Raw genomic sequence first — 248,129 nt, 5'->3', positions numbered from 1 at the left:
CATAAATTCTTGGCCCAGGTTTCAATAAGTAAAAAACAAGTCTAGTTTCAATATTTCTTCAAAATCTTTAAATTTGTATTGAATAATCAATAATAGCATAGTGAACTTCAGTTATGTAATTTTATAGGAAAATGGATTAAAAATGGGAAACAGTTTAGTTCACACTCAGATTCAAGACTGAAAATGTCCATTGTAGAAGGTTAATGAAGCTCATGTGAGTTGGCTGTTTTAAGTTTCTTAAAATATGGCAAAACAATTGACTGTAATAATTAGATGTTCTCCCTCCCCCTTCTCCATATCAAGTTCATTTTCTTTATAACTTCATAAAGGCCTACTCTGCCTAAACATAAATGCACATTGGCCATGCCAGCCACAATGTAATAGCAACATTACATGCAAATCAGGGTTCACACATCATGGTAAGCTTAATTCAGTGGTGGGTTGCTCCCGGTTTGGGCGAACTGGTAGTGGCAGCGGCGGGAGGTTTAGCCCACCCGCCCAGACATCATCAAAAATGCTCTGTGCATACGCAGAAGTGCGTGCTCGCAAAGCGAGCGAGCGTACCCGCTACCGATAGCAAACAGGTGGCACCGGGATTTGAATTCCACTACTGGCTTAGCTGTAAGGTTGCTTTAAATGTAGACATGCTTACATATCCAGGCTCTGCCTGTCAGAATATTATGTTTGCACTTTGATTAGCCCAGAACAGGGTTTAAATGTGAGAGGCTGCCAACAATCCAAAACCACAATTTTGTTTTCTGGTTTCTACAAAGCAGGCAAAATATATTTCTATATTTCCATCAGATTTGGCTTCACTAGCCAAGAAAGCCAAGGGTGGCTTTTCAGCTGCAAATATTATCAGGTAAGCCGCTAAATGCATTTTTTCTTCAATTATATACAACATCACATGGCATTCATACAATATTGTGGGGCATTTTGCAGAATCTTTAGCACAAATTTAATGTACTAATAGTTTATCCTCCTTTACCTGGATTGCAGGTATTCCCATCTTGAGCCTTTACTGAGTGTTCATTGTTCCATTGGGAGTACCGAGGGTTGATTTCAAAAAAATTGTGGGCACTGCTTCTAGTTCATTCTTCTTTGCATAAATTGCTATTTGTGCACAATAAGGGATTTGGGCCAGTGGTTTGGCCTTAAAAAGTTTTAATACGTGCAATAGAGATTAATTGTTCTCCACTTGTGTAAAAGAAGTGCTTAATAGTACCTCTATACCTAAGCTGTAACTTCACTATGTGATTCTCATGCAGGAGTTTTTCCACTCTTTAGAGTGGAAAAACACCCTAAGATATTAAATGCAGTAATTTCCTCCGTTCTCCAGAATAGTTGGATGCGGGGGTGAAATCTAAAATTTTTTGCTACCGGTTCTGTGGGCGTGGCTTAATTAGTGGGTGTGGCTTGGTGGTAAGGTGGCTGGGTGGGCGTGGCCAAGTCAATGTTACTTCTTTGCCCTTTTTTAACCTACAAAACGCAACACAACACAACTGGCTCACCCACAATGTAAAAGCAGCTGTGCTAGACTCAAAATGGCCCCGCAACAAACAGGAACCTCACACAGCCACAAAAAGCCCCCCAAAACAACTTTCACATTTTACACACACACAACACAACACAACTGGCTCACCCACAATGTAAAAGCAGCTGTGCTAGACCCAAAATGGCCCCTGCAACAAGCAGGAACCTCACACAGCCACAAAAAGTCCAAAAAAACAACTTTCACACTTTACACACACAAAATTCCACATACAGCTTTGAGATTTTGTGTGTTTGTGTAGTTAGTGAAACACTACAGAAACACACTAAATCTCAGAAAGCTGCACAAATATTATTTTATTTTAATTTATTTTTATTTTTATATAAAAGCAGCTAAATTTAAAACTTCCTAAACTTTAAATGGCTAGGTCTAAAAAAAGAACAACTTAAAAAAACCCCAATTAACTTTTTTTTAAAGCTCCCAAAGGGGAAAAAAACTTACCCAATAGAACAGGGGTCTCCAACCTTGGCAACAAGATTTGTGGACTTCAACTCCCAGAATTCCTCAGCCAGCTTTGCTGGGAGTTGAAGTCCACAAGTCTAGGCAGGAAGGCAAGCAGGTAGAAAGAGCTGCTCACCGATGAGCTTCATTGCAGGCAGGGAGATTCAGTTGCTTGCTGATGCATGGATTGCGATCGTCATGCGATCAGCAGCTAAGGTAAGCAAGCTGGAGGGTGGGGTGGGGAGAAAAAAAAAACTTTTTTTCTTTTACATGGCTCTGGCGATCCAAGCTGAGTTGCCTGATTAGCAGGCAACTTAGCTGGGATGTCAGAGTTTGGCTGGTCAGAGCCATTTAAAAGGAAAAAAAAGGCTCTGATGATCGCAGGGCTCAGCTGGGCATGGGGGGCGGGGCAGGGATTTTTGCTACCGGTTCTCCGAACTGCCCGCCATCGCTACCTACTCGCCTGAGCCGGTCTGAACTGGGAGCATTTCACCCCTGGTTGGATGGCTTTTCTAACAAAGACCAGAATTTTAGATTTTTCAAAATTCAGAAACAGGCAATTTTATCTGCAATACCAAAATATTGATTTTCTATTATACTGAAAGGTTCTGCACTAAAATATTTAGGAAAGATAATAATTACCAAGAGCCTTAGTGGCACAGCAGACTAAAGTGCTGTTAACTGGCACCAGCTGCCTGCAATTACTGCAAGTTCAAATCTCACCAGGCTCAAGGTTGACTTAGCCTTCCATCCTTTCGAGGTAGGTAAAATGAGGACCCAGATTGTGGGGGCAATAAACTGACTTTGTATAAAAAAGAACACCGCTTAGGGGGCCCCCGAAAGCCCTACTAAGCAGGTACATACAAAAGTATGAAGGCTACTGCTTAATGCATTGTAAGCTGCCCTGAGTCTCCAGACAAGGGCGGCATATAAATTGAACTGATAAATAATAAATAAATAAATTAGAAAACTGCAAGTATGTAGTGATTTATAGTCAAATTTGGACAGTTAGTCTTTGCAGGAACTTGGTTACTAAAAGATTAGTTTGTTGATTTGCTATGTAAATGATACACACTTAAAAAGCCAACTACTGATTTGAAGGGCCCTCTTTAAATATATTAAAATAGTTTAACGAACCTTGACACAGTTTCTTTATTGGGTGTTTTACAATGAATTTAACTTGTGCGTTTCAAACACTGAGGCTACTAATTTGAGTTTACAACTGTTCTGATTCAAATTGATAGAGACAAAGCGTAAAAGCCAGAGGATGAGTTTTAAAAAAGTTTATGTAAGAGAGGGAAAAGACAAATCTTTTGAATGCCATGCTTTTATTTAAAATTATTGGCAACCCTGAAGTTTATCCCTACAATGAAAAATAGGCAGTCTTTAAATGTTGGACATTCATTTAATCCCACACGCAATTTAATCCAGAATTACTATGTTACATACTCCATAATATACACAAGGGTAAAGTGAATTAAAAGTAAATGCCTTTTATTTTTGCCAACTTTTATATTTAGAGTATACAATTATACCCAATTCCAGTTCCACATATTTTATATATTAGCATAAATTACATTTCATTTTACCTCTTTATTTTACCAAATAGTAAATACCCCAGGTTTAAATGGGCAGGGGCATAACTGACAAAAAATTGGAGATTAGGAAACTAATTTGCTACACATGCATTTTGATGTCTATAGCGATTGCTGCCAATGAACATAATCAAAGTTTAGGAGGCTAAAAAATAAAACATTCATAATTTATAAAAATTAAATACAAAGAGAACCACTAGTTACCCTTTTGGTTTCTATAGCAATAATTCCCATAATTGACAGCCTATTTTGCCTCAGATATATTGTGGATGTATTATAATGGAAACTACATAAAATATGGGCAAATTCTCCCATGTCCACATACTTCTCTTGAGCATGACTTCTGTGTAAATGTCAGATTTAGCTGGATTGTACTGCATGTTTTAGATTAATGATTGGTGCCTTCATCAGACTAAAGCACTAAATCTGATTTAGATGTAAGAGATTAGGCACATCTCAAATTTGTAGCTCATTGAGATTCAGAATATGCAACATTCTCAGGTTGCCTTTATAAAATCTTTGCTGCAAGTAACTGGCTGAAATTTTGCCTTAATCTGTGTTAAGGAGAAAATTCTATTCTTGAATACTCATCTAGTTTTGTATAGCAAAACAATTAGCTTATGAGTAAAAACGTTTTCTATATATACATATACATATATATATATATGTATATATATATATATATATATATACTGCATATATCTTTCTAAGCTTTGAAACCAAAGCAAATTAGCATGCATTGTTATCCATTACATTTGCCTTAATTGGAAGCAATTCCAGAAAAACTGCCATTTTTTTTGCATTTTGCAAGGCTGCAATACTGTTGTAGCATCTTCCTCTATGAGGCAATGCAAGCACAAAAAACTGATATGTATAACAAAACCAAGACTAATCACTTAGTTATTAATGGTCAAATCAGTTATTACCATATGCCTGCAGCTCCTCGGGTTATGTCTATGTCTATTTGCTCTAGGGGACTCCATCTGCACCTCTTTCAACTATAAATTGATGTTTCTTCTGTTTTGTAACTAAATGCCGTGTAATTCCCAATGCTCCTCCTTTTAAAAAGCGTACAAAATTGTCTCCAACCAATGGACCAAGTGCAAAAAGATTGGGTTCCTTTATACACTCATATGTATATGGATCAATTTCAATAGGGTTGCCCTTGCAAGTAATTGGTTCATTTGGATTATGGCATATGCTCTGGCCTTGATCCTTTAGGAAGCATAAATTAGGATGTGAACCTATTAAGACTACTGCTAAAGAGAATTTTAAAATCTTCTTTAATCCCGAAGAACTCTGTAGGATACACTTCATATCGGGCTGAAAAGAAAGAACTTGATGTTCAGGTAAACTGGCATAAGCAGGATGCACATTGTAATCCAGAGTAACTGACTGAGTACACATCATATGGTAAACTTTATGATATTCTGGATAAAGTTTTTTTGGTAGCTGTTTGAAAATTAAACTTGGGTCAGTGACCCTCCTACGGAATGCATGAATAATAGGTACACTGTTATTATAAGCATACAGAACTGCATCTGCTGCTGTGAGTCCACCACCTATAATTAAAACTGGATCTGTTTTCCCATGTAATATTCCTTTATCTATGGCAGCTCCAAAATCAGATATGGTATGGAGCACAAAAGGAAAGTCTTCTCCTTCAACTTGCAATCGGCCAGGAGCATCAAAAGTTCCAGTGGCGAGAGCCACATTCTCAGCAAACAAACAGAATGGCATATGAGAGCCATCTGCTGATCTCTGATAACCTCTAATTTCCCAGTTTCTTTTGATCAGTGTCGTCTGCCCACCTTGTTCTTCTATCTGCAAAGGGCTTTCGCTTTCACAGTCCTGATCACGATAAAACTTGGACACAGATGTTATATAAGTATTTTCTCTGAAGTTTTTCTGTAAGCCCATGATTTTAACATAGTGCTTGTAATAATTTGCAACTTCCTCTGGCAAAACTCTGTCACACTTTATATTTCTGAAAGAAGATCAGATCAGAAAATTATGTACATTTGATATGTTTAAAGAATACAATCACAACAGAAACGGCTCTCAACTCTAAATATGATGTACTATCCCTTAAAGAAAGAGGGAGGGGGAAGAAATTGTTTCAAGTACATTTATTTTTTACTATATTAAAATTTTCCACTAGGTAGAAACCTGCAGTGTGATTTCCATTGAGCTGGAAATCTACAATATCTCTACATCCAGGCATCAGTTCTTTCTTTCTACAACAATCAGTATAAAAACATTACCAAGCTCACCTTCGTTTAGTAGCAGCCCAATCTTTAAATGTGTATCCAGGTAATTCCATCCAGTTTCCAAAGCTGATAGTTAGCATAGATCCTTCCATAGACTATGGGAAAATAAAATCATGACTTTATTCAAAATATAATCTTACCTATAGCATTACATTTTGAAGATTAATTTTAAAACAAACTGAAATATATATCCTACATTATGTACCAAGACCTATTAATTTAGTATATTATTTGTTTGGCAAGTTTCCACAGTGACTCTTACTGAAAGCGTACTTATTCCGTTTGTCATGATGATATTTAGAATAAAATGAGTTTAAGTTTCTAAACACATTACAGAGCATCACATTACAAGCTATGTTTGACAACGTAATCAGAGAAAAATCGTGACATAAATTAACAGTCTGTCTTTTATCATCATGCGTTTATTTTGGTAGGATTTATTTTGCTACTTTTAGTCTTATAATGAATGTCTTGAGCTGATACTATCCAGTGATTATTATTTGTAATAAAATAAGGACTTCAGGAACTAACAGTAGCTTTTGTTAATTGTCGCTTACTAACTAATTGATCCAAATAAAAACTACGATTAGGGTAAAAAATAAACAATCTTCCATATTTTAAGCTTGTGAAAATAAGGACAGAAAATCTGCTAAACAAATTGCTAAGCAATCAGATTTAATGTTATTTTTATGGATAATTAAAAATACTGGGTTATTCATGGGATGTTGGGAGTACAGTAGCTCACATGGTTATAAGAATCTGCCAGCCCGTGTTCGAGACCAGAGTGCTGCTATGTGGCAGGGTGAACTTCCATCATTCGCTCCACCTCCTGCTGACCTAGCAGTTCGAAAGCGTACACGAGTAGATAAATAGCTACCACTTTGCCGGGCTCACTAACGGGGACATGAAAGAAGCCCCCAATGGATGTCCCCTGGGCAACAGTGATGTCACCGGTTAATCCTTTCAACCCAGAAGTGCCTCAGGGCTTCCAACATGAATACAATGATGATGGGATGGTGTACATGATAAGAGCTCAAAAAATATAAATGGGCATTTGCTATAGAAGCCACAACTAATCAAAAGTTTTGTACAGTAAGTGTAAAAATTTAAAGTTTGTCTTACATGCCAAGCACCACCAGGGGGTCCTTTGCCAAGCACTATATGAGGAATGTAGTGATGTGGTTCAAATTTCCATTGAAGAACAGGTGGGTACTTAAATCCAAAATCAGCTTCAGGATGAAGCAAAGTGTCAAACAGAACTGCAACAGGATTTGAAGAGCGTCCTTCCAGGCCTTCAGCCAAGTACTCTAATTCCTGATTTGAAAAGATAAGATTTAAATGGTCATTCAACTTTTCCTCAGAGTGCAACATAATGGAAAAACCCCTTTGCTTCCCTTGCACATCAGTTAAATGAATCTTCTTGCAAATTCTTTGAACCTACAATTTATTTACTTCCGGTCTGCAAATTCTTATCAAGATTGATTTGTCCTTTGATTTTAATTAGCTTGGAAGTCTCGGGGGAGGAGAATAACCCCAGAATATCTACAGGGCATGAAATTGGAAATCTCTCTCCTAAATGGTATACAATTGACTAATTCGTATTGGGAGTGCATTAGCTAAATATGGAAAATGTGTTATTAATGTATTATAATTGAACAATTTCTTTTCAAGAGCTTTTTTTGGGGGGGGGGAAGCTTATATTTTAATGACATTTTGATGTCTATGGCACAGTATAAAATAATTTGCTGAGTCCTACTATTTAGTTCACATTACATTAATAGGTCACAGGTTTATTAATAGCCACTAGTTATGATATCTAAAATGTACCACCTTTTGGAAATAAGTATTTAAGAATTTCCAAAAGCCATAAATGTACTAGTGTGGTAATACAGCGAAAAGCTAGTTTGATCTTTGGGAAATGTTTATGTATTTATTGCATGGTACATGTCTGTTATCTTGCATTTCAAGTATACTTTATATTAACTGCAATATTAAGAAAGAATAAAAACTACTAGCAGCTTACAACACAAATGGAATCAATATTTTTGAGGCTGGATATATAATACACAACCAAATATGACATAAAATTAAATGCATGTTTCATAGTTAAAATATGTTTTTGATTAATAAGAATATAAGGATAAGATTAGTGTTTACTGTACCTGATCAACAATAGAAAGATGAATAGCTTCTTTTAACTTATTGTACAAAATATGATTTGGATGTTCAGCTTCGGGGGATAAATATGGTTTATATCCAGATAACATGTAAGAGAGGCATATCCCAGAAGGTCCGTTACCTGTTTGTTTTTTTTAAAAAAAGTAACAATCTATTTATTAAATTAAAAGAAATGTCCATATTACATCAAAATTTAACATTTTTAAACCTACTGATTTAGAAGTAAATGCCTTCAAATTTCTAGGTTCTACCATATCGCAAGATCTAAAATGGACAGCTAACATCAAAAATGTCATCAAAAAAGCACAACAAAGAATGTTCTTTCTGCGCCAACTCAGAAAGCTCAAACTGCCCAAGGAGCTGCTGATACAGTTCTACAGGGGAATTATGGAGTCTGTCATCTGCACCTCTATAACTGTCTGGTTTGGCTCTGCAACCCAAGACAAATTCCTTGTGTGTCCAATCACACTTGGCCAATAAAAAATTCTATTCTATTTTCATTTACAATTCCTTCCATAGAAACTTGGATAAAAACCTGGAATTTTCAAAACCTCAGACTTATCACTAGACTTTCAACTTTCACATTTTAGACATTGTTTTAATAATGTTTAAACTGCTATTAGGAAAATATACAAATGAAGTGCCATTTTATAACAATTTTTTTTGTTACTACTAAATTACTTATCACTAAATAATAAGTAATTGGAACTAATTAGTAATCCAATTAGATCTCATTTCCTAGATGATCCTGAAAAGCTAAGAAAGAGCAGATGAGTTTAATTCAAATCAATAAGAAATACAGAAAGTGTAAACGACTGAAAATTAAAACAAAACAAAACAAAACAAAACAGAGATAGTAATGAAAAACAGCGTCGATCTTGTTGCCAAGAAAATTGCATTGTGTCACCAGGAATCAAATTTTATCTGTATACAGTCTAGACAAATGTAATTACTTTTTACCCCTTAGAGGTATTTCTTGACTTATTATGGTAGTGAAGCCTGCCCCTTCATAGTCCTAAATTATGATAGTTGGAAAACAGGGTCATTAATGTGATCCACCCAATCTTACAACTTTTCAATGATTGTTAAGTGAATGCCTTAAGGAAACCAATGGTTCACTATACCTCATTTTTTCTGAAAACAGAAGTAAATGCTGGTTTTCTGCAAAGCTTTCATAAAACATGGCCATATGACTGAGGACACTGCAAACAGCCGTAAATGCAGCCCAGCTGCTGAGTGCCTGAAGCTCAGTTAAATCACCATTGGGGGGAAATCAAACTTCGAATCTGGGTTGAAACTATCACCCAGATAAGTTTGTCGTAACTTTGACTGACCACTAAATGTCAAGAGCTACCTATATATCTTTACAAACAGGTATTTCAAACTATTTCAAATTTGTCATTCTGAAGGTCTCTTTAAGATGGTTTAATAAGCAATTTCAAAAAGTGATTAGAAAGTGAGGCTTGTGAATTTAGTATCCTTTAAAAAGCTCTACCGTGATTGCAAGCAAGATGGCTAATCTCTTAGTCTTTTGGTGCTTAAGCCCACAGGAGATCTCTACCATTAGTCTTCTCACAAGAAACACATATTAATAGCACATGTGGGCAATCTTCCATCTTCTCCTTATTCAGAGAGGTTCTGAAGAACCCGTTTACTTTGCCAGTACTTTGGTCTTTGCCACAATTGTCAGCTCTGTTTTCATGAAGATGTCTTCAGTTCACTATGCCTCCCCCAGAAGCCCCACCCGGTATCACGTTTTATGAGTTTTAACTTCACTAATTAATAATGGTATTTGACATTCCTCAAATTATTGACAATTTTGCTTCCACATTAATGGAGATATACTAAATTTTCTTAAGCATCATTTACTTCCAGGATCATCAGGATCCTGGAAGTATTGTTCAGATATACAACTTCTCATGAAAGAAAGCAACTAAAAACAAATACAAAAATCCAAAGAGTTCACCATTACAATCAGTCAGTACATGTCCTGTGTCTGACCCATTTGTTTTTTAATTTCCCCCCCTCTCACAGAGTGGAAAGATTGTTTAAATAAGCAATCTCTTCAGGCAATCCCTTCTGTACCTGACCCTTATTTTCCTCTTCCTCGCAGAATGGAGAGATTGAAGAGGAAGAAATTACAAGAGACCAAGGAGCCACATAGCTGGTACTAGTACATTCCTTTGTGTATTCTTCATTGTGTGCCTACTTACTCTCTAGTAATCCCTTCCTCTTGAATGAATGTAAATACAAACATTAATTCCCTTTCTGCTAATTACCCCAAAGATGAGGTGAACATTCCAAAGGGCAGGGGAGTGGGACAGAAAAGAAAGCAGAAGTAAATTGAAAACACAGTCATAATCATGTGACTTTCCCCTTAGCAACTATGCCATTTAAAAATAAATAACTTGTCCCAACATTGGTCATTAATGAGGATTATGTGTATCTAAAGCCAGCAGGGCAGAAAGTGAATATGGAGGGACGATCTGAAATCAAGAAGTATTGAATGGAGAAAATACTTAAATATTTGTCTTACATCCATTCCAAATTCTGCACTATAAATCAGATTTTTAAAATCTAAAAAGAGAATTAATTGGCTGAGTTCAACTAAATGGATAAAAATGTTTTTGTTCTTAAAATATGCTTTGGAATCTTTGTAGATGTTAAAAAAAGTATTACATATCAACACTGCCCATAATCTTACTATCTTACAGATACAATTCAAAAGATAATGGGTAAGGGGTAGAATATAGAATCATACGGCTGGAAGGAACCTCAAAGGTCTTCTAGGCCAACCCCCTGCTCAAGGCAGAAGAATTTATATCATCCCAGTAAAATGGTTGTTCAATCTATTTTTTAAAACCTCCAATGATGGAACACCCACAACTCAAGCTATTCCATTGATTAATTATTCTCATTATCAGAAAATTTCTCCTTTCTTCTAGGTTGCATGTCTATGGAGATTCTTAATCATCCAGGACATGGTTTCCCCAAAGGTTTTTCAAAGGCAACTGGACTTTGTTTTTCTTTAAAGTAGTTCCAAGAAGCTTTTCAATTCTTCAACAGTTTTGCCTTTGAAAAAACACCTTTGAGTTCTAGGTTGGATCTCTCTTTAACAAGCTTCCATCCATTACTTCTTGTCCTGGCGTCTGGTGCTTTGGAAAAGAAGTCAATCCCCTCTTTTCTGTGACAGCCCCTCAAGGACTGGAAGATAATCATCATATTCCCCCAATCCTTTTCTTTGAAAGTTCCCTCAATTGTGCATCATAAGATTTAGCTTTCAAATCCTTTATCATCTTTGTTGCTCTTCATACTTTCTAAAGTATTCTTTTATCATCCTTTTGTATTATGATCGCCAGAACTTTACGCAGTATACTTTGCCGAAAAAATATATATGCTGGCAAAAAATTATTCAGCTACAAAATCTTTTTCAATGCCACCTGATAATTATATGTCACATTAAGGTTTATGAACTAACAAGGATACACATAAGTCAACTTGATTAATTCAACAATTGTTTCTATGTAATAATGGGAAATCCATTATGAGCTAAACATGAATCATATTTGATAATAACTCACCGATTATTACTATAGGCAAAGTCAATGTTGGGTCCACAGGTAGCGTACTTTCTTGTAGTAATGGCATAGTTTTAGCGTTGGTCCCAAGATTGTCACCAAAATACTGCACTAAGGAATTCAAAAAGCATCCTTCAGTTTCTGGACTACTGTAATTTCTATTTAAAAGGAAATGAAACAAATCAGTATTATAAAACATCCTTCACCGTAAGTACTTCTTTAAGTCGTGCTGATTTATAAATATAGTATTTTAGCCACATGCATAGGTAAGTTATTTCCCTCCCCCCCACCCCAAGAAACATAGGAACAGTAGGGGTGACAGATTGTTGAGATGTTAATCTTGAAACAGGTTGGTTGACGGTCATTTTTAAAATTAGTGAATACCAAACTGTACATCTAAACATCTATCAAGGTAAACCTTATTTACAGGATTTTGGGGGGGGGGTGTCTTTCAAATAAATAACACACTTTGCGCCTGGATTCACAAACAAAGAGAAGGGAGGGGGTGCAATTTCACTAACTGAGCCTGTTCTTCCAACCCCCCCCCCCTAATTTGAGGGGCACCTATTATAGAAATGTTTTTATTTTTATTTTTATTTTTTAAAAAAGGCATGCGAATATTTAGCTTCGAAGCATAACATTTTAAACGTATACCTTACGCTCACTCATGTACCGGAAAGAGGGAAGTGACAGAACGAAGTACGATTCATACGATTTGTCTTATACACTTTCCATCGACAGACAAAACACACACACACAACGATGTACGTTTCCGCTAGTCGGAAAGGCGGCGTTTCCCGAGCGCGTGCAGCCGAGGCCGGCGCCTCTCCGCCTCAGCCGGCCATACCTCCCCCATCCCCACCACCTCTTGTTCGGCCGGCCTCCGCCGGGATGCTCCGGGGCGCCTCGCCTTCTCTCGCCTCACATCTCTCGGCGGCAGCGAGCAAAATGCTTATATTGCCGGGTTTCTTAACGCCGCCGGCCTGATGCTTGGATGCCCCTCAGTTGGCGAGGGAGAAAAAGCGAGAAGCCGGTGTGTAGAAAGCCGGGCGCTAGGCTCGGTAGCCGAGGAGGACCCGACTGCGGCTCCAATCCTTTACCTGAAGTGGCTGGTTAAGGAGCAGCGGCAGCACCACACCGTCATGAGGGACTGAGGAAAGAGGACGTCGACAGATGGAGATGCGGCGGCGGCCGCTGCGCATGCCGCCGCCTCCGCCTCCTTCCTTTCTTCTGCCGCCGCGCTGGGGGCCGCTGTTGGTTGTCGCTGCCTCCTCCCCCTCGCATTTCGCCTCGCGAGCGGCGCTGGGCCAGAGGAGGGTGGGTGGGTGGAACGGCGGTGGGCGGAGCAGCGTTTGGACCAGGCCGGGTCGTGATGGTGGAAGCGGAGGGAGGGTCTGTCCTCGGAGGGGGGGACATAAGACGACGCTTAGGGGGAACAGCCGAGCGTCGCTTCTCCTGAGAGCATCTGTGAAGGAGGGAAAGGCAGTTGAGGCCGCACAGTGAGGGTTGGGAGGGCAGCGAGGTATCGCGCCTCTCTAAGCGAAGTGCCTCAGCATTATTGCAGGGGTTATTATCTTCTTGGGAGTGAGCGGTAGCTCTGAGTCTCCCGGTTCTTTGCCAAGTGGGCCTTTAAAAAATATCGTCAGCCTCAGTCAGCATCCTCCCCATCCTCCCTCGGATGCTTCTCTGTACTACATATAGTGCGCCCAATGGCGAAAGAAAAAGAAATGGGAAGGAGGGAAATGAAGCTGCACCATTATGCCTGTTTCCTCTACCCAGGCCTCCAAACAAACGCGGGCTTGATCAAACAAACCGCTGGAATAGAGGGGCTTCGTTTCTCTCTTTGCAGCGCAGTTTTTGAATCACAATTTAGAATGACCAAAGCTCTTGATAAAACAGGAAAATACCATAATATATTTTTGGCCTTTTTGATTGGGTTCATGTGTTGATCTCCTACTTAAAGGAAATATAGTAAAGTTGTTTCGGTTAAAACAAGGTGTTTCATCTCCTTATTCCACTTCACTTGCAAATGACACTTGTCTCCATCATAATATTTTCCAGTTTTCTCTCAAAGGATTCATAACTTTTTTCCAATAATAATTTAAGAATCTTAGATTCTTAATTTAAGAATCTTTAAGTATATTTAATATTTCAATATTTGGACTATTGCAATAGTCCAAATTGCATAGTTAAAAAAAAAGCTTTTTCCGTATTTCTCAAAATGGGGATATCCCAAGTGTATTATTTTAAGGAAATGGGGATAAAATTTCCATTGTCCAAACATGAATGGCAGCTTTTACTGCAGGAAATAAAATTGCTTTGGGGGCAAATCAAAGTAGACAGTTCCAAAATGTTTGAATCAGCCCACATTACAGTACACTTTAATTTCATGCTCAAAGCAGGACATTGTTTCAAATTATAGACTTGAAATGGTTCAAAACCTAATGTTTTGCATACCTTATACTTGAGATTATATATTATATTTCGTTGAATGAAATCTAATTATTTTAAATACTGAAACTTTGGATGGTCTTAGTAGTTTTGACATTGTTTATCTTAGCACAAATCAAAATAGGCTGTGTTTAGTGCAGAAATTATTCAACATTTGATTAACAAAGATTGTTGGGTCCTAAATTTATTTAATCCAATATAAGAAATGATAGCGCTTTTAGCTGTCCTTCAGGTTGTGGCCTTTCCAGATGTTAAATTGTAATTCAATTTAACATGCATTATGATTATAGTAGTTTGGATCTGCTGATATATTTTTCCATTCTATTTGGATTATGCCATTCTGTACTCTGAGAAGTGTCGGAGTTAAATTTTTAAATTGTTATGGTTTTGTTTATCGAGTTTGGACATTTGAAAATTGTCATCCTGTATGCGATGATTTTGGAAAATTAAGTATCCAATATCTAATATGTTGTGCCTATGTGTCTACTTTTATCAGACTATATTTAGAATGATAAAATAAGTCATGCGAATTTAAGTCCTCGTCTAGTGACAAAATGTTCCACTATACATTATAATACAGTTTATCTTTTCTTCTAAAAATCTCTTCTGTGTTTAATTTCCTGGCACATGTGCAAAAGGATTATTAGCTTTAGAATCTGATTGTGTCTTTCCTAATGCTTTAAACAAACAGCAACATTTTAGTTTGCCATGCAAATTCCTGTCAGTTATGCTGTGTTCAGTAAATTCCTCTGTGTTAATGTTTATATCTCAATGAATGCAAAAGACAAAGCAATAGGAGTTAAAGTATTAATGTTTGTGGAAACATTTCAAAAGTATATAAAAAACTTGAAACTGATCTACTGTTAGTGTTCAATTAAATATACAGTCCATTTTTTATAATTCATGCTAGTGTAATGTTCTTTAAAAACTAAATCTGTTAACTAAGCCACCCAGAGTCATGCTCTTGTGAAATGGGCGCCATACAAATACAAAAAATTAAAAAAATAAAAACACAAAAATCTAATGTATTAGATTGTATTTGATTCAATGTATTTGAAATCATTATTATTTTTTTAAAAAAAAATTAAAGGGATTCATTTCAATCCATAACTTCTTCCATATGTTTTAAAAGAACAGAATTTCAAATGAATGTACCATAAAAATTGCTTATTTTTCTATTGTTTCCTATTGCAAAATAAAGTGAATTATATTTCCTTTAAAAAATATTTTAAATTGCATATGCCACTTGCTGTATCTTGTTCTGCAACAGAAAACTGCATTATAGAATACTCATATTCAGTTGGCAGAGCTTCTTTACAAGATACTCTCCTGATTATTATGTTATTTTACAACCAAGGGCATGAACCAATTTTTTTTGTCACCACAACTGCCATCGTGATGGTGCTGGTGGTGATGATTTTAAAAAACATCTTTCCTTGCAAATCTAGTAATACTCTTCATATATGTGAATGGGATTCTTTTGGCATTTGGAGAATAAGTTCTCTCTTAGCAGATAGGTGTCCAAGAAGGAATGCTCTAATAACATCATTGCATCTATGAGATTATTTGTATTTGGAGTTTAATCAAATGAATATCTGAATAACCTAAAAAAGCTTGTTTTGATTCAGGTGTTTGTGACTGCCCCTTATTTGGAATCTGTCAAAGGACATTCCTGTGTTAGAAAGTGTCTTCTCCTCGAGAAACATCTTGTCTTTTCCACTCTACATCGTATTGAAGGAAATAGACTATAAGGGAAAGGAAAAGAGGGTGAAGTTGTTTATCAGTAGTGAATCCGTGAACAGCAAGCACATTGATTTATCTTCCCTATTTCGATGAGATCTTTTGAATGTCTATATTATTCAGTATTTGTTCCTACATATCGTGCCCTCTTTTTGTGGCCAGGCATCTCTGCTTTTCTGGGCGCTTCCATTTATATCCTGCACTAATTCATGGGTTGGACATTAGAATAATTACTATATGATATTTTGACAGGCTTCTCTAATTTACCATTTTGAATTGAACGGAGCAGCCTTCAGGCTAAAGATTACATTTGGACAATTTTGTCAACAATCAAAGCTCAGCAACACAAATGCTATCAAAGGGAAGATGGGTCATGTTCTGTAAGCTAATGGCATATTTGTCTTATGGCGAAATTGTTTTATTGAACAGTTATTATTGTTTAAAAAGCAGCCGAACAAATCGCCCTTTACATGATACAGTCTGGGCTGAAAGTAGAACTGAGAACCCTCATTCTATAAACAAATTCCTTCCACCACAGATGAGACATTTTCTAGCTTCATCCATGGCTGCCTTCATTCAATAACAGTAGAAAGATCAAACAATTGTTGGGATTATTTGGATTGGAGCAGTTGGGGAAGGAGGTTTTAATACTTTGTCATTGTTCCAGTTCCCCAACAATTGATTTCTGATTAACTGTTCACTCTACATAACCGTGCAAAGCTCTCTTTGTCCTGTTGAGAGACTAAATTATGGATATAGTTAAACTACCAATCTTGCAACCAAGCTGGTTCCTGCATACCACAATTGAAATCTAGGTGCCAGTTTGGCGCTCTCCATCTCTCTCTCTCTACACACACAAACACACACACAGATAAAATACAAAATAAAAATCTAATATAATAATTATAGGCAAGTAGTTATTTGAGCCTGTTCTTTCTCTGCAAAACCTGGAAGTGTTTAGTGTAGTCAGAAGACATCAAAATCTGTAAGCACTTACACATTTTTGGGGTCCTTAATGCTCTCTGAGCTTGATTATTTTCTTGCAGACATTACATTACATTGCAACTAGGTAACATAATCAGTGCTAAAAGGGAGTGTTTTGCTCTCATATACTAGGGTACCTGCCCTGAAGGTATATACCTGCCCTACCAGGTTGGATGTGGACATGATCCTGATTCTTTCCCTTAAATGTTACTATCTAGTGGGACCTAGGAAGTGCATCTTCTCCTTAGCTACCCCTGCCCTGGGGAAAGACAACATTCAACCTATTCCTAATTCTACTCTTATGGCAATATTCCTCTGTGGTTGACATAGCCCAACATTACCAAATGTAAATTTTAATCTGGGTCTTCATAGTCATATCCAACACTAGCACAGAATAACCCCAAGGCAGGGGTATGTTTCATTTACCTTTGCTACTGGTTTGCTCGCACGCGCGCCACTTCTGCGCTACACAGAAGCTTCTACGCATGCGCAGAGCGTATTTGATGACGTCAGGGCAGGTGGACAGAGCCTCCCATTGCTGCTGCTACCAGTTTTCCCAAACCAGGGTGAACCGGTAGCAATCGACCACTGCCCCAAAGGGATATATTTCCATTTTTGAACATAATACATGAATCACTATTACTGCTAAACGGGAATCGGGAATCAGTTTTATACAGATATACCTATGCACAAAAACAACGATCTATCAGAGTAGTAACATACAACCAGAGTTATATTACTGTGCAAATACATATAGACATTTGTACATAAGCCTTTTCTGAAATCCCTTTCTTGCAAATAAAATAGCTTTTCTGTTCCATCATATAATGTGTGACAAATTGGTTATCATAGGACCATTCTGTATATGGTTTTATCTGCCAATTTTGGTCTTATCATTTCTCAGAAGGCTACTTTTCCTTGATTACAAAGAAAACATTACACCCATTTCTCAAAAATTACTCAGTGTTCTTATAACCTTAATATGAATCTTGCAACAAATGAACTTTTCAACAGTATTACTAATGCTAAGAGTTCTCCCTTTGTGTAATATTTGGTATTTGATAAAGAACACATTTATTTATCTAGTTACAACATACAGTATTCTATGTTTGAGGATTTAGAACCAATGATCCTGGGTCAATCTCACTCTTCCTTTCTTCCTTTTTCTTTCAGTCCAAATAAGGCTGCACTCCTGTGCAGCTGAGTGAGTAAAGAACATCTTCAAGGACCAAAAAGAGACAGGATGAATTAAAAGATATGCCATAATTAAGTGCAATACTGATATATAGTTTGGCTATAAGATCATTCAACCATTTTGCAATAAGAATGGCTGCACATCTTACCTATTTGAAAAAGAAGTACTAATCCATAGGAGAGAAAAGAATAGATCAGAAAAAGAGAGGAAAAGAGGAATGTCAGAAATATATTTTCAAGGGTGAAAATGAATGCTTTTAAGTTTGGTTGAACAAAAAGATTGTATTAGCATTACCTACCGTTGTTCATCTCTGTCTAATCACTGTTAGTAACATCCTTTCAAGTTGTGAGATTAATAGGAAGAAATATCTAGATGGATTGAATATTTTTCTAAGACTCCACAGATTCTTTATTCTCCAGAAAAATATTTTGCATTAAAGTATAGCACTTTACAAATTGGTGTACAAATACTGTATCACAGTACCATTTTCCATGAGTTTATCTAAAAAGTTTAATTTTAGTTGTCTAGAGGAAATAAGACTAAAGCATATTTTAAGTCCAGCAGAATGTGATATTTTATAAATTAGCATATGCTGAACAAACATCCCTGTATGAATTTCAGATGCAGAATTTTATAGGGAATCTTTGGGATTAAATTCATTTTAGTTCTGTTCCAGAAAAAGTTTTATACACTCATAAATTCTGAGAATTATGATTCTTCACTTATGTATACAGTGACACACAAAACAGTTATTTAAAACTCAGGTTTATTCAAAACTGAAGTAAGTTTGACAGTCATCTATTAATACAGCATGCATTTTAAAAAAATATATAAAACATTTGGACAATGAAAATAAAAATGTTGATTGATGCATACAGTATTTTACAATATTACAGACATTGAAGATTTAGAAGAAAATATGATAGTGTGGCATACATAGTTTTCACTGACAGCCTGGTACTGGTGTCATAACTGTTATTTACAGAATCACTAATAGAACTCCTGATACGTCAACAGCTCTCATTCCTCTTCTGAAGATGCTGCTAACAGCAAGGTTCTTTACTAATTATATTTCCCCCCATAATACATTAATCTGCCAGGAGAAATGGCACACTGTGGTATAACAGTGACAGTAACATTTCATGTTTCAATATTGAGCCTAAACATTAGGCACCAGTACAAAGACATATAGTGTCTCCACTGATACCCTTCATGGATTTGACTCAGTGACACAAGATGAACTCCACTGATACAGACTAATTATATTAATCCACCAAATAAATTGGACATCTTCCATCGGTAAAAGAGAATGCTTTAGAATTTTCAAGGATGAACCTGAAATTTGATATCTTTAGTTTGTCTTCCTGCCATTATTTAAATTTTTCCTTCCTATTTGGTTGGTATTTATGTCATTTTTCTAGGAAACTCTAAATCCTTAGTTTTTGCTTTGATACAATGGACTGCTTATTTTAAAAAATATCAATCCATATTATATATATTATATGGGAATATGAAGAAATCCCTTAAATTGATAACAAAGAAAAGGTGGATAAAGTAAAATAGTCTGGGGAAAAAATACAGCAAAATGTTGCACAGTACAGTCATACATTTCTTGGTTTGTTCTACAGCACAAAGGAGTATTTCCAGCTGTTTGGATGTGTAAATGTAGTGATTGTCCAAAATAGTCTACTTTGCTTTGATTTCCACTGTCTTTGTTTCAAGGTCCATGTCTGTCAGACAGCAACAGAATAACTTCTGAACACACTGTGTAGTGGTAGCTGCAAGATAAAAAATAAAGTCACCATATTATAAAAATGATAATTACATCAGCATTACCGGAATTTCTTATGATGTAAAAGTCTTCATTTAACATGGCAACCTGCTTTTTATAACAAATTGGTTACTGACATTTGATATGAGATAGGGATACAAAATTTTTTGGAAGTTAAGGGAGAGATAGAATGAGGAGGATTGCATTATTTAAAAAAACAACAACAGGGCAAGGTGAAGTCAAAAGATGAAGACCAAAATTTAATTTTATTCAATCTAATTTACATTAAACTTTAGCTACAGTTAAATTAACCAAATATAGTTGAAAAAATTATTCCCAGCTTTCTTTCTTTTTTTTCTTCTGTCTCATTAAAAGTTATAATTTAATGGAACTATTCTGAGGAACTATATACAAGGTTTTGTGTGGAAGGATGTATGTGGTTCTAGGACCTTGGAGGTTGACTACCACATGCAGGGGTGTCTGGCTGGAGATGTCAAAACATAAAGCTATTGTGTCCCAAACTGAAGAAAATTCTTGGATGAGAAGCAAAATATTTTCAAGGTAAGAAGCTCAGTTGCCTTTTGAAAAGCACTTTTGGGAGAACCATGATCTGGATGATTGAGAATCTCCATAGACATAAAGCTATTGTGATAGATAGTCAAAGCATGTGGACTTCAACTGCATGGTTGAGGTTACCATTCTGACTATTTTGCTCTCTAAAAGAGATACCACTATCATTAGATGGATAAGAGTTAAAATAAATATAAGTTAATAGCTTGTGATTTTATCCATGTTAAGATTACTCCATCCATCTGTTTAAATCTTTAATATAGCATATGGATGATATAAATTTGCAAAATTGTAAATAAACTATGTAGTTTCTTACCAGAAAGCCAGTGAAGATACCGAGGTCTCTTTTCTACTGGTAAATAAACTCCCAAAATGTAAGCAGGAATCCCAGAGAGTGCAATGCCAATTCCAATAACAGAATTGATTGTATCACTATAAAGAGGCACTATAACAAGGAAAACTGTGCATATGCAATATACAATGGGAAAGAAGAGACTGAGCTGAAAATTAAAAAAAGATAATTCCAAGTTAAAGAAAGTGCTTCTGAAAAATGTTCTCATTACCACAACTCTCACAATTTCACGTAAGCTTTTCTATAATTGTGTTTCATATCCCAGAAGAAAATAATTGTACCCATGACAAAGAATATTTCTTAGTGCATGGTTTGAAATTCTCGGAAACATCAGTAACAAGAACAATCTGATCTTCACTTTAATCCAGAAGCCAGTTTAACAGATAAAAAGTAGATATCAGAAATATTTTGTTTGCGTCTCAAACTAAAGGACTCGTAATTGGGTTACATATCAGAACTGCAAAAATCTAGGCACGACTACTTAACAGTTAAAACATTCAGAAAATGCTAGTTCTTTGTTGCCACCCAGTGAATGTATGCATTTTTGCAGCCTGGGTTTTTTTTTTTTTTTTTGGTCCTATAAGCAAAAAGTCTGTGGTTTCATAAATGGAATTCTCCACAGAGACTTAATATAAAAATTAGAACTATATACTAATGGTTGCAATTTTAAACTTTAATTCCCTTATGTACTTACTTTAATGGGCCTTGGTCTATCTGGCTGAATATGCCTTAAATATATTAATCCTGCAATGGATAGTCCGACAAAGAACCAATAGCTGAAACAGTAGTAATTTATCAGGAGAAAAACATCTTCCACAAGGAGATAAACCAAAGTCATTAAACCCTATCAGGAGATAAAAGAGAAAGAATGAAGTGTAAAGATAGAGGGGGAAAATAAATGTATGCTCTAAATCAGTGTTTCCAACTTTCAACAACCAAGTTCACAACTTTAAGATGTGTAGACTTCAACTTCCAGAATTTCACAGCCTGCTCTAAATGATTCTTAATCACTGATTTGTGTCAACTGATGCCTTACAGTTTCCCAATTTAGTCTCTCCATTGCTAACAACTTTAATCAGATAAAGTGCACCAATTGGAGGCTTCTTGTTGTGCTAGTTGCCCTTGAACTTGACAATGAAGGAAAATATGTGATCCCAATCCCCAGCCAGCTGCTATATAGTTACATTTGGGAAGTTTCTTTATTTTTGTTGTTGCTGATGGTGGCCTGAGAAAGCCACCATCAGCAACATGGTCTTTTACACAACCTCAAAGACAGACCACTAAATCCAATCCAGCCTTCAAAACAGACATGAACTGGGTACTATTGTGACTGCTTGAACAATGCCTATATATTCAGTTTGTGAAAATCAATTGCTTGCCTCAGTTCACATGAAATAAATATATGAATCTAGGTTTCAAAATAAGCAAAACTTTCTTCTCTTATGCTTTATCATTACTTACATTAAAAACAAGAGCAGGTACAGGGGTGAAACATTTTATATGAATTAAGCTCAGGCTATCAGGGAGATGTCCTTCTCTAGCGCCAACATAAAAAAGTCTATCAAAAGTGGGAAAAAAGTATTAGTGTGTAATTCTGTACATTCACAATAATATTGATGTAAATCATAGCATAACATAGATACGTCCTCCTCCTCCTCCCCATTTAAAATAATTTATAATTTTAATTTTGCTCTTCAGAGAATTCAGAGTAGAACATCTTTACAATTTTTTGCCTAATGAATTAGACTGAGTAAAAATGATTGGTGCAAAGTTACCTAATTTTTTTTTATTGACTAGAGTTTTGGAACTGGATCTTCATAGATTAAGTCCAACATTTTATCCCCTGCTGTGCTCCTTGTGGTGAAGTGCTAATGGATGCAGTCTCCACACCATCCATAGGAAACTGCCCTTTGTAATTCCATTATGAAATTAATCATATGGAAATGTTTGTTAACATTATGTATACATTACCAGCAAGACATATTCCCTGAATTAGACAAAGACACAATGCAGGATAAGATATTCTTTGTGTAAATAAAATATGAATTTGCCACTATCAAAACTAATAGATTGGAACTTCTTTGGGAAGCTGACATGCAGTGCACGCGATCCCATTGTGAACTGGTAGTAAAGGTAAGTAGATCCCACCCCTGTAAACGACCTTTACGATCATATTATAAGCAACTGTGTTCTCTTCGCTGATGATATAAAACTATTCAATACCACCGACAATGCCTACAAAACCCTACAAAAAGACCTTGAATATCTATCAGAATGATCAAACAATTGGCAACTCCAAACCTCAACCAACAAATGTTCTGTCTTACATATTGGCAAAAAATAAAATAAAAATCAAAACACTAAATACAAGCTGGGCGGATACAACCTTGTAGATGATCCTCACTCTGTTAAGGACCTTGGAGTACTCATCTCAAATGATCTAAGTATCAGAGTCCACTGCAACAACATTGCCAAAAAAGCATTAAAAGTTGTTAACCTGATCTTGTGTAGCTTCTTCTCCGGTAATATTGAACTGCAAACCAGGGCATACAAAACTTTTGCTAGACCAATTCTTAAATACAGCTCATCTGTTTGGAACCCGCACTGCCAGGGCCGGATTTTCCTATAGGCTAACTAGGCTTCAGCCTAGGGCCTCAAGATCAAGAGGGGCCTACATTCAAATTGTTAGCAAAATTAAAATTACACTTTCACTATAGGTGAAAGGGCCTCATAAGTGGAATAGCCTAGGGCCTCTTTTCATCTAAATCCGGCCCTGCGCACTGCATATCGGACATTAATACAATTGAACGAGTCCAGAGATATTTCACAAGAGGAGTCCTCCACTGCTCTGCTCGCAACAGAATACCTTATGCCACCAGACTTGAAATTTTGGGATTAGACAATTTAGAACTTTGCCATCTTCAGTCAGACCTAAGTGTAGCACATAAAATTATCTGCTATAATGTCCTACCTGTCAATGACTACTTCAGCTTCAACCACGACAACACACAAGCACACAATAGATACAAATTTATGGTAAACCGCGCCAAACTTGATTGCAGAAAATATGACTTCAGTAACAGAGTGGTCAATGCCTGGAATGCACCACCTGACTTTGTGGTTTCTTCCCCAAACCCCCAAAATTTTAACCTTAGACTGTCTACTGTTGACCTCACCCGATTCCTAAGAGGTCTCTAAGGGGCGTGCATAAGCACATCAGCGTGCCTACCATCCCTGTCCTAATGTTCCCTTTTATATGTATCCATTTCATGTATTCATAATTATGTTTATACTTATATCTGTTATCTAATACATGCTTGACGAAATAAATGAATGAATGAATGAATGAAATGAATGACTTGAGACCTCTCACAATTGCTCCAGACAGTTGCTGCTTGTGAAGAATTTGCAAGACAACACTCTCTGGTCAGATACAAAGGACTTGCTCAAACAACGGTTGATGCCTTCAAAAGGGCACTGGGTTGAAATAAGATTTTGGAATTAATTATAAGGATCCTTCTTGTTATCCTTTTAAAGATAGGATTTCAAAGCAACTTTAAAAGTTGGACACTAGAGGGAACCAGAAGGAAGAAAAAACAGTTTCAGCTTCATAGCTATATTAATAGAAGGAACAGCTTTTACTGTCTTGTTCAAAGAAAATACATGGTTGCTTCTTGAGCCATTTCCAGGAATTAATGAATGAGCAGAAAGCATTATGGTGGGGATATTAAAAGCGCACATTACCATAAATTTCTGGGCTGATAGTATAATAAATTTCTGTGGTATCTTAAAATTATGTCTCCTTAACCCAGTGTCCCTCAACAAATATATTGGTCTTCAACTACCACAAGTCTCAGCTAGTATGGCTGTTGGGGATGATGGAATTATCAAAGATATAGCACCTGATCCTTGTAACAGGCCTTTCCTAAAATGAGATTGAATTTTGCTACCATATTGATGTCTGATGGTTTGAGGAAAAGGAACGAGGAAGAGTAGTCTCTTAAGAGAAAAAGAGTGATAACAAAATAAATTTTACTAAATAAGAATATGCTGTGCCATTTGTTTGTTTGTTTGTTTATCAATCAATCATTCCACAGACAATTTAATAAAATTGTGGTGCTTTTTCACTTATTCAGTAGACCGCGGAGCACATAAGAAATGCTTAATTTTCACAGTAATTTCTCCAGTAATTTTCAGCCTATGTTGATTTCAATTAAATTCCAAAAGAGGATATGAACTCGCCTCCTCTTGGGCTTTTTGACTAGTGGTGCCTCCTACCCTTCATAGGTTGCTGAAAAACTCTTTCCCCTGAGGAAAATTCAAGAAAAGATCCACCCAGTTTCTTTTCCTAAAAAGTTTTAAAAGTTTCTTTTTAAAAAGCTCTTTATGCTCAGCATTACATTGCACAACAGAAACAGAAACATTTATTGTTGAATTGGCTATTGACTTATCAGCCTACTAGTACCCATTTCCTAGTGTCTCATACCTTGAAGCTGCAATAATTGATGAGTTTAATCCTCCATAACAAGACATTGCCACTGCAATAGGGATGATCCATTTAGCGTGGCTAAGAGCTTCATTACCAAATGTCTGCAATAGAAAAACAAAGAAGAAAAAGATTCATTCATCTAGTTTCCCTGTATCGGGGAAATCGACTGCATGAAAATGTAAGTTCTAGCATAAAATTATACTCAATGAATTCTGACAACACCAACATCTTGATAGAACCTTTGAATGTAGGTATATAACATGGACAACTAGATTTCTAGTGATTAAGTAATAAAAGACAATAAAGCCAGAAAAAAATTATCATGATGTGTGAAGATTTTTTTATAATCATACAAGAATTTTGTAAAGTCCCAAATTTCCTCTAGGTAGCAAAAGAAATAATCATCTACCTTATTTGCTCCTGCCCACCTAGCAGTTTGAAAGCATGCAAATGTGAGTAGATTAATAGCTACCACTTCGTTGGGAAAGTAATAGTATTCCATGCACCTTTGACATATAGCCATGGTGGCCACATGAACACGGAAGATGTCTTTGGATAACACTGGCTACCTTGGCCAAGAAACAGAGATGAGCACCTTGTTCTAGAGTCATCCACAACTGAATGACCTTCACCCTTATTTGTTTTACAAAAACTTTCCTAACATGGTTCTCTCCTGAAGTGTTGAAACTACATGGTCAAGAATTCCCAACTACATTGCAAATAATGTCTTCTCTTTATATAGGCTGGGAATTGTAGTCCAAACTGTATCTAGAGGTGACCAGATTAAAGATGTGTTTCTAACAGTTCCATAAGATATGTATATACTGTATATGGTACAGGGAAGAACAATCAACTTACAAAGGAGAATATTTGTAGCTCAGAGTTGAAATGAGTGGTCCTTGGTGATCTCAGAGCTTGGTTGTTTTCTTACAGATGTTTCATTACCTAAACTACGTAATGTAATCAGTGCACTGATGATTTTACCTAGTTTGGGTATTGAAACATCTGCAAGAAAACAGCCAAGCTCAGAGAGCACCAAGGACCTCTCAATAATCAACTTAACTGTGAGTGAAAACAAAGGAAGGAGAAAATTAACAATACTGAGTACTTATGTGCATTATGTATGTTGTAGAAAATATAATTTGGTTCTACCACTTTAAATAAAAGCTTTTCCTGAGTGATAATGAGGTATTCTTACCAGCTAGTCAAAGCTATTAAATAGAAAGTCGTTTTCAAGTGTGTTGTGACCAATAATAAAACATCCATTGACAAAACACAAACCAGAGAGTGTGCTTATCAGTTCCTCCAGCCCTTGAGGAGGATTCCTATCCTTCTGTTGTTGTTATGGTTGTCCTGGACAGTTGGATAGTCAAACTTTGATACAGCACACCATTCATTTTATAAGTATACTTATGGGTCTCATGTGGAACCCAGAATCATTCTTAGGATGACAATGATACCTATTAAAATTTTGTTTTGCAACAGGTCAGCTGTAAATTTTAATTATTTTGTAAATAAGATAATGTATTATTTAATATCATTGTAATAATGTACATAAAAATGGGGAAAAAATGAACCAAGTTTATGGAACCTAGTGGAAACCTATTGGCAACATACTGATGATTCTTGATATAGAGTTGATATTTCTGTTCTGCTTTCTACCAGTATTCCACTTTAGTGTTCAAAGGTCAGATTGACCATGCTGTAATTCGAAAGAGATGTTTTTGAATCAACATTGGATTCGAGTGTTGGATGAGAAGCAACAATTCATGGGAAAGGAGTCCTGTGTCTCCTTCTATTTATGTCATTTGTTTAAGGTCTATGGAACTTACTGCTCTAAGTAAAGTGACCCAAGGGTCGAAGTATTCCCAAAGAAGATCATTTGATAGCTTCCAAAACATGGATTGCTCCTTCAGAATAATAACTCACTTTAAAAGTAAGACTCAGACTTGCTAATTCAGAATCAAGAGGTTATATTTGCAATGCAGTGATAATGTTACTTAGTGATAATTTCTAACAGCTTCCTGTCTAATTCCCAGAGCCTTAGTTCTTAACTATTGCTCTTCTACATGTTCTGACTAATTTGTCTATCTCTATTTTTGTCCCTTAATCACTGATAAAAATGTCTAATTTTGTTTCTAAGCTCTCAAGCTTCAAAGATTGCAAAATATATGCAAATATATCTCATTTCCATATTTATTATCTTTTAGTTCAGAATTATACTCATAATAAATTCCATCACTTGAAAACAAGAAGGCATTGCTATATCCATAAATTGCCATCTCATAAATCTTTAAAAAAACAGGCAACCAATGAATTGTATGCAGCTCTGAGCATCCAGCAAGACCTAAAATTCATTAGCAAAATGATTGCATTTTGCTTGTAATATTTCAGACCATGGGGGAGGGGAATGTTCAGTTTACATGAAAATAATGGTTTGTTTACCAGGTGATTTTTGCTTGCATTTGCACCCTTAAACAATTGCAATACCTCTCCTATCTCCAATGGGCCAAAAAAAATTCAGTCATCTTGTTCTACTGATACTGAAAAATTACTAAATTACCTGGCTTTTCCGGAGCTTGAAGTTTTCTTCTGCAAATATTGCTAATTGTGACAAAGCATCTAAGAAAATGAGCTGATACTAAATCTAATATATATTTCTAATATATATTTCTATTTAGATTACTAAAATTTATAATCAGCAAAGAGTGTAATTGGTTTAGTCACCTGCTGTCCCTACCCAACATAGATTTCCCATAGCAGTAGGAAATTCTACAAGGGAATTTGAACACATGAGAAGTTTGGTTCAGAAGCACCTGTAAAACATATGAGTCTGATGAAAACAATGCTGTGCCATTTCATCCTGTGCTTTTGTATGTGCCTCATGACATCATACACAGGTCCCAAAGGGATGGTGTTGTGGTACAACACATGTGGGATTTCCTCTGCATAACAACGGCAGCTACTGACTGGATCTCCAAACTCGACATTAAACTGTGAAATGTTATTTCTGTTTTCCTTTTAGGTTTTCTTACTGCTTTTTTATTGTTTTAATTGTTTTTAACCTGTAAAAATGAAGTGTTTTAATAATGTGTGTGACCAACCATACGCTAAATAAATAAATGTGGTACAATATCACAGCACTGTTTTTTGTTATTTTGATGAAAGAAGCACTGTGTTTGGACTGCATGGTAATAATAATGTGTTTATTACTCAGGTCAGCCTTCTTCAACCTGCCGTTCTCCAGATGCATTGAAATTCTTGGAGTTGCAATTCAATACCTGTAGATTTCCTGAGATTGGAGAAGGCTGCCCATCAGATGCACCCAACAATTTATAATGCACATACCACGGCCACGGCATCACTTGCTAAGAGAGCAGTCATGTCCAACACGACATAGTAGGCCACATTGGTCAGCAAGTAAATAATAGTCACTATAGGCATTGATATTGCAATGGAAAGTGGAAGGTTTCTGAAGAAAGAAAAACAAACAAACAAACAAACAGCAGAATACGTTAAATGCACCTGAATTAAGGATAAATCCAAAGGAATAAAGCAAATATTAATACAGCGGTTTGTATAGAAAAGTATCTTGCTATATTACTGACCTTACATATATGTACATGTAAAAAATCATGTCAGATGCAAAAAGAGGAGGAGGAGCTATATTTATCCAGAACAAACATATACCTTTCTGGGTTTTTCATTTCTTCAGTGACAAAATTCAATGTATCCCATCCAGAGTAGGAAAAGAGGGCAGAATAAAGAGCAAGTGCAACAAATCCTGCATTTGTTGTGGAACCTTCAAATGGTTCCTTGAGGTTGTCAGTTTTTCCTGTGGAAACATCAGAAGTTTCAGGTTTTGTTTAAATGTAGGCATATAGGCACTTTATACATATTCAGGTAAAAACGGAGCAGAACTGAAATATTCACTGCACAAAAATCATGGTAACATTTTCCCTTTCCATAACTTAATTTGTAGTTGGTTATATTGCTTGTAAATTCTTTTTATCCTTCTGGGAAGGAAGTCTGTTCATACCAGCTTTCTGGCATCAGAGGAGAAAAGTGACAAAAGATTGTTATTTAGTTATGTGAGCAAAGATACACCACTTGAAAGCAAGTCCTATACGATGACACGTCCTTCCAAGAATTTTCTTTAGTGGAGTTACTTTGCCCTCATTATATTTAAAAAGAAAAATGAACTCAGAGCAGCTCCCTGTTATAAAATATAAAATAAAAACTTGCAAAAACTTGGATTGCTCAGTAGTTACCTGCTCTAGTAATTATCTGCTGGCAGTACATGGTTAAAGGTGCTTTTGGAAATAATGATGACTAAGATTTTGACACAATTCAAAAAATGGATTTCAAGAAGGATTGGATGCTGATAAAGGTTGTCTTATCCAGTCTTAAAAACTGAATTATTTTGGTGTTTCCTGGTCTACAGCCATAGGAATAATTACATAATATAATTTATTACATTATCTGATCTGCATGTCCAATATGAAGTTATTCAGAAAATTGTATATATTGGAAAACAAGAGTTGTATGGAAACAAAGTGCTCAGAGGTTCATGACCTTAGAAATTACTGCAGATGGATCAAAATATTTTTTTTCCTGCATAACAGGAATAGATCCAGGGGTGAAATGCTCCCGGTTCAGACCGGATCGCCTGATCCGGTAGCGATGGAGGCGGGTGGTTCGGAGAGCTGGTAGCAAAAATCCCTGCCCCCCCATGCCCAGCTGAGCCTCACAATCATCAGAGGCTTTTTTTTTTACTTTTAAAAGCATTTTTTCTACAACCTCTTCGGTGGAAAAAAATGCTTTTAAAAATAAAAAAAAAGCCTCTGATGATCAGGCAAGAAGCTTTTTAAAAAAGCCTCTGATGATCAGGCAACTCAGCTGGGATCATCAGAGCCTTTTGAAAGCATTTTTTACAACCTCTTCACTGAAGAGGTTGTAGAAAAAATGGTTTTAAAAATAATAAAAAAAAAATTGGCCACGCCCACCCAGTCACATTACCCCCTCCCACCAAGTCATACCCACAGAATCGGTAGTAACAAATTTTAGATTTCACCACTGAATAGATAATGTCAAATACACACACACACTCTTACACACACATACTCACACCCTCTCACACACACACTCATACCATAGAGCCAAAAAGTAAAATCTGATTTAAAATCAATGTTTGCCTCTATCTACTATTTACTTTGCCATATTTATAACAATAAGTTCATTCTTACCTTGACTAACTTTATAAAGGCCCACAGCTATGACCATGATAAGAGCCATCACTTTTGCATATGTGAAAATGTCCTGTACTCGGGTTCCCCACTTCACATTGACACAATTAATAAAAGTCAGGGAGCCTTACAAAAAAAACAGGAAACAAACATAATAAACTTTGTTAGAATACAAAATTCTAACAAATTTGTTAGAATTTAATTAGAATACAAAAGCTATTTGAAATATCTCTTTTGAACAGCCTGGCTGTTTTGTTTTTCGAAAATGTAGGTGCATGTATTATAGAACTACAGGTAGGCCTTATTTAGTGACCATATTTGGGATCAGTAACTTGGTTGTTAAGAGGAGCTGTTCCTAAATAAAATTACAATTGTGCCTATGACCATATTTCAGCGTTTTTTGTTTTTTTTTTGCTTTATAGACCTTTGTAAGTGCAGGGATTGGTCATAAACTGTGAACAGTCACTTAAGTCACTTAAAGAGGCAGTTGCTAAAGAAGGACTAGTTGTAAAGGTGAGCGCCCAATGCAGACCAAAAACAAATCTGCAAGCAGGATATAAATAAATGAGTACATATCTTTCCTCCATATTCCTTCAGTTGGAGGCAGAAACCAAAACAACTGGAACAACATAAGCTATTCTTTAAAGAAAATATGATTTATATTTGATGGATAATGGTATAATTTCCAAGTAAGTTTAACCAGATTTGCCAGTTTTAGGATGGAAAGAATTTGTCAGTCAGATCACATGAGTAAACCATGAAGAAATGCCATCCTAAACCTCCTCTTATTTCGCCATCGGGCTGATTAAGAGAAATTGTGAGGATTTGTTACAATACTGCACATACTTTCAGAGAAATAAATCACACAGTGCTATGATTTTCAGTAAATGTTGGCATGATTGCACAATTGTTTGAATTCCTTCCTCAGATATTTAACTTATATGGGCTTGGCAAACCTTTCTGTTTCGTTTCAGTTTCCCATTTTTAAAGAGCAGAAATGCAAATGTTATTACAAGGGTATTGAGATGGTGAAAAGAAGTTCAGTTTCAGTTATGTGCTATATATATATATATAATAATATAAAAATATGACCATTTTTAGATGCAAGACCAATAATAATGAATTGTGAATTTACTGCTCAAAATAGCTGGAAGCCACCAGATTGCCATCATCTAGACCAGGGGTCTCCAACCTTGACAACTTTACGACTTGTGGACTTCAACTCCCAGAATTCTGGGACTTGAAGTCACAAGTCGTAAAGTTGCCAAGGTTGGAGGCCCCTGATCTAGATCGCATGTGCAAGGTTATAATGTTGGGTTTAAGGACAAAAGGGGTAGGCTCAAATTATTTTTAGATACAGTTAGTCCAATATGATACTACTTGATAATTTCTAACATGAAATATTGGTTCACATTCCAGGGCAGCATATTTAACTCTCACACATGGAGCTATATAGTTGGCCTATGTATTTTGGATCTTGCCCACTCTAAATAATAATGTAATTGATGACTTACTAGATTAGCCAATGCCTTTGAATTCCAGTTTTCTGTTCTGTTTGGTTTTATCACATATGAAATCAATAATCAAGATCTAAAGAGGACATTCCAGAGGTGGGTTTCAGCAGGTTCTGACCAGTTCTGGAGAACCAGTAGCGGAAATTTTGAGTAGTTCGGAGAACTGCTAGTAAAACTTCTGACTGGCCCCACCCCATCTATTCTCTGCCTCCCAAGTCCCAGCTGATCGGGAGGAAATGGGAATTTTGCAGTATCCTTCCCCTGGATTGGGGAGGGAATGGAGATTTTACAGTATCCTTCCCCTGCCATGCCCACCAAGCCACGCCCACCAAACCATGCCACACCCTCCAAGCCACGGCCACAGAACCGGTAGTAAAAAAATTTGAAACCCACCACTGGGACATTCCCAATTAAAACCAAAATCTAAAATCCCCTGCATACAGACTCTTCCCTCTCTGGTAGTTAACAGGAAACTATACAAAAACCTTTCATATTTAACAGCTTTCATTTTCAAATCAAGTCTACTAAGCTAATAAGAATTTAGAAAGTTCTTCTGATAAAATGGCAGATTCTGGAATTTATTTGGCTCACTGTTGTTCTGAAAATCAATAAAACGTATTACATTCTAAAACTGCACTATATAACAAATAATTGCAAGGACCAAGTAAAATTTTACTTACAGATGCAGGCCGCTGCAATCAACCTAACTGCTCCATAGGGTGGCTCACAAAATGGAAATATTGGCTGCACAATATAATTAGCAAAAGTAATCGCTATGACTGCCTGAGTGGTAGGTTCAATGATCAACAAGGAAGACCATAGTCTGATAAATGCTATAAATCCTCCAAAAGCTTCTAGAATGTAGGCATAGCTTGCTCCTGATTTAAGTATGGATGTCCCCAGTTCAGCATAACATAATGCTCCAAACAAAGAGAAGACCCCACCAAGGGCCCAGAGGAGAAGCGCAAGTCCATACGAGCCGCTGTACATCAGCACACCCTTGGGTGATACAAATATTCCTGATCCAATCATGTTCCCTACAATTAAACAAATGCCGTTAAGCAAGGTGATTTCTTGTTTCATTTGCATTTTTTCCTTCTTGTTCTCTGCCACTGAGTCCAACTCCTGTAATTCATTCTTGGATTTATGTTTTTTATTGCAACATGATGTCCAGGGACCCGTCATCTTCAGTTAATCATTACCTGGAAATAAGAAGGAGATAATGTTTTGTCTGGGGAAAAAAATGCGGAAACAAGGAATAGTTATACTATAACACTTTAATTTCATGGAGGTTCATTTCTGGTGTCTCTAGGCCAGGAGTTTTCAAATATGTTTAAGCCATTAAATATGTTAGTTGATAATAATAATCACCACCATCATCTAGAACCGTAATCAAAACTCTTGTAATTAAAAAAATGGCTGCATTCAAGTGAATTCTTTGTTTATTTCTTTAGTCTTTCACAGAATCCCATCACGTTTTCACCCAAGTCTAAGGCTACAACCTCTGGTAATCCAGGGTTTTTCCTACACATAACTGCCCCTCACTGCAGGTACACCTGCAATGCACTTGTTTTATAAAATAAGAGTGCTTTGCTTGGATAGCGGACAGGAGAAGAAAGAAAACATTAAGTCCAAAATTCATGATTAGAAGAGGTATTTGTCTTTGCAGAAAAGTCTTCATAATAAAGTTATGTTTTTATGGTTCATGAAAAGCAGACTTTGAAACACTGATTCCAGACCTTTCCTAGGTAAAAACAAAAGTTTAATGGCTTTGGTTGGAAATTTAAAATACTAGTAAATACATAGTACATAGTATTAGTGTGATTAATTATTACTAGAAGCCTAAGCAGTGATAGGCACCACATAAAGTTTAACTATTAAAGGTAGTCCTCGACTTATGACCACAATTGAGCCCAGAATTTATGTTGCTAAGTGAGAAATTTGTTAAGTGAGTTTTGTCCCATTTTACGACTTTTCTTGCCACATTTGTTAAGTGAATCATTGCAGTTGTTAATTTAATAATATGGTTGTTAAGTAAATCCAGATTCCCCATTGGCTTTGCTTGTCAGAAGGTCGCAAAAGGTGATCACATGACCCCAAGACATTGCAACCGTCATAAATATGAACCAATTGTCAAGCATTCAAATATAAATCATGTGACCATAGGGATGCTACAACGGTCATAAGTGTAAAAAATGGTCATAAGTCACTTTTTTTCAGTGCCGTTGTAACTTCGAACAATCACAAAATGAACTGTTGAAAGTTGAGGACTACCTTTACTTTGTATAATAGACATGGAAACTTAATTTGGAGAACTTTCGTTTGAGAGCACTGTTTGTTAAAACCATAGAAGGAACTATCCAAGATTTGACTCAATATTTTTTGAAGGCTAATATAGTATTCCTTGCATTTCTACATGCAGAATACTACTAGTGGGATAATTGATTTGTTTCAGTGTTGCTAAAGTGGATCAGAACAGTTCCTGGAAAATTTTGACCAGTCACTGTCTTTCAGGCAACCCACATGATTGGGAATTAGAAGATATGAGCCAGAGAAGGCACTTTAAGCTCTCAAACAAAAGGTAGAATCTCAATGCAATTGGAAGTCACTTTTTCTTAGCTCACAATGTCAGGCTTGAGTAATAGGTCAGTCAGTCAGTCAATTCCTGTTGCCTCCAATGGATCAACACTTGGTTGATCTGGGAAAAAAAAACACCCTGCACTTGTAAGAAAACACTAAGAAGAAAAAAATGAGGTTTTTTTGTTATAACATCTGAGGAAACCCTATCAGATTCTGGAGCATCAAAAATTATCTCCTCAAATCTGTCTTCCAACTTCCCAGCTTCAGCCACGTGAGGTAGCCATCTAATATTATTAACTGTTTTTATTATAGTACTTATAATTTTTATGTTTTATGTCTATTTGTACACCATTTAGAGTCGTTCTGTGAGGGAGATGGAGGGGTTTCTAAATGGGATAAATAAACGAAATAAGCATGGCCTTGGAGTTAATCTCCACTTCCTCCACTTCTCTTCCTATTACACAACATAAAGTATCTTCTTTCAGCCAATGAAAACACTGAATAACCTCAGCTATCACAGCTTTTTTTTTTCATATTGAGCATGAATATATTTATTTTATTTTATTTTTATTTTATTAAATTTCTATACCGCCCTTCTCCCGAAGGACTCAGGGCGGTGAACAGCCAAAAAATAAAACACAGAAATACAAAATTTAAAATAGATTAAAACAGATTAAACAATTTGGCTAAATTTTAAACTATCCCATGATTAAACAAATTAAAATTAGTATTTAAATTTAAATTTAAAAATTTTAAAAGGGAGAAGATTTAGGCCAGGCCATATAGCTGGCCCATAGACATTTTCTAATTCATGCATGTCGTACTTTATGCATTCCAGCTTTCCTTTGACCCAAGAGATTATAATTGGATTCTTATAATAACCCACAATGCGATTTGGTTTAGCATCTTTTGTGAATAAAGTCAATGAAGCTTGTTGAAAAATCATGATTAAAATAAGTGTGACTAACGTGACTTAAAATGTGAGCCCAGCTATATTATGTCAAATTGATAGCCAAAATTTCTAGCCTGCCACAAGTAACCCATAGTATGAAACTGTAGTTTCTTTATTTATTTTGATATTAGTGTATTACAATAAACAAGCTCCACCATACAGAGATTAACTCTACGTTTTACTGGCAGAAATAACTCTACTCCTGAATGTTCACATTTGCCTTAATGACAAAAAAAATAGCTAAGAATCAACATAGACCTTCACAGATTTCCTCTGCTAAAATGAAGAAACCAAGATATTAAAGATCTTGGAAGAATGAAGCTAAAGCTATGTATAGAGAAGTCATTCCAGGTTGACTGTCAGCAGGGACAGGGGATCAATTTGTTCAGTTCATATTTGAACATGAACATAACACATTTTTAAACTAATAAAATTCTAATTATTCCCCACTTGTCTCCTGATTCCAAATTTTGCATCCACCATTTTTTTAAAAAAATGCAATTAGAGTAAATCAATAGTATAGAATATATATAGCTCAGGGTTGAACTGAATCTTGCAGACATTTCATTAACCAACTAGGTAACATCATCAATGTGAGTGAGTATAGGATTTGCTCTTTGTTTAGGGAAAGTATATATTAGGGGAAAGTCTGCACAAAACTATTTTCAATCTTGTTTTCCTTGTTTGCATGCCATCCTCCATACATTTGGATTCAAAGAAAATTCAGATAATTCTTTAAAATCTAATGTATTGAAAATGTGGTGGGATACTTTCTTTCAAGTCAGGCTATTGTTTGTCAGAATAATTACCTTATTATTACCAAAACAACCAAAGAAAGTCTATTGAAATGTATGCCCTATTTTGTAGGGCATATTACTTTGCTCATTTTTCTTGACAAACACCCAAAAAAATTAAGCAGCACAGTAAAAATCAGACGTACAATACTTGAGCCCATTAGATTATATTCTTCGGGGGGGGGGGGGGGGCGTGCAAGGAGAAAAGTAAGAAAATAAAATTATTTAGTGATGGTGATGATGATGTGTTTATTTGATGGGTGGCTTGATGAAATGATGGGAATAAACTGGGGCAGAATGATCTGTCCAAAAATGTGAAGCATCTTTTCTAAATGAATATTAAAAGCTTAAACTAATAACAATCTTTTTTTCATTCACAAAAAGTTTATAATGTGAACTAGCAATATCATTTGGTGTAACCTCCCTTTAGTATTACTTTGCATTTTGTAATTATTACTTCAGTAAATATGCAGAATGATTCTAAATTGCAAAAGAAATTATTTTAAAAAATAATTGTGGTAGAGGAAAAATTGAAAAAAGTAAGACCAAGGGAAAGAGCCTTGGTACTACAGTGGTTTAAAGCACCCTGTTATTAACACAGCTGCCTGCAATTTACTGCTGGTTCGAATCTCTCCAAGGCTCAAGGTTGACTCAGCCTTCCATCCTTTCTAAGGTAGGTTAAATGAGGACCCAGTTTGTGGGGGCAATAAGCTGACTTTGTATAAATATACAAAAGTATGAAGGCTATTGCTTAACGCACTGTAAGCCGCCCTGAGTCTCCGGAGAAGGGCGGCATATAAATCAAATTTTTTAAAAAAAATGGATTTATGTTGTGGATGAAGATACATAATATTAATAAGAAATTAATAAATGGGGTCCTATTCTTCATAACAAAATCTATATAGATTTTTGTTGAATCAAGAAAGTACCCTTTCATGTGAAAGTGACTGTAGTCCACAAAAAAATTATATAATAATTTTGTTCATATTGAGGGTATATCACAGGTTTGTGACTCTACCTTGATCTTCCACTTTTCACTATCGTTACTACTTCAGTTGACGATTGAGCCAGAACTCAGTTTAAATTCTGTCTTCTCTTATCTCTTTGGTTCTCTTTCTTCTTTCATTCCTCTGGGTAGGGCCTTCTTTCTCTTCTCTACTCCCAGTTCCTGGTCTGGTGAAGTTGATATTGCTTACTGTTGGTGACCAGAAAGAAAGTATGTAGACTAGAAGTAGATCTCTATTTGTTTTGGAGTTCAACTCCTATAAGCCTTGGACAGTATGTCCAGTGACAACAAACTATGAGAATTACATCAGAGGAACATTTGTTTATCTACTTTTACAGTACTGGATGAGCTCATGGACAGTTAAATAGATTTACAATACTAAACCGCCTGGCTGTTATGGTTTTCATCAAAATATTACTTTCAAAACAAATCTTAATCTTAGGAAAACTTTCCTAAGAGATAGCATATATTGCCCTAAGGTTTTTCATCTAAAACAAAGCACTTGTTCGAATTCACAGCGGTGTATCTATAAATATTTGTTAGCTTGCTCGTTGTGTTTGTTATGAATTGGCAATGAAACCTATGCAAAGTTCATTTGAGTTGACCACCTCTTGCCTACTTAAAGTAATATCTTCAGAAACAAATGGAGGTAAGTCATCAGTTAGGGGTTTGTTGCTTTTGACATTTCACTTAGGTGAGATGCCTATGTATACCAATGAAATAAAACACTCTTAAATAATGTCTCATATAATAGAAATGCCTTTACTACTATAGTTGGTGAATAATTAATGGGTAGAAAAAATAGCTATACCAAACCATGCATGAGATCAAATATAGCAGACCTTAGTATACAATATAGCTATTGAGTTTGATGAAAAATAAGCAGTAAGAGAAGCGTTTGAATGGATGATGCAATTTCATATGCAGTGTCCTAATATTTCCTAGCGTCACACACCATGTTTCTGCTTATCTACAATTTTGGAAAAGTTCCTGTTTCACTTTCTCTAACTTGGCACTTACCAGATCAATAGGACTACAACACATACTGATGGGGTCGGATGGAAGCTGTAGTCCCAAGTATCTGGAAAGGGCTAGTTAAGACAGTATATTTCCCAATGAACATTTTTTTAAGTGTAATCTGAACAACAAGATCCTCGCCCTTTGCTTTACCCTCTCGATGGCCCCTTTCTAACAACTGAAAATATCAAAAGGAAAAGTCATTCCTACCTGAAATTAGTCAGTAAGGGTAAAAAGGAGTAATACTGAGGCTCACCCATGAACGATATCTTCCTTACTTTAGAGGGAAAGCTGCTGTAACTTCAGAAACGGAATGATGATCTCACTCTAAGTAAGCAACAGAGCAAAACAGCTGCCTGATGCAGAGTGGAAACTGATATGAATATGAATAGCCTCTTCGCTTTTTCTCTTCCCCCTTCTCTGTGCTGCTATTTGAGCAGGAAATCCACAATGAGCCGCTGCAACAACAACCAATAAAATAAACTCTCTTCCACTAAACAGCTCAAATGTACTAATGAGCCGTAACTGTTGATGTTACAGCCAAGCTTTAGTTTCTGTAGATATTGCAGGAGAACTGTGTCAGTCTATGGTAGCCATAAAAAGAATCCTAGGAATGTAGAACACAACAAAAGGAGTCTAGTAGCCCCTTTTCAGACTACTAAATTTCATTAAAAGTCATAAGGTCGTGAAAAAAATGCTGAAATGGGGCTACCAGACTCTTGTTGTGTTCAGAATATCTCACAAATGTACTGTACTTGCTAAAAATAAAAGAATTCAACAGGATGTGAGCTCATTTTAAGAGAGACTTTGCTTTATGTGGTCAGGGATCAGCTCCACATTCATAGGATTTTTAGTTGTTCCTTTGATTTCAGTGTAAAATGGGTGATTTTAAATATTTTATACAACAGTGCTTCCTAAACCTTCTCCTTCATACCCCTAAACTACTTATCAGAAAGTCCTTTTAACCACTTATCAGAAAACCCTTATTTAAATATCCCTGTTGTGATTGGCTGATGGATTCATGTATCATTACCCAAAGAAAAATCACTTTTATCCAATTTTTTTATCCAATTTACCCAGGTTTGAAAATAAATGTTAAGGAGGGTGTAAACATAAACCAACTTGTTTTATGAGGAAGGAGTAAAATTAAGGCTAGATGGAAGTATGAGCAGAAAGGAATTCAATCATGAGTCACTAATTCAGAGTCAAAAATCAGCCAAGCCAGAAGAAAAGATCAACAATAAACCAATCTCATGACATAATAAGTCAGGGATCACAGGGGAAGATATTACAATGAATGTATAACATTCTGATTGGAATATTTCTGTTGATTTCAGTAGGAATCCACAAAGATGTAATTTACAGCATTATTAACTCAAAGAATTGTCAGCTATGTATTTACATAGATAAACCCGTTTAAAATAGAAGTGGAATTGGCAATGAGTAAAGGTTCTGTTTGCCTTCTTCATTTCTGTGGTAATTTCAGGGAAGCGTACCTGTCTAAAGCAATCTTCATATACTTCAAAGAGTCTACCTGAATGTCTAACTTTCTGAATCCAAAGAGAAAAACAAAAGTTCATCCTAAGGTGGGTTCAACAGTTTGCTGGCAACTTTACAGCTTGATGCTGTGATAGACATCTGGTTTGTGATCTCTACATATTATAGCTGTTATGAAAACTGCTGAAAACTGTTATGTACCCAGTATTTGATTTTACTACTCTGTTCAACTGTACTTATTTTTAGGATTCCCCCCCCCCCATAACAGTCTATTAACTCTGTCTTGAACTCTGTTATAAAGACCAACTATTAATCTTCTTTGTTTAGATATTTCAAAAATGATATCATATCCTGCCTCTTTTCTCAGGGTTAAACATCTAATTTCTTCATTGCTCCTTGTAAAATTTAGTTTCCGGTAGATTCATTATCTTCATTGTTTTTCTTTGAATCTTTCTTAAATATGTTTACCAGAACTGGACACAAATGTGTGGTTTATTCTAAACAAAAACAGAATATAGTGGAATGTTAATTCTTTTTAAAATCAATAGGTAAAACAACCACCTTAGAATTGACAATTAAGGTACTGAAGTGGTGAATAGGATTGACAATCAACAGTAAAACCCAGTAGACAAGAAATATATCACAGATTAGCTTTTGATAAAACAGAAATGAAGTCTTGGAAAAAGTATCTAGATGTTCTGATTTAAAAATTGTGCAGGTAATGGTTTTCCATGTAATACTCTATGGAAATGAAAGTTGAATTTTAGAGAAACAGTTAGAAAAAGTTCTGACTAGCCTTGATGATGTTATGTAGTTTGGGTAATGAAGGTATTTAGATTTATTAATACTGAATGTATAAAAAGGCACAGAGGATTTGTTGGTTAGTGTGATTCCTTGGATGTTATGGTTGTGTTCCATTTATACAGCCAGGGTCTGAAACAGCATTTTTGTAGAATTATTAGGGTTTTTCTTCCCATGCTCCTAACTATGGTGCAAAGGTACCCCACTATGTCCTTATAATGATTCTATTTCAGCTCCAGTTAACAGTGGAAGCAACTTACATTTAACTTTAGCTGATCCATTTTAGCTGATTCCTTCTTCTTTTGGCTGTCAATATGACGTGGGATGTTCTGACAATAATATGGTTGATTATATGGTCAGTGGCTGGGATCTATCCAGCACTATTGGCAAATTTGGGCCATTGTGGGCATATCCTTTCCATTTAGTCCCTTGGCACCATTTCCCAGGACTATTTATTTGAGCAGCAGGAGAATAGCTGACAAAGCACTGAGGTGGCAAATCAGAATGACTAGCATATGAACCTATATTCTTATTCATGATGCCACTAAAGCATTTCACATCAAAGATTATTTGCCCAGTTTTCTTCATCCCATTCCATAACTCCATCCTTATGACAAGAAGGGGTTTGATTGTACTTACTAGTTATTTCCCCTCCCCTACTTGTTAACTCCTGGTTCATTTCTACCACCCAGTTCATATATCTCAATAATGTTGAGTCAAAACAGGGGAGAAGGGAAAATTGCTTCAACCTTGCTAGGATTAGGAAGTCAGAAAGATTCTAACTGTTGTAGTGATGATGGAGCAGTCACTGTTTCATCTTCCCAATGAATGTGTCTTATTGGAGAGGAAGCAGCCTGGTGCTTCTGAGCTTTTTGGACTGAATGTCCTCCAGGTGTTGTACCCAGTGACAAGGAACTGTGAGAGTTGCAAACCAGAATACCTTGAGTGTACCAGCTTACCTATCCCTGCCTTTTGGTGAAAAATGCAGTCAGCAATTTTATGTAAGGTTAGGAGGAATAATGTGCAAGATTAGGGAGTGGGTCTTCTTTAGTATCTGGTACCCATAGTTGATTAATACTAATCTTGCTGATATCAAAATATTGATCACCTGTCTTCATTTCTCATGGAATTAATTCTTCCTAGCTTCATCCCAATGTCCCCAGGTGTGTAGAGATCACCCTTTAGATGCTATTTGAAGGTTCTTTCAAATTAATTCAGATCAACCCCAACAGGTAAAGAAAAGACTTACCGCACATCCACTGACTAGATGTTACTCACAGTCATATAGTCCCTTATTTAGAGCGTGCTTGTTGGCATCCAGAAGCAAAGTACACAACAGCCAAAGAAGCTGAGTAGAAAAACAGTCCCTGTGGAGTGTCTTGTGAGCTGCAGTTTAAGAAGTTAATGAATGCTGGAAAACTGTGAGGCAGTCAAAACAAACCAGCCAGAGTCAAGGAATGCATTTGTGTCCCTAAAGTCAAAGAGCAACTGGAAGCAGAGTAGCCATGGGGATATGACCTAAGTCAGTCAGGCCCTCCCTTGTTTTTATTCTCAGCATCTGCTAGTTATATTCCGACTCTTGCTTTCTCCAGTTCTTCTCCCTCCCTTCCCACTCTTTCCACATACCCGAATTGCTTGGGATTTTTTTTAATAGAAACTAGCCCTAGAAGAATGCATTTGAAGAGTAAATATTTGGATGTAAGGAGCTTTGGTGCTTTGGTTTCCCACAAAGGTTCAAGGTTCAAAAGGCTTTTCATAAACCTGAATATTGGCCTCTATTCAACAATATGCACACCTGAATGGCAAGAAATGTAAGATTATGTTCTAGGTAGGAAAACCCAGCCAAAACACAGATGCAGAGGTACATGATAGGAAGTATGTAGCTTAAGACTAATACTGGTGAGAAGGATCTGGATGTCCTGATAGATCACAGATTAAGCATAAGGCAACAGTGTGCTGCAGCTACCAAAAGAGCCAGCAGGATCTTGAGCAGGATCAGCAGAGATATAACGCCAAGGACATTGTTCCATTGCACTAGTTAGGCTGCACCTAGAATATAGTACATCCAGTTTTGGCCAGCACAAAAGCAATAGTAATAGCACTTAGGCTTATATACTGCTCCATAGTGCTTTTATAGCACTCTCTGAGCAGTTTGCAACGTCAGCATATTGCCCCCAACAATCTGGGTCCTCATTTTATTTATTTATTTATTAGTCCAATTTATATGCCGCCCTTCTCCGTAGACTCAGGGCGGCTTACAATGCATTATAGCAATAGCCTGCATACTTTTTTTATATATACCTACTTATTAGGGCTTTCGGCCCCCCCTAAGTGGTACTGTTCTATACAAAGTTGGCTTATCATCCCCACAATCCGGGTCCTCATTTTACCTACCTCGAAAGGATGGAAGGCTGAGTCAACCTTGAGCCTGGTGAGATTTGAACTTGCACTAATTGCAGGCAGCTGGCAGCTAAGTGCTAGCACTTAACAGCACTTTAGTCCGCTGCATCACCGAGGCTCTTTTCCCAACCTCAGAAGAATGGAAGCTGAGTCAACCTCAAGCCCATCGAGGATCGAACTGCAGACTGTGGGCAGAGTTAGCCTGCAATACTACATTCTAATCACTGCACCGCCAGGATTCCTACAATTTAAGAAGCATGCTGAAGAAATGGAAAGAGTACAGAGAACAGTGTCAAAGGTAGTGAGCAACTTGAACGCTAAGTCTTATGAAGAAGTTATCACTGGTCTTCAACTTGTGACCATTCATTTAGCAACTGTTCTGAGTTATGACAGCCCTGGGGAAAAATGACTTATGTCTGGTCCTTGCATTTACAACTCTCATAACATCCCCACAGCAACATGATCCCAATCTGGGTGCTGGACAACCAGCTCATATTTATGATGATTGCAGTATTTTATTTCTATTTCTATTTTTTTTTTTGTTCTATTTCTATGAATTTGTATACCGCCCTTCTCCCTGAGGACTCAGGGCGGTGAACAGCCAGATAAAAACACCAAATACAAATATTAAAACACATTTAAAAATATATATAGATTTTGAGTTCACATGACTGCCATTTGCAATCTTCCCAGCCAGCTTCCAACAAGCAAAGTCAGTGGGGAAGCCGGCAAGGAAAGTCACAAGTTGTGATCACTTGATGTCTCATTTAACAGCTGCACCAGTTAACTATGAATTTTTCAGTCGCTATTGTGGTTGTAAATTGAACTGCAAAAGAACGGGGCATGCTTAGCCTAAAGATGAGAAGGTTAGGAGCAGACATGATAGCCATCTTCCAATACTGAAACAGCCATCATAGGAAGAGAGTATAACTACAGGTGGACACTTTAAAGAGCTACCTTATCTAAGCTTGAAATAAAGAAGAATCTTTTTTTTTAGCAATGAGAGCTATTAAACAGTGGAACATCTACCTCCTGGAAGCAGAGAAGGTTTCAAGCAATCACCTTTTTTGAATGGTTTGAGGATTCCTGCTCAGGGAAGGGGGTTGGATTAGAAGATCTCCAAGGTCCCTTCCAATTTTATAATTCTATGATACACTAATCAGAGAGGTGAATTCTGAATAACATTGAAACACAGAATTTCCAAGGTTTATCCAATGCTTACATAATCAGGCTCTCTACAGTCTTCAGTTTTTTATACTAAATATTCAGGTTGCTTGGCTACAAAAGATTCTGTCAGGAAATCATGGCAAAATATATCCGCGAAAAACAAACCTGTGAGTTTTTTTGTTTTTGTCTTGCCACCAATTGCAAAATTATAATTCGAGAGGGCTTACTACTGCGAAGCTATTTCCAGTTCTGAGAAATTCTATTCCTTCTATAATGGTTGTGCTATTTTAAGACAGCAATAAATAAGAAAGAGGGAACGAAAAGCCAGATGATATCAGGCATTGCTTCTTTTTCTGCTGGATAATGATTTCCAAGATTCTTTCAAGTCTGTTATTCAATAACGCATTCTAGAATTTGCAGAACTTTTTACTCTGAAAGTAGGATGGCCTCATGCCCACCAACGTAAGAGGACAAAACCTCTCAGGTCCTGGTGAATGCAGAATTAGGTAGATCTGTGCACAGAGACTTTTCTATCCACACCCCAGTACTCCCAATTTTCCATGCTGCAGAAATCTTGATGCTCCCCCTCTCCATTTTAGAATAGGGCAAGAAGAGAAAGAGTGACTTTTCCTGAGAAACAAAACATCTACTTTCTGTTGAGATCACAAAATTCTGCAGATGTCAGACTGTTAGTCCTCTAAATCTTATTGTATTACAGTATAGTGCAGAGCTGGTATTCAGCCGGTTCAAACCGGTTTGGGCAAATCGGTAGTGGCAACCTCCGCCCACCTGCTCGGGCACAATCCTTTCCTATATCGCTGTGTTTTTGATGCAGCACACGTGTAGACGGTGCGTGCTAGTGAATTGCTGTGTTGTTTGATGTTGCATGCAGGTATGGATGGTGCGCATGAGCAAATTGCTGTGTTTTGTGACACCGCATGCATGCACGAACCAGTTGCTACAGTATGTGAAGCCCAACTCTGGTTTAGTGCATACTATAATGTGGATACATATGTGCATACAGTCACACGTGCAATGCTTCTGAGTAATCAAAAATACAAAAGCAAGCAGCGGTGGGAAACGTAGCATAGGCATGCTTTTTTTTTTCTTATCACATTTTAATGTGGATAGAAATTAAAATAAGGAAAGAAGTGATATGCTGGATCAAAATACTGTAACAAAGGCAGTGCTTGGTTTTGGCTATTTCCTCTGGGGCTTTCCCCCCCTTCCCAATTGTTCAGTCCAGATTAAGACTTTCTCCTTCTGGAACACTTCAGCTATGCAAGTCATGCAACAGGAGTAACAAGCCAGAGAACTGCATAACTGTGACTGGTGGTTCGAAGTGAAACCTCATTCTTCCTTTGATAAATACCATTCATGTGCAGGTTTCAAAGCTCGATCTTTGTGATCCCTCTAAACAGTTGTAATTCTCTGCTTTGAGTAATTTTCTCGTTATACTCTTTACCCAATCAGAGGATGACATTCCCTTGTGACCTGCAATGTACAATAAAGCTTCCACACCATCAAGACTGTTCTGTTTAGTGCATTGCAGCAGTGGTGGAATTCAGCCGGTTCTATCCGGTTTGGGCAAACTGGTAGTGGCGGTTGTGGAAGACTCCGTCCACCTGCCTGGACGTCATCACGTCCCGCTTTTTAGCCTCTCACATGCGCTCACATTTGCGAACCGGTAGCGAAGGTAAGTGAATACCATCCCTGCATTGCAGGTAATCCTCGACATACTACCACAATTCAGCCCAAAATTCATATTGCTAAGTGAGACATTTGTTAAGTGAGTTTTGTTCCATTTTACAACTTTTCTTGCAGTTGTTAAGCGAATCATGGCAGTTGTTAAATTAGTGAATCTGTCTTCCCCATTGACTTTGCTTGTTAGGAGGTTGCAAAAGGTGATCACATGATCCCGGGGCACTGCAACCTTCATAAATATAATCCACCTGTCAAGAGTCTGAATTTGGATCACGCGATCATGGGGATACTGCAATAAGTCATTAAGTGTCATAAATGGTCACAAATCACTTTTTTCAGTGCCACTGTAACTTTGAACCGTCAGACTACCTATACTTGACCCAACTTCCGCCTCCTAGAACAGATAGTCCTCGACTTATGACCACAATTGAGTCCAAAATTTCTGTTGTTAAGTGAAATATTTATTAAGTGAGTTTTGCCCCATTTTACGACTTTCCTTGCTACATTTGTTAAGTGAATCACTGCAGTTGATAAGTTAGTAACCCGGTTGTGAAGTAAATCTGGCTTCCCTCTTGACTTTGCTTGTCAGAAGATCCCAAAAAGGGATCACATGACCCTGGGACACAGTAAAGGTCATAAATATGAACCAGTTGCCATGCAAAGCATCTGAATTTTGATCACATGATCATGGGGTATGCTACAAAGGTTGTAACTGAAAAACAGTCGTAAATTACTTTTTTCAGCTTCGTAACTTTGAATGGTCACTAAATGAACTGTTGTAAGTCGAGAATTACCTGTAGCTGGCTGGTCCTCTGCTTGTAAAGATTATTCTACTCTCCTAAACTAAGCTAATAATAGTCTTCAGAAATAATTGCTGGCTTCTTTCTTCCAAAATAGGCCATTAGCTAGAACACATCCGTGACCATTATTTTTAAAACTGTAAACTTTGACAAGCCACGAATATGTCAAACTGTAAATATATTTATATCTGACGTCTTCTTGGCACTTAACACAAAGCGTTTGACACTGACATTGCATCTATTACCATTACCTCATTTGACTCCTCTCTGTGCTTTGAATCTGTAACAAAATACTAGTGCTAAAGTTCATATCAGTAGGCCTGCCTGCCTGAAAAATTTGGGGTGTTCTTCAGCCTGGCTTGGTACACCCTTGTTTCAAGGAATTTGATGAAATGTTTATAACAGAACTGAATAACAGAGTTGGAAGGGACTTTTGGAGGTATTCTAGTCCATTGCCTACTCAAGCAGGAAACCCTATGCCATTTCAGAAAAATGGTTGTCCAATCACTTCTTAAAAACCTCCAATGTTGGACCACCCACAACTTCTGGAGGAAGTTGTTCCACTGATTAATTGTTCACACTGTCAGGAAATTTATCTTTAGGTTGGTTCTCTCCTTGATTAGTTTCCATCCTGTTATATGGTAGCATCCTGTCCATTGGTAGCAATGACTTATTGGATCAGATCCTCTCAATGTTTTTCAGAGGGCAGGTGCTTGGGTTTCATTGGCTGGCAAATAACATACTCTACTCACATTTGCCAATGACAGTTCATCTACTCTGTGAATAACAGGGGAAAGGGATTGGTAAAGAAAGTACCAGAAATAACTGTGGCTCACTTTATCTAGGTGATAACAGTATTCAAAGAAGGAATATCTCAGTAATCCAGCATGTGGTTGACATGCAGAAAATACCAGGCTCCATTAAATAGCAGTGCCTTGAGCAGCCACACCCAAACAATTGAAGAGCTTTTCCCAACTCAGGGGGAAATGAATAGATTAGTTAAACCAAGGGTGTAACAAAGTTAGGTGACAAAGTCTTATCTTCATAAGCAGCAAGCAGGCATTAGCTGAACGTTAAATGTAAGATCTCAAATAAGGTACAAATATAATGCATCAAAAGTCAACATTTGTAAAGGTAAACTTAAGGCTGTATATGAAAGTTTGTCAGAAGTTAGGAAAAAAATTCTTTTAATATAATACAATTAAATTAAATACTGGTTATCACTCCATGTACAGTATATTCATTAATTTTGAAGGGATACTGGGAGCTGCATCTTAGACTTAGTGGAGTACATGAAACCCTACAGCCTCAAGTTGTACACCAATGCATTTATGAAAATATCCCATATGCGTTCTCAAGGATTCTTACAACATTGTCAAGTGGATCAAGATTGTCTCCCATTTTGTAGTTAATAAGGAATGACCTTTGAAGAAACAAGATACTGATTGATGCTTTTGAACTCTGTTGTAGGAAAAGAATACAATGGACAGCTGAGGCAGGGTGGTGGAGGGAGGATCATTAAACAAAACAGCCCAGAATTTTCACTCAAGGCACAAATGACCTGGCTAAAATTATCCTATCTTTACTAAGTAAAGCCCTAACTCTCTAGAGAAGGCTTCTAAAATAGGGAGAAGTGGAAGGAAAAAAGAGGACAACCAGCAGTAAGGTGGATGGACTTGATTACAGTGGAGATAAGTATACCATTGGAAGACCTAAAGGACCAAGTTAGGAAAACTTTGAAAAAAAATTACCAATATGGTCCCCAAAAGTCAATACTGACTTGATGGCGCATAATCAATCAATCAATCAGATGAAATTGAGAGATTTTTGGCTTCCTAATATTGTTTAATAATCTGTAACTGTAGCAATATTTAAACCAAGGACCATCTAGATATATAGAAACAGAATTATGGAGTTGGAATTATTTAGTTCAGCCACAATTTGCATTTGTATACGAAACTGTATTTGAATCCTACCAGTCACACGTGAATTAAGATTCTATAAATTAAAAAAAAAAAAACTTATTTGGTTACTAAAGAACATTATATGGTCTCTCTTCTGCCATAGCTGCTCTATTCCGCCAAACTATATTCAGCAGAATCCTTGGTGGCTTAACTGGATAAGAGAAGAACTTCAAAGGCATTTGTTCATATAAATCATGATAGATAGTAAATCAGGAATTAACTGTATGAAATATTTTGGGGTCCCTTTGAGTCAGATTTGATTCCTGGCCACTGCCTGGACAAATCCCTGTAATTTTATTGGCAAGAATTCCGAAGTGGATTGCCACTGTCTCTTTCCCAGGGCTGTGAGAGTAACTGACTCAAGGTCACCCAGTTGGCTCCATGCCCAAGACGGAACTACAACTAGATAGCCACTTCTTGTTTTCTAGCCCAACATCTAAACCACTACACCAGACTGGTTTTATATGATTCATACATATTTTATACTATAATCTATCCTTCTGCCATTTATCACATAGGTGGACTACTTGAAGAATCCTTTCCTCTTTTCAGAAGATGCCATTGTCCTCCCCTCTCATACCTAAACAGAATTAGAATATGGAATGCAACTTCATTTTATGAAGAGGAGACATTGTTCACACTTATCTTCAGTTCCTCAGTGTCTTTAAAGTGTTTCTTCTTGAAGCAGAAGTGGTTGTTATATCCACCTTGCCACACCTACTTTTGAGTTAAGGTACACTGAACATGGATTGCTTTCCATCTTAGCAAAGTATTCATGAACAATTTGAGCTATAATCAATGGGGCCTCTATGAAATCCATATAGATTTTTTCTAAATTCCAGCACAATTCATTTGCACAAGGTTCTGCTCTTCGGGGGAATTAATGTTCTTACGCACTGGTCTGGAGATGTTCTTTAAAGATCTTAAACAGAGAACATGTTCCTTTCAATAAGAGTTTACAGACCACTGCCCCCCCCCCTTTTACAAAGCTGCAAACGGTAGTGAATGCATTCCAAAATACATGTGGGGTTTGTCTCATTAGGTCTGGTCAATGTTCGACATAACCAAATAGGGCATGTCTATTTTGCTACAAAGCTCATGGTTAAAGACAAGCAAATTCATGTAGAAGTCATTCCTATTTATATAAAATACTTTATAAAGGGTGGTGTTTTAGAACATTTCTACTAATTCACTAATCCAGTAATCCTTCCCTATTTAAAGACAGATTTGATTGACAGAATGCTTCAAAAGATAGGAAGCCCTTTTGAGTTGCCTATTCTTTTGTATTTTATATTCTTTGTATAATTTATATTTTCTTTTTAACAATTCCACAAAACACAAATGTATTCAGTGAGGAAAGTCCAAGTGTGTTGTTATTTTTAAAAATGGTAAGAACATTGTGTAATACTTCCATTTGCCAGATGCCCTCCCCCTCAGCCAGCAAACTAAGACCCTCAGTATGGCACCATGCATCAGAAACATAAAGAGGTACTTCAGAAATAGAAATCCAGATTGCAAGTCCTGACATTTATAGATGCAAAGAAGTGGTCCTGGATACAGGAGGTATATTTGGGTAAGGCTGAAGTCCCATCTGTTTGTTATCTTTCAGTTTTTGCACTATGATTCTAGCGACATCTTCTCCTTGACTGTCAGTAGTATCAAGCAGTTGCCTGACTCTTGAGGTCCTTGTAGGTTTGGTGTTAACAAGTTCATAATCCTCTTTCATGATTAAATCCCTGGCAAGAAGGGCATCTAAACACTGGTTAATGCAAGTGTCGGTCATCTGATGGACAATATTCTCTCTTTTAGTTTGGATCCAATTATGAGCTACAGCGAAATCTTGTGACTGCATAGTCCTCAATATAAAGCCTAATATAGAGAAGGAAAGAAACAACAACAACAAAAATATGACTCAGTCCTAAAATAAAAATAACATCAAACTACACAGAGCAATTTAAGAGAACAGAGCATATTTTCCTAATTTTTTTAGTATGATACTTCAAAAACAAAACTATGTCCTTTCACCTTTATTAAAATAAAAGCTGTATTCTCCAATTATTTCCTATATACTAGCTCTTCCTTCAGCAGATCCTTAATTGTGTTATCTACCTTTTTGTCACATCTGGACACACAGCCATTGCTTTTATTAGATAAAGATGATAGGCAGTTATGATCATTTGAAGGTGAAAAGCAGACCACACACATTGTTGCAGTGTGAAAATCCCAAACTTTAGATTAACATTTCTATCTTGTTGTTTTGCCTAAATATTAGGGTCACCTAAAGCATTTGGAAACTGTTGTCCAGGGTTATTAAGCAGATAGTGTGTTTCAAAAGTCAGTGTGTCCCAATTTGTGGTTCTCTCCAATATGAAAGAGACAACTGCCTTCTGTACATGTATCTCCAAATGTTTTGTATAACATAGCTTACGAAAAGGTTATTTTTTCCTGATAGGTTCAATTTCTTTTAGATGTTCACTTCATTTTTATTATACTCATTTTGTTCTAAATACCGTTTTAAGGAACACATTTTAAATGTTATTTAATGTTGTAAATCAAGATATCAGAGCATTAATTATAATCCTCATTCCAAAGTGCATAACTAAATGTCTATGGAGATTTTCAGTCATCAAGGTCATGGTTGTCCCAAAGGGGCTTTTTCAAGAGCTGAAGAAGCTTCTTGGATGAGAAGCGAAATGTCTTCAAAGAAAAACCAGAAAGTCCAGTTGCCTCTTGAAAAAGCACCTTTGGGTATAATCCTCATTGTTTAAAATAATCACAAATTCTGCAGTGACATGTAGCTTCTGTTCAAAAGTTCCACCTTCTATATACTTTCCATTTTTTTCTACAATCTTAAAGTGTGTATGAACTGAAACCATAAAATGATTAATAGTTACAGTATACCACCCTTTGAAGATAAATCCTTGTGATAGACAGTCTGTACATTGCTACCTGAGAAAAAAAAACATTTCTTTTTATAAATGTCCCCATAAAATAACTCACACAAATATGTAAAAGAGAATAATGCATGCACATTGGTGAAAATTATGTTGTTATTTCTAGAGATCTGATCCAGTTATATAGCAAAACAAATTGATCATGAGTAGGATTCAAAACTCTCAGCTGCTTACCTGGATTGGCTTCTGCTATCTGTAGCAAGCCTGGCATGGAATTTGATGAATTAGAACTATCTGTGTTAGATGAAGAACTTTGTTGCGATATGCAAGACTGAGTATTCTGGGAATGTGGAACATAACTGATCAGGGAGTGTGGTTCATCCTTAACTGTCATAAAAGAAAAGTATCTTATTAATTTAATTAAAAAAGAGTAAAAATAAAAACAAAGCATGAAATAAACCCAGAACTACTCCGTCATTTACCTACAATTTACCTACCATCCCAGCCACACTGCACCACACCAAATGGCTGCAACACAACCAGTAGATGGATTTTTCATTTTTTGTTTCTCTCATTATCCCAACAGATAACATCAAAAGTTATTTTCTGTGAACCAGAGAGACACTATCTAGTTATGATGTACTCATAGGAGGTGAGGGGTCCTTGGTGATCTCTGAGCTTGGTTGTTTTTCTTGCAGACATTTTATTACCCAAACTAAGTAACATGATCAGTGCTAGTCTGAAGATTCTAGCACTGATAATGTTGCCTACTTTGGGAAATTTTTTTTTTTAAATTTGATTTATATCTATTTTATCAAGCTGGCCTGGCCTAAATCTTCCCCCTTTTTAAATGTGGAAATTTTAAATTTTAAATTCGTCTTATTTATAGGGTCATGGGTAAGGCGTTTTAAATTGGGGAGCCATTTTGGGTTTAATTCTGTTTTAAACGTATTTTAATGTTTATATTGTATGTTTTTTAATTTTGGCTGTTCACCGCCCCGAGTCCTTTGGGAGAGGGGGCGGTATAAAAATCTAATAAATAAATAAATAAATAAATAAATAAATAAATAAATAAATAAATATGCCGCCCTTTTCCAGAGACTCAGGGCGGCTTACAATGCGTTAAGCAATAGTCTTTAAGAAAACAACCAAGCTCAGAGAATGGGTTTTGGTCCTACATGATACACCCCTTTTCTGTGGAGAAGGAATGACTCCAGACATGGGTATTACTCTGTCTTCTGGCTCTATGGACTGGGTTCAAACTTCTTCAAGTCCTCTTTTGCAGATGCTCCCAGTTTCAACGAAGTCCAACGAGGCTCCAGGATACTGCACCTGTAATGACACCCCATGAACACCTCCCTGACCAGACCTCTGCTTTAGGGTGGGGCTGGAGTCACTCCTCCACAGAAAAGGGGTGTATCAGGTAGAACCAACACCCATTTTCCTGTTAGAAAACTCATGATTCCAGACATGGGATTTACCAAAGCTGGTAGTCCTCATGAGTGAGAAATCATCTGGTCCTGTCCTTCTGGCATCTCTACTACATGCTGCAGAACTCTCCAACCAAAGGCCGCCCAGCCAATGCATATGTGTCAATCCTATAATGTCGTATGAACGGCGACGGAGTTGACCAGGTCGCCGCTCTGCAGATCTCCTCCACCGATGCTTGCGTGGCCCAGGCAGCAGATGTGGCCGCACTTCTCTTCGAATGGGCTATAACTGCCCTGGGCTGCGGCAATGACTGAGCCTCATAGGCTCTGGCTATTGTGGCCCTGAGTAACCTGCCAATCGCCAAAGCGGATAGTTTCTGTCCCATTGTTGATGGTAAAAAGGACACAAATAAGGCCTCTGTACGTCAGAACAACCTGGTCCTCTTAATGTAAATTCTGAGAGCCCTCCTTATGTCCAGAGTGTGCCAGACGCACTCTCTGGCATGTGATGGATTAGGACAAAAATCTGGGAGAACCAACTCCTGGGCCCAGTGGAACCAGGAGTTGATCTTTGGCATAAAGGCCGGATCCAATCGCAATATAACTCGATCTGAATGAAAGACACATAATTCTTCTCTCATGGAGATTGCGGCCAGCTCTGATATTCTTCGGGCCAATGTGATGGCCACCAGAAACAGTATCTTGTATGTTAAAAAGTTCAGGTGAATCGTTTTAATTGGCTCAAAAGGGGCATTAGAAAGTGCCAGTAAGACCTTCTGAAGGTCCCAGGTGAACGACCGCAGGTCTCAAGTTGGTTGCCTTCCTTAGAAATCTCATATCTGGATGTTGTGTCATGGATAACCTTCCCCCACAGACTAACACAGATGCTATGGCTGCCACCTGCCTCCAAAGTGTTGCTGGAGCCAGCCCTTTGTCGAAACCAGCTTGCAGGAACTCTAATAATTGCTGGACCTTGATATTGGTGGCCTGAATGCTCTTGCCAGTGCACCAAATCATGAATGTTCTCCAAGTAGTCATAAATACGTGTCATGGATGGGCATCTGGCAGCCTGCAACGTCCTTATTACTCCCGAAGAGAAATTCTGCCATTCCAGCAGTCCCTGGTCAACCGCCACGCTGTCAAGTGTAGCTACTGAGGCTCTGGATGGTAAACTGGCCCCTGGCTAAGGGATACCCTGGCGGGCGATTGATAGGCTCACCAGATCCGCGAACCATGTCTTGGTCAATATGGAGCAACAAGGATGACCTCCGCCCTGGTCTGCAGAATCTGACCGATCACCTGTGGTAGGAATGCCATCGGAGGAAATGCGTACAGTAGACGCCTGGCTCAGGGATAGTGAAGGACGTTGACCCTCTCTGCCCCGAGCCAGGAATCTGGAGAAATAGCAAGGAAGCTGATGGTTCATTGGTGACGCAAAGAGGTTTATGATCGGCTGTCCAAATCGGCACACAATCTCTTCGGGATTGTCTGTGGGATCCAATGGCGCCATGCTTAACCAATCTGCTCTTACATTGTCTATCCCTGTAATGTGCTCCACCCTGATGGAAATCACATTGGACTCGGCCCAGCAACAAAGGCGATTCGCCTCCTCCATTAGAACCCTGGATCGAGTGCTGCCCTGTCTGTTGATATGGGCTTTCACTGTTACGTTGTCGGTCATGAGAAGGACATGGCGATTCACTAGACAACATTTGAAGTGCTTGAGCGCCAATTGGGCTACTCTCATCTCCAGCCAATTGATGCTTTTCTGCGACTCTAACCTCGACCAAGTCCCCTGCGTCACCTGGTCGACAATGGGCCCACCAGCCTACAGACTGGCATCCACAGTCACTGTAATGCGGTCCTGATCCAAGAAGGGGCAACCCTGTTCCATGTGCCTGGATGTCCACCAGCAAAGAGATGCTAGGACATCCTTCGGAACCCTGACTTTGACCTGTGATGTTGCCCTGCCTGACCTCTGGAACGGCAACAAAAACCATTGCAGAGGCCTGGCATGGAATCTTGCACACGGGACCACCTCTATATAAGAGATTATCTTGCCCAACAGGGACGACAGGATCGCTAGAGTGATTCTCCTGTGCGAACAAATTTGCGCAATCAGGTCCTTGATACTCTGAAGTCTGTCCGGAGAGAGGAACACCAGACCTTCTAGCGTGTCTATAATTGACCTCAGGTGTAAGAGGCAATTTGTAGGAACCAGATGGCTCTTTCCCATGTTTATGGAGAAGCCATGTGTCTGTAGACATTGTATCATGATTCTCAAATCCTCCACTGCCTGCCTGTGAGAGGTTGACTGCACCAAAATGTTGTCCAGGTAAGCCGGAAGACGAATAGGTTTTGCTCTGAGCGATGCTCCTAACGCTGCCAGGTGTCAGCGCTTCAACGCTGGCATAGAGAGCAGAGGAGAGAGAGATAAGATCTGAACTTTTGCCTGCTAAATCCCTTTGAAGTCGGGTTGTCGTGGAAATGAGGAGGGGGAGGACATTCCTGGGAAATGACGAGACAAGAAGTCTGAAGAATGACTTGGAAGATAGCCAATGAGAAGCAGAGATTTGGAGATCGGAAAGGGAGGGATTGGGGGGCAAAAGGTCAGTCTTGTCCGTCTGTCAGACTTCGATGCTATCTCAAAATAAATGAATTTCCAAACTGCCAATCTTTAAGGAAATCTTTTCTTTAATTGAGCACAGCCACCGGATCATGACTCGATGCTTCCGCTGCTCCTCGGCAGTTCAACTATGAAGTCCATAGCAATCTCCTCCCATGACCTTGACGGTTCAGCTACTGGCTGCAGCAGCCCCGTAAGCATGGAGAGGGATGAAACTTTATGTCCCAGACACCTTGCGCACCTTAATCCTCAAGAGAAGTCACAATGTCAAACCAGCAGGACATTTTGGCTTCCTAAAGACTCTGCACTTAGCTCGGAGACAGTTTTGGTGGCCCCACATGAGAAAAGACGTGGACAGCTATGTAAAAAGTTGTACCATCTGTGCCACGATGAAAACCCGACCAGGAAGGCCCCCGGGGCTGCTGCAGCCAGTAGCTGAACTGTCAAGGCCATGGGAGGAGATTGCTATGGACTTCATAGTTGAACTGCCAAGGAGCAGCGGAAGCATCGAGTCATGATCCGGTGGCTGTGCTCAATTAAAGAAAAGATTTCCTTAAAGATTGGCAGTTTGGAAATTCATTTATTTTGAGATAGCATCGAAGTCTGACACCAGGATCTTTGTGAAGACCCTGAGAGCTGATGCTAGACCAAACGGAAATGTCCGGTACTGGAGGTATCTGCCGTTGTAATAAAACCTCAAATACTGCCTGTGGTCCCAATGTATTGGAACATGCAAATACGCCTCCATGAGGTCTATGGAGGTCAAGAAGTCTCCCTGCCAGACATTCGCTAGGATTGATCAGAGGAAGTGCATCTTGAACTTCTGATACTTTAAATACCTGTTCAGGCCTTTCAGGTTGAGAATTGGTCGCAGGCCCCCCAAGGCCTTCTGGATGACAAACAACATCGAGTAATACCCGTCCTTTTGTTCTTTTATAGGAACGGCTCTACTGCTTTGTTTTCCAGCAAGTGCCGAATTGCAGTGTCCATGATCTCTCTTTTGGCCATGTCCCGAGACCTGGAACAACGGAAAAAGACCTCCGGGGGGGGGGGGGATGCAAGAAATTCTAGAGAGAGATAAAATGTTATGGTCTCCCTCACCTATGTGTCGGAGATTGTTTTCTCTCACTGGTCAGCAAACAGGCCTAGATGGCCACCAATGGGAGCCCTGTTCCTGTAGTCAACGGGGTCTGCGAAAGGAACAGTTGTTCCTTCCACGAAAAGGTCACCTCGACTGGTTACGTGGTCAACTCCTATCACTATACCCTGCTCTCAACTGGTAAAATTGTCCTGACTGGCCTCCCTGTGTCTGGAATCCCCTCTGAGACCTGTTAAAAGCTGAACCCCAGTAGAGGCGGAAATAAGGTTTCCATAGGGCGTGTATCCTCGTGATTCTCCTCTCTATGACAAGGCTGGCAGTACTTTCTCTCTCTCCTTAGGCTCTGTCAACGAGGGATCTAATGCCTCTACAAACAACTTAGGACCTTTAAAGGGCACTAAAGCCAAGCGCCACCTGCATTTGGTGTCTGCCTGCCATTTCCGCAACCAAAGAAGCCTCCGGGCAGTGACTGTGGATGCGATAGACCTCGCCCCAAATTTTGCGGAGGCCAGAGTAGCGGCCGCCATGTACTCTGCAGCCGCCTCTACCTTATTGAAATCCTGATATGCCCTAAGGTCAGTCACTGGCACCTTGTTCTGAATCTGTTTGATCCACAGCAACGAGGCCTTGCAGTAAAGAAAGATGCTGCTGTAGCAGCTCTGATACCCCAGGCAGCCGCCTGGTGTGCCCTCCTGAGGGCCTGCTCTAACTTCCGGTCCTCCGGTTTCAAAACTTCTTCTGGTTGAGCCAAGATAGCCAAAGAGGAAGCTAGGGCCGGAACCGGCTCATCGACATCTGGAACTCGAAGGAACTCTGTCAGATCTGGAGTCAAATTATAAAATCTTCTCTCATAGGAAGACATATTCGAGTAAGTGCCCGGGGCCTCCCATTGCTTCCTGATCATGTTCAGAAATAATTGAGGAGCCAGTATTGTCTCAGTCTCCACTGCTGGCTCAGAAAAAAACAGGTCTGCAGGATCCTGCTCCGGTCATGATCCCCCTTGCTCCACAGAGGTCCCCTGTCTTGTAGATATCTTAGCCTTAATCAACAGGGGTTTAAATAGGTGTGGTCTAAACAACACTTTGAATGTGGGTTGATCCAGCAATAGGCCCTCCTCCTCAGATAATTCCTGTTCCCACTGGTCCTCCCTCATGGACAAGGAGTTCTCCGAACCTGAGGACGGTTCAGAGGAGTCTGAATTCGACCCCGATGCTTGCTCTGCCAGCGCTGGAGCTGCCTGACCATTGTCTTGTGACTGGACATCCGTCCTAAGTATTGATTGCCTATTGAACTGCTTACAGCCTCAAGACCACACTGAACTGCCTCAGCAATCCAATGTTGCACCATCGCTGGCATATCTGCCTCTCGGCCGGGAACCTGCCTATCCCCCTGTGACAACACCAGGTTGATAGGTGTAGAACTGGATCTCTCCCTACTGGAGTCTACCCCCGAGGGACCAGGTGGTAATGCTCCTGACTGAACATTGGTAGAAGGACCAGGTTCCTCCACTAGCTCCGCCTCTCCAGCCGGAGCTGACTCTTGAATATGTCTGGTCTTGGCAGCAACCTTAATGTTCCTTTGTATCTGTTTCTCCAATGCAGTCTGGTGGAGTTTCTCTGTCTTCTCCTGCACCTTAGACAGGCGTTTAAGCACCAAGGCCTTTGACCTGAGTTTTGCAGCCACTTCAGTACTGCCACTCCTCGTCTTATGATAACGGCCTTTTGAGCCCCAACCGGAAGCTCTCTGCAAGTGAGAAGTGTCAGTTAGCTCCATTTGGTTGCTAAGTGAAGCATCTGATACCATACCTATATAAATAGAAATATAATGAATCTTTTTTTTATATATATTTCTGACTGAGAGCAATTGTACAGAATTATAAGGGCCAAACACCTTAAACTGTGGACCACTGCAGGCCAAGGCCGCCTGCTCAAAGCCCAAAAATATGTCAAGCTTCGCTGCCCGAAACCGGCCGCACTTAGGCTATTCCTGGTCTGAAAAAAGACCATATCAATTGATTTACTTCACCTTGGAGGCTAAGCGGACTCAGGCCCAGGGCCCTTCACGCTGCCCTCCAAGGACTTGCGCTGTGCTGGAGGACCGAGAACTGAGCCCTATGACAGCTCTCCTCTCTGTGCTTAGAAATATGCTGACAAAATGGCCACCGCATCCGGCAAACTCTGAACGGCTCTCAAAATGGTGCATAATCACCCTTAGTCATATCCTCCTGCACGCAGTACTTTTAATTCACCACCCTCCTCCTTTTACTCACGATCCTGAGGAGAAGTAGCCAATCTGTAGGCCGAGCGATTTAAAGCTCCAGGCCCCTCGCCACACCACTCTGCACCCGCACCAGATGCTTTCTGCATGGTCCTAGTATCAAAATGGCGGCTCTCTCCTGAGCCACGCTATCACCTGGGTGATCTAGACACGCACTAAGCAATGGCGGCTGCTATATCACCACTTGCTTCGTCAAGGGTGGAATAATGGCGCCCGTTCTCCTAGCCGCCTATCTCTGTGACCTTTAATGGCAGCGTTTCACTCCCAGCTGAATACTGTCTGGCCGCTTAGCACAGAGGAAAAGAGGACCCTCGGCTGAGGAAATCCCTTCCAAAATCTTTAGCGGCTGGTGCGTCTGCACTGAATCGCCGCTGAAATTGACTCACACTGCTGCTGCTATGAAAGAGCAGCTCTCCGATGTTAAATAGAAGCTACAACAAACTCCCAAAACAGCCAATTCTAAATAAGAAATGAGAGCAACCCAGAAAGATACTAACGAGCTCAGGACTGAGTTGAAACCGGGAGCGTCTGCAAAAGGGGGCATCTCTTCAAGTTTGAACCCAGTCCATAGAGCCAGAAGACAGAGTGATACCGATGTCTAGAGTCATGAGTTCTCCAACAGGAAAATAGACAAAGGACACCACATTTCAACCCTGAGCTGCAAATATTCTCCTTTATTGGTATTCATAAGAGTATTATGTAATTGCCAACGATCAAACTGCAATTGTGTGCAGAGGACATACCATCTGAAAGGAGGTTGCACTTTTTTGATATATTTTGGGGAACACTTGACGGATAAGATTGATCATCTTGGGATGAACAGGAACTCTGGAAAGAACAGAATCACATGGAATAAAGATTTTTGGTTTAATTTTTTCAACAGGTAAAATTTAGCAAACAAGTACAATGACCACAAAATGTACTAGTGATTATGCTAGATATATTTAAAACCCTACTTACATATTAGTAATAAAATAAACACACACACACACACAAAGAAAAACCTATAATAAAATTCTATATAGTATCATGGGATTATTTTAATCTTTAAAATTATAAGGGGGCTGCAATACTAGCTGTCCAGGACCTCATGTGGCCCGCCGGCTGGACATGCCTGAAATACATGAAATAATGGCTTGTGTCCATGTGCCCCACATTTATGAAACATCTTGGGTTTTTTTTCTCTGCATACTCGCCTTATGCAGTATCAATCCAGTAGGATATATTTCTGAAATAGCACTGCAGAGTTACCAATGTTACTCTTAATACCATTAATTCTACCTTATGTTGTGGTCTCAGGATATCTAGAATAATTTTACTCATTCTTGTGGCTTTCAAATTTGCTTAGGCTAAATTTTTTGGAATTGATGATCAATATAGCTAAAGTCTAATCTGTCTGAGGGTGCCAGGAAAGCTATTTCAAAACTTTGCATTCATACCAAAATTGTTGGTTATAAATACTACACACAATCACTAATTGCCTCAACCATATTGTGGTTGATTTAGAATGCAACAAAAGTACTGCAAAGATTTTTGGTGTAAACTCATTGTACAATTCATGCATACAGCTCTTCATCAAGGAACATTTTCCCAGCCTTAAATAATCACACACACACAGACACACACACAGAGAGAGAGAGAGAGAGAGAGAGAGAGAGAGAGAGAGAGAGAGAGAGAGAGAGAGAGAGAGAGAGAGAGAGCGAGCCATAATAAAACAGCATTGTTACTCACCTTCAAATTTCCACAAAAAAAATTGCCAATAATATTTTATTGTTTCTCATTTTATTAATAACAAAATGACATAAATCATGTCTATACTTTTAATTAATGACAACTCTGTGAGAAACATCCCACCGAGAGAATGTAGCTAGCCTAAAGTTACCCGGAAACTTTTCTGAAATAATATTGAATTGTAAGGGCTGGAAGATCTATTTATTTCAAGGACAACAGTGGTCTGAAGACAACTCTCTGTGCTTAGATGTTATCCCAGTTTCACCTTTTGGAAGCTATTATTTTTAAAATTCATATCTGCTCTGTGGCATTCAAACATGGAAGAGACGTCCCTCTGTATCATAGTATGGTAAGCAGGGATCAGTAATTATCCATGTCGGGCATTTGCCATTTATCAGCGTTTATCTTCTGCCTTGAGGAGGTCTATGAATATGCGAACTTATAGGTGTGCCTATGATTAGCATAATATATGCTATATGCCCCTGAAAGACCCTCAACATAAGTCTGAAATGCTGAACGTTAATCCTTGGCAAAGAGCTCATTGTTTAGCTCATCATAAATCTTTGCATCACTGGATGAGATGTTGATGTGTTCCAACCCAATATAGTTCACAAATGAAATAATCTCTGAGAGTCTCTGACTCTCTACAAAACTGACCACGGATCTTTGGCAAAAAACAGTTTAACCATATTAAGGTGTTTATGATAATAATAGAAAAAAAGTTTTACCTCTTGTATACTAGTGTTCAGTGGTATATTTAAAGATATTGATTCATCACTGGATAACTTGTTAGACAAATGAACGCAACTCCACTCATAGTGTGCCTGAAAGAGACATCGGTATAAAACAAAATGGTGTTATGAAATCGAAGCATAATTATGAGACAAACTACCCAAGAGTTCTGCATTTGAGTAAGGCTATGTGGGAAGAGCACAATTTGGGACGTGTGCTCACCTACAGCCAATTGCTTGCACAGATTTTTATTGTTTAACACAACAATACATGAATTTATTTTGTAAATAAACTATAATTTATAATTTTTATATTATATAAATATATTAAATATAATAATAAAAATAAACAATACATACATAAATGGACGGGATGTCTATGGAGATTCTCAGTCATCTAGGTCATGGCTGTCCCAAAGGTGCTTTTTCAAGAGGCAACTGGACTTCCTTGTTTTTCTTTGAAGACATTTTGTTTATTATCCAAATAATCTTCCTGGATGATAAGTGAAACGTCTTCAAAGAAAAACCAAAAAGTCCAGTTACCTCTTGAAAAAGCACCTTTGGGACAAATGGACAAGTACATCCCTTTAGCTAAACATGCTTACAGTTCTATCTGTAATCAGGTACCCCAATAGGGCAGTTTTCTGATTACAAATATCTCAATGGTCTTATGGTCCCATAAGCTCCCATATATCTTAGCATAATTCAGACTGGGAAAGTGAACAACTGCATATGGTTAATAGTATGAGAATTCTAAGTTCAGATACATGGATATCCAATTTCCTTTTTGGGAATAATTTTTATTCATAATAGATTATAATATGAGCACTTACTTTGGCCCTCTTTAAATCTATTACTGCTTCAAGCATAGGTATCTCTTCAAAGGTCCTCATCACAGATTCAAGATCTATTAAGCACCCTAAAGAAAGATACTCACTATTAGGTCTCTTAACAGAAAGTTTAAATTATGGAAATTACATTCCTGAAAAATATTTTAAAGCATACTCCCTAAGGCCAATTTGAAGGATGTCAAAACCAACTATTCCTGGGTAAAACTAGATAGTACTACATCCTATATATCCAACAGATAGGGAACAATTAATGTTTGACATTTTAACATAATTACCCTATGAGTTTTGGACTCCAGAAAGCCTTAATGTTATCCCAGGCCTTAGGGTAGGATGAACTGAATTCCTTGTTAGATAAGTTTGTCACGTTACATATTTTTGTGTTAAACAGTCACTCAGTTTTGCCATTTTGCTTATTTTTCTTATTGAGTGATTTATTTACTTATTATTTATCTTATTATTTTGTTTATCTTATTGTGTTTGTTCTTATATTGTGAGCTGATGGGTTATATAAATAAATAGTGTGTGTATTCTGCTTGACACATTGCTTTCAGGTTCACCAAACTTTACCAAAATTTGGTATTAACAGAATTACAATCCCAGCCATGTTGTGCCCCCTATCTCTCCTTCCCCACTGCTTCCCCAGTAGCTCAGTCCGATTGAACAGGATGAACCTATAACCTGCCAGACCCCACTTGTGTGGACTGTATCACCATCTTGAAGATTTTCACAAGTAAGGTAAAATGAATCTCCCTCATAAAAGCAGTCCTAGAGGCAACATGAAGGCATCCCAAAGGCAATGCACCACAGTGGCATCTACAGCTTGTTTTCTCCTCCTTCATCCTCCATTTCTTCAAGCTTACTCTATTTGGATATTCTTGGGAGAATAGTAATATTGCATTGCACGTCTTGGAACTGTAGTTTTAACATTATTCCACATAATTACTATTTTAATGAGCACTTAATGCTGGTTAAAAATTAAGTATGTTTCCATAAACGTATATTACAACATAATAATGCATTATTTCAGATACTACACAGACTAAACTGAAACTATTACATGAACCTTGCTTATATCTGATTCAGAATAAGGTGACTCTTAACACAGAAGTTAAGAAATCAAATGTCTTTGATTTCAAAATTTTCCAGAAAAAGCTCATCATATCATATTCCAGAAATATTCCGAAGAGCCTTGGTGGCGCAGCAGATTAAAGTGGTGTTAAGTGACACCAGCTGCCTGCAATTACTGCAAGTTTGAATCTCACCAGGCTCAAAGTTGACTCAGCCTTCCATCCTTTCGAGGTAGGTAAAATGAGGACCCGGATTGTGGGGGCAATAAGCTGACTTTGTATAAAAAAGAACACCGCTTTGGGCTGGGGGGGCGAAAGCCCTACTAAGCAAGTATATAGAAAAGTATGAAGGCTATTGCTTTAACGCATTGTAAGCCGCCCTGAGTCTCCGGAGAAGGGCGGCATAAAAATTGAACCAATAAATAAATAAATAAATAAATAAATGAACTTGCTTACTCAAACAAAGACTAGGTGGCTCAATGGCTAAGACCCTGAGCATGTTGATCAGAAAGGTTGGCAGTTCGGCGGTTCAAATCCCTGCGTGAGCAGGGAGTTGGACTAGATGACCTCCAAAGTCCCTTCCAACTCTGTTACTGTTTACTGATTACTACTAAATCCCTTAAATCTTAAGAAAGTATCTTTCACCAAATTATTATTATTTACTTTCGCCAAAACTGAACAAAAACAAGGTTAAGATTTCAGGTATCTGAAGGCATAAAGATGACTTTTAGAGTTTTCCCTCTTAATAATAATAAAAAAGAAATACTGAATGAATCACAACAAATCACCATCTACCATAGTATCGGATATGATTTTGAGTGCATTTCAATATAGAATAACTGGCATGTATAGTGAGTTGAGCGCTATCTGATAGCCAGAACAGGAACCAGGAAATATCAGGGTTAAGAATTTGCCTGCAACAAACATATTACATGGCTTTAGGTAAAGTAGTATGCTGCAGAGTAAGAATATGGGAAGAATGACATTGACACGTTCACTCTTTTCAGTCATTCCAGTGAAATTGGATAGAGATCAGGCTACAATACAGAAGCAACCCTTCCATGGGTGAAATGTAAAATCTGTTACTACTGGTTCTGTGGGCATGGCTTGGTGGGGGGTGGGTAATGTGACTGAGTGGGCGTGGCCAACTTTTTTTAAAAAAAACTTTTCAAAGCATTTTTTCTAAGCATTTTTAAAAGCCTCTCTGCCGATCAGGAACTCAGCTGGGATCGTCAGAGACTTTTCAAAGCATTTTTTTTTACCACCTCTTTGGCCAGAAGTTGCAGAAAAAAATGCTTTGAAAAGCCTCTGGTGATTTCAGCTGAGCCGCGCGATCATCAGACGCTTTTTTTTTTTACTTTTAAAAGCATATTTTCATCGGAAGAGGTTGTAGAAAAAATGCTTTTAAAAGTAAAAAAAAAAAAGCCTCTGATGATCGTGTGGCTCAGTTGGGCATGGGGGGGGGGCATGCAGGGATTTTTGCTACCGGTTCTCCGAACCACCCGCCGCCATCGCTACCGGATCGGGTGATCCCATCCGACCTGGGAGCTTTTCACCCCTGAACCCTTCCATTCAAGTACAGGTCTTCCCAGCACAGGTTTTTTACATTCAAGCACAGGTTTTTACATTCTAGGCAAAAAAACCAAGGCCCAGATCCTACAGACAGCTCTAGTCATACAATTGCAGAAAACTTCTCCTTTAGCTAAATGCATGAAAACTGGAAAGAGAAGTAAACCAAGGATCCATTCTTCATCTATTTGGAAGTCCTATACATATGCAGATGAATGCTTGGAGGGCGAGAGAACCTTCCTAATACAATGAAAACATTATCTGCCGCTTTTTTTTAATTGTCAAGGAAAGCCCATCTTTCAAGCCATAAATAGCAAAAAAATAAAAATAAAGTGAGGAAAACAGAGTATTCATATAAAAATTGTTCTAGACTTTTCTAAGTCTAGAATACTGACACGTTAAACCTTTTCTGATTTGTATGCCAATATAAAATACACGAATATAAGTATTCAATTTACAACCAGCTACTTAGCAAATTTTGAAGTTATGACTGACCCGAAAAAAGGGACTTACAACCTAGATGTGAAGTAAGAGTTAGTCACATGATTGAACTTCGAACGCTCAACAACACTGTTCCATTTATGGCCATTATTGTACTGTCATTTGCAATTGCATTTTGACCTGGTCTTGCTGAAAACTGGAATTTACTTCCAGATTTTAGTAAAACTGCACCCCTAGTGAACCTTTGCTTCCTTAATGACCACTGCAAAAAAGGTCATAAAATGGGGTCAGTCACATGAACGACTCTTTTTATGACCTCTACAATATATCACAGTAATGAGCAGGCTCCATTATGGTTACATGCTAAGGACTACTCTACCCAAGAAAGCAACCAGGCTGCTTTCTATGTATTCATCCTATTTAAATTTAAATATTAGAATATATATATAAATCAACTATAATAATATAGTATTAGTTGTGACATCAATGGCTTCCGGAATCCAAATACCAGATATCTGATTAGTACAAATGTATCTTATTGGATGGTTGTGTTAGTGTCTGGATTGTTCTAAAGCACTAAACAATTTTACAAACAAGAGTAATATATGCATCATTAAATTATGCACAGACTTTCTACCTCACTTCTGCGTAGCAGGGCTGTGCAAAGACAGCAGCCACATGGGGCTTGCTAAGAACTAGTTGCTTTAATGGTTCAAGAAGAGGTCCTTCACTCATGCTCACGTGCTTGGAGAATTACTGTTTTTATTCCTCCATGTCTAGCAACTGTCTCAGTTTTGCAATTCAGCTGTAAAATGGGAAAAAGAGTAACCATATCCTCACTGAGGGTTTAAAAAAAGCACAAGGAAGACTTGCTTGACTGAGCAACCTTCAGTGAATAGATAATCTCAAAACTTCCCACTGCAATTGAATCACAAAATAAATATAGGGTTACCTATTAGGTGGGCATTCCCCTTAGTCAATAGGCCTGTACAGGATTACAATTTTTAAGGGGAAAAGGTGCTTCAGAATTTCATTGATCATGGACCAAGCAATAGCCCACAATTTCTTAACAAGTATTTTTGCATGTTTGGAATGGAAAGTGTGCCCATATGACTACAGGAATAAGTATAACTGCTTTAACAAGTTGTTGACTAGTGCTCACATCTGCTCCAAAGCATCTTTGCTCATTGAATCCAGGCAACTGGTGGTGATGGGAAAGACCCACTTAGTAGGTAGTCCTATTTTTATAATGGTAAAATAATGCTTAAAGGCCAATGCAAATTATACTTAATAACTTTAATATACAATTAAAGCAATCCCAAGTAATACTTGGGATGCTTCCAACCATTGAACAATCTTGAACATTGTGTTCAAGTGCGGCTTTTCTTCAGTAGAGTTGATATGGAAGCAAGAGAAGCACTTAAGCGGGTGCAACAAATATACAACAGCAGAGTGTAGCCAGAGCTGCTGAGTTATCTATCATACAGAGAAACTCACTTGAAAAAGATGGTCTTTCCTCTGGATTGGGTGCCCAAGAAGATTCCATTAAAGACACCATCAATTCTCGGTAAGGAATATCAAGGGGCAAAGTCTCTTCCCCAACATCTGGACGCTTCCCTTGTGACATGGTAAACATAATTTGCAAATAATGTACAACGTCTGCAAAAGTCAATACATGCCTATGTTAGAAATATATGTGCATTTCGTCCAATTTTAGAAATTGAAACACAAGTAGTAAATTCACATTTTAGATAACATTGTGATATAAATGTAATTTAGAAATTTTAAAAGCAAAATAGTTCTCCTGCTCTACCAATATTTTGCAATAGTCCAATACAATACAAGCTTAAGACAAAGGGGAAACAATGGGCTTTAAAAATATTGTTTACGTTAATCTGAATTTTAACTATTCAGGATTATTCTAACTAAGTTATTCTTTAACAGAATTAAAGACCAAAATCTGACCTTCAAATGGTTTTTTTCTTGACATCACTTCCCACATAATAATGGCATAACTGTTACAAACAAAAATGCATGTTAGTATGTATTTTTAAATTAGTTCATTTTTCCCCAAGGCAAAATAATCTCAGTAAAATGAAAATATTCCAGTTACTGTTGTTTTGTGGGAAATCTACATCCCAATCTAACAGCAAAGCAAGGATATTAGCATTTAAAATATTCTCAGTGACTAGTTGGGACAAATACCTTTGGTATCATAAAAACACAGTAATTTTGTTATATATACAGCATTTGTGAATAAACAAAAACACACACAAATAAATAAATAAATAAATACCTATTACACCTAATATAAATACAAGGATACTTTCTCAAATGTTATTTAAATATTAATTATATCAATTGCATTCTTATATCAATATATCCCTGTCATACTAGAAATTAAATAGAGTATATTTTAGGTTTCCATGCTAATTCTATGTAGCCACAAAGAAAACTTTGGAATATTTCACATCTATTTTTTATTGAATGCATCCCCTTAGAAAAACTTCCTTCCATACAAGAGATGGCATCTTAAAATCAGAAGCTGACTTTATTCAAGAACATTAAGATGAACCTACATTCAATGCATAGGATTAAGCTTTTCTTTAATTAAAAAGGAAGCAATATTTTTGAAAATATGCAGAAAGCTGTATTGAAAAAGAACACAAAGCAGAAGTTCTTTCACTAAACCAGAGTTTACCTGAATGCAGGCTCTTTGGATATGTATCATTGTTTGTTGCTAATGTGCATACATGAAGCACTGGAGCAGCCAAAGTCCTTAATGAAATCTTTACACTCTATACCTTGACTTGCATTGTTAGTTAGTTAATACCCCTGTAAAAATTTTCTGAAGGGCAGCTTTTCACTAAATTAAAAATGCTTGACTTGCTTTAAGTAACCTGAAAAGGGTTAAAATGTTCCTTTCAAGAAACTAGTAATAATGAGTTTGGATTAACATTTTTGTGACCCTATTTCACAATAAGATACACGTGTGTGTGTGTGTGTGTTATTTGAAACTTAGGGATGAATTAGATTTTCCAAGCATGTGTACAATATAAAGCCTGAGAAAAGGTATGCATGAAAAAACTTGCATTATGCAGGACATAACTGGACAGCAAAGTCGTAATTGCATATAGAAACCCATCCTTAAATTGATTTGAGAGGCAGTTTAAAAATTTAATTAAACTGACTGGCAAATACCAGATGCAAAAGTGCATTAGTTTGTTGACTGCTATTGAACAGAAAAAGAAAAGAAATATACCCCAAACAATACATAGCGGATTAGAAACACCACTAAGAAAACAATCTTCCCAATAAAAAAATGTGCTGACCTTAACCTCCACAAAATATAAAGTTTTTCTATAGAGACTGAGACACCAAGGTATGCAACATTTTTGCCCTTTAATCTCACTGCATTTTACATATGGTATCTGTAATGCCCTATATGGCTGATTTTTTTATATTTTATATTTTAAAAAATAAGCACACATTGTTCCAAAAATCCATAATAGAATAATATACCTGTATATATCATGCTTTACACTTGAACGGGTTTTGCTGCTATCATAACATTCAGGTGGTATGTAAATGATGGTCCCTCCCTCAGATATTGATTTATCCCCTTTTGAAAGTGTCATGGACACCATGCGCCACTTTGATAAACCAAAATCTGCAATCTGAAAGATGGAAAAGAAACTCAGGTCACCACGTGCAGCTCTGAGACACAAAGGTTTAGGCCCATTAAAATATCTACTTTGGTCAAAGAAAGGCTGTTTATATGAAAAGAAGCTTATTCTTTTTACTTAAAAAACTTTAAAATTACAACAATTATTTCAAAAAGATAGGCAGATCAGAAAACAAAAAGGACTGGCTGATTAAAAAATGGAACCATAAAATACTTCGTGAGAATTTGTTAAACTAGATAATATGGTAATTGCCAACTCACATGTGTGTGCATATATATATATATATATATATATATATATATATATATATATATATATATATGCAAAAAATTAAAATCTCGGGTGTTTTCCCACGTCATTGTAAATAAGTTGGTTAAAATGTTTAAAATTCTGGTTAAAATCCCAGCTTAAAATCTTCTAAAAATCCTTACAGAGCACTCTGCAAGGTCCTTTAAAACCTCAGCTAAAATCCTACCAGTGACTTTAAAAGTTTTTCTTAAAGCAACGTTTCGACAGGCTCACAACCCTGTCATCTTCAGGCTCTGGTTTCGTTAGAAGCTATGGATTCTCTGTTGCGAGGTCGGAGCTGTCGCTTATCTATATTTGCTGCTGCTGACGTATGCTGGCTAGCCTGCAACTCTGTGTCCCGATTGGAGGACAGCAGTTTTTCTTCCTGCTTCCTCATCCTAGCTGCTTGGCTGTGTGTTACAGGCCCAGCTTTCTCAGATTCTCTATTATTATCTGTCTGCTGTAGAGGGGAAAGGATTCTGGTAGGCATCCCAGCACCCTTGATTGTTAGTTGAGATCTCAGCCTGTCTTCTGGCTCGATCCTCTCTCTCTCCTTATTGCTAGCCACCCTCTGCAGAGCGGGAAGAATTCTGGCAGGCCTTGCAACACCACTGGTTACTTGATGGAATCTCTGCCTCTCTTCTGATGTTAACACTTGAGTTTCTCTCAGTGCAGGTCCCCAAATACTTGATAACCTAGAGGCGTCATCTCGTCTGTTCATATTCTGCGGCCTCCTTTCAATTTCGATGGCCTCCCTGATTATTCTTTTGTTGAGATGTTCCTCTTTCGCCATTGTTCTGGTTTTATTAAAATCAATATTGTGTCCCGTGGCTTTCATGTGTTGTACCAAAGAAGAAGTTTGCTCTTCTTTTCTCACTGCATTTTTATGTTCTTCTAAGGAAAGAAGAAGCCAGCATATGTCAGCAGCAGCAAATATAGATAAGCGACAGCTCCGACCTCGCAACAGAGAACCCATAGCTTCTAACGAAACCAGAGCCTGAAGATGACAGGGTTGTGAGCCTGTCGAAACGTTGCTATAAGAAAAACTTTTAAAGTCACTGGTAGGATTTTAGCTGAGGTTTTAAAGGACCTTGCAGAGTGCTCTGTAAGGATTTTTAGAAGATTTTAAGCTGGGATTTTAACCAGAATTTAAAACATTTTAACCAACTTATTTACAATGACGACCTACACACACACACACACACACACACACATGCCACTTGCTTTTCTAGACATATTCTTAAGTCATTAGACTAACCCTGAGCAGAGTTCAAATTTAGCAACAGCAATGTTTTATGTTATAAAACAAAATCATGGTCACCACAAACCTTCTTAAAGTTCTCTTTTACTGAGTGGCGATTTTTACTTCCCCTTCTAAGACATAAATATGAGCAATGCAATTATCTACTAAGCCACAATATTGCTTTTCTGTATATCAATCACACAAATGAACAAAAAAATTGAAAGGAAATTTAATAATTTGCAAACTTCTAAAAATACGGTATGTAGAAAAGAAGATGGAAACTTGATCTCTGTTGAAATTCAAGGGGAGGACTAGGATTAACAGGTTAAAATTAAAAGAAAGGAAATCCACACTGAGTATTAGGAGGAATTTCCTGATAAGAGCAGTTAAACAGTGGAATAGGCTAGAAGAGGGGGTGTCAAACTCAAAGCTCGCGGGCCAGATTTGGCCCGCAGGGTGCTTAGATCTGGTCCGCAGAGCTGCCCTGGAAACAGCGAGGGACCAGCAGCAGTGCCTCTGCCAGCAAAAATGGGCTCCCGAGCTCCATTCTGGCTGCGACAGCCTCCTGCAACCCTCTGCCAGTTAAAACAGAGCTTGGGAGGGCCGCACATGGTCCTGAACTGTACTGTAAAGTTTCTATCCCTGATTTTTCCACTTCTGCACTGTAGAAGAGCCCAGCCTTACCTTAACATGGAACTCACTGTCAAGTAAAATATTCTGGGTCTTCAAATCATGGTGCATGAGTGGAGGGCTCAGGTTGTGAAGATAATTTACTCCCAAAGCAATTTCATACAAAATGCGATACCTGAGTGACCAAGCAATGTCGGGGTAGATGTTTTTCTATTTAGAAAAGAGAAAGAACACAACACATGGCGATATAGAGAGACAGACTGGAATGGTTGAAAGAGCATCTTGAAACTAGCTGATCCAGCGGCTTATGTATTTATTTATCAAATTGTAAAACCACCCATCTCCCTCACAGTACAAATACTGAGTCTCTGTGCGCTCCATGCAAAGCAGCAGAGCCATGTTTTCAAACCTTTGCAAAAGGCTAAGAGAGTCGGGCTCTACCTCACCTCTGGGGGAGGGGGGAGATGTTCCTAAGGCCGAGGCCAACACAGAGAAGGCTCTTTTCTGGACCCTAGCAGTCAGAATTCTTTAGCTGACAAGGTCCTCAACATACCGGTAACTTCTCCCTGATTGACAGGATGGGATGGGCAATGTCATGGGATACTATGGATAGAATGTAGTATTGCAGGCAAATTCTGCCCACAGTCAGGAGTTCAATCCTGAATAGCTCAAGGTTGACTCAGCCTTCTATCTTTCTGAGATCAATAAAATAAGGACTCAACTTGTTTGGGGGCAATATGACATTGTAAACTGACCAGAGAATGCCATAAAACACTGTGGAGTGGTATATAACTCTAGGTGCTATTGCTATTGTCAAGATAACCTGAAGAAGTCGTCCTTAAGCCACCAAGAATTGACCTCAACTAGATAACACCTTTAGCCTTTACCAATTGCCACCAGTTTATTTATGTACGCAATAATTAAAACTACACAATTAAAAATTAATAAAATTAATTACACAACTAAAACTATTTCATATTCATTCTCAATCTATAACAACATTTTGTATATAATAAAGAAAAAAATGTTATGGAGAATGGCTATATTCAGTAGCGTTTAAGAGACTCCCTAAAAGCACTTGTCATTCCATATCAATGCATGAAGATGGGGAACTTGTTCTCAAGTTGCCCCTTTCTGGACTAAGACACAACACTGGTCAGAACATGTGCTCCTTTTCTTTCTGATGCATTAACTCAGTGTTTCTCAACTTCAGCAATTAAAAAAATCTGTGCACTTCGATTCCCCGAGTTCTCCAGCAAGTATGAGTTAGGGTTTCCTTATTTTAAAATTAATAAAGTAGCTCTAAACGCTTGCTACAATTGTGCATACTTACCTCATATAAAAGTTGGTTCAGTGATCCATTAGGCATATATTCTGTCACAATACCCAGAAACTGAGGTTCATTGCAAATTCCCAAAATTGGTAGAATGTAACTGAATCTTGCCTGATGTAAAATTTCAGCTTCTTTTAAGAGACTGTCTCGTTCACTACAAGAATAAATGGCAAAACAATAGTCAAATTTAGTTATCTTCCAGCTAATAGACTTAAAATGTACATTGTGGAAAGACATGGCTAAAGGAAAAGAATAAAAGGCTTGTTTACATATTAATTTATTTAAATCTGTCCTTTCTCTTTGCATCTTTCATCAGTTGCTGAAGTGAAAATATACAGTTGTTTTCAATTCTATTTCCAGGATTCCATTTTGAGGCTAGTTTTACTTTTGCTAGTCATTCTGTGGAATATAGGAAACTATATTTTCTACAGCTTTATACATTGTTACCTTAAAATCAGTCCTAGCAAGTTGGCTCAGGCACTAAGATAATTTAGGCAGTTCAAATGAATGTAAAGTTTTATTGCACGCTTAAGATCTCTACAAGAATCTGAACTACTAACAGTCAAAGCAAATTGGTGGTAGATAAGAGTCAATGGAATTCAAGGTGGGCTGGACTTAGGCGCAAATGGACTGGAAACTGATGACATTTGACCTCTTCCTAGTCATCTCCTACAACTGCTTTATATTACCTATGTCTGTTAGTAGAATTTTTTGGGAGAAACTCATGAGCAAAGGTTTTGATTACAGTCAAATAAACTACACTTATTTTCTCTCCTGCCCCATGTGTGTGTGTGAGAGAGAGCGAGAAAGAGAGAGAGGGAGGGAGGGAGGGAGGGAGGGAGAGAGAGAGAGAGAGAGAGAGAGAGAGAGAATGAATCTGGGAAGTGTTCCAGATTTTATCATCAGATTGTCCTAGTTCCCCATCATCTATCAAGAACCTTTTTATCCAGTCGACATCTGAGCTGGAATGACATATCTTGTTCATATCACACTTTTGAGGTAGGCAGGTAAAGCATTAGGGAGACTTTGCCCAAGGATCCCCATTGGTAAGATAGGTACCAGCCAGTCGTTTAATCAAAGAGTCCCGTATCAAAGGTGGTACTCTAACATATACTATATTATCCAGCCACTCATCAGAAGACAGCGGTGGTGATAGAGCAGTGCCAAATTACAGCAACATCAAGAAGAAGAAGTATGAGAAGCTGGAGAAGTATCAAGATCTGAAGGAGGAACTGGAAAATAAAGGAAAGTGGAAAGTAAATGCCAAAGTAGTCCCAGTGGTGGTAGGAACACTCTAGACTATGACTCCTAAACTAGGAGAGTTGCTCCAACAGATGAATTAATTGCTCCAACAGCTCCATGAACAACAATAGAGTTCTCTGTCCAAAAACGTGCAGTGCTAGGGACAGCTAAGATACTGAGCAGAACCTTCAAACTCTTTTTATTTATCTATTTATCTATTTATCTATTTATCTATTTATCTATCTATCTATCTATCTATCTATCTATCTATCTATCTATCTATTATTGGTTTGATTTATATGCCGCCCTTCTCCGGAGACTCAGGGCGGTTTACAAGGCGTTAAGCAATAGCCTTCATACTTTTGTATATACCTGCTTAGTAGGGCTTTCGGCCCCCCCTAAGCGGTGTTCTTTTTTATACAAAGTCAGCTTATTGCCCCCACAATCCGGGTCCTCATTTTACCTACCTCGAAAGGATGGAAGGCTGAATCAACCTTGAGCCTGGTGAGATTTGAACTTGCAGTAATTGCAGGCAGCTGGTGTTACTTAACAGCACTTTAGTCTGCTGCGCCACCAAGGCTCTAGACCTTTGATAGGGGACCCAAGATTGAGGAAGATACATATCATCCATAGGGGGTGAGAATAGATTTTTATACAAATATATCTAGAGAGAGAAAGTATGAGTATGATAAATACACTCCCAAATGTATTCTTCTAGCAAGCAAACAAATTAAATAAAAAAAATTGGAAAATTTGAAGTCTAACAAAGCTGAAAGATGCTAGTGAAGAGGCTGTTGAATGTAACCCTTTATAGATAGAGTCTAAGAAACAATCAGCCAATGAGTTGGATTGGAAGTGGGCTTTGTTTAATGCAAAGGACATAATCCTGGGAACTGCAAATTATTATTCATTAGAAAGTGACAAGCAACACCATGCGAAACTGACACACCAATCCATCTAGGAAACTGCCGTCAGTTTTCTATGTTTATATATTTCTAATCACATTTCAAGAGAAAGGCAATATTTCTCCTCTCGGGAGAGATACATTATCTGCTCCTCCCAAAAATCACATCTCACTGTCTAGAAAATGTCTATGGAGTTCCCCTTTGTACATTTTACAACAGACTTGCTAGAAAAGCATTCATGAGTCACACACTTGGTTGTCCTATCATTTCTTCACAAAGGCTTCTCAGAATACAGCTTTGCTGTTTATCAGAAGGCAAATAATCTTCCTAAAACTGCAAAACCAGTAGACCCAACTCTTAGATGCAGCCATGTAAACTATCTCTGGAGGTTATCACTAAAGTGCAATTTTGAAAATCATTAAAGTTAATAGGAATAATCATACATACTGTATTCTAATTAAATCTAGTTATTATTTATTTTTGGTTCTAGTCTGCTGGTTATTGCTTCAAAAATGCCGCCACTTAAAGGTCAGAAAGTTACATGTGCCTTTTATATAAGACCATCATCCTTTCATAACTGGCTGGGAATTTGAAAGTCATAGTGATCTAGCACTAGTGGTGGGCTGCTGCCGGTTCGGGCGAACTGATAGTTCCGACAATCAGCTGGCCCCATCCACCTGCCCCCACCCTATGCTATCCTATATTTCCTTCTGTCTGGCTTAGCTGATTCACGCGGCACAGCTGATTTCTGCGCCTCCACTGTTCTATTTACTGGGGCCTTTGAAGGTAAACAGCTGAGCTTCAAATTGCTGTATTTTGAATGCTGTGTGCAAAGTGCACGCTCACAGAACCGGTTATTAAACCGGTTGGAGCCCACCACTACCTAGCACTTATCCTAAGGGGTGTTTAAATTTGCAGAAAGGCAAATTCTCTTGAGACAAGCTCAGAATCTGATGACTACAAGAGATCACCCAGGTCGTTTTCTTAACAATAATACAAAAGTGACTTGCCATTACTGAATATCTTGATAAGTCTCCATGCATCTCTTTGAAGAGCAGCAAGGTGCTGCTGTCTGCACTTTCTCTGAAAAAAACTAAAACTATGCCTGTTTTCAACCTTCAGAGTCCCAAACACTTATTCCAATAGGCTACATTTTGGGGAAGGTATAGGATTGGGACAGCGAAAGAACAAAATATGGGTTTAAGCTTTAAGGTGCTTGTTTTAATACTGAAATATTCTCACCTTGTGATAAAAAAGTCCTGCCTCTGCCTATTTTTGCACCACATACTGCATTAAGAGAAGTTGCATACCTTCATAATTAACTTTAGGGAATGCTTAATATTAGAGATCTGCAATACTGTATTAAAGACTGTTTAAACCTGCCCAGTATCTAATTGGACAGAATTTGTTCAAGTGATCTTTCCAGCTTTATTTATTTATAAAATATATTTTAAGTACATTTGCAAAAAAAAAAAAAAAAAAAAACCTGTATAAAAGAAACCCACAATTAGCCCAAAATTAAAATAATAATGTAACTTCCGAACGGGAAAGCATAACATCCCAACTCTAAAACGTAAGGAAAAAGCCAGATCTTACCAACCTTCTGATGGCCAAGAGAGTTAGAGCCAAGAAAATAATTATCTTTTCAAAGCACAAATTGTGCTTGTTGATTTTAAATGAATTTATTCTTTTTCAATTCTTATTCTTTTCTTACTCGATTTATTCTTTTCTTGTTACTTAATTCTTATTCTATCACTTTTGTTTTTATTGGGGAAAATATCATTATGTTACTCTCTACCTTCAATAAATTTAAAGAAAAGAGTTGAATACCTACCAAAACAATCATAAACTGTGTGCATTGCTGATTTTCTTTTGTTACCAAGTTATTTTATAACACATGTAGCTTGTGTCTTGCCCCCAACACCTGTCAGTCTGACATTTGTTTCCTTACGGTGCTTAGCAACCAGGTACACATACACTGATTATATCTTGGCTCTATTCCCATCTCTTTAAATCAAAATATTTTGCTGTTAGCATGAGCAAAATCTAGGCCACCACAAGTGATAGGATTCATCCTGTAGAGGCAGAATTGAGTTCATGTTTCTTATTAATAGAAACATGGCTGTGTCTTAAATGATAATGCAGAACCTGGCTTCTCTTCTGGAAATCAGAGCAGCTACTCCAAGAGAAAGTCTTCAGTAAACTGTTGAACTATAGATAGAACCATAAGGAACTAAGAGTGAAAGTAAGGAGTCTGTGTGTCTTCAAGTCAGTTTCTGACTTCTACCCACTACCAGGACAAGTTCCTGCAGTTCCTGAAGATTTCGTAAGTGGTTTGTCATTGCCCTCTTTCTAGGGCTGAGAGAGAGTGATAGGCACAAGGTTACCCAGATGATTTCATGCATAAAGTGGGACTAGTATTCATGGACTTCTACTTTTTAGCCTGATGCCTTAACCACTACACCAAATTGTCTGTCCAGTTAATTATTAACTGAATTAAGGGGAAATACTGAAAACAAAAGTGGTGCTACTTCTATATTAAACAAATAAAGACCAGCTGATGATAGAAATAAAAATTAACACTCGAAGTGTAGTTAAATACACACACACACATTCACACATAGAAACTTGATCTGAGCTTTGGAAAGTGGAACTGGATGTTCAGGTGAATTGTATATTATTAGCTACCATTTTGCATTGAGCAAGAATGATCCCTTCCAACTTTATTATTATTCTACCTAATTAATAACTAAGCAAAACATTAATACTATACAGGGCTGGATATTCAATTTATAGGATTGCCTTTTTATTGTCTACTACGCTTTCTACATTGCATAACTGTTCAGCCTTGCCCCTTTTCTTCTTCATCCAGATGCATCAGCTAGTTAACTATAGATAACGGTTGGTTATTGTAGTGTACCAGCTTTTGAATGTATCTCAGCTTAGAAACAAGCCAAGGAATCATAAAATTTTTGTTAAGGAATTTAGAGTAGAAAGAAGTGAAATAACAGTTTATGTTCATTAAATGAACAGGAAACATCCTTGATTACGCTGATTTAACAGGAATAAATATGTAATACAATGTGATTTTTAACATATGTCATAGTCAGTGGCGTATTAACCAGGGTGGATTTGATTTAAATCGAGTCGATTTAAATCATGATTTAAATCACTAGTAAAAAGACTTGATTTAAATCAACTCGATTTAAATCATAATTTTTAAAGAGCAACTGTCATCTCTGCTACTCCTTTGACCCGCTGCTGACTCACCGATAGTCCCAGTGTTGCAGAATATACAGCCTCGTGCTACATAACTAAGCTCCATTTCATGCTGAATAAACTAAATTATTTATGTATCTTAAATAGAAAACTATCTTACGATAGATTTTTACCCCAAGTTTTTTATTAAAATAAATTCAATAAAAATAAAAAAAAATCTGATTTAAATAAAAAAATCCAATTTAAATAAAAAAAATCTGATTTTTTTTTTATTTTTTTAAAAAAATCATTGATTTTTATCCACCCTAGTATTAACTATTAAGCAGACTAAGCACGTGCTTAGGGCACCAGACCCAAAGGGGGCACCACAAAGTTGAGAAAGAAAAAAAAAAAACAATGAAGATTGGTACAGTATGTACAAAGGAGGGGAGGTATCAAGATTTGTCAGTGCTTAGGGCACCAGTGAAGCTTAATCCACCACTGATCATAGTACAGAATGAATCTTTTCAAGATTCCAGCCCTTAACTTTATGTTGTTTTATATAATACTTTATTCCACTTTTCTGCTAATGACAGTCAGCCCCACTAACTCTGCCTTGGATTGTTTAAGCGCCTCTTTTTTGGCCTACAATTTTTACATGTATATATAACTTTATATTCCGGCAAGCCTATGTAGTAATTGAACAATATAATCGGGAGCAATACTGATTTTGCCTTTTTGTATTTGCTTGTACTACCGAGAAGTAGTTTTACAAATATAGGCATTAGATTACTTCTCAAAACTGAAGCTCTCTCTATATATATATACGGTATATATATATATATATATATTACAAATCTATAACCATTTTGAAAACAATGGTTGTATTACCACAACCCAGCAAAGATTTTGACAAGAATAACCAGACTTGTGGTTGTTATTGTATTGGACAGTTCCTCTGTATATTGTGGGAATGCTCTAGGTTTAAGTATATCTTGATTTCAGCAAAACATCTGACAAAGTAACCCCAGTTAGCTGTAAAGGTAAAGGTTTCCCCTGCCTAGTCGTGTCCAACTCTACAGGTGATGCTCATCTTTGTTTCCTAGGTGAGGGAACTAGCATTGTCCGAAGATGCTTCCATGAGCATGTGGGTGGTACGACTGTACGCTGAAGTGCATGGAATGCTGTTTCCTTCCACCAAAGGGGTACCTATTTATCTATTTGTATTTGCATGCTTTTGAATTGCTCAGTTGGCAGAAGCTGGGCCAAGAGTGGAAGCTCACCCCATAACACGGGGTCTCGAACTGCCAACTTTCCAGTTGACGACCCAGAGTTTTAACCGCTAGGCCACCACGACCTATAATATGATATATGGCATGACAATTAGCTGGATACAAAGCTGGCTAAGAAAAATCATACTGAAAGAGCGCTTATGTCAGGTATGGGAAACCAAGAACATGGGTAAACCTCAAAGCAGTTTCTTTATTGCATGTTCAGGTACAGACAAAATATTTCTAACACTACAGCATGCTCTGCATAACTATAAACCATAAATGCTGAGAAGAAATTAGAGAGTGTCCCTCCTGGGCTACTTCCTGAATAGCAACAATTCAAAACTGCTTTATGTTTTCCGTCTCTCATACCTCAATGCCAGATTCCACCACATCTCAATGGTGATTCCTCATTACATGATCACTGACTTAAATACCACAAAGTTCAGCCTTACTCAGGTAAAGAAAAACTTATTAATATTGAGACTGAAACAAAGCCTGGGATAACTAATAGATATAGAAAATTCAAAACAATGTTGATAGGGTAAATAAATGGTCTGAGAAGAGAATGAAAGTCAGGGAGACAAATGCAAGTTTCTTCACTTAGGCTATCAAAATTGAATGTAAATAGGATGGAGGTATCTGGCTTGGCAACAGTAATTCGTCCTGGAACAAGCATTAAAACTGAATGTATCAGATATGATAAGGCTGCAAAAATGCCAAAGGTAATCTTAGACTGCAAAAACAGAAACATCGTTCCAAATCATGAGCTGCAATTGTTTCATTTTGTTTTGTTTGGTCAGATTTCAGCAGGAATGCTGTGTTCAGTTTTGGTCTTGCATTGCATAAAGAATTCAAAAAAAATCTGAAATAGATTTGGAGAAAAGCAACAACGATGATCTGGAAACTAAAGACTAAATTTTATGAAGGCAAGATGAAGGGAACCTTATCACTCCAGACTGGATAGCTGCAAACTGAAAACAATGGTGTCCCAAAATGGCCTAAGAACTTGAAATGATTAATTTCAACATTGAAACATCTAGGGTAGAATTCTGATATAACACTTAAATTCCATCTCTTTAAAATATGGCAGAATCTTCTAGCAGTTCCTATACTACTCATATTCTCAAAGAACCAGCTAATATTAGATTTATTGAAAAGATAAACTGAATTTGATCTATTCCCCTTAACACCTCAAAATAATAGATAACACAAATGACCATTTTGTGCAATGCCCAACTGCTCTACGTTGTTCACCTAGACTTGCTAACTGCCAACTGAAATTCTGGAGATTCCTTCCCACACAAAATGTGTCCCTAAAAGTGACACACCTATCTGTATAAGTGTCTTAGACGTATGCAGGCACTCTTTACCTGCTGGAAACCATAAACCAAACCAGGATAAAGTTGGAATGAAAATATATATTTATATTAACTCAATTAAAAATATGAATTGAAATTATTTGTCTGTAATATAATGTACCCTATTTACAAGGGTATTATCTGTACATGCACTATCCTCTCTTTCCCACAGAAATGTATGCATATACACATATATGTGAGGACCCAGATTGTTGGGGGCAATATGCTGATTCTGTAAACCGCTTAGAGAGGGCTGTAAAAACACTGTGAAGCATATATAAGTTTAAATGCTGTTGCTATTGCTATATCCCTCCCTCCCTCTTGCAAAGCAAACGAATAAAAAATCCAGGATAACAATTATGGAACAAGAAGTATTCTAGGAATCCCATCCAAAACTATACTACAGAATTATATTGCTTTCCTCTGCAGGCACGTTAATATCCTCCCAAAACTCTGCAGTATTTCCTTTTTTTCCGAAAGAGAAAGTGAAAGAAATTTTACCAGAATTTACCAGTCTGAGGAGTCCTTTGTGCTCTTTGAGCTTGCTTGTTTTCCCCCCCACACATTTCATTAGCAAAACTAGGCAATATCATGCGCACTAATGATGTTACCTAGTTTGGGTAATGACACGTCTGCAGGAAAACAAGCAAGGTCAGAGAGCACCAAGGACCCCTCATGTCAACTCTGAGCTACAAATCTTCTCCTTTATTTACCAGTCTGATCCTGAGTTACTTTTCCAACCCACATAATAGGATCCACTACTAGTGTGCTAATAATCTTTTGCTTAAGGTGCAAATTAAATTTCCTATAAAGACTTTGCCCTTAGTGTTCATTATCTCTAGCCCACGTGGCCAATGGCAAGAACTGGTGGGAGAAAAGCAGGCCTTATCATGGGTAAGAACAGATAGTCCTCAACATATGACCACAATTGAGCCCAAAATTTATGTTCTTAAAGTGAGAAATTTGTTAAGTGAGTCCTGCTCCATTTTACAACTTTTCTTGCCACGTTTGTTAAGCGAATCACTGCAGTTGTTAAATTAGTAGCACGGATTTTAAGTGAATCTGTTTGTCAGGTTGCAGAAGGTGATCACATGATCCCAGGACACTGCAACAGTCATACATGTGAATCAGTTGTTAAGCATCCAAATGTAAATCATGTGACTATAGTGGATACTGCCACGATCATAAATGCGAAAAATGATCATAAAGGTAACTTTTTTTCAATGCCATTGTAACTTCGAACAGTTCACTAAGACAGGGGTGGGCAAATATGGCCCCTTTATGATCTGTGAACTTCAACTCCCAGAATTCCTGAGCCAGCTTGGCTGCTCAGGAATTCTGGAAGTTGAAGTCCACAGGTTGTAAAAGGGCCACAGTTGCCCACCCCTGCACTTAGAGAACTGTTGTTAAATCAAGGACTACCTGTATATAATCTCTTATGAACCACATATAAAAATGCCCAAATAGGGCTACTACCCGCCAAAGAAAAATACATAGATCTAACAATTATAAGACTTGGGTTTTTTTTTTTTGAAAAGGAGAATGACTTTCTTTTTTTTTAACTTTTCGGAAACAGCAATGGAGAAAAGGCCTGTCTCTCAGGAAAAGGAGGATGGCTTAGAGCAGGGGTCTCCAACCTTGGCAACTAAGCCTGGAGGACTTCAACTCCCAGAATTCCCCAGCCAGCAGAGCTGGGGCTCTGCTGGCTGGGGAATTCTGGGAGTTGAAGTCCTCCAGGCTTAAAGTTGCCAAGGTTGGAGACCCCTGGCTTAGAGGGCAGCGGTGGCATTTGAGCAACATCCAACAGGCCTTCGCGCCTAGCCCTAAAAGTTACCTTTCTAACAGGCTGCCCTGCAGGGATTTGACAGCCACCGGGATCCGCCAGTCTGCGTGACGCGCAGAGGACACCGTCCCGTAGGCCCCACGGCTGACGAAGCGTTGGTCCGGGAGCTTGTTGGATGAGATGATGGGGAGGGTGTAGCTGATGTTGCAAGGCGAGCAACTGGCACTGTTCCCGCCGTCGGGGCCTCCGCCGTTTGATCTCATGCTGCAGTCAGAGGCCATCAAACTATGGCAAGTCCTCCGGGGGGGAAAAAAGCGCCCCTCGCGTGGGAATTCAGGCAAGGGGTCCCAAATGATGCCCGGCGGTGGCGCACTAGTGGGCCCCACCTACCCTTTCCAGCGGACCCCCGATAATCTCAGCCAAGAGATCTTCCGCGACTCGCTTCCAAACTTCTCTTCTTTGCATCCCAGCCTGCTCTCACCCGGCAGCTCATCCGAAGCGTCCCGAAACTCCAATCCGCTGATTTCTACCAGCCGCTCAGAATATCATTCCGGACCCGTCACTTTCTCGGCCGCCATCTCTTCCTCTCCGGCTGATCGAAACGAACTTGTTTTGTTTTGTTTTGGAGCCGCTCGGCTCGGCCTTTCCTTTCCCAAAATTTTCCTCCCGCCCAACTCTCGGCGCTTCTCTTCTCCCACTCCCCTCGGCCGGAACAGGCGACCGAACCTCGCGCCAGAGACAAGTCTTGCGCTTTCGGTCTTGCGCTTCGCAGGGCGGCGTCGCCTTCAAAAGGGCGGAGAAGAACCTGGGAATGGGTGAGGGGGCTCGATTTCGAAAGGTTCGGAAGCCGAATCGCCCCCCCGGGACTGTTCTGTTTCGGGCGGAAAGAGTAAAACACGGAGGACGAGGGACGCCCAAGAAACCCAGCTGGCTGCACCTGGCGGTGCCAGCGTCAATGGCGCCCTAAAATCTTGACGGTCCCGTCTTCTCGCGGGGAACTGGATACTCCTCCCAACTGGGAGAGTTGGGCAGCTCTGAGGAAAGAAAGGCGCTCGGGGAGGAAGGCGGCGTGTCGGCTGCGTTCCCAAAACCTCCGGCTCCCTCCAGTATTCCGGAAGAGCATAAACTCACAGATTGGAAAGTCTGGCTAATGCCCGCCTCCGATCAGTCGCCTCCTTGTTCGTCGCTGCGGGTTGGCGGTTCTCCTCCCCTTAGTTGCTTAAGGCGGAATCGTTCACGTAGTAGACCCTTTGGCCGGCAACTCATCGGCAGGCTTGGGAGAGGAGAAAGCTGCGATCTCGTAATACAAGCTAGTCCTCGATTTATGGCCACGATTGAGCCCACAATTTATGTCACTAAGTTTGTAAAGTGAATTTTGCCCCATTTTGCCCCTTTTCTTGCCATAGTGGTTAAGTGAATCACTGTAGCTGTTAAGTTAGTAACACGGTTGTTAAGTGAATCTGCTTTCCCCATTGATGTTGCTTGTCAGCCGGTCGCAAAAGCTGATCCCAGGGTCTCGGGACACTGCAACAGTCATAAGTATGAACTAGTTGTCAAGTGGCTGAATTTTGATCATGTGACCATGGGGATCAGTGGTGGGTTTCAAATTTTTTTACTACCGGTTCTGTGGGTGTGGCTTGGTGGGCGTGGCAGGGGAAGGATACTGTAAAATCTCCATTCCCTCCCCACTCCAGGGGAAGGTTACTGCAAAATCTCCGTTTCCTCCCAATCAGCTGGGACTCTGAAGGCAGAGAATAGATTGGGGGGGGCAGTCAGAGATGGTATTTACCGATTTTCCAAACTACTCAAAATTTCCGCTACTGGTTCTCCACAACTGGTTAGAACCTGTTGAAACCCACCTCTGATGGGGATAATTGTAAGTGTGAAAAACAGTCATCGATCGCTTTTTTCAGGGCTGTTCTAAATTTGAACGGTCACTAAATGAGCTGTTGTAAGTCGAGGACTACCTGTAGTTGGCAAGCAAGCAAGCAAGAAGAAATATATCTGAACTTCGCAAACTCTGATTTATTTGGGCTAAAGGTGATAGGCCAGTTTTTATGCTGCAGTCCTGTGCCTGTCTGGCTATTTTTACAGTATGTACTTAAATATTTGAGGTTATCTTAAGAAGCATCACCCCGTTAGGGATGTGATTCATGTCAGCTAACCACACAATCTTTAATCTGTGTTTACATAACATTAAGACAATTCTCAATAAGCAAATAAATTTTTGTCTTAGGTTGTTACATGATTCAACCTATCCTACCTCAGTGTATAAACCTCAATCAACAGAAGTGATCATCATAAAGTTTAATTAATGCAGCAGAAGTAAAATATTGTTTTCGACAGTTTCCACAGGATCTAATTGGTTTCTTTCTGAGGAAAAGAGGAATCTCTTCATATTTATTGAGATCAAAGAATCTAACCTAATTTCCAAATAAGCAGAGAAGTTTTTGGTCCTGCCCTTGGGTTCATTTTAATCATGTGGAAGCCAGTGGAGAAGGGTAATTTCCGGAAAACACACCAAGTTAGGGTGCTTTTTAAGAGAAAGCAGAAGTTTTGTAAAAAAAACAACCAAAATCCTATACTTTATAACGGCGCCAAAATCTAATAGAGGAAACCAAATTTAACATCAAAAATTACTTTCAAAATTGAGAGGCAATTCTCTTTCAATTATTCTATAATTCCATAAGTCTTGAGAGAAGTGTGAAGTCTCATCAAAACACTGATGATGTTTCTCCCTCCCCCCTTGTGATTCGATAAAATTGGACCTGCAATAGCTTAACCTTGCTCCCTTGCTCCTTGCCCTTTCTGCTGGTTTCAGAGTTCTCCCAATATCTGCTGATTCTCCCTTGTCGGTTTTGATGGCTTCATGAGAGATCTGCATGGATAACCTTATTCTGTCTTAATAATCAATTCCCTCTGGAGCTCCGGGTGGCCCCCGACCTTCGCTCTTTCCGCCGTGGCCTGAAAACGTGGCTATTTCACCTGGCCGCCCTGGACTGATGGGGGTTTTAATATAATTTTAACTGGGCTTTATTGAATTTTTGTTAATTTTAACTTGGATTTTTGTTTTAATGGTTTGTTTGCTTTGTTTTAATTGTTGTGAGCTGCCCTGAGTCCATTGGAGATAGGGCGGCATGCAAGTTCCATTAATAAATAATAAATAAATAAATAATTGATAAAATAGGGGGATAATATTTTATTACATATTATATTAATTTAATATAGGATATTGTATCATGTAGCATTAATTAACTGAAAATATTTCCAAATTCTGTATCCTCCTCCTCTCCTGCCCTTCGCAGTCTTCAACATTTTAACTTTCATGATACCCAGCCAGTTTACGTAGCTGTTTCGTCTTTGTTTCTGAGTTTTCTTCTCTTTTATAGTAAAAAAAAAAAAAGAAGTGGAGAAACATCAGAAGACATTTTCAAGCATTGTCACCAGATGATACTGATAGGGGTGGGGCAGAGGTGGTATTCAGCAGGTTCTGACCAGTTCTGGAGAATTGGTAGCGGATATTTTGAATAGTTTGGAGAACCATTAAATACCACCTCTGAATGGCCCCATCCCCATCTATTATCTGCCTCCCGAGTCCCAGCTGATCTGGAGGAAATGGGGATTTTGCAGTAACCTTCCCCTGCCATGCCCACCAAGCCACACCCACCAATCCATGACCACAGAACCGGTAGTAAAAAAATTGGAATCCCACCACTGGGGTGGGGGTATTGGACCAGAACTAGAAAGATTAGAAAGAAAAAAAACTAGAAAGAAAATTTAAAGTACCCCGAGCCTTGAAAATAAAATTGGGTGGCTTCTGACCAGTTACTCTCTTTCAGCCCAATTGACCCTCTAAAATAAGTTAAGTGGAAGGAATGTTCTGCACAATCTTCCAGCAAAAAGACAGAATAAATAAGTAATAAATAAATAAATTTAAACCCTTTGTGAAATTCTATGTTTGAGAAAGGCTATTGTGCAATGAAAGCTTAATTCGGAAACGCCCTGGAGGAGGGCACCAAGCAGTGCCTATGAAAAAGGGAAAATCCTTTGTTGAAGTAATACATTTGGCTACAGCTTTGGGTCAGCTTTTAAGCAGAAAAATAGACTTATCTCTGATTGGACATAGAAGTCAAGCTAGGCAGAAATGCCGGGAAATTCCCTTACTCCCCCCACTCCCTTCTGGCTAAGTTAGTTGTCAACAGGAAGGAGGAAATAGTTCAACTCTACAGAAGGACTGCAAGAGCCACCAGAGATCCTGGGGAGGAGGGTAGAAGGAGCTCTATGCAAACTGCAGACCTTTATCATTGCGATTTTAATTGCATCCTTTTTATACGCATTGCTTTGCACATGGTCAGTTGGAGCCACTTGGAGCATTTCATGGAAATTCCCATTGAACGGATCCTGAATGTAGTGAAAATGAAACCGGCAGCTGGGAAAAGGGGTGGGAGGAGAAGGGTGGATTAATTGCATTGATGAACTGGATTTCCCCTTGTAGTGTTTTATTACCATTTTTTTAATGTTAAAACTACTGCGACACTATTTGTCATAGCATTTGGCAATTGAACAGTTTGACAAATAAACATTTGATTTAATTGATTACATGTCAACCACCCTGAAACAATTGAAATTTGGGAAGTGATTGAATTGAAATAAAATGTAGAGGTTTTTTTTAAAGGTCCAATGCGTATCGATTGGAACGCTTTACTTGATTCCTTTTCTTTTTCTCTTCTTTTTCCTGCTTACTGACATTCCAGGCTTCCTGATCACACCTTATTCTCCTGGAGCTGTTGAACCAGTTTCCCTCCACTCTCTTCTCTCTCCTACCTTTCCCCCACTCCTCCCCCACAGCCTTTTCTTCTGTGTTTCTGCAAGTCTCTGGGTTTTCCCTCCGTCTTTCAATACCTCCCTCTTGTTTGCAGTTATTGTTTATTTTTGACTGTCCATGGACCAACCTTCCTTCCTGAAGACGGAAAGTGGAATGTAAATTATTACATGTGCTGTTGGTTTTGAAACCTGTTACTCATTAGGAAAAATGACTTTCTCACTTTACCTTTCTTCTCACAGCCAGTTAATTTACAAGTAAAATCTGGCTCAGTGGCACAGTCTTGCATTTCACTTGATTTCCTTTTAAGATGTCAGAGATCAGGCTGGTTAACTTCGGAGAAAAAGAGGCTGCAAATGAGCTGCCTGATCTGGAGAGATAAGGGAGGCCATCTAGTGACATAATGCCATCACTAAAAGGAGCAGAGCAATTTTTTTTCCTGAGCCCATGGGATACATGGGGTTGGGGGTGAGGGAGCAATTCATTGGAGGGAATCTATTCTCAATCCCACCCTTATTACATTGATAAATAAAGTCTGATATCACAAAATTTGAGGTGACTTCGGCTATTTGGGATGTTTTTAAGGGTAAGATGAGAATAGTTTGATTGCCCTTGCCTCCTGTTCCCACATCCCAGAAGGCAAAATGATTGGCAAAATTGGATCAAGAAACAAGATTTGATGTGCATGGATTTAAGAGATAAGGGGAATCAGTGTTGGAATTGGGAGCATTTGGCTCTATGTGCCACTCATTTTGAAGAAAAACCACCAAATTTAGCTACTAAAATTGTGATATGATCATGGAAATTAAAAATGGGGATGCAGACAATAGATTATCCATTCAAACGGTATTAGATAACCTGAATATTCAGAAAGTTTTCAAAATTCTGTGGCTAGATTGTTGACTTGGGGATTATATCTTTGTTCACGAAGGTCCTCTCTAGCTGTACTTTAGCACAATAAAAATGCTGATTATAACCTATAAAGAAGAGACTTTTTGTCAAATATTAGATGAGAGACCCTTATCAGCCCAGCTACCATAGGAAACATGTCTGATAGAAAAAGAAGAGAGGTCTCCTATATATGACAGTTCCTAACCTGTGTTATCTTCGTTGTCCATCAAGGAATGCATTGATTCTAGCAGACCTTCTTTTGGTATTTAAAGTGATTTGTGGAAGGCTAGGGGGAGGGAAGTGGTTGATTGGTTATAAATACCCTGTTTCCCCCAAAATAAAACATCCCCAATCAGGCTTTTGAGCGCATGGCAATAAGGCCAAGCAGTTATTTCAGGGTTCAAAAAAATATAAGACAGGGTCTTATTTTCAGGAAAATATGGTATTGTCTTTATGATACCTGAACTGTGTTTATAATTTTAAAACAAGGCTTTTCAGTTGCCAGAAGCATCAATGGTTGGAAAGTCGAGGTATACTGTAAATAAGAAAAGAAAATGAACTGGCCGGGGGGGGAGGGGCATGAAAAAAATTCCTTGAATTATGAATATGATGTAGTGGTGTTCTGAACATTTGAGATGTTAACTTTTTTTTTTTTGCTATGCAAAGGTCTTCTTTATTTCTACTACTATTCATGTATATGTTTATTATGTTTTATCGATAGGAGTAAAATACAAAAAATAGAAAAACAATACAGTAACAATATACGTCCAACAGTAACAACAACAACAACAAGAAAAAAATGTGTACATAAAAAGAAAAAGGACCCAAACATCCAACATTAAACATATAACAAAATCCACCCTGGCTGAATGCTGAAAAGGGAAAAAAAAAAAAAAAACCTAATAGATTCTCTTCCCCTCACATACTGGTCCGTAAATAGTTATACATTTTCTCATCCTTATTTAACAAGAAAAATATATAAACAAATATTTCAAATGAGGCGGTCTCTATCTAATAAATGAATCAACCCAACATCTAATATATATATAAAAATAAAATAAAATAAAACAGTCAGTAGGCTAGCCCAAATATTATACTAGCCTTCAAATCCCTGTTAACTGTCTGTTACTGTATTTAACACATAGAAAGTCCATTTTCAGGTCCAGTATTCCTAATAAAAACAATTCAGGTTTCAAATCTATTTTTTTGCTTTGTAATTTTTTATAACCATTTTTGAATTTGACACCAATACTTCCTTGTGATGGGGCACGTCCAAATTAAACAAAAAGACGTAAATATAAATGAATATAAATGTGTAAGAACAAATGAATATCATAATGTGCATATATATATATGTCGGAGTAATGCAATTATTCTACTATTGAGTAGTAAATAGAAATGATAGAACAGAGAACTACAAAAGCAAAGTACGTAAATTCATACGAAATGCTGTAAAATTATCATTAATGTTATGTTCAATACGTTATGTTTTGACATGTTTTTATATATGTGTGATTGTTTTTTGTGTTGTTTTTAAAGACAAACTGTTTAATAAAAATTATATATATTATATATATATATATCACATATATTATATATATATATATATATATATATATATATATATAAATTATATATATATATATATATATATATATATATATATATATATATATCACATAGAAAGTCCACAAACTGCTTCTAGTCTCTTATACAGCTGTCTAGTCTACTATCTTTAATCAAGGCAGTTAATTTTGCCATCATTGCTAGCTCAGTCAGTTTTAAAATTCATTCTTCAGCAGTCGGCATCTCCTTTCCTTTCCAGATGTTAACCTTAATGGGATAATGTTTAATAGGATAAACTTGAGATAATAACATTGACGCATGGTATGACTCCAAGGTGAATTTCCCAGCCTTCATGCTATTTGCAGATGTGGAATCTGCATTGCTGTCTGTTGGACAAATGTAAATCAGTCAGGATTCATTTGTGCTTTATTTTGTTGCAGTGGTGTGGTGAACCTGAGCGGTAAGTCAGTGCTGCAGTTTAATTAATGAAGGAAAATAGTTCTGCCTTAAAGATTCAGGAAAAGTTGAATTACCCTGGCAAAACACTTTGCTTGATGTCAGAGGTTCTGGCATGTGAACAGCAAATACCCAACAAAGTTGCGCAGTCACGTTACACTCTAATTCAGCAAAGGAAAATACTTCTAAAAGATCTGCACATCTCATCTAACATTACCTTTTTATTAGATATTCAAACCTTTAGTTTCTCACTGAATCACTGAGGAACTAATGTATAAAAATCTTGGTTAATAAACTTATTTGAGTTGACTTTGCTGTGGAGCAAAATAGGTGTTGTGGTTAAGTTGTTGACTATGACTGGGAACAGAATGGGAACAATTGGCCACGGCTGTGACCAGGGGGGCCTTCGCACAGGTTTGCCTGGTGCGCCAGTTACGCCCTTTCCTGGACCGAGATTACCTTCGCACTATCACTCATGCCGTGGTTACTTCCCGCTTGGATTACTGCAATTCCCTCTACATGGGCCTGCCCCTGAGATGCACCCGGAGACTCCAGCTGATCCAGAATGCAGCCGCATGGGTTGTTACGGGAGCCCCTCATTACTCCCATATAACACCTCTCCTGCGTGAGCTGCACTGGTTACCAGTGGTTCTCCGGGTCCGCTTCAAGGTGCTATTTCTCACCTATAAGGGCCTACATGACTTAGGTCCGGGATATTTGCAGGACCTTCTGCCTGCCTCTCACTGTCCTGTTCGCTCACATAGGGCTGCTCTCCTCAGGGTTCTGATGGCGAGCCAATGTCGTCTGGCGGCGCCAGGGATAGGGCGTTCTCTGTGGGTGCTCCCACCCTCTGGAATGAGTTGCCTACTGAGCTCCGGACGGCTCCTGATCTCCGCTCCTTCCGTCGGGACCTAAAGACTTGGCTGTTCAAGCAAATAGACTGACTCTGATTCTGGGTTTTATTATTTATTATTTATTAGTTAATTTGGTTTAAAATGGGATTTTGTTGTACATGTTTTTAACTTGTGTTCATCGCCCTGAGTCCTTCTGGAGAAGGGCGGCATATAAATACATGAAATAAATAAATAAATAAAATAATAAATAAATAAAGTATATCAGTGGTGAAATTCAGATTTTGTTTACTACCGGTTCTGTGGGCATGGCTTGGTGGGCGTGGTGTGGCTTGGTGGGCATGGCTTGGGTGTGGCAGGGGAAGGATACTGCAAAATCTCCATTCCCACCCCACTCCAGGGGAAGGATATTGCAAAATCCCCATTCTCTCCCCACTCCTGGGGAAAGGATATTGCAAAATCTTCATTCCCACCCCACTCTGGGGCCAGCCAGAGGTGGTATTTGCCGGTTCTCTGAAACTATTTCTGCTACCGGTTCTCCAAACTATTCAAAATTTCTGCTACTGGTTCTGCCAGAACCTGCTCGATTTCACCCCTGATGTATATGTTTGCATGTATAATTTACCAATACCAAGATTACCAACCTAATTTTAAAAAATATGCTATTAGAAGTAAATCATGATCCCCCAGATTTATTTCAAACACCACTATTGAATACAGCCACAGACCAATCTTTCCCAATGCGGTGCCCTGTTGGATTAGCTTCCATTATCCTTTACCAGCAAATAGCATCAAAGGGAAAAGCTTCATTGAGAAAATCTTAATTGACTACTTGTCTCATAATCTGTGTGGGGACATACCATGTATTCAGGTAGAAGTTTTGCAGTGGCCATCTCATGGAGCTAATTCTAAGTGATGAGAGGGCTGTGAAACGTGCGTTCACTGGCTCCCATGCTCTGTTTCTAGTAATAACATCAAAAATGTCCACAGTTGGCTATTTCCCATGCTTGGAAAAAGTCCGTGAAAAATATTATTTTTCCATGTTTCTAAAATTGCTTCCATTAATTAAACACAGAAACCTATAGGACATTGCAAAGTCCACACTTTGAAAGGAAATATGCATGAAGAAAAACTATTGTAATTATTTAGAGTATAAAATTGGAACCATGATAATCTAAGACTTATCTTAGATTATCTTATCTAAGAAATCTTTTCTCGGGTATAAAACTTCCTGATTGATCTTTGGCCAGTTATTTTAATCATAGTATCACTGAGAAGTTGTGAGGATTGCTGGAGAAATGGTTGTTGAAGATGACAGAACTAGTGGAAATGGCAAAATTAAAGTGAAGGTACGTTTATTGTGACTGAAAATCTCTTATGGACTTTCCACAAATGACAAAAATTAACTTGTGATTTATGGATTTGAAGCAGTGGTGAAATTCATTTTTTTTTACTACTGGTTCTGTGGGTGTGGCTTAGTGGCCATGGCAGGAGAAGGATACTGCAAAATCTCCATTCCCACCCCACTCCAGGGGGAAAGATATTGCAAAATCTCCATTTCCACCCCATTCTGGGACCAGCCAGAGGTGGTATTTGCCGGTTCTCCAAACTACTCAAAATTTCTGCTACCGGTTCTCCAGAACTTGTCAGAACCTGCTGGATTTCACCCCTGGTTTGAAGATTAGAAAGGAAGCTTATAGGAAGAAAGAAATTATGATGTAACCTGAGACAGAGTTTGTAAAATTGCTTCCTGCAAGCATGGGAGAACAGAGGTGTAATGACTTCTTTCCTCACCTGTGACCAGAAATAGTCTCTTCAAAACCCTAAAGAAGCACAGAATGGCAGCCACGGGAAAATGAGTGAGTGGAGAAAGCACTAGACTTACAGAGAAGCTAAGACTGTAAGAAACGAAGTTTTACTCTGGGGAGTTCAGCTGAGTAATGTTGCAGTCAGCTGTCTGCTTGGAAGAGAGTCCAGGCTCTGAGTCAGGGGCCATATTCACTTACTTTTACCGGTTCCCAAATATGAGTGCACGCAGACTGTCAAAAATGGGACATGATGATGTCATGGCGAGTGGGTGGAGCCTTTTGCAGCCGCTGCTACCATTTCGGCCAAACCGGATAGAACTGTCTAAATACCACCACTGCTCTGAGTCCAGAATTTGCACTCAAAATACCCATTCTAGTGTGGATAGTTTTTATAGCTTGTTGCTCATGCAGGAGAAGAGAAGTAAGAGGAAAACTACCTTAAATAAACTGGATATTTTTTTAATAGCAAAAAGATGAAATAAAAATGGACCTTGAGAACAAAAGTTCATAATCTATTTACATGCTATCAGAAAAATACAGTACATCTGTTTGTGCGTCTTTCTCTACAGGAATAAGATTACTGGTGAACTTTGCTGGCCTTGGCTTCCCAAAATCTGGGGCTTTGAGATATCTTGAATTTCAGTTTCTGTAATCTGCCAGTCAGCATTTGATTGATTATACCAATTCCATTGGTTATGGAATTATGGAATTATGGAAGATTGTTATACCAGACTGGAGAAACCTTATAGCAATGTATTTTACATATATTGACTGCCATCTTGTGGTAGTATACTAGTATAATTTGTTTTCATCGATGACAATCCTCTCTAAAGGTTCCCCTCAAACATATGTACTAGTCGTTCCTGACTCTAGGGGGCAATGCTCATCTCCGTTTCAAAGCCGAAGAGCCAGCTCTGTCCGAAGATGTCTCTGCGGTCATGTGGCTGGCATAACTAAATGCCAAAGGCGCACGGAACCCTGTTCCCTTTCCACCAAAGGTGGTTCCTATTTTTCTACTTGCATTTTTTACGTTCTTTCAAACTGCTAGGTTGGCAGAAGCTGGGACAAGTAACAGGAGCTCACCCCGTTATGCGGCACTAAGGATTCGAACTGCTGAACTGCCAACCTTTTGATCAACAAGCTCAGCATCTTAGCCACTGAGCCACTCCATCCTTTCAATTGTCTCTACACGTATCTAAATTAATACAGTATAAAATGCCATATTCATTAAAAAACAGGAAACATAAACATGATTAATGGGGAGATTATAACTTGCTTAACTGTCCTGAAGTTATTGGAGGGGAGATAAGCTAACAAATGTGTTTAATACTCTCTCTTTCTTTACCTGATAATACCAGGAACACAGGGGTGGGTTCTATTTACCTTTACTACCGGTTTGAAATGAGTCCGTGTGCACAGAAGTGTTCTGATGATGTCGGGGTCGGTGGGCGGAGCCTCCCACTGGTTTTACTACTGGTTCTATAGAACCGGTCCGAACCGGGGGCAACCCACCACTGCAGGAACAACATTTTAAAAGGAATATTACTAACAGACACAAAATGTGCTTAATAGAGATTAGTCTAGTCTAGGCTGCATCATAGAACCTCTTCATTCACTGGCACTTAAGACTTCTTCTTGACATTCCTCAACAATCAAGAAATTTTTCTAGACTGTATTCTATGAACATAAATTGTCTCAGAATGCAGGTTACAATTAGTATGATCCATTCTGGATTCCATTCATATTACGGAATAATTGGATATCCAATTTTCACTATTATTTATCTATCATGACCTGGACAGGCTGATATAATACAGATATCTAATGAAGTCTCTTTCCTTCCTCTACTCTTTTGTTTGTGTTTTATACAACACTTTTGTTCTATAGTTATTTTTCAGATTTAAAAAAAATAACTGAAACCATCACCTCTTGTTTCAGAGGATGCGTATTTTTAGCCAGTTCATTAATTGCATTTAAGTTTGCAGTAGAGAATATGATTGCATTCTTACATTATTAAGTGGATTATATAATAAAAATTGCCATTCTAGGTTTAAAAATATAACAAAATATTATGAAAGTTGCTGCTTCCTATACTACTTCTTCCTCTTATCAGCCTCTTATTATTTTGCTTTATTTTCATCCTTTTGATTGTCAAAAACTATGTTCTCTCTCTCTCTCTCTCTCTCTCTCTCTCTCTCTCTCTCTCTCTCTCTCTCTCTCTCCCTCCCTCTCTCTCTCCCTCCCTCCCTCCCTCCTTCCCTCCCCCCTCTCTCTCTCTGGCATCTTAGAGCACATTCCATTTATTTAAGGTTGAAATTAGCATGTTTACATAGAGAGCACTTTATATGTACAGGTAGTCCATGACTTATAACCATAATTGAGCCCAAAATTTCTACTGCTAAATGAGTTAAGGGAGTTTTTCCCCCTTTTACGACCTTTGTTGCCACTGTTGTTAAGTGAATCACTGCAGTTGTTAAATTAGTGACATGATTGTTAAGTGATCTGGCTTCCCCGTAGATTTTGCTTGTCAGAAGGTTGCAAAAGGTAGTCACATAACCCCGGGACACTGCAACCATAAATATAAATATGAGTTAGTTGCCAAGCAACTGAATGTTGATCACATGACCATGGGGATACTGCAATAGTCGTAAGTATAAAACTTTTGTGGCCCGTCAGCGGCCTGTGCAGCTAGTAGCTGATTCCAACAGCAAGGAGGCTGGTGTGGTGCTGCGCCAGCAGCCTGTGCAGCTGGCACTCGAATCGGACAATGAGGAGGCTGGAGAAGATGTGGTGCCAGAGGCGGGGATTCAGCCAGGGCCTTCAGAACTTCCAGAAGCTTCCATAAGTGAAGAGGAAGAAGAGGAGGAGCCTCTTCTCGATGGATGGGTGCGCAGAGCTGCCCAAAGGCAGGAGTGGCTCCTCAGGAGGAGGTCTCCTCGAGAGTAAGGCTTGGGGCTAATTGGCCACTCCCTTAGCCTATTTAAGGAAGGACGACGACTGAGGCAATTTGCAGGGAACAACTTAGTTCGCTCTCCTTCATGTCTTGATCTTAGTTCTTTTATCAGTTTCCTGCAAATTGCTTCCGGGCTTTCTGCCAATCATAGTAAGATTACAATTATTTATTATTTGGATTGTTGTAGTCTGTTAAGAAAGTTAATTAACAGCCTTTGTTTGAAAAAGACTGATTTAATTTAGTAATTTAGTAAAGTAAGGTTTGTACAGACTTTGTGTGTGCTGCGTTCTTTGGGATCCGTAGCTGGGACAGAACAAAAACACAGTCAGAATCCCACTTTTTCCAGTGTCGTTGTAACTTTGAATGGTCACTAAATGAACTGTTGTAAATTGAGGACAACCTGTACTTTGGAAGTAGCCAGTGATGCCTCTCCCAAATTCACCTTGCCAAATTACAACAGCAAAATGGCAATTTTTAGAAATATTAGTCTGCCTTTTTATTTGGTGGAGTAAGCAATGTCCTCAAATAGGTGCATTAAACCTTTAAGAATTTTAATGCGTTTAGTTTTTTCCTACACGTAGCACGGCCAAACTTAAAACAGATGTATATAAAAACTTTTTATTAAAACTAAATGCTATTCTGTTAACAGTTAAAATGAAATGGTGTGTGGTATTTATAGACAGTCCAGACAAATTTTTGGAGAACTGCTTAGCCACTTGATGTCACTGTTGCGACAAGTTCTCTAATCTTCTAAAAATAAACAGGAGAGAATTATCTCTCATTTATAATGACACTTGTATTAATAAGAACTTGAATGAAACATTCTCAGTCAGTCTTATCTCTATTCGTAACCATTTTAAGAATAAATTGGCCCTGTTTAAAGCAATTCTCGTCCCATCTTGGCTTTTGAAAACGATTCAAGTGCTTGTGAAACTTAGCACTTCTTAGGTTCCATTTTATTAAATGTTTTGGAAAGGCCAGATTTTGTTGGAAAAATTTTCATGAAGCTACTTGCCAGAAGTTTATTTTTTGGGTGTTGCAAAATCCTTGTATAGATCCAATTGAATACCACTTCAAGTCATTTTTGATTTCCAATGACCACATAGATTGATGTGGTCTGACAGAATAGTCAGAATTCAATGATTATAATTCACTTTTTCATAATAATTATATTCAAATACCACTTCCTTAATAGTTCTACGCAGTGGTGAAATCCAATTTTTTTTTACTACCGGTTCTGTGGGCGTGGCTTGGTGGGTGTGATGTGGCTTGGTGGGCATGGCTTGGTGGGAGTGGCAGGGGAAGGATACTGCAAAATCTCCATTCTCACCCCTCTCCAGGGGAAGGATCCTGCAAAATCCCCATTCCCTCCCCACTCCTGGGAGAAGGATATTGCAAAATCTCCATTCCCACCCCACTCTGGGGCCAGCCAGAGGTGGTATTTGCCGGTTCTCTGAACTACTCAAAATTTCTGCTACCGGTTCTCCAGAACCTGTCAGAACCTGCTGGATTTCACCCCTGGTTCTACGGAGTTATTCAGGTTGCTCAAACAATAAGGGAGGAAGAGATCAGCTCTACCTTCCTCTCTACTGACAAACATCTTACCCAATATGTTTTGCAGTGCAGATCCTTCACCACTTTTGGAAAGTCCAGGTGCATTTAACATGTGAAAATGTTCCCTGTTCAAAACTCGGTAGAAAAGTCTCCATTGCAAAGAGTTACCTCAAAGTTGTAGATGAGAACTGGGGGAAGGGGGGGAGCGGGGACGGGTAAGCAAGTATTCATATCTCAGTTTCTACTCATTACATCACAAACTTGAATGCCAGCATTTGCTTATACCAGGGGTGACAAACTCAATTTCATTGAGGGCCGCATCACGGTTGTGTTTGACCTCTTGGGGCCAGGGTGGGAATGGCCAGAGTGGCTGTGGCCAGCTTGACGTCACAGGGCCGCTTGTGGAGGCCTGAGTGCTCTGCCAGCAAAAACGGGCTCCTGAGCTCTGTTTTCAGATGTGACGGCCTCCTGCAACCTTCTTCCAGCGAAAACAGTTTGGGAGGAACGCACGCAGCTCTCCTGAGCTCCGTTTTCGCTGGCAGAGGCACTGTGGGCTGATCCTTTGCTGTTTCCAGGGTGGCCCCATCAGCCAGATCTAAGCACCCTATGGGTGGATCCGGCCCCCAGGCCTTGAGTTTGACAACCCTGGCTTATACCAATTCAAGATTCAGTTTAAACTAAAATTTTATCTCAAAATAGATAATATAGTATATCTAAATCAAGGATGATAAGTTCACAGACTGTGATTCATACATCTCCCCCACTGGACACCTCTAAGATGGAATCATTCATATTTGGCTGGGAATTATATCCCAATTATATTTGGAAGGAGAAAACTACAAAAGCTTTTATTTGGACTACAATGGAAGATTAGAAATAGTTGGAAATAGAATACAGGTGACTTACAACAGTTCATTTAGTGACCATTCAAAGTTACAACGGAACTGAAAGAAAGTGACTTATGACCATTTTTCACACTAACGACCTTTGTAGCAGCTCCACAATCATGTGATCAAAATTCAGACACTTGGCAATTGGTTCAAACTTATGACTGGTTCCTGTGCCCCAAGATTACGTGGTTACCTTTTGACAAGCAAAATCAACATAGAATTTTACTTCACATCTGTGATTTACACAGATTTACTTAACAACTGTGTTATTAACTTATCAACTGCAGCAATTCACTTAACAGCAGAAGCAAGAAAGGTCGTAAAATGGGGCAAAACTCACTTAACAAATGTCTCACTTAACATCAGGAATTTTGAGCTCAATTGTGGTCCTAAATCGAGGACTACCTATATTAGATATAGATATGTTAACTATGGCGAAGTTCTTTCCTTTACTGGAAAATTCTTGTAGTTTAATATTTTTTCCTAAATCCAGACCTGTCCTAAAAGCATGTGTAATTCATTATTTTTAACTGTATTTGTCCTTACAGTAAAAAAACATTTGACAGTGATGCTAATGATGAGATGCTGGACTTATCCTTGTTTTTAGAAATTCATTTTTTTTTAAAAAAATGACTCTTATCTGCCACCAGTCAGATTCTTTTCTTCTTTGGTTACAATATAGAATAGCACTTAGACCAGGGGTCTCCAAACTTGGCAACTTTAAGACTTGTGGACTTCAACTCCCAGAATTCCCAGCAACTCCCAGCAAAGCTGGCTGAGGAATTCTGGGAGTTGAAGTACACAAGTCTTAAAGTTGCAAAGTTTGGAGACCCCTGCCTTAGACTTAAATATCCTCCCATAGTGCTTCACAGCACTCTCTGAACAGTTTATACTATCAGCTTATTGCCCCCAACAATCTGGATCCTCTTTACATGTATGCCCATAAAGTCTATTAATTAATCCTTCTATAATTGACATTTTCAGAAATGTTCAGAAATGTTATTCATCTGAGCTCTGGTGGCTCAGCAGACTAATTAACATCCACTTACATCTGCTGCCTGCAATTACTGCAAGTTCAAATCTCACCAGGCTCAAGGTTGACTTAGCCTTCCATCCTTTCTAAGGTAGGTAAAATGAGGACCCAGATTATGGGGGCAATAAACTGACTTTGTATAAATATACAAAAGTATGAAGGCTATTGCTTAACGCATTGTAAGCCACCCTGAGTCTCCGGAGAAGGGCGGCTTATAAATCAAATTTTAAAAAAAATATTGTCCATAATAAGAAATTCACTCTGTAATGCAATCTGAGATTGCAAAATGTTACTCCATCTCTTTCTTTTGAGTCTCACAGGGCTTGTCCCCCCCCATCGAAATCTGTTTATTGCTCTTTGCCAGTCCTGCATATTTTTGACTGAAATTCAAAATGGATGCCATTTGGAATAGATAGTTCAACTTGGGTAGTATATTTATTTTTATTATGCTAGTCAAGGAAATCTTATTTTTTCCCCACCTTTAAAGGTTTTGTTTTATTTCTTTCTATAATTTATTGTAATTATTTTGAAGCATAACTTCATTGCTTCCTTTTCAAGTGGAGTCCTAGATATTTCACTGAATCTTTTGCTATTTCACAGCCACTTATTTTTTCACAATCTTAAATGCTTTAAATGCTTTGCTGTTATCTTAGTTTTCTTTTCATTGATCTTAAGAAAAGCAGCCAAAGTCTTTGATTACATGACTCAACTGTCATATAGAGTGTTGTGTTTATGAAATTGTTAATACTGTATCATAATATTTCATCTTGTATTCCTCTCACTGACTTTTAATCTTGACTGTTCCTGTATCTTTTTGGGTCTTGTTTGCTAGAATTCCATTGTAATCTTTGCTGTTTGCTGTTGACATATGCTTTCCACCCATTCTTCTCTAGGATTTATTTTGTCTAGAACAGGATGTCAAACCCAGTGGTGGGTTTCTACCGGTTTGTCCCAGTTCTGGCTCCGCCCACCCACCCAGACATCATCATGGATGCTCTGCACATGTGCAGAAGGTTCTGCGCATGTGCAGAAGCGCCGTGCACAAGTTCACAGTACCGAACTGTTACCGAAGGTAAGTGGAATCCACTACTGGTCAAACTGGCGGCCCAGGGGCCAGATGTGTAATGTGCAGGCCACGCCCACCTGAACTCTGGGAAGGGGGAAAACATGAAACATCACGTGATGGCAATGTGACACTGTGAGTTTGACATCCATGGTCTAGACCTTCTAATAGAAATATTCATTCTAAGTTGTCAAAGGCTTTTTCCATGCTTAAAATATCACTTCTGCGATGTTCCAGAAACCAAGAAAAAGGTGCAGAGTTACTTTTAAGTAGTTTCCTTTATTGTTCTTCACCTATAGACAGAAATCTTGCCAAACTAAAGCTATTATTTACATCATTCTGTGAAATTTTAGGGAGGAGCAAACTTGACCCTCTTTCTTCCAAATAAACTATCTGGACTTTATTTGTCTTGGTCCTCTGAATTGCAGCCACTCTCTCTGGATCTCTAGACTACCTTCCACTTTTCTTAAAGTTGATATTTGCATTGGATTATAACCTTTTGGTGTAGTAGGTTCTAATTTGAAAATATTCTATCTTGTACGCGCAACAGATTTAATAGTAAATATCTTATATAATCAACGTTCAATAAATAAAATTGTCTCTACAACTGAGATTGTTTTGGGTCATTGCACATTAAGATTATATATGCTGCCTCCCATACCTTTGTTACTGTTATTTGAATTTCATTCATTGTCTTCATTAGTGTTTCCACCAGTCCTTCTTCTACCTTCTTGTAATATTGGGCCATTAGCCTTGGTGGTTTTGTGCCCAATTCTAATTTTCTTTTTTGATTCTTTGGTTCTTGAATTGTTATAGAATTACTGTGTATGTATCTGTATTTTTCAGTGAATACTTTATGTTCTGTATCTTAAATGCATGTTTTCTGATTTTCCTTGTCAGATTTATGTTTTGTACAAAACTTCGAAGATGCAATCATACTGCATGAATTGGAAAACTAAAGGAAAAAAAAATCAGTAAAATTTATTTCAAGTTATCATTTACTGTAAGGGCAAATTGCTGTTTTACAGATGCTGTATAATTCTGTCAATGATTGCCAAGATCGACAAAGTATCTAATAATAAATATGGATGGATCTTTGTTGGAAATGCTGAAGAAACTTTCTACTATATGGCTGGTTATGTAAACCCCCCCACAAAATACTGGAAAGTAATACATCATAGTATTTTTAAAAATCCTAAAAATACAGTTCAGACTGACAGCACAGATGCTTTTATTAACTATAATCCCTGAAAACAGAAATGAAAAATATCACAATTTACCAAGATATATGTGAACAGTTGCAAGAACAAACCTTGTTCAACACTGGGAAAAAGAAATCTTGCTAACAACATTAGAATAAAATATTTTCTGTAATGGCAGCCATATTCCAAAACAGAGCAGGCAGCAACAAATTAGCAGGTTTTTAGCAAGGAGTAAAAATAATTTTATGTCCATTATAGCCCAGGTTAGCGCACTATTAATGAATAGTGGAGTAGATTGTACCATATCAGTTCTGTTACCATTAAATTTATCTGCTTCTGTAGCTTTTAATTGTATTGGCTGATGGGTTTTAAAGTAAATTTTAATGGAAAATTTGTTACATTTTAGTTTCACTATGTTATTCTTGCAAATTGCTAAGTTAGTCAGCTGCTAAACATTAAAATAGAAATGGAAGGAAATCAGTAGAGATTTTAAAGATGCCGATTTTACTTATTTAAAAATTTTGTTTGCAAGATGATCTAGATCTAGGTCTCAAAATATTTAGTTCAAAGATCCACAGTGGACAGACAATTGCTGCATATTATTTCTAATGTTGTCTTTATTAATAGTATTCACCGTTAATCAGTGGAAAACATCTGTGATGGTATTAGGCTCATGTCTGCTTTATAAATTTCCCATGGGAATGTGGCTCAGGATAGGGAACATAATATTGATTTAGATAGGCCTTTGATCCAATCCAAGAGGTTGACCTTATAGTATTAGGAAATAATCAAAAGACTGACAAAGGATCATCATCTTTTTAATGACCCCCATAATTCCTTGTGGGGTGAAGTCTGGGTAACTGAATGGATCTGAGTGATTACTTGCTGGATGCCCTTCCTATCGCCAATGCAGAGTTATATTCAGCAGATATATTCTCCTCGTGCCTAGAGAGAGAAATGTCTGCCTCTACCTAGGATTGAACTCACAGCCTCCGGATTGTGAGGCGAGAGCTCCACCTTAAGGCCACCGCACAACTCAAAAGTCTGACAAAGGATCATATGATAACATCTCTTAGTCTCCTTTTTTGTTAATTGTGGTGATGCTTAGAACAGTGCAAGAGATGGCTGAATTTCTAAACTATTTGAGACTAGGACTTCTTAAAAATGTATTTGTCCTCTCTGGATTTGCTGATAAATTCACACTTTCTTCATAAAGAAGAACATTTTAGTAATGCCAAGATTTTTCATCTGTAAATCACACTAAGAGACACAAGTTATTTACGAGAGAGCCCATTGCTGATCATATATTGCAGGGAGATCTGAAGTTTTGATACCTGTGTGTAAGCACTTCTTGACACTCATCTTAATATATGAAAGAAAAGGCAACATATTGCCTTATGGCAGGGCAGAGACTTCTTAGGATTCAAATGGGGAGGTTCTGGCAGAACAGCCTCCCCCATTGCTCTGGAGGCTCATTGCTCCCTTTGAGGTGGGCAGCAAAGATGCAGGAAAGATCATGACTGTGAATCATGTAAGGTTTATTTTTTATTTTTGTTTGGAAATATAATTTTAAATTATTTGATAAAATCTGTCTATTTTGTGACAAATTTGCCATTTGTTTCACTTGTCATCTTAGTCCTTGGGATGGTGCCAAAATTTGTGCTGATGTTTGGCAACAGTGAAGAGGAGAGTCCACAGGTCATACAGAATCATTGTGCAGGATATGTCCTGTACATTGTCCATCTTTTTCTGAGACCTCCTTAACACACTGCTTTTTGAGAGAGTTGCTTTGGTCTTGTATAGAATAGAATAGAATAGAATAGAATAGAATGGAATGGAATGGAATGGATTGGAATGGAATGGAATGGAATGGAATGGAATGGAATAGAATAGAATAGAATAGAATAGAATAGAATAGAATAGAATAGAATAGAATAGAATAGAATAGAATTCTTTATTGGCCAAGGAATTTGTCTTGGTGCCTATGCTCTCAGTGTACATAAAAGAAAAGATACATTCGTCAAGAATCATAAGGTACAACACTTAATGATGATCATAGGGTACAAATAAGCAATCAAATCATATTAGGAAACAGTCAATATAAATCGTAGGGATACAAGTAACAAGATTACAGTCAAACAGTCATAAGTGGGAGGAGGTGAGAGATAGGAACGATGAGAAGATTAATAGTAGTGCAGACTTAGTGAATAGTTTGACAGTGTTGAGGGAATTATTTGTTTAGCAGAGTGATGGCATTCGGGAAAAAACTCTTCTTGTGTCTAGTTGTTTTGGTATGCAGTGTTCTATAGTGTCATTTTGAGGGTAGGAGTTGAAACAGTTTATGTCCAGGATGCGAGGGATCTGTAAATATTTTCACAGCCCTCTTTTTGACTCGTGCAGTATACAGGTCCTCAATGGAAGGCAGGTTGGTAGTAATTGTTTTTTTCTGCAGTCCTAATTATCCTCTGAAGTCTGTGTCTGTTTTGTTGGGTTGCAGAACCAAACCAGACAGTTATAGAGGTGCAGATGACAGACTCAATAATTCCTCTGTAGAACTGGATCAGCAGCTCCTTCAGCAGTTTGAGCTTTCTGAGTTGGCGCAGAAAGAACATTCTTTGTAACTGTTTTGCAGGCCTGGGCAAAGCGTCAATCAAAGCTTCAACAAAATATCTTTTGATTTGGTTCACTGATGCAGAGCAGCCTCTTGCTATTCAGTGCCACATTGGAGATTGTGCTCTGCACTGCATCAGCTCTTCATTGACCTTCAAGATACAAATATTTCCATGAAGTAAAAGAACCAGGAAGATGGCAACTTCAAAGGTGGGAATACAAACTGTTAAAATAGAAGGCCTTTCTTTGCTAGATGCTATCTTGAAGTAGATGCCTTCAGCAATTGGACTCAAGGGTGACTCCCAAAAGAAACTGTTTCTTCTCTTCCTCCTGTTGTAGTGATTCATTATTGGTTTATAGAATGCCCAGAATTTAATTTTGCTTTCTCTACTGTTCTTAACTGTTTTACCCATTCAGGAAACAAAATAAATCTGGATTCTAATGATGTTTTCCCTTAGTTATTTTGGATGAACTAATGATTATGCAACTAATGCATGGCTTAGGTCCAGGGTACTTGCAGGTCTATCTCCAGCCGCTCTCCCATCGTCCTGTGCGCTCGCACAGAGTCGGCCTCCTCAGGGTGCCGTCAGCCAAACAATGTCAGCTGACGGCCCCCAGGAGGAGGGCGTTCTCTGTGGGAGCCCCAACCCTCTGGAATGGATTGCCCACCGAGCTCAGGACAGCCCCCGACTTTCTTTCCTTCCGTCGCGAGCTGAAGACGTGGCTCTTCCGTCAACTCAACTGATCCGTTTGGGGGTACACTGTCATAATTTTAAACTGTTTTAATAGGGTTGCTGATTTTAATTTTATTTCATTGTGATTTGTATTGGAATTTGTCATTTTGTAAGCTGCCTTGGGTCCCAGGGAGAAAGGCAGCATATAAATCGCAATAATAAATAAATAAATAATAAATAAACTGATTATGAGTGACACCTGTAATTCAGGGGTGTCAAACTCAATTTCATGGAAGGCCGCAACAAGGTTGTGTTTGACCTCAAGGGGATGGGTGTGGGTGTGGCTAGAATGGGCATGGCCGGGATGGGCATGGCCAGCTTGATGTCACTCATTGAGGCTCCATTTTTGGCCACGATGGCCTCTTGCAGCCCTCTGCTAGTGAAAATGGAGCCTGGACGGGCCCCGCACAGCCTCCCCAGGCTCCATTTTTGCTGGCAAAGGGCTGCAGGAGACCATCGTGGCCAAAAACGGAGCCTGGGAAGGCTGTGCGCAACCCTCCCTAGTTCCATTTTTGCTGGCAGAGGCACTGTAGGCTGATCCTTTGTTGTTTCCACAGCAGCCCCGTGGGCCAGATCTAAGCATCCCACAGGCTGGATCTGGGCCCCGGGCCTTGAATTTGACACCCCTGCTGTAATTCAAAGAACTGTTTTTTTTTTAAGTCCACCAAATATGCATTGGCATTTTTACCCATCCACTTTGAATATGTGGTTATGAAAATGGGGGATACTGTGTAAAAATTTAGTGTCCTTGATCTGAACTGGTGGATCTTCTACTCTCTGCATCCAATCACATATGCACAAAGTTCTGTGTGGCAAAGGGAGGTGAGCAACAGTTATTGATATAAAATTCATCTGAGCAACTTTGTGTAAGTCATCTGTGTGATTTATTACAGCATTGCATTTTTGGTTATGAGGAAAAGAACAAGAGGGAGAGTATTTTTAGTTTAATTTATATAACAGATTCAGACTCTGAGACTCAAAAATATCACACATAAAAACGTATTTTAGTACAGATTTGTTAGTTTTTTTTCTGTCTTCAGTAAAGTAGGAAAAACAGTATAATTATGCATTGGGAATTGCAGATTTATTTCTTTGTATGGCATATATTATACCAGTTAGATATGCAGTGCATGAAAACAATATTAGTGCTGAACCTTTTACTATTTCTGAAATTACTATGTTGTCTGATTATATCACATGAAATCTTAGAACTTCAATCAAGTCATATTAGACTAATTATGTGGATACAGATTTTACAGGATGGTAAATCTTGGTATAAATCTGCTGAAGAGTGAATTCTGTTCATACAACATAACAAGAAAGGAGGCAGGGAAGGTATTCTTTCTCCCTCAAAAATGGTTTTTTATTCAAAGAGCATTTGGCTGCGTTGTTCTTAAAAGATGATTTCATACAAAAATATTTAAAATCATAGCTGTAGGGTTACCTCTTGCATTTCTAGAAGAGCCTACAAGGTTTGGTTAAATACCATACCTTTCTCCATATAGGATTTGGGGCAAAATTTCTTCCTTTATATTCCTTCCTTTCCCCAATGGGCTCAAAAAAAGAATTTCTTGGCAATTGATGACTAATTTCTTTATATTGCTACTATGGATAGCATCCCAACCTGGTATTCTCCAAAAGCCAACATGTCCTTGGAATATGAGTGTCCTTGGGGAAGGCTGTTTTAAAGCATTTAGGAAAGCTTTATTGCTGTATCATACTTTGTTGAGTAGTACTTGCACTACTTTGGATTCAGTCATCAAAAGATACTCTGAAACACCTGTCTGCACCATTTTAAGGTAGCTCCATCTTTTCCCAGGTCCTAAAACATCTTTTTCTAATTTAATTCTAAATGTTTTAGAATCCTAATTAAGCATCAGCAAATCAACTCTTTCTTGAAAGAAGACTACAGAAGAAAGAAACTAGTAAGATATTATATATCCATGTTTGTGGTGACTTACTCTGAAGTAGCTTCCTACATTAATTCTTAATACATTGGCAAAATAAATGGTAGTTGAACTTCATACCACTATGAGTAAATATTTTAACTACAGCAATGAAACATTTGACTTTTTGGATAAAAAATCCTCTTGTTTTTATAGCAGAAAATGGATGGTATTTCGGAAACAAACAAAGCAGTCCACCCCAATACTTTTAATAGCAAACCTTTGATGAAGTTCAGAAATATTTATAGGTATTCCCAGCATTATAAAAAAAATGCTTTTGTAGCAATTCTTTCCACAAAAAGCTGAACATTATATAAAAATAAATAGTCTATGGAGAAAGATTCTTTTTTCACAAACTCCAGCGCCTGCAAAAGCAGCCAGTCAAATTTGAACAGATGCTCCCTTGACAGATAATGCAGCATGAGGCATTGGTAAATCAGTCATAGGCCATACTTATAAATCACAACATTTCAGAGGACTCACTGCAGCTCTTGCAGTTAAAATGCATTTTTTATCTGTCTCTCTCTTCTTAATAAATGCAAAGGGTCAGGTTGATATTGAACTTGAAATTGAAAATTATGTCATAGAAGTGCACAGTGAGATCCATTGTTCGGGTTCAATGCTCAAGGTTGATATTGTGTTATAGTTTTTTATATCCTGCCAGATCTCCTTGAAATGTGCATGAGAGACTGGCTGGCATTTAGACTGGGTATGTTCATTGGGTTGGGAAAGGATATTTAAAATCTACCATTGTTTTTGAATATATTTTATTATATTTTTACTTTATTGTAGCTCAGGATCAAGCTGAAATTCTAACTTGAATTGTAGAGTTGTGCCTTGAACATACATGCTATGTTTTGTACTAATAACACAAAACTTATCTGATCCAATTTTCATACATGAGTTTAATCCTTGCGTACTACAAAATGAAATGGAATTAGGCCTGTAGCTCAAAATGACTATATTCAAATCACATATTAAAGCAGTTCGGTTAAAAACGTAACTACTACATTCACTCCAGGGGTGGGTTCTAAATTTTTTTACTACCAGTTCTGTGGGCACGGCTTATTTTGTGGGTGTGGCTTGATGGTCATGTGACAATTCTTTAGGATTTAGCAGAGGTACTGGTCTCCCAAGCTTTTAACTGCTTGCAGAGCTGTACCAGTCTACCCATTTGTTTTTGGAGGCACCGGTCTACTCATTTGTTTTTGGAGGCACTGGTCTACCTATTTGTTTTTGGAGGCACTGGTCTACCCATTTATTTTTGCAGGCACTGGTCTACTCATTTGTTTTTGCAAGCACTGGTCTACCCATTTGTTTTTGGAGGCACTGGTCTACCCATTTGTTTTTGCAGGCACCTGTCTACTCATTTGTTTTTGCAGGCACTGGTCTACTCATTTGTTTTTAGAGGTACTGGTCTACCCATTTGTTTTTGGAGGCACTGGTCTACCCATTTGTTTTTGCAGACACCGGTCTACTCATTTGTTTTTGGAGGCACTGGTCTACCTATTTATTTACACTGCCTTTTAACACTGATCAGCTGTAGGGCGGCCCTTTGAAGCCCCATGGCAAGAGTTTAAACAGTTTTTTCCCTTCTAGCCGATCAGCTGGGACTCAGGAGGCAGCAATAGATTGGGGGTGGGGCCAAATAAAAGGTAAGAATAACGCGGGGGGGGCGGAGGGGTGGGGGGGCAGAACCGGTTCGGTGATGTCATATTGTCACCACTACCGGCTTGGCGGAACTGGGTGGAACCGGGAGGAACCCACCACTGATTCACTCTATTAAATTTGTTCAATGTTAATCTTGGTTAGTTGTTGTAGTTGCTTAGTAACTTGTATTAGTCCAGCCTCTTCGATTAGTTTCTGGTTCAATGCCTTGTGCAAACCAAAAAAATAAGACAATTCAGTAACCAGGTGAAAAATGTGTGAACATAGCCAGTTTGTACACATGCATCTCACTATATGCAAGACTGGGAAAGTAACAGATGGAGTTATATATGTGGTTTTTTTTCTGCCAATGATGAAGCTAGCAGATGCAATTTAACTTTTGTACTGTGTTGATGGAATATAGGGAACGGAACATGGTATGCAAAGTAGTGTATATAAAATATGATCTACTAAGCAGACTGCCATTTCCTCAAAGTACAGGAAGTGTCTGAGTGAAAAAACAACAACTAAGGAATCTGTGATGTCAAGGGAGGAGATTTTGCAACCAAGCATCCATTACAGAATCAGTTCTACTAAATTTGAGTTGTCAAAAGACTTGAAGCCAAAAGATGAAGTTCCCAAGCCTAGGTTCAGCGTGAGCCATCAGAACTGTAACCAAGACGTTTATAACTGATTGAGTTAGCATGCTCAGCATTTGTTCTTTTAAAAGACAGAAAGTAACTGAAGCCAGAAGATTCATTTCTCCAGTGCTTTTTATTTTGTAAAGAAAAGAATGAGTTGAAAGAGAAATGTGAAAGCCAAGGCATATGAGTCTTCATTCTAATCTCCAGCTTGAGTGAATTGCTCCCTTGATGCAGCAACATCTGGATTGCTGTCCTGCTCCATGGTCAAATGGCTTCTTGAAACCAGAACCTGCCACCAAGAGATACATCTTAATTAACAGAATGTGCTAGATAGGCAAATCAAACGAAAACATTCATATTGTTTAATCGTTTGGAGATAATGAGGCTATGGACCTGTGCATCGGGAATGGGATTCCTCTTTGGTTTCTTTTTTTCTGTTCTTTCCTCAGTAACTCTAACTGTGCTTCAAATGACTTCAATTACATATTGATGAAAACTCTATTCCATCCTTTAATTAACCCATTCTAAAATAATTGCCCATAAGCAAATAAAGAAGATTAAAAAGACAATCAAATCAAATCAAATAAATCAATAAATAATAGATATGTTCTGTGCAAAAATTTGAAAAGAAATTAAATAATCAATTTACAGTTCTTGTATACCATTCTTGTGTCAACATGATGTGAATCAAAGTGAGAACTAAATGAGAGATTATTATTGGGTTGTTAGACCCAAAAAATCAATGTTAATTTGCCTTTAGTCTAACTGCTTTATTACAACAGCCTTAAAAATCAAGGTAAAGCAGAGGTTTAATAATAAATACAAAAGAAAGTTACATTAATAAATCAACTTTTTTTCTTGTTAACATTTTTATTGAGTTATAAGACGAAATAAGATACAAAATACAAAAGAAAATAGGAAAACAATGGGGAAGAAGTGGGGGAGAAAAGTGAGGAAGGATTAAGAAAAATAAAAAGAAGCATTGACTTCCGATTCTCTCTGTTGCAGTAAAACAAGGCATTAACATCAAATCACAACTTTTTGTTTTTTCATAATAATATAAACTAGCCATTTCTATAAGGATCTATCAGTCTAATTGGTAAAACCCAAAACCAAAGTTTCATTCTTTTCCAATTCAAGCACAAAGTTCAGAAACGGTCTCCATGTGGAAACAAAAGAATTTATAGTCTTTTCTTTAACCAAAATAGTCAATTTCGGCATTTCAGCCAACTCCATCAGCTTCTGCAACCATTCGTCCATAGCGGGAATCAAAGTGTCCTTCCATTTTTGTGCATACAATAGTCTTGCTGCTGTCAACATATAGTAGCAACGTTCCAATTTTTTTCTCCAAGTCTTTTCCCATTAGGTCCAAAAGGAAAATTTCTGATTTCATTTTTATGAAATTTTCTCAATTAAAATATAAAATATACTCCAATTTTTTTTTGCTTTATCACACGTTCACCATAGATGATAAGAAGTCTCCTCTTTACTTTTAACAAATCAACTCTTTTCAAACAAACAAAAATCCTTTGTGATTGCAGTTTCTCCATAAAATTGCACATAGTCTTGCCCAGGGCCCCTTTGACCCTGAATGCAAGCTACATATGAATTCAAGACTTTTGAATGGAAATGAAGATAAAATATCACTTTTATAAGAACTAAACCACAACACTACTAGTTTCACACTGCTTTATGCAAGTCAAAATTAAAACCCAGTATTTAGCTTGTTTGTTTATTTATCTGGGACAAGAAGTAGCTTTATACAGCTTGCCTGAAAAAAACCCCTTACAATTAGCTATGTTTATCAAAATGAAACCTCTGAACAGCCCACTGCACAGACATAGGAGGTTAATGGTGTATGAAGCATTAGCAAAATCAGGACTGAATGTGCTGATGTCGGAAAGAATTGGCAGCTTCTATGAGGAATGCAACATCATGAGTTCTTTTTTTTTAGAGGTGAATCCCTCGGTCAGGACTACAGCCAGAGATGAGGCTGTTTCTGCAGGATTAATTCAGCCTCCAGTCCTTTCTGTGGGAAGTGTGAACCTTCTTTTCTCCTTTCATTTGACCTTATATGACCAGGAGTGGAGGTGGGATAGAGAGAGGTAGTACAAGTATGGTGTCCCATTCAACAAAATAAGCCCCAAAGCAGAAAATCTGCATTACCATATTTTGAAACAAAACATATTGACATCTATGAAGGGCTCCAAATTAAGTCTTGGGTCATCTCATTCTACTACGGATTAGCCAGAATAAGAATGGCCAATCTTTAGTTTATGGGTATGCGATGCAAAGCAATAAGTAAACAGTGTACCTGTAAACAGACATTCATGCAAACTCAATTCCATATGCACTTTTGAACATATAAACAGCATTCCACGCCCAAACGTTTTCATAGATTGGGTAGGGTAATTTCAGCTATGGAGAAGTGAGGATAAAGATTCTGCCATTACAAGTTGTTCTGCTGCTAGCATGTTGCCCTGCCCTTCAGCCTGGCAAGAACAGAATCTTCAGGAAACTAGAGAAAGCAACAGAAGCAGGCAGAACATGAACAAGGCAAGTGAGAAGCTCCTGAACATTTACTTACTTACTTGCAAATGGAAAGAAAGCAGGGAGGATTTGAGGAGGACTAGCTGTAAGCAAAAGAATGAACACCCTCAACATCAGTGGCAGATCAAAGGTCTTTTGAGGGCCAGGAGTATTCTAGATGAGTTAGAATATAGAAGGAAAAAACTATTGGCAAGCTATGCTTGAATCTCTATGGCTATTAGTAAGGTGTAGTAGAAGAGGATGGCCAAAGAAGACAAACAGTTTACCAATTTTATCAAGTCTACCGGTATTAACTACATCAAACATCAACCTCATTATCAAGGTTTTATTCTTCAGCATGTCGGTGTGCATTGAAATGCTGCAGTTGCTAGAAATGCAGTTGCTAGAAATAAACAATGCTACCAGAGGTGGGTTTCAGCAGGTTCTGACCAGTTCTGGAGAACCGGTAGTGGAAATTTTGAGTAGTTCGGAGAACCGGTAGTAAAAATTCTGACTGGCCCCACCCTCATCTATTCTCTGCCTCCCAAGTCCCAGCTGATTGGAAGGAAATGGGGATTTTCCAGTAACCTTCCCCCGGAGTGGGGTGGGAATGGAGATTTTACAGTATCCTTCCCCTGCCACGCCCACCAAGCCACATCCACAGAACTAGTAGTAAAATATTTTGAAACCCACCACTGAATGCTACACAAAACATTTCAACCTTCCTGTCCAGTTTTCTCCCCTCTGGTTTGCCTAAGAGTTTCTTCATTTAAATCAGATTTATAACCACTGGTTACCAGTCGCATTTTTGCTCAACTGATACACAAAACAATGCAAACTTCAAATGAGTAAACTAACACTGAGTGAAATAAAATTTATGATAAGCAAAACAAAATATTCCCTATGGGAGAATCTAGCCATTATAAGTGGGGAAAACACAGAGCTTCAAGTTATGAAACTTCAGGCATGGAATTGGGGGAACAATGGAATTGGAAAATGCTGATGGAGTGAAAAAAATGACAATAGTTTAGGAAGGATATAAATACAAGAGCTGTGCAAAGCAGTGCTTTCCCATGCTAAGGCATTCTCCTAATGCAGATCATTGCAGGAGACAATTTAAGACAATACCTCAGCTCAGAAATTCACTTGCTCCAACCTGAGGCTCAAATGCCAGCTGTTTTACTCCAGTGGGAAGGAGCCTCTGCTGCTGCTTCAGATGACTGCTTCAATCCAAGCTTGCCGAACCAAAACGCCCTTTCCGAGATCTGCTCAAATAAACAGAAATGGCCTTTTGAAAAGCTGGCCCAAATCTGCAGGCAAAGGACTCAGAAAGCACCACAGAAGGATTTTCTTCAAGAAGATTATGCTGGGAATGCACTGAAATGGGAAAAGTCAGGAGAGCTGCTGGCTGCTAGAGTGAAGGTTAATTAAAGGCAAGACTGTCACCTAATGATTAAAGAAGTGGGGATCACCACACTTGTTCCATAAGAATTTCACTGCAATTCTTCACCTTAAAAAAAAAAAAATCAAAATCAAATTACCTTTCATCAGACTAAATGAGAATGGGTAGGGGAAAAAAATGCAAGACATGTTCTCTACCCAAGATTAATTTATAGAGGTATATAGAGTCCATGGCAGGTGGTGTCAGAATAAATGCACTACATCCAATGTGCAATGTTTCCCATATGTGGGGTCAAAAATTATTATTGAATCAGTAATACTGTATATTGCATTGAAGTGCTGCCTTGTGCCTCCCAATTAAAAAAGCAAAACCTGTTAAAGAGACGAGTGTGTGTTGCTTCTCAAAGCTAACAATGGTCCACAGGGAAACATTCTGCAGCTATTTGCCCATGCACGGGAACCAAATGAGGTATGAGTCATCAGAAGGTGTAAAGAAGTGTCACAAATGTTGACAATGAACACAAAGAGAAATGAGGAGTAATTTTGAAACACAGCAGCTGAACAAGCGACAGACTGTAATGTCTAACAAATACTGGCAAACGAAGATAAGAGGTGGCTCATGTATGGGAAAAAATAGACAAATATTACATAGAAAAAGACAATAAAGGCAAAGCTTGGTGTGGGGAAAGCAAACAAAAAAATTTCCACACTTGAAGCACTGAAGAAAACTTCTGAAAAAATGAAATCTTGGAAATACAATAAATGATTAGGCAAACAGAAATTGAGAAAACGAGAGTGAGAGCGAGAAAGTTCAGAGATACTAGACCAGACTGAGTGCCCAAAGCACGCATGTGCCCAAATCCCCAAAATGCGCGTGTGGCCCCTGCCCATGCTCCCCTACACATCCCCCCGTGCATATGTACATGCCCCCGCTTGTGCATGTGGCCCACCCCACGCCCCCACACATGCACACACACACCCGCATGCGTGCGTGATCCCCCCACGCATGCGTAGCAAAGACCCGAAGACAAGCTGGCCGGCGGGAGGTGTGAGTGCATACGCAGTGGAGCTGAACTGGGGCGACGGCTTGAGAGCCATCAGAGAGGGTGCTGCATGCCACCTCTGGCACACGTGCCATAGATTTGCCATCATGACACTAGACTGTACTATTTGGTTGGCTGTGTGGGTGGGGGATCCAGAACTTGTATAAACAACTTGATTTATCCAGGACTTGGATAAATCTGAAGCAGACATTTGTATTATTATTGTGATTTATTGATTGACGATTATGTGCTATCAAGTTGGTGCCAATTTTAGTGACCACATAGATTTTCTCAATATTGATCTCTTCTCAAACTCTTCTCAATTACAGAGAATATGGTGCACTCATATCCTCTGTAATCGATTCCATTGTTCCTGCTGCTGATCATCCTCTTCCTTTCTTTCCTTCCACCTTTCCCAACAGTATATTCTTTCTACCTGCTTCTTCAAAATTCACCTTTTGTTTCCATAGACTGTCATATGCCAAAAACTGCAAATGATTGCCTGCAAAGTTCTGATCTTTGTAGATATCTCCTGGCAACAGAATGTCTTTTTCAAGTCCTTCTTGGCTTTTTGAACCACATTTTACACTATGACATATTTATTTGAGTGCTGGTTCCTTTATTGTTGATACTCTATCCTAAGCAGAAGAAGCGATCTGACTCTTCAATATTTTCATTGGCAATTCTAATGCTCGTTGCTGTACCTATAATAATTTAGTCTTCTTTATTCTGTTGCGATACTATGCACATTTTTTTTCAGACTGATTCAGAAATCTGAATTGAATTCCAGCCAACTTAAAACATAAATGTGGGCTTCCAAATCTTAAGTTTTGGAGTGAATTAAAAGTAACAATTGGATCAATTTTCTGAATCAAATTCAAATAATGAGATCGTGCTTGTTTTAAGAGATATACTTTTCAATTGCAGTTATATTACTACTATATTCTATTTGTGGTCTTGTTTGCTTGGGTTTTGCTGCAAAATAATGGAGGATTTTGGCTTGTAATCCTGCCCAGTTTTTATTTTTCAGGACAGAACTTTGTACTGTCATGCTATAAGTCTTGATGCAGGGAACCATCAGAGGAATAAGAACAAGGGCCATTAGATGGTTGCTTACTCCAGGAATTAGTAAATAGTAATAAATGTAATCAGCCTGGCCTTAGCTACCAGCCAGAGAATAAATAGTTACAGTTAGTGAAGTGCCAATCAATATGAATCTTGATACATTCTGCTACCTTGGTTAATAAGACAGTTTTCAGATCATTCAGAATATTTCACGTGGACATTCATTCATTCATTCATTCCTTTCCCTAATAAATGGACTTTCACCTGCGAATTCTGATGGATATAATTTTTAAGCCCATATAGAAAGACAAGGAAAAATTTGTTTAATGAGAATTTGTTACATAATTTCCTCAGGGCAGGGTTATTTTTACATAAATTCTTTCACAATTGCCTTTATTTAAATAACCAACCAGTAGGAAAAAAACAGAGTAAAACAACAAGAATAAATTCCTTTATATTCCATTATATTTAGGTTCTTCATACTTATGTGTACAGTTTTTCCTAGCAAGTTCAGTATAGGTTGGTCATTTAAATAGTAATTATCCTTACATAACCATATGCCTGTAATGAGCCTTTCATAAGTTGCATCTTTCCAATACTGAAGGACTAGTCTCTTCGCGTTAAAGAACAATACACTTTAATTTTTTCATACACAATTATTTCAAAGTATTAAATTGTTTTTCTTTTTGCATTGGTCCTGGGTTTGCAGAAGTAAGGGAGAGAAAAGTCATGCTGGCATTTATTACCAGCTGAACAAGCAAAGACTAGCAGATAATTTTTATTTGGCTGCAAATCCCTTCAATACTATTTGATCAAAAGGAAGATTACCATCATTTAGAACAGAGGTAAAATCTACTTACCTTCTGTACCGGTTCGGAAGTGCATGCGCCACGCATCACATGCGTGTGGGGACCCTCTGTGCATACTCAAACTCTTCTGTGCATGTGTAGAAGGTAACAAAAAGGTTACTTCCTGGTTAAAACCAGGAAGTAATGATGACCGGGCAGGTGGGCGGAACCTCGCACTGCCATCGCTACCGTTCTCCGAACCACCCACCGCCATCGCTATCGGTTCACCTGAACCGGTCCGAACCGGTAGCATTTCACCCTTGATTTAGAGTCTGATGTTAATAGTGTCTTGCTTTTCTTCACTACCACTTCTCATTTAATTTGTTAAGGACATTTGATTTTGATTTTTTGAATTTCAGGATACGTTGCTATCAACATTCATTAACAAGATGGCCATTGTGCAATTGTTTTTCCAGGGTTCTATAGCCTACTTCCCTTTGCACACTTTAATTAAATCCCAGTGAAAGAAATTAGGATTGATGTCCTCTCTCTGATGGAGTTTTCCAGATTGTGAAGTGTGAGCATCCACAAAGGCTTAGAGAGAGAGAGAGAGGAAAACTGAAGAATACGAATGATAGAATTCTCCGCTACCTACAATAGTAAAGTAAGCTCACTAAGAGAAATTTGGAGAAGGAAAAAAAAAAACCCAGAAAATTCACAGACAGACTGATATTAAAGTAGAGAAATATAAATCTCTTTAGTGGGAGGGACATTCTGTGGGAGAGAAATTGCTAGACAGCAGCATTAAGTGCTGTCATGATACCAATCAAAAGATGAAGTAGGAAAGGAGATAGAACTCAGTTTTGCTTTGTGACAATTTGATTCTCCATAGAAAGTTATTACGTCTAGTGGTCCTCTATTTCTGTCCACCTCCTTTCAACCAAACCTTGTTATTAAGCTGCTTCACTAAGTGACTGAAGAAGCTGCACACAGAACTGAAATGAAGGAAGGGTGAGCATTGCTCAAACTGACCTTTGTTTGCTGAAATGTTTTAGCTGCAGATGAAAAACCCTTTTTTGACAGAATAATCAGAAACTAATGGATTTAAAAAGCAAGCTAAAAATGTGAGCTGGTCATTGAAATTTTGAAAATTAGCATGACCTCCTCTCATCAATTGAGTTAGATTTTGAAGAAACAATGGAAAGAAATAAGTCAAAAGTAATAACACCTGACTTAACATCCACAGGTCATCAATCAGAGGCATTTAATGGTGCCATAATAGATTTCTGTAACCTTTCAAGAGCTACAAGGGCTAAGTCTGAAATTCTAAAGTATGACATATTATCCAAAGCTCAAATTAATTATCACATGTAAAGCTGGAGGGAAAGACTGTGATGATCGGATACAAAGACTATAAACAATATGTGCACTACTGACTGTAGTCGATATTTTATGTCAATACAGAAGATGTTAGGACTGTAAATCATTATGTGAGGCTGTATAATATTGCAGCCAACAACAATAACAACGCTATATTGAAAATACGTCAATGTGTTGAGAAGGTACATTTTGAGGTTTGTTTGGCTTTTAATGTGTTTAAAGGAATAAAATGCCCATAGTTTACAGAATGGATCTGGCTGAATGAGTTTTCTTTTTAATCAAAGCATTTCTTATCTGCCTGTATTCTGACTCTGATATGGAGTTCCTCTAAGGTTGTATTCATTTTGCAAGGGATGATTTGAAAACAGAGCAAAATATGGGTAATTGAGACATATTTATGAACTAATGTGATGATCAAAATCTAAACTTCTTAAGAATTCTTTTCATTGGGTATTCTATCATGAATGAAATTAAAATAAACAATTAAGTCAGAAGATGTTAGCCTAACTATCTGATGGAATAAAAGCAATCTGAAGCTAAGATTGAATACTATCAAAGGAACAGCCAAATGACCTAGGGGGGAAATGAAAAGAGGATCTTATGAAAATCTGGAAGATAACAATATTTAGCTATCCTGGAAGCAAATTGGATTAGGGAATTTGGAGTTGGAAGAATAGTTTGAAGCCATCAGGTCAAACTCCTTGTTTACTGCAAAAATTAACTTGTTTTGCAAAATAAATTGAAAGTTATTGATAAAGCTCTATATATTAGAGGTATGTTGTGAAAAATGCCTCCCCCCATGCAAAATAATCTTGTGGCAAAAATTTCCAAAGTTTTTAAATCTTATATAAAAAAAAGACATTAATTGTCTAGTTCAGGGTGGTATAGAATTGAGATTCGTGTCTCTGTTGCACATGTCTCCCATCACTTCTAGCTATATTTCCTGTACTGAAAAAATCCAGCAGGAAGAATTTGCGTATTGTGTCTTCTCTTGAATTTAAGGCAAATATGAGGAAAAACTGCAGACAAATTACACACCACATAGATACACCTCAAATACTTCATAATTACATTTAATTTAAAAATATGCTCCCTACCATGTTGTTCTTGTCTTTAGGGGATTTTCTTTTACATGAAATTGCAGTAAAATGATTCAGTAAGGTGATTAGAACTTTGATTTTGCAAAGTTACAAATGGACTAAAATGAAGGATTTGAAATAAGATTGAATTAATCTTATTAATTAATCATAAGAATCCTTCCCATAGGAAAATGCTTTTCTTTGAATTCTCTTTAAAAATGATAGGATGAGACTTTGAAAATTGGACATTAATTGTACTTACTAATACAGAACCAAGCAAATATTTTAATATTGGACATATTGAAGGATGTTTTTGAACAATGGGCTCAGAAATTAATTTTAAGGGTATCTGCCTCTTTAGATATATTATGTTTAAAATATGTTATGAAAAGGAAACAAGTTATATTTGACAAGAGTGAGACTAATCTGAAAATGGATTTCAACATGACAAGCCACAAAAATGATATGGAAAAATATGCTACATTGGACATGCAAAAGAAGTTGGCTGATGTCTTAATAATTAAAATGCATGTACAAATATCAAACCAAGAAAGGAAACTGGATAATTTTCTTATACTCAATTTACAAAGGAAGGTTGCTAACATTTTGAAAAATTTTGTGAAACACAGAAAAAAAAAAGAAATCAAATTCTAGAACATTATTTGAAGGTACTAAAGATCAAAGTGGTTAGAAGTAAAAGGAAAGAATATAATGATGATTTATTTGACCAAAGTTAAAATAGATATGTTGCTATCTCTGGTAACCATTAATGGATTTTTGCTGATCAGGACTGAAAAGGGGAGGCTTTAAGGATTTGTGCATAGATAAGAGATGGGATAAGGGAAGAAAAGATATTTTTATTTTAAGAGAAGTGGTAAGTTATTAAAATCGTTTATACTTGTGATGAAGGGGAAAATCATTTCTTTTTATATTTCTTTTCTTTTTCTTTGTTATTTTTCTTCTCTATTCTTATTTCTATTTTTCTTTTCTACACATTCTAATTTTTCTTTTTAGTCTTGTTTGTGGTAGCTTTTATCCCTTTAATTGCAATGAACTATTGGAAGTAAGGCATGCCTAAATTCTCTAAAATAATATCTGATTCCTTTTGCATAGTTTCAAAAACCTCTCTCAGACTATAGTACCGGTAACTGAAGTTAACATGAAAATATGCAAGAAAAGAAACAGAGTGGCATGTCTGAATATTTCATAATCTAACATTACTGCCTAGAGATTCATTGAAAAAACTTTGTTTTGTTTGTGATGGTTCTGGGAGAGAAAGGCTGCCTTCTGAGAATTCAGGATTTGCCATCACAGAATAGATGCATTTGAATTATATCGCTGTTTTGTGAAGAGGCAACATTTAGAGAAGAATAATGCAGCTCTCACACATGACTTTAGATTCTTTCCCTCACTTCCCATGAAATAAAAAATAAATGTCAATGCTGAATCTAGTTCCATATCAGCCAAATAAAATCTAAAAAACAAAAGCTTTATTTTACAAATAATAACACTATATTTTTTTAAAATTCAAATGTTCAGTCCCCTAAAATTCATATTAGTTATTAAAAATACTATTAAAATACTGGTACTGTTTCAAAGATCCAAGTCCCAGCTTGCTTACACATATGCTAAATAGATATGAGGTAAAGCATATTGATATTGACATGTAAAATAAAGAATGGACTCATTTACAATACAGATTGAAATAAATAGTTCTAACAGGTTGGACTGGGAACATCTTTTTAACCGAACCAGGGCTAAAAGTGCCAAGAACACTGACTTTTTACCTAGAAAGTTGTTTCCTTAGTCCCAGGAAGTACTATTAGATTAGTACTAAATATGTGTTGCATTTCATGAGATCACTTGCAAAATATATACAGTTAAGAGCACAAAGTAGCTTTGGCTAACGAAGATGAACTAAGAATTAGCTCCACTTTTTTTTTTTGCTTCTTCCCTGAACCTGTTAATAGTTACTTTAGTGTAAGAACTATCCAGGGTAGAGGAAAAAAGTATCAGACTACCCTTCCTGATTAATTGTCTTCTGCTACAGGCAATGTCTACAAACTCAGCCTTTGGGGAACAGAACACTGCTGCTGTTTATCTTGACTGAACTCAACAGGATTCACTTCTGTGTAGCAGGCATAGGATTATGCTATAAAAATCCAAGTCTCAGTTTGGGAGAAATAAACTAAGCCATTTCAAGGCAAAGATACTTTATATTGCAGTTCCATGTTGGGAGCCAGATTGGAAGCTTCAAGTTGTGGTGGATAATGTGAGATTCCTGGAAGCTCTTTTTCCATAATTTTCATAAGCCAGAAAACAAATAAAATCCTTTTGTTTATCTCTATTTTTTTTTAATTTGTGTGGATGGTCTACATAAAAATGTAATCACAATTTTGCTCTAGGTGCAAGTAAATAGCTCAGTCAAGATTTACTCCCTCAGCAGATTGCTTAGTGATGTAAATCTATCCCTCAGTTGTGCAAAAGTGGCTCGTTCAACCCAAGGGTGGGTTCTAAAAATTTTTACTACCGGTTCTGTGGGTGTGGCTTATTTTGTGGGCATGGTTTGATGGTCATGTGACAATTCTTTAGGATTTAGCTGAGGTACTGGTCTACCAGGCTTTTAACTGCTTGCAGAGCTGTACCGGTCTACCCATTTGTTTTTTGAGCGCACTGGTCTACCACCACACTGCCTTTTAACACTGATCAGCTATAGGGCGGCCCTTTGAAGCCCCGTGGCAAGAGTTTAAACAGTTTTTTTCCTTCTAGCCGATCAGCTGGGACTCGGGAGGCAGTGAATAGATTGGGGGTGGGGCCAAATAAAAGGTAATAATAACACGGGGATGGGTGAGAGAGCCCAGCTCCCAAACAAAGAGAACCAGTTCAGTGACGTGATATCGTCACTGCTACCGGCTTGGCTGAACTGGGCCGAACCGGGAGGAACCCACCACTGGTTCAACCTTGAGATGTGTCTGTTTTCTCATTCATAAGCTTTAGCAACCCTTGCTCTTGGAGATCCCTCAGCATAAATATAAAATGGAATATAGTTTTGTCAGCTGTTGACTTACAAACCAACAGCCTGTTGTAGTATCACCTGTTGAACAATATGTTTACTGGGAAGGATGCCAATGGTTCCACAATTAAATATTTCCAAGATGTGTATAAAGGAACTGTTGTTCTTTAGTTCAAAGTATATAAACCCACTTCAACAAAACAATGAATCCTATTGAAGTGTGTAATGCATCCCTGCCTCTCCACACAAAAAAGACAGTTATTTACACTGCTACTTGGAAAAGAAATGGCCTAGAATTTGTAATAGCCAGAGGGCCGAACCTTTCAAGACAAGAATGCAAACTTCATGCATTCACATTAGTGTCAATGCATTTTAAAAGCAAATATTTCCTTGAAATCAGTTCTAGTTTACTAAACTGAACCAGAAAAAGTTGGAGAATGTGACACAACCTAGAAGGCTATTTGATTCTGTTGCACTGGCATCACAATCTCAGTTTAGGACCATACACTTGCTTGACCTATTTAGTTGCTCTTTGGTTACTTAGCTCATTACCTTAGCTAGGTATAATTTCTGAAATCCCAATTACCATTTTTTCAGAGTATAAAATGCACCTTCTCCCCCCCTAAAAGAGACTGAAAATTTGGGTGCGTCTTATACTCCGAACGTAACTTTTTTGAGGCTTTGTTTCAGCCCTAACAAGGCTCTAAGGAGGCACTAGTGAGCAATCTTTCCAGCTTTGCCTACCCCCTCTCCGCTGTGCTTTAACGAAGCGCTAGCGAGTGAAACGCTTTCCATGCTTTGCTCTGACTCTCAGTTGTTCTTTAGAAGCTTTTTTTCAGCCCTAACTAGGTGCTAGCCGAGTGAAGCGATCTCCCCCCTCCCCATCTGTGCTTTGCCTGCTTTTCTCATTGCTGCTTCCTCTCAACTGTGCCTTAGAAGCTGTTTTTTATCCCCAAGCAGGGGATAAAAAACCAGCAAACTAATGTGCTGAAGCTGACCAGACTAAGGATGCTAGCTAGATGAATACCTGGTAGGCAGATTTCCCCCCCCCCATTTTCCTCCCCAACAACCAAGCTGCATCTTATACTCCGTTGTGTCTTATACGCCGAAAAATATGGTAACCAGAAATATGACTTTTTGTTTACCATAATTGATGCTAGGTCACTCCATTTACCTCTGTGGAGCAAACAAATAACATTTCCATGGTGACCTAATCAAGGGTCAAAGGAAAGCTAACCCATCCTCAAACAGCTAATAATCAAAGCTTGGTAGTGATAACTACCAAGCAATACTAGTATGATGATGATGCTGTTACCATTATCCTTTGTTTGTTCCTGTTTTCCTAATTTCATGCTGGTAATATATGGAGTTTTCCCACACAAACATGGGAGACCCTAACCTCTTTCAGTTTTGGCTAAAATAGCTTACAACAACGAGTTGCTGAGAATTGTCACTCAGAAGTACCTGGAGGGCTACATGTTTCTTAACACTATACAACAGAAAGTCATTCCACAGAAGTGGGTTTAAGCTGGCTGCAAAAAAAAAAAAAAAAATGTGGACGACTGCTAAAAGGCAGGAAAGAATTTGTCTCTCTCATTGCTAATCCTTAATAATTGTCCAGACACAATAGACCCCAAAGCTATATAGAAGTAGCAGCCATCTTAAATCTTGCTTTGGTTCCTTCTCAAGAGGCAAATGTTTTAAGCTAATGTTACTTGAACGGAGATATTTTGTAAATCATCTACTCTGTGGGAGAAGTGTCAGTACCTATTTCTGTCTCACTAACATGATGGAATCTGATTTCAAAGAACAATCTGCAAGGGACTCTTTATAGCCAAGGCTGCTCGTTGTATTCAGCACTTGCTCTCCTTTGTATCACATGTCTGCATGACAGAAGGAGTAGCAGGTTTGTTTGGGCACATGCAAGGTACATGTGAAGTTCAACACACTCAGCTGGCTTCCTTCTATAACCTTTTCAGGCAGGAACATAAAAAGCATCACTGGTAGATTAGAGTTTAAGAAAAAAAAAACATCTCCCAAGGCTGAAATGATTTTCAAATTACTTCTGATGTTACTCTTTGCCCTGCTTCTAGCTCAGACTAACAACACATCCATCTTGCTGAAATTTAATCGGAGAGTTTGGAATCACAATTTAGATATAGCAATAGGGCTGCAGTTATATAGTATTTATAGAAACCTTGACTGGAAAAATAAGAGGCAGGATTCAACAGTACAGTAACGTACAGGAAATCCTTGACTTACAACCATTTCTTTACCGATCATTAAAAGGTACAACAACACTATAAAAAGTGACTTATAACTGCTCTTCACACGTATGATTGTTGCTGCCTCCCTACAGTTATGTGATCAAAATTTGGTGCTTGGTAATTGGCATGTATTTACAACAGTTGCAGCATTCCAGGGTCATGTAATTGCCATTTGTGATCTTCCTTGCCAGTTTCTGACAAGCAAAGCAGACGTGGAAGGCAGAATTCGCTTAACAAACATTTGATTCACTTAACAACTGAAGTGATTTGCTTAACAAAAGATTTAAAAAAGATTGTAAAATCAGGTGTGACTGATTACCTGTACAGAATGAGCCTCACTTGCCTAATTTTTTGCCCTCGGCCAGGTAGCTAAATCTGCTTGTTCCTGAAATTTGGCATGTTGCAGCAATTTTTGTCACCATTCTCACAAATGTGCAAAAAAATAAAACCCTTCAAAATCTTCAACTCTATGCAGACATTTCTTCAAAGCACCATTTGAAAATGGGGCTCATTTCCGCATAACAGACTTTGTGATCTCAGTGACTACAATTGTACACTACCAGCAAGAAGTCAAGAGTGATCTTTCTTAAGCAGTTTTTCACACTTTGCTGTATGCCTAAGTGACCTTAATTTTGACTTCAGAACACTTACTAATAAAATAACTTTGAAATGTAAATTAGTAAATAACCTGCATGATATTGTTTCCAGATCAGAAGAGAAGACAATATTTCTTTAGATAAACTGATGATAACTTCAGATGGAATCAGATTAAAGATCAAATTGCATCTTTACCTTGACGTTAGTCCATTAAGGCTAATTTTATCTAGTTGGGCACTCTTTTAATCGTTTAGCTTATTTTATAGTTATTTTCTTCTTGCTCTGCTGCTACATTCCAAATGAGGCTTTCATCTCGCAATAACCAACCTATTAAAGTGAAAAAATAGAATGTTGATAAATATATTACTACTGGCAGTCACCAGGTTAATGTAGCTTTAAACCACATTAAAACAAGAAATAAACTGATTGGTGCCATAATGTTTCACAAGACTTATCTTGTTAAGGAATAAGGAAGCACATACTTCAAAAATATTTCTATATAATTATTCCTGATCATGTGCAAGTGCAGCGCTTCTATGCTGATCTGCAAATCAGGAAAAAAAAGTCATTTTCAGGAGCTGATTAATTAAACTTAATGCCAAATTTAGGATGTGCATTGCCACACCTTTAAGAAATAGGCTGCACTGATCTGTCATACTAGAGTTTCTGCCTTGTAGTAACTACTCAGGGTTAAGCAGGTTACAGTTATATTTGCTGTTGGTTAATGATGTCATTAGAGAGCCAGATTGGTTAAGGCAGGGGTGTCAAACTTACGTCGTCACAGTGGCATCATGTGATGTATCTGGACTTTTTCCCCCTTCACTAAACTGGGCATGGGCGTGGCCAGCGTGTGACGCATCCGGCCTATGGGCCGGGAATTTGACAGCCCTGGGTTAAGGCATGGGTGTCAAACTCTCTGGGTCATGTTGCCTTCACGTGACGTTTCGTGACATTTTTCCCATTCACAGAGCTGGGATGGAAATGACCTGCGGGTAACGCATCCGGCCTGCAAACCCCCAGTTTGACACCCCTGGATCAAGCTAGAAACCATGAGACCATGAGTTCTAGTCCCATTTGGGCCAGTCACTTTCTTTTAGCCCTAGGAAAGAGGTAATGACAATCATTTCTGAACAATCTGTCCAGGCAATCTTGGAGGAATTGAACATAAGTGAAAGGAAGAAAAAGAATATCATTAATAGGTTACCTACATATAGTTGAGGGGGGGGCTGTACTCTAATACGTTGCCTATACTAATAACAATATATCTGGAGATTTCTAGTAGACTGCTGCCAGTCAGGAAGGGAGAAAACTCATCTAATCTGAGCATGCTTCTGGAAGAGAGTGCAATAACGGTTGCTACTAGTTATTGAGTCTTTCCACTTTCACTTAAACCTCTTTCTGGACTTGGACCAGGAAGCTAGAAGAAAACTGAGCAGGTGATAACAGATATGATAGCTGCATCTGTTGATGAGCTGATCTGTAAACTACATGCTTACAAGGAAAACAAATTGTGTTTTCTTTCCCAGAACAGATGAAAGAAGTAAAGAAACAAAGAAATCCAACAATAGGGACTCTGACCAAAGCCATCTGGACAAAATATCGGAGCATCGCCCTGGACAAGTTAGAGGAAAGAGTTGAAATACAGAAAAGGGGTTTTGAAGTCAGCTTCTGTTCCAAATGATTTGCACCTGGAAGACCAGTTAGTTATGGCTGCGGTGTGGAAAAAGCCTTGTGACAGAACCAGATAGTCTGACAACTTCAGTAGAGAGCTATGATGAGGGAGAGCTCCTCCATGTTCAGCAATAGATGGAAGCAATTGAAAAGAATGGCTGGAAAGGTACAAATGGTTTGGAAAAGTGTATATGTGTGTCTTGCTTTCCCAAAACATGTGGAGTGGAGTGTGCTGAGAAAGAACCCACTCTTCAGTCCCTTGCTTCTACTTTAACATTATTATAACAGCTTCTATTTCTTGCATTTTATTCCTATCTGACATTTTTTCTTCTTCTCTCTACAGCTGTATGTATGTAAGTATCTGACAATTTGAGATAAAATGAGATTTGGTGCATGGAAACTTACGTTTTAATAAAAGAGTTTTTAAGATGACACAAGATTCTTTGTTGTTTTCTACAGATAAGGGAACCCTGGCTTACAGTCTTCAGGGAATGCCTAAAGAAAGATCTTAAGAGGAAGTATGGAATAGCTCATTTAAATGCTAGACAATGTTCGGAGCACAGCACCACTTACACATACTAATAAGGATCAATTTGTATGCATTAGCTAAAGACTTGCTGGAAGTAATTTAATATTTTGTAAAACAAAGGCCTTTATCATATTTGAGTCACACATGACACTGAACAAGGTCACCAAATAAATTTGTTTATGTGTATCTGGTCTAGGCTTAAGATAAGAGCACTATATTTACCAAAGATAGGGATCAGGGTTCTTAATAGCTTTTTTTTGGGGGGGGGGGTTTGATAAGCAAATATCTTTTTGTACTTAAGGATTTGTTAAAAGGTCTTAAGATATTCAACAATGACTGTTTTCCAGAATCTTTTGCAAATACTGCAAGTACTTTTTTCTCCCTTTCCCTTCTTACTACTTTGTTTCTATGAGACTGAACCATAGTTTATTGTTTGCTACAAAATTTTCATGGACCTGCAGAGGAACATGGGAATAGAAGACCAATTAATACCCTTTTGTATTGATTCAGAGCAATGGTGATACCATAAAGAGATTTTTTTAAAAAAACATCTGGTTATAGGAGATAATGAGAGACGAGGGCTGAAAGCATCCGAACATTTAAGACAACACAGTGGTAGACTTGGTCACATAGGAGCATGTCACCATGACTTGTTTCTCTGCCTGATGGGAAGGGCATGATGCAAGGGATTGACCAATGAGTTTTGTAATACAGCAGCCCCCAAGCTTTTGGGCACCAGGGACCATTTCCGTGGAGGGTGGTTTTTCTGTGGACTGGGGTGGCATGGTTTTGCATGCAGTCTGGATCCCATGCATGCGTGGATGGGGCTTCGCTCACTTACGCGACCTGGTTCTTGTGGGTTATGGATCAGTGGTTGGGGAGCCCCTGTTGTAATGTCCATAATCCACATTGAGCAACTGCTTAGACCATTTGCCAATCTACTGCAGTTTGAACTGGAATTTCTGAAGTTGGCTTAAGAATCAGATGGGAGCAACTTAGGGTGCAAGGCAGAATTGCCCTATTGTCTAGACTATCTAGACCCGTACCAATCAGGTTTCAGGCGCGGACACAGCACGGAAACGGCATTGGTCGCCCTGGTGAATGATCTCTGGCGGGCCTGGGATGGGGGTTATTCCTCCATCCTGGTCCTACTTGACCTCTCAGCGGCTTTTGATACCATCGACCATGGTATCCTACTGCGACGGCTCCGGGGTTTGGGGGTAGGGGGCACTGTTTTACAGTGGTTCTCCTCCTACCTCTCGGGCCATACGCAGTTTGTTTGGGCGGGGGGTCAGAGGTCCTTCCCGAGGTCCCTCACTTGTGGGGTGCCTCAGGGGTCGGTTCTCTCCCCCCTGCTCTTTAACATCTACATGAAGCCGCTGGGTGAGATTATTCGCAGCTTCAGGGTGAGGTATCATCCATATGCTGATGATACCCAACTGTACATCTCCACTCCGGATCAACCCAGGGATGCCCTTTCCGTGATGTCTAAGTGCCTGGAGGCGGTGCGATTCTGGATGGGTAGGAACAGGCTCAGATTCAACCCTTCAAGACTGAGTGGCTGTGGTTACCGGCATCTCGTGATCTAGTATCCCCATTACTTTTGATGGGGGGGGAGTTGCTTACTCCCTCTGAAAGGATTCGTAATCTTGGCATCCTCCTTGACTCAAGGCTGTCCTTGGTGGATCATCTGATGGCCATGACAAGGGGGGCTTTTGCACAGGTCTGCCTGGTGCGCCAGTTACGCCCTTTCCTAGACAGGGATGCCCTCCATACAGTCACTCATGCTCTCATTATTTCTCAGTTGGATTACTGCAATACCCTCTACATGGGGCTGCCCTTGGGGTGCACCCGGAGGCTCCAGCTAGTCCAAAATGCGGCCACACGGGTAGTTACGGGAGCTTCCCGTTACTCTCGTGTAACACCTCTCCTGCGTGAGCTGCACTGGCTGCCAGTGGCTCTTTGGATCCGCTTGAAGGTGCTGGTACTCACCTATAAAGCCCTTCATGGCATGGGCCCAGAGTACTTGCAGGACCATCTCCTACTGGCCTCCCACCAACCAGTGCGCTCACACACAGCTGCCCTCCTCAGGGTGCCATTGGCCAGACAGTGTCGGCTGGCGACCCCAAGGATGAGGGCGTTCTCTGTGGCCACCCCGACCCTCTGGAATGGGTTACCCACCGGGCTCTGGATGGCCCCTGACCTCCGCACTTTCCGCGCCAAGCTGAAGACATGGCTTTTTCAGCAAATTCCCTGATCGGTTGTGAGACTTTTTTAAGCATTTGGGGATTTTTAAATTGATTAATTTTAGTATTGCATTGTTGTATTGTTTTTATTTTGTGAGCCGCCCCGAGTCCTACTGTGAAGGGCTGCATATAAATTTTGAAAAATAAAAAAATAAAATAAAATAAAATAAATATTGTAAGGTAGTAAAATGACAGGAAGTAGGAATGAGATATATATCTGTGCTTATTGCATAGGAAGAAGCACCTAGCAAATTCAAACTTTCATTGGAGGAATGAAGTTTGGCATTTGAATCTGGTTCTGTCAACTTTGTCAATTTTTCTCTTAGGAGAAAAATATTTATTATATTGTCAGAGTTCATGCGCACATATCTTTATTTTTTTCTTAAAGATGGTAGGGGGGGAATTTATTACTGCAACTTGGCATCTTTTAATCTTGATCCTTACAGTCCAGCAACATATGGTTGCGCGACAGCTTCCCCAGTATCTGGATGAAACGTCGTATCTGGATCAGTTCCAGTCGGGTTTCAGGCCTGGGTACAGCACGGAAATGGCATTGGTCACATTGGTTGATGATCTCTGGAGGGCTCGGGACAGGGGTTGCTCCTCTGTCCTGGTCCTGTTAGATCTCTCAGCGGCTTTTGATACCATCGACCATGGTAACATACTGCACCGGTTGGAAGAGTTGGGGGTGGGAGGCACCGTACTACGGTAGTTCTCCTCCTTTCTCTCCGACCGGTCGCAGTCTGTGTTGACAGGGGGGCAGAGGTCGACCCCGAGGCCCCTCATATATGGGGTGCTGCAGGAATCGGTCCTCTCACCCCTTTTGTTCAACATTTATGTAAAGCTGCTGGGTGAGATCATCCGTGGTTTCAGGGTGAAGTACCATCAGTATGCTTACGACACCCAGCTGTACATCTCCACCCCGGACTACCCCAACGATGCCCTTGAAGTGATGTCTCGGTGCCTGGAGGCCATACGGATCTGGATGGGGAGAAACAGGCTCAGGCTCAACCCATCCAAGACTGAGTGGCTGTGGTTTCCGACATCCCGATATAGTCAGCTGGTGCCATCGCTGGCTATTGGGAGCGAATCATTGGCCCCCACAGAAAGGGCTCGCAACTTGGGCATTCTCCTGGATTCACAGCTGTCTTTAGAAGAGCACTTGACGGCTGTGACCGGGAGGATTTTTCATCAGGTTCACCTGCTCCGCCAGTTGCGTCCCTTTCTAGATCGGGACTCTCTACACACAGTCACTCATGCCCTCGTCACCTCTCATCTGGACTATTGTAATGCTCTCTACATGGGGCTCCCCTTGAGGTGCATTCGGAGGTTCCAACTGGCGCAGAGTGCGGCTGCGCGGGTGGCTATGGGAGTGACGTGGAGTTCCCATGTAACACCTCTCCTGCGCGAGCTGCACTGGCTCTTGGTGGTCTTCTGAGTGCACTTCAAGGTTCTGGTTATCACCTTTAAAGTGCTCCATGGCTTAGGACCTGGTTATCTACGGGACCGCCTGCTACCACCAATAGCCTCCCAACGGCCAGTACGCTCCCATAGAGAGGGGCTCCTCCGGGTGCCGTCGGCCAAACAATGTTGACTGGCGGCCCCTAGGGGGAGAGCCTTCTCTGTGGGGGCACCTACGATCTGGAACGAGCTCCCCCCGGAGATACGGAGGATCACGGATCTGCGCACCTTCCGTCGCGCGCTTAAGACTTTTTATTTCATCAAGCTGGCCTGGCCTAAATCTTCTCCCCTTTTTAAATGTAAATTTTAATTTGTTTTAAATTATGGCGTATTTTAAATTCAACCAAATTATTTAATTCGTTTTTAATTTATTTTAAATTTTTGTATTTATGTGTTTTATTTTGTGGCTGTTCACCGCCCTGAGTCCTTCGGGAAAAGGGCAGTATAGAAATTTAATAAAATAAATAAAATAAATAAATAAATATGAAATCTTATAAACTTCCCATTCATATTTAAATTTTAATTGGAGGAATAGAGCCATGTAATTCAATTTAATTGTACCTACTCAGTCCTGATTCTAAGCTAAGTTTAATTAGAATTCCAGCCTTTGGATCTTGATACTATAATAACTTATAGCTGTACCCAAAAAGATTCTACTACCGTAAAATCTTAGCTAAATGATTGTTGTATTAAATGTGATGTCTGAAGAAAAACAGATTCCATAATTGGAAATGATTAGGAGATAAGGACATGCTTCTGAGAAATCCCCAGAACTTTTTTGGGGGAACTTTTTAAAAACTAAAGCCTCAAACCCCAGCACTTAAAGCCAAATAGAAAATAAAATAGTGGTTTGGCGTAGATGGGGGTGTGTGACTATTCATATTTAGAGTATAGGAATAAGGATTCTGTGAGCAGCTATTTGGTCTAGGAATGGCTTTCACCATGAAAAGTCAACATCCTTTCCAACAAAAAGCAGCTCCTGCTTTTCTTTACTTTAACAATCTAATTTAGAAGGGGGAAAAAAGAGCATTATTATTATTATTGTTAAATAATTGAGAGTCAGAAAGTCCTGCCAACCTTTTTATAAATTATCCAGAGATATGCCAAGAATCTCTTTCATGCCAATTAAATTTTGTTTGTCTTGGATTGCTATTGTATTTTATGCATTATTCCTATGCACTTTTGAATCGGTAACCTATAAAAGGGTAGTGGATGAATTGAAAAAGGCATCACACTGCCCTTTATTAATTGTTTTAGCAAAGTTCATCCATAGATCGATGAACTAAGGGCGGCAATTGTTATTCATATTTTAGACATTAAAGCTTTCTTTTGAAGTAAGAGTTTTTGCAGGATGATTCTCAGTAAAATATACTTTCCACTCCTTTTTGTCATTTATGGCATGGCTCTGTCCCCACTGTGATAAACCAGAAAATCTTTATCTGCACTTTTCCCATTGTATTCTTCATACCACCAAAGAATTCTGGATTTTGAAGTTTTCTTCTTTGAATCTATGATCTAATCCATAACCCATTACCTAATTCAATCTCAGAAAACTAAAATATCCTCCACTCCCATTTGTAGCTAAAAGTAGATAAATTCTTCTCATTAATTAAGACCACACCTGGACATTTTATGGCCAATGGGTCACATCCAGGCCTTTGGTTGTCCTTGTCTGCCTTGTGGTGTCAGCAGCGCTGGGCGGGGTGGCAATGATGGTGGGTGGCACAATGGCAGTGGGGTAGCGAGTGTGTGGTGGAGTGGCATGTTGGCAGAGATGGTGGTGATGGGACCATGGCAGGGGCAGGGAGCAGGGCAGTTGCGGCCCTCCATAACAGTCCAGTTTTTCATGTGGCCCCTTGGGAGAATTAACTGCTACCCCTGATTAAGACAGTCAGTTTTGCTATATCCACCAACTCTATCATTTTTACCATCCATTCTTTCATTGTGTGTCTTTCCGCCTCTGTTTAGCCTTGACTGTTTAGCTACAGTTAGCAAAAATTGTTGACTTCTGTGGACAGGTTGGCCTCAGGTTAATAATATTTGTGTGTGTGTGTGTGTGTGTGTGTGTGTCTGTGTGTGTGTGTGTGTGAAAGTCTGCAAGAAGGTGACTGTATGGCATCACGATTCAAGCCCCTTTTGCACATGCATCAACACAATACACATCTACAAAAGGAACAGAGCTTCAATTGTGTTCCCATCATCTTTCAGATTGTACCCCCTTGCAGATGCCTGAATCTAAATTGCCTTTATTTAGAGAGGCACATTGCTAAACAAAACATTGGGCTGTAGCCACTCATCATTTTGTTCTTGTTTGTGTTTTAAAGAATGGATCGAAAAAACTGCCATTCTTTTACAACTCTGCCAATTCTCTTCATCTGAAGTACATAAGATTGGCTGCGGTGAACCCTACTCTACACTGCCTATCTTTGTTCTGTGTAAGAGTGTGTAGCTGCACATCTTGTTATTTGTTTTGCTTTGGTTAAAAATAATAACTTCTTTCTCTACACTCTGTTTTCTGATTTATTGTAAGATCTCTCTTGCTGTTTTGCAATAAAGCCTAATGCAATATGAATATTTTTTTTTTAAAAAAAGGCTAACAATAATTAGAGTAGGATTCCAAGCAGGATTCAAAATACAATGTATTTAACAGATGTTTCTGAGCAGGGGTGGGTTCTGCTTACCTTTACTACTGGTTCACAATAGGGCCGCACGCGCTCTCTCTGTGCAAGCGCAGAAGCATTTTGATGATGTCAGGGTCGGTGGGCGGACCCTCCCACCGGTTTTACTATCGTTTCTATAGAACCGGTATGAACCAGGGGCAACCCACCACTGTTTCTGAGGCTTGAGACTGCTATTTCCAAAAACTGATGTATTAGGTTGCTAGGTGCCCACTAACCTGAAGGGAAAAAAAAACAGTATTCATTTTATTTGTGTTTCATTGTAGAGAATATCAGCATGTGGCAAATAGGATGTTGTTGAGGCCATTGGTTGCCTGCCGTGTTTCTCCAAAAATAAGACCCTGTCTTATATTTTTTTTGAATCCTGAAATAAGCGCTTGGCCTTATTGCCATGCGCTCAAAAGCCTGATTAGGCTTATTATCAGGGGATGTCTTATTTTGGGGGAAATGGTATATTTATTTATTTATTTTATTTCGGGCTTATATGCCACCCTTTCTCCACAAGGACTCAGGGCGGCTCACAGCAATAAGCAACAACAAGTCCAGATTAAAATTCAAACACTAAAAGAAAGTAAAATTCCCATTAAAACCCCATTCAGTCCAGGCCAGCCTGTTGAAACAACCATGTTTTAAGGTCACGGCGGAAAGAGCAAAGGTCGGGGGCCACCCAGAGCTCCAAGGGGAGCTGATTCCAGAGGGTAGGTGCGCCTACAGAGAATGCTCGCTCTCTAGGGGCCGTCAGCCGGCATTGCTTGGCCGACGGGACCCCAAGTAGGCCCTCTCTGTGTGAGCGCACCGGACGATGGGGAGCTGTTGCTGACCGTGGAGGGATGTTCTCCCTTATGTTGGAGGGAGAATCCTGTCAATTAGATTAGGAAAAATAGGTGTATTAGTGGTTAGTGGAGAAGCTACCCTACCTACCGGACAGTGCAGAAAAACTAGCTTGGTGGATAGCAGGTATTCCAGTAACTTCATTTTTTATTCTCGGTATCAATATTTCTACTCTGTGGCAACATCAAGGAGGAAATCAAAGGAGTTTCTAATATCTACAGCAAGAGCTTTTTTCTCCAAACATTGGACAGATTATAATACATAGCTGTTAAGCTTCACTCCGTTTGGGAGAGTTCAGCCTAGTATTTCTCAAACTCTATGAGCCATAAATAAACTTGCTGGAGAAATATGGCCAGCTCCATGTTTCCCAGAATTAATGAAACTGTGCAGAGCTGAAGTCCACAATGACAACCTTTGCTACAGATTTGGGAATCTCTATTTAAACCACAACACTGCAAACATTATCCATTAATAGATAAGCAAACAAGCAAATATTTTTTATTTTTATTTTTTTTAATTTGATTTATATGCCGTCCTTCTCCGGAGACTCAGGGCGGCTTACAATGTGCATAGCAATAGCCTTCATCCTTTTGTATATTTATACAAAGTCAGCTTATTGCCCCCACAACTGGGTCCTCAATTTACCTACCTTAGAAAGAATGGAAGGCTGAGTCAACCTTGAGCCTTGGAGAGATTCGAACCTGCAGTAATTGCAGGCAGCTGGTCTTAATAACCAGCTTAATAACAGGGTGCCTTAGACCACTGTACTACCAAGGCTCTTATTAGGGTAAACTGCTGCATTATGACTATAGAGACCAAAGTTCAAGTCTATACTCAGCCATGAAAGGATGACTTTGGGTCAACCTTTTTCTCTCAACTCAACCAAACTCACAAGGTTGTTGTTGGAGATCTCATGAAGGAAGAGATCCATATACAGATAGTCCTCAATTGCTTAGAATTTCCATTTCTAAGCAAGGTGTTTGTTAAATGTGTTGCACCTGGCCTCCACATTATGACTAAAGATACTTTAGTGTCATCCTTAGAGAAGTACACACACACTGGAAAGCACCCTATCAACAAATGTGTATTCAATTGTTACTCAGTCTTTTAACTTTTGTAACATAAAGCAGTTGAAATTCAGAAAGTCTGAAAGCTATCATAGAGATTTGGACCATATTTGTCACTTACACAACTGCCTACTATTTATGATGATTTTTGTGGGCAAGCACTTAAAGTAGAATTTACCTTACTTTTCATACTAGGATTTTTTCTGCATGTGAAAATCAAGAGCACTGATCATTACAAATGTTACATTCATCATCATACATTGAAAAGAAAACTTTGAACTGATATATTTAATATTTATGTGACAACACTGAATCCATAATTAACTATTTTTTAAAAGTAATTTATTTTTTTATTTATTTTTTATTGAAAAGGTTTTTCAAATACAAATTTTTCCCCCTTTCCCCCAAACTCCACCCTAACCCCCCCTCCCCCTCCCCTCCCCCTGTGGCTTCTCCAAAATAAAACCCAAATTAATAACAGATTATATAATACTTTACCATCCTTTTGTACCACCCCCCATATACTAACCCTTTCTTTCTAACAATATTATTATATCCCCCTTATACTATACATTTCAAAAACAACATTCAACTGTAAAATTATATAATAAATTCTAATTTAGCAATTTCATCTATTCAACTCATAATCTATCCTTCTAAAAGTAATTTATTTTGATGAGAAGAAAAAAAAATGTTTGCAGTAAGATTAAATAGAACTTCTCTATCTCTCTACTTCTGACAATTCCCAAACCTTACACTGGATTTGGGTCGCTAGTAGCACATTATTTAACTATAATTAAATTATAGATACTATAGAAGAGTGATGACTAACCTTTTTGCTGTCATGTGCCAAAAGCGGGGGGAATATGGAGGAGTCGTGCATGTGCATGTCCACACCATACTTCAATGTGCCCTGCCCCTCGTGCATGCATGACACCCACCACTTCCCCACTTTTGGCACAGGATGGCACGGTGTGCCCTGTAGGCCCATTTTTCGCCCTCCCCACAGGTTTTCTAGGAGCCTGGGGAGGGCAAAAACTGCCTTCCCCACCCCCCTGGAGGCCCTCCGGAAGCTGGAAACGGCTCGTTTCCTGACTTCCGGTGAGCCTGGAAGGCCTGAAAATCAGCTGGCTGGCACACGCATGCATGCTGAAGCTGAGCTAGGGCAACGGTCACATGCCCACAGATATGGCTCCATGTGCCACCTGTGGCACATGTGCCATAGGTTCGCCATCATGGCTGTAGTGCAAGAAGTCTGGCTTTTATTTATTTATTTATTTATTTATTTATTTATTTATTTATTTATTTATTTATTTATTTTTAAATTTGTATACCACCCTTCTCCCTGAGGACTCAGGGCGGTGAACAGCCAAGTAAAAGCATAAACTACAAACATTAAAATACAATTAAAAAGATATATATAAATTTGGCCCCATGATTAAAAACAATAACAAACAATTAAAAACATTTTAAAAAGTGTTAGGCCAGCCCGGCTTGCTGGAAAAAGAAGGTTTTAAGGGCACGGCGGAAGGCACTCAGATAGGGCCGCATGGCGCTCCAATACAACACCTCTCCTGCGTGAGCTACACTGGCTCCCAGTGGTCTTCCGGGTGCGCTTCAAGGTGTTGGTTATCACCTTTAAAGCACTCCATGGCATAGGACCTAGTTATCTTCGAGACCGCCTGCTGCTACCGACAGCTTCCCATCAACCTGTGCGCTCCCACAGAGAAGGCCCTCCCCCTGGGGGTCACCAGCCTACATTGTTTGGCTGATGGCACCCCGAGGAGACCCTCTCTGTGGGAGCGCACAGGTTGATGGGAAGCTGTCGGTAGCAGCAGGCGGTCTCGAAGATAACTAGGTCCTATGCCATGGAGTGCTTTAAAGGTGATAACCAACACCTTGAAGCGCACCCGGAAGACCACTGGGAGCCAGTGTAGCTCACGCAGGAGAGGTGTTGTATTGGAGCGCCATGCGGCCCTATCTGATGAGAGATAGAAAACATTCAAACTGTGTGATTTGTCATAACTTCCCAGAAGATCTTGATTATGATTAGCAGACACACTTCATTGCCAAAATAATCCCTTTTGATTTAGGTAGCTGTTCCAAGCAGAGTGTCTGCTCTATTTTACTGGCACATAATTTATTCTTTACAATGGAGTGCACATAAACAAAAAGTAGACATAAGCCAAGACTATCAAAATTAAAGGCTATACCCATTGCAGCAGGGGTCCCCAACCCCAATCCATGGACCTGCATTGGGCCACAGCATGCCAGAAACCAGGCCATGCAAACAAGCGAAGCCCCATCAGTGGGATGCAGGCAGAATGTAAAACCCTTCCCCCTCAGGTCCACGGAAAAACCTCTCTCCACAGAATTGGTCCCTGGTGCCCAAAAGGTTGGGAACCTCTGCATTAGAGGCTAATTTAATCTGGAAGATTACCTGGAGGCAAATTGCAATTAAGAAACATATAATTTTAATGTAAGGTAAAAAATACAGCCAGATACATTACCTTTCGCCATTTACCGTAGAAACAAACCCTCAGTGGTTAAAGTGAGATGAAGTACAATACTAAGGAGTTTATTAATATCCCATTTTATTGTAGAAAGACATAGCTAACATGGGTGATGCATGATAACATCACTTCCCAAATCTTCAGTATAGTTGTCTAATTTTATTTTAGTTTGTCTGAGTATTATTTCATTGGTACCCATGAGCTTTAAATAATCCCTTTCCTCTATGCAAATAATCATACGTTTGATTCTAAATAATTCCCTCTGAAAAGAGAAAAGGGAGCAAAAAACTATGTCATTCAGAATGCCTGAAACTGGTCTGCCAGCAAGAATCTTTTTTTCCTGGACAAGGGAAGTTAATGAGTCAGGATCAAATCACAATTGCCTAAACTGACCATCAACAATTCTCTATTATCTCAGGAAGAGCCCCCCCTCTTCTTCTACACTCCCGCAGACTGAATGCGAGTTCTTCCACACACATACTGAGTTGCAATCCGTCCTCACAAAGATATATTGCAAAAAAGGGGGTAGTTCCTCTAATATTTTTGCACAATACTGCAGCATTTGACAATTAATTTCATATTATTTTGTAGTGCACAGATCTCAGAATCGTATGATTATTATGATTGTTGTTGCTGTTATTCTAAAAATAGAAAAAAGAAAATTCCACTTCAATATGTGTGTTTATACATGCACACTAGAGGTGGGTTTCAGCAGGTTCTGACCAGTTCTGGAGAACCGGTAGCGGAAATTTTGAGTAGTTTGGAGAACTGCTGGTAAAAATGCTGACTGGCCCCACCCCCATCTATTCTCTGCCTCCCAAGTCCCAGCTGATCAGGAGGAAATGGGGATTTTGCAGTAACCTTCCCCTGGAGTGGGGTGGGAATGGAGATTTTACAGTATTCTTCCCCTGTCATGCCCACCAAGCCACACCCACCAAACTATGCCACATCCACCAAACTACACCTACAGAACTGGTAGTAAAAATTTTTGAAACCCACCACTGATGCACACAAATGCACACACAAGTACACCAGAGTAGAATTCTTTCTCTTTTTCTAATATATTTTAATATATCATATATTTTCAATTCACATGCACATACATAAGTACACTGGAATGGAATTCTCTCTCCCTCTACTTTAATATATATATTTTACACACCCACATACACACCATCTCTCTTTCCATTTTTATCACCAAATAATATGGGTGTCTTCTCGGCAAACTTCAACCCTTTTATATAATTCCGATGCTCATATCTACATGGAGGTATAAAGGATTCTCAGTAAAACCGAGAGAAAATGTGAAACATTTACAAAGACTAGCTCCTTGCTGGTCTGGGAATGCTACTTGCTGTCTAGCTATATCCACTTTCTCATCTGAGGTGCATGGTGTGATTTAACACGTGACATAAGGCAAAGGCTGTGTGTGCTATCTCTGTGCATCTTTGGAACACGGTGCACTGTAGCAGTGTTAAACAAGGACTAAAAGGGTAGTATTCATTAGCGTCTATCAAATAGTATATAAGTTCTAAAATGATACGGTAGCTACCTAAGCCCGTAGGAGGGCAGGCTTCCCAGATGTTCTGTTTTAGGTTAGAAAATTGAAGTTCCAGCCTCAGTTGGAAAATGTTTTGTGATACCCTCCTGCAGTTTATAGCTACCATTTGCTATTTAGACACAGGCATTGGAAAGAACGCAAGCCTTCCAATTTCCAATATACGTCTGTGGATGGCTTTGTGCACAGAAGGGGAGGCTGCTTGATACAGAAGGATGCATATTTCAGCCAGCAGGCATGGACCAAGATTTCCAGGATAAATTCGATTTATTAGCTTTTAATCTTTTTCTCTGAAATCATAAGAAAACATGGAAACTAAGATGATGTGCAGGAAAGGCAAAACTCAATTTCAGTACACAGCCATAACTGTTTAAGATTACGGCAGAGTTTTTTCATGCATGTGACCCTGCTCAAATATTTTTACATTTTACATATTTATATTTTACATACAGCTTTTTTTTTTTTGGCCTTAGTAATTCAATTGAATTAGGGGGGAATATTATAGTTTCTCTATATTTAAAAACTAGTTGCATTCCTTTTCTGTATGTAATACTATAGATTTAAGATGTATGAAAGAATGCTATTGTTTTTCAAGAAATTCAGACATATTTTGTATGTAAGCCTTATTAGTTTCAATAAACCCAATATATCAATTTTTTTACCAGATACATTGAAGCTGTTAAGAAGGGGTAAAACAGTATTTTCTTTTCTTCAGAAGAAAACTCTGTTTTTTCTCCCCCAAAGCAATCCTCATAGTCATTTTCAACATCAGATATGCTGAGGGATATGATGCATTCTCAACTACTCCTTAGCTTTCCACAAGCTCAGACCAGCCTTGTCCCACAATGGCAGTTAACTCTTACCTTTAAGAGAGTGAAAGAATTCCTTCCCAATAAATTAAATACATTTCAGAAAGCATTTCCTGGTTCCTGGATCAAGGTTTATAATTTAGTCGTTCTTAGATCTTTCTCAGGTCCGCTGTAGCATATCAGCACTATCGTCCATGTTTCATGTTTCTAGACATAGATCTATCATTCATAACTCTAGTGAGAGAGTCCTTCACAGAAAATCTTCTGGAATTTACAAATTGAGTTGTCAACTTTTTGGAGTGGATCTTTTAATCTTTTAAAAAATTCTTGGCCACCTAATCAGCCTTTCTTGGTACTGGCCTACTTTTTATAAACTTTGTCTTCTCTGAGCACCATGCCATCATAACTTGAAGCAATCGCAATAAGGAATTCCTCCAAAATTACACACTTATACTCTTCATAGGCTCCCTGAAGGAAAAATAAAAAAACAACAACAGCTGTATTCCAGATGACTGAATGTGATCCAAAACTAGAGGGCACCACAACACAACTAGTTAAGTTGCTATAATATGGTGGCAAAAGACTTGAGAATGATTAATTCCCAGCTCCCAGATATTGTAGACATCACCTGTAGAATTTTTCAGTGTGTAGGATTTATGTGACTTATAATCAATGTTTGATTAATTTGCAAAAGTGCTCTTTATATACTGCTGACTGCTCTGTATTTCAGATTAAGAACTGAAAAAGGAAGATTCCAAGATAAAGAGATTTTAATGATCCAGCAATCTACCCTAACCTTTCTACTTATAAGATTGTATCTTCCACAGCATTCCTAGATGATTGAAATAGAATTAAACATGCTGGCTTCAGCTGATTCAGGCACATGCTTTAAAACCAATAAACACATTTGTCATTTCACTAACAAAATTGCTATCATGGAGTTGTGCTTGCCTGGTATAAAATGGCTGCAGTATTAGTCATAGTGGTCCCACAGCACTCATTTACTACTAAGAAAAATGGAATGATTTGTTTCTAACCAGTGGTGAAATGTAAAATTTGTTACTACCGGTTCTGTGGGCGTGGCTTGGGGGGTAATGTGACTGGATGGGTGTGGCCAATTTTTTTTTTTACTTTTAAAAGTATTTTTCCTACAATCTTAAAAGGTTGCAGAAAAAAATGCTTTTAAAAGCCTCTGACGATCAGGCAATTCAGCTGGGATTGTCAGAGGCTTTTAAAGGCTTTTTTTTCTACAACCACTTCGGCCGAAGAGGTTGTAGAAAAAATGCTTTTAAAAGTAAAAAAAAAAAAGCCTCTGATGATTGCATGGCTCATCATGGGGGGCGGGGGGCGGGCGGACAGGGATTTTTGCTACTGGTTCTCCAAACCACCCGCCGCCATCGCTACTGGATCGCGCGATCCGGTCTGAACTGGGAGTGTTTCACCCCTGTTTCTAACCCTTCTGGCTCAGGGGCGAGTTTCAAAACCCATTGCTACTGGTTTGCTCATAGGCGCAGGCGCGCTCACGCGCATGCATGATGCTTCTGCGCATGGACAGAAGCATCTGGGTGGGTGGGCAGAGCCTCTTGCTACCACCGCTACCAGTTCGCCTGATCCAGGGCAAACTGGTAACAACCCACCACTGTTCTGTCTCCACTCTCCCTCCCATTTTATGCTTGTTATTTGAGGGCAGAAAATGAGCTGCAGCAAGATAGCACCTTTGTTTCTTAAAAATGGGTGTGGGGTCCATATGGGACCAGGGGTCTATTTGGCAACAAAGACAATGCTCAATGTTTGCTGGTGCCAAGCTTACATTTTTTGAAAGTTCATAGTACCATGTTTTCCCGAAAATAAGACCCTGACTTATATTTTTTTGAACCCCAAATTAAGCGCTTGGCCTTATTTTTGGGGAGGTCTTATTATTTTGGGGCACGTGGAACAAGAGGGGCTCCTCTTGCCATCTTACCTGATTTCCAGCTCTGTCTCCCTAACCATAACCAGAGGAAATGGTGGGGACCAGCTGTGCATGTATTTAAATATTTTTGGGGAGGGCTTATTTTCGGGGGGGGCTTATTTTAGCGCATGTACTCAAAAGCCCGATTGGGCTTATTATCAGGGGATGTCTTATTTTCGGGGGAACAGGGTAGATTATCTGGCAATCTTCCTTCATATTAGCTCCTCAACAATAAACCTGTCGCAAATTGAACTGGATAGAAGTCACTATATGAGTCCCCAAAGCTGAAGGTGGTTTGAATTTGTATTCCCCCAACAGTAGTCCTAAACCTGACCCACTACACCAGGGGTGTCAAACTTACAACGACATGTTGTCACGTGATGTTTCGTAACTTTTCCCCCTTTGCTAAAATGGGGATGGGGGTGGCCAGCATATGATGCATCCTGCCTGCGGGGCGAGAGTTTGATACCCCTGCACTACACCATGCTATGATTTGCAACAAGTTAACTTTCCATTTTTAATTAATTACTTTTAAGTTAAACAAAATAGTAAAACTAAAGGATGGTTCGTTTAGGCAGTGTATATCACACAACTGAATGAGCTGATAAGGTTCAGCATATTTCCTTGGGGGAAGACCAGCTGCATGAAAAAAAAAGGGGGAAGGAAATAGCATTTGCATTTCTTGCTCTCGCCAGCATGCAGTTAACATGGTTTAGGAACTAGTAGCTGTTCCACCATTAAAACATCTTCCCTGGGATTTGGTAGAGGGCTCTTCCTATTGCCTTATAGGTGGAAAGCAGCTTTAGAAAAGCTTTGTTTTTAAAGTATTCAAATACCTGCACAATATATTTGTATTTAAGAAATGAATGCAATTATATTATTAGGAATGCCCATGAAATTATTATTAGCTGCATGTTTGGAGTAGATTAATTAAAAATAGGATTCAAGTAAAGCCACCTTTGAGTTCAGCTTGATTTTGGAAGTCCATGTACTTTTGTTGGGAATAAAAGTTTACTGGTATGCATTCTTCTAGGACAAGTGATGGTGAACCTCTTAGACACAGAGTGCCCAAACTGGGCACGTGTATTCCCAAACTGAAAGGCGTGTGCATGCACAGGCATACGTGCACACATGTGCGAACATACATGGACATGCACATGCACAGACATGTGCATGTGCAGACATGCATGTGTGCACAACACAGACCCAAACACCAGCAGGCTGGCAGGAGGCGGGGCATCCCAACACCGGCAACACAGCAAGAGGTAAGATCTTTTTCTTTCGTGAGCTTCTGTTTCGTCATTTGTAGGGAAACAGAAGCTCACGAAAGAAATGCCATGGAGATCTGAACTGGGGCAATGGCGCGCATGCTAGCAGAGATGGCACTGCGTGCCACCTCTGGCACCTGTGCCATAGGTTCGCCATCACAGTTCTAAGACTTTTGTTTTAACTTCCCTGACCTAGCATTTCCTAGTAGTTTCAATTGCAACAACTCGCTTGGCACTATTTAGCTTTGTTACGATCAACTACTATATATATATTCAAAATGTTCATATTTTATATAAAGCTATCATGCCCAGATATGAGCATACATTTCAGTGGTTCATGAAATGATTTTTTCCCAAAAAATTGCTAAACCAATTACAAGTCCTTTGTGTGGAGAATATAAATTGATTGGAGAAGCGAATCAATATATTTTGCCTTGATATTTATTCCATTAAGGATATACAAAGGGAAATCAGCTTTTTTATGATAGCTACATGAAAATCCACTGATGATCTTATAGATGAATTAAAAGTTTGCAATGCCAATTAAATGGATTTTGCATCTGAGGTAACAATGCATACACCAAATTATTCACTAGCTTTTCAAGATTTTTTATTGCATTAGGCCATAGAGGTAATAATGTTCACATTACTTCACAATACATTTCAATGCATTTGTAATTGGTTGATTTCAAAAACTGCTTTTTCGCTAGGGGTAAGTCTAAGAGGTTCCTCTGTCATGGCTTATGTACTTTGTCAGACTTTGGTACACAAATACATAATGCCATCCTGGTGGAATTTGCATAATGATGCCCTTAAGCCCATACCTTCATTTTGATCTCATTATTGCGTGGATGTTTTCTAGCAAGAAACTGAGTGTGGCAAATAAGCAAATAAAACAAGAGAATTTTTTTGGTCTTTTATAAAAGTATGCAGTTTAAAAGTGAAGGCTTAATGTAATCAATTGTCCTTGGTTTGGGTATGCTCACACAAGTCGTCATTTACTGAGAAGGATTGCTGAACTTCCACAAATAGAGGCAGTAAGTCTTAGAATAGCAGATAATGTTACAAATGATGAAGAAAAAGATGCTTATAGATCAGGGGTGTCAAATTCACGTCCTCACATTGTCATGACTTTTCCCCCCATCACTAAAATGGGGAGGGGGAGGAATGCACATTACACATCTGGTCCGTTGGCCATGAATTTGACACCCCTATTATAGATGCTTGGTTTTCAATCTAATGTGCCTTCCAAAGCTTGGATTCTTTGAGATATTTTATTCTTTCCTCAGTTCTACTCAATAAGGTTAAAAGACAAGGATGGTGAGAACCATTGTTTGTGAAGGGACTGTATTAGAAATGGACCCGATACCAGTTCTGAAAATACATTGTTTTAGATACTCACCTGCAAGTTATTAGAAAGAGATAATAAATAATCTATAGTTAGAGTTATGGCAAAAGAAGAGCACAGAATTAAAGATAGCTAACAAATTTGTAGGGAGCAGAGGTGTAGAAGCAGTCCAAGAGACAGGGATGGAAATAGAAAATGAGAAGATTAATTAAAATATAGGAAGAGTAGAGCAGATAATGTACAATGTTACAATGTACAATGTGTGTATATTTCTCCCAGATATATTTGCCTGTTTCTATTGGCTGAATAGAGAAAGATCCCTCTGAAACGTATTATTGGAATATAGTATTGTCCACAGCTTGCTCCGTAACAGTACAGATGTGCCTGGAAATTATATAGAATTCAGTGATGAGACTTAATGAGATGCTTTATGGATGAGATTCAATGTTAACTTTGCATTTCTGGTTATGTTGATTTTGTCACACCTTAGCACTCTTTTGGCTGCAGAACCATTAAGTTATACTCTCCCTCCTGTGCTGCCTTCTAAACAAGATTTATTATGCTACAGTGAGATAAATCTTGCTTTTAGATTTGAGTAATAGCATGATTTATTTGCACAGCAGTCGAAGGGTCAAAAAAGAGCTAGATCTGAATGAAAAATAATACTTGTTAATACAAATATGCATTATTTTTCCAGCTACTGAAGAAAAACCACATTCAGGAACCAAGAATGAATAAATCAGGTTTCTAGTTTTGAACTGTCCTTTTTTGAAAAAATGCAGTCAAGGTAGAAAACTCCTTCCAAAAAGTTTTTTAACTAATAATGAGGGCTGTTAGTAGATTCCTACTGGAAGTCCATTGTTCTACAACCCTGATGAATAGCAATTATATAGAATATTTCTCACTGGATCAGCAGTGGGCATTGAAAGAGAGGGAGGGAGGGAGAGAGGGAGGGAGGGAGGGAGGAACGGAGAGAGAGAGAGAGAGAGAGAGAGAGAGACAGAGACAGAGACAGAGACAGAGACAGAGACAGAGACAGAATTAGGGATGTTCCAAGCTCCAGTTCACACTAACATTTATTGGAACTATTTTGTATTAAATAAATCTCTCCCCAATCACATAGTTGACTGTGTTTGTGCAGCAGTTAACAACATTCATGTCCGAGTTTTGTGTTACAACAACGTCAATGAAGCAGAAATAAAATATATTAAAGAAAATTTGGCCGCCGTCTCTTCTTCTATATTGCCCTAAGTATAGAACAACTGAACTAATCCTTCTTTATTCCAGAATACTGAGCTATCCTCAAGAACAGTTCAAACAAACTCAAAAAGAAATTTCACTGAACATTTACCCAAGCTTGTAAGCAGATCTTTATTTTCTTCAAGTTTGTGATTTAGTTCTTTAACCAAACAAATGTGTATATAAAGAAGTGTGTACTCGAGAAATGACCTGTAAGGGGAAAAAAAAATTAAAACTAACTCATACTGTGATGCTTGGCCAGAAGTGCCAGGGACTAAGAATAAATCAGGGTTCCTCCGGAGAGCTAAACTGAAGGGATAAACTTCTCTCAGTGCAGGAAACGGTCTCTGACTTTGAGTATATTGTTCTTGCCATTTTGCCCCCTGTTGCTTAGCTCACTCTACTCTTTACGTGCTCAGGAACAAATTGCTACCTAATTTATCATAGATGTTATCCCTAACACTTGGAAGAAAGCAGATTGCATATTCACAAAATGGGCATGAAAATGCATTTGGACTAAAAAATAGTGCCGATTGATGTGGAAAATGACAAAACATAATTCAAACCAAAGAGAAAAAGAGAACCTGGATCAAGAAATACATGGGGAATCTTCTCTGGAGAAAAGCAGGATACAAATAGATAAAGATAATATAAAAATGATTATGGCAATTGTGCACACACATAAATGCACATCCACATATGTGCACATTCTATTGGGCATTTGTAATTCATTTTAAGCTGTTTGTTGGTATTCAATATTTTCAATGTCTTGAAGGATTATAGGTCAGAAAAGGGAAAAAGAAAAGGTTCTTATTTGTTGCCAGATTGTTTTCTCTCAACATTTGCTTTCTAACAAGTAGGAACTTTTTCCCAAGATACTTGCTTCATTTATACCCTGTTTCCCCCAAAATAAGACATCCCCTGATAATAAGCCCAATTGGGCTTTTGAGCGCATGGCAATAAGGCCAAGCACTTATTTCAGGGTTCAAAAAAATATAAGACAGGGTCTTATTTTCGGGGAAACATGGTATTACTGTTGTTCTACGTCCTACACACCACACTGCAGTAGGTATGATAAGCACTAGGAAAGACAGCTGATTGCCCTATGTTTGTCACAGCAGTCATGATCTTAATGGGGTTTTTTTTAGTTCATTCTGCCATCCAGACTTTGGCTGCTGTCTTGAAAGGATAGCAAATTCTATTTTGCCTCCAAACCCTTGCAATATGATGCTGACATTCTCCACTGAATATTATCTATATCTTAAGCTGATCTTAAGATGTTTAAACAGTTTTAAGTTCACTGCTCCACTTTATATCCCTGCTGCTATCACTAGGACCATTCCAATAACTTAATAGCTGTGAATAATGACTTGCCCTGACTTTGCTTAATACTGCATCATATTAATTCAAGCATGTAGAATGGGCATATATTGTAAATAAATAAATCTAATTGCCAGTAAGCAAACTTAAAATTAGTTTTTTTTAATAAACACGGGACTTTCTGATTCATTAGTTTGATACTAATTAGTGTAGGGCAATACAAACAGCTCCATGCATGAGCATTAACCAAGGATATAGAGTTGCAATGCACATTGTTGGTAATATCTCCCATGATAGAGAGTAAAAGCTGATTATAAACACTTTCCTGTGTAGACACTTATTCTTCCTGTTCCTCACCATACTGTTAATTTCGTTTAAGGAAATCAGTTTTTCTTTTTTGACCTTTCTGCTCTAACAGTGCTGAGTCGTTTATCACAATTAGCACCGTACACTATCCAATTTTAATATATGGCACTGCACCATAAGAAAACCATGTATGAATTAGTACATTATGTTGCCTGAGAACTCTGCATGGTTCCATTACATCTGACTAATCTCCTGAGCTTATTGAGTGTGTGTTTGGTCCAAAGTCCCTCTCAATCATTATTAATGCATTTAATAGAATGAAAACATTGCTTCTTTTCCTTCACTGTAATGGTAAAACAGAGCTTATGAGTAGTTTGTGTTCCTATTGGGAAGCTTCTCAGCTCCTGGGTCCAAGTCAGCCTTAACTCTTTTCTTCCTGCTCCAATAGAAGTTCAGCATCTTGTATCAGGAAGCTGTGTTGATCTCCCTTTCTTCTACTAAAGCTCCTGGCAATAATGCTTGAATGTTTTGGGGAAAGTGATGGCTGCCAAGACACCGATATACTATCATTATATCCTATTGTTATACTACAGAGGTTTTTAGATACAACAAAGGAATAGTCTCCAGGAAATCTTGCAGTCTCCTTAATATTTAATATTATTTCAGGGATGAAATCTTTGTCAGTATGGGATCTATGTAGCTCAAAGAACTGGTGTATCAACTTTAAAATGTGTGGCTGGCTGAGGAATTCTGAGAATTGAAGTACACTCATCCTAAAGTTACCAACTTTGAAAAATGATACTCCAGTATAGTGCATAGTTATAGATATCAATGGATAAAAGGGATTACTTGCACATAATCTGCCTTAAATGGCTCTTTTACATTCTTCCGTGTGCTTATCAAAGAGGAAAAAAATGTATTGCAAAAGGAGATTGCCACCCAGGTCAGGAAAGTATCCTAAATTACCTTGTAAACTTGCTGCTTGGGTCAGGCACACTCCATAAGGGGTACAATTGTACAGGCTGACTGATTTTTGTAAGCTCAAATCCTGCTTATTGCTTACATGATTTACTGTCTAACATGTGCAGATTTTATGATGAATAGCTTGCTCCCAATCACCCAAGAACCAGCCATTTCCCTGTCCCAGTGTTGTGATATAGACTGATTTCCAAATTAACTTTGGAAAAGAGTTCCAGAGTCCAGACAGAGAGAGAGACAGAGATAGAGAGAGAGAGAAAGTGAATGAGAGACAGGGAGACTTGTTGATTGTAAGCTCCTTGAGGCTGAGAAGAATTGCTGCAAAACTGACTTTCCTGAAGTGGACCACTAGACTCCTAAACAACTGAAAAAACGATCTAATAAAAAGAAAAGTCAACCAAAAGAGCAACATGCAAACAAAAGCAAATAAAACACCCCCAGGAGCAAAACAAATTAAAGTTTAATTTGTGAATATTGTTTAATGGACTGCTGAATTGGCCATGCCCACCCAGTCACATGACCTCCTAGCTATGCCCACCCAGCCGGCCCAGCCCCCCAACAGTTTGAGGGACCGTGAATTGGCCTCCTGTTTAAAAAGTTTGAGGACCCCCGGTTTAGAAGGTTTGGAGAATGGAAAGAGGGTGGTACGAAAGTATTGAAAATAAGCAAAAAAAGAACCATGAGGAAAAAAAATCTATTCCCCTTTGCATGACTACTAACTTTTTTCAGCAATTTGTTGGGAAAATTATATTAGAAGTTTTTTAAAAAAATTCTAAAGAAATATTGTCTACCAGTACACTCCACCTACATGCTTGTTAAGGGCAACCATCAATATTAGATAAATGCAAGGACAGACTATTCCATGCATTTTTTTAAAAAATGTGGTATTTTAATTATTACTATTCAGAGATAATCACTGCAATAGGAATATTTTGAGTTGCTAAAGTATTTTATGGTTCTAAGAAAAGGAACAAATTTAGCTACTGAAAAACAGCTGTTTAAAAGAAACATTTGAAGTGTTCTCTTAGGTCTGGGGAACAAATTTAAACAATCCTTAGCAGAAGCTGCTCATCAAGACACATTCAAATTCATATAAAAAGAAAAGTGAATAGAACATAACAACACAAAAGCAAATAATGTTAGAACAGATTTAAGTCTAATAACTAATTTTCCTATAGTTACATGGTTATGGTTTCTGTTTATTATGGAGAAAATAAATTTCTGTCAAGTTTTATATATAGATGAAAACTTTTAAATGGTTCTGGATCTAGAGGAAAGATAACACCTGGAGAAAAAACAAAGAAATATAGGAAGTATAAATCCCTCATATCTTAAATGCACAATTGTAGAAATACAACTTTTATTTCATTATCACCTACAATACTAGGTCTATTCCCTACTTCCAAATTTTAAAGAGTTATTTTCAGAACAAGATAAAGAAATTATTATGCTTGGAATATTACAAATGTTCAATACATGGGAAATAAATTGGTGTTAATCTGCTATTTTCATATAGCTCTTTGAAGCCAGAAAATAGTGACATAGTATGCCTACAAAATACTGAAATGAGTTTATTCAGCCAGGTGAATGTTATCTCTACTTAATAGAAGGAGAAACAGTGATTTGGTTGCAGGTTTTATTTGAAGAGTCCTTGCATTTTGGCTTGCATAATTTTGAAAATATAAAATAGAGCTGAAAAAAGACTTTGAATTCAGTTAATGGATAGCAGGAAGAAGAACAAAAAGAGAAGTAGATGCATACATAATTTACATGGGCCCCTCCAAGGAGAGTACCATATTGATGTTAGGACAGAGTTCAACAGATACAATGATCCTGAAAGTAGGAGCTCCTATTCAGGTCTAGTTGGTAATATTGAAAGATGGAGATCCTTCCTACAACAAAGGGTGAGAACACTCTACAACAGGGGTCCCCAATCCAGGCTGTGGCCTGTTCAAACCAGACCATGGGAGAAATGGCCAAGTGCGCACACATGAAGCTCCACTCGCACTTGCAGTGCGCAACTACGCAAGTATGCACATATGCACGAAGCTACACTTGCGCAAGCAGAGGGCACTTGCGTGTGCATGAGTGGGCATTCACATGTGCGCACAAACACCCTCTGCTTGTGGGCGAAGTTCCATTCACATGAGAGGAGGGCATATGCGTACTGCTCACACAAATGGAACTGTGTGCATGCACATGCACCTCAGGGGTGGGCTCTAATTACCTTTACTACCAGTTCACAGCAGAGCTGCATGCGCGTGCTCGCTTCACTCGCGCAGAAGCTTCTGCATATGCACAGAAGCATTTTGATGATGTTGGGTTCTGTGGGTGGAGCCTCCCGCCGGTTTTACTACCGGTTCTATAGAACCAGTGCGAACTGGGGGCAACCCACCACTGATGCACCTGCCACTCACACACATACATCCCCGTGCGAATGGCTGGACTGCAAAGCTGGAAAGGTTGGGAAGAGTTGCTCTACAGGTATGTGGGAAGCCATAGGAAACTCCATAGTCAAATGTGAAAAGAAGCAACTTGGTGTGAATTATTGTGAGGAAACTGTATGGGCATGTCTGTAACATTTTGAAAAGTTTTGAGGGTAAATGAGGCAATCTCCAGGTTAGTTATTGAAGATGAATACAACATTTCCATAGATAGAAGTGTGGAGTAGGTGATAGAAGTGTGGAGTAGGCCAGAGACCAGATCTGTAAGGAAAACTGACCAAAAATGCTACTAGTATTGAAAGCAAAATTCCTTTCTTTACAAGGACACATGTAATTGGATCTTGTACTTGAAAAATATGAACCAAAGAAAATTCAGAAAGAAAGAGAAAAGAGGAACCAAGAAGCTGCTGTAGATGCAACAGAGTAGACAGTGGAGAGAAAAGAAGAAAAGGGGCACTGAGAAGCTGAACTGTATGTTACGACAGATCATAACTAGATCAGGGGAAGGCCGAGGGAGGAGTGGTATATATTTCCATCACAAGGTCTTGGTTATTGAGGATTGGAGGTAAAAAAGTTTTCAGAAATTCAGAGAGGGACACAAAGGATGGGAGCAGGTCTCTATCATCATACTCCTGAAACAGGAGAAGGAAGTGAATTAGAAAAAGAGGAAAAGGGGGGGGGGCACTCAGAGATGACTGTCCAGCTCCTACAGTTTTAAGAGGAATACTTGTAGCCCAGGATTGAAATGAGGGGTCAGAAATGGTAATTTCTGAGCTTCGTTGTTTTCTTGTAGATTTCATCTGCACTGCAAACCACACTCCTACTAGCACTGACAAGGTTCCCTAATTTGGGTAATGAAATGTCTACAAGAAAACAACTAAGCTCAGAGAGCACCAAGGACCCTTTCCTACAGGTTTTCTTCAAGTCAAGATGGAGAAAATATTTCAAAATGAAATTTTTCCCTTCTTTGGATGGCTGGTCAAAAGTCAAGGTGTTTTTGTGTTTGTTGATGCAGATTATTCAGACAAATTGCTGACTGATCTCATCAAGGGACAAGAATACAAAGGCTTGCACGTTTTCTTTGTCTAACAGATTTATTTGAAACTCTTTGGAATAAAGAGCCGAAGTGGCACAGTGGTTAGGGTGCAGTACTGCAGCTACTTCAGCTGACTGCTAGTTCAGCAGATCAGCGGATCAAATCTCACCGGCTCAAGGTTGACTCAGACTTCCATCCTTCTGAGTTGGGTAAAATGAGGACCTAGATTGTTGGGGGCAATATGCTATTTAGTACACTGTTTTTGGTGTAAGCCGCCCAGAGTCCTTGGAGAGTGGGCGGCATGGAAATATGAATAATAAAATAAATAAAATAAATAAATACCTGTCCTTTCACATTCCGGTGGATCTGCATTGATTCAATTTGTGATCCAATTAACCTTTCAATTAGGGCTTGTGCTACTTTCACAAAATGAAAGTTTTATCCCTAGAGACGATATAGGTATTTCATCTAAGCAAAGGCTACAACTTAAAAGTAAAGGTAAAAGTTCCCTTTGCACATATGTGCTAGTCGTTCCCAACACTAGGGGGTGATGCTCATTTCCATTTCAAAGCCAAAGAGCCAGCGCTGTCCGAAGATGTCTCTGTAGTCATGTGGCCGGCATGACTAAACGCCAAAGGCACATAGAAAACTGCTACCTTCCCACCAAAGGTGGTCCCTATTTTTCTACTTGCATTTTTTACATGCCTCCGAAGAAGCTGGGACAAGTAATGGGAGCTCACCCCATTACATGGCACAAGGGATTCGAACCGCTGAACTGCCGACCTTTCGATCGACAAGCTCAGTATCTTAGCCACTGAACCACCACGTCCCTTACAAGTTACATATTTTCAAATGGGAAAGGATGGTTCCTTATAAGCATGTGCCTAGCAGTAAACCTATGTCTCCTTCAGTATCTGCCCTATAATGAAGTCTTTTTCCCCTGTGTAAGCTAAATTGGGATGTCAGCATGAGAATCAGGAAAAGCTGAAAGGAGGTGATTTCTGATCAAATTGAAAATTTCATTACAACTGGAATACTCAAGGCTACTGAAGAGATCAACAGAGGCAAAGGAAGATGGCAAGGTTTTTCTATTTTCAAACTTTTTACAAATGGAATTATAGAATGACAAATACTAGCAAATAAAACATAACAGGCAATAAACTAGTTGCCAAATAGGGAAGAACCTTGTATAGTATAGCAAACATATTTTAAGAGTACCCTAAAATCAAAACCGAAGGTTAATGTTGAAGGCTGAAACTTTAGCGATGAGAATGAGACATATTCTTTTTATTAAAGCACAAATTGTTTATTGACAGAAGTGGTGGTAACTGAGGCTAACCTGAAAAAGGAATAGTGATGAAAGGCCTATGTACAGACTTATGCCATACATATGATTAATGCAGCCAAAAAAACCCCCTGATTTGATAGAGTAACATAAATTAATTGGATAAAGCAGCATCTCTTGGGTTTAGTGGGAGCAATGGGGCACTATAAAGTACTGAGGCACTACCATAAAGACAACTTTTCATGAATTATTCTTTGAATAGATACTGTTGCTTTGTTATTTTGCTAAGTTTTATCTCTAAAGGGCCTTGCTTCACAATGCTGTTTTCTATTCCTTAACATTTTAAAAAAATATGTCTAAATGTTTCTCTAGTTGTGCTAACAGCTTATTTTCTCTGGGAAGGAATATTTGAGGCAGGGTAATTGTCTTATCCTTACTAACACATATTTTTTTAAATAAAAAACACAAACATATTGAAATATGCAAACAACAGCATTTTGTTAGATGAAAAGTAAAGAAAACATATGGCTCATTATGAGATAAAAATGAAAGTGAAAAATCCGGGTTAATGCTAAATATTTAGAAGACAAGGGTTATGTAAACACGCATCCTTAGTGACTTTGCAGTTGATGACAAAGTAGTGTAGCAAAGTGGCAGATAGTTTTGTTCTCTTGGTCTCAGGAGTATATAGAGCTGGAATATGTTGGAGAAATAAATAGAAGTTTATGTATTTGTTATTAAATTTTTAAAGACTAAAAGAATAAAAAGAAATTATATAAAACAATTAAAAGTAGGTTAAGAAAAAGAAAATAAAGTGTAAAGAAGAGGCTAAAATGGGGACTTTTATTAGTGGTGGCACAGTGGTTAGAGTGCAATATTGCAGGCTGGCTGCCAGGAGTTCGATCCTGACCTGTTCAAAGTTGACTCAGCCTTCCAGCCTTCTGATGTTGGTAAAATTAGGACCCAGATTGCTGGGGGAAATATGCTGACATTTGCAAACTGCTCAGAGAGTGCTGTAAAGCACTATGGAACAGTAGATAAGTCTAAATATTATTACTATTGTTATTTATTCAGGTCTATTTCTTATTTACCGTCTGTTTTCTGGTTATGCCACTTACACTTCTTAAGTACCCCATTCCCCAATGTATTTAAGTTACTTTTGTATTTCTTCTGACTTGTCCAATTTTCCTTTTCATATGACAAAGTGGGCAGGAACATTGCCTTATACAAGCTCTTTCTATTTCCTTTGAAAAATATTTATTCCTTACAATAGTCCACAGACTGTCTAATATCTGTACCAGTTTTGTAGGTCTTAAACATTCACCCTCTGTTTTTTCCAAATTTATTAAGTATTCTACACACTTAAACAAATTTGTCTATTTAATTTTTCAGCATTTATATATAATTTGTTCACTCCATTTTACCATTAAATTTCTTGGTTTTGATACATTAATTTTCAGACTGATTCACTTCATTCCATTGACAGCTAGTGTGGTTAAGGAGCTGGGATTAGGAATGGAAAGATTTAGGTTTTATTTCTTTAAGCATGGAAACTAGTTGGATGTCCTTGCCTTTCCTTCTCAGCCCTAATCAATGTCAGTTCTGTAATAAGGAAGCTGAAAAATGAAGCCTCTTATTGCATCATGCACTGATAGGTTCACAGTGTGAAATAAGTAATCACAGTGGATCTCTAACTAAAACAAAGTGGATCTCTAACTAAGCAGAGCAGATGCAAAGAAGGAGAACAATACTCCTTTTAATAATGCGATCTAATCTTCACTACAAATTGTTCAGGTTTTCAACAATTGACACAACATCTTCCGCATACAAAAATACATTCATATTTCGAATATGGAAACATCTATTACCAAAAGCATTCCCATTCATTCATTCATTCATTTATATATATCTAGACTTTATTATTTTTACAAATAACTCAAGGCATCAACCTATCCAGCATATCTTCTTCCTATTTTCCTCATGAAAAGAACCCTACGAGGGCAGTTGGTTGAGAGAGATGGGCTCAGCTGTCTTTCATTTCTTATAAATTTATCCAAAAGTATATTAAAGAATCAACAACATATTATACATTTGTTTTAATTCCTGGTCACTCATTCATCATGTAAACCTTCTTAAGGGGTTTTCGTAAACTATTTCCTGCCCCCTTTTTTTATCTTAACCCATTAGGCATGTATTACACTATGCCTGAAATTCTAATTGTATGCTTTTGTTTTGAGTTCTTGTTACTATGTTCTTAATCTGTATCCTGGTTCTCTATTCTCACTATTTGATGGTTCTCTATACTTGTCTCCAGTATCACATTCTCTCTTTTGTTACCCTAGCTTGGCTTACTAAAAGTCACTAGCCTTTACAGAACTTATACTTACAGTGCCTGCTGTTCTTTTTCAGGTAGTTTGTCTGCCAAGCCCAAATTCATGCTGGTTGAAGGGAGGAAGTTGGTGCTGATGAACTTTACTGCCATATGACACCACTAAGTGAGTTTTCCTGCCAGTCTGTTATAGCTGGTCCAACTGATTTCTAATTCTCGAAGTTTTGCAGTGCTGGGCTTTCCTTGCAGTCTAATTTGATTTATGTTGTCTGCATCATTTTTGTCCAACCAATGTTCTGGTTGTTTCCATTTGCCCTGGTTCAGAACTCCTGTAGCTCAACTCAATTTTGGTGTCTTCTCAACTTCCGTCTTCCAGTTCTCTCTTTCTCTTACTCTTCTCTCTCCGTGCCATAACTTTATCATCGGTGAGACCTTTTTTAAAAAGATAGCTTGCTGAAAAATATAAGGGTAGAGCTCTTAAATGTCCTTCTTCCAATATGTCCTATTAATATAACCATACAAATTTTTGTGCTATTCTGTAACATAATTCTTTCCATGATGTTCCAAGCAGATTCTATATCCTCTTTCCTTATATATGCAGTGCTTCCATTCATTCTGCTGGGAGATTAATTTATCTTCTAATATGATTCATACTTTCTCTTGCAGCAGCATTTTCACCTTCACTTAATTTTTTAAAAAAATTTCAATATCCATTTTTCCCCCCAATATCCACTCTTGACATTATCATGACATTGTCTTTCTCAGATACAAAATCTCTAGCTAACCTTGCATCCTTCACCAATTCTTTAATTTTTTTCCACAAACATTTTACTTTTAGTTTTACATTCATAATTTTGCACATCTGTGTATATCTTTATCCTTAAGCTATAAGCTTACATTTGAAACTAGCAGAATGGAAATTCACCATTCATACTCTTGAATCTAAACAGTTCACTTTTTCTATACTCCTTCATCTTGTTTTCATCCATCCATTTATGTAATCTAGTAGAAGATTTTATGTCCTTTAATTTAGAATGTTGTTGTACAACTTTTTACAAAAATTCCTATCAGGAGTTCTTCCATTATCATAATTAATTAGAGCATAATGTAATCAGCGTATGATCAATTCACAATAACCTTAAATGACAACAATTCAGAAAACATTCCATTCTGATGTACATTTTTATAAGCTCATTCATAACTAAGCCTTACACTTCCCTGATATATTTAGATCAGCTCCAGAAGACTGGATCACCTTCATTCATAACTATTGCATTGTTATATTTTTACAGATATACAACATTATTTGGAGATTTTTTTGTTCTTTTCTTTCATTTCTGCCTTTTATGATTTATTTCTCATATAATCCATCTCACAATCTTCTATATGCCATAGCTGTCACCAGTGGGTTTACAGATATTGATGTCTACTGTCCAATATAGTTTTGGTCAATTGAGGCTTACACATGTTGTTTTTAAGTAAGGTAGAAAAGGTTTAGGCTATTTAATTAATTAGCCTTAATTAAGGCTATTTTACCAGCCTTAATTATAACACTGCCATTTGCTATCTTCTTATAAGGAGTGTACCAGTTAGTTTGATATATCTTGGCCATTATAAACTAAGTAGAACCAAAACTCAGTTTATTCCAAGCAAGTTCACACTATCCTATGCAAATTAGGATTCATAACCAAGAGATTAATGTTGTCTGTATTCCATCAACTAAAATGTGTACTGCTACAAATGTCTTTGATGTCTTTAAAAGCAGAAAGATTGCCACAGGCTACTAATTTCTTCCATCTGTGATAATAAATCAGTGACTACCATCATCTTTATGTATGCTGCATCTTGAGTAGAAAAGCCATCTATTTCTAGCCAGGATTTCTGTCCTTTAGACTGTGAAAAGACAAAGGTTTTTTATGTCTACCTTCCAAACATACCCAAACATTTTTGGATAGTGGGTAAGGAAGAGATAAAACATGTGATGAAGTAATGTTGGAAATTCTATTCCTTATATAATTGTGTGTAAGTCTTGTTACAAGTACGAAGGCTAGAACTTGCACTACAGTAACACAATACATATTTTGTTATTTTGATGTGATCATGTTTAACTGTGGACACCTGTGTGGACATATTGAACTTAACTTCCATAATCACAGCCAGGTGTGTGATGGGGGAAATGGTTTCATACAGCTTTCTTTCTTCAAAAAAATGTCTTCACTGTGGATTTTCTAACCCTTCTCATTCTTTTTCTTCTAGGTACTTTAATGATAACTTCCATAAAATCCCAAGAAACAACTGGAAAATGCAGTAAAACTGAACAGGTTAAACATTTTACTTAAAGTATGAAATTTGAACTTGATACGTCATAGTTCTAAATAGCACAAACAGTCTTTACAGACTGACCATACTCCTTACTGCACATGTTGAAACAGGTAAAGCAATAAAAATGCCAGAAAACATATCAGAATGAGCACATTTTTTGCTAACTAGTTCATTCCAACTGCTTGTCACATATTTCCAGTCACCTAGGGTAGCAGCCCCCAACCTTTTGGGTCCCCTAGGGACCAGTTCTGTGGAGAGAGGTTACTCCGTGGATTGGAGGGGGTGTGGTTTCATGGACTGCATGCTACCATGAATGGGGCTTCACTTGTTTGCATGGCCCAATTTCTGATATGCCAAGGACAGGTCCCGGTCCCTCGACCAGAGGTTGGGGATCCCTGACCCAGGGAATATGAACATTTAAACAGAATTGTTGTTTTTATGTCTTTCATTTTGAAGAAAAGAATTGGTCAAGATTCTGCTGTTTCTTCATATCTATCTTTTAAAAGGAACGTGATGGGTCAGTGGCTAAGATGTTGAGCTTGTCGATCGAAAGGTCGGCAGTTCAGCAGTTGGAATCCCTAGTGCCGTGTAACGGGGTGAGCTCCCGTTACTTGTCCCAGCTTCTGCCAACCTAGCAGTTCGAAAGCACGTAAAAAATGCAAGTAGAAAAATAGGGACCACCTTTGGTGAGAAGATAACAGCGTTCCATGTGCCTTTGGCATTTAGTCATGCCGGCCACATGACCATGGAGATGACTTTGGACAGTGCTGGCTCTTTGGCTTTGAAACGGATATGAACACTACCCCCTAGAGTCAGGAACGACTAGCATATATGTCTGAGGGGACCCTTTACCTTTACCTTATCTTTTAAAAATGTGGTATAGCAATTTTGTAATTTGCAGTGATTTTATAGACTCAACCCATAGCGAGCTGCAGCGCCTAGACAAACTTGGCTAGTCCTCAAAAAGATAAGCAGGATCATGCCTGATAATACTTGGATGAAACATCATGTGGAAATTGCAGAGCATGCGGACTAGTCTGGGAAGTTGAAAAAAACAGCCCAGAAGAATCAAAAGCAAGCTAGTTCAATATTGTTGCCCAAAAAATAACATAATTTGTGCCACTATTATGGAATGAACTCAACTTGAGAGAGACTTTACTTATAATGGTCCCATCGGACATTTTCAGTTTGTTACAACCAACCAGCTGGATCATTTATATTAGCAAAGAAGCCTGAATGGCTAAACTCTACATGTAAAGATTTTGTTATCTTAAAGAAGGCTTAATGAATTCTTCTTCTTGCGGCTGTATGGCACATTGTATTTGAAGAGAAAAAGTTACTTCAGACAGTGGGAGGTCACATACTGTAGCAGCTCTTGGCAACTTCTCAAACCCAACACAACTTTTCTCAGGATTGTGTAGATCCTTTATATAGATGCTGCATGGTACTAGAAGGGGGTATGGTTAAAAAAAAGTCACAATGGCAACTGTAATGGTCCAAAAGAAACTCCACATTTTTTCTATGTGTATCCAACACACATACAAAATGGTTGGAGTTTTGATCATACTATTAGGGCCATTTTGATATTTTATATCATATTCTGGGGATGCCCCTATCTCTGTGAGAAGGTTGGAAGGGTGGCTGAATTGTCCTATGTGACTACCTATGTGACTAGAAAGCAGCTTTTTCCTTTCTAAGTACTTCACAGCTCTTAAAATACAATTTTTAAGTTTTAAATGATAATTTTCTGCCAGGTATCTCATCACTGAGATAGGTAGGCCTGATCCTGGAAGCAGTATGGCAATGCCACGATAGTTTAACATTAAAAAGTCAGTTTCCTTTTTGCATTGAAAGACTCTGCAGTTATTGTGTTGAACACATAGGATGACATCATCAATCTATCAGTGACTCTTATTTACTTTGGCAGAAAAAATACCATGTAACCCCTTCAATCCAATCCTGGGCATATGGTGATGGATTCTCTGTGGATTCAACATTTCAGCTGAATTCCAATTAGTGTTGTGTGGAAGATTCAGGCTGCAGCAGGCTAGAGAAAATGTATATCAAAATAGTGAACTGGAACACGGATGTGTTTATTCTGCATCAACCCAACATTGCAGATGAAGGACATGAAAAAACAAACAAGCACCACTTTTCTTTTCTGTCAATTAACTTTCTGAGGAGAAGTAAACACAATCAAAGTTACCTCAGCTTGCCAAATAAGCTGAAGTCTCGACAGACTGTTAATATGCATACTGATTCATTATTTATTTTCTCATATGCCATACAGAGGAATTATCTTCGTTCGCCTGAAACTTTGTGAAAAGAAATGCAAACTAGGGAACAAAAAGAAAAGGGGCAACTTTAATAAAAGCATATTGTGTCAGAATAGAGTTTTGTTTCTAACTTACTAGTGATGGTAGTCATCTGAAAGAAGCCTAATCGGCAGAATAAGCTTCTTTAAGAAGGCACATAATTAACTTACACATTAAATACAAAAATTGCTAATCCACATGAAGATTTAGAAGCAAATGAAATGCTTTATTTTTCAAACACTTTAGAATTACTCTTTAAAAAACTCTAGTGAACATTAGATTATATATTCAAGGGGGACATGCTTTCTTAGCCATCTGGTCTCTGGGTGGTATGTTGGAAGCAGCAAGATGAACAAGTAAACATAATTTAATCAGTTGAAGAGAGTAAATATAAACAAATTACATGTTTTAAATAATTTCTCTCCACTATTATTTTAAAAATTACATGAGGGTGATCTTCAAAGACGTTCTGTAGTTTTGAGTTTGTTGGGGATGCCATCTTAGGCTGATGGAATACAATTTGAGACCACAGATTTTACATTTCTTGTAAGTCTTTTCAATTCCTAGGAGCAACTCAGAGTACTATATTCATATGGCTTCATCATCAATCAAAATTATTTATTTAGGTACCTCCATTTCATACGACGTGCAGATGGCCGGTGGCAAAACTCCTCAGTTATGGATTTTCTTTTTCTTCCCCCTTCCAAGACTAACATTTAGACTAGAAGCATTTGACATTCCATCCCTCTAGCTCTCCAGACATACCATAGCTTACCTTGTTTTTTTATTCTCTAAAAATAGTGATAATGCCCATGTGGGGCCCAAAGGCATTCTAGAATAATAATGCTAGTGCCTGGCCCTTAGACTCCAACTGTTATTAACATGAGAAGGATTCCATATGATAACTGAGGAAAAGAATCTCATAATGGGATTTGCCTCCAGATTTAGGAACCATTATGTCTGCATAAATTTGGATGAGGACACATTAGCCTAAACTTATGCAACTACTTACTCATAGGCCTTCATGTGATCATTACTGCCAAATGAATTGGGAGGTGATTACATAGGTATCTGCAGCTGATCATGTGTCAAGCTTCAATTCTGCTGGCATCCAGGTGAATCAATGCATGGGCATTCAGTTGACTGTCTAACACATATGTCATATTTTCAAAACCCTTCTTTATTTGTTAGATTTGCATCCCACTTTATTTCAAGGTGCAAAGATGGTGCTTTTAGTTGTTTGTTCCCACTGCAGCAAACCAGTATGAGGTCAAATTGAATTGAGAGAAAGTCACCGGTCCAAAAATATCCAGTGAGCTCTTATACTGGAAAGATGTCAACACTTCAAGGTAGAGCAGTCTAGGAAGCTAGAGTTATGAATGCTAATATTACTTTTATTATAAAATTAGAGTAATGGAATCTTGCAAATTTGAATGCACTTCCTCCCTCCCTCATTTTACTGTATCTTCAAGAGAAGTTCAAGAGAACTCCAACAGAAGTAGAAAAATGGAAATCTGACTTTGCTTCTTCCTCTTTTTTTGCATTACCTTTTGAGTTCTTCCATGATGATAGCAACAATGATACAGTATTGGAGCTAACAGTCCTTGGGAATGTGGTATGATAGTAAAGTTTTCCTTCATTCTGCTAGCTCAGACATGAAAATGTTTTAATAATACTGAACCTTGAGCAATGGTCCTTCCAAGATTTATGAGAGCAACTCCTAAGGTACCTGAAGGTTTTCATCTGTTATAAATGGAACATGGAATACCTTTCTGATTCCATGTACCTATCCTACAAGTAAGAATTAGTTTTGGTCAGCAAATCTACATGGCTTACAGCAGCTTTTTGCCTTTACAACAAGCTCTATAAACATTGTTATTACATTACAATGGAGAGTTATAGCTTTGCATTGATGTGCACTTTCTAGTTTTAAACCGTAATTACATGCTGCCTCTCAGTATTTTTAATGTAGGAGGTATAAAGCTGTAATAGCAGGTAGAATGCTTCATTAACCATTATCTACCTTGTTGAGACAAAATGTAGGCTAAAGATGTTCTATTTCAAAATTTATTTTGCTTTCCTCAAGCATCATATGTTTAATTATATTCCCCAATGATTAATTTCCATACTTAAATAAAGCAGAAAATGATTATCTTTACTTTGGAACATGCACACATTGCAATGTTTTAACAATAAGGTAAGAGCCAAATCTCACTGCTGGCAAAAAACAACAACACGGACAACAAGAGAATCCCTAATTCCTACTCATCTCCCTCTACCAACATGTTGTCCAGGAATGTTTACAATTAGGATTAATATACAATATTAGAGTTACCTTGTGGTAAGATGGATGGCCAATACACTGTATAGATAGATAGATGATAGATAGATAGATAGATAGATAGATAGATAGATAGATAGATAGATAGAAAGATAGATAGATGGATGGATGGATAGATAGATAATGAGTGAAACAACTCTATGTAAAAGATAACTTCATATCTCCCAAAAAATTACCAACAGGGCTTCCTATTTTAGAGGCTGTTACAAGGTTTGCTTCTGGATTTTGCTTGTCCTGCCTGGCTAAAATCAGAGGCTTGGAACTTTACAGAATTGATGGAAGTTCTGTCCAAACGAAATCTCTAAGCTTTTCGTGCCTCCTCTAGTATCTACATCTACTCCCTTCTTCCTTAGTTTGACACTCCTCAAAGGAGGTTGGGATTGTGACTTACACATTTCTCACCTATCATGAGCAGGTGGTCAGGTTCACTTCTGGTAAACTTTATTATTTTATTTTATTTTATTTTATTTTATTTTATTTTATTTTATTTTATTTTATTTTATTTTATTTTATTTTATTTTATTTTATTTTATTATTTTATTTTATTTTATTTTATTTTATTTTAATTTTATTTTATTTATATACTGCCTATCATCATTGAGGGTGACTCTGAGTGGCTAAATTTAAACATTCTACCAAGATAATTTGCTTGAGGAAGAAAATCTTCAGCACTATATGGTAATGTCCCTTCCATGTGAAGAGAATTGTAAGAGCATGCAAAGTAAATTGATGTACAAAAATAGTTTGAAACACATGTTCATTCTGTAGCTCTAATCATTTTTAAATTTTTTTTTAGGAAAACTGTAGAAATGTGCAGGAAGTGGGGATGGTGACCCATCCTACCTTTTCATGGTCCAGATTTAGCTTGCTTTTTTCTAACCTCAACCCAATTATATTGAAAGTGATTATCATTTATTCTCCATAAGGTATTTGTTTTCCCCTTAAATCTAGGACCATCCTGTGTTGATAATCCTAGAAATGTGACAAAATGTGTCTCAAATATTTCATCTAGTCATCTTCCTACCTGAGTTTAATTCATATATCCTGCCATTTTTTCTGCTTACTTCTTACAAATGTTCATGATAGCTTGAAGTCCCATATGGGATTATAACATCACATCAAATTGAAGAGCCTCTCTTAATAAGAAAGTTGCTGTCACTTGCTGGAGATGTATAGTTTGGGTTTGTTGAAACTGCTGTTTCCATGGCTACAGACAGTATGCATGTCTGAGTTTTCTGCAAGATTGAGACAAAAAGCAGTCTCCATTTCAAAGATATTTAGATTTATTTTTTTACATGTAAATTTTGAATTCTGAATTACGACACAGGTAGAATCCTAAAACAATACCTAGCTTAGCTTTAAGAACATTTATTTTAAAGCAGGGCTGTGCATTTACTGTCAGTTTCTGCTGTTTCAGAGTATCAAATGAATCCCCCAGAAGAGATCCATTTTGCCCCATAAGATCCCTAAAGTCCCAAAGTGGAAAAGGGAGCCAATGCTTTGATCTAACCACTTTAAGGGCCACAGAAGCAATGTTTCTGAGCTGCATGTCACTATAATTTTGCCCCTGTGATTAAAAGCATTGCTTTCAAAGAAGGCTTACATCTTAACAGACTAGACTAGACTAGACTAGACTAGACCAGACTAGACTAGACTAGACTAGACTAGACTAGACTAGACTAGATTAGACTAGGATAGAATAGAATAGAATTTTTATTGGCCAAGTGTGATTGGAAACACAAGGAATTTGTCTTGGTGCATATGCTCTCAGTGTACATAAAAGAAAAGATACGTTCATCAAGAATCATAAGGTACAACAACTTAATAAGTAAGCTCACACAAATGTTAACCAATATGTTAGGCAAAATATTGTTGCTGTTTCTTTTTACATCTTTATATTTTCTTTATTGTATTTGATTTTGCACTGAGTATTTATAAATTCCTTCTTAATTCAGCAAACTATTAGTCTTGCTTACAAGCCCATTTCTTATAGATGAAGGGAAAATTTGTGGTGGGGTGGTGGAAAGTTCTTTGAATTATATATTAAAGATGTAGGGGAAATGTTGTATTCCCTCCAACATTTAAAGTTCTATAAAAAAAATTAAAAAGTTATATTTTTCAAAAAAAAACTTTTGATTTTTTTTTTTTTGTATCTTTCCAGCGCAGTTTTAAAAAGTGGAGTGATCAGAATGTGTTCTGGAAGTTATACTGATAAGACACATAGAAAACACAGAAAAATAAAGACCATTTTGGTGCTTGCCTAGGAGACACACATATTAACAGATGCGGCTTTAAATCTCATTCTAGAAATTGTATAACAGGATGCCATAAAAGAAACATGACCACTGGCAAGGATTTGGTTCTCAACATGCTAATGTCAGTTTTATTTAAATAATATTACTTGAGGTTATGCAAATATACAGCTGAATTTCCAGTGTGCTGAATATATTGAATTTCATGAGTAATTCTTTGTGATGAACAAGTTGTTCCCTCTTGTACTTAGCAATTAGGGAGAGAAATGTAACTGAATATAAATATGTAGCAGGGAAAAGTTCATTGCGAGCTAGTCAAAGTTTTTTTTTTCTCAAACCATTCATCTGTGTTCCCACTGCTATAGACCATTTTTGGACCACTTCTGCCTATTACTGTTCTTTCCATCTTTCAGCCTCATTCCCAAGTTAGTATGAGTTATCATAATAGTATGATAACTCAGGGATGGCCCTTCTAAACCTCAAATACTAGCATTCTGAGAAGTAGCTTTGATTTGTGTTGTGATGATAATATGATCTGCTTGGATGAAGAGTTTTGAGTTACCTTGCAGCCTCTTCTATTACTTGCTATATTAGAAGGCTGCAGAGTGCCACAAAGTGAAGCAATAGAGCTACTTTGCTTTAGAAAACCCCAAACCTTTTGAGTGCTTCACCTGACCTTTAATCAAATCAAAGTGTCCCCTTGAAGTTCTGCACAATGATATACAGAATGAGGAAGTTAGAAAAACCAAGGCTGGATGCTTTCCAGTCCTGTTGATATAAATGCTTGAAAAGCTCAGTACTTCTGAAATATTGTACAGGTTGTGAAGATTAACATCTTCAAGCCCAACACAAAGATCAGGGTGTAAGTAGTTTTCAGATTTGAATGTCTCCAAACTGTCAAGTCATCATGAAGGTTAAAAAAAGGATTTAAGTTAGAGTGGGGTAGGCATCTGAGGATAGAGGAGTTGGCTGGAGTAATAGTCTACATTTCTCTAGGACAAGGGTGTCAAATCTGCATCATCACATTGTCATCACATGACATATCGTGACTTTTTCCCTCTTCACTAAAATGGGAATGGGCAGCGCATGACGCATCCAGCCCGTGGGCCATGAGTTTAACATCCCTGCTCTAGGGGGGAAATATCAACTACTTTTCAAAGCAGAATTCGTCTTAGTGCTATCAATAATTCTGCTACTGAAAAAGTCCTACTGAGGGCATTCCTTCATAAAACCAAAGACACTGGATTATTTAGGAGAAATCTGTATATTGAAAGAAAGCTAAATCTACTAAGTCACTTTTTTAGTAACAGCATTTCACCCATGAAAATATCTCCCAAATTCTCTTCTCTTTAGAAAGAGTGGCTTAAATTATGTTTCTCAAATTGAATGAAAATTGGCAGAAAAAAAATGCAACTGGATTTTTCTGCCCTGCGTTACTTAAAATATAAACAGAGGTTAGAATACAAAATGAATGTTATAGAGGTCTTTGTGTTTCTTTCTGATATTAAAGTTACTGTTTGAACCTATGTCTGATGCTGTCGTTTTAAATATACTGGCTTCATTAAAATATCTGCCCTATTTCTGCCTCCCTTTCTCTCAGAATACAGGATTAAGACTATATTTAAGATTGTGTTATCCACAACAGTATGCTGGCAAGTTTCAGGTGTCTTTAAAAATCTGTTTCCCAGATAGGTACTGGTAATAGCACCCAGCCAATATTAGTGGATCATAAGAAGCAAAGCAGTATTGAATCTGAACCTGCCTTAGAGGACAGATTATCAGGAAATTCCAAAACTGAAAATTATAGAGGAAGCCCAAAAGATGCTGGAGAAAGGCAATGGTAACAGAGGAGACCCTGTGGATTTTACCTGTTATTGATGACTAAAGGGTTAGGGTAAGTGTATAGGCTCATCTCCATTTCAAGTCTACTGTGCCAGTACTTCCTAAATACATTTCCATGGTCATGTGGCCAGCATGATATCATGAAGTACTATTCATTCCTGTTGAAATGATACCTATTTATCTACTCACATTTGCATGCTTTTGAACTGCTAAATTGGCAGGAGTAACAATTGCCAACAAAGTCACAAAGTTACTAGAAATTGAGATTGACTCAATGGATGGTTTACATTGAAGGAAAAAAATGTTTATTATGATCTTTCTCAGCCATTATATTTCTTGAACACATCTTTAAAGAGGATTTTTTTTGCTCCCTTTTATTTTTTCTCTGGTTTTTACCTTGGCATTTTTTTTCTCCATATTTATTCTGATTTGTTTCAGGATTTCATATAATTTTTACAATAAATTACCAAGAAGTATTTTTCTAAAATTAATGTATGTAGTGGGATGACTTACATATGTTTTGCTTAGTACTCACTATTGAACCACTGGAGTGGATTGTTTCCCTACTAGCAGGTAGTAGGAACAGAGTAGAAGGGAGAACCTGGGGATCACAGAGCAAATGTGAATGACCGAACCTTCTTAGTCGCATTAAGTTACCTTGAGCACCATCTGTTTGTGGATAGACAAGGTAACTTAATCTTACCTATAATCTTCTATGAATGTATTCATCTTATGTAAGATGAATACATAAACATCTTAACAATTGTTGTTAGTTGCGAAGTTGTGTCCGACCCATCGCGACCCATGGACAATGTTCCTCCAGGCCTTCCTGTCCTCTACCATCCTCTGGAGTCCATTTAAGCTCATGCCTACTGCTGGATGACTCCATCCAGCCACCTCGTTCTCTATCTTAACAATAAGTTTGTTAAAAAAGGGTCACAAAGGGCAGAAACAACATCCTGGACTGCAATGATGGTGAATGGAGGTGGGAATTGAACTTGGATTTCTGTTCAGAGCTGTCAAGTTATAGAAAAACAATCTGCCTAAATGAAACCTACTAAACCCAGAGATGGTACCAGGTTGTGTGAAAGGGGGACCAAGAAAGGTCATTTTTGCCTCCAAATCCCAAAACAGGGATTCTGGTTTGATTTATATCAGTGTCCATCCAAAGTTAGATTTGTCACTTTAATAACCTTTGGAAAGTGAAGAATGATTTTTATTCTACCCTCCCCTGCAAATGTAATCCACTTAGAAAAAAGCAAATCAATTATTATCATTCATTCCATTTTCCCCTTTTTAGCTCCCTTTCCATGGTCACTCATTATAAATGTACTGATAATCATTTTGGTTTAAATCAATGTATTAATTGCAAACTCTGCTTCATTAGGAACCACTCAGACTATATTGCATTATGTTTTACGAAACTTTAGGGAAAATGCAAGTTGTGGTTGGCAGGAAAAACACACCGGCCATTTTTCATAATGAAGCAGGTATGTGAAGTGCTATTTGGCATGAAGATCTGTCCCAGTTGGCAGGCAACAGATTGCATTATAGCCAAAACAGTGCATGCTTTGAGAAATACTGGATAGAGCCAGAATAAAATCTTTGATTTCATTTATATTTAATTAGAATTAAATGGAATTATATGCTCGTTTTCTTGTCTTGGATTTAATCACTTTTCTATTACATTAAATCTTAAAATTTGATAAGAACTTTTGAAGGTGAATACAACCAATACTTTCAAGGTCTACATACTATCCTGCATACAGGTTATATACTCTATTATAAATAAATGAATACATAGAATAAAAAAATTGAAGGGCCTAACATCTTTTGAGTAGCTGTGTTTGAAATCAAGGTTGTCAGCTGAAGTAGTTTTTGATTGTCAAGTAGATCTACTAGAGAAAAAAGGCTTCCTAAACCCATAAACTTCAGACAACAGACTAACTTGTATATTGAAATGTTCCTGCTGATAAAGAATTTTATGAATTTTATGAATATGATTCATGAGGTTGGTCACACAAAGCTTATTTATTTCAGAGCAGATGCCTTTTATCAGGATAGGATTACTCTCTGATTGCTACAACTGACAAATGCCTTCTCCTTCCAGAAGCATATCCAAGCATTGAATATAGATTCAGTTGGTTTCCAAAGGGCTGTTGGAGAATTTTCTAAGATCTGATTGGCAGATCTGCTAAGGAACTTGGAGGTGATGCCTGGAACCATGGACAAGTTTGCACCAGAATGGCATTCTGTACTTCCTGATTCATGGAAGTTCTATGGTTTACTGAGAAGTTCTAGGACAGGGGTGTCTAGCTTTAAGACTTGTGGACTTCAACTCCCAGAAATCCCCAGCCAGCTACAACTTGTAGAGTTGAAGTCCACAAGTCCTAGAGTTGCCAAGATTGGACACCCCTGCTCTAAGACATAAAGAACAAAGTGACAAATGGGAAACAATTTATGGAAGAACTCAAGTTCAAGCCTACAAAGAGGCAAAAAAAGGCAATATTTTCCCATTCTTGTTGAGTTTCAGATTGCTGACCAAAACTCCTTTTATGAGTGACCTGGACCCTATTGAAGAAGACTGGGCTATTTCAGAAAATCTTTGGAGCTTGATAAAAAAAATATGCCCCTCTACTGCAACATATGGATATCATGCTATGGACAGTAATCTTCTCTAGCATGATGAATGGTGATAATGATTTGTTTTTTGTACTATTATAATATATTGTTTTAATCTTTTTAACTCTACAGGAGCCTATATGGTTTAGAATACTTTGCACCTAAAGGAGTCCTTAAGCCCAAATAAGTAAATGCTACAATGAAATATAAATATATCCTAGATAATTTCAGTGCTGTCCAGTGCTTTATAAACATTTTAATTTTAGGAAGAAATTTTACTTCTGTTGATTGAAACCAGTAGACTTCATCAGCACACAATAGACAAGAAAAAACCCTGTAAAACTTTTTAAAACTAGTCTACAAATTTCTCTTTCTTTCAAGTGAAGGATTTCTTATTTGTACTGTTTGTTTTTTCCCCAATGGATTTTAAAAGTGTCTTCACTCATCTCCCCAAAGCCAATTGCTGTATTCCTTTGGCTCTCCTTAATTAGTTTATATTTTTTCCAATATAATTCTTTAAATATTCTTTTTTCTTATTAAACTTTTCACTCTTTATACCATTCTATTTTTTTTAAAAAAACATGAATTCAGCTGGATTTCTTTCCAGGTGACTGTGAAGGATGGCAGTCAGTCTTCTGTAACCCTCTACGTGATGTGCTGTTGCCATTATCATTGAGCAATAGTAACCTGCCATTATGACTTTTTAATACATTATTACACATGCACATGATTAATAAAATCATAGAATAAGCAAATTTACTTGTGACTGGGCTATTGGTTTCATTTTCAAAAAGGGTTGAACCAGTCTACCTTTTTACATAAAACATCTGCAATGCCTAGGAGTAAACATTATTCAGCCCCCCCGCCTTTTTTTGCCTTGCTGCTATCCAAGTCTCTCAAGAAAGAAAGCCCTGTCCTGCAACTCACATCAGAAATGAGGCTTTATTCCTCCATTTTCTCACTAATGCTTTCCCAAGTCAATAATACATGGATATTATTTCACCCTCACCCTTTCAGTACCTTGGCCTTGTTACAAACTTCCTTCATTTGTACATAAACATTTCCTGGTCTGCCTTCTATTTTTGCCAAGAAGGCTTCTGGCAATATCCAAGGATCATTCCTCCCCAATTTCTAACTCTTTTCTTCACTTTAATTGGCCATTGATGTTTCAGCTTAGTTTATCTGGGAAGTTTCTTCCCTTTTCCCTTTCTTAACACATCCATTGAATGTGTTGTTTAACTCTACCTTCAAAGTCACATTCTGTTCCTGTTGCTGCATCTTTGGCAATTTCATACTACATCCTCAGCTGCTGAATTCCTGGATTGTTTCTTAGGATAACTTCAGAAATTTTGGTCGAGACTGCAGTGAGTTGCAAGAGTTGGGCTGATGCACAGTCTGGGTTATGGTCACCACAAATGATAGATCATTTCTCTATTGCCCTTGCCTGATAGATCATTTCTCTATTGCCTTTGCCTGATAGATCATTTCTCTATTGCCCTTTATTGCCCTTGCCATACATTCAGGAAAAACAATCTGACAGGTTGGATACTTATGCGCTGGTTTTTCCTTTTATTGATTCTTCCTCCCTCTAGTACCATGCCTTTCTTTAGCTTTCCTAGATGTTTGCCCAAATGAATGCTTCCACCCTCTCTTCCCATATTATCTTCCTTTGACATGAAGCAGACACTTCGTCTTTCTAATTTTCCCTTTTTGTAGTATCATTGCTCGGATGCTGTAGGCCACCTCCTCATGGGGGGCAGTGGGATCAGACTCTTGAAAACAGCCAAAACCTGCAGATGCTGCTGAGAAATACACAATTTGATAACTAATTTTTGATCCAAGCAGCGGAGTTCAGGATATTTCATGCAGGAATAATAGCAATAGCACTTAGACTTTTATACCGCTTCATAGTGCTTTTACAGCCCTCTCTAAGCAGTTTACAGAGTCAGCATATTGCTCCCAACAATCTGGGCCCTCATTTTACCAACCTTGAAAGGATGGAAGGCTGAGTCAACCTTGAGCCTGGTGAGATTCAAACTGCCAAACTTCTGGCAGCCGGCAGTCAGCAGAAGTAGCCTGCAGTACTGCATTCTAACCACTGCGCCACCACAGCTCATGAAGTTATCCAGTCTATAGCAATAGTATTTTTTGCACATTTGAGCATATATTTCTCTATCGTAGATTATAAATTTGACAATTTACGTGGAAATTTTAACTTGGAATCTGCAGAACGGATGTGCTTTGGAAGGTTTAGAACTGCCTGTGATGCAGATATGCCAGGAGAGGGCTATTCAGATTTATAATGCAACCTATATTTCTTTGCAAGAATCCTCTAATGTGATTTATAAATGCATTCTGCAGCCACAATAAAAGATACTGAAAATGGCAGGCTGTTCATCTGCTGAAATCAATGCACACTGAAGAAGATGACTGCCTCCCCAGAAGCATTCACTATGCTACAAGATCAGACCAAGGACATGTGAATAGAATACCAATGTGGTGTGTAAATACAATCAAATATTCATTGTTAACTGCCTTCATCAGCTCCAGACAACATACAGGGTTTGCACACTAGCCAAAAACAATCAGACAGAATTAAAGTAACATGAAAATTAACATAAGAAACAGCACCTAGAATAATAATTGCAAAGAAAGCCACAGGGGCTATTAATTTTATTTTATTTCTAATACAATTTTCTTTAAGGTTCCATCCCAATTGTTCATATTATCTTGCATGACTTTTAGTAGACTAGAGTCATGACAGTAATCACAGCCAACATCCATTATTATTTTTTTATGGAGCTTCTGAGAATTCTTTGTTTCCTTTGGTTACAGTACGGTAGTTAATTAATTAATTACAATATTTATATTTCTCCCCCTTTTTAAAAAAACCACAAAGTGGTGGTATTGTATTTTTGCATAATATTAATAGTCCACAAATTAAAACCTTCGCCTTTAACTTTTTAAAAAGTCATTTTTTAAAAAAAAACATTAAGGAAAATGAACAATGAGATTATTATGCAAGCAAAATAGGCAAAAAAACAGACTAGATTTATACTGATTAACATAAGCCAACCATTAGTTTGGATTGGCACTGATTATGCAATTCTTTTAACTACTGCTAAAAGTTGGCATACAGCAACAATCTTCAATCTAATCAACTTTTAAATATTTATATTTAAATTTGACATAAAGAAAAAAATGCCATTTTTGGATATGCAAACACAAAGACACAGACATATACTGCATTCTCTGGAAAATGTATAGAGGTATTATTTATTTACTCACTGATTGAAATTTATCTGATTAATCATCTAATATTTGTTTAATTACCAGATAGCTCTGATTTGGGGGGACTGGATAGAAAACTAGGTGGCTCACTGAGCTTGTCGATCAGAAAGGTCGGTGGTTCGAATCCCTACTGTGTGAGCAGGGGGTTGGACTAGATGACCTCCAAGGTCCCTTCCAACTCTATGACTGTTAGTTTGGAATGCTATAAAAAAAAACAATATAATTACAGACCTGGAAGCAATGGCTGAGATTTAAACTTTCTCACTCTAGTGTTCTGAATTTTAAAATCCTTCACAAAGTCTTCCATGAAAGCCAAAGGCTTTTCAGGAACTTCATGAGGTCCAATGAAAAGAATAGGGCTTGTTCTCCCATGACAAAATCCCAAGGCTACCATTTTATAAATCAGAGGTTTCAGGAATGTTTTTTTAATGAACAAGATCCACGAGATTCAAATGTTTAAAAAACTCTCTTCAATGTCCAAACTTCAATTTTTACCAACCTTTGTTTGCATGATTGGGATGCTGGAGGTGATGGAGCTGTAAGAAAATATGCAAAGTACCAATCTGGGAATATCTGATTTAGATTCTAGGCCACTAGTTGAATCTAAATCAAATCTGATTTGAATATAGGCAAATCTAAAAATCTCCAATGGTAGTGAGAAACTTACTAATTAAACAAGAGATCTTTTCACTCATTTGTCTGCAGCATGAAAAATTAGATGCTTTGACCATCTGTCTAAGGCCCACTATGCAAGGATATGAAGAAAGAAAATAAAAAAAAACCCCTCATTCACAAACATTAAAAGGTCAAAAATAGAACAATACACTAAAATGGCAGCGTATCTATGTGACTATTACAGAGAAAAAAACCCCTCTACTATCAGATTAAAATTATATGTAAACAACCAATGATTACAATAGGGATTTGCTTCAAAACTATGCCCAAATCATCTAATCAAATACCACCGATCATGGATGTGTGTGTATATTTCCAGTGTGACAATTTATATCAGTAGTGGGTTTCAATTTCGGCTGCTACTGGTTTGCTCATGGGCACGCACGCGTGACACTGCTGCGCATGCACAGAAGCTTCTGTGCATGCGCAAAGCTGTCCGTGCGGGTGGGCGGAGCCTCCTGCCACTGCCGCTACCAGTTCGCCAGACCTGGAGTGAACCAGTAGCAACCCACCACTGATTTATATGCCAAAAAAATTAACTATGTTAAAAGTTATCCATATAATGACTATTTCCACTTCTCCCAACATGATCGGTTAAATGTACCAGGGCTAAATTCAGTGGGTGTCCTTTATTATTGAATGACTGAAAATGCCACTGCATTCTTCTGGGAAGGATCTAATGAGGAAAGTATCTGACTTATGTAGGAGGATCTTTTATATCACTTGAGGATTATTCAGGATCATGAAAAGGTACATTGATACTGTCCTTTTTCTTCTTTGTTGCTATTGTTTTGAGTCCCGCTGTAAGAAATCCAGATGGATATGTGAAGAGTTTTACCAATGTTACTGGAAGAATATTACAGTTATATTATTTCTTAGTTGGTTAAATATATAATGCTGTTTAATTTATGGAGCAATAATTGTCATTGTTACTTAACTTGATTGTTTTTACATATTTACAATTAAAGTATCTTGGGCATTGTTTAAACATTTCTTTTGCAATCTGGCATCTTGCTCATAAGGTAGAAGAAGACAAAGGATTTCAACTGAGCTGATGCTGTGCAAAGCTGTCTATTGAATTTTTAAAACATGTTAATGGCCTTTGCAAGGAAGAAAGACAAACAAACACATTTGCCTTTCTGCTGTGACTAATCCCTATCAATGATGCACCAAGTGAAACTTGAAGCTGGCTCCTGAATAAATTGGCTATGCATTTCTTATGTGACTTTCTTCAGTAAAATATTTTTATATTTCTTAAAGGCATGTTCAGTAATTGGACAGCCAGCTTTTTTTTATTTGCAAACTCAAACTAGCCCAAAAATCCAAATAAATCCACTTTTTATGAATGAGGTAGCCTAAACTGGCTGCATAAGAACTTAGAACCTGCATTGTTAGTTTGGATCCTTCTTCCAGTACTGACTCGCAGCCAGTATTTAGAATTAATAAAGAAACCATGGAGAACATCAAAAACAGCAACAGCAACAGCAACTAGTGTTATACTTCTATGACATTAACTACAAGCAGATACAGACCCCTCGCATCCTGGACATAAACTGTTTCAACTCCTACCCTCAAAACGACACTATAGAGCACTGCACACCAGAACAACTAGACACAGGTTTTTTCCCAAACTCCATCACTCTGCTAAACAAATAATTCCCTCAACACTGTCGAACTAGTTACTAAGTCTGCATTACTATTAATCTTCTCATTGTTCCTATCAACCATCTCCTCCCACTTATGACTGTATGACTGTAACCTTGTTGCTGGTATCCTTAAGATTTATATTGACTATTTCCCTATGACTATCATTAAGTGTTGTACCTTATGATTTTTGACGAATGTTTTTTTTCTTTTATGTACACCGAGAGCATATGCACCAAGACAAATTCCTTGTGTGTCCAATCACACTTGGCTAATAAAGAATTCTATTCTATTCCATTCTATTCCATTCCATTCTATATATAAACTGCAAAAAACAGGAGTTAAAAAGAAGTAGTAGTTAAACAATGGGGCATTATACAGACCTACGATTTGGGGTAGGCAGAACAAATGTTAGGTCTATCTCCAACATGTCATAATATTAGAGCTAGACAAACCTGGTGGCATGAGCGTCCATACACTTCTAAAACAGCCAAAACTCTACACATGAAGTCTAGCAATCTACAACCTGGCCCAATGAAGTCTAACAATCTACAACCTGGCCCAGAGTGGAAAACAATCCTACATTAGGGGAAAGGCCACCTTCTGTCTCTTTCAAGCCATATTCAGCCATATTTTCTTCAGATAATCAAAAGAGCAGATTGCTTTGCTGGCATTCTGTTCTAGCTATGTTCCTTGCCATGGTTAAAAATTGCCTGTGCTGGTTTTCTATTTTATTTTTATTCTAAATAAAAACTATTGTAGCATTAAGCATAGTATTCCATGTGGGGCCTGACCAAGGCAAAATAGGGTGGAATACCATATTTTTCAGAGTATAAAATGCACCAGAGTATAAGACACACCTTAGTTTTTGGGGAGAAAAATAAGAAAAAAGCTGATTGATGGTTGGATTTGCCTCCAATCAGCTGTTCCCAGAGGTGAATTTTAGCAACAGGTTGGTTGGTTGTGAGCTCTGTGCCTTGCTTTTTTTTTCTGCTTCTGAAAATCTGTTTCAGATTTTTTTTTCACACTTTTTTTTCTGCCTCTGAAAGCCTCCGAAACAGAGCTTCAGAAAAAAGGCTTTTTTTCTGAACCTCTGTTTGGAGGCTTTTTTTCTGAAGCTTCTTTCAGTGGCTTTTTTTTTTTGGAAGGACTATCTGTACTCTCTTCAATCTCCTTTCTTTGGTATTGGTATATAAATTAACCTCTTCTGATCTGTTGGTTATTGTGTCATTCTCCAGATTTGTTAGCATAGTTTGGTTAGAACCTTTACTGATTTTTCTTTTGTTGCTTACCATATTATTTTAGATAAAAGCCTTTCAGAAGCTTTTTTTCTGGAGCTCCATTTCAGAGGCTTCTTTCAACCTCTGAAATCTCCGTTTGCGAGGCTGGGCAGGGCTACATTCGGAGTATAAGACGCACCCAGATTTTCACCCTCTTTTTTCGGAGAAAAAGGTGTGTCTTATACTCCAAAAAAATGGTAATTGTTTATATAATTATAATAATTATAATAATATAATAATGATGATAATGATAATGATTATAGGGATGTGGTGGTTCAGTGGCTAAGATGCTGAACTTGTTGATCGAAAGGTCAACAGTTCAGCAGTTCGAATCCCTAGGGCCGTGTAATGGTGGTGAGCTCCCGTTACTTGTCCCAGCTTCTGCCAACCTAGCAGTTCGAAAGCATGTAAAAAATGCAAGTAGAAAAATAGGGACCACTTTTGGTGGGAAGAGAAGGCCTTCGGCATTTAGTCATGCTGGCCACATGACCACGGAGACGTCTTCGGATAGTGTTGGCTCTTCTGCTTTGAAACAGAGATGAGCATCTATCCCTAGAGTCGGGAACGACTAGCACATATGTGTGAGGGGAACCTTTATCTTTTTAAATGCTTCCCAATACCTGTTCTCTGCCCAAAATGCTATTTTGAGATATATTAAGAGATCCTTATATCTAAGACTGATTAGCAACCTGGCTCTCACATTTTCCAAGGTTTTCCAGAACCCGATGATCTAGGAATGGTAGCAGTTTGCTTTAGCCATAATTGTACAAATGTGCTTCTTACCATATATTTTCTAGTGACAGCTGCATGTGGTAGTGCTGGTCAAGGAACACTTCCCAAGTATGAATATGGTGTTTCTGTATTAAATTTTGTATTTGCTTTAGCAGTAAATCACTGACCTCCAGAGCTTAATGTTACTTCATCTTCTCAGTTGGGATTGGCAGAAGGCACATAAATGAAATGTGGCTAGATTAGATTATTGCAGACAAAAATGAAGATTCACTTGTGACAGCTAATTGTCTGTAACAGATTTCACATACATACTTTTGAGAATTTAAACTCTGGGGTTTTCCCTCACTTTTTCTAAAGTAACTTTTATTTAGTGAAATGCTTGATGTCTTTGCATGATTGAGATAACCACCAATTTCCACTCTTATGTTCTGAGGAGAGCAACCTCATCCCGCATTTATTTTCAATTTCCAAGTTTAGTTTTTCCCCCTTATCATATTACTTCTATGTTTTCTGGATTTAGTTTCATCTCATTGTCACTTATGTAGCCTAATATTAATGTTACACAATGTTCAAGCCTACTTATTACTTCACTGGAGCTAGATTACCAATAGAAAGCAGTACTTGTTCACCGATCTCCCTTTCTGCAGGCTGTTGTCCTCTAGACTTGTGTGAGGAATATGTTTTAATTAAATATAATCTTTCCAATACTCTATACTACTTTGCATAAAGATGCAACTTACAAATAACCTGAAGATGATTGTCTGATCCTTAGTGAAACTTACAAAACCTACAGGGAATCCTACACGAATAGAGAAAGCTATACAAATGCTACATGCAGATGGAGAAAAGGTAAAAATCACTAAACTCCTTGCTACTCTTCTGTAGCATCACTAAAAAGAACTAGTGGGGTACCATTCTTCCCACCTAATTTATGGTGTTAATTATTCAACAAGGTGAGAAAGCACTCAGTATCAACCAAAATCCAATTGAAATTGGTCCAGACAATCCGTTTTTATTAGCCTTCCCAGGTAAACCATATAGGCAACATGACTAGATAAGCTAAAATCTATTTTATTGTAAGACTAAAATAATTGTAAGGCTACATTAACAAAACAACACCAACTTAATAAGTAAGCTTTGGTTCATTTCATCCAGTTGATGTTCAATGTATCCTCTTCAGAGAGATCTTTTACCACATTTTTATCGACCGTGTTTTCCTGAAAATAAGACCCTGTCTTATATTTTTTTGAACCCTGAAATAAGCACTTGGCCTTATTTTCTGGGGAGGTCTTATTATTTTGGGGTGCATGAAGCAAGATGGGGCTCCTCTTACCATCTTACCTGATTTCCAGCTCTGCGTTTAAATATTTTCAGGGAGGGCTTATTTTAGCGCATGCGCTCAAAAGCCCGATTGGACTTACTATCAGGGGATGTCTTATTTTTGGGAAAACAGGGTAGTTCCATTTTTAACTACTTGCATCCTTGGTCTTCACAACCTGGAGGTAACAGTACAGCTCTGTTAAATGAAATATGACACTTAAGAATGATTGTGATAATACTCAAGCCATTTTTCTATTCCATACATTAACCAACTTATCAATAACATTACTGTCAGACAAGATAGAAAATTTCCTATGTGTATTCAGGAAAATATCAGGGTCTATCCAACATAGCCACATCTATAGGTTCTAACCATTTTCTTCAAAATGAACAAAGTAGCACTAGGTATGTGTGAGACATGTTGCATGCAGAGAAGGAGTAGGGCTTGCATCATATAACTCCAATGCTTCTTTCATTGGTTTGACCCTTTGTCTCCCCTTCAGATGTTGCTGACCAAACATTGAGATCACACTGTTTTAACCTGTCCTTCATACCTACAGGAGTTTATAGTTTCTTCCAGTTGAAAACTAATTAAAGAGAAAGCTCTCCACAACAATGCAATTAAGTTTGTAGTTTTTGTAGGATCCAATCTGGGTCAATCACTGGGACCAGAGGTTTGGTCTTCTGGAGCCCATCCTCAGGGAATGTCTTTTTTAGCAGAATGTGTGCTTTGAGCTATTCTATGCATAGTATATATGTGGTGCCTGGTTGTGCCTGTGACTTGTATATTTGCCTCCATTTGTAGTTCCTGATCACCATTCCCAACCAAAACGAGTATCAAATTCAATGACTGTGCTGTTGCGTTTATATAAGGTAAAGGTAAAGGTTCCTCTCGCACATATGTGCTAGTCATTCCCAACTCTAGGAGGTAGTGCTCATCTCCGTTTGAAAGCCGAAGAGCCAGCGCTGTCTGAAGATGTCTCCGTGGTCATGTGGCCGGCATGACTAAATGCCAGAGGCGCACGGAATGCTATTACCTTCCCACCAAAGGTGGTCCTATTTTTCTACTTGCATTTTTTAACGTGCTGCATTTTCGAACTGCTAGATTGGCAGAAGCTGGGACAAGTAACGGGAGCTCACCCCGTTACGATTCGAATCGCTGAACTTTTGATTGACAAGGTCAGCAATTGGAACACGTTCATGATGGCAGGCAGTATATCAACCCAGGTATAACAATAAACATGCAAAATTGACAGAAGGTCAGATGGAGCTTTTGCTTGAGTTGGAATTTCAGTAGCCTGTGGCACTCAAGCCCTAAGTGCTACATCACAGAAAATCTAGCAGACAAAGCTTGGAGAGATTAACTTCCTCCTTTTTTCCTAATCGTGGGTCCATAATGGATGTGAAAGCAATGTTTTCATCCAGGAACAAATCCTGGATAATAGATGGTCTACAGCAACTGGCCTGATATTAACAAAGAGGACCTTTGTATTATAAAGACCATATTTACTGTTACTTGATATCCTTGGTCAGGCTACAAACTGAAAGAAGGAAGAGCAACTAACAACCTATCTTGCTTTTCTTCGAATGTCCAGATTACAGCTTTCCACAAATTAGAGCAATAGATTCTAAATTTATTAAATTTAGAAACAGATTTTATTTTGTCATCATGGGGGAGTACATGTTTTGTATACTTGCAAAGTTTTTTTCTAATCCAAGATTCCACTCTCCCTTTGATATTCTGGAGCTTGCAGATAACAGCACAAACTGAGCTGATTACAAAAACAAAACAAAACAAAAAACCCCCAAAACAAACAGTGACCGCAATCCAATGCTTCTATTTCACCAGAGGACCACAATATATACCAACAGCACTGAAGCTATTTTCAGCTAACACTTATGCACAATTACTTTTTGGTGCTCAGTTAGAAACTTATTCTTCCTTTACCCCTCTTGAAAGCTTCAACCCAAATTCTAAGGCTTTACATCAGATAGTCCTCTGCATTCCTAAAAGAGTATGAGGTGAGAAATTAGGACTGTCTATGTCAATAAAGGTCCACAGACTAGATACAGGCCTGTCTCAAACTGGTGGCTTGTGGGCCAGATACGTCACATGCAGGCCACATCCACCCCGGCTCTGCAAAGGCAAAAAATGTCATGATATGTCACGCTCTGCCTCATGACGCAATCGAGTTTGACACCCATGGACTAGAATCACAACACACTGGCTGAAATCTTTCCCACAGATTTGAGCTCTTTTCTTATGGAGAATAATTATAAAGCAACATAGGTTAAGTCTATTTCACAAAAACTCCAACATCGAGCCTCTCCAAGGAGCAGTTCCTACTGATGACCTGTGCATGTGTACTCAGTGCATTTAAATCATGTATTAAAAACCAGGAAGTCCAATGTAACCTGTCTGCTCTATCCAAGAATATTTTCTTGAGTAAGATATTTATTATATAATTGTTTATAGATTTTGGAGGGCATTAACTCTAGTACATTATAATGCGCTTTCTACAGCAATTCTGAAGGACTGATACAAAAAAGTCCTATATGAGCTAAGATTGTGTCCTGCAGACAAGTGGCAATTGAAACCATAGCTCATGTCCTGTTATGTTGTACACTCTATAAGGATTCATGGGCTCATTTTATAACTCCCCATCTGGTAAAATATATCTGGGGAATTCTGTTATGTTTTATGTATATCTGTTACTATCAGATCAGTTAGATATAGTCTCCATGAACATATCTATGTTCTGTTATATTATCTATAAAATTAGGCAGACTTTGGCCACTCCATCAATGGACTTGCCCCTAACTATTATGTCTTGTTCTGTTCTGTTACATTTTATTTTAATTTTTTAATTTTTAAATCAGGTGTGTGACCATAATAAAATATTTATCGAGCTGATTAATTTCAGGCTGTTTGCTGCTCCAGAGGAACATCTGCAAATATTTTTTTTTAAAAAAAACTTTTCTTTTTGAGTTAAGAGAAGGTGGTTTCCTATTGACCAGAATTCCTATCTTGTCACACTTCCCTGCTTTTCGGCATTCTTAGCTCATTTCTGAAATGGAGGCACCATTATACCTTACTACCGGTACCATTCCTACCAAGGTTATGCTTTACTCATCTCTGTAAAAATAAGCAAAGCAAGGATACTAGGAGGAAGGATGCATTAGAGCTGGGGTCTCCAACCTTGGCAACTTTAAGACTTGTGGACTTCAACTCCCAGAGTTCCGCAGCCAGCAAAGTTGGCTGAGGAATTCTGGTAGTTGAAGTCCACAAGTCTTAAAGTTGCCAAGGTTGGAGATCCCTGCATTAGAGCACCAGGTTTTGCATTTCCTCATTTGGGCCTCAGGAACAAGCATTGTTCTAATGGAGTTTTCTCAGCAGGACCAGAACATTCTTGAGCAAATACCAATGTGATTGTGAGGATTTAGAATGGGAATGGGGAATGGTGGAGCAGGAAAAATGGCATTTGTGTGAAAACATGGTCTCGATTTGTGAATTATGAATGGAAACTGCCTTTTGTTCCTTTCCTTTCTTCTTCACTTTTAAATCAGGCTAGGAAACCTTCTCAGCCCTAACAATTTCAGGTGAGTTTTTGAATTGTTTACCCCATATCACAGACCCCAGAGAAAAGGGCACAAATTTATGCACAAAGATGCACTCCAAATCAATAATTGTTGCAAAGCAGCAAGAAGCAGTTTAATAAGGAACACACAGCAAGTGACCTGAAATTGGGTTTCCTCTTCCTAGAGAGAAACAGAGTTGGTCAGTGAGGACACAGATGTCTCATCGTGTATATTGTGCAAACCTGTTGCTAAGGGACTCTCTTGGTGCTCTAAAAATGATTTAATTGGCCTTGGCCTAAAAATGTTGACATACTTTTACATAAAACAAATACAAACGCAAACAGAAAAATCTCTGTAACAATGGACATTTTTATGGATCACATCACAGTTATCATTTAACAATAACTAGTTTGGTTTTTTTCTGGTGAAACCCATATAATGGAATAAATTGTCTCTAGAGTAATGTAATTCTTACTATATTTTCTGAGTCTTTTTTTTTATCCTTTGAAGCTTTCTACTTTTTATGTTTGAATTAAAATGTCCAAACAAACAAATAGGTATTTTCTTGAATGAAATATAAGTCAGAAATTAATTTCTACATACAGTATTAGATAGTAAAGATTTTCCAAGTGTAGCAATAGATCATGGCTAGGCACTCTTATCTGTAAAACTAAAAGCAAAGAAAATCAATGACATGTAGGTACAAATTTATACTGAACCATAAAATTCACCAATTGAATGTTGAGCCAATTACTACTTTCAGCCTCATCTGCATCAGGTGTCCTTGCATGCAAATTTATCAGAAAAAAAAAAGGATTCCTGGATCTCAGATATAGATTTCTTTATGGTTCGCTTTAACTGTTCAATTCATGGACCAATATTACTTTTTGTTTTTAAAGAAATGGATTGCTGAACTTTGCTGCCTTCCTGTTGTAGCCCACCAGTGGCCTGTGTGGATTGTTGCTGATCCCGACGACGAGGAGGCTGGTATGGTGCTGCGCCAGCAGCCTGTGCAGCCGGTGCTCAAGTCAGACAGTGAGGAGGCTGAAGAAGATGTGGTGCCAGAGGCAGGGATTCAGTCAGGATCTTCAGAACCTCCAGAGGCTCCTTTAAGTGAAGAGGATGAAGAGGAAGAGCCTCTTCTCAATGCACGGGCACGCAGAGCTGCCAAAAGGCAGGAGTGGTACCTCAGGAAGAGATCTCTTCGAGAGTAAGGCTTGGGGCTAATTGGCCACTCCCTTAGCCTATTTAAGAAAGAACACAACTTGCAACAAGCTGCAGGAAACAACTTTAGTTCGCTAATCATCGCATGGGGATTTCTCTGCAACCTTGCTTCTGGGCTTTCTGCCAACTCCAGTAAGACTCTGATTATCTTATCTGTGGAATTCTGACAGGCTGTTAAGATCACCTATTAACAGCCAGCATTTGCTAAAACTGTGTTATTTGAGTAAACTAAGTTTTGTTCAGAGTTTGTGTGTGCTGTGTTCTTTGGGATCTGTAGCTGGGGCAGAACACTTCCTGATAATATCAGTTAGAATCATCTAAATAGCTGATGAAATAGTGGCAGGTAGAAAATAACTCATGGCTTCTAAATAACTTCATGAACAGAAAATATTCTTCTGATTGTTATTTATTTATCTGTTAAATTGATTTGCCACCTATCTCACCATGGGGCTACTCTAGGAATTCTACAACAATAGAAAGGAAAAAATGAAAAGAGTATAAACAGGACAGAAATAAAATAGCAGAACAATAAAATAAACAATTAATAGCATTGTTTTGGGCTATGTTTCAATACATTACAAAATGCATATAGATTTCAATGAAAATTCTTTATGCAATAAGATAAAGCAGGATAGGAATCCTTTTCCTACCGTTTAATTGATCTTTTTATTAACTGTGATTACAAGCATATCAGTTTACTACCTGAGGACTATACAAACCAACTCTTTTTAATGCCTTCCATGCATTCACTAATGCAGTTATTTGGACATGGTGCTTTGCATCGCAACACGTGAGTGGGAGGATAGCAATAGCAATAGCACTTAGACTTATATACCGCTTCACAGTGCTTTACAGCCCTTTCTAAGCAGTTTACAGAGTCAGGATATTGCCCCCAACAATCTGGATCCTCTTTTTACCGACCTCAGAAGGATGGAAGGCTGAGTCAACCTTGAGGCTGGTGAAATTCGAATTGCCAAATTGCAGGCAGCCGGCAGCAGCAGAAGTAACTTGCAGTACTGCATTCTAACCACTGCACCACCGTGGAGCATAATACTTGTATGAGCATACAAGCATAATACTTGTATGCTCATAATATCATTTTATGAAGGAAAGTTAATCAGCTTCTCCTAAGTAAACCCATATTTCTTAAAAAACAATGAAACAATTTAAATAAGTTAGCGTATATGATCTTGAGAACAGTCTTAAAATACTTTCAACAGATAATATAATAAATAGAACTATATTTTCTCCAGCTTAGATCCTCTGTAATTTGGTGTATAAATTCTACACCAAGCTCAGGCTGCCTAGCCAGTGGCCAAGAATAATGGAATTGTGTAACAACATTTCAAGAGTCACAGGGCAAAGGTAAATTAGAACACAGCATAGCTTACTCCAACATGTCTCTTTCTGACATTAATTTAAGGGCATATTTTTCTTGCAGTTTGGATGTACCTTGTCCACTTTTCTGCTACCTTATCAATATTGTTTATGATTTTTAATTAACATTCCTGCTCAATTTCACTTCAGTTTTTCTTTATTATGTCTGTTCAAATAATTCTCATATTCCAAAATTTTATAGTCAGTTGCTTTATTATTTATCTTATTGCACAAAGAAAATGATGTTTTTACATTCCTTCACATGAAAAAGACTTATTCCCATTTCTATTTAAATCTGATAATTGATTACAAAATAAATTAATGGCTTAAAATTCATTATTTTAAAAGTTATGCACCTGCAGCGCTATAATTTCCTATTTCTTGTGATGATTATAAAATTTTTAAAGCAATCCTTCACTAACAATTATAACAGTCCAATTCCAAGAGATTGGAATGCCATAGGTAGTAAGTGTCATAATTGGAATATAAATGGATTTGGGTTTGCTATATATGAATATTAAAGAATACAATACTGCATTGGTCTAATACTGCAGGCAATTTATGATATACTGTTTTAAAATCAATTGGAACTCTGGGGAAATTGAAATATTTTTAATTACAATTTACTGCAAAAGACAAGGAAGTGTTTCTACGTTTCCCAATATTCTATATGCCACCTCTGGTTTTGGAAAACAAGATGGAAGTTTCTCTAATAAAGATCAGAACTGTATGGAAATATACCAATCTCAAGCAATTGTCATTTACATGAGAAAAAGCAAACAAGAAATCCATGATTGGTGTCATCTATAGTCCTGTTGTGTCTTGGAAGATACTCAAGACCAAAAAGAAAAGAAATATAAGCTAAGTTTTAAGTGAAGTTGCATCTGGTTACTTCATTTAGTAGATTTGGGGAACCTAATTATTATCATTAACCATTCACCAATTCTGGAATCCTGTAGAAAGCACAAATTGAATTTTATCAAAATGCACATTTCCATGCCTTCTGTTTGTTGTGAAAAGAAAAGGCAAAACTTGTTTTTGTTAATAATTTCTTCCTCCATTGTTTATTTCATCTATACAGAACCATCAAAGCTCAGGTTTAATCTTATGCAAACTTTCAATGGAATAAATCTCATTTAATGGAATGACAATTTTTTTCCTGAATAAACATGTAAAGGGTTGTGCTGTCAGAGGATTCTTTCATATTTATATGTACCTGACTGACCTCAGCATGGTTTCTGAAGATTAACTACAATGCGGTATTAAAAAAAACCCTCTGAATGCTGTTTGATTGTAGAAGTATTTCATTGCATGGTTAAAGCAATCAGCAAAGTGGCAAAGGGATGTAAGAAGCAAAATGAAAGGAAATTGATGAAACGAGCACTTAGAGTGAAAAAGACTTTTTTCCTCTAATAATTGTTCCATTAAAAAAAAGATTTTCATTAAAGAAGACTAAACCTTGTTTCACAAGCTACATCTTTTTTCTACTAATTTTTAAAAATGATTTTCTTAGTTCTTAAAAAATGTCTCTTCATTTACTAAACTTTTTAAAATGTATTTATTACAGTGAATAATCAGAGAGTTTAAATGCTCTTGTACGCTTTCCAGCTAATTGCTGGAAACTTTCTTTCAAGGTAGAGGAAATGGGAATAAACAAGGAGGGCAAGGGAGGAAGTGAGAGCTTTCATAGATCTTGGCTTCTACAGGATTGTGGAGGAGTAAAGAAATAATAATAATAATAATAATAATAATTTTATTTCTATACCGCCCTTCTCCCGAAGGACTCAGGGCGGTGTACAGCCTATTTAAAAACACAAAAAACACAACAACAATTTAAAATTTAAAATCATTAAATAATTAGGCTCCAATTAAAATCCCAGAAATTTAAAATACCCCAATTTAAACGTTATGTTAGTAACCCTGCCTGGCGGAACAACAGGGTCTTCAGAGCGCAGCGAAACACCCGGAGGTCGGAAATCTTTCGTATTTCGGGGGGCAGTTCATTCCACAGGGCTGGAGCTCCCACAGAGAAGGCCCTCCCCCTGGATGTCGCCAGCCGACATAACTTGGCTGATGGCACCCGGAGGAGACCCTCTCTGTGGGAGCGGACTGGTCGGTGGGAGGCTATTGGTGGCAGAAGACGGTCTCGAAGGTACCCGGGTCCTATGCCATGGAGCGCTTTAAAGAAAGAATTGTGTTCCATGGGTGCTGTCAATGATATATTCTTTTGTTATAGTAGAAGATGTCACGAGCTCACCATCTTTGTTCTTTTCTGGCCATGGAAAGGATGAAGGTAACCAAAATCGCTTGGTTAAATCTTTCAATAAGGGAGAGATTGTTTAGGATTTGGGTTTATTGGGTACAAAGATTGCCTTGTGCCCAACTGAAATTCATTGAGTTGTAAATGAAGTTCATGATATCTAAAGGTAAAGTTTCCCCTCGCACATATGTGCTAGTCGTTCCCGACTCTAGGGGGCGGTGCTTATCTCCTGCTTCAAAGCCTGTCCAAAGATGTCTCCATGGTCATGTGGCATGACTAAACCCCAAAGGCACACGAAATGCTGTTACCTTCCCACCAAAGGTGGTCCCTATTTTTCTACTTGCATTTTTTACATGCTTTCGAACTGCTAGGTTGGCAGAAGCTGGGACAAGTAACAGGAGTTCACCCCATTACGCGGCACTAGGGATTCGAACCGCTGAACTGCCGACCTTTCGATTGACAAGTTCAGCGTTTTAGCCACTGAGCCACCGCGTCCCTAGATATGTGTCATGGTATCTAGCTTTACTCAAATCTGGGACATATTTTCCTGGGCCATAGCATTGGAATAGGTCATTGGCCCTAAAGTAGGGCCATCAGGTCGGTAGAAAAATAAAAATGGATTTCATGTGAATCACAATAGAATTAGTATGATAACTTCTCATTTATTTTAATTTTTCCCTTGTAGCATAGTCAAAAGTATAATTTGGTAATAGACTTGGGAAGTCTCTGGGGGAGGGGTAAACCTATTGCTTGCAGAGGATTTAAGCCTCGTTATTTAGAACTGAGTTTGATTTTATTCACTAAGAGTTCCTTGTCATATAAAACTGAGCTTCTGAAGGTAGCAACATTTAGAATAGAGTAGAGTAGAGTAGAGTAGAGTAGAGTAGAGTAGAGTAGACTAGACTAGACTAGACTAGAATAGACTAGAATAGACTAGAATAGAATTCTTTATTGGCCAAGTGGGATTGGACACACAAAGAATTTGTCTTTGGTGCATATGCTCCCAGTGTACATAAAAAGACAAGATACATTCGTCAAGAATCATAAGGTACAACACTTAATGATAGTCATAGGCAGTGGTGGGTTCCTCCCGGTTTGGCCTGGTTCTCCTGAGCCGGTAGCGGTGATGATATGAGGTCACTGAACCGGTTCTGCACCCCCGCCCCCCTGTGCCCCACCCACCCACCACAGCCCCATAGTTAAGGGGTTACGTGGACTAGAAAGATTTTTTTAAAAATGCCAGATTTCAAGAGTGATATGGAAAAGGATGCTACAATGGATTTACATTTGTTATTAACTGATGCTTAATCATTAAATAATAAATCAGATGTGATTTGTAAAGTTTTCTTAGCCTGGATTTATAAAACAGACATGTTAAACTACTATTCCTGAAAGGAGACAAAAGGGAAATGAAAAGAAATCAGCTTCTGGGACATTACTTGACAGGGTTAAAGATGAAGCTTTTAAAAAGTAAGCAGAAGGAATATAAAGTGAACTTATTTGACTAGAGTTAAATTATATATGATGTATATAGTCATAAGGTAGGTTAAGAAATTCTGATGCTAGCAGTATTCAAAAGATAATATTTGAGACAGGATAGATCTTGAAATGTTGCTTGGGTTAGCCCTGTCAATATACAGAGATAAGATATCTGCTGACATAAAAATTAGATGACCTGTAATGATAAAAAGATTCTAGATTTGTGCAGGCCACATAGTCTTAAACAGGTACCTTAAACAGGTTTCTACCTTCACAACTGATGGAAAACACCACACAATTACCAGTTTTGAAGTTATGTTCAGCTGTTGCATGTTGTGAAGATCCACCACCATTTGGTCTTGTGCATAATCTTGAACATGGAATTCTACAATAAATTATGCAAGATATCAACTTAGGTGCAAGGTATTGCATCTCATCCTATGTTACGGATTTCAATTGCCTTTTAGTAGAAATATTCTATTAAATTCAGAACGGTATTTCCATTTATGAAAAAAGGGATTTCTACTCACAGGTGTATCTCTTTGGATCCATTTCTATTTTTACCGATCTGTGACAACAAAACCTCCTTTCTTTTGGCTGCAAACTTTTTCAATATTGTCTGTATACCTCAGGGCATGGCATCCACAGAAGCATCGCATTGCTGCCTCTGCACTTCAGAAACACAGCAAAGCTGTGCTAGTGAATAAAGCCCAGTTAAATTCTGTGCAGTAACAAAAATTTGCTGAGCTGAATTCTCAGTGTTCTGTCAGATGGTACCTTCCCTTTGATATAATGATGCCACCTCTTCCAATGATGTTTTCTAATGCTAACATGCAATAATTACTTTCTGCAATTAGAGGAATAATCTACAGGGACCGAACTCACAAGCTTTTCTTGCGCAGTATCATCACTGCCTTGACATTATTTCCCTGCATGGCAATATTACAATGGTGTAGTGACAACTGTGCAAAAAACTATCCCTTGTAGATTTAAATGCAAAGCAGACAGTCTTCTTTGCTCTTTGAACTAGTTAAATCAGGTTTTCTTGGGTCTTCTTTTCTCATTTTTTTTCTGGGGCATGTTTGCAAGGAAAGACAACACACACACACACACACACACACAATAATGAATTTGTCTTATTTCAATCTTATTTCAACTTAGATTGTGTTTACTGCTTATTAATAGGTTATCTCACCACTACTCAAAGGGAGCGGGTTGGTCTGTTTCTAAGAACTGATAATTACTTGCCAAAATATTTTATTCAAAACTGCACTGCAGTTACTTTGTGTTGAATAATTAAGACAGCTGATATCATTCTATGAAGCAATGACCTAATTTCAGTCTATTTTTCTTTTTCCTTTTTTTAGTTTTTGTTGAGCTGCAGAAAATCAACCTTTCTATTAAAACAAATAGCTAGCACTTGGGAGTTTTGATATCATTGTTAATTTTGGAAAGGATTTTTCCCTTCTTCAATAGTCATGAAATTTACTGAGTAATTTAGTTTCTTATTGTATCTCAGCTAATAACCTTGCAGAGTTGTTATAGGTATAAAATGAAAATAGATTTCTATGTAAAAAGTACTGAACTCCTGAAGAAAAGGGGAATTATAAATATAGTCAATTAATGAAAGCACAGTCTTACTATATAAAGGACAATTCAAATCTGTAAAGTTAAAGGACAGTAAGAAACAGAGCAATAGTTCAGATTGAATACTCATACAATTTTCATATAATTATGTTCACAAGCATTCTATTCTATTCTATTCTATTCTATTCTATTCTATTCTATTCTATCCCATCCCCTCCCCTCCCCTCCCCTCTCCTCTCCTCCCCTTCCCTCCCCTCCCCAAAAGAGGTGTTCTCAAATTATAGTGCTTGGTGCATTAAATGTGCATTACTGTGAGACATTTATTTATATATCATGGTATATTGCTTTTTTTCTTTGAAAAATATTGTTACAAAATTTTAGTTTATTGCTTTTTTATATGATACATAACTAAATTTGATAATATCAAATGCTTCATTTCACAGTAGGCTGGAACTTCAAGTAGAATAGGAAATTATTTGGCCTAAAAATGAAGCATAGTCATGAGTGCAGTATTTATTAAAAAATGCCATTCCTCAAGCCTTTCTGGGCATATATAATCTATATTGATTTCATTCAGGTCTTGGAAAGAATTTAGTAAACACTTCTCAGTAGTAGTTATTTAGTTTTTACTATAACTCACTATTTATTAATATAAAGTATGTGTTCATATGCCTATCCTTAAAAGTATTGATTCATTACTGTATCTGCTGTATCAAATTGATGAGGACAACCTGGCCAACCATATCAATATACATTCTTCAGGATGATCTGACCCTAACCTTGCTCTTCAGAATTTCCAATGGTGCAGCCATTCTCACTATAATTGATACCTAAATGTTTTTTTAGCAAATTTCTACCCTGGCCATCTTATCTAAGTGACTCTGCATAGCTTACAAATAACATACTAAAACAATATAAAGCATTACTAAAAGCACAATAAAAAATAAAATTAAAACAAAGTTTAAATTCACAAGTTAAAAGTGAAAATCAAAGTTAAAAATTTACAAGGCTAAAAAATTGAGGGGGGGGGGGCTCAAGCCACCAGCCACCCCAGGGTTCCACAACACTTTTAGAACTCCATGCTACTGTTACTATAGTCATATCGGGAGCCCAAAGCACTTTTGCATTGAAAGGATTAGGCAGTGACATCACCGTTGCCTAGGGGACACTCAGTTGGGGGCTCCTTTCATGTCCCCAATAAGCTGCCTACTGAAGTGGTACCCCATCTATCTATTCACAGTCACCTCCTTTTGAGCTGGGTAGGCAGGAGCTAGAGCGAGTGATGGGACCTCTCCTCATCCCACAATAACAACTAAGTCTCGAACATGAGCCTGCCAATCATCATCACAGCATCCTAACCATGTGAACCAACGTGCTCCACGCTAATTGACAAAGTCTTAAGACTCTCTGGAGTCTTCTGGAAAACCAGAAGAGTGGATGTTCATCTCATCTTTTTTTTTTTTTTGAAAAAAAATATTTTTATTTTTCATCAACATATTTAAATGTACAGTCTTTTATCCATCCTTATACGTTGTTCGTTCATCTTATTCTTTAATTTCTGTTAGCTAATTAATGAATTGTTTGGGCCTGCTCTTTTACCATTTCCTTCCTTTGTTTTATTACAACCTTTCCTTTTTCTCTTCCCTTCTTTCTCCTCTTTTCTTTCTACTTTCCTCATTCTTCCTCTCCTTTCCTTTTCTACTTCCTCTCCTCTTTCCCCTCTCCTCTCTTCTTCCTCCCCCTTATCCTCTCTCCTACTCTTCTTTTCCCTTCCTTCTTCTTCTCCTTTTCCCATTCTTCTTTTCTTCTCTTCTCACCTCCCAACTCCCCTACTTTTCCCTCTCTACTCCTTCCCCTTTTCCCATTCCCTTCTTGTTTCCTTTTTTAATTCAATCTAAGATGGTATTCAAGCAGACCCGATTTCTATTTACATATATCTTCATTTCAAATTTCTTGTTTACTTTACAATTATTCCTCTTCTAATATTCCTGTACATCAATTATTAATCAATCCATGTATCATTTGAGTATAACTTTTGTGCCATCATCTTCAAAGTTTATCATAATTTCTTAACATATATATTTATATTTCCTTTTTTCATTTAATTTTAACATACTACAACATATTCATCTCAAAGTTCTTGTCTTTACCATGTTTATTGTTTATACTCACTTTCTATCTTTCTATTTTATCTATGATAAATTTTTCCCCAAATGTTGTAATACTCTGATTCTGTTTTCCTTTTAATTGCCAATGTCAACCTATTCATTTCTGCACATTCCAATATTTTCTTAATTACCTCTCCCTTTGTAGGGGTTTTTTTCTGCTTTCCACTTTTGTGCAAATATCATTCTTGCTGCCATTATAACATGTATTATCAAATATATATGTTCTTTACTATACTTCTCTGAAAAAATACCCAACAGGAACAGTTCTGGTTTTAAATCAATATGTTGCTATATCATTTTCTCTAACCATATTCTAATTCTTGCCCAGTATTTTCTCGCTTCCACATATGATAATATGATCCCGGTATCTGATGGCATTTCTAACATTTAGCTGATTTATCTTTAAACATTTTTGCCAATCTCTCTGGTGGCATGTGCCACCTATAGAACACTTTATACAAGTTCTCTTTATATGCTGTTGCCATTGTTAATTTATAATTTCTTTCCCATAGTTGTTGCCATTTATCTAGCTCAATCGTATAGCCAAAAAATTTTGCCCATGCTATCATTGTTCCTTTAACTTGTTCTTCTTCCAATTTCACTTCCAGTAAATAACTATACAATCTTCTAATCATTTTTTCCTCAGTTCCTGTGAGTATCTCATCCAATATTGTCATTTCCAAATAAAAACCATATAATTTTGCATCTTTTTCATATCTTGATTGTATTTGCAGCTGGGTATACCACTCCATTTCAATCCCTTGTTCCTCTAATTCTTGTTTCATTTTCAATTCCTCTGTTGCTGATAAGATATCTTTATATCTTATAATATTTCTCATATTAGATTTGGATGTACAATTGCTTCCATTGTTGAAAGCTATATTGGTATTTTCAAATAATGTTTTTCTCTAATTCTTTCCCATACTAATAATAATGCATTCCTCACATGATGTCTTTGAAAATAACTATGCATCTTATTCTTCCCAAAAGCATGCCAACCCAGTTGTAACTCGTGTCCCTCCAAAGTTAATAGTCTTATATTTCTCAACACACTCCATTCTTTTATCCAAGATAATGCTGCTGCTTGATAATATAGTTCCCAATTTGGTAATCCAAAACCCCCTCTTAATCTTCTATCCTGTAACATTTTCATGCTAATTCTCACTTTTTTCCCCTGCCATATAAATTTCAATATCATTTTATTCAAATTTTCAAAATATTTCTTTTCCATTTTTATTGGTATTGTCTGAAATAAGAACAACAGCCTAGGTAATATATTCATCTTAATTACTGCTATTCTTCCCATTAATGATAGTTGCAATTTTCCCAAATCTGTTTCGATCTGATTTTTCAATTTGTAATAATTATTTTTAATCATTTTTAATAAACAGACTTTTAGTTAGCAACCAGTAGGGAATCCTAGAAAATTTAGGTATGATCCTAGCTGGTTAATTGCACGATGCTAATTGAGAAGTCTTTTGAATCTACAAATCTATTGGTTTAGATCATCATACCACAGTGAGGTACCACATTATGGGATTATGGTAGTAGTGGGTTTCAATTTAGTTTGCCCCAGTTCGCTTGTGCATGCATGCACTCATGCGATGATTCTGCATATGCACAGAAGTGTCCAGGCCGGTGGGCAGAGCCTCCCGCCACCACCGCTACCGGTTCGCCCGATCTGGGGCAATCTAGTAGCAACCCACCACTGGATTATGGTGAGGTGCATACTCCATGGACATGACTCACAAAGTAATTGTTTTATAGTCCTTCAACCTTTCTCTCTATTTCTTTCCCCATCCCTTGAATTTCATAGTTTAGATACCAACAAGGAAGGGTTACATATTGATGAGGATTGTGTCTAGCAGGTATATTCTAGCAGGACTGCTAAGATTAAAAAGAAATAAATAATCATCTAATTGGGATAGTACTGGAAATTTGTTATCTGACAGGTCAAGAGAGTAAAATAGGAAAAGAGTAAAATAGCTAGCTTGTCTAAGCAGCCTCTCTTTTAGGTGTTATCTAAATATGTAGGTAAAACACAGGATAACCTTCTGGTTTGGGTTTGATGCAGCTCTCTTCCCTTATTGTTTCTGCCAGTAAGTATTTTGGGGATATTCTGCTTCTATACCAAGAAAAAGCAGCATAATACTCATGGGAACCAATAGATCTGGAGACCCCTTACTTAGTGCCACCCAGACCCTCTATCTTGCTTTCCTTCCAACATTCTTCTAAACAAAAAAAGGAAGCTGGCATGGTTCAAAGCAAATGGCAACGGTAGTTCTGTCTTTCTCTACAGGAAGGTTCCTAGGTATCACTAAGCCCCAATAAGCGTTCACCAAAATAATAATGATGAATGGCTACAGCCAAGTCTAATGGTTAGACCAAGGTAGTGTTAGAACAAGACAGCTGTTTTGCTTTCTGATAAATAGCAATACCAAAGGAATTAGACTTATATACCACTTCACAGTGCTTTACAGCCCTCTCTAAGCGGTTTACAGAGTCAGCATATTGCCCCCAACAATCTGGGCCCTCATTTTACCCACCTCAGAAGGATGGAAGACTGAGTCAACCTTGAACCAGTGAGAATCTAACTGCCAAACTTCTGGCAGCCAGCAGTCAGCAGAAATAGCCTGCAGTACTGCATTCTAACCACTGTGCCACCACGGTTCATATTAGGATTTTATGATTGGACTCATCTACATGATGCGTATCTTGGGCATAAGCAATCCTATTTCCAGGCAGCCATTTAATGAGAACAGTCATGATATCCTCATGATATCCTCTTAGAATTCCAAATGTATCCCAAGTATATCCCTTTCCCTTTCTAAAGGAACTTCTATGCAAACTTCTGACAACCTTACTTTGCATGGCTTTGTCTCCTTGGTTCTCTGCAAAGCCATCAAAAGCTGCATTGGATAAATTAATGAAGAATAACACCTCAGGTCTTCCATGGCCATTTCCTAACTACTTTATAATATGACACAGCTTTGCACTGTCCCTGCTCTTGATTTCCTATAGAATGAAATATGTTACCTGTTTGCCTACACTGCATTTTTTTCCCCTGCTGGACAATTGAATAGAAGGGGAAAAAAAAAAGAGAGAGAGAGAGAACCTTTTGTTTTTAAGCTGTTCAAAAAACATGCCTTTAATACCTCTTTCCATTATTTCAAGTGCCTGCTATCCGTTATTCATTAAAATGCTGGGTCAGTTAAATGATGAATCAAGCACCGGATAGTTTTATCCGTCACTGGGGTCATAACAAAACTGTGACTGCTAGCTATTATTAACAATAATGGATTTCCTACATTTATGCTGACCACAGAATGCATGAAAAAATAAATGGGAACAGGTACTGGGTCTAAAATTTGATAGAGCTAAGTTTGCATTACTAGCCTCAAGAAAAAGCATCTTTATCTTTGCTCTAGGATACCACCTTTCATTTTTTGCTAACACTTTGTCAGGTGTTCATAATTATATGTTTAGTTCATTTTTCATCTCTAAAGAACAAACAGCTTCCCTGTTCATTTTTCAAACGTGAGAAATGACCTATTAATTGTATCAGGACATGGCTAGACAAAATGATGTGATTCTCACCTGTGATGAAGGCAATTCCACCTTTTTGCAGAAAGTAGCTGGCAGGTAAATACAATGGATCACTGTAAGGTCAAAAAGTTGCTGGACTAAATATAATATTTTAGCTTAAGAAAATGGCCTTGCCCTCATATATCTGCCGAAAGCTGCCAAATTCCAATAAGCTGTTGTCAGCTTTAATATATCTTACAGACATCTTCAAGATAATAGATTTTGATAGATGAAAATTAAGAGAAAACTGATTAGCTGAAAGCAAGAATAACATCTTGAACAGAAACTCCTGTCCTATAAGTAGTGTTCGGTTTTCTGCAAATTCATTACATAGGCAGTTTTCTTCAACTTCCACCTTGGAAGAATATATCTTTAAATTTATTCTCCATTTTCCCTCTTTTGACTCAGTTTCCAACCATTTTAAGTTGTATATAATAATGTCAAAATAGTGGGCTGAACTGTCCTGAGAAGATACTGAAAAAAAAAATCACTTTGATGATGTCTGCCTTGGCAGGAAGTTAGACATCTTGGATTCTCTTCTTCTGTTCATGGACTGGTTCCCAGGTGGTTCATAATGTAACGTTAGTATGTCATTTGTGTTAGGTAGCTGAGCCAATAAAATGGTGGCGTTCATAGAACCAGCCATCCTCCTGTAGAGAGTCCAGGGCTGGGTAGGTTTGTTGAGGCCTAAGAAAGTCAGTTGCAAATACTGCTATGTTTCTTTTTGTTCATGCAGAAAACTTTTAGAAAAGGGGTGAGAACCTGTAGTCTTCTAAATTCTGCTGTAATAAAGCTCATTGTATTTCTCACTAGTTAGCTTTTTGGCTAGGGCTACTGTGACATGTAACTCAACAGCATCTGGAGGCCCACAAGTTTCACATCCCTGTCTTAGAAACATAGGTTACGTGAATCTAGCATAGTGTTTGGTGCCGTAAGGCTCAAATCTGGATTTTTTTTTCATGGTTGAAAACATGCTCTTCACATTTATCTTGCATTCACTAACTAAACAGAATAGTTAGATAATAGAATAATTCTACAATACCGGTAGAATTGCAAATACATCATGCAAGGATAGAAATAACATGAACAGGGATCCTCCAGGTTTTAAGATTCAGAAAACCTATTTTAAGCCATTGCTTCTGGACCTTGGCACCTTTAAGATATGTGGATTTCAACTCTCAGAATTCTGGGAATTGAAGTCTACACATGTTATAGCTGCCAAGGTTGAGAAACATTATTTTAAGCTAAAGAAAATTGTCTACACTCCATTAGAGTGACTGTAGCTTTCTCCATAGACTTCTACCTAGATCAGTGATGGCTAACCTTTTCTGGACTGAGTGGCCAAAGCACGCACATGCACGCACAAATGTACACATGCGTGCCCAAACCCCCAAAATGCAATGCACATGCACCCCTCCCCCCACGCATGCATGTGTGGCCCGAGCATGTGCCCACTCCCCCCATATATGCACATGTGGCCCCCCGCATGTACACTGCCCCCCGCATGCACAGCAAAGATCTGACAACCAGCTGGCTGGCGGGAGGCATGCACACATGCACGGCGGAGCTAAACTGGGGCGACAGCTCACGTGCCCACAGAGAGGACACTGTATGCTACCTGTGGCACATGTGCCATCAGAGACCTAGATGGTTCGCCTCATTGTTTCTTTTCATTTTGTGCCAGATAATTGTTATCTATCCTATTAAGAACTGAATCATGCTACAAATCACATGTTGTTTTCTCTCAGGTATACCAGACACTGCTCTTCAGGCTTCTCAATAATTGCTTAATATTGCAAGATCTCCTGTCTGCTTTGATGTGTTTACTTTTCCAATCATTTTTCACTCGAGCACCAGATTTTTCATCAACAAAATGTATTTCTTCTGTTATATATCACTGGTATTATCTTTGTGGCATGATTCATATAAAAGTGACCCACAGAGACTGATTGTGATGACTGTAGAATACAGTGTCTCCTAAACACATAAATACAGTATGTCTTAATTCCAATCACTGCAAAGCTAAAGTGGAACAGCACTATTGTTCTCCAGTTGTGCTTGTGAATTTCCCAAATCTGAGACACTAAATGAATCTAAATGAATCTTTGGCTATAGGAATCCACACAATGATGAAAAAAAAAAAAGACAAAATGTTTTCGAACTTGTGTCCTGATGGCAGAGACCAAAGCATAAACCATGAGATTTTTGTGTTGTGACATACAACACACATTTCATCATTCCCCTTCCTTTCACTCCCATGCCAGAAGACATCGGTGTTTAAGCTGACCCATCAGAGCTCTTTTCATGAACTTAACCTGGTACCAACTATTTTGTGATCTTGAAACTATTGAAATTATGTTTTGCAGATTATATCTGACATGACCTAGTGATGCAGCAAAAGAATCCTGGCTAACTAATCGATGTTTCAGAACATTAAAAGATGCAGCTCCCTTAATGAGTCAAAAAGAGATACTTTGTGCACATCCGCACACATTATAAAATAATATTTTGAAGGATTTGTATATTCCCACTAGATTCTGAACTTTGTTATATTGCACCAGAATCCATCACTTACTGTATCTTTAATAAACAAAGTTATACAAAAGTATCTGAGGCAGTAACTTTTAAAACACACTATGCAGCTACATTATCAGCAGCTTGAGATTCCCCAAACAGCAGACTTTCTCTCTGCCAGTCAATATTTTATTTGTTGAACCAAAGGTCATTACAAAAAAGAAAATTTAACTCTGCAAAATGAAATCCAAGTGATATTGAGCACGAAACTTCCAAATGTATAAAACAAATTAGCATATAGATCAAACCCTTCACATTATTCTTGCAATGTGAGTCTTACATTCTGAAAACAATGAAATCAAGAAAGTTGATACATGCTCTGAAAACAAATGTGTATGGAGAGAGAAAATAGATGCACCTGTTAGTCACATCACATACAATTTTTCATCCAACATTTTGTATATTCCTTCACATTTTCTGTTCCAAAATAAAACATTTAGATGTACTCAACAATAAACTATAAAATATTTATATTTGTGTATTCAGAAATGTATGGCTTATTTTGGTTATGGCAACCACCAATGCAATATACAATATAATTAAGACAAACATAATAATGCAATAAAACAGAATAAACAAGAACACTGTAAACACAAAGAGAACTACATATAAATTAATAACAATGCCTTGAATTGCATTTGGAAATAGATTTGCTCAGATACCATAAGATTATTAAGCAGCAGATCTTTGTCATATCTTGACTGCCATAATATGTACTTTCTGAAGAGCATTGGTATTTCTGAAGAGCATTAAAAAGTAAGTAAAAGCTTTATTAATTGCACAATTACGCGCTTCCTTACTTATCATATTTGACAACTTTCCAGGAAAAGGTATCATCAAGGCATAAAGTAAGATGACAATTTTTTATGTATCATGTAAACAGATGTTTAGAGAACTTGGGCAGTGAACCTCTAGCAGCAGTTCTCACAATCAAAAAGGGATATTTATATTCTGCAGAAGTACAAGGTCCTCTTGGAGAAGTCCTGTTCCCCTTTCTTTGAGTTGAGGGAAAACAGCAGTTGGGGAAAGGGTGTGATGAACCTATCTAGGGCTCAGGACATAATACTAAGATTTTGGCAGACCAATCTTTTGCTGCCTCTTTATATCGAACCCTGTAGTCAACAGATACACAAACTTCAAGTCCATGTGTATGTCAAGATAATCACACCAAGGATAAAAAAAGGTTGATAAAATTGTGGTAAGTACTTTTTAGGGAAAGTGGTTGACCTGGGAATCATATCTGGTAGCTCCCTAGAAGTCCAGTTCCTATAGTTCTGCATTCATGTGGAAGCAAGAAGTTTTGCCTAGAAACAATCATGTACTGAAGGAACTGTACAGACTTTCTGAAAAACTTGACCTTTGGGTGGTTCTGAAAATTCTTTGCTAATAATACTGAAACTTATTAACTTGGAACTTGGAATGGACTTTAACTATATTATTGTAGTGAGTTGCCTCAGCCTGTAGAATTCCAGGGGTCTCAAACTTTCTTGAAGCTCTCTGGGTCTCCATACCCAGAGTCTATCTTTGGCTTTGGGATTAAGGTTGGGTAGTTTCTGCTACCATCATTTATCATTTTTCCCTGGCATTCTTCACCTGAGAAAGATAGCACACCAACTTCCACAATTCCTGGAGGAAACGGATTATCTAGACCCATACCAATCGGGTTTCATGCACGGACACAGCACAGAAACGGCATTGGTCGCCTTGGTGAATGATCTCTGGCGGACCTGGGATGGAAGTTATTCCTCCATCCTGGTGCTACTTGACTTCTCAGCAGCCTTCGATACCATCGACCATGGTATCCTACTGCAACGACTCAGGGGGTTGGGGGTGGAAGGCACTATTCTACAGTGGTTCTCCTCCTACCTCTTGGGCCATACACAGTTTGTTTGGACAGGGGGTCAGAGATCCTCCCCGAGGCCCCTCACTTGTGGGGTGCCGCAGGGGTCGGTTCTCTCGCCCCTGCTCTTTAACATCTACATGAAGCCACTGGGTGAGATTATTCTCAGTTTCGGGGTGAGATATCATCAGTATGCTGATGATATCCAACTTTATATCTCCACCTCAGACCAACCCAGGGATGCCCTTTCCATGATGTCTAAATGCCCGGAGGCGGTGCGGGTCTGGATGGGTAGGAACAGGCTCAGACATAACCCCTTCAAGACTGAGTGGCTGTGGATGCTGGCTTCTCATGATCTAGTGTCCCCATCTCTTCGGATGGGAGAGGAGTTACTTACTCCCTCTGAAATGGTTCGCAACCTTGGCATCCTCCTTGACTCATGGCTGTCTTTGGTGGACCATCTGATGGCCGTGACAAGGGGGGCCTTTGCACAGGTTCGCCTGGTATGCCAGTTGTGCCCTTTCCTAGACAGGGATGCCCTCCGTACAGTCACTCATGCTCTCATTATCTCTCGGTTGGATTACTGCAATGCCCTCTACATAGGACTGCCTTTGGGGTGCACCCAGAGGCTCCAGCTGGTCCAGAATGCGGCTGCGCGGGTTGTTATGAGAGCTTCCCATTACTCTCATGTAATACCACTCCTGTGAGAGCTGCACTGGTTGCCGGTGGTCCTCCGGATCCGCTTCAAGGTGCTGGTGCTTACCTATAAAGCCCTTCATGGCATGGGCCTGGGGTACTTGCAGGACCACCTCCTACCGGCCTCCCACCGCCCAGTGTGCTCACATAGGATTGCCCTCGTCCTGGTGCCATCGGCCAGACAATGTCGGCCGGTGGCGCCCAGGATGAGGGCATTCTCTGTGGTCGCACCGACCCTCTGGAATGATTTACCCACTGGGCTCCAGATGGCCCCTGACCTCTGCACTATCTGCAGCGACCTGAAGACATGGCTTTTTCAGCAAATCCCCTGATCTGCCAGGAGTTTTAATTGCTTGGAGATTTTAAATTGGATTATTTTAATATCATTTTATTGTCGTGTTGTTTTATCTTGTGAGCCGCCCCGAGTGCTATGGGAGAAGAGCAGCATATAAATACGATAAATAAATAAATAAATAAATAAATAAATAAATAAGGTTTATGCTGCCTGCCTGACAAAAATAAATAAATAAATGTACAAAAAACATGAGATAATTTCAATTGTGCAGCTCCCCAGCTCTGCAATGTACTTCTGTGTAGTTATATGAGTCAGTCTTAGGTGATACACCAACCTACCAGAGATAATCTAATTCAGATTTTATTTTAAAAGAAGGAAAGATAAAATGTAATCCCTCTGCTCAATTTAAATATTAAACTGCAAATAGTGCTGATAAAGATAACTTATAGAGACATTCAGCTAGAAGGCTAAGTCTGGCAATTTAAAAGGGAAATTCTGAAAGAGAATACTCCAGGGAGGTCACACTGTGGAATTGGCAAATTCTTCCTGAGAAATGGGAAATGTTGCAATTTAAAATTGCAGACTACTAGAACATTAATAAAAGTACTTTTAAAAAGTACTTCATGACCAACTTGAAGAATTGATAAATATTCATCCTGAGGATTGGGTAACAAGTGAGCACACCTTTCTGTTTGTACTAGAAAGTAAAAAATAGGTAAACCTATGAAACACACCACAAAGTTAAAATGACAGTGCAACAGTGTAATTCCTAGATGAATATTTTTACCCTGTTCCTTTAAAGAATAAATTGTCTTTAACAGCTATTTTCCCTAATTCAATTACCCGAAATGGTCCAACTTCTTGGAAATACCTAAACTTAAATCAGAGGTGGAGGGAAGCTATTTTAAAACCTTAAAATTCAATTTGACAAGGATGTTGCAGTCTGACTATACTTGGAGGCAAACTTCTAGTAGTAACCAATTAGTCTCAAGTGTGATTATAAGTATTCGTGTGTCTGTAGGCATGGGTGATTTCTAAGTAGCCTTCATTTAATCCTTCCAGGATGATTTAGTTACATGTGGCGAATAATGTTCCATGTCAATCATCCCAGGTCTTCTGTTCAATTTATGTCTCTTTCAAATTTTGTTAGACAAGGGAGTTAATTTTTATCAGGGCACCCTATAGTTGATTTACGGGGTCCAAAATGTTTTTCTGGAGATCTTTTCTCCCATCGATAATGCATCAGCTCCAGATTTCTGTTGATCAGAAATTACAATCGAGAGTCAGAAGGGACCAAAGAAAGGAGGGAATATATAGGTCACTACAGGAGTTAGATAAAATCTTATTGGGAATTGAAAAGAATTTACTTTCAAGGTGCTACCAGTTTTTAGTATCACGATGGATTGGTGAGGAGGTGATTAAGGACACTATGATTGCTTGGAGGAAGAACCTCGGATTTTCTCCAAATCTGGATAAATGGGATGAGATAGGAATATGAAACTTACTTTGTCAACCCCCTACAAGGAAAATATTTATAAAAAGGTCTATTGTTGGCATATCCCCCCGGCAAGAATCGCAAGAATGTTTCCGGGAGTTTCTCCGGCATGCTGGAAGCGTGGGAATGGTTGTGGGACCTACTACCACCAATGGTGGACGTGCCCCAAAGCAGGCAAATATTGGTCCAAGGTTCGGAACTGGATGGTGGAAATTACAGGATATAACATAAAGCTGAAACCAGAGATTTTTTTATTAAGAAGGAAACCAGACAAAATAACTAAGGAAAAATGGTATTTGATCCTCCACATCACTACTGCAGCTAGGATACTATACGCACAAGAATGGAAAAACGAATTAATACCCACAGAAAATAAATTGATTTGGAAAATTATAGAATGCACAGAGGCAGACCGGTTAATGAAATTACTTAGGAACCAAAAAGATTCTGATTATTACAAATGTTGGAATTTATGGTATAATTGGGTAAAAGAAAAGAGAGGGAAATGGAATGGGTTGTATTAGTGGGATAGGCGCATATTTGTGTACGCTAGTTGCAAGAACTTTGTATGTATATATGTAAAGTATTGTATTTTTAAAAATGAAAATAAACTTTATTTAAAAAAAAGAAATTAGTGTTGACTGAAATTTCTGGACTTTTTTGTGGCAATCGTTAAATGAATGCAGCAATTGTTAAGCAAACCCATTCATTTCAATGGGCAGTTTTTGCCAGAAACTGGCAAAAAGTATCAGAAATTGGCACAAAAACCTTGCAAATCATGATTACATGAACACAGAATGCCACAACAATCTGTACACACAGTCACGTGTCTGTGGTGGGGGTGGCACAACCATTTATGACAACTGTCACAACTTCAAATGATTGTAAAATGACTGGTCGTAAATTGAGAACCGCCTGTACCTTCCCATGCAACAATTGCACAAAAGCTTATTGTGTCAAGCTGATACACCACAATCATGTGATCAAAGCTCATCCCCTTTAATGTGCATCGTGGTATTAAAAGGGTGGGACTTTTATCGTATGACAGTGGCCAATATATCTTGTCTTCTCTGGGGACAAGAGGATATCTGTGAAAGTGTTTCCTGCAAAATAGATTATGAAGGAAGACAACAAGTAAAGAAAAGGAATGATAACCCCACAATTGTTTTGGGTGTCTGGCTGCCTACCAGGTGAGATAGGTTTCGTGGCAGGGGTGGGTTTCAGATCCTTTAGCAGCGGGTTCGCTGCTCCATTACTGGGTGGGCGTCGCCATGGTGGGCATGGCCTAATTGGCTGCCTGCACCATGGCGGGGGGAGGGCGTTTTTTGCCCTCCCCAGGCTCCCGAGGCTTTCCTTGAGCCTCCAGGAAGGCAAAAACTGCTTCCCCTGGGTCCAGAGGCCCTCCGGAGGCCAGAAACAGTCCCGTTTCCAGACTTCCGGAACTTCCGGAAGACCTGTTTTTCACCCTCCCAGATCCTCTCCTAGATCCTCTGCACTTACCTGGAATGATGAACGGGCCGCGTGGACACTCCTGGGAGGGGAGGGGCAAGGTGGAAGGGGTGGGGCAGGGTGGGCATGGCCAGCCAGAGGTGGCATTTGGGGTTCACCGAATCCTGGTGATCCTTGGCTAGAGGATTGCCTGAATCCAGCCGAACCCCAGGAGCCCACCCCTGTTTCATGGGCATAAAATTGGCATTCTTTTTCACTTTGGTTATTTAAAATGATGATTTTTGTGCAAATATTTATAAAGGCATGTGAGAAAAGGGATGAGTAGAATTCCATTCCTATTTTAATGTTTATATTTAAAATATTTGTATAATACCTGCCATGCAGAGCACTCCCAGAAAATATACAACATTAAAAATATGGATTAAATGTAATAAAAATACAGTAATGAAAAAAAAAAACCATTATAAAATTCAGTCAGAAAGCACATAAAATAATGATACCCATAAAGCTCTGCTGTTATCCCTGTGAGGAAGTCTAGGTTAGGAAATCGACACTAGGAAGATTATAGAAATACTACTGTAATGTTGTAGGACATAATAACAGAATCTTGAAAACTGGCCAAAACAGTTCTGTGCAGCTGTATTATTTTGAGTCTCTTTTTCATGCTCCTTCCTCTCCTAGGACCAAGTTACCATTTACTTTCTCTTAACAGTTCTCCTAGCAACTCTTGCATTCTTTTGTCCAGGCTATCTCTGCACTCCTCTACAAAATCTGCCATGGACTTTCAAATATCAAGATGACAAAAGGATTTCAGCAGATCTTAACATTAAGGCAATGTTGAACAATTGTTCAACAACAGCGTTGAACAAGGGAACAGCATGTTGAAGTCAATGGGCACAGTCCTATTCTCTATCAACTTCTACAGGAGAGGGAAAAGAAAGCAAGCGGGTTGCTGAAATACACTTTGGGGTTGGGGCAGGGGCCTTTATTAAGAAACTGAGTAAATCTCCATTGCTTTGGTAAGGTTTGCCCCCTGTGTTTATGCACTGAACAAAGAAAGGAAATATTACCGTTCCCCTCCCCCGCGCAACCTTAACATATCTCCATAAGTAACTGTTACGATATTTTCAGGATCAGACTCAATAAATAAGTTGAGAATTATCAATTCAACTAAATCACTGTTTATTTACATAAGGCATTCTATATTCACTGAATATTCACAGATAGAAGCACAGAATGGACGTATGCAGCTCCTTATATATACAATGGGTGGAGCTAGATATGGGAGTGGTGAAATATGAATACATTAAGAGGTGAAGAATAAGTTAACCCGTGATACCCTGTTCATGTACTATTTACATAATGGAGAATAAGGCATTTACTTGTGACAAATCCCCCTCTAAATGCTGATTCGATATATTACAACAATTACAATCAGATTCAGAACAATATAAGACATGTAATTTAGAAGTCAAGTATTTATGTTGCTTAGATGGCAAAGGCTTTGTTAATATGTCAGCTATTTGCTCTGATGTTTCGCAATGAACTGCTTTGATAAATCCATCTTGAGATAATTGTCTCACATGTTTAAACTTTATATCTATATGTCTGGACCTTTGTCCAATAGCATCAGACCTAGATATTTCGATAGCAGCTTTATTGTCTTCATGCATAATAAAAGGCAAAATGGGTTTCTTCCAAATATCAGAAAGTAAATCATTAAACCATACAAGGTTATTTGCTGCCTTAGATAGACAAACATATTCTGCCTCTGTTGTTGAAGTGGCTACTAGATCTTGTTTGCCAGTATACCAGTAAACTGGACAACCGTTAAGGAAGAATAAATAACCAGATGTGCTTTTTCTACATGAGGTATCGCCAGCCCAATCTGCATCTGCATAACATGTGAGGATGGGCTCTTTGACAGTATTAGGTTCCAATAACAAACAGAAGTCTAAACTATTCTTCAAGTACCTTAATATCCTTTTGACAGCTTCCCAATGGTATAGTGATGGTTTGCTAACGTGTCTGGACAATAAGTTGAGAGGCAAAGCAATATCAGGTCTAGTCCAATTGGAGATATAAAGAAGTGAACCTATGACTGACCTGTAAAATGTATTGTTTTTGAATTCAGGGGATGATTCGTCTGTATTCTTTAAAAAATCAGTTTGCATTGGAGTATCACAAGGCTTAGCATTACTTAAATTACATTTATTCAAGAGCTCTATGATTTTGTCCTTTTGAGAAAGCTTAAATCCCCTTCTGGTTTTACTGATTTGAACACCAAGATACTTATTTACTTTACCCAGAGATTTCAATGAAAAATGTTCATTCAGTTTTGTTACAAATGCTTCTCTCCTCTCATTATGTTTACCTATGTACAAAATATCAACCACATAGTTCAATACAAATTCTAGGGAATCATCCTCTTTTTTGACAAAGAAACAATTATCAGCAGTAGTGGCATTGAAATTCATAGTTTTGAGTACTTTTACTAAACAATCATACCATTGTTTACCAGATTGTTTCAACCCGTATAAACTTTTATTTAGTAACCAAGTTTCATTTTTGTTTGTGTATTGACTGTGGGGTGCCCTTACATATATTTCTTTATCTAATTTTGCATGTAAATACGCAGTCTGTATGTCGTATTGGAACACATCGAGGTTGAGTGCTGATGCTATAACCAGAGCTGTCTTGACACTCTCTGTTCTTACTGTGGGGGAGTATGTATCTGTATAATCTTCGGGATATTTCTGTGCATAACCTTGTGCAACTAATCTAGCTTTGTATAGAGTATTGCCTCCCTCTAAATTTTTAATTTTATATATCCACCTAGTGCCAATGATGGTTTTGTCCTTTGGTGCAATTGTAGGTGTGAATACATTTAGCCCTCGTAAACTATCCATCTCTTTAGTCATGGCTGATTCCCATTTTTTCTTTTCTTCAGGAGGAAGTTTTAACACTTCCTCATATGTGTTAGGTGTTGGTGATTCTCCATCCATATACATTACATAATCCTTGTATTTGTTTGGCACTTGGTTTCTGCTACTTCTAATTGCTCTTTCTGGTTTAGTATCATTGTCATGTAAATACCTTGCTTCCTTTTTAGTTAATGAATCTGTTCTTATTTTGTGTTGACTGTTTGTCCATGTTTTGATTTTATTTTTATGCGTGTTGTTACTATGTTCTTCTCTATTCCTTTTTTCTTGGAGTTTAGTGCCTGGGTTGGTGTTTGGGAATATTTCATTAAGATGTATTCTAGACCAGTTGGCCTGTTCATGGAACACAGCTGTTCTGGAAACTATAAATTTGTTATTACTATCGATAAATCTGTATCCTTTTGTACCTGTCTCGTACCCCATGAATCTAAGTCTTCGAGATACGTTCTCACCTTTGCGCCTTAATTGTTTAGGTATGTGTACGTCTGCAGTGACTCCAAATATGTGCATGTGTGCTAGTTTTGGTTTCCTGTTATACATTGCTTCATACGGTGTCTTATTTACAATACTGGACCAAGTTCTGTTTTGTGTGTAATTAGAATATTGTAGGGCTTCTGACCAGAATTGTTTACCTAAGCCAGCATCCTCTAATGTGCATCTAATCATGGTTTGTAATGTTGAGTTCTTTCTCTCTACCACTCCGTTCTGGAATGCGGAAAATGGGCTAGATGTGTAATGTAACATTCCTTTGTCTTTTAGCCATTGGGAGAATTCCTTAGACATGAATTCACATCCCCTATCTGTCATGATTTGTTTTATTTTAATATTGTGTTGTGTTTCTATACGTTTGTAAAACTCCTTAAATTTCTGAAAGGTTTCATCTTTATGTTTTAATGTGTAAACAAATCCATAACGACTATAATCATCCACAATGGTTAGAAAGTAACGTTTTTTATAAGTAATTGATGGTGTTAATGGACCAACTAGATCCATGTGTACCAAATCAAAAATTTTGTTAGTTGATCTCATTGACTTTCTAGGTCTGGGACTAGTTTTGAGTTTTGTAGATTTACATACTGAGCATTCCAAATAGTTTTCACAATTTTTTATTTTAACACCTTCTGCATGTTCAGTCATCTTTTGCACTATAGGAAAACTGGCATGTCCTAATTTCCTATGTAAGACATGAGCACACTCATCGTGAATTGGTTTACCTATTTTAGGTTTTTTTTCATTGTGTGTATCTTTGTGATTATGAGTTACTTCATGTTCCTCATTGTCACTGTTACTATTGTCTCCATTATCTATTTCATTGTCATCTTCCATATTTGAATCAATGTTGTTTAACCATTTCTCCTTTGTCATTAAATAAGGTAGACCTCCTTTGATTATTACTGTGCCTATGTTTGTTCTGTTTTTCTCTAATGTTGCCTTTCCCTTTGAGAACACAATGTTAATGTCAGAATCTCTGCTTAGTTTTATTGCACTAAGTATGTTATGAGGTATTTCAGGTATTAGTAATACCCCCTCTACTTTTCCTAGGCCAGGTAAGGTTACATTCCCTCTACCTATTACTTGAACCTTTTCTTGATTAGCTACTTTGATTACAAATTTATCTTCTACAAGAGAAGATAATATGTTTTTATTATTTGTAGTGTGATTGGTTGCTCCAGAATCAATAAGCCAATTGTTGTTCTCTGGTTGTTGTATGTTAATGTTGTCATGTTTGTTTAGCCCATTCAGTGAACCAGACTTTCTATCCTTTGAATTATCTCTGCCCCCTCTATGTTCTCTATAGTTGGGTGGACTTCTATACCTATGTCTATCAATGGAAGGTTGTCTGTTGTTGTACCTATTTCTATATTCTGACCTATGTCTTTCTCTTAGAATTTTAGGGCAATCCCTCCTATTATGTTCTCTGGACCCACAATTGTGGCATCCAAATGGTTCATGATATCTTTCTTGAAATGCTACCTTTTTATATTGTTTGTGTTCTATATGGTTGTTATAACGACTCCTCCTTGAATTGTCTTCAGCTATTAACTTGTTAGATAGACTTTCTATGGATAAGTATCCTAGATTGATTGTGTCTAAATGTGACATATAATTATCCCATGATGGGTCAAGTGAGTTGATGATAACACTTTTCATCGTTTGATCTGAAATCACTTCCCCCCTTAAGTGCAGTTCTGCTCTAATTTTGTTTAAAGATATTAAATGTTCACTTATGGTAACCCCTGGCTTTATCCTAGAAGAGAAGAAATCTTTAGACATTCTTGTGGTAGTGGCTACACTTTCACTGTGAAATAAATTAAACATGCATTGAATAATTTCTGAGACAGTCAGATTTTGCTTAATACTGTGATACATGGCAGGAGATACACTGGAAATTAATAAGAAGAATGCTCTATGGTGTAGGCAATCTAACTTTAGAGTCCAAGGTCTTTTTGGGGGGTTAGTAATAAAAAAGAGTAAATTTTCTTTCATAAAGACAACCTGGAGCTGCTGATACCATTCTTGCAAATTAATGCCATCTATCCTCAGCTTTGGGAAGTCATTGGGTAAATTCCCAACATTGTTGGGTCCATTACTTACAACCGGAGGTAGTCCGTGGTCTTGCAAATGGTGAAAGTTGCAAAACGGCGTGGGGATGCTCGCAACGAGTTTGCATGATTCTCTCCGCATCTCATGTCTTCCGAAGTTGTCTGCGTAGTCTTGCGCATGCGCGTTGCTCATTTCGTTCCTGGAGTCACCATGAGAGGTTCTCGCTGCTGCAGCTCCCTCGCTTTGTTCTTCTTCCGATGAATCAGTCTCCGGCTCGATCTTTGGAGTCCTGGTGATAGCGGGCGCTCGTTTTCTTTCGCTGAAGGCGCTGGTCCTTGGATTAGTCTGCGGCGTGGGGCGGTATCTGCAGGGCTCTCTGGGCTCAGGCGTCGGTGCTCTCGCCGTCTGGATAGGAGCGGGTAGATTTTGAGGCGTTGGCTCGCTTGCTTGTTTTTTTGTTGATTTTTTAGTGATCTTCAGTTTCGGTCCAAATGCTGCAAAAAGCGTTTTCATTGCTGACTTTACTTGCATGTCTATTGAATCTTCTTCGTTCTCTGTGTCTGATTCTTCTGAGGTATATATTTTTTTCTCTTTCATTTTTGCATCGAGTATGGCTTTTCGCGCCAGATATTTTGAGTCCTGCTTTCTGATTGGCTCTGCTTCGCTCATCTTAGGGGTCTGTTGAAACCAAGATGGCTGCCATTCGAAATTTTGCGTGGGATTGTTGGTTTTCTTCTTCGTTGCGTTTTTATCTGCAAGCATATTACTCACTATTTTTGAGTCTTTTGATTTTTCAGTAGCGATGTGCTTCTCTCTCGCTGCTCCGTTGTTTTTCAGTATATCTTGGAGGTTCGCGACGAGACTTTCATCGCTCTTTTGGCTTTTTAAAAGTTTTAGTATCTCTGACCTGAGTTCGTTGTTTTCTATTTCGTTTTCTTCTTGGTCATCATCTTCATTTATTATTTCTTCGTCGTCTGTGGTGTATTCTTCAGATTCTCTCGAAACTGCATTCGTGGACTCATCGATTATTTCTTGATCGGCTTCCATTTCTTTGCTGTATGCCCTGGTGTTGGGCCTATCTCTTTTAGACATGTTTAAGTTTTTATTGAGTCAATTCAACCATCCTCTGCTACCAGATTGTTACGATATTTTCAGGATCAGACTCAATAAATAAGTTGAGAATTATCAATTCAACTAAATCACTGTTTATTTACATAAGGCATTCTATATTCACTGAATATTCACAGATAGAAGCACAGAATGGACGTATGCACTCCTTATATATACAATGGGTGGAGCTAGATATGGGAGTGGTGAAATATGAATACATTAAGAGGTGAAGAATAAGTTAACCCCTGATACCCTGTTCATGTACTATTTACATAATGGAGAATAAGGCATTTACTTGTGACAGTAACAACTTCCTCTGTAAAGATTCTCAGTCTCCCATATCATGGTTGTCCCAAAAAGGCTTTTTCAGGAGACAACTGGACTGTCTTGTTACTTTTTTTTCTTAGAAGACATTTTGCTTCTCATCCAAGAAGCTTCTTCAGCTCTGACTGGATGGTGGGGAATGGAAGGATTTATATTCCTTGCAGACAGCTGGTCATTTGCATCCTTTTTGGGGGTTGTTAAAACACATGGATGTTTATCTGTGTCCTCAGGGTCACCTAAGTAGTGCTAATGGTTCCTTTAATCTGCAATGCTTTTTTTTTGGAAATCTGTTTATACTCCCACACTATTCGAAGGATATTCATCCCAAATTGCATAGATAAAAGTCTAAAAAGTCGAGTTACCTCCTGAAAAAGCACCTTTGGGTTAGCCATTTCCTCCTTCGCCTGCAAGAAAGGGGGTGATCCCATGTGCTATGATTGCTTTCAACAGCAACTATGTTGAGGAGAAAGCTGAACTGTAAGCTTCTCCCATCTAGCCTAACTGCTATGCAGGAGCTGAGAACATTTCTTTTTTTAACCAAAACAGTGAAATCACAAAAAGACTTTTTTATTAGAAAGACATTTACTGGAGCCGCCCAAATCACAGGAAGAATGTGCTTCCAGTTTCAGTGTAAGGTAGCTGAAAGAATAATATTTTGTCCTTGCTGAAATAATTTCAGCAATATTCCCTTTTGAGTCCTCAGAGCCTCACCCCTTTTCTTGCAGGCGAAGGAGGAAGTGGTTAATTAAATATCAGCGACTCTGATATGCATGTTAATTTACAGCGTTAGGAGAGCCACAAATTCCTTATTTTGTTCAACTCAGCCAATTTTAAAATGGCTTCCTTTAATCTTCATTTACTGGAATTTTACTCTTGTGCCTGCTAATATTTATGGCAAGTTGCCCACTGCCCTGGTGGCTGGTGCGTGATGTGAAAGTAGTAATATGGACTTGGCACTCTTGCTTTCCAATTACAGCTGAGAGAATTTAGAACCAATAGAGGCAGCTGCCCTATGCTGAAACGGCTTTTGCTAGAATGCCATTACTTGCTTCACAGATTGCATATTTCCTGCATTTTAATATACAGCACTCCTTACATTATACAATTAGATGTTCTTCATCTTATTCAATTTTATATAGGAGCAATGGTAGCGCAGTGGTAAGAATGCAGTATTGCAGGCTAATTCTGACTACAGCCCGGGGTTCGATCCTCACCAGCTCAAGGTTGACTCAGCCTTTCATCCCGCCAAGGTCAGTAAAATGAGGACCTAGATTGTTGGGGGGAATATGCTGACTCTGTAAACCATTTAGAGAGGGCTGTAAAGCATTGTGAAGCGGTATATAAGTCTAAGTGCTATTGCTATTTTATTTTACTAGATTGTAAATAATTCAATCTATTGTTTATGATAAAATGGCAACTGAAGGCTAATTCTTAACATTTTTAAAATGTTTTTTTGTTTTAAAAATATAATACACATTTACTAGGATTGTGTCAATTACCCTTGTTTTATTTGGGATTTTGAGATTCAAAGACGACATGATGTAGTCTGATTTAGGATTCAAGATTTGGGGCCTAACCAGTTCAATTCAACTGCTTTGAGATGCAGTTAGTAAAAAAATTGTCCATAGGCCCAAATGCCTGAAAACATTTCTGTTTCAGTTTGTGACTGTGCTTTCTTCTTCTTATAAAATGACATTTAATATAGAGAGGTAGCAGATTCTTCAGAGAACATTAAGCTTGCCCAGTTTCAGCTGAATACCACAGTAAATGTTTGAAATATTCCCCCTGCAAGGAAAGGATAGCACAGCACAGCAACTTCCAAGCGGTTCAGCAAAGAACCTAAATTGTGCTGAACCCCTGCCACAGGCATCAAATCACAACTTATCGATGAAACCTTTCAAAACTTGATTAAAAAACTCTTTTATACTTACTTTTCTGAAATATATGATACTGAAAAACTGAGTGCTTCCTTGTGCTTGTGAGATGTGCTTTGCTACCTCTGGTCACTGGATTTTAGGGGATGTCATAAATTGCTTGGCAAGCTTGGTCCTTTTTTTGGAAGGATTTCTTATCACTGGATTTTGGTGGGTTGTCAGCCTGCATTGGACACATTGGCAAAGCTTGATCATTTCTGAGCAGACTTCAAAATAATGACTGTTGCCCTTATTGGAAAATGTAATTTTGCACCCTGTGATCTCTGGATATCGTGAGGTGAGAAGTAGGCTGGTGTAATTAGTTGGTAAGCTTGCCTCCCTGCCCTCCCAAGATCCCCTGATTAGTGACAGGATTCGGTTGTCTCATGGTTGTGACTTATTCATAATATTCTCTATTAGTTATTAAGTAGAAGCAGCAGACACAGGCTGATTCAGTAAGATAAAATGCCATGAAGGTAGCCAGTCCACAGAAAAAGAAGCTGGCAAGAACAACTGATATTAATAGTTTTGCCGTCTCTTATTCTTACAAAATGTTTTGACAGCACCAGTGTTAGCCTAGCGCTCATTGACTTATTGCTGAGTACCTTCAAGTTGCCTCAGGCATACAGAATGTAAAAGTAAGGTTTGACCCAAGAGTGCATGTTGCATCAATCAGTGCTGAACCTATACTAAGAGTCTTGACAGTTTCATTGGACTCTCAATTGTATTTGCAGAGCAAACACACATAGGGGGAGGGAATAATGATAGTTGCATGATGCATTTATGCAAATGCCATGATGTACATACAGGTAGACCTCAGCTTACAACCATAATGGAGCCTGCCCATCACGCTTGCAAGTCATGACAGTGGTAAAGTAGGTCACTGTGTGACTGGTGCAATTTTATGGCATTTTTTGTAGTTAAGTGACTCACCATAGTTATTTATTTATTTATTTATTTATTTATTTATTTATTTATTTGTTTGTTTATTTGTTTGTTTGTTTGTTTGTTTGTTTATTTATTTATTTATCGGATTTATATGCCCCCCTTTCTCCACAAGGACTCAGGGCGGCTCACAGCAATAAAGCAACAACAAGTCCAGATTAAAATTCAAACGATAAAAGAATCTAAAATTCCCATTAAAACCCCTTCAGTCCAGGTCAGCCTGGCGAAACAACCATGTTTTAAGGTCACGGCGGAAGGAGCGAAGGTCGGGGGCCACCCGGAGCTCCAAGGGGACCTGATTCCAGAAGGTAGGTGCGCCTACATAGAAGGCTTGCTCTGTAGGGGCAGTCAGCCGACATTGCTTGGCTGATGGGACCCCAAGTAAGCCCTCTCTGTGTGAGCGCACTGGGCGATGGGGAGCTGTTGCTGGCCGCAGGTGATCCACCAGATAACCTGGGCCTAAGCCATGTAGGGCTTTATAGGTAATCACCAACACCTTATATATTACGTATATATGTGTTTTTTAAAGCTAATTCATTGTTTGCTATGAGCCATTTTTGCTGAAAATAAAATAAACAGGCTTTTTTTGGCAAAAATGTTGTAAGTTGTGGTTACATGATTGCGGGATGCTACAAACTGCCATAAATGTGAATCAGTTGCTGAATGCCCAAAATGTGGTCATGTGACTGCATGGGGACATGGATATTGGAAATTTGGAACTGGGTCCTAAGTACCTTTTGGGGGCCCATTGTAACTTTGACTACTGACTAGGAATTCATTGTAAGTTACCTGTATTTGTATCATAACACAAGTGGTTAATGGCAACATTTGCATTATGACATCATAATGAACATTGTTAATCTGGCATCATTCTGGCTCACTCAAAATGCTGTTGTTAGCGAAAGATTTATATGATCTGAAGAGAAACCAGAGTATTTAAAAATTTAAAAATCACACTTCCTACTTCTATAAGATGTTCTATAAGTGGCACCTCTCCCCCCCCCCAAGATTAGCACGAATGAATAAGGGAAATCCTCGATATGCTGGAAGTGTGGAGAGACCATTGGGAATTACTATCACATTGGTGGGAATGCCCAAAGTCGCAGAAATTTTGGAATTTACTATAGAACTGGCTGGAAGAAATTTTGCTAAAAGATATAGAGGTCAAACCGGAATTTTTCTTTAAAAATTTAATTATTGGGAATTATAGAAAGAAAATATAAGAAAGATACAAATTATTTATTATTGCATATAATCACAGCGGCACGAATAGCCTTTGCTCAAAAATGGAAAGAAAAAGATATTCCAACTGAAGAGGAAATATTACTGAAAATCTTTAACGCTTCGTTAAGGGAAGGGGTCTTCCCCCGCTGCACTCAAAAAGGTGGTGGTTCGGCCCCTCCTTAAGAAGCCTAGCCTGGACCCTGACGTTCTTAACAACTACCGTCCAGTCTCCAACCTTCGCTTTTTAGCGAAGGTTGTTGAGTCCGTGGTGGCATAGCAATTCCCTCAATTCCTGGAGGAGACTGACTACCTTGATCCTTACCAATCTAGTTTCAGGGTGGTCACAGCATGGAAACGGCATTGGTCGCTCTAGTAAATGATCTCTGGCAGGCCAGGGATGGGGGTTGCTCCTCCATCCTGGTCCTTTTTGACCTCTCAGCGGCTTTCGATACCATCGACCATGGTATCCTGCTGCAGCAGCTCAGAGAGATAGGGATAGGAGGCACAGTTTTGCGGTGGTTCTCCTCCTACCTCTCTGGTCACTTGCAGTCTGTTTGGGCGGGGGGCCAGGGATCCTCCCAGAGGCCCCTCACTTGTCGGGTGCCTCAGGGATTGGTTCTCTCATCCCTGCTCTTTAACATCTATATGAAACCGCTGGGTGAGATCATTCATGGTTTTGGGGTGAGGTATCATCAATATGCTGATGATACCCAGCTTTACATCTCCACCCCTGGCCACCCTAGTAATGCCCTTTCCGTGATGTCCCATTGCCTGGAAGCGGTGCGGGTTTGGATGGGGAGGAACAGACTCAGACTCAACCCTTCCAAGACATCAATGAGGTAGAGGAACAGGGGGAGCCTGTTCCCAGTGCGCGCATGCACAGAGCTGCCAGAAGGCAAGAACAGTTAAGACAAAAGGGACGACTCGGGAGTAGGGCTTGGAGATGATTGGCCCCTCACATAAGTTATAAAGGAGGATCAAAGGCACGTGAGCCTTTGCAGGAAGCAACTTTGTTTGTTCTGGTCGGTTTAAATTCTGAAGCTCCGTTTTGACTCTGTGCTCCATGTGGCCTTGCAAAGCTAATTGCCAATTAGGTCTTTGACAATTGGAGATAAATTTGGAGATAAAGGTGGGTGCTTATCAGCCTTATCCCAAAGGACTGTGGCAGACTTCTGTTGGACTCTTTGCAAACTATTTGTGACTTATTACAGGCTGTGAATGAACAGAATTCACAGTCATTGAAATAAAAAGAGGGTTTTGGGGACTAATCATGTGCTTTTACTGTCTCAGGAAGCCTAGGTCAGAACAAATGGTTTGTGGCTGGCAATCTTGAAAAACCTAAGAGCTGAGAATGTGATTGAAGCTTGAAGTAATGGTAGTCTTGCTACATTAAAGGTGGAAAATTTAATGAGATGATAAACCTAACAGAAAGTCCATCATATCACTTGACACCACCAACCCCATTTAAATAAAAGTGAAGTTCCAACATTGCATATTCATTGTCAGAAAGAACCCAGAAGCAACAGAGGAGTTTTGAAAACCTACAGAGTCCTCTGGAAGCATTTGAATCAATCTGCTGCTTTGAAGCCAATCCCCATATTGATCAGCAAATTTGGATCAATGGGATGGTTTGACTGAAGCTTCACTGAAATAAAAAACTTCTCTGCCGGTTCTACTATTTATCACATTATTGCTTCAAGGAGCTCAGATGGCTCTTTGCAATATCCTCAGCTTGGCTTCATACATTGCATTTTAAACCATATTTTCTTGACTAAGATACAAAGGTTGGGTTTTATGTCATGCTAATCCACAAACCATTATGAATTATAATTGTTGTAATCATATCTTGTATTAAGTCAGATTAATACATACCAAGTTTGGGGTTTATTTAAATGATTTACAAAACTTACAAAGAATGATAAAAAAACAGTGAAAACATAAAAAACACAGAATTCTAATGGAAGAATTCCAAATAGCAAAATTCTACCACTGTTCTGAATGGCTAAAAGGTTGGGAGAAGGTCCTGCAACAGAATAGGTAAGGAAACGTGTAGTAGCCAACAGTGGTCAAGGAGTAAAAAGTCAAAATGAAGAATTTGCTTTAGAATTTTTTTTTTCAAAGAAGAAGAATTATTATAGAGAAAATCTCTTCAATATACCATCATGTAGTAAGTACATCATCTGTATAGAAAATTGACAACCTTTCACTGCCTTTGTATATATACACTTATATACATGTCTATTTTTTCCTGGTTCATTCTTTTTTCTAGCCTGCCTGAATCCCCCATGATTTCATTAAATTTCAAGAGAGGACGATATCCAAGATTTCTTCCTCCTGTTAGGCTTTTTCTTAGTGATGCTCCTGTCACAACTAAAGGATTTTTCTTTTTCACTTTTTAACAAAAAGATTAGTAAACTAGGTCAATTTGAATGTAGTTTATTTATTCAAAAATTATTTGGAGCCTGATTTTCAGCCCTAAAGCAGTTCATGTTAATACATGGTGTCTCTGAACACTTAAAATCAGTGAAATTGAGAAGAATATATTTGTTTGGCAGTCAGAGGACAATAATTTTACAAATAAAAATCTAGACAAAATTATGCAACAGTTTCAGCACAATTTATCTTACGACGCTTATGAGTGTAAAAAAATGTACATCACCCCTAAGCTATGTTAAAATCTTTCAGTTTGGTTCCTTCCCCTAAGGATTTTATTATCATGGCCATTGCTATTAAATATTGGCATTTCTTTTACTTGGCCTTGTGGTTTGTTTGGGAATTAATTGATGGAAGAGCAAGGTGGGGATCTGTCATCTTTTAAAGATGATTATCCACTTACCTGTCCTTTTAGGAATAGAGAAATAATGGAGATACTAATGAGGAGAACGGCGCCTATGATTTTTCATGAGAAGTTCTGCTGAAGGTCAGATGTTCTGAAGCTTGCCAAGCGTATGTGTTGTGATGTGATCTCTTTTCTATGGCACCACTTTCCCTCTATAATATTCTTAACCCCAGTGCCTTTTCTTTTTATACTTTCAAACAAAACTTTGTAAAAAATTTTTTTTAAAAAAATAGCTTGGCTTCTTCTATTAAATCCTACCCATCATCTTCCCTTTGAATTGATTGTTTTGTATGGCTGATTTTATCATTGTGGTACACAGCTTTGAAATTTATGCAGTGTTTGGTGGCACGGCAGAAACGTCTTGGGGAAGGGAGTTAAAAAAGTTAAGATGGAGGCATCAACACTATGATTGTAGCCCTCTCCCCTTTTTCCAGGCATGGTATACCCGGCACATATAAAAATAGGCAGGGATCTATCCAGGAGCCATTTGTTTCTTTTTAAGAACAAAAATAACAAAGATAAAACATAAATACAGGGATAGGGTCTAGATCATGTAAAGTATTAATACCTCTTTATAGATCCTTAGTAAGAGCACATCAGAAATACTGCATCCAGTTTTGGTCACTTTATTATATAAAAAAAAAGATGTTGAGACTTTGGAAAGAGTGTAGAGAAGATCAACTAGCTAAGCAACTAACTTAGCAACTTAGCCACTAAGGACCTGGAGTCTAAAACATGAAGGACTGTTGGAGAAATTGGGTATGTCTATTCTAATGAAAAGAAGAACTAAGGGTGACATAATAGCAGTGTTCCAATATTTGAGAGGCTACCACAAAGAAGAGGGGGTCGACCTCTTTTCCAAAGCACCCAAAGGCAAGACAAGAAACAAAGGATAGAAATTAATCAAGGAGAGAAGCAACCTAGACCTGAGGAGAAACTTCCTAGCAGTGAGAACAATTAACCAGTGAGACAGCTTGCCTTCAGAAGTTGTGGGTGCTTCATCACTGGAGGCTTTTAAGAAGAGAATTGACAGCCACTTGTCTGAAATGGTATTGAGTCTCCTGACTGAGCAGGGAGTTGGACTAGATGACCTCCAAGGTCCTTCCAACTCTATTATTCTGTATTTTGCATTCTATTCTGTAAGATTTGTTTCCAAATTTTTGATTATTATAACAGTGAGGTGCGGAAAATGCATGTTTATTCAGTGTTTCTTTTATCTTTCTTTAACAACAGAGATAGTTTCTCTCACTCTTGCTCTCTCTCTGGCTGTGTAATTCAATGATTTTGTGAAGGTTAATTATGGAAAATTAATAGGATTTGCTGTGGTGATTTGTAGCGTAGCACTTTGATGAAGGAAACAATAATGTCATTCCCATCAACAGCATCCTATTGTGAAAAGACACAAAGGGACAAAAACAGGGGAAAGGACAATGTGCAACTGTAAATCATTTGCCGCAGGATAACATTTATTTTCTGAGAAGGCAAAATGTGACATGCTGGAACAAGAGCTCAGAAGCAGCACTTTAAAGCTATCCAAGGTCAACTGCTCACTCCAAGATATCTCTGGGTTTCCCTATAATGTTTAAATTGCTGCAAATACAGTTAGATGCATACAGGGTTTTTGGCAGATAGGTGGCATGAAGGTTAGGCTAGAACTGAAAATGCCAAGAGAAGAAAAAATAGAAATAGAAAGAAGCACAAGAACTTTGCAAATAACGGCTTCTGGTTGGATTGGGACTTATTTATTATTGTGGTTTGGGTCAGGTTTGCTTTCCCTTCAAATGTTTAGGATTGGGATATACAGCACTGTATACAGGGACGCGGTGGCTAAGGCACTGAGCTTGTCGATAGAAAGTTCAGCAGTTCAGCAGTTTGAATCCCTAGTGCCACATAACGGGGTGAGCTCCCGTTATTTGTCTGAGCTTCTGCCAACCTAGCAGTTCGAAAGCACATAAAAAATGCAAGTAGAAAAATAGGGACCACCTTTGGTGGGAAGGTAACAGCCGACCACATGACCATGGAGACGTCTTCGGACAGTGCTGGCTCTTTGGCTTTGAAATGGAGATGAGCACCACGCCCTAGAGTCAGGAATGACTAGCACCTATGTGCGAGGGGAACCTTTACCTTTTTATACAGCACTTTCTCCTGTAGCTTGATTATGTGAGTCAGGTTAGGGGGAGAAATGTTCCCATCTCCACCCAACTCAAAAAAAATCAGTAAACTTTCATAGTTAAAGACAGGGTCTTCCTGGTTTTAGTTTCATGCCTTAAGCATTGCATCACATCCACACACTTCCAAAAGGATAACACTGGCTAGTTTTATTTTATTTCTGCTGTTATCCAGTCCATATAATAGACATTAATCTTGTTACTTTGCCTGCTATATATTAGGAATGAGTCAGGGAAAAGAGGTTTTCTCTATTGCATTTTGATAAAGGGGAAATTCCAGCATTGAATGTACAGACTATGTGCTTGCCGAGGGGAAGATGGTCCTAAGAAAAACAAAGGGAAAACAGTATCTCAAAACTGAAGCAATTGAAGTTGGAGCATGATAAAGGAAGAAGGACAATGATATTTTGCTAAGTGAATAATCATGTTAATAATGGTAGAATAATCCCTATTATGTCAATACTATGGCAATGGCAATAGCAATAGGACTCAGGCTTATATACCACTGTATAGTGCTTTACAGTACTTTCTAAGTGGTTTACAGAGTCAGCATATTGTCCCCAACAGCCTGAGTCCTCATTTTACCAACCTCAGAAGGATAGAATGCTGAGTCAACCTTCAGTTGGTCAGGATTGAACTCCTGGCTGTGGGCAAAGTTAGCCTGCAATACTGCATTTTAACTATTCCATCACCATGACTCACAATGTAACATTGAGTTGGATTCAATGAGTCCAACTCAATGTTACGTTAGAAATATAGCTACATGTCTTTTTTATTTTTTATTTATTTAAAAGTCCAAGGGAGTTGATCTGGATTTCACGTTATGGGTGTGTGTGTGCATGTGACTAGGAATTAGAGTGGTAGCTCATTTTCCTATGCCAAACTAAATCAGGAACCTGTGCCTACAATTTCCATTGCTATTATTTGCATTTTTATTTTTTTTGCAGGGAGGGTAACCATGTAAATTACAGACGTATGGTCCCTGATTAAAACTGGCACTAGAAAGAAGCAACAAACTATTTATCTAACTCCCATATGGGGAACAAATAACAGGTTAGATGGACTTACTTTTGAGTAAGAGATAAGATACACTATAGTAAAAACTACATTTTCGAAGTAATATGTAGCCATCTAATACCATGACAGTGAACTTTTTATTTACATTCTAAATGTTATTGTTATACCAGGTATAGAGATTATCTGTAAAGTCATTTGTGCTCTCTGAGCTTAGTTGTTTTCTTGCAGATGTTTCATTACCTGACTAGGTAAAATTATCAATGTTTGTGAATTTGAAATTTGTTCCCTATGCCAGGCTTGCCCTGCCCGGGTTGGTGAGGTTTTTTCTTATGGTCTCTCCTTGATTAAAGTATTGTTTTATGCTTAATTTGGTGTTAATCCATGCTTATTTGGGAGATGGCTGTTGGAGAGGATGTGTTCTCTTTGATTCCTTCTTAGCTTTTTTATTGTCTCTTTTGAATGGTGTGTAAATGTGGTTTATCGCCTTGTGTCTATTGATGACTGATTCATCTGAATGCTAAGTTTTCAGGATTTCTTTAGTGTTTTTGGATTTAACTTGGTCTAGGATGTTCAGTTTCCTACTTGAAAATATAGTTGAATCTATCCATATGTCATTATGTTAAGGAGGTAAGTCTATAACATACAGTGTAAGGATTGTAACAACCACTATCAGGACAGATAAATAAAATTAATGCCAGTAATAAAAAATGGCAATGGGCATCATATCTTATGGTGTAATTCCATCTCACTAAGAAAAGAGCACCTGACATGTATCCATATGAAGTTTCAATCATATAGCCACACTGTCCACATTCATGGAATTAGGTACAGATCCAGATGACTAATTTTTCCATGGGTAACACTATTTTGTATTTTCTTTTTACATCTTTCTTTGTCTTGCTACCTTACAGATAACTAATCAAGTGAAAAAGATACAATACTTGCAAAATGACTTTTGACTGGTTGTATAAGAAGCTATCCATCCGAAAGCAACCTTATTACGGAAGGACCACACAATACTTGAGATGTATTCCAGGAAGCATAACACAATGAACAGATGAGTTGCAGGAGGGGAGAGGTCTGTTTCTTTCATGTTATCATTCTGTATTTGATTTATACTCACATTTTTCAGTAAATGTTAAGACGTATTTGCTTTCCTGTAACAATAGTTCAAGCTCATCTTTGTTTTTTTTGCATCCTCTGTGCATTGGTACGTAGAAAGCAAAGGTCATTCATGAGTCAATATCTCTCCTGATTTTTTAGTGGGTTTTAATAGATCCCAGTCTAGTTATTAGATATAAAGGCCCACAAATCCTTATTTCATTTTCTGTATTTCATTTTCATTTTATCTAAATGCTTTGGTGAAAATGCTCTTGCATTCAGAAAAAAAAAATCCTCTGGTAGAAATGGAGAAAGAAAGAGAGGGAGGGGGAGGGAGGGAGGGAGAAAGAGAGAGGGAGAGAGGGAGGGAGGGAGGGGGAGAGAGATGGGGGGGGGACTAGCCAGTGAATTATGTAACCCGAGATTAAAAAATCAAAGAAAAGGGTTAACTTCTTCAGTACATATACTAGGACAGCATTTACCATACTCATTTTTTTTAGACATTTATCCCACCTTTTTTTTTCATAAACAGGTCAAGGCAGCGTCCTTCATTTTCCTATTTTCTCCTCAGTAACAACCCTGTGAAGTGGGTTGGGAAAGAGTGACTGGACCAAGATCACCCAGATGGTTTTCACACTTAAATTGAGACTAGAGAATTCATGGTCTTCTGCTTTCTAGAACCTTAACTACTATACCAAACTGGCTCTCCAATTCCTTAAGGCAGCAAATCTACCTACAGGGTAAAAAAGTTTCCAAGTCTACGTCTGCTTTCTCCATACCGTGCCTTTCTGCTGTCTTCCAAACAAAGCCTTCAACACTGTTTATATCTAAAAAAGGATGTGGAGCATATTTGGGCCCTATGGTAATTTTGCAAAGAAATCTGCTGGAAGCTGACATTTTGCTTTGTCCCTGAATGTTTTTACTTGAATTAAAGAACGTAAACAAATTCCATAGAAATCATCATTATGCCTGCTTAGAGACACTGCATTATCTTACTCACATTTCTGTACATTTCAGCTGCCAAGACTGAAGAAAATGCTAACCATTTTAGTCCTTTAAAAATCCACATTAATAAGTCATTGCTTTCCCATGAAGCGCTCAGAAATATAGATAATTGTGAATAATAGCCAGTCTAGTATGCTATTAGAACGTGCTGTTTTAAAAGTCTGTCAGCTGGCCTGTTCCTTCAATAGTGGGAGCCCAGATGATGAATCACTCCAGGTTGTGGTAACTGAGACAAGGAGGGTTTTTTTCCTTCCCAATGGATTCATGGCGGATTCTGGAGAATAGAATGAGAAGCAAGGAGCGTTGGGGAAGTTGTCAGAGTCTCTGAGGGTCCATTTCCACCATGATTCCTTTTATCCCTGCTTCCAAATTATCAGTGTAATTAAAGGAGGCTGGTGAGTAACCCCCTTAAGAAGATGACAGCTGACGGCAGAGGAGAAGTGTAGCTACAAAAGTAGAAGTGGCTCTTCTCCCTCCCTCACAGGTTCCTTCCTTCCATGCTACCTCTCTGCTTGTTCTTTTGTGGAATTACACACAACAAGATTTGTGTATTGGAGAAAGGCCTTCTTTATAGATCCCAAGACAGCCCCTTCTCTTATCTATATTATCTGTGTATCCTTGGGCAAGACATTGCATAGGAAACCCATGCCTTATGAGGTGCTCATTTCTGGAACAGAAGTTATAGGTGTACATCACCAAAAAAATAGCTGTCTTAGTTTTCTTTTTGCAGTAAGAAAAAGGAATCAGCCCTATAATACCTTTCGTTGTCATATCATGTAAGTCTTTGCGGATCATGGTCCAGCTTATTGTTTAGGGATAGTTTACATTTGTTCTGCCCAAATGACCAGATGCCATTCAATCAGCTAAATAGTGTCAGCTCCCATTTTCTGCCGACATAAAACTCCATGGCGCCTTTTTAATTGGCTTCTAACTCTGCTGTTGCACTGAAACAAAGGGTGATTTTCCTAATTACTATCTTGCTTTCTTCTTGTCCTCTGGAAGAAAATAAGTATGACTCACTGCTGCAGAAGTTAGCCTGAAAAAGACCAAACAAAGATCACAGTTGGATATGTTTGGATAACCATTTGCCTCGCTGTACGGAGAAAGCTCTCCTGTAGTTTTTGTATCTTTGATTAATAAAAGTCTCTTAATTTACTAAATGAAATTATTACAATGACTAATGCCATTCTATAATGTTCCTATTAGTCTCTTGAGATTTGTAATTTAGTAGATCTTTTCCTGCTTTTAAATGTAATGTACTTCTATTTCTTTATTCAATTTATAAAACCATCCATGTCACAAACAAGTTATAATTTACCAATACCAACAAGGAATTCAATAGTTTTCCCTAAAGTAAGTATTGTTTAGATTATGACACTGTGGCTTTCTCAGTTGTCCAGGGATGAATGGTGCAGGATCCAGTCTGAGCTAGTCACCAGGACAGAGGTTTACTTTCCTGAGCTTTCAGATTCATGCTGGAGCCCATCTTCAGGGAATTCCTCTTTAGCAGCGTGTGTGCTTTGGGCTATTTTATGTGTGGTATTTATATGGTGCCTGGTTGTGTGTGTGTTGCTTTTTAGTAGTTGATTGGGTGTTGATGGCTGGCTCTTAAGTCATTAGTTGTCATTTCCTTGTGCTGTCAAGCCCTCAGCTCCTAAGTACTTGATAAACTGGTGGTAAATTAGCCCTCCTGTTGATTGACGAGGGGCCCATTTCCCAGGCTTCAATCACTTCCCTAGCTGTTTTTGTGCCTACTTCTCCAACAATCTTGATAGCTGCAAAATTTAATATATGTCCTTGTTCATTGCAACATGACTACCAGCGAGTGCTCAGGTGAAGGGACCCAACTCATTGGTAGCCTCACATTGCAATGAATAAGGACGTACCGTGTTTCCTTGAAAATAAGACCTATCCCAAAAATAAGACACATCTAGATTTTTACACATGATTTTACACGTAATAGCACTTAGACTTATATACCGCTTCACAGTACTTTACAGACCTTTCTAAGCAGTTTACAGAGTCAGCATATTGCCTCCAACAATCTGGGTCCTCATTGTACAGACCCCAGAAGGATGGAAAGTTGAGTCAACCTTGAGCCTGGTGAGATTCAAATCGCTGAACTGCTGGAAGTTGGCAGTCAGGAGAATTAGCTTGCAATCCTGCATTCTAACCACCACGTGGTTATACATTTCTTATACATTTGTGGTTAAGGCAAAAGATAAAAAAGTTTGAAAAGGGATTCAGGAATACTACTATTGCACACATTTCTGAAGAATATGGTGTAAGAAACAAACCACATTAAATATTCATACTGCAAAACAAGTTAAATATGTACATTTTGCAGTACAATATAATATAAATATCATCACCCAAATGAATTGTCTTGAATCTAAGACAAAACAGGATGTGAAAATGTCACAGGAAGTAAGAGTGAACAAAGCAATAATGGAGTGGTATATTCAGCAATGTTCATGCAGCATTAATACATTGGAATTACTTTATGCAGGGAGCGATGGAGTACACAGATTTAACACCAGTCATAGTTGGCAAGTCACATCATCCAAGAGTTTTGAAAAGCCTCATGCATCAACTGCTGGTCATATGCTATATATCACAAAAAGTATGGCTTACGTTGACAGTTTTCAAGACTGATTCTTCAATCATTTTGTGCCAGAAGTCACAGGAGGTATCAAAATGAGGTGCTGAAAATGTAAAGGGTCTCTTAACTTTTGCTAGTGCTTCTGGCATAATATTTCTGTATGAAAGGTGGAAAATTAAGTTTGTGTTTTTGTCTTAAGTTTACAGCATCAGGTATTCATTCCATGGGCCAGTGGATCATCCTGGAAACCAAAAGTCTTTAGCAAGGAATTTAGAATAAAGTGAGAGTTGTGAAGAATCTGATAAAGGAAGAGACGCAAGAGGGCAATGTATCTTACAAAATCTCAGAAACTATATCAGTAATTCAACATTTTTCAACTTTGTTGCATCTTGGAATGCAGGGAAAATTCTAGAGTTGGCATCTAGTTGCAAAAACAGTTTTATAACAACAGATACGGACTGGCAGATTAAAGGATTTGAAGTCAGAAACTACTATAGAACCATAAAGAAAGCAGGCTACGAGAAAGGAACTGAAGATGATAACTTGCAAGAACTAGAGGATAATTAAGTCAATCTTAGCCATCACATGATTATGGTGAAGAAGATAGCCACTAAGGTTATAGCCAGCAAGGAAGATGGTTCTCTCCTTGATTAGTTTCCATCTACTGCTTCTTGTCCTGCTTTCAGGTGCTTGGAGAATAGGTTGACTCCCTCTTCCTTGTGGCAGCCTCTCAAATATATTCACCCCTAGTCCTTCTTTTCATTAAAAAAGGAAAGAAATCTAATCTAATCTAATCTAATCTAATCTAATCTAATCTAATCTAATCTAATCTAATCTAATCTTTCATTTACCCAGTTAAAAGTGTTCACACCAATAATCAAAGTTAAATAAGTTTGATTTCTCATCTATGAGTATTTTTGTTTATTTATGGGTTACATTATAGACTGTGTATTAAAAATGATTCTGGGCAGCAAACAAAAATACATAAATACATTACAACACTGTCCAATACATTGAATTGCATCCAGGAGTTTATTTGTAACAATGTTGTGAACTTGTTGCATTTTATGAGTCAGCTTCAAGGACAGTACCACGTAGAGTTCAGTGCAGTGATCCATGCAAGAAGTGACTAAGGCTGGTGTGACTGTGAGAAGATACTCCTCCTCTAGTGAAAATTGCAACTGATGTACCAAATGAATTGGGCAAAGCCCTATTCACTACAACTATCACCAACTCTTTGAGCAGGAACTTTGAACCCAGGACGATCTTCAAATTGTGTATTACTTATTCTAGGAAGAATGCAACCTTATTGAGAACTAAAAAATGAAAATTTCATGATACTGGGAGAGTAAAAAAAAAACACCAACAACACCACACCACACTCCATCTTGTCACAGTTGACCTTAAACCTGTTACTTCCCATAGAGACCCTAACAAATTCCATACACTAGGACAAGATCTAGAGAACACAATTTCTCTACCATGGAGTTGAGATATGTAACCATGTATCATCTGCATGTTGATCAGTGGTGGTATTCAGCCGGTTCTATCTGGTTTGGGCAAACCAGTAGTGGTGGTTGCGGGAGGCTCCGCCCACCTGCCCAGACATCATACATCCCATTTTTGACGCTCTAACATGCATGGAGGTGGCGTGTCTGGTCACATTTGTGAACAGGTAGTGAAGGTAAGTGAATACCACCCCTGATATTGGTGATACTTGATCTTGTGTCAACAAATCATATTCTCCAGTGCCCTCATACAGATGTTAAAGAAGAAGGTTGAGAATATTGAACTCTTTGGGACCCCACAAACCCAGGCTCAAACTCATGAGGTTGTTCTGTCCCCGTCTCACACACGCACACAAACAGTTAGCCAGGAGTTAATAAAACCAGCAGTCAGGAATTTCTTTGAGATAACAGCATTGGCAGCAACCCAGTAGCTGCTTGCCAAAAACTTTACTCACAAAGGGAGGTTTTCCTCCTCCGTTGGATAAACCAAAATAAGTTCACAAAGCCAAAGAATTGTCAAGTCCAGTCCATAATAAATCCAAGGAAGGCATATAACGAAATTCCAGAAATGCAGTATGACTTGCTAGCTTTTCAGTTTTGTCCGTCACAAAGCCTGAATGGCCACCACACCGCCTTTTATCCCCTGTGGGATGTGGTCCAGTGACTCAGCTTAATCTCTGGCATGCCTCCTTCTCTGCTGCGATGCTGTCGGGGATCCAGCCAAGACTTATCTCTGTCACTGTCTAACTGCGGCTGCTCGGAAGTGCCTGGCTCCTGGCCTATCTCTTCTCCTTCAGAAGACACCTGAGGCATTGCCAGAGAGGAGGGTCCTGGAGAGGGAGGCCTTGCCAACTCTTCTCCTTCACTTTCGGAGTCTTCTCCCTCCGATAAGATGGGCTCGGGGGTCGGAGTCATAACAGAGGTTAAGACACATCTCTTTCCGCACTTGGGCTATCAAATTTTTTTTCATTCAAAACAGCAACAGAGCTGCAATACAAAATATCTACAGTTTAAAAGTTTGTTCACTTTGAAGGAAACCTATAGATTTAGAAGTAAGGAGAAATTTCCTGACAGTTAGAACAATTAATAAGTGGAACAACTTGCCTGCAGAAGTTGTGAATGCCCCAACACTGGAAATTTTTAAGAAGATGTTGGATAACCATTTGTCTGAAGTGGTGTAGGGTTTCCTGCCTGGACAGGGGTTGGATTAGAAGACCTCTAAGGTCCCTTCCAACTCTGTTATTCTATTCTGTTCAGATTGATACCCCAAAAGTAATCTTTTGATTTCTGACATTTGGAATATTTGTTCAGTTGCATTCCCTTCCTTTATCTCTGCATTTTTTTTTACATGACTCCATATGCTTCTAAGAGAAACTTTGTATGTGTATATAAATCTATATAACATGTTACTTAACGGCACTGCATGTGTTGTTCTATTTCTCAGTTTGTAAAAGGTTGCATTAATAATTCAGGGCAATATGAAGACACTAATGAGGTTGTGCTTCGGAACAGATACTTCCTTGATAAAAAAATAAAAACCCAACATATTGCATTTTACCATCCTAGTCCTGTTATTATACACAGTTACTTGCAGTGAGCAGTAAGAGTATTTAATGACTTCCTTAAAGTATTTAATGAGCTAGCCATGGCTTATTAATGTAGAGCAATCAAAAAACAAAACAAAACAAAAATAAACAAGATAAAAAATGCAAAAAAAACAACAAGATAAACAAGATAAAACAAGATAAAAAATGCAAAAAAAAAAAAAGGAGGGAGAGAGAGAGAGAGAGAGAGAAAGAGAAAGAGAAATTCTTGTAATTTGGGATAGATTTTATAGAAATGTAATGAGTAAAATGCGTACAATATTTTTGAGGGAGCCAGTTTGGTGAATTGGTTAGTGCCGTAGCTAGAAACTGGGTCCTGCCCTGCCTTAGACATAAACCAGTTGGATTATCTTGGGCCAATCACTCTCTCTCAGTCTTAGGAAGGAGACAGTGGCAAAGGCCTTCTGAAAAACCTTGCCAAGAAAGCTGCAAGGATATGTTTAGGAAGTTGTTCAGAGTCAACACTAACTTGAAGGCACACACACACAAATGGTCAGAGTTTGTTGCAGCACACACAAGCAGACTATTAAGCAAGATTCACAACACCTTTATATACAAAACAATACATAAGTCATACAATACCCTTGTAGTTTTTTCCACATTGTAGAGAAGAGAAATAGCAAGTACAAACACAGCACAAAATGGAAGCACAAAATGGAGATGGCAAAATGGAGGAGAGAGAAGCTATTCCCCTCAAGCTTATATACAGAACAGTTAAACCACGCCCAGGCTCCAAACTGTCTCTTATGACCACATACAACAAATACTATGTTTCAGTTACCAAACAGTCCCCCATTGGCTGACCTGCGGCTATGCCCTATTCCAGTTCATGAATATACTCTGACACAAATTTGGTGTTTCCACCTTTTCGGAGCCCTCAGTTTGATGATATCACATAATTAATCACCATCTTAACACTTGCAGAAGAGAGGCTTAAAAAGAAATGGTGTAAAAAGAGCGATGATCTCCCACACAAAATGTTTGCATAGTCTTGCTCTTGTAGGTAAGAACAAAACTGTATTTTCATGAGTCAAAGCTCTCTTTATCAAATGGCTAACCAAGACAATTCAGAATACTGGTACATCTTGGATATGCAGAATGGCTGTTTGGATTTTACAGTTTACAGTTGTTGAAGAGCCCTCCACCTATATACACTCCTTGTTGCTACATTCAACAGTAAACAAAAGAGTCCAGTCAACTCAATAAAAAGGCAGCCAGTTGCTGTGGGACCAACTTGTAGCACATACTGCTAATCCAGTTTGAAAACCAGAAGAAAAATTGGTGGCAGCTGATAAAAAGGCTGAAGCTGAACAAAAAAGCTTTTGGGAACCACAGATGGATTGCAGAAGAAACATCCATTGCTATAAAGTAGTGTTTTTCAAACTCTGCAACTTTAAAATGGATGAACTTCAATTCCCAGGATTTCCCAGCAGTGAATACTTTTAGACATTTGACTAACATCTAGTTGTTCAAGATGAGTTTTCAATGCTTATGTCTTTTAGCCTCTCTGTGCTAACTTAAGCTTGGTTTTTTTATTGGTTTCTTTCAACTCTGGCTTTATACGTTATTGCTCAGATTTGCTAGAATGTTTAGCATGATCATGCCAAAGATTTGACAACTTCCATAGAATTTAATTTCCATATTGAGCCTAAGATGCTGCCATATATCAGATAAAATTCATTTATCAGAATCATTTGGGAACTAGGCTGCTTTCTAAATCTAAAAATAAACAAAAATTCTGAAAACAACCAGAAATTCTGGAGGCATCTCTTATTTTAAAATTTTATTTGACCCTTTCTCCTAGCAGCTTCAATATGGAAAAGCTGAATTTTGTCTTATCTATGTCCTTTTGCAACAATTTATTTCTTGTTTTGGGAATTAGCTTTCTTAGAAGTTTGCAGAAATGCTGTCAGCAACCTGGCATGGCTTTTAAAATAGCAAATATAAGTTTAAGAGTGCTTTAATATAGAAGCATGGTTTTTAAATCCAAACAAGAGAAATTGTTCTATATTCTGTATTGATTAGATCTGAAACACTTGTCCACAGCAGTTCATCTTTCAGACACACTGAAAGAGGTACACAGAAGGATACTAAAGACCAAACAACTAGAAACTTAGTCTGAGGAGGAAAGACTGAGGACACTGGCTTTGTTAAGCACCAAGAAAAGATGGCTTATGATAGCAGATTTGAAGTACAGGTTGAGACCTGTTCTTTAATAAAGGAGAATACTCGTAGATCAGGGTTGACATGAGGGATCCTTGGTGCTCTCTGAGCTTGGTTGTTTTCTTGCAGATGTTTCATTACCTAAATTAGGTAACATCATCAGTGCTTGTCCTAGACAAACAAGCTTGGAGAGCACCAAAGACACTAACACCAAAGACACTAACACTGATGACAACCAAGCTCAGAGAGCACCAAGGATCCCTCAGACCTGTTCTCTGTTGTTGTTGATACGTTGAAAATCAAGACATGGAATAAACGATTTATATTACAGGCTAATAAAATCCTAAAAGTATCATTTGATATAAAGCAATTACTTTATTTTTGACATTATTTTTAACAGGGGTGGGGGGTGGGGCGGATGGCAAAAGCAGGATTGTGCCATTGTACCACAAACTCCACTCCTTGTGTACTTGTGGCATATAATGGATCTTGTAGCACAAAGGCATCATGGCCCTTTCATCATTGTAAGAATTGTGAGATCCTTCAAATACCTCTCTAGTTGACCCAAGTACAGCATTCTGAAGCTTCTGCAGTCATTTCTGACTTTCATCTTTACATTTGTCATTCTGGGCTTGAGAGTCTCATGAATTAAAATGAAACAGTTTAATTGAAATGTTGCCTTTCTTTTAATCATAGAGCCACATTTTAATTTCAACAGTAATTGAAAGTGGAAGCTCCCATATCTTAAATAAAAAGAAAATTAAACATATATCAACAGTGGCTTGGTTGTCTTTCTTTCAAAGAGAGCTTTGCCAGTTATTGGACATTTCCCTTAATGCATCTTACTTTTGAGGATCAGAGGCTGCTTATTCTTTAAAATGATTACGGATGTAGCCAGTAACTAAAATACAACACACTGAAAAAGAGATAAGACATTTAGAAAAACATTATTTTGAACAATTACAAGTCACAGCAATGTTGTCAAAGCATTTAAGAGCTCTGCAGTAGAGGTAAATTATGCTGAAATACTGCTTGCCTCTCTATGCCAAGCCCATTTGGAAAGTGTGCTTGACAGAAGGATGGAGATCATTAGATTTCTGCTCTGTGGCCCATGGAAATTCTTCAATGTTTCTTGAATATGCAGCCTATTCTATACATAAACACCCCACACATTAATGTCCTAGGCATATTTACTCAAGATTTGTAATGCTAGCTGGGGTAAGGCAAACTATTAATCAAAGGTGTCTTTCATGCTTAAAGAAAAGCAGATATGTCTACTTAAGGTTTAATCTATTCAAGTTTCCCCTATCCTTTACATTCTTCCATCCAAACTTTTTGAAGGAGAAAAAAAAAAAGCAAATTGTATGGATTTCTTTTGGTGCAAAAGTTAATATCTCTCCATTTTCAGGTCATACCTGCCAATATTTCAGACTTAGAGATAGAGACATGCAGGACCGAGCTGACCTTGGCTCTACTTGAAAAGCTAAGCAGAATAAAAATTAGTTAATACTTGGATGGGAGACCAACTGGGAGATTAAAAAAAAACAGAAGGCGGCAATAACAAATTATTTGCATGGTTTTGCAGTCTGAACAAATGGACACTGACAGAGTCCAACCTGAGATATTTGACTTTTACCTATTCAGTCTGCCTCATGCCTTAGCACAACACCCATCCATACGTAATTTGTATTTCCCTTATCCCTTGGCAGGTATTCTGTCTCTCAAGTCCCCCAAAGTTACTTTTCAAATAAATCTAATAAAGATAATTCAGATAATGATTTCTTGATATCCAAGTCATAAATAACTTTTTATACCCTCATTCTGGAAAAACATTGTGTGATCCTATTTTGATTGAATTGAAGTTAAAATGTCAAAATAAGTAAGAAAGTCAACGGAATAATCTTTCTTCTACATGCTAGGTAGATTCAGTAGGTCTTAGAGTAACTTCTAAAAGATTACAGCCTTTTACAAAATTAACAATAGCATTTAGATTTATATACCGTTTCACAGTGCTTTACATTTAATTAAGCAATTAAGCAACATTACAGAATTAAGCAAATTAAGCAATAAACTCATCATACAAGTAATCCAGCAGCAGGGGGGTGGGGCAGGGGTGGGCGGGGCAGGACCAGCCAGGAATGGGATTTTGGGGTTCTCCAAACTGTACAGAATCTTAGCTTGAGGTTCTCCCAAACCCATGTGAACCCCCAGCAGCCCATCCCTGCCTTTGTGTGAGAAAAAAAATAATACACTTCAGTTTTGGAAGATTTGGTGTCTAGGGAGGTTTAAGAGATATCATGTAAATTGTTTGTGACGTTTACCTAGAAAGGATTTAGAGCGTTACATGTAATCTAACAAAATGTGTAGAAACACTTCAAAAATAGCACATGATGTTCAACATTTGCTATTTTTCTTTATTGTTTTTCTACCAAGCTTTCTCTCCTTTATTTACATGGTCCTAAAATCCTGAAAACATGCTTGTTTCCTTAGTCAGTTCTGAAGTCTTTTGCCACTAAAGCTCAATTCAGTCCAGAAGCTGGCTCCTTTACCTGGATTTTATTGTCCACTTTGTTGTACATTTTCATGGTGGGATGTCTCCAAGAATGATTTTGCAGATTGTATTCAGACTGAAATATTTTGTAGGAATCATTTTATGGATGACTTTGTTGCTTTCCAAGAGATAGTACAGACTTCTGGATAAAATTGAAATGTAATAAAGCAAATGTTATTGCAATTTTTCAGTGACTGTGTAAGGAATGGTTTGCTTTATTGAAGAAATTTTTACAGACCCTCCTTGTGAAGAAAAATTCTGGAGTCTTATATATTGATCTGTCAACCTTCACTATTAAAAACTGCAGCACCTCTAATGATAAAAGAGTTATTACCATAATAAAAATATAGAGAATAGAATGAACACAGCAGAAGCAGAGAATGAATTTAAATCAATACAGCTTTAAACTTAACCAGCTAGCTAGCATCTTTGAGACAAAGCTCTGTCAAATCTTTTGGGGGTGGGGCTTCAAGTCTGATCATCTGCTAGCTGGCCATTTTATAGTTCATTTTTCTCACTTATGTTTATTCTCTGTGAAGCACAGTTGCAAAAAAGGGGCATTCATCGGAATAGGTTATTACAGTGGCAAAACAAAAGATTCCTCATAGAGCAAACTTACTGCAAATATCAGAAGTGGTTATTTTTGTATTTCATATTATGCCTCAATGAATTAAATATCCCTCTATATATGTGCCTATGCCACATATTGTTCTTTTTCTTTGATGAAAGCACCAAGATACTGAAAAAACAATTTTTTTTTTCAAACTAATACCCGTAGCCTTAACTGCAGTATATTGCTCTGAAGCTTACTTGTAATATTTTTATATTTGTAAATCATTTGACTATTTTTATGGGAAGTGTTAGGGTTGTTTTAAGCAAAGTGATATGTGAATTAAAGAATTGCCCTGTTCAACACTTAATTTTTGAAGGGTCATTTACATGTATTATTTGGAAATAAAGACACTGAATTCAATAAAAAAGAATAAAAAAATTGATAAACAATGAAAAGTGTATTCTTTTTCATATGTAGTATGTGGATCAGAGGTGGCATTCAGCCGGTTCAGACTGATTCACCCAAACCAGTAGCGGAAATCGTGGATCTGTCCATCCACTCATTCACCCCAGCTCTATGCCATCCTATTTAGGCACGTTTTTGAGCCTTGGCACATGCGCAAAATGGTGCTCGCGTGAGCAAAGCACATGTGTGGAAGGCCAGGTGCATGCACAGAAGGCAGGCACACGTGCAAATTTTGCACACACACGCATGAAGCAAGCATGCACGGCAAACCTGTAGTAAGATAATCCAAAACCCACCGCTGATGTGGATCCAGCAACAAACCATCTAGTTTAGAATTCTAGATACATAACTTCTTGGCAGAGATGAATTGGTGCCAATCCTTTAAATAACTCTCTTTCTCTCAGCAGCTTTCTGTTTACTAGCCCAGAATACTTTGCCATTTTGTGTTTTGAGCTAGGAAAGTTTTGTGTTTGGGAAACATTAAATTTGAGCTTAATTTAGGGATATAAAAGAAAGAGTACCAGATTTGAGGGTTTTCCCTTGACATGAAAAACAGACATGATGTTTGCAATGCACACAACAATACAGAACACAATCTGGTAGGGTCTTTCTTTTTGGATCACAATTCATGCAGCTATGAATGGGTTACCTCTCAAGAAGAGAGCTAAACTTGCCCAGTCTTCCTCCTTTCCCATTTTGTTCCATTTGAATGGTTTTCATTGTTTCAGGGCTAGCTATGGACGTAGTACAATAAAGTATCAGAACTTGGCATTTAAATTCAAATCAAATATTGCTGAAATACATTTGAGTTAGCAGATGGAAAAAAGGCAAGTTTTAGATACAAATATTCCGGTTTAATAATCTTAGTTTGGTATTGTAAATTGCTAAAGCCTTTGTTTATAAAGGCATGGTTTTCTATCATAAAAAAAACAGTAACTTTGGCTACTTGGGAACTAAAATGTAGATAATAAATTATAGCCTACTGCTAAGTGGGTTGGAGTAGGATAGCGATGTCTGCCATTTCTACAATCTGGGACTGTATGTGTGAATGAGCAGATAACTCTATTTTGGGCTCCTTTTAGAAGTATGGTACATGATTTCTTCAATTGGTTATAAATATTAGGAATGGCAGCTCCCCATCTACTTCAGTTTATGGGTAAGCTCTAGCTCTTCTTGATCTAACCCTGATCTTGCTCATTTGTGATTTACTATTGGTACTAGCTTCATAAATGCATTTTTCTAACTTGGATGGGTTTCCATTGGGTTTCCATTGCTTTATTTATGGTCTATTATGTTGTAAATAAATAAACTTCTATAGAATTGAGTTTGTCATTGACACATCCATTATATTTAGTGTGTGTATATTTAGTGTGTGTGTGTGTGTGTGTGTGTGTGTGTATGTGACAACAATATGTAGTAATGGCTTGCCATTGCCTTCTTTGCATAATAATTTTTTTTCATCTTCCTGGTCCAGCCTGGCATTTTCTAATAGTCTTCCAGACAAACACTGATCAGGTCTAAGCCTGATTATTTACTACATTTTTTTAGATCAAGCAACTTCAGTTTGGTGCTGCTCTTGCTATCACTTACGTTTGTAATCATTAATTTGAGGAAGAACTGTCATTTTTCTTTCATGCAATTGCATAGAATGCCTGTCCAAATGTCTAAAGTAGCATGTGACCATTTTATATTTTTCAATATATTATCCGATTGTTATTTAAGGGACACTGAAATCTTTTACACTGTTCAATGGGAATGAGACTCATTGAATTCAGTAGGACGTATGTTCAGATTGAAATGTCTAATTTTAAAGAAGCAGGAAAGAATATTGACCCTTTTCAACTTTGATGGTGGGAAAGATTTGTTAAAATACCATGGACAGTTTCATTTTCATTTGAGGCACAATGACCAGGCTTAGCTTATCATATTTTGGACATATGCGAAGACTTAGTACTGTGGAGAAGTCCATAATGCTGGGAAAGATGGAAGGAAAAATCTATCCACGTGGTTGATAATTAGTTGACACCAACTTAATGGCTTATAATGTCTAAGTTAAATTGTAATCTACATTCCAAGTCCAATTCATTTTTTCTTTTTCTCCAATTTAACATTTTCTAAGATAAAAAGAAAAAAATACATTTTACAAATGTAAAAGCTTGCTGCAGTACAATAATTGGGAATGTCCTTAAATTCTTGGCAGGTAGTAATCATAGCTTTGAAATGTTTTTTTAATACTTTCACATCCTTGAATTCAGTTCAAATGGATGATACACAATGATTTATTAAGTGTTTTACTAATCTCTCTTAACAAAACATATCTATTATCAATATATATATGTTTGAAGGCAGATTATTTTAAGGTTTAGAATGTATTATGTCACCAAGGTGATTCTCATATTACTATTAATTGCATATTTTATTAATTACATGATGATAATCATGGAGCTTTTTTGATCATACTGAATTAAAGTTTACAACAATTTGTTGTTGTTGTTAGTCGCGAAGTCGTGACTGACCCATTGTGACCCCATGGACAATGTTCCTCCAGGCCTTCCTGTCCTCTACCATCCTCTGGAGTTCATTCACGCTGACTGCTTCAGTGACTCCATCCAACCACCTCATTCTCTGCCGTCCCATTCTTCTTTTGCCCTCAATTATTCCCAGCATTAGGCTCTTTTCCAGCGAGTCCTTCCTTCTCATTAGTTGGCCAAAGTATTTGAGTTTCATCTTCAGGATCTGACCTTCTAAAGAGCAGTCAGGGTTGATCTCTTCTAGGATTGACCAGTTTGATTGCCTTGCAGTCCAAGGGGACTCACAGGAATCTTCTCCAGGAATCTCAGGAGTAATACTTGCATTACAACAATATAAGTAATATAAAAAAACTTTTAGTATTGTTTGGAGGACTTAACAACCCAAAAACTTTCTTGGAGAAATCACAGCAAAACAGCTCACAGGTAGTCCTTGCTTACCAATGGTAATGGGGTAATTGTTAAGCAATATGTTTGCAAGGATAAGATTATGTGATTGTGCCAACTTATATGGCAGTTCCAGCATTGTCAATTTCTACTGTTAGATCCTGTGGTCACATGATCACTTTTTACAATCTCATACCAGTTTCCCCATGGAAACTTGCTTGTCAGAAACAGGCAGGGAAAGTCACAAATGGCAATCACATGATTACAGGATACTGCAGCATCATAATTGTGAGCCACTGCCAAACAACTATATCCCAATCACATGGCCATGGAGATTCTGTAATGGCTGCAACCCCAGGACCCATTATCAGTCCTCTTGACTTGGCACCATCGTAACTATGAACAGCCACTGGATGAATGAATGTTAGGTGAGGACTACCTAATGGTGACACAAATGTTCTTTGATATTGGTGGGACTTAACATACAAAGGTTGAAAACCACTGTTAAGGGGATTATCCTCCAAAGTAGTAGTTAGTAATAAAATCAAAGAAAGCATCTTGCAAAAGTTATATATTACACAGAACTGTATATATTAGGAGAAATATTCATAAACATGCATTTTCATTAGGGCTTTCTTAATTTTTATATTCTCTTTGCAGTTGCCTCTGCATGGGACCGTGCTTTGATCATCTGTCTAGACACTGACTGAATCTAGTCAACTTTGCAAGATAGTACATCAGATGTCCTCAAACATATTTATAGATTAATAAAAGAAAAGTAGGAAAAAGAGAAATCTTTTCATGTTTTATGAAAAGCAAGGATAATTTATCTGGATTCAGAAGAAGTTGGGATGAATATGTTCATCCTGTCAAACTGTATCACATTTTGTCCTACTTGGGCTGGGAAAATGGTTAGAATAAGTATGTTGCACCTGCAGAAATGTAACACCTGTTGCTATTCATTAAATGGTCTGACTTTTTCTCAGGCCTACATATGAGCCAAAAAAAGGTGCCATCTGCTTTAAGAAATCCACTTTGATATGTGAGTGGATTTATATCTCTGTTTCGTATGTCTGAAGAAGAGTATCATTTTCAATAGTCAAAGAGTAGGATTTTGGTCCTTAGCATAATTCGATGTCCTTTTCCATGTTTAGATCGCATTCCCAAGTATATATAATTAAACCAGACTTTAATATTCTATTCAGCAACATAAAGACTTACACTAAACACTTAGCACCTTACAATCTTCTTGACAGTTCCATCTGAACTGTCTCAAAAGGATAAAAAGTTTAGAATCTTGATATTTGAAGGAAGCTTTAGGTTTAAACCAGACCAATTGACTTAATCATCAACCCTCCAGTTCATTGTCAGTAAGATGGTTGACTTGAAAATTTATCTTAAAGTTGTTTTGCAGTCAATAACTGAAATAAATTGAGCCTGATGATAAATACTTTCATTGATCAGTGCAAATTTGCCATATCCAACTTTAAAACTGGGGACTATTGAAAGTTCCATCATTGTGCCCTATAGATAGACAGCAGAAATATACTATTAAAAAGTACCAGTTAATTAACATATTAACATAAAAGGCAAGTGTATGCAAAATGCACTATGCTTTCACAGGTCTCTGGAATGATTCTTCATTCTAAAATACGTGTTCTTCAGCAAGAATTCAACATAAGAAGAGCGGCTGTATAAATGTTTTAAATAATTAATTAAGAATACAAGCTTGGCCTTGCTAGTTCTGTGACAATAAATAATCATCTGGTTTTATTATTTATTTGGATTTCTTTGATAGAAGAAACAGATGGGAACATTAGAATGACTAGAAACTAAACTGAAAGAAACACAACTAAAGAATCACACATTCTTCCCAGTTATTTTATTTATTTATTTATTTATTTATTTATTTATTTATTTATTTATTTATTTATTTATTTCATGTATTTATATGCTGCCTTTCTCCAGAAGGACTCAGGGCAGTGAACACAAGTTAAAAACATCTACAACAAAATCCCATTTTAAACCAAATTAACTAATAAATAATAAAACCCAGAATCAAAGTCAGCCTATTTGCTTGAACAGCCAAGTCTTCAGGTCCCGATGGAAGGAGCGGAGATCAGGAGCTGTCGCCCTAACCTTTTACCTCTGTCTCCCTACCCTTTGCATCATTTTTTTCCCTGCATATCAAAAATACAAGTTCATCAGAGTATCAAATACACTCTAGTATATTTAAGGCTAGTATAGCATCAAATACCTTCAAGCTTTAGGCTCCTAAATTATGTATCTTCTTGTCCCAAACCCTTTAATGCATCTCCTACAGATTTCCAAACAGTGACATCTGTGAAGGAGAGCATAAGGGGCAGAATGGTAACAATTCTACATAAAAACAGTCCTAATTTTTGTTGTCTCAATGGAAGGCCTGATGTTGCTTTGGTTTTTTGTTAAAAGCAGCAAATTTCTACAAATACCCTTGTCATCATCATATAGCTTAAGGCCTGGTTAACTGCCTATCTCCAATTGTTGCTACCTATCTGGTACATTGAGGAAAAAGTGGGTATGCTCAGGTCTTTTCAATAAAACATGGTGTCTTCTGAGATCAAGAAAATGGATCTTCTCTATTGGAGCCTTCATCTTCTGGAATAGCACTTGATTAGTAAGGATGGTTTTAAAACCCAACCTCCCACAATAGAAGCTGCATAGGAACATATTTAGATGTGCACAAACATATTACAACAACCCTGAACATCAGGTCACCTATACAATATGTTCCCACAAAATGGATACCCATGCAACTTCATCAAAATGTGCCTCACCACTGAACCGACTACAGCACAAGCAACACAAGCTATGGAAAATATAACTGGCATATACCTGGATGAGCAGAAATTAACATCAGGGTTAATACCAGAATAAAGCAGCAAATAATCCCCCAAACAAGGAATTACAAAGAAGAAAACAACATTCTCACGAACATTGTCAGAGCAATCTACAGAGGCCAAACCCCACTCCATTCTAGCACTGAAGATGTTACCTAGTTGGATAATGACACATCTGCAGGAAAAACAAGCTCATGGTTGATTTCACAGTTCAATTATAAACTACAAATGTTCTCTTCTATTGATAGATTGGGAGAATTTATCTACAGTTTATACTTGACCAGCACTCAAGATTATGGACTATAACCTTCAGTGAAGAGTGCATTTTTTCTGTCGTGGGTTTAATTTGGGCTGATAGCAATAATTTACATACATAAAGACATCCAAATTTGTTTTCATCTTGGAATTGATATTTAGATTCTACCATCTGATCTCTTCAAATTGTTCTATTCATACTTGGTTTCTGCTTGCTAATTAATCAGGAAGAGTCAAAGGAAATACTAGCTAAGTATTTTTTTTAATTGGGGAAAAGCTTAATGAATGAGTCTATTAATTTAAGAAGATTTAGCAATTATGCATTCCTTAATATTGATTTCCACTAAATACTATCTTGAAATTAAATAGATTGATAATAAAATCTGCTCTCCCATACCCAGGTTCCACTATAATAGATCTAATGAATACATTGGCTGACTGCATTTCTCTAACACAACAGTCACTTAGGAATAAATGGTGCAATTGAAAACATCAAGTATAATTGAAATTGAAGAAAGAAAAAGGAAAACGAAGTAGGTTGCCTTTAGTAGTATACTAATGAATAAAATTCATTGGAATTGGAATGATGGCTAGGTAGGACAGGAATGAATTTGAGATATTTTATTTCATCTTTCTCCCTAAGGAAGATGTGATGTTATATCTTCTGGTTTCTAGAGAGTTATTTCTGAGATACTGTATACTTTGTATTCTAAAATGCTCTGTATGGGACAGATTCTAAAGTGCTGAATATGAATAAATATTGAAAACCATTTTAGCCATGGAAAGATAGCCAAGAAAGGTGATTTTCTTCCATTGCTGTTCCTGCTATCATTTTAGAATGAAAAGTTTAAGAAAAAAAATGAAGAATTAAACTCTTCCTTTGTTTTTGTGGATGTGAACCATCAGTTTTTCCTTCCAACAAAGTTTAATGGACAGAGCAATGTAAAAATAAAAGAACAACCTGTTTTGAGGTTTAAATAAATGTTTTGATTTACTGTAGCAGGAAAGTTACAGTGGTACCACAAGAGTCAAAAAAGAAGAAAAATAGAAAGGTTCTGTTTTAGCATAAAAAATGTTTTTGAGAAAATAGGAATAGTTGAAGGCATCCATGTATGCAAATATCTGGGAAAGGAAAGGAAAGGTATGACAACTTTTTTTTTTAAATTTGATTTATATGCTGCCCTTCTCCGGAGACTCAGGGCGGCTTATAGTGCGTTAAGCAGTAGCCTTCATACTTTTGTATATTTTATACAAAGTCAGCTTATTGCCCTCACAAACTGGGTCCTCAATTTACCTACCTTAGAAAGGATGGAAGGCTGAGTCAACCTTGAGCCTGGGGAGATTCGAACTTACTTTAATTGCAGACAGCTGGTGTTAAATTACAGTGCCTTGTCTGCAGAGCTATCCAGGCTCCAGAGCTATCCAGCTCCTCACAACTAGTGAGGAGAGATACCAATAGAAGAGAATATTTGTAACTCAGGGTTGAACTGTGGAGTCTTGGTGCTCTCTGGATTGGTTGCTTTTTTCAGATGTTTCACTACCAAACTGAGTAACATCATCAATGCTAGAATGGAGTGGGTTTGCTTTCTCTTTATATATTAGGAGCTGTTGCTATCAATGTTGATGGGTGTGTATCTGGTAGTTCCTTGATTAGGTTGTTGTTTACTGTTAGCTTGTTTGTCTGCATTGGTAAGTGAATTTATAATCAAGTGAATTTAGAATCACAATTTAGAGTTCCTTGATTGGGGTATTGTTTGCTTCTTGATTGTTGGTCTGATGTTAATCTTGGTGTTAATCTCTGGTCATCTGGGTATTGATTGCTGGTGAGGTGTTCTTTTGGTCTTTTTGTATCCCCATTTTAGCTTTTTGATTTTTTTTTTGGAGTGGTATGTAGATGTTGTTTATCTCCATGTGCCTGTTGATGGCCAATTTGTCTAAATGCTAGGCTTCCAGAAATTCTCTACTGCACTGGTTCTCAACCTGTGGTTCCCCAGGTCTGTCAACACCTGGGGGTCCATGATGTCATCACAGGGGGTCCCACGCTCCAATCAAATTCAGACTTGACAGGGTCCATGAAAGTTTGAAGAAATGTTATGATTTAAATCTTGAGGGGTTTTTTTATTTGATTTATATGCCTCCCTTCTCCGGAGACTCAGGGCGGCTTACAATGTGTTAAGCAATAGCCTTCATACTTTTGTATATTTATACAAAATCAGCTTATTGCCCCCACAATCCGGGTTCTCATTTTACCTACCTTAGAAAGGATGGAAGGCTGAGTCAACCTTGAGCCTGGGGAGATTTGAACTTGCAGTAATTGCAGGCAGCTGATGTTAATAACAGTGCTTTAGTCTGCTGCACCACTAGGGCTCTTAAGTCTTGGTGGTCTGTGGCCATGGTCCATAGTCACAAAAAGCATTTAAAGTGGATCTGTGGTGAAGAAAAGGTTGAGAACCACTGCCCAACGTTTTGGATTTTGTTTGGTCTAGGATGCTCACAGTTTCCCAGTTGAGTCTATGATTAAGTCTGTCCATGTGTTGTGAAATTAAGTTTTCATCATGTCTTTATATTGCTATTTGGTATTCATGGATGTGCTATGTTCTGCCTGTTTGTCCTATCCTATATAGTGGTTGTTACAGTCCTTACATTGTATGTTGTAGATGACTCTTTTTTTTCCTCCTTCTGCAGCTCCGGGTTTTTTTTTAATTTACTTAGGATGTTTAGTTGATTAATTGGGAATCACCAAGAACAGCCTCACCAACCCTGACAGGGAAAATCACAGGTATATAAAAAGGGAACAGACCTCATTTTCTTCGAGTATGAATGATGTTTCCTAGTTGAGTAATTAGATTTAGAATTAGGGTTAAAATAACTTTATTGTCACTTTGAATGTACACTAATCAGCATACATTAAAATGAAATTTCGTTGCATACAGATCTCAAAGGGTCACCACCTCCAATATACACTATATAAACATGAAATGTCTGCAAGAAAATAACCAAAGTCAGAAAGCACCAAAGACCTCCCAGTGAGTACAGAATAATCCCTAAAAGAAAAAGGGAATTTATCTCAGATCTTCTTACTTTAGATAACAATGTAGTACTGAGAGTCAGTTTGGTAATAGGTTCCATGGGTTTTCTTATACTTCTAACATGTTGGGTCATTATTTCGGAATTACCTATTATTATCTATGGTGGACATGCCCAGTGGTGAAAAAATTCTGGACAAATATAAAGAAATGGTTAGAAAAAATAACAGATCAACCAATAGAAAGAAAACCGGAAACATTTCTACCAGGAATATTTACAAGAACATTACCAAAAACATAAAATACCTGATTTTACACATCATAACAGCGGCTTGAATAACTTATGCACAAAAATGGAAACAGGAAGAAACACCAACAGATGAAGAAGTGATAAAAAAAGTTTTAGAATGTGCTGAGATGGACAAGTTAACAAAAGAAATTTAAAAAAAGGAGAGACAGATTACTATACACTTTAAACACAAATAGGGGAAAAGATAAAATGTAAAATATGTATGTAACAAATATATATTTATATATTTATATATATAAATAATATATATATATTAGCTAAGTGTTTTAAAAGAAAAAAAGTTAAGCATTAATGGGTTTTTCAGGCATCTGAAACAAATATATAGAAATGTATAAAATTAAGGCTATTAGGATTAGAAAATACATTGTAATCAATCAAAAAGGGGACCATGAAGAAAATGAAATAATATGAGATAATAATATGGGGGGGGAGTCACAGTGGAAAGCAGATCACGAAGAAACACTTGTTAAAAAGAGGATATATTTATATGTTGCATGTTATGTGTTTGTCATAATGTGTAGTAATAAAACAATACACTTTTTTTTTTTAAAAAAAGAGTCAGTTTGGTGCACCAGGCTAGAAGCTAGGAGATGGTGAGTTCTACTCTTGCCTTTGGCAGAAAGCCAGCTGGATGATCTTGAGCCAGCCACTTTCTCTCAGTCCTAGGAAGGAGGCAATGGTAAACTATTTCCAAAAAAAATCCCTTCCCAAGAAACCTGGAAGGACAGTCGATACAATTGCCAGGAAACAACACTGACTTCAAGGAACAAAAAACAAAACAAAAACCTATTACAACAACAATAATAATTTACTAAGCTTATATGCCATCCAGTTCTCACCAACTCTATATACTGTGCATCAGGGATTTAATTTCTACTATAGAAAATATGAAATGCAAAAATAACAAGGCTTTTTCTCCCAGGGATTTCCCAAATCTTGCTTATCATTTGAAGAATTTTACATCTACACATTACATCTACGAAGCAGACTGCTTCAGACAAGTCAGGATGGACGAGATTTGGTTGCAATAAGGTTGAGAAATAAGTATGGAAATTAAAGCTTGGTGAAAATGTCAGATGTTTTCTAGGAGACTTTTCGTAGAGAAAAATCTGTTTGACAAGGTACACCTGGAGAAAATGAGAATCATAGCATTCTCAAAGATGCCAAGGAAAATTGAGATAGAGGTTAAGGGGAAGATGAAGAAGCTGCTGATAATTTGGAGTCAGAGAAGGAAAACAGAATTAGGACCCTCTGGCCAAGGAAGGAGCAAAGAGGCAGAAACAAAACTCAGAAAAGTTAGGAAAGATATTGTAAGCTGCTGTAGTTTAGCTTGGACCTCCATTAAGGATAAAACTAAGAAGAAAAGGAAAAGGACAGGATTAAGAGACAAAGGATGGGAGACTCATGAGAGATAGAGACATAGAGACGGAGATGGAGATGGAGACGGAGACAGGAAGGAAGGAAGGAAGGAAGGAAGGAAGGAAGGAAGGAAGGAAGGAAGGAAGGAAGGAAGGAAATAAATTTCAATATTAGGGGAATTCCTGGTATCTATGCTGGGGAGAAATTACCATTTGAAGAACCAGGTGGATGAGCAGACTGCATCATAGGCCAGGCTGGAAGAGACCATCCTGACCCAATTCAGAAGGAAGAATCAAACATACAGCAGAGGAGGGAGAGAAAACTGCTATGTGAGCAAGCTGTTGCTTTGGGCAATTTGTCAGGAAGAGGGGAGAGTTGGATTCTTTAAATATTACAGTACTTTTGAAAAACTGCTGCCCCATTATAGAGACAGTGGAATGGCTTGCCTTCAGAAGTTATGCTCTATCACTGGAACTTTTAAAGAAGACCTTGGACAACCACTTAGCTGAAGTCTTTCCCCTTTTTAAATGGAAATTTTAAATTTGTTCTTAAATTATTGGGGTTTTAAATTTGTTCAGCCAAATGATTTAATTCATTTTATTTTATTTTAAATTTTGTATTTATATGTTTTATTCTATGGCTGTTCACCGCCCTGAGTCCTTCGGGAGTAGGGCGGTATATAAATTCAATAAAATATAAAAATAAAATAAAAAGTGTCGTCATGTCTGCTTGAGACTAGAAGCCTCCCAAGGTCCCTTTCAATTCTGTTATTTTGTGTATTCTTGTTTAAGGGACAAAGGACTAGTCTTGCTATTGAGCAAGCTTCTCTGTGGGACACAAGACACAATCTATTGAGTTGCATAGGTTACTGTGGCTTAAAATTGTTCTTGTACCTGTACAGCATGTCCTGTTTACTTGCATGGTATTTTCAGAATGCAAGTACTAAAGTTGTTTTTTTCCTGTTCTTAATTAGAGGTTTGACATTTTTCTTTTTGGATGTCTCAGGAGGTGGGGAGAGACATCTTCCCTTGGAGACTTGACAGCAGTCATGTTTAAAGTGAATTCCAAGGATATTGAATAGATCAGAAATCTCCAACCTTGGCAACTTAAAGCTTGGAGGAAAGCAAAGCTGGCTGGGGAATTCTGGGAGTTGAAGTCCTCCAGGCTTAAAGTTGCCAAGGTTGGAGACCCCTGGGATAGATCACAGAACAAACCAATTCCCTCATCCAATGGAGACACCTATAAAAATCTAACACTTATTTGACTGTAAATATATATATATATATCAGGCAGAGAATGAACGATACACTGTTAAGGTTCAGGCATTTCCATATGAGGATTCTTTGCTGGTTCAAAACTACCTCTAAACTCCCTGATCCATTCAGGGGGGCAGCGGTCGACCCCGAGGTGCCTTGTTTGTGGGGTGCCACAAGGGTTGGTCTTCTCGCCCTTCTGTTCAACATTTATGTGAAGCCGCTGGGTGAGATCATCCGTGGTTTTGGGGTGGAGTTCCATCAGTACTCTGATGACACTCAGCTGTACATCTCCACCCCAGACCATCCCAACGATGCCTTGGAAGTGATGTCCCAGTGCCTGGAGGCTGTGCGGGTCTGGATGGGGAGAAACAGGCTTTGACTCAACCCTTCCAAGACCGAGTAGCTGTGGCTGCCGGTGTCCCGGTATAACCAGTTGGTACCATCGCTGGTTATTGGGGGTGAATCATTAGCCCCCATGGAAAGGGCCCGCAACTTGGGCGTCCTCCTGGATGCACGGCTGTCTTTGGAAGAGCATACGACGGCCCTGGCCAGGGGGATTTCCTATCAGGTTCGCCTGATACGCCAGTTGCGCCCCTTTCTAGATCGGGACTCCTTACACACGGTCACTCAAGCACTCGTCACTTGTCGTCTGGACTATTGTAACGCTCTCTACATGGGGCTCCCTTTGGGGTGCACCCGGAGGCTCCAACTGGTGCAAAATGCGGCCGCGCAGGGGATTATGGGAGCGACGGGGCTCCCGGGGACGTGAGCTGCATTGGCTTCCAGTGGACTTCCGGGTGCACTTCAAGGTGTTGGTGACCACCTTTAAAGCGCTCCATGGCTTAGGGCTAGGGTACTTACGGGACCACCTTCTGCCACCAATTGCCTCCCACCGGCCAGTTCGCTCCCACAGAGAGCGCCTTCTCAGGGTGCCGTCAGCCAGACAATGTCGGCTGGCGACCCCCAGGGGGAGAGCCTTCTCTGTAGTGGCACCTACCCTCTGGAACGATCTACCTCCAGAGATACGAGTGATCTCAGACCTCCAGACTTTTCGTCGGGCCCTAAAAACTTACTTTTTTCAGCTAGCCGGGCTGGCCTGATTCCATGTTGGTTTTAACGTTTGATATTGATTTTAATTGATATGTTTTAAGTTATGGGCCAAATTCTATTTAATTAGTTTTAAATAATTATTTTAACTTTTCTACAAATGTTTTTATTTTGGCTGTTCACCGCCCCGAGTCCGAAAGGAGAAGGGCGGTATACAAATTTAATAAATAAATAAATAAATAAAAAATTCAGTTAGTTGGGTCTGAGAACTGCGTTGATTTATGTCTGACTCAGCTGCACCAACTTTTTCATCGTTGTAAAACTATTATTTTCTTGAAAATGCTACAGTTCTGTCGAACTTGTGCGTGGTCTGTGTTTTCCAATTGGCAGGACATCTTGTCTCATCTTGCCTTAAAAACAGAAAGGTGACTTGAAGACTTTCCAACTACCCCTATCAGAACTATTCTCGATGTTTTTTCTGCATGAGACTATAAAGATGCATACAACCCTTGGGTAGGGAACATGGCTGGATGGAGACAGTGTAAATCCATTTTCCTTTGGTGTTAAGGGTGTGTGGTACGTTTGTTTTGGACCTGCAACAGTCATGGTGTGGCAATGACTCTCTGTTCTCAGTTGTTGTAAGGCCAATTACAATGAGATGATCGCTGAAGGACTTTTGAGGGACTGGGAAGGGAAAACAATGGTGGTGTGGGAAGACACTTTGTTTTGTGTTCCTGTTTCTGTAGAAATGATTGCAAAACTTTCTCAGCATGAATGGCCAAATTAGGAATGCTAATAATCAAGCAACTGTGGGGTTATGTGGTTGTGTTCCTTTAGTAACAGCAACCAGGATGAAAATGGGATAAGGAAGCATGCTTCAATTATTTGAAGAATAGCTGTATCATAAAAAGTAAGTGAAATAACAGAGCATGTGATCCAGAGTATAATTAAATTTTTCTTTCATTCATTCACATATGGTCCCTTCAAGTCAGTGTGGACTCCTTGTGAATGGTCTGAAGTTTTCTTGGCAAGACTTTTCAGAAGTGGTTTGCCATTGCCTGCTTGCTAGAGCTGAGAGAGTGGCAGGTCCAAAATCACTCAGCTGGCTTTATGACTAAAACAGGACTAGAATTCATAGTCTCTTGGTTTCTAGCCTGATACCTTATCTACTACACTGAATTGGTGGTCTACTTATTGTTAAAATAGACTATCAATTGCTAAAACTCTCATTGTCATGACATTTAACTGGGCAAAATAGTGCAGCATAAGGTAACATATTTTGAACTGAGGTACCTCA

The 248,129-nt window shown here is 38.1% G+C and overlaps 3 protein-coding genes, 1 long non-coding RNA gene and 1 pseudogene across 12 annotated transcripts; all 5 read right to left on the bottom strand.

Moving 5' to 3' along the window:
* Positions 1-4,412: 4,412 nt before the first annotated feature.
* Positions 4,413-12,885, bottom strand: OSGIN2 (oxidative stress induced growth inhibitor family member 2). 2 transcript variants are annotated; one of them, XM_034422403.3, is made up of 6 exons: positions 12,715-12,885; positions 11,618-11,772; positions 8,021-8,157; positions 6,981-7,172; positions 5,862-5,953; positions 4,413-5,575 (listed from the first exon to the last, which is right to left on the bottom strand). In XM_034422403.3, the coding sequence occupies exons 1-6, from the start codon at positions 12,756-12,758 to the stop codon at positions 4,558-4,560; spliced, it is 1,638 nt and encodes a 545-aa protein (XP_034278294.1). In that variant the 5' UTR covers positions 12,759-12,885; the 3' UTR covers positions 4,413-4,557. The 2 variants fall into 2 exon arrangements, with proteins under 2 accessions (XP_034278294.1, XP_087746908.1); XM_087890782.1 differs by having other exon boundaries at positions 12,480-12,722.
* Positions 12,886-18,733: 5,848 nt separating this feature from the next.
* Positions 18,734-41,906, bottom strand: LOC117668485 (Y+L amino acid transporter 2-like). 8 transcript variants are annotated; one of them, XM_034422395.3, is made up of 12 exons: positions 38,486-38,625; positions 37,271-37,447; positions 34,551-34,624; positions 32,607-33,128; positions 30,413-30,538; positions 28,857-29,001; positions 28,515-28,638; positions 25,164-25,267; positions 22,139-22,235; positions 21,372-21,521; positions 20,642-20,825; positions 18,734-19,762 (listed from the first exon to the last, which is right to left on the bottom strand). In XM_034422395.3, exons 4-12 carry the CDS (start codon positions 33,109-33,111, stop codon positions 19,671-19,673), a joined length of 1,527 nt encoding a protein of 508 aa, XP_034278286.1. In that variant the 5' UTR covers positions 33,112-33,128; positions 34,551-34,624; positions 37,271-37,447; positions 38,486-38,625; the 3' UTR covers positions 18,734-19,670. The 8 variants fall into 8 exon arrangements, with proteins under 8 accessions (XP_034278286.1, XP_034278287.1, XP_034278285.1 ...); XM_034422396.3 differs by lacking the exon at positions 34,551-34,624 and having other exon boundaries at positions 38,554-38,702; XM_034422394.3 differs by lacking the exon at positions 34,551-34,624 and having other exon boundaries at positions 38,532-38,668.
* A 5,908-nt stretch (positions 41,907-47,814) lies between these two features.
* RIPK2 (receptor interacting serine/threonine kinase 2) lies at positions 47,815-85,430 on the bottom strand. Its single transcript, XM_034422391.3, has 11 exons — positions 82,316-85,430; positions 72,505-72,658; positions 71,226-71,381; positions 68,847-69,001; positions 67,290-67,339; positions 66,822-66,983; positions 62,230-62,315; positions 61,394-61,489; positions 59,678-59,762; positions 51,737-51,889; positions 47,815-50,477 (listed from the first exon to the last, which is right to left on the bottom strand). The coding sequence occupies exons 1-11, from the start codon at positions 82,543-82,545 to the stop codon at positions 50,137-50,139; spliced, it is 1,668 nt and encodes a 555-aa protein (XP_034278282.2). The 5' UTR covers positions 82,546-85,430; the 3' UTR covers positions 47,815-50,136.
* On the bottom strand, positions 56,657-58,570 carry LOC148114940 (uncharacterized; annotated as a pseudogene).
* A 23,635-nt stretch (positions 85,431-109,065) lies between the features above and the next one.
* On the bottom strand, positions 109,066-188,207 carry LOC117668420 (uncharacterized). Its single transcript, XR_004592280.2, has 3 exons — positions 188,049-188,207; positions 187,821-187,903; positions 109,066-109,223 (listed from the first exon to the last, which is right to left on the bottom strand). It is a non-coding gene; the product is annotated as an uncharacterized LOC117668420 (long non-coding RNA).
* Between the last annotated feature and the right edge of the window lie 59,922 nt (positions 188,208-248,129).

This window comes from Pantherophis guttatus, chromosome 3 (assembly GCF_059756535.1).
Source record: "Pantherophis guttatus breed Tessera chromosome 3, ASM5975653v1, whole genome shotgun sequence".
NCBI lineage: Eukaryota > Metazoa > Chordata > Lepidosauria > Squamata > Colubridae > Pantherophis > Pantherophis guttatus.
This window is presented reverse-complemented; position numbering and strand designations above follow the sequence as displayed.

Bases quoted from the DNA above. Each gene is read 5' to 3' on its own strand.
- OSGIN2 (XM_034422403.3), bottom strand. From the start codon at position 12,758: ATGACGGTGTGGTGCTGCCGCTGCTCCTTAACCAGCCACTTCAG. The intron at 7,173-8,020 runs GTACAGTAAACA...TTTTCAAATCAG, and splicing joins ATCTTTCTATTGTTGATCAG to GAATTAGAGTACTTGGCTGA. The intron at 5,576-5,861 runs GTGAGCTTGGTA...ATCTTCTTTCAG, and splicing joins TGGGCTGCTACTAAACGAAG to AAATATAAAGTGTGACAGAG.
- LOC117668485 (XM_034422398.3), bottom strand. From the start codon at position 33,111: ATGACGGGTCCCTGGACATCATGTTGCAATAAAAAACATAAATCCAAG. The intron at 22,236-25,163 runs GTATGAGACACT...CACTTTTGATAG, and splicing joins TCAATTATTGCAGCTTCAAG to ACTTTTTTATGTTGGCGCTA. The intron at 19,763-20,641 runs GTAAGAAACTAC...TTTATCTTGCAG, and splicing joins GTATCTTCACTGGCTTTCTG to CTACCACTACACAGTGTGTT.
- RIPK2 (XM_034422391.3), bottom strand. From the start codon at position 82,545: ATGGCCTCTGACTGCAGCATGAGATCAAACGGCGGAGGCCCCGACGGC. The intron at 69,002-71,225 runs GTAAGGCTGGGC...TCCATCTTTCAG, and splicing joins ACAGTGAGTTCCATGTTAAG to ATTGCAGATTTTGGTTTATC. The intron at 50,478-51,736 runs GTAAGCAGCTGA...TCTCTATATTAG, and splicing joins GATAGCAGAAGCCAATCCAG to GCTTTATATTGAGGACTATG.